Genomic DNA, 270,805 nt, shown 5'->3' with positions numbered 1-270,805 from the left:
TTTCTTGCTGCTGTCTCTTCACGATTTCTTTGTTTACCTGAATTTTACGAGCTGTTTCGGGAGTGGTGTTTGGTGGGTTTTGTTTTTATTTTTATTTTTTTCCCCTCCTAATTTAAAATTTGGTAAATTCTGAATCTAAACGAAAAAAGTTCTGGATGGTACAGCTGGTTGCAGACTTGGCAACACACAGGAAGGTGGTAGTTGGGTGAGGGTATCAATACGTTGTGTAAGTTGCCTTTAAATAGGCTGAGGAGTAGCACTTTATAGAAATACATGTAAAGCAGAGCTGTGCTTGATACGAATTCACGCAAATAGTTTTGGACCCTGGAAGGTGCTTGTGGGCAATGAGAGGGGAAAGGAGAGAGGATGGTCTTGGAAGCTCTGGCTAGTGCAAGTGATAAAGCAATAGCTATTCCAGAAATGATGCCCTAAGTTAAAACTAGTCTCAGTTATGTCCCTTGTTACTGCTTGGCTATAATCTTAAGCCTTCAGGACTTAAAATTGTGTCTTAGTGGTTTTGTGTGCTGCTCAGTTCTCTGCTGCCTCTTGGTAAACCTTCCCTACAGCTTCAGGTTTGTTTATGCTGCAGTAGCTCACCTGCTTCTCTGCTGTCCAGCTTCATTCTGATTACCTTTATTTTTTATTTTTGAACCTTACCCTTCCTCTGTAGTATCTTTTTTCAATTTTGGTATTTATTTTCATAGTCATGTTGCTATTTTTTACAATTCTTTTATTTTTGTGTTGTGTTGTTTTGTTTTCCTTTGCAAAAATCCTGATTTAGGCTTTCAGGCTTGTAAACAAAACCAAGAAGAGATTATGCATGTGTATAGTTTTTCTTAAAGCCTGGGTAGAGGCTGCAAAAACCTTCAAAAAACCGTGTTTTTATGTATTTTGGGAAATAGTGGCTGGATAAAAAGAGAGACTTACTAGTGGCCACAGTAAGGAACAGGCTGGAAGTTATCAAGTCTATCTAGTTAGAAAACTAATAATCTTGTAACCCAGTCTTCTAGTCAGTGTCATATGGTGTATGAAGGAAGCAAAGTTGGAGAGGATTTGGAGGGCTTTGCCACAAAGTCTCGATTCAGACTTTGACTGCTTATGGAGAAATTTAGCTTGACTCTTTCTAGTAGGCATTTTTAAAATGTCTGAGTAAGCAAAAGTCACAGGATTTCTTTTGTATTCCCACCGTTACAATGTGCTCTTTAGGCTTTAACCTAAAAGCTTGTATCTTTTAACAAGGAGGTCTTCTGCTTTTGTGACTTCCCCTGTGTTTTAAAGAAACTCATCAGCATGAAAATTGGTATCTATTCCTTCAAATCAGTAATAAAAACTAGCTTCTGCTGTAATATTTATAGAATACTAATTGATAACCGGTGAATGACCAGCAATGCCATGTGTTTCTGAAGATGGTTGTGTGTTGCATCTTTCCATTCTTACTTGCCTTGAATGTGGGTGGCAAGATCCTGAGGGCAGGAAGTTTGAAACACTTAAATGCCCACGTAGTAGAACCTAATGTTCAGGAAGGGTGTTTAGTAGTACTGTAGTGTGTTCAAGTTGATTTAACTGCTCTTGGAGATGGTTCTACTTCCTGTAACTGACAGCATTTTCTATACTACATGCAAACCTGTGCACCTTTGCTTAAATAGTGAGCACTGCAAAAGAATTAACTGAATATATGAACAGAATGATGCAAATACTGTAGAAGGTGGCTAAGGTTAGTTTTTCCCTCTTGTGTGTGATCCTTCTGCATAGGAAGGGAAAATGTCAGAGAACATATGCGTGGGTAAAGCTTCTGATTTAGAGAGATAGGTGGCATTTTACCTCCTCTACACAGAGTGGAGGACTTCAGCATGTAGTTTGCCTGTTCCAAGCATCTACTAAAGTTAACAAACAAATATTTAAGGATAACAGTATAGCCGCAATGGTGTGGAGATATAAGGAAAATACAGGTAAATAGGATAACATTGATCAGCTTAGTAAAAGAAATTAAGTTGCTGGGAGGAAAAAAGCCAGGCAAGCTCTTGGGCACTTGCTAAAAAATTTTTGCTGCCCTCTACACCTGCTTGGATAGACAGATGCAAAATGTCAGTAGATACCAGAGGTAGGAAGTGTACCTTTTTGTTCAATAATTTAAAAAGTATTTTCATGTTTTTCTCAAAGTTTGCATTTGAGGAAAAACTATCTGGCTCTATTCAGAATTTGAGCCAATAGTGTAAGACAGCAAATCCACTATTTCAAGACTGGATGCTATTGTTTCTCTTTATTATTAATGCTCTTGAGTGTATTACATGTGAAATCCTATGGCTAGCCTGTACTGCCACTTTATCCATTTACAACATACACAGCTTTCTAGTCTCTGTCCCTTGGCTCTCTATTTAGTGGATCTGTATGAGGGGCTGAAGTTAAACTACTATGCCTTTTTTAGAGGTAGTTCTGTCTGATGTCTGCATACATATTTTCCCTGTTGTTGGTTCCCTGTCCCTAACTTCCTTTCCTGTATGGATTTCTAAATCTCAGATGTGCTGCCATGTAGCTTTGCAGTTAAGAGCAGAGTTCCTGTTGAGCGCATATATAATGGCATGTTGCTCTTCTAGCTCTTTGCCATCTTGTCAGTTTGAACTTCTCTCTTTGAAGTGCATTCATGGCAAATGCTTTCTTTAAAAGTAATCATACAGCAGATTAAGCCAAAATGAGACTGAATACTTGCTTGTGGTTGTACTTTGGCATGAGTAGAAAGATTAGTTGCAAATCATGACAATAAAGTGAGTATGCCCTTAGTGCATTTTTTTATCTGTAAATGTCATAAGCTGACACACTCAGAAGTGCTTGCCCTCAGTCCAAAAGTAGTCTTTGAGCATTTTTGTTCTGTTTTTGTTCCTAGCTAGACAGTTTTATTGATTTAATGATAACTGTATTTCTGGGGTGTCATGGAGATTAGTCAAGCTTACAAGGGTATACTGATAGTAATTTACTTTTCAATGTGTAACCATTCTGTTTTTGATACACAGGAACTTCTTCAGGATGGAGAGCTATGTTTCTTGCCTTTGTTGGATTCTTGGGATCATCTGAGATAGCCTGACCCTCCATCCATCTTGCCTTGTAAAAAAAATATATCCATTCTTCCAGAGAGTTTTTCTCCATATAGTACGCATCAAACCTTGAACAGTTAAGCAGCACACCAGAAATGTAAGCTGGATGCATATTGATGAGAGTTAAGATGAAATTTATACAGAAAATTACTTTTTTCTTAGTACATTTGGCAAGCCATCACTACAGAAAGGATAACGAGCCTTTTACATTGGTGATGAAAATATAAATATTGTGTTTAAAATGACAAAATCCATCTGGGAATTGTTAGCAGTTACAGTTGTAATAAGGGATCATGGTATTACTGAACATAAGGTAAACTTTGGATCTTGGTGCTTCAGGTTCTGGAGAAGCTGACTTCATCTGTACTTTGAGGGGATGGGTACAGCTCAAGGACAGATCTTTAAGGATATTCACACCCGTAAAGAGGAGATTTGGAGTATCTGAGTTCCTGTAGCCCCTTTTGCTACATTTAGAAAAGGCAAAACTGCAACATGTACCAACATCTTCCTTACAAAGAGACAAATGTGTGTTTTCCTATAAAGTAAATGCATATCATTGCTAAACTGGCACATGAACAGTCTTTGCTACAGTAATCGCCTATGTAACTTTTAGCAACGTGATCCCCAAAAGATGGAGCAGTTTACAGAGCCAGTTTCAGGATAGCCTGAATAATAAGCCTGAAAAATAAAATAAAATAAAAATAATAAATTAGATAAAATAATTGAATGAATTTGCAAAGTGTTGGTCAAATGTAGGCATACAGAGAGGGGTTTGTGTAGCATGCCTCTGAGTAAAGAAAACTGTTCTCTTTTATTAGTAAGCTGCCACCCATGTCAGTGAGGCTGTTGTATCCTTTGAAAAAGTGATATGGCTTGTTCTTTGGAAATGTGCATAAAAGTTTGCCTTTCCTGAACACAGACATTATAGAATATATATACATATATGTTAATTATACATAGTTTTGTCTTAATGTTCCTAATATTTTCTTTTGTAAGCCTCAAATTACTCCAGTTATGTGGACATAATTCTTAGTAGTTGATGGAGTACACAGATTTGCTTTAGGGTTCTCCCAACCTGCACATGCTTAGTGAAACTGTGCAGATGTCTTTGGTGTTTCATTTGTGTACTTTACTCATCTTCTGATTAGTGTCTTCTGTCTAGCCTGCCCTTCCACCATCAGTTTGTAGTTTCAGTGTTGGGATTGTATTCCTTAGTAAAGCAGACGTTCTAGCCAGGAATTAATACAAAAATTGAATATTATTTATTACAAGTGATGTAATGTAGTAATTTTGTTATGCCTACTGGTTCACCTGTTTTCAGTGGTTTGTCTTTGGGTAATTGCTTAGAATGAATCCTTTTGGATAGACATCTAGGTGGTAAAATTTTGCAACAGTGGAAGTTAATGAGAACTACGACAAGTAACTATTTCAGAATGCTTGATTTAGAATCTCAGTGGTATAAATAAGTGCACTGCATTTCATTGAAGTGCTTTAGAGAATGTTAATGGTAAAATTGAGGCATAGCAAGGACGGACTTGTATTTTTCAGACCACATCTCACTGTCCAATTAAACATGTGTTATGTTAAATAAAAATACCATGCTGTTAAAGAGGAAGTAAGGCTAAAAGATGGGTTGTAAGTATCTCTTAAGTCCTGATTTCAACTTTTAAGTTATACCTGTGATGGAAAAAACAAATATTGTTCAAATTTGGAAGTTTATACTATCAAGTTTTCTTTCCATATGAAAAGTGTTTATGTTTAAACAAGGTGTGCGTGTAGGTTGACACATCTAAGGTAGTCTAACCCAGCCTTACAGGTGTCATCAAATGAAAGTCTCTCCTTCTTGCCTTTCCTTTCTCTTTTCCATATGGTGACACAGCTGAGAGAGCAGGAAAAACATAACGCAAAAAGGTAAAAGCTCTCCCTTTATGTAGTTTTCTGCTGGGATTTGTCCCTGAGCCAGGTCACCATGAAGTCTTGACAAATGCTTGTTCTGTTGCTGTTTATTCAAGAGAAGTGGCAGGAGTTTGTGGCTAGGAGGACTGCCTCTTAGCCATCCTAATCTATGGATTTGGGATTGTGATTTAATGCAATAGACATAACTATTCAGGCAGCATATCCCACCTCCATTTTATTCAAACATTGGATATACCTTATTGGAAAGGGCTACTGTGAAGCATGGACTAGTATTTTGGCAGATGAGTTAAGTACGGATTCTTTTTGTTCATCAAAGTTGGCTTCTGCTAAGAAGTTCACTTGTGTAACTGTCTTGACAAAGGCTTAATGGAATATTCGTGTTATATAGTGTGGTTGAGTCTCAAGCTGCAAAGTATATATGAGAGGCTTTCTCATGGTAATTCCAATTCAGGTGAGCTACAACAGGCTTCTTCAGTAACTTAATTGGTTTTTAACCTTGTGTCTGCAGATGGAGGAAGATGACTTAAGTGAAAGGGGGTTGCCACAAATTGCTTCAATCATGAATAGAGTTAGAGACTTGAAAAACAAGTACAGAAATGAAGACAGCATCACAGATGAGCTTAACTGTACTAAAATCTTGGCTGATACAACAGGTATGTGTGTTTGCACAGTTGACACCAGAGTAACAACATTTCTTAACCTAACAAAAGAACCATTAACTGAAAGGATTTAAGTTTAACATTTTACATTTCTTTAATATTAATGACCACAAAATACATTTAATCTCTCCTTGTTTTAGTTAACTGTGTTGCTCTAACTTTTTCTTAAACTACTAGTCATCTTACATGAGATCTTATAAAAAGTTTTTTCCTCTGTTCATGTTTGCTGCAGTTTGAATCAATCTTCTTTGTTGTTTTACTGTTAGATAACTCGGGAACTGTTAATCAGATAATGCTGACAAATAATCCAGAAGATTGGCTGTGTTTTTTGCTTCGGCTAGAGAAGAAGGGTATTCCTCAGATGGACGTTAACCTGCTGAATACACTCATTGGTCGTTACAGTCAAGCAGTGACTGCGTTACCTGCAGAAAAGCATAGTGAAGATGAGAGCTATGCTCGCATCCTTGTGAGATTTGCCGAGTTGAAAGCGTAAGTATAAATTTCAATATAAGAACTTATAATTAAGAATCATGCATTTGAATGATGATAAAAATAGCTTGGGTTTTTTTTAGTGGTTTCTGCAACAAATTATTTTGAGTGTGGATGTTTTCATATAGGCTTCTTGAAACTGAGCAGCTTTGGCTAGTCAGCTTATCTGTTGTCTCCACAGTACTTGCATTTTTTGTGTATGGTAATAAACATGATTGTTCAGAGGTATTTGATTTAGAGATGTTAACATGCGGGTTTTTTTCTGGCTTCTATGGGGAAACGGCATGAGGCACTTTATTTTCAGCGTTATACTTCAGCTCAAAAGAAGCTGTATGGGTGAGATCTGATATAACTTTGGGTATCTATAATCTGTATATTACACTTTATGTTGTAAGTTAGGATTAATTTCCATGTGGACTTCTATAGTTGGGCTGTGAGGTAGGCGGTTTGCTACTATCTAATCCATCTAGTCAAACCATGGTGGTCTGTCCTTGGCTAGTCCTTCTCCCTTGCTAGGAAAGACTCATCCCAGCTACATTAAATTAGCTGCTGTAGGGTAGGAAGAATGTCTCAGAACATCATTCTATACTTCCGTACTGATGAAGTTAGTTTTGATTGTAGTCATTTATTGCTTTATTCAGTCATAATTTGGGACAAAACCAATTTCTTTTTGCAAGGATTTCCTTTATCACTTGAAATAGCATTGTAGCAAATATTGAAAGGCTCTGTTTTAACACTGCAGCAATCCATAACTATTATGAGTTGAACATGTGGTCTTCCAGTGAATATAGCTGGTCTTTTTGTTTCTTGTGTGTCCTCCGGTTCGGCTTTTAGGCAGGTGGCTTGATCTTGCAGGATGATGTTGTTTACTTTTTTGTCTATAATAGCATTTGCATGGGTCTTGCTGCATCAGTGTAAACTGAAAGTGTAGAATGGAAGTTGCCTGACTACTGTTGAGAAACAAGCAGGAGTGAGCAAGACCTGCCATGAATCCTTAGTACCTTGAAGAACTAAGGTGTTTCTGTGTAAGTGGAGTAAAGCACATCCTCCAGAAAGAGCTCCTGTCCTTAAAGATGCTGAGAGAAGGTTTTCTTATTTGAAGGTTAGTTGTTTTTCCTCAGAACAGAAGTTGTGCAGCACAGGCTTCCAACTAATACTTTCTAGGTGTCTTTGGGAGAAGGGTGCTCTTCAGTAGGGTTCTGTTTGCTGTTCTCCCAAAAGTTCCACCTAACAGGAAAAGTACAACAGAGCATCACAAACTTCAGAAGCAGTGACAACAGCTTGAGATTTTAGTGTCGGCATCAATGCTTTTCTTCTGATCTAAGCTGGATTATTCCTTTCTTGGCACTGGACCTGCGTTGTACTGGTATCTTCTCTAGCTGCCATCTGACTATGCCAAAACCTTTTGATGTATTAGGATACTGAGGTGGTTTGAAGAACCGTTGGACACTCTGAAACAGGCAAACGTGAACAGTCAGCTGCATCTGTGATTATCTGTATATAGCACACTAACCATGCTAGGCCTGCTTTCATGTAATGCTTCTGGCTGTAGCACAGTGCCACCAAGTGTGTGGCACTTGATGCCTGTTGCTAACTTAGGTCTTGTACTGTCAGAGTTGTTGCTGATTTCTACAGGAACTTAAAATTTAATACACCTCTGTAAGGGAATGTAATTCATGTTACAGCTTAATTTTTTGTTACTCTGACTTTGCCTGGAGATGGGTTAGTCTTTGTCCTGTCACTTTGGATGATCATAGCCAAGTTTATTAAACTTACTGGAGTCCAGTAAGATGCCTAAACTATGGTAGAAACTTTTCTCATTCTTAATTCCACATATTTCTACTGGAAATATGTTCCATTTAGCTTTGTGTTGTATTTTTCTGTACTTATGTCTTAAGCCATTGTCAAATTTTTCACTGTCCCCACTCCTAAGTGCTACCTTTGTTTACCTGTTGAACCAGGGTGGGATTTTGAAAGAAATTTATTTATTTCTTGATTATGGATTTTGCTGAAAAGAAGTGTTAAAATAAATTTTTTAATATTAAAAAGGGGGAAGGGAGACCATTGAAAAGTAATGTTAACTTATTTCATAGTCATAGATTTGGGTGTCTTGTGTCTTGAAGAGTATTTACTTAAGCTGTAGATCCTTTAGAATATTTAAATGTTTGTGTACTTTGTGTAAGTATCTCAGTTCCTAACTTAGCAATCTATGGCTGAATGTAAAACTAGGATTAAAACCTAGTAAAAGAAAAGAAACCTAAGTGTGGAGTATCTTGTCTGGACTTTGTGGCACGTTTTTGAAGTATACCACGTTTGCCATTACTGATTGTGGCGTGTCTGCAGAAAACACTTAAATCCACCTTGTGCTACCAAATTTAACTGATAAGACTGTGCTGTCTGGGAGTATGGGGAATAACGGAATGAATTCCCTATGTCTTGTAAGAGTCTGTTCCCATAGAACCCTTGATAGAGGTAGCTATTGGATAAATGCTTGTGTCCTAGTTTTCTGTAGGTATGGTATTCTAGATGTAGCAACAGAAACAACTTCCTTCAGTTACCTACATCTCCTCTAAGGGAATCTGACAATTTGAGTGCAGTTGCAGAAGCTCTTCAATGTAGAAAAGCTCATGAGCTCTAACAAATCTTAGTTCGGTATTGCTTTAATGTAATGGATTGGAAACTTTGTGACCATATTGCTGCAGGATATAACTAATAGTGTATATAACATTTCTTCTGATTTGATTAATGCAAAACACTTTTCCATGCTTGTTGTTTCTAAAGCAGTCTTTTCCTTGTCCTCCTGCCTTGCAATCTCCCTAGTACAGAAGTGGATGCATCCAGAGATTTTACTCTAGATACGTCAGCCTGTACCTTGGGAGGGCTACAGGTGGGTGTTCTGAGGGAAAATATATACATATTTTGAGGAGTAATTTAAGCAGGGACAAAGAATGAGTCCTCAATCTTTCTCGTCAGGTTTCAATACATTATGTTTTTTGGAAAGGATCAGGTTAATATCTTACAATTATTTAGCTTTTTAAGACTCTGCTTATTTGTACTTCACTGATGACTCTGAGAAAGAGGGAAAACTTCAGCTATGGATGGATTGCTTTTCCAGAATTATCTAGTGCCATCACTTAGCACATGGAACTTCATCCTTGTTACTTAGGGTCTTTACTTTGTGTAACTACTGTTATGCTGTCTTTACAGTCTTCAAGATCCAGAGGAGGCACGGGACCAATTTCATCTGGCCAAACTGAACTGCAAGAGATTTGCTTTTGTCCATGTGGCTTTTGCACAGTTTGAGCTATCACAAGGTATGTAGAAAAACTTGTTTGGTGTTGCTTTTCTGTGTTCTGGGTTTTGTTGTTTTAAACTTCTATTATGTAGTTTGCAAGGAAATGAGTAGGTTTTAAAGCAGAAAAAGAAAAAGCTAGATTTTCTTTTTTGATTGAAATTTAACAGGAATGTGTTCGCTTTTTAATAAAAATATGCGCATAGTTCTTAAGTATATTTTCTTTCTAGAAATAATGTTCAAACAAGGTGAAAATTGGCAGTGATATCTGTTCTTTTTCTAAGCTTAGATCTTGCAGTGGGAGGTGTGAGTAAGGCTTTTGCTTTGTTGAAAAATGGTGCTCAAATTTGAGTGGTAGTTTCCCTTTATTTTCAGCTTGCTTGTGGAAGAAATTCTTGCTCTTTCCAAAGAGCAACTGTAGACTTTGTTTCTTTTTTATTAAACCAAAATACACTGTAAAATTGTAATTTGGTCCAATTAAATTTCCCCCCTGCCGCTCAGGTTCTTAAGTAGCTAGCAGTTGGATTTTGATTCTGTTTCTTGTTCCATTGTTGAACGTACATGTTAGGAGAGTGGAGATGCTTCATATCTTATCTCACAAATGCTGTGGACTGACTTCTTTGACAGTCCCATAGATGTCATGTTCCAGTCGAACAGGGGGGCAGTTTGTCAGTATCCAAAACAGAATGGTAGTCTCTGTCACACGGTGCCACACAGCAGTGTTTTAGGGAAGCCATTCTGATAGGAGGGTGATAATGTCTCTTAAATTCTGGTTTCCTTCTTTAAGGTTCCCTTCTTTATAGTGTTGCTTGGTGTACTGGATCTGGCTTGGGTTGGGTTAATTTTCTTAACAGCTCATATGATGCTGTATTTTGGACATGTGACTACAACAGTGTTGGTAACAGTTAAAACACTGGTGTGCTGCTGAACTGTGCTTGCACAAGGTCAATGATTTCTGTTTCTTGCTTGCCTTCTCCTCTGTCCAAAGGCTGGGGGTGGGCAAGAGTTTGGCAGGGGATGCAGCTGGGACATAGGCTATGGAATACCCACCCCTCTGGCTTCGTTCAGGTCAGCTGTCCTGGCTGTGTCCCCTCTGTTTCTTGTGCCCTGCTGGCAAGGCCTGAGAAATTGAAAAGTCCTTGTCTTAGGTCAAATATGACCTAGCAACAAGAAAAACATCAGTGTGTTATCAACATTGTTCTCATACCAAATCCAAAACACTGCACTGTACTAGCTGCTAGGAAGAAAATTAGCTGTATCCCAGCTGAAACCAGGACACCCAAATTGACCAAAGGGATGTTCCATGCCATATAGCATCATGATCATCAGTAAAAAAAACCTGGAGGAATAGTCTTTCCACAGCAGCAGATGCTTGGAGACTGGCTGGGCATTGGCCTGCTGGTAGGAGGTGATAAATGATTGCCTTGGCATCACTTGTTCTTTTTTTCCTTTTCCCTTCACTTAGTAAACTCCTGAGGTTTTTTCTTGCTTTTCCTTTTCCAGTTCTCCCTCTAGACTATTAAGTTATACTTTAATATATCTAGAGCAATAGGTCTTCAACACTTTGGGCCAGTACTCCAAGTTCATCTGGGCTGACGTTGCTTCCTTTCTGCTGTGTGTAGGGGAGGGTGGCCTTGGCACATGGTAGCAGGGTTGTGCTGCCTACCCACAGGCTCATATTTTCAGATGTCTTTAATTTTCTTTCTGTGGTAGATTTGAGCAATCATCTGTCACCATGTTTATCTCCTCCATTTAACAGCTTTGCTCTATCAGAAAGACTAGCAGTTTCCATGAAAGCAGTTTTCTTTGAACCAAGTAGCCTTGGTCGATATATTTTGAAGTTTTTGTGGTTTGTTTTTCTTCATGGATTTTATCAGTACCATGCAAGCTGTTGTATATTGCCTAGTATGAAAAATTCTCCCCAAAACTAACTACAATAAACTGTCTGTTCTACACTGTGGATTCTGAATGCGTCTTACTAGATGTTCCTCTTTGTTTACATCTGTTTATGGACAAAACCACTACCAGTGGGAAATAGGCTTTTGGTCCAGTACTTTTTAAACTGTATTAGGATGCCTTTTAGATGTTCAAAGTGTCTCATGAAGAAGAGTAATTTCAATAAAATCAGTAAGTAAATAGTAATTTGTCTTAGGCTTTCTGGGTTTTTTTTAACTAATAAGTTTATTTGTAGTGGAGGAGGAAAGGTTGTGGAAATTCCCCTCAGAAATACATGGCATGTGTTTAATTGATGGAAGAAGGATCTAAGTAGGACTCCTCCACACAGAGGGGAAGACAAAAAATTGCATATTTGACTTGAAACTCCATGTTTTTGTGTCAGATGAATCTGTTATCTGGTCTTGTTCCAATATGAACTTGTGGTGTAGAACTTATAAACAGTAATAAAAGGTAGCTGATTTGTTTAGTGAACACTGTATGCTTATTAAAAAAGATAATAAACCAGTAATACTGCAGTAATAAATATATTGTCAAATAAGTTCATACACAACAGGTTTTGTTTAACCAAAGTGTAGAAAAGGTACCACTGGGTTACCAATGACTAAATTAATCCTTGTATCACAATTACTTATGAGTTGTACCGATGGAATGTTTGTACAATAGTTTCTCTTAATTTGATAGCAAATAGTCAACCTAAAATGAACCTTCCAAATCTCAAAGGAATAAGCTATTTGTGATTGATTTTTATCTCCAGCATGTGCTCAGATATGTTTTATCCTTGAGCTGGTCTAATTAATGTTTGGTGACGGGTATGGAGCTGTAGTGTCCCTGCTGGGTGCTTCAAAGGGGACTAAACATAGGAGTTTATATTGTTCCTTTAAGAGTGCTGTTCCTGTTTTACTGCGTATGTCCAGCTTAGGTCAGAGGGAAAGGTGGAAGGTAGTGTTTTGCTACTTCCTCATCCCAGTGATTTCAGCAGTGCTTTGGCATGCCTGCCAGTTGCTTCTGGATTAATGCGTGTTTCCCTTTGTGTTAAGAAGAAAAAGTGAATTATACATAGACTTCCCCATTTTGAGCAAAACTGTGAGCTGAAGCTCAAGTCAAAATTCTGAAATTATGGCTGGCAAATTGACTGCTTTCATTATAAATTGATTATTCTTGACTTGAAAATAGTGACACAATAAAGGTGCCATTCTGTTTTATTTAAATGCTGAATACAACTTCATTTAAATCAGTCAGATGAGGAGCTGTCTCTTCCTCAAGTTTGGTGTGCCTTGGGTAGTGTACTTGAAGCAAGATTTGCTTGTGAATTGCTCTGAACCCATGACTGTAAATGAAACTACTTTTGGTATATAAAATGTTATGCCTAGGTGGATCATTCAGGCTTTTTGTATGTGATGAAGTGGACTGATTGAAACTCAAAGATAACTTCTGACTTTACTCTTGTGCCTTGGTTCCTTGTCTATTAAGGGGGATGGAGCAGTTAATTTTTCACATAGGTGTTCTGGTATTGTGTTTTTTGTTATTGAGGCACATAATATAGGAGGAATTACTTTCATTTTGAGTAGCAGGTCTTGTTCAAGCGACCTGTGGTTACTAAATATAGCCAGAGGAAGAACACAGGTTAGGGATTCTTAAAGAAATGCTAAGCCTATCTACTTGCTAAGGATTTGAGGGAAGTAGTACTTGATTATATGGTTAAAAAACAAGTCACAACAAATACGGACCACGTGAATTTAAAAGAAGTCATATCCAATCTTATTTTGGTGTTTCCTTGCTTCAGTGTGAAACAACATCCAGTTAATATCCTTAAAACAGGTTACTTAAGTGTAAGTTCTTAATATATGCGCCCCACTCCCCTTCCCAGTCTGAACTGCAGGCGACATTGACGTCTAACTTCAGTTATCAGTGGAGTTATGAGTGCTGGAGACATCATGGAGCTCTGAAATAATACTATTATATCGTGTAAGAAATACTTAAGTATACATGTATGAGACACATACAAGAAGTGGTTTACATCTTGCTGTTTTGGCACTGAGGAATGAAATCAACAGCTATAACAAAACATCGTATCCTTTTGCCCTGAAACTCTCTAAACCAAGGAAGAGATTTTGGTTGCAGTGTACTTTCCTTACTTGACTCCTATGTTTAATACCTGTATGTGTACACGCTTATACATTTAAACTGAATGCTTTCAATATATTTTAACAGCCCCCCCTGCCCAGTTCTCTTCGGTCTCTGTTTATGGCACTTAGTAATGTGTAAAACTGTAATGAAACTATATCCTTCCTTTTAATTTCTTTTTTTAACTGTAGTAATGTTTGATTTAATAGCAGCTGCTTTTAACTTTATTACATCTATTAAAGATGTCTTAATACATACAGGATAAAGGTTTGTATCTCGTCAGATTGAAACTGAAGTCCATAAAGGTAGTTGTTCCTTGCTGATACTACAGGAAAAAAAATGGACTCTAGGACTTACTTTGTATTTCCTTATAGTTCCTATAGCACTAAACAAATACTGAGAACGTAGTGTTGAGTTTTATAAAGCAATTTTTGTGACTGTAGTCAACTTCATGTGAAAAATTGACTTTGCATGACTTGCTTGTAACTAGCTCAGGCAGTATTCTTAAAGTGGATATCTAAGTGGGGGAAGCCTAATGAATGATGGCTTCAGAGAATGATGCAAAGTGAATGTAAGATGGCATGAATGTGATAACATCTTTAAATGTGTTGCCCCAGTGTAACTGTTTATTTCCTTGATTTCTCTGTGCCTTTCTACTTAGGAAATGTGAAGAAGTGTAAGCAGCTCCTTCAGAAAGCTGTGGAGTGCTCTGCTGTTCCACTAGAAATGCTGGAAACTGCTCTACGAAACTTTAATTTACAAAAAAAGCAGTTGCTTTCAGATGAGAAGGAGAATTTAGCAGGTAACTGCAGTTTCTTAATGTTGGTGGAGTTTATGAATGTTGTAATTCTAGATTGAAAACTATTTAATGTTTGTCCCTTCTACATAAGACCTCATAATCTGCTGTTGTCTAAAACGGACATATCTATATTCTCGATCTTACTCCTTCAGTACTTGGCTCCATCTTCTGTGCAGTGATTGTAGTTTGCAGAAGCCATAAATTGGTAGATTCTCTAATTCTGCAGAGGGCATTCCTCTGACTGTTAGGTGTTTGTAATAGAAACTTACAGCTGAAAGTGTGAAGTAAGAGCTATTGGTGGTAGAGAAGAATTAGAACTGAAACAGACTAAACTATACAGATAGTTTACTTAGAGGTCTATCTTGTGGCAGACTGAAGTTCTGGCAATCACCTCAGTGAAGTCAAATCTAGGAAAATTAAGTTTCAACCTTATATTTATTTTACAAATGGATGAAACCCACGTATTTATCAGTACAAAATTGAAGTACTTGACTGTATCATAAATCATAACTGATACTGTTTGCTGGGTATGTAACTTCAATAAGGGAATGGTTGCCTTGTGAAGCTTTCGAGAGAAATTTGGAAAACATGATTAGACTTCAGTATTTAAGTGCATGTAACTAACTCTTCCAAGAGTGGTGCTTAACAGTTCCATATTTTTCCTTTGTATAAGGACAGATCGTGGCAAAATGTCTCACGTACATTTCCTTGGGGATATGTCTTCATGAACGTGGTTTGAGATACGGCTGGCTCCTGTTGAATCAACCTGTGTGTGAAATGCTAGTTATGGGGGGGGGGGGGAACCCCAAACATCTGGCAACACTTACAATATGGCATTAACTTACAGTTAGTATTGAGTTTTTTAGTAAACTTTTATTTTTGGGTCTGTTCTGTTTACCGTTAATCAGATATAGACCTCTTTAAGTGCCACACCTGATGTACTGTGCCACAAGAGAATATATTGTGGAATATCCTTCCTGGATTGTGCAATTTCTGCCATGTTATTGGCTTTACTTGCTGTAAAGCTAAGGGAATACCTATGAAATAATACATGGCAAAACCCTGTCTGCCATTTAGGAAGCAGTGAACTTTGGGGGAGGAATGGGCTTACTTAGTTTTTCATCTGTATGAGCTTGTAACATCAGGTATTTAAATAAGCTAAGTATTAATTCAGCTATTAAAAGATAAGTTTAAAAGGTAAATAACACTAGACTCTAAAACACAGGGATGTATGTGGCCTAAATCACTGAACTTGTCTTTAAGTGAATTTATATGGTCCTTCTAGAGCAATAGAGAATGTTTTTGTGTATAGGCATTTGTCTTGTTTGTTTCACGTTACTATTTAAAGAGCTGCTTTTGAAAGTTTTATCTGAGAACAGATGTGCTGTTATGTATGAATGCATTCCTTCATAGCTTCAAAAGATTGTTCAGAAAGCTGTTGACAGGAATTAAGCAGTTGTAGTGTAGTAATACAAGCATAAAACCTGTGCCACAAGTCTAGAAGCCTTTGCTTTAATTCCCTTTTTGCCTGTCTTTCGCATGTCTTTCATTCGTGCACAGCAATCTAATCTATTTAACATACCAGGTGCAATAAAACATGATTAGTTGGGAAAAAGTGATTTAGTATTTAAATGAAGTCATGGAACCATTTTAGAGCAATTTAGTTTGGAAAAGACTGTTAAGATCAGAGTCCAACCATAGTCATGAGAAGTATGAGGCAGATAGGCTGTATCAGACTGTGAAAGAACAGAAGTATTGTAGATCACCAACTGGATGTGAGAATCCAGTGGCAGGCTTGGGCAAAAAAAACCCCACCAAATGTCTCTGTGTATATGGAAAAAAATGTGGGATGTGTGAGGTGGTGATGGTACTGGATTGCTAAAGTGCTAATTCAAAACAACGTTCAGTGTTAGGTAAACAAAAGCTTAGAACTATGTTATACATTAAAGCACTTCTCTATGTAACTGAAGTTAATATTTGGTTTATTGGCATAAGTAGGTTACAAAAAATTAAGGACTAAATAGAGGTAGTACTGCAGTGTTGATCTGTCAGAAGTCTGGGCTTCTGCTCGCTGAAGTTAGAAGGGGGATGTTCAAAGATTCCAAATAAAAATCAAATTAATTTTAATGAACTGATCCAGGATTTTAAAATGTTAAGAGAAATGGTATGTAAAAAAAGTCCTTAAACTGATTTCCTGAGAGGCTGTGGATAGCAGTGATTTCTTCTGTTTATTGGTAGAGTAAATAATTTCCTGTACTAATGGAAAACAAGGCCTCTGTGATGTAGGAGATCATAGTGTATAGTATCTTAGTTCTTGGGTTTTTTTAAAATCCATGTTCCTCTGTCTTAAATAGATCTTTTCCACAATACAAAATATGTATCTGAATAATCAGATATAAATTTAAATTTTAAAAAGGGTTTGTCAGGAAAATAATGTAAGACATTAAGCCTTCATTTAGGGAACATTGTGGAGTAAGATATTTTATTCAGATATACCCTAATCTACCTTTTGTATGTAGTAACTGCCCATGAACATGAGTTCATGTGTTACAAAAGTGCTGATGTATTTGCATTAGTGTGTTCTGACTTGCGGTCGCTTATTCATCTCTGGGAAGTGACCTTCACTTCTAGGCAAAAATAGTTTGGATGATGACCATGTTGTCCTGAGCTGATTATTTGGGGTTTTGAGGTTCTAGAATTATTTCTCAAATAAATGTATTTCATATGTACTTTACAGTACACAGAACCAGAAGTCAAGTTATATGTGACTAGAAATTGATGTGTCACTTCAAGGCTAATATGCAACTTGATACAGCTTTTGCCAGATCTTAAATAACTGAGCAAGATTCTCTACTAGATTGATGGGGCTGGTAGATGAGCTGTTGGCTCTTACCTGCCTTGATCTTCTCTGACCTGACAGTAGAGCACAGCTTGTCATGTGACCACTCTCACATTTGCTACCCCAACTAATTGCTTAGAATAATTCCGTTGAATTTATATGTGCTGTGTTGGCAGCACATTGAGGTAGACTAACCAGCAAAAGGTCTTTGATAACAATTCACTGAGCTAGTAGATTCTTCAGCTGGTTAGTAGAGTTGGCTTTAGAAGGGAGTGTGCCTGTGGCCTGTCAGTTTGGAGGTGATACTGGAGTTTATTTCAGCCTAGGATTTGTCAGCATGAAAGCCATGTTCATAATTGAAAATGGGAAGCTGCTTAGAGTTTTAATGACTAAAGCTGTCTGTATCTAAAGTGCCTCTCTAAGGGGGAAGGAGGATCTGAGGGAGAAAAAGTGTTTAATTGATGATTGGTAATTCTGATGCCCTGACTTCTGTCTTCCTCTGCCACAGTAGGTAGTTCTAGGGATTTAGAATGCAGCCTTCCAGAAACAGTACTGAAAAACCTAAATGAGAAGATATGCTTGTGGAAGATTCACCTATTTATGTTGTGATTGCTATTTTTTTATACTTTCCACTAGAACTGGAAAAGCTGCATGGCAGCTTTTTGCAATGGCAGGCACCTGTTAAATGCTTTAAATCCAGATCTACAGAAACATAACAGAGACAGCACAAAAAGTTGTATCAAAATAAAATACACATAAAGGAAGTCAGCACAAAAGCAAGGTTCAACAGGAGGAGGACGGGTCCAGGGATATGATCAATATCTTGGGTCTCTGCAGTAGCCGGGAGTTTGTAAGGGTTGTCTACAGTTATATCTTTGAAATACTAGCTCTGAAACAGGCTAGGTTTTGATGCTTGATTTAGGATTTATTATAGCTACTTAGGTGTGGGTGTCCTTATCCTTCTGATAAATAATTGGAATGAACAATGAAAGAATCCAAATGTAAGCAGCTTGAAATCTCCTGGGGAATCCCTGTGGAGCAAGCTGTGGAAGCATCCTTTGGATGACGCTGTTTTGGAGCGGAGGTTTATTGTCAGAATGTAGATTTGGAAAATCATCTTGCTCTGAAAGCGTGGGTTTCTTCCTCACTCCCCCAAGATACTATTTAAACCAATGGTTTTGGTGCTTGCATTCCTTCTCCTGTATAAGAAGATAAGATTAACAGTGAGGTTTTTCACTTAAATTGCTTGGATAGTCTTTGGACATCTTTAATCTCCCTTTTATGTGTTTAAACATAGTTTACAAGTATAGCTGTGTAGAAAACAAGTAGCTTATGTATTTAACAATTGTTACAGGCCATTCTATGTTTATTCTGGAAAGCTCCTTCTGCTTGTAAGTCTTGGGTTTTTTCTTTTTTTACATGAATTAGTGTCTTACATAATTAGATCAGTAGAAAATAGTGATATGTCATTGATACTAGATTACTGCAAATTATGTGGTTTTAATTTTTGCTTTTAAAAGAACATTTTTTCTTTTCAAAACAAATACAGTCTGCAGTATTATCTGAATAATTCTAACTAATTTGCCTACAGTATCAAGTACACAAGAGCCTGGACTTCAGAGCATAGCTGGAAATCACAAAAACATAAAAAGGAATGATTCTGGTGAAAATTCTTCTACTGTTACCAGACATTTGCTTGGGTAATGGCTTGAACTTACTTAATTTCTTAAAACATTGTTTAAAACCAAACACAGTTTTGTGGCATTTTTTTTTTTTCTTGTCTTCAGGGAGAAGTCACAGGAACTTGATGCTCTAGTTAATTACCACAATCCATTAAGACCACTAAACAAATCTAACCAGGTAGAACGTGTAACGTTTTGCTTCAAAATCTTAAACTTTTCATTCTGCTTTATACATCTGGTAACTTTCAGTTTGCTCTTAGGCCTGCCCCTTTGGGAGGATTCCAGTTACACTAGTAACTGATGCAGGTGATGATGTGGAGAAGATGGATGTCCCACTTCCAGTTAGTGTTATGAAGAGGTATGGTTATTTGGTTTACTGCAGCATAACAGATTTTAATACTTTTTTTTTACAACAGTCTTTTTATCGGATAGTGGAAATGTCAGATGTTAAGAATGTTAAAATCGATCTAAAGCTTATTGACAAATAGCCATAGTTGCAGTAGATATTACAATAACCAAAAGCATGCAAAGATCGATTTCTTGTTCTGGCTAATCAGTAGGCTCAAAAGAAATGGAGACCAAGGCAAAATAATTTTTGTTTGAAAAAACTTTACATTTCTGTATTCCTGTTTCTAAAATTAGAGATAAGGCAGTCTTGTAACTTCCAAAAGACTTCTAAATCCTCATTTTTAACACATGTGGTAATGATTATATCTTAAGAAATAAGATATAATCTTATATATTAAGGAAGTGGTTATGCTCATGTTAGTTTGAATAACTATTTAGCAGTGGAATCCTCTGCTAACTAAGATAGCACTTTGCTATATGTTACCTGGCTCTAGTGGAGCTTGAAATTAAACAGGAGAAAGCTTCTCCCTGCCATCAAGTATGTTATGCTAACTTTCTTCCTTCCTTACTGCTGTGTTATTAAATTCATGCAGAATTGGGAACTTTGGGGAGAAATACATAAAGAAAGAGTAAAAGCTGCTTACTTAGCTTCTCAGAAGTTAAAGCCCAATATTCTAAACCTGTGAAAGTGGTGGGATAAGGTATTTCACATAATAGTGGTGGTCTGTAAGTATTTAAAGATGTACTTTGGAACACATCATTGGGGTTTAGGATCCTAGCTGTAGCCTATTACTGGCTTTTTTAATGAAGACAACCAATTAAGTTATCTGTCATTTCAGAAGGTGATGGTGGCATTGTTACAGATCTTTTTTTTTCTTGTGTCTCACTTGGCTGTCAGAGTGGACCTACTTTTCTGTATATTTGAAACTTCTAGCCAAAAGCCTTCACACAACTGCTTCTTTCATCTTGTTCACAAAAGGCAATCACGAAATTATACGTTGGCATGTGATGTAATTAACAATGTTATTTCAATAGGCAAATATCTGGCTCCAAATGTACAGCCTTCACTGCACCTTTTCCACCATCAGAACCAAAATCTAGTAGGGGTGATTCCTGTGACCTGGGAGACTTACAGGTAACTTCAGTCTTTTTAAAGCAGGTGTTGGGAGCTCTACCTGGCTGTCCTATTGTATTGGGAAGGAAAATAACACTTTTTTTCAACTCAAAGAAATAAAGTAAAATTTTCCTTTATGCTAAGTAGTTACTTGTGAATAGAAATGTTCATTGCAGCTTTTAATTTGAAAATTGTTATGGATAATCAGAGATTTAAATCTCTTAAGATTCTCTTTTAATTAAGAATTATCTGAACAATTTATCTGATGGGAGAAGTGGAGGGGTGTTACAAATCTGTTACATGGTTTATGGAGAGGGGATAAACAGATTTCATCTTCACTACAGGAGCTCTTTCAGCTGTAGCCATGAGCTTTATCATGGGAAGTACTCTATTCAGTGAAGTCCATTTAACTGAATACACTAAGTGCTCTTTGGAGCTGTAAATTATGGCTTTTGATAGAGATTAATTTTGAGCCATGCCTTGTCCTTTGTCCCTGTCTCCCAAAAGAAAGTTCAAGAATAGAAAGCATTTAGGTCTTAGTTATGGGAACTGTATGATGGGAATTCAGACTATTAATGTATTTAAAAATAGTATCAGTAATAGTTGTTTGTGTACCCAGCACTGTTTTCTGAAGCATATGTGCTTTGTGGTATATTGGTTGTTAATTATCATAAGGGAAATGTCTTTTGGACACTAGGCTTGGGATCTCCTTCGATTATTTTTAAGATGCTTTTTGTATTCTTTAGTCCTTAAAAATAAATAATTCCTTATGGTTGCAGATGTTGGAGAACAGCTTAGAAACTTCTACCAATTCAACTATAACTCTCAAAACCAAAATGGATGCAAGTCATACAATGAAAAGAGAAGGTAACTATTAATACATATTTTAGTAATTTGAAATAGAATAGGCATTGAGAATTTGCTGTTCTGTATTTTAAAAAAATACATTGCTAACCAAAATATTCTTCAAAAAGTAAAAAAGTTGGTCTGCTTGTAACTGAGGAGCATTTAATTAAAACCAGTCATTTGAGTGGTACCTGTAAAAATAGTAAAATAGCAAAACCCCAAACCCACACAAATCCCCGCTGCAGCACTTTGGTAGCTGAATTGTACTGAACTGCTTAGTGTGGGATACTGCTTTCTAGTAATTTGAAAAGAGAACTGAATGAGCAGGTAAAGGAAAACTGTTAGGCTGTGCTATTTGCAGCCTGCTCTGTGATATTCCACCAGTTCAATGTATGTGCTATTACCTCTGCAAAAAGAACCATGAGATGGAGCATGTCTGGTCCCTTTATGCCTCTGGCTTCAGTCGTCACACTGGTTTATAGGTTGCCTGTTGTCACAGACAGCAGACTTCTAATTTGAAGTATTGCAATAGGTTTATCTTCAATGCTTTATAAACCTGTTCGGTGTCCCAGGATGCTGTAGTACATATTAGGAATATGATCTTTTGTGTGTTGAAGGAAACAGTTGTATCTATTATTATTATAGTAGTATCCTAAGATTTTTGAAGAAATTTGCCATGTTATTACACTGAACTAAATATGAATCCTGAAGATTATATTAATGCCTGATTCCAGTAAGTCAGCTGTGTTTGTCTGTTCTGATGTAGAAAATGAGGTAAAATTATTCTAGAAACTCTGGGACAAATCTGTCAAACTATTTCAAGAACTAAATGCCAAGTATTTCAATAAGCTGACTTTTCCCTCCCCCCCCCCCCCCAGAAAATAGAGTCCAGCATCAGGAGCTCAAGATACCAGAGCCAAGGAGTCTGGAAAGTCAACATCAACAATCTAGTTCTGGTGAAAGCTATAGAAAGCAGTTGGATCAGATTAAACTAAACTGTGTTAATGCCAGAAAAATACAGCCAATTCAAGAAGTAACAGAGAAAAGCTGCTACAGAGAGGTAAAGTAACAGGAATATGTAGTTTAACTGCAGCAGCCTTTACATGTTGAAAAAGAAGAGTTCTATGTTCCTGACCGTGGCTCCTTATGTGGAATAATGTCTTACTTTGCCCTCTGTAGGGAAAACAATCAAGCCTTGAACAATCTAGTCATCCTGTTTCAAAAGGATTATCGCCACCAGATGCTGTTTCTAGGAAATGTGATCCATCACGTGTTTGTGGAACACCAAGCACCACATATAATGATTATATGGACTGGTAAGCTACTTTGACCTGCATCCTCATGAACAGTAGTCAATCTCTAGACTTTAGCAAGGTTTCTTAAGTTCTTCTGTTCAGACAGCAAAGAAGATTTCAGAGTGCTTCCAACACTGTCAAGTGTCTGACTTGTAAGTTTCAGATTGCATTTGGGGAGCTCTTGTCTTCCCTGTTAGCTTTTTGGCGTTTAGAAGTACGTGATAAAATTAATAAGCCCTTATTACAGCATTTGTCTTTCTCTGATCCCTGCTACATGACCATTTATTTCAGATGCCTTGTTTTTTGTGGCTGACAAGCTTTTTACATTGATAACTGTATATCAGTCTGGTTCCCATGATACAAGTATCTGTGGGATTTAAAGTGTAAGGAATCTAGAGGCTTGTGTAATTGAGCTCTCGGGTTAGGAAATGCTAGCATCTGTTTATCCATGCAGTCTTGAGTTAAGCATAAACCCCTGTCCGTAAGTTGATAAATCTTTCTAATTGTATGGTTACTATTTTCATAAGTCTCTAGGATGAATCGTACATCAAGGCTGTATGATGAATAAGCGCTGTACCTGTTGATAGGACCTCTGTCTGTAGCTGTAGAACTTAAATACATATAGTGAACGAAGTACATCGTCTCGTGATGGAGCTCGATAAAAGCAGTCCTTGAATAGGTTCTGGTCTTGCTTTTTTCAAACTTTGATGACATGGAGATCGGTAAATATGCAGGATTGTTCAGTGCTTTTGTGTTCAGAGAGAACCATGCTTTTGACTGGTATTGACTTCTTTCCAAACTTGTTACTTTATTCTGTATAAAAAAATCATAGGCATATCAATACTTCTCCGGTTCTGATCTTAGCATCAGTTTCTGTAAATACTGTGAAGGGGGTAAAAAAGTATATTTGGTAATATAATTAAGTACATGTAGATACATCAAGGAAATAAATCAAAAACATAAAGGATTTCTTGCAGTCTTTAGTTTTCTTACACATGATCTTTCTGCTTGTATAAAGTGTAGCTAAAGCGCTCAAAAGAAAAAAACCAAACAACCAACAAATCTCATAATTGTAAAAAGTCTCAATCTAAAAAGGTTTTGAGTGAAGAACAGTAAGCTAAAGAAAACTAGCCTAGTTATATAGTGCTTTCATTTTCCGGTTTGTGGGAGTGTCGGCTAGTATCTGAAGATGAGGATTTAATTAGTTACTGATTGAAGAAATATTTCCCAAGTATGTTACAGTTTAAGTGTACTTCTACTTCAAGAAGTTGAAGTGGTCTTAATGCTAATTGTTGAATGTAGCAGAGGCTTGGGATTTTACTGGTCAGTAGGGTTTAACTTCCAAGAAGCACTGAAGATTTCAACTTTGTTAGAATAATCTTTAAAAAAAATACAAGTTGTTCATAATTTCCTTTAGTTTCAGAACACCAGTTGTAAAGAGCAACTTCCTACCAGGATGTCAAAATTCTGCTTCCTACAGCCAGCTCCCATATTTGCTACCATGTACCTCAGCAACTCCATTTCAAAATCAAGTTGGCTTGCAGGTAATTTCAGGCTGTCGTCTACCATTTTTCAGTACATATTTTCATTGGAGACTACTAGGTTAAATGTATGTATCTTTTTAATCTAAAGTTGCTGTTCATCTTTCTAGATGAGTAATGGAAAGTAGTCTGTATTGCTTATTCTCAGAATAACTTTCTTCATATGTATATCTGAATTTAGGTAAAATAAGTCAGTGTTTGAAAAATCAATTCAGTTGTGTCAAAATCCTGAAGCCTTTATGTCTGAAATCTAAGCCTTTTCAGATCCTACTTCATTACAGAGGCAAGAACTAGAGTCGCTATTTTTGTGCTGCTATGCTTTGCTAATGGTGTACAGCCCACTACAGTGCATTACCCATAAAAAGAAGCAGTGTGTTTTAAAAAACTATAGGAGTTTGAGGGAGGTAGAAGAATGAAGAATTACATTCCTTCTCCTTTTTGTTAGATTTCACAAATTATGCTTATTTTTAGTGGCCTGAAATCGTGTAAAAATGGGTTACCTTAGATGGGTTGTACATTCAGGTAGGAATCTTCCCAACTGTAGATAGCAATTGGGGTATAGGTTTATGCTTCCTACCAGAGGATTAAAATTTAAAATTCGTGGCCGTTCTACAGCTTGCTGTAGCAGCTACAGGCAATGCAGGCTGTTTCAGCTTTATAACACGGAAGTCCACTAGCTAGTAGTTAGCTTCAAATAAAATTGTAGGTGATTTGAGTGCAGCTCGAAGTTTAGTTGCCTCCTGTGATTGAAAGTCTGTTTAGAGAATGTGGTTTCCAATATTATCTCTAAGGAAGGTGGTGTCTCCAATGATCTGAGAAGCCTTATTAAAGAACACCCTTTTCTTGACTTCCAGTGTGAAGAACGTTGGTATCTTTTATAAGAGTTCGATGATGCTACATGCCAAGTGATGATCAGTATAAAAATACTTTTGCTATGGGGATCTTTAGCTTTCATTTAAACTTGTAACTTCACTACACTATTTGGTTCAGAAAGACCAAGACAACTGAAAGCGGATTAACTTAATAAAAAGTAGAACTCTACCAAGCTCCGCTACATGTATACTAAGAGTTATTTTCTTAACTTTTTCTGTATGTACACAGGTTCCAGCTTCTCTACCATCACATGAATGTCTTCGTATCAAAGGAAGAGTTTATACGATGTTAAAGCAAATAGGTAGTGGTGGGTCAAGTAAGGTAAGATGCTCTTTTTTTTCCTTTTAGACAGTCATGCATTTACACAGTAGTTATATTATAAACATACGTGTTGAAGTCTTCTAATGAGTGCCCAGTACTGACACATACAATATGTCTGAGTGACCTAGAGAATCTAGGAATTTATTGTTTTAATGCTATGCTTAGACTTTATCCCTCATGGATGCAGAAGAAACATATTTATGGCCCTTTGTACCTCCTTTTAATTTTTTTTCATGTTTGCATATGCAGGAACTGACAGAACCGAAGTGGTATTGAGCAATCAAGCTGTGTGCTTTCTTGTGATGGAAGAAACAGTCTGGATATGTCATAAGAGATGGGAAATTAGTTTTAAATGTTGCAATACTTAAAATCATAGAATAGTTTTGGTTGGAAAGGACCTTTAAAGGTCATCTAGTCCAACCACCCTGCAATGAGCAGGGACATCTTCAACTAGATCAGGTTGTTCAGAGCCCTGTCCAGCCTGACCTTGAAGGTTTTTGGGGCTGGGGCATCTACCACCTCTGGGTAACCTGTTGCAGTGTTTCGCCATCCTCATTGTAAAAAAAATTCTTCCTTGTATCTAGTCTAAATATACTCTCCTTCAGTTTAAAACAATTACCCCTTGTCCTATCACAACAGGCCCTGCTAAAAAGTCTGTTCCCATCTTTCTTACAAGCCCTTTTTAGGTACTGGGAGGCTGCTATAAGGTCTCCCTGCAGCCTTCTCTTCTCCAGGCTGAACAACCCCAACTCTCAGCCTGTCTTCATAGGAGAGGTGTTCTAGCCTCTGGTCATTTTGTGGCCCTCCTCTTCTGGACTCTGTCCAGCAGGTCTGTGTCCATGTGTTGAGGGCCCTGGAGCTGAATGCATTACTCCAGGTGGGGTCTCTTGAGTGGAGTAGAGGGGGAGAATCAAGTCTCTTGATCTGCTCGCTGTATTTCTTTAGAATCCAGCTCAAGATACAGTTGGCCTTCCGGGCTGTGAGTGCACACTGCCAGCTCCTGTCCAGCTTTTCATCAGTACCCCCAAGTCCTTCTCAGCAGGGCTGCTTTCAATCCCTTCGTCTGCCAGCCTGTGTTTATACCTGGGGTTGCACCAACCCACGTGCAGGACCTTGCACTTGGCCTTGTTGAACCTCATGAGGTCCATACAGGCCCACTTGAGCTTGTCCAGGTCTCTCTGGATGGCATCCCTTTCCCTCAGGTGTGACAACTGCACCGCTCAGCTTGGTGTTATCCGTAAACTCGCTGAGGGTGCACTTGATCCCACTATGCCATTGATGAAGATACTAAATGGTACTGGTCCCAGTATGGACCCCAAGGGACACTGTTTGTCACTGGTCTCTGTCTGAACGTTGAGCAGTTGACCAGCGCCCTCTGGATGTGACCATCCAACCAATTCCTCGTCCACCGAACAGTCCACCCATCAAATCCATCTCTCTCCAATTAAGGGAGAAGAATGTTTTGGGGGGACCATGTCAAAGGCCTGACAGAAGTCCAGATAGGTGACATCTGTCACTCTTCCCTTGTCCACTGATGTAGTCACTCCATCATAAAAGGCCGCTGGGTTGGTCAGGCAGGACTTGCCCTCGGTGAAGCCGCGCTGGCTGCCTCGAATTGCCTCTCTGTTGTCCATGTGCCTTGCCATAGCTTCTAGGAGGATTTGTTTCATGCTTTTCCTAGGCACAGATGTGAGGCTGACAGGTTGGTACCTCCCAGGGTTCTCCTTTCTACCCCTTTTAAACATGGGTGCAATGTTTCCCTTTTTCCAGTCACCAGGGACTTTACCTGACTGCCATGACTTCTCGGATATCCTGGAGAATGGCTTGGCAACTACATCAGCCAGTTCCCTCAGGACTCTGGGATGCGTCTTGTCAGGTCCCATAGACATAAGTATGTTCGGGTTCTTCAGGTGGTCTTGGACCTGATCTCTTACAGAGGGAGGGACTTTGCTCCTCCAGTCCCTGTCTTGTGGTCCACCCACTTGAGAGGTGTGGGAAGAGAGGTTGCCAGTGAAGACTGAGGCAAAAAAAGTTAAGAATCTAACATGATTCTGTTAATCCAGAGAGCAACACACTGAAAAGAATAACAGAATAGAGTATTTCAGTTGCAAGAGACCTACAACAATTATCTAGTCCAACTGCCTGACCATTTCAGGGCTGATGAAATGTTAAAACATGTTAAGGGCATTGTCCAGATGTCTCTTAATCACTGACAGGCTTGGGGCATCACCAACTCTCTAGAAAGCCTATTCCAGTTGACCACTCTCTTGGTAAAGAAATGCTTCCTGGTGTCCAGGCTAAACCTTCCTGATGCAGTTTTGAACAATTCCTATGCATCCTATCACTGGATACCAGGGACATCTTGTGTCTGCCATTACTCTGTTCTACTTGCAGAATCCAGCTTTTGGACTTGCTAAACTTCATGCCATTGATTTCCCAGTGCTCAGACTTATCTAGATCCTACTGTGAGGCCTCCTGTCCCTCAAAGAGAGTTAATAGTACCTTCCAGTTTGGAATCATCAGCGAACTTACTTATGGTGTATTCAACTCCTGCATCAGATCACTGATAAATACATTGAACAGAACTGGCCCTAGAATTGAACCCTGAGGAACATCACTGGTGACTGGTCACCAGCCAGATGTAGCCCCATTCACTGCAACTGTTTGAGCTCGGCCACTGAGCCAGTTCTTCACCCAGTGCACTGAACCCACTCATTCCGCAGTTGGACAACTTGTCCAGAAGGATGCTGTGAGGGACAGTATCAAAAGCTTTATTAAAATCCGTAAGAACTACATCCGCTGCTTTCTCTTCGTACACTAGGTGGGTGACCCTATCGTAGCAGGATATAGAATTAGTTAAACAGGACTTTCCCTTTGTGAATCCATGTTGACTGCCTGATTATTGCCTTGTCCTTTAAACAGCAATCGATAGCACCCAGTATGATCTTGTCCAGAATTTTTCCAGGAACTGAGGTTAGGCTAACAGGTCTGTAGTTCCCTGAGTCTTCCCTCATGCCCTGGTAAACTGGGATAACATTGGCTAGCTTCCAGTCAGCAGGGCCCTCCAGGAAGAATAGCTTCCTTGTTGGCAGTGTACAATAGCAGAGCAAGGTAGGGTGGAAGGGGCCTCTGCATGTCACTTGGTCCAATGGTCTGATTAAAGCAAGGCTGGAATAGGGCAGGTTTCTCATGGCCTTTTGCAATAGAGCTTTGAATATCACCAAGGATGGAGATTTCACAGCCTCTCTGGACAACCTACTCCCCCCTGTTCGACTGCATGATGGTGGAAGAAAATTTCCTGACATCTAATCAGATTTTCCTTATTAGCTATGCTTATTGCCTCTCATACTTTGATGGCTCGGGAGTCTTTTTCATACTTTCCTTTTAAATAGGAAACTTATTGCTGTCTTCAGCTTTTAGCATTCTTACCTGAAGTGTGAATGGACTCAGTGCTCTCAAACTTTTCTCCTGCGCCATGTGCTTTAGCCTCCAAATCATTTTGGTGTGTTGAAATGGATGTGCAGTGGTAGGTCAATTCCTTTTCTCTGTGGGAGGTGTCTTGCATTCTCCATCCTTGGAACACTTCAGATTTGTGATCAAATATACCTAGTGAAATACAGTATGGTACCAGGATGGTTTCTGATAGAGGTTTCTGTTGTAACTGGTGGCTTCTTTAGGTTTTCTTCAGGCTGACTTGTATGAAGTTCTCTAAATTTAGTGTTGTTGCTTCCTTTTGAAAAGGTATGCTTTTTCTTAGAAAGAGATTCGGGCTGTGGTGCAATGGACTGTAGTAAGCCAGAACTAGGGTTGAATGAAGTTATTCATGGGTACTATGTTGCAGGTGTTTCAAGTACTGAATGAGAAGAAGCAGCTGTATGCTGTCAAATATGTGAACCTAGAGGAAGCTGATCAACAGACTGTGGAGAGCTATAAGAATGAAATTGCTCATTTGAATAAACTGCAGCAACATAGCGATAAGATCATTCGCCTTTATGACTAGTGAGTAAACACTAATTTTATTAAAGCACTATCTTTTTATATAAAGTCGCCTTACATTTTAACAGAAATATATTTATTTTTTAGTGAAATTACTGATCATCATATCTACATGGTAATGGAGTGTGGAAATATTGACCTCAATAGCTGGCTTAAAAAGAAAAAAAACATCGATCCATTGGAACGAAAGAGCTATTGGAAAAATATGCTGGAAGCTGTTCATACAATCCATGAATATGGTATTCTTAAATAATTCTAGGTATTTGTATAGGTGTTATGGCAGAGATAATATGAATGTATTTAAGTTTTGGAGGCGGTGCTGCTCTTCGGTGTAAGCCTAGTAATCTTCAAAGATTCCTGTATTATGAAAAAAATTTCAGAGAAACAAAAGATGACAGTAAATCTTGATGCAGAAGGTTGAATATCTTTGGTAACTCAAAGGGATCTCTAAGTATTAATGCTGTATAATGTTCTGTTTCCTTGCAACAACCAGGAATTTTTTTCTGTATTGGAATACACTGCATACTTCTAACACTACACTTCTAGTACTACTTGTTCTCAGACTCTTTTTAGCCACTCATCTTCTCCAAAGAAGCTTTGACATTAATGACAGCTTTTACACAGCTCTGTCATCTTTATTTTGACATAGTGCTTCAGCTTTTTCTCATAGTTCTTAAAGACTTTCATCTTTACCTATGTAACTGAAGTGCATGCGTCTGTATTCTGTTTCCTCTATATATACCATAAAGGAGAGAGCAGATTTGGATCCTTTCCGTATTTCAGAAAAGACTGGAGACCTGTACATGTAGCAGAGACCATCAACTCCTAACAGCACAAGGACACTAGAACATTCAGTAATACAGAAAACCAGCAAAACCTGTTAAAACACAGGCTACGTACTACATGTGTTCTTGAAACAAGCAATTTTGCAAAATATTAGATGGATTGGTTGATTATATGGATAAGCAACACTCATAATAAATCACATAAGTAGTGGTTGTGATTTGTAATCCTTGGTGAATGATTCCTTTGAGATCAGGAAGAAAACACCAGACTAAGCAATATAATTCTTCTAAAGTGCTGCTTAGCTGATGCTTTAAGAGAAAGCTACAGGAGTGACCAGGCCACTGAATTGCTCTGCAACAGCAGTTCAGTATGGCATTGTGCACATACGGCTAGAGGGCCTGTCCCTAACTGACAGAAACTATTCAGCTCAAGTCGCTTGAATCTATTCTGGGGTGCCTGCAGAATAAGTAATATTATGTCTATATATCTTATATATATATATAAATAAAAAATATCTTAATATATAAGAATAAGAAAAGAATAAGTTTGAATAAGTAATAATTCAAACTACAAACTCATGCAAGGCTTAACTATTGAAAAAAGAAATGGAAACTTATGAAATCTGCAAAAAGTAATTTGGTTTAGGCTGGGTAAAGCTGATCTGCACCTCCTCTCTGAGAAAGGCTAATGGGAATTGAGCAATAAACCCCCCTATAGTAGTAACTTGGATTGACTAAACCTTGATTGACTTAAACGTTTCTCTCTCTTTTTTTTTTTACAGGCATTATTCACAGTGATCTGAAACCAGCAAACTTCCTGATAGTTGACGGAATGTTAAAACTGATTGACTTTGGCATTGCAAACCAAATGCAGCCAGATGTGACAAGCATTGTTAAAGATTCTCAGGTGAAATACTTCTGGAAAATCGGTGTACACTTTTCTGTGAAGTACTAGATAGTTATGGTTGTTTATTGTAGTAACTTCAATGAATACTGAGACTTTATGCTGAATGGTTTTATAAGTATATATAAATATTCATATACATTTTTTACATCTCTTTGTTGAACAAAATTAACAATGGCCTTCAGCCTTAGAAGAAACAAAATTTCAAGATGCTTTTCAGTGCTTTGAGACAAAAATCTAACTTTTTATCAAGTGAGTTAAATGACTATTTTTGTATTTTTGTGGCTAGGTTGGCACAATGAATTACATGCCACCGGAAGCAATAAAGGATCTCTCTTCCTATGGAGAAAATGGGAAGTCTCGCTCTAAGGTAACATAGGATCTTTTTTCTTCTGTTCCTTTCATGTTTAGGAGAAAGTAATCCAGGCATATATGTTAAAACTTAATTTTCTTAATCTTCTGCTGAAACCAGAACAGAAGGGAATTCATTGTGCCATGATGGTGGGCAGAGTTTGAAGGCTAAGCTTATTCCTTTCAGCTACCTAAAAGCATTTTGCAGATGGTGTTTAGAAAAATTAGAAAAAAAAGTGCTGAATGAGTGAAATTGAAAGCAAAACAGATATTCAGGTTTGGGTGTTGGAGAAGCTGAGAATAGTAAAATATCTAAACTAATAAATGTAAAAATAATTTAAAATCTATTTCTATGGAGCAGTATAAGTCTTCCGCTGTTATCAGTGTGATTGGCATTGAACAGCAATATAGTGTACAGTGAGTGAAATGCACGCAGCCTTTTGGATATTGGAGGCTGTACTGATGATTAATGTTACAAAAATCTTCTGAGCATCTTAATGGTTCACTGTACTGTGCATCTCTGACAAGTCCTTTGCACTGAAATCACTTCAGGCTTAGTGTTTCTGGGAGGATCTGCCGTGGAGTCAAGTGCGAGAATCATTCCTTAATCACTTGGTTGCCTGTTGTGCTACTTACGACTTCTTGTTTCAGCTTCATTCTGCCAAAAATTGGTGGAGGTCTTATGATACTGTTAGCTGCTACACAGCTATGTCTTGGCATTCTGCATAAACAACTGGCTTAGAAATCTTTTTCTGAAAGCCAGGAAACTTGTTTTCTGATATAAACCATTGTTGGTGTGTTTGCTTAAACAGCAAGATGACAATGACACAAGCATCAGTGTATTTCTTTAATTTTTTTAAGCAAGTGGCAGGTTTTAAAAGAAATGAGCGGTACCTAATAAGATGTGTTAAAAGATGATAAAATGAAGTCTAGTATTTCAGGGGACATGTACGAGTTCTGCGTATCCTATTAGTTTTTCTATGCTAGAGAGTACTATGTATTGTAGAAGTTGTTATAACTTTAGCAGGGCAATGGAATGTGATTTTTAAGGAAAGTACTGAAGGAAAACAATTTCACGTTGGCAGTCAAACTTCATTTAAGGGGTACATAGTTTTGTAAAAGAAGTATTAAAATCTGTATTCATATCTACACGTACATACATACTTAAAAGATTGTGACTCTTTAACAGCTGAATGGATGTATTATGATGTAGTAAAACATTTAAAACACAATCTAGTCTTTCTAAACACAGAACGTTTTGTAGATGGATTTCTTTTGTTAAGGATGATACTTTCAACATTTTTTACATTTTTAAAAATTGCATGGAAAGTGCAGACTTGTTCTGGAGCTCAGCTCACTTAAGTAAAAGTCTAAGCATCGTGCTGGGCTGTCTGTGTGCTGCTTCCCCCACCTCCCTTTTCCCCACTCCCCCAATCTTATGTGCTTCCTCTTCAACAAGACAAGTGGAAAGTTCTCCTCTAAGGAACAGTTCAGGTGTGGTCGTAGAAATCTGGATCTGAATCCTTTTAAACCCAGAAGAACTGAACTGTGGCTTCTGCTTTGGGAACGTAGCTGTGATGTCTCACTGGTTTCTGGGTTGGATTAATTTAGTATGCTTTTATTTGTATTTACTCAATCTGAAATTAGAATCCTGCTGTTTGACTTAAGGACAACATTTAACTTTAAGTTCAAGTAAATTGATTTTCAAAGATAATTAATAAAAGTAGTTTTGTTATGAAATAAGGGTGAATGAAGTCACATCTCTGTCTTGGTAGATAATGGCATGCTGTCTTGGTGATGTATGTTAGTTACTAATATCTGTTATCCAATGTAAGATAGATATAGTTAAGCAAAATTACTGTACAACTATATGATAAATTGACTGAGTCTTTCCTAAGAGAGGAGTAATCTTGATTTTTTTTTTTTTCTATTAGATAAGTCCCAAAAGTGATGTGTGGTCATTGGGATGCATTTTGTACTGTATGACATATGGAAAGACTCCATTTCAACATATAACAAATCCAATTAATAAACTGCATGCTATTGTTGATCCTAGCTATGAAATAGAATTTTCTGATATTGCTGAGAAGGATCTTCAAGATGTGCTAAAGGTAACTGTCTGTTAAGATTAGTTTATGTTAATGATTCAAATAATGGCAATTTCTTTTTTAAAGTGTATTTTCTTAAACCTAATGAGTTGTGCTTGAGAAACTTTTTTCACAAAGAGATGCTCAGTGCTATTTGTAGTAACAGACCTTATTTGAAAAGACTACTTATGAAGCTAGAACTACTTCATTTAGTTTTCTTATTAAAAGTCTATATTCAGCTCAGCAGCAAATAAACTAGTAAATATTTACTAGATTTTTAAATTTTTTTTTTAAAAGCAGTCAGACAATGTCTTTGGCTGAATAACCTAAAGTAAATACAGTAGCTCTTGTATTTGCCATCCTTTTCCTTCACTATGCGTATCTGCCTGCTTTTGAAACTTGGCGTATGCTTTTACTCAAGCCCTAATTGTGTTGCTCAGCAGGTAACAAACTGAAATCCAGAAACATTTGTCTCCTTTCAAATCTGTGTCATTCAGAATAAAACAATACTGTAGGTTCTGGTCTTCATGTCCTCTGACATTTGTTGCTTGAGTAAAACAGGATACCAAACTTTACTCTGAAGATAACTGCTAATGAGGGCAATTAGGTTAATCTGTTACCGTACTGAGTTGAGTCTAAGTTTGTAGTTTAGCAGTAAGACGTTCTGACATGCATCTACCAGGTCTTTTAAAGGTCCTCACTGTTAATTCTTAAGAAAATCCTGAATTTATAGGTAAAGCATTCTTTTTCTTTTTGCAGCGCTGTTTAGTAAGAAATCCTAAACAAAGAATATCAGTTTCAGAGTTGCTGGTACATCCCTATGTTCAAATTCAAAGTCATTGTCAAACAGGTACATTTACTTTAAAACATGTTTTTATTAAAAGTATAATTCTGTTTAAGAAGACAAAATGCTTTACTCGTATGTACTTTTCAGTTGCTGGTGTAACAATGTATTTTTTTGGTGCCTGTGTGTATTTTGGGAAAGACTTTAGTATTTTAATTTTTAAACCTCTTACAAACTGCACTGCTAACTTATACATAGTTGTATACAACTTCAGCTTCATTCAATTAACTGCAGGTGTTGCAAATGCAAAAGGAACAACAGAGGAAATGAAACGTATCCTTGGCCAGCTTGTTGACTTGAATTCTCCCAACTCTATTTCTAGAGCTGCTCGGGTAAGTACATTTTCTATTTTGTGTAGTAGTACATGTTCATGCAAACAAAGTTAGAATGTTTGGTAGTAGAAGCTGAAAGGATACATCTATCAAAGCTGTAACCACAGCTGGAAAGGCATTATGCACTGTAGTGGGTTTTTTGCAAGCACGTGGAATCTCTCTACGTCCTCCCGAATGGGAAGGGTTGAAAGGATGATGGTAATCTTGATTTTAGCTTTTTTCCTTTCCACTTCCCAGTATATCTGTACTGCTTTATTTTCAAATCACCCACTGCCCTAGCATCTCTTTCCTAAAACAGTACTTACAGTGCTGCTTTACTTTTCAACTGCCCAAGAACTGTAGTAGGTCTTCTAATTTAAGAACCATCGTTATGAAAAAATTATCTAAATCAATCTGTCAAGTGTGCAAGCTTTTAGACTGCAGCTGTTCTTACTTCCAGGAAACTGATTAACTGTTAATGCATTGCTATGTGTAAATTAGTCCCTCTATGCTGAAATAGTCCAGCCTCTCTATTTACTGCCTGAAGGACAAGCTTGATAACTCTTCAACGATTCAATTCTTTCCATCATCTCTCAGAAGAGGGAATGGTGATCAAATCAATAACAAGTTGAGATGGAACGCAAAGTTGCTTTCATGGGGAGGAAAGCAAATTCAGTATGCATAGAGTAAATCTAAAGAAGTTTGCTTACACTTTACACTGCTAGTTGTACCTGACCTTTTTAAGTATGAGGTGAACAAGAGATTATTCTTAATGTGATATGGCTATGTTTGTGGCCACTGATTTTCCTGTCTCTTATAAATGTTGCTCACTGTGAGCATGCAAATACCTCTTTTCTTCCATGCTAATGTTTCTACATCAGAGACAATTAATGGACTAAACTTTGCTTTAAATTTTGGTAGTTAGGCTGTTTTCAGCCACCTTGTGAAGCTCTGTACCTTTGCTCATGCTGCGAAATCAGAGTTTGTGTTTTCTGGGAGGTGCTACGTTGCGCTACAACTGGTACAACTAAGCTGTCTTGTTTTTTTTTATGATTGAAAAAATTTAGCATGGAGGTTGGAATATTTCAGTATGTGGTAACTTCAAGTGGTAATATTACAAAGATATAGTTTGAATCAGTGTGCAATACAACTGTGTTCACCTGAATGCTTGTGTTTTTATTAACTTTCAGACTTTATATGAACAGTGCAACAGTGGTAAAAGTCTTGATGTATCAGCATTTGCAAAACCTGGGAGTCAAAAATCACGGACAACAAAATGATGTACTACTCAGGATAAACAGATGTCTGGTTGGTTCAAAAAATACATTGTGCTGCTGGCTTTTAAAAGGACACTCAGCATAAAGTTCACACTTTTAAATGTTCTTTGTGTTGCCTAAATACTGCAGATCATTAAAAAATTTAACTGAACACTTTTCAATGTGGGCTGTTTCACTGTTTGCTTGCCACTTGGATTGAACAATGGAAAATGCTAGTTGATGATTATGATCATTGAAACTTAAAGTGCTACAGTGTTTGGAATACAAAAATGCGTATGAGAATCTTCAAGCTCTTATGTCCTGAAGCTAAAAAGTAGTAGTTCCTAAAATGATAATAGATGTACGTAATGCAGATATCTCTTGAAATATCTCCTGTGACATGAGCACATAGTATTATGCTGTTTTGCCTTTGACAAGTACTTGTGTTCAGTGTTGATCATAACTAAGGAAATAAGTACCCTGTTTATATAAGCAGTGATGGTATTGTTAGATACATGTGAAGATTATCCAGTCTTTGACCTGTTTCTACTAAGTGGCATGGTACAACCGTCAGTGCTGTTCTGAAGTTGTATAACTAAAATGGCTTTTCCTCTATTAAAAATGCTATTATATAAATATATGCTTTTCAAAATTCTAAGTAGAAAATCCATTAATATTTATGATGGTTGGAAATCACTAATTTGGATTTTGAAAAGCATTAATACTAAGCTCTCTAAAACGCACTGAATCACAGAATGATTGGGGTGGGAAGGGACCTCTGGAGATCATCTAGTTCAGCCCCCTGCTAAAGCAGGTTCTCCTAGAGCAGGTTCTACAGGATCACATCAAAGTTTTTGAATGTCTCCAGTGAAGGAGACTCCCTGGCCTCTCTGGGCAGCCTGTTCCAGTGCTCTGTTGCCCTTAAAGTGAAGAAATTCTTTCTCATTCAGTTGCGACTACTTATGTTGCAGTTTGTGCCCGTTGCCCCTTGTCCTGTCCTGGGCACCACTGCAAGGAGCCTGGCCCCGTCCTCTGGACACTCGCCCTTAAGGTATCTGTAGACATTGACCAGATCCCCTCCCAGTCTTCTCCTCTCCAGGCTACACAGCCCCGGCTCTCTCAGCCTTTCATCACAAGGGGGATGCTCCAGTCCCCTCACCATCTTCATAGCCCCCCGCTGGGCCCTCCCCAGCAGTTCCCTGTCTCCCTTGAACTGGGGAGCCCAGAACTGGACATGGGCTGCAGGTGTGTCCTCACCAGGGCAAGCAGAGATGGAGGATCATCTCTCTCGAGCTGCTGGCCATGCTGCTCCCAATGCCCCCCAGGGTCCTATTGCCCTTCTTGGCCACCGGGACACAAAGCTGGCTCATGGGCAGCTTGCTGTCCCCCAGAACCCCCAGGCCCTTCTCCGCAGAGCTGCCTTCCAGCAGGTCACCCCTGGCCTGTGCTGGTGCATGGGGTTGTCCCTCCCCAGGTGCAGGACCTTACACTTGCCTTTGTTGAGCTTCATTAGGTTCCTCTCCTCCCAGGTGTCACTGAATGGCAGCGCAGCCTCCTGGTGTGTCAGCCGCTCCTCCCAGCTTTGTACCATCAGCAAACCTGCTGAGGGTGCGCTCTGTCCCTCCATCCAGCTCATGAATAAGTTGAACCAGACTGGACCCAGTACTGACCCCTGGGGAACACCACTAGCTACAGGCCTCCAGCTGGATTCTGTGCTGCTGATCACAACCCTCTGAGCTCTGCCGTTCAACTAGTTCTTAAATCAGTGTTAAAATTTTTTTTAAATATCTTGCATTTGGTTTCATGACAGCTGCTATGCTGTCCTTGGATACCTTCTAAAATGTGGAGCTTATCAGCTCTTTATCTTGATCAAGTATTTTGAGTTAGCCTGGTTTGCTTTTCCTTCATAATAGCCCTTCATGTAAAGTGCCAAACTTCATTATTAAAGTAGCTCTTTCCTTGTTTATCTCTGTGAATCAAGAGTATGATGTACTTCTTGATCAGGGATGGGAAAAGTCAAAGGTCAGCACTAGGGAAGCTTTGCTTGATAATTTCAGCCTCTTATATTACCGAGTTCACGTTATCTTAGCTTCAGACAGGCATTGAAATATTCAGAACTCTTGGATAATTTTTGTAATTTGTGTTTGTTTGGATAACTGATATTGCAAAAGGGTATTGTAATGTAATCCTTCACAAAGGTCTAATGTGAGGGAGTTTTGTCATTCATTGTAAGCATATATTTAAATATCACTTTTTCACCCCTTCTAAGTATTTTTTTTCTTTTTTTTTTCTTCAGATTACCTGGATCACAGGATTTCATGGTTTTTTCTTTTTGGTCTTGGAACGTTAGGCTTCACTGATATCTTCCTACCAGTTGATTTTTGTAGCTTTTATTTCCATGACTCTTGAAACATTTAAAGGATTGAAAATCTGAGTGGGATGGTGCTCCTGGTTACCTGTTAACGTGTACCTGTAACAGTACTGTGAAATGTCCATAAAGCCTCTGAAGAAGGGAGGTGGTCTAGCGTGGACTACCAGGTTTTACTGTCTGACAGAAGTATCACTATTAATCCAAGCACTGGAGCACAAATCAACTGCCTGGCAATCCTTTCTGCCTCTGGTGCAGGTGCATGTTCATGGCACTTCTGTTGTCTGTATGCCGTCTGGTAGGTTGGTTAGGTCAGCTGTCTGTGGAGAGCAAAACCGGTCACCCTTGTGGCTGAAGGCTTACTGAAGCCAACACATCTTACTGCCTGCGGAAAATGCAGCTGGAGTCTAGAGAACTCTTAAAAATTACTTTGAGCATTTGTAAGCAAACACTACTGGGTAGCTGTGTTTTTTTTCTCAGGATGTGGGTGGTGTTCTTCATAGCATTCGGTTTGACCCGGTCAGAGGGGAATTCCCACTGCCTTTTGACACGTTTATTAGCAGGGCTGAGATACCTTTACATTATCTTTGTGTAGGTAAGCTTATCTTACACCTGTAGGAATAGGTATATTGTCCTGCGTGTTCTATTCTACTTTAGTGTTTATGGGGGACTGCTCTTTACTGACAACTTCAGTTGAAGAAAATGTTACCTTTTATCCCTGGAAGATGCATCTATTTCTGCAGTGATCTGGATGCAGAGTAGCAGCTGTACTTTGCTTGATTCTTCAGTTCACAACATAACCTTTTTCTACGCTTGCACACTAAGCAATAGTAGCTGAACTGGTATCACTCGTAGCACTATTGTAATGTCTTGCTTTGAAGTTAATAGCAAAGAATGATTTGTAAATGCCTCTTTCAACAGCAATATTGAAGGAACAGTGAGTTCTTGCTGTCTTTCCTGCCATTAATTTATCAGCTTTTGATGACTGCAGCCCTATAAGAACTGGAGAATGAGAGAAGAGTAGCACACACTTGGATCTCAAATGATACGTGAAACTCAGAAGTATTGTATTTTCCCCAGACCTTAGTAACTTTGGTTTTTAAATGAGTTTTCAAAGCTTGCTAATATAATAAAAGCACCCTTTGATAGGTGGGAAACTTTGTTTTTAATTCATATTTAAAGCAGCAAAACAATTCAAATACTTTTTTAAAAAGTTCTGTAATGACAGTTAGTATTTCTGTAACATCAGGTGTCTGCTTAATGTTTGCGTTTCAAAACTTAAAGCCTCACCACCTTCATATGCCAGTTAGGAGTATTCTTCTGTGACAGAGCAAGTGCTTGTAAAAGAGCATGAATTATTCTGGGCTGTGGTGTTTCTGTCTGTTGAATACCTGCCCTCCTTTGTTCCAGGTTAGCAGTGATTCTTCGGATTACACAGGGAGGGTGATTAGGAGAAGGAACTACTCTTGATAGCAGCCCTTCTCCCCTCGGCCTGGGCTGGGGGGAGGGCTGGAACGGAGGGCAGAGGATGTGTTCGCACCCCAGTAGTGGGGCATAAGCAGGAACAGCGCATCTCCCTTGTGAGGGCAAACTTGGAATGATAAACTTGACTTTGTTGGTCTAATTGTTATTATATGAAACAGATTGTGGAGTCTGAATTATCTGCAGAGACAGGGGGAGGTATCCCATATTTCTTGGGGGGAAAAAATGTTAAAAGATTTGTTCCCTGTAATGGTCCTGGTTTTGTTTGGTTGGTTCTGGTTTAGGTTTTTTTTTTCATCCAGACTTTAGTACTCCTGTGGAAATTCAGTGGTATTTCAAGCATACTGAGTACATAGGCTAACTGTACTCCTCTTGTCTGTTATATAGATGTTAGTTATGAAGCATAAACCAACTAAAGAAAAAATGTTAATGTTCTGCACCTTTCAGATTCTAGATAGCTTGGGAGACTACTTATGGCATGGGAAGTGAAACACTGTCTCCACTTTCTCTGGAGAGGGGAAAAAGAAGTATCAGCCTCTTCAGAGGAAAACTTGTGAAGAAAATCTTTACAGAAACATCTTTTCACAAAGAGTTACTGTTGAAATGTCTCGCGACTACTTGTGTAGATTGCAGGTCTTGAAATACTTCTGCATAATTATTTGAATGTTGTAACTGTTAACTTCCGCTGCTTTGCTTCTGTGGTTAATGTTGAATATGCAGAGAAGCAGTGCTACATGCCTCACTTTTTTTCTGTTGTATGGTATGGTTTATCAATCCTTTCTCATTCCATGACTGCTAAAGAACCCACGGGAAATACAGCTGGCACGAGAGGGAGCTTATGAAAGAGGACTGGGGCTGATGAGAGGCAGTGGGTTGTTATCAGTCATCCCTTTTAAATAAAAATTTCCCATTGCAAATAGGTAACTGATTTGTACTCCTTCCTTGTCTCAATTATATGCTACAAGACATGTCTGCCTACTTCGGCAGCTGCCACTTAACCAGCCCTCAGTCTATTCCTGTTTTTTTTGCTTACAGCCAGCCATCTCCCTTTTTACGTTCTGCTGGGCCCTTTAAAGTGTGTGTGAAGTACAGAATAGCTATACATGAGTAGCTTTAAAGGAGAGAAAATACCAGTCTGAAATGTTGGGTAACAGAGGCTGCTGCCTGAAGCTTTCTCAAGATTACAAAATGCCTGTCATGCATTGCTGTCACCCTGAAGGCCACGGTGCGGGACATCGTGTATGTACAAAATGGGGCGAGAAGAGGGCTGACTAAACCCGGTATGTCTGTAATCGGCGTTACTGGTGCGTGTAGAGTAGAACGCTGTATCAACTAATACTGAGGTACCACAGCTACACGAAGACTAGAAAGGTAAACGAGAACATTTCACTAAGTTCCCTTCAGTAATTTTTGTTTGAAAAATGGGTTTGGAAACTTCCAACCTTTAAATCTAATACTGTGTCCAAAAAACTTTTACTCGGCAGCTAACACTAAGAAAAGCCTGACGGCAGAAGGGTGACCTCTTTATTTGTGGGTCGGTGTAGCCTTACTCAGCCTGAGCAGCTGTATGCATAGTTGGAATTCAAAGCCGAAATGGAGTGGAAGTTTTGAAGGCTATGCTGCTTTTATAGTCTGTTTCAGTGTGCCAGCACCCAGCTTTGAGTCCTTCACAAATATAAGAGAAGGAGGCTGTTCTCTTGCAGAGCTCCCTGTTCCCAGGACACTTGGCCAAGGAGGAAGACAAGTCTATCCCCGTAGCCCTGGAGGAGTCAGACTCCTGCTTCTCATCTGGCTTTGGTGAGGGCACTCTAAGCTCCTGCTGCTGAATGTGTAGCCGAGTGGGAGGGGAATGGTTAAATCCCTAACAGCAGAGAATGCAGAGCAGGGTGTGAGTTAGTCTGAAGGTCAGTGGTCAACTTGTCAGTCTATTTTGGTCCCTCCTGTGGGTTTCTGTTCATTCTTTAAGCACCTAATAGTGGTTTCATGCTAAACAGGTAACTAATTCTGGGAGTGGTGATAAACATCAAATTAAAAATTAAACAGTTGAAGTAAACTTGAGTTCTAGTCCACCTCTGAAGCCTAGCTTACCTCTGAGCTTCTCAGCAAGGGTCACAGGCTGATCCTTGCAGGTGCCGGTTACAGCAAGTACGAGCTGAAAATGGGAAGCTGCTTCCTTCCTGCTGTCTACACTTTCATACTGCTTTGCTGCACCCTCAGCTTGTGTGAGTTCTCAGGAGCAGGGACAAAACAAATACTACTTTTTGTCGTATTTGTACCTTATACTTAGCTGAAAGATGATGTGTCTTAGCTATGAAAGTGTCTAAACTGGTAATACAAAAGTGTTCCCTTCCTGCTTGCTGCCTGTATCACCTCCCAAGTCAGTTATCTGTGCCCACCTACCAAAAGCATGAAGCCTATCTTGTGAGTTTGCAGAGTATGCCCTTGTTTGCTCACTGCTCCATGTAATAGAAAGAGAAATCTTGTAGGATAAAGGCTATAAAGGATGGAACGGGCAATGTGTGATTACTTGTAGAATATAGAGGTGTACCTCTGTATGGAAACACGAGTCCTTGCACAGCCTGCCCATACATTTTCATGGGAGTTGCTGAAATGAAACATGAGATAAAAATCTGACTCCTCACCTCAATTCCTCCCCTTGGCAGGTGGAATATCCACAGCTAAACAATGATGCAATTCCAAGATGCCAGCTCTAATCAGATGAATTGCTAAAACAGAGGCAGCTTTTGCAATGAAAAAGATGACTCGTTTATGAGGAATAGTGGTGCCACGGAACCCTTATTAAACACAAAAAAATGGTCAATGATTAAACAGCAGGACATGTAGGTCTTGACTCTTGCAGTGTTGTAAAAATCTCTGGCTTGTCTCTGTACCGACTTAACGTGCATGTTACTTGGTAAGTACATGTAAACTTTGAATACCTGCTTGTTGCATGCTTTGTCTTTGTCTCAAGTTTTTTCCCTGTTTTACATAGTTGTTGAAGCCCAATTAAAAGTACAATTAAGTAACTATATTTAGGGAAATACAAATTAGATTCTTGTCACCGATACCTGCTTCCTTTGTGGTCTTGGATAGAACCCTAGAATTGTTTAGGTTGGAAAGGACCTTTAAGATCAATTCCAATCATTAACGCTGTCAAGTCAAGGATAAAATATTTCTGTCTTTGCATTCTTTGTCTTGTGTGCTTAGTTTGGCAGAAAGCTGTTTTGTACCATGAGTGCACGATGCTTGTTGCATTTGGTGACTCTGTAGGGGATAGAATTCTTGATCCTGCTATTGCAGAGTGGCATATTTTGAAATACTCTTAATGGGGGTAAAAACTGTTGCGCACACAGCGTTTGGATGTTCATACAACGGGGGTCTAACTTAACTTATGGGCGCACAGTTCTGTGCAGCAGAAGGCAGTGGTGTCCCCTCCACAATGGCTGAGTGCCGAGCACCACAGCAGCTGCTGTGCAGTAGAGGGACTCCTGAGCCATCCACCAGGAAGCACTGACCGAGATCTGCCCCGCAGGCAGAGGAAGGCCTGCAGCTTTTGTGTTTCACTTAGCTGATGAACGTGTTAGCTATTGCGCTGCAATGCAAAACAAAACTTCGTGCCTGCCCCTGCTACCTGTGATTTGGACCTATCTGGTGGCCTAGTGCCTTCAAGGAACTTGGATGCTGAGGCAGGGTTTCCAGATTCATGGTGGATTTGGGTAAAAGGCAGCCAGCTGCTCCTGTCTGACAAGCTGCTGACGCCTGTTGGCATGGGCAGCGGTAGCACTGTAGCGTCTCAGTGACTTTTACAGGTGAAAGTACCCACAGACAAGGTACCTCAGTAACGCGACAAGAAGGAGTTTTGAGTCTTGAGCAGGACTCGGGTACCCACCTGATTCAAAGGTGTGTCCACCTGAATCTCTTTTCAGTCTGATCTTCATACTCAGCAGAGGTCCGGCACTACAAAGGTAAAGACATTTCCTAACCGTGGTGGTGCATGCTGGGAAATGCAAACATGGCGAAATAATTGGTTTTGGAGAAAGCAGATGAAGATTCAGAGAAATCCTGGCTTTTGGCACATTGCTCAGTTTGAGTTAGAGAATGCTGTTGCTGCTCTTGCTTCTCATCTTCTCTGGGAAGAGGAGACTGGCAGAAAAGCAAAGTAAGTTGCCTGCACTGGTGTTCAGAGCAGAGGAACTAAATTTCTCATGTCAGAACTTTTCTTTGCAAGAGTCCAAGGAACTACCTGAAATTGATGTGCCAGTAAGAGCTTTTTAGGGCAGCTGATAAAATGAGCACCATCAGCTCTCCAGGCCCAGGCAGTATTGACTGAAGGTATCTGAAGGAGTTTGCAGTAGTTGTGCTAGACATCATACTGTGTGATTTTTAAATTAGCCTTAGGAATACAGAAATGGATGGTAGTAAAAGTGATACTGGTCTTCAAGAATATTGGTGCTTGTATATTAGACTACCAAGTATGACATCTGTAATAAATAAATCAAAGGGAGAAAATACATTAAAAAGTGGAATGAAGAGGATACATGATCTAGAGAGGTTTTTGCAGAGAAATAATGCTTACAAATTACTTAGTTCTTTCCATGATGATAGTCATATATGGCACATTTGGATTTTTCAAAAGTTACTAATGGAAGGTCCTTCAACAGCTCTGAAAAGAAGCTATTATGCCAAGGCAGAGGAGAATGTCAAGTGTAAACAGGTGAAAGAAAGCTATGGAGCAAGTAGTCAGTCATTCCCACCTAAGGAAGATTGCCAGTAAAGTGGGTCAAGGAGCCAAGCAATCTTAGGGTTAAATGGCAGATTGATTGTTGATACAGGAGTCTTCAGAAAAATAAAACTTAGAGCTTCATGTGGGAAAACAGGTAGAAGAACCACATGTTATTGATGGAATGGCAGAAGAAAGCCTACATTGACAGGATACAAAGGAATTCACATGGGAGGAAAGTATCCTAATATGCATATAACAGGGTCTTCAGAGCAGTATTTGGGGAAGGTTCTTCTGCATTATGCATAGTTTTCTGAAAATGTTTGCCTAACCCTTGTACTGTGAAGGGAGCCAATTACAATATTAATTATTCAGAAAGGAAGAAAATAAAACATTGGTGTGCTGCAATATAAATGTGTTTGGTGTAAATGCTGTCTGCAGTCCTTGAGAAGTATCTAGTAAAACTAGAGAATAGGGAGAGATCCAGTGAAGGTGTCCAAAGGGATGGAACAACTTCCATACAAGACTGCAAGCCATATGACTCCTGTAGGAAACTGTATCACTCTTGCAGGGTGCTGGAGGGGAGAAATCAGTATTGCACAGGGATAGGAGCTGATGAAATTATTAGAATTTTCAAGTGGATGAAAGGAAGATGTTGCAGTTTAGTATGCAGAATGTAACTACGTTTGAAATGAGGCTGGTGGGGGATATTGTGGAAGCTAAAGGTATACACATGTTCCAGAAGTGATGAGATGTGCTCAAGGAGGTTAATATTCTTGGCACTGTATACGTGGTATGGATGTAATCTCTGGCTTGGAAATTCCATTTAAACATCTGATCCCAAGCATCTGGGATGTTTTGCCAAAAATGGAATCACTTATCTTGCTGAAAGGGTTCATGTTGAAAAAGGATATTGGACCACTCCGCCTCTGACCCATCCTGCAACAGTTAGATTCCTTAATTGGAGCCCTGTACCTGGGTTTCTTTGGGTACTAGATCACTGATATCACTGTCCACACCTGTCAACGTGCCAGTTTTCACAAGTGGCATTGAAATATATTTGGTTAGATACATCAACCAAGCATGTCAAGCTGTCATGTTCTCACAAGCATTTTGTGTACCACCAATGGCTTGACCACATCTGTACGATGTTATCTGTCATCCCACCTTCTCCACCTTCTGCCAGAGCTGCTGCCTCAAGCAGTCACTCAAGTTTTGTAGCTAACTTCCCTGCTGAGATCACAGGCTGTCCCTCAGCAGGGCGCCTGGGAGCTGGGGTCATGGCAAAGACTTTTTTTTTTTTTTTTTTGCAAGTTGGGTGCAAGGCTACAGGGGAGCAAGTAGCAGCGTGGTCAACTATGGCACTTACGGTAGGAGCAGAGTCCAGGTCTGCTTGTTAGAGCTGTGGTCCTCAGGTTTGGTCCTTACAGGTTCATGTTTAGGTCCCTTTGTGCTGTACCTTTCTCCTCTCGGCCTATAGCCACATACTGACATAGCTGACACGAATTCACGCTTTGCACATAGCCTGCTGGTAATGCTGGCAGCAATTCCTGCCGGCAGCTCAGGTTAGTGTAGGTGGCAACGTTCCAATAACCACTCTGGTGGACTGGTGGGGCTTTCCTACGTGGGCAGGTCTATAACCAGTCCTGCAAAACTTGTTTAACTAGCCCTCCTTTTGCACGGTTCTCCATGTGCTCAGCCTTCCCACAGCACCTTGCCTCACACTTTGCTATATGCAAGTCCTTATTCCCTGTTCTAGGGCAATAGCTGGAAGCTCTCCAGTGGTGGTTTCATGGGGAAATGCCAGTTCAAGGAGTTCAGTTTAACTTTCAAAATTTTCTGGGTTTCACTTTTGAAAGGCGCTCGGTATTGTTTGGGTAGACTTCTGCCATCGTTCTTAGCGTTAATGCCTCCACGTCCTGGAATTAAGGTCCTTTCAAGATCTGGAGTAAGCCTGCTGGAAAATGAGGAACCCCACAGCTTTACTGTTCACTTTGTGGTCTGTCATTGTATCAGAGCATTACATCTTGCCCCTTCAGCCACTGGCCAAGCATGTTTTTGAGTTCAGGGAGGTTCTGCTTCATGGAAGATTAGTGAAAAGTAAACTTCCCTGCATATCACACATCCTGCTTTTGACTATGTCTCGAAACCTCTATGTTCCCAGAAGGGATGTGCATAGAGACTGGTTGTGTAATGAGTTAATCCATAGACATTGCTAATGCATGACTTGTACATCCAAACCTAGTACTTCCAATGCGTTTTCCATAACAGCTTATTCATCTTACCTGCTTACAGTAAACAAGAGTCATTACAAGTGGAGACTTGCTCATTCTTATTAACTGAAATATATATCTTTATCTCTTAATTTTGCAATTATAATAATAGCTTGAAGTCTTCATTGAGATAAGGTATCACAGAGGTTAATTGATTTTCATCTTGAGCATCTCTTAGAACATCATAGCCTAATAATGAAGAATTTCCTTTCCCTAAGACAGGGCAAGCATAAAAGAAAGATGAAGATTATTAATACAGGAAAAGATAAAGCGTCAATTTCCCTGCGTAGCGAAATCATACTATAGTTCCTGGTGCGAATCAATTCAATTTAAAAAAAAAAAGAAAACAAAACCAACAACAAAACCCCCAAAATCAACAAAATGAAACAGAACAGCCCAAGCAGAAACAGAGGTGCTGCGTCTGCACCGTTCTGCCTTGTGAGCTGTCAAGAGCCTGTCTGGGAAGTGAGTGTCTGGTGCCCTCCTGCTTTCTCCCAGCCTCCCTTCTGCTCGGCTAAGTGAGTCAGGCTTTTCTGTAGTGTTTTCCTGAGCCGCCTAGTAACCTGTCTTGGCCCTTTTGCGCATCCTGGCTGGCCACGTTCAGAGAAGATGAGTTGAAAATGAAAACTGTCTTGGAAGTCTCACTGGATGCCTTTTAGAGGGAAATAACACTGCTTTGTCTCTTCAGGGAATACTGTTCTGAGTACCGTCCCTAGGCTGCATCCTTTCTGTTGGCTTAAGCAGTTGTGGTCGGTAACTAATCAAAATTACTAATACAGCACTCTGGATTTTCTTTTTTTTTTTTTTCTTCTCCTCTCCCCCCTCTTTAACCTCTAGCTGCTAAGCTCACAGCACCCAAGTGCAACACTTTGGCTTTGGTTCTAGGTGCTTGATCTGCTTTTTGTATGATTGAGTTTACTGCAACTTAATTTTGTCCCCGTCTGTGAAAATAACCACCTAGACATAAATTACTGATCCTGGATTTAGGATGGTAAAGGCAGAGGTAACGATAAATTTAATTGGAATGCTGGTTTGTCATTAATGACAATATTAGCCGTGATCCTCAAACTTTGAAGGAGATCTAAGAACCTCATTTCAGCCGACTGAAATTGCTCTTGCTTTGCATCAGGCTCCTCAGGCTTCTGATTTCTTTCTGACAGCAGGATGACATCCAAAGCCACTTGGTGAGCAAGGCCAGTGTTAGTACTGTATGTTGTCACCTGTCTTAATGGTTCACTTTTCCCCCATTTCAACCAGTAAGAAGTTGTTGTGCCAAAAGCTGTATGTGAAGATATGTTCAATACATCCTGATCTCCTGACTGTCAGGAAGAAAGAAATTCTTTAGTAGGGTGTGATTTATCATCAATAACCCTAAGCTCCATTTTGTGTCACATTCCACATTATTGTTACATATGTTTCTTTTTAAATCTAGACATCCTTTTGAGATCAGACTACTTAGTCTTGCATAGATCAACACCTTTTTGCCTTGAACACCTTGATCTTGGTGATCTTCAAACATGGTATATTCACTTTAAAATGACTCTATCTCACTAGTAATTTTATATGCTAATCCTTCTGGAATTACCGAAGAGCAGCTTGTTGAGGTCAGAATTAAGGTCCAGGTAGCAAAATATTTTGTCTCTGACTGACCGAGGAAAGAACAGCCTGGGGCAAGTGGGCAGTGACGTTTCTGAGATGGCCATCAGTGCCTGAGTGCAAATGAAGTTGCTCTTCCAATTCCCGGATGGTGGAGTTGTGCAACACCATGCTCAGTTTCAGTGGCCATCCTGCCTTTGCTCCATGGAGACGTTATGGCCCTCACTGAAAACTGAGGCAGAGAATTTGTTTCTTTTGGGGTTATATGTAAATTTAGTTATCTGTACATTGTCCTTATTTTTTCCTGTGGCCTTTTATGTATGAGAGAATACCCTATTTGTTTTAATATCCTTTGCAAGGTCAATCTTTGTTTACCTTTTAGATGAGAAAAAATATTTGTAGGAAGTTTTTCCCCTTTTTTAGTTTCTTAGATCTGCTTTTGTTTATTTGTCTTGCCACTTTATTTTAATCTGTGATCACTTGCATTTTAAAATAAAATCTTGCAACCCTTCTATCCTTAAAACAAAACTGACTGGCTTTTGTTCTTACAGATTTAGGGGCTGTTTGGTAAAGAGAAATGTCCCTCTCCAGGTTGTGTCTTGAACTTTTTTATCCTATTTTTTTGAGGATGCTAGCCTCCCATAGGGTGTAGCATATAGCGATATTCAGTCTCTGGTTTAGCCCCTACGTTCTCTGGACCGCAGTCCTTTCCTGTAGGCAGTGCTGCTGCCCAGGGTGGCAGACGTGGATGTTGCTTGCTGGTCAGAAAGGAATCCGAAGCCTGAGGAGCCTGGTCTGAGGCAAGACCATAAATTAGCATCCTCCTGCTGCTGCCAGTATGGTGTGGCCACGGATCTGCCCTGGGAAGATCATTTCAGCTGTGGCCAGGACTAGTGAACACCAAGGAACTGACTGAAAGAGACTTCCTCAGTGGAAGGGTCCTGCTGCATCTTCCGCACCCCAAGCTCAACCACTTGCCCCAATCATAACTTTGTCTTTTAATTGCTTAATGTTGTGCTTCTGCTTAATTACTGCTTCCTGGTTGTCCTTGTATTAATGACTGCCAGCTTTTAATGTGTGCTGTGACTGTGCCATAATCATATCTGTACCACTGGCAGCCAGAGTGCAGCTTTGCTTCCTTTGTGGTTATTCCACTGTCCCAAAGGGTCACAGTTGGAACAAAGCAGTGCCAATATGTGGGGTGGTTTTCTCTTCATACTGTTGTCATGTACTTTGTTAGGGTATGTTATCATCAGTGGTGATGTTCTAGAGCAATATATCATTGTCCTGTTAGTGTCAAATCGATACCGACATCAGTGTAAGAGCTGGTATGCCAGTGTCACCAGTCCCTTCTCTTCTTTGCGTGGGCCTGTATTTTTGGCATAAAACTGGCAGGTCTTGACAATGTCTTCAATCCATCCATTGATTTCAAATTAATACAAATAGTTTTTTACCTTTCTTAGATCTCTATTATCTACATACATAAAATAATTTTATTATTCAGAGTCTAGATTGCCTTAAACAGGTTTCTACCTGTACTGACAGTTTTCTCATATGCCATTAAGAGGTTGTTCATAATCTGTTGTATTCATAGCTCTATGGGGTTTTTTTCTTTCTTTTTTCTTCTTTTTTGTATGGTTTTGTTTTGGGTTACAGCTCTGGTAACTGTTTCTGAGCTGTACAGAACTTCACTGGCACAGTACTGGCTCTGGATTGTATTTTAGCTGACTTCTGATGGATCCACAGGGAGAAACTTCTGCACTCACTGAATTTCTCCCATGTTGGCATTTGATTTGAAAATTACATGTGTTGACTTCAAACACACGGAGACTTTTGGCGATGTCTAAAAGGCATATTTGAGGCCATTGATCATATTTCGTTGTCCAGAGTCAGACACACTGGTCTGCCAATGAACAGGTCTAAAATTTGTCGCTCTGTGACCAGAGCTGCTGTTTCTGCTCAAACACGCTGGTTACTGGTGTCTGTTGGTGCCTGGTCCACATAAAACCAGCCTCTTGGGCTGAACGATGTGCTGCAGGTGTTTTAAGATTGCAATGCCCATGCACTCCGATGCCTCACAGTTACTGTCATTAGGTTCTTTATTTACCTCCTTCGAGAGCTAAATCTTTACTAAGATTTGTATCGGTGTTTTGGATACTTTTGCACGGGAATGCTCTAAAGCAGCTGATTCAGAGAGCTAAATTAGGTACCTGTTTCTGAACCTGTTTCTGTTTCTGGTTTAGGGAAGTTTGCATTCCTTCCTGCCCTGCTAGACAGCTGCTTCTGATTGACTCCTGTTGACCATGATTTCTTTATATACCTAGGAATGCTCATTCTAATAAAAATGTTTGCTGTAGTTAGAGTCTTATATTGCCAGTTCTTTCCTCAGCTGCTCAGAAGATTGTCACGCTTGACCAGCCTAATTGCCTTCTGTGGTGAAATAACTGGATCTGGGGACGAGGGGAGAGCAAGGGATGATGTTGACCTTGACTTTAGCAAGGCTTTTGGCTTTTGACACTGCCCCCCCCCCCCCCCCCCCCCAATACTTTTGTATCTAAGGCAGGATATTAGGGACTGGGTGGATGGATGGACAACTAGAAGATGGGTGAGCTGCTGGCTGGATGACTGGGCTCAGAGGGCAGTGGCTGACAGGTTGTACTTCACGGTCACCTGCAGCTCCGTACTCGTCCTGGGGTGATTCTTATTCAACATCTTCCTCAAGGGCCTAGAGGAGGCGATTGCGATGCACCCTCAACAGATTTGCAGATGGTAAACGCTTGAGGGCAGTGCTGCTTTTCCTGGGCAGCCTGGAGAAAGGGATCGACGGGAACCCTGTAACATTTAGCGAGGACAAATGCCAAGCCCTGCCTTGGCGAGGAAGAGCCCTGGGCACCAGGACAGGCTGGGGCTGCCTGGCTGGGAAGCAGCTCTGCAGAAAAGGCCATGTGAAAAGAGCTGAACACGTGTGTGAAAGTGCACCAGCACCTGCGTCGCTTTTCTAACAGAGCTCTGCCCGTGGTGTGTTCAGCTGAGGTAAATGAGCGAAGCATAACTGTGAAGTTTTACGTCACCCACCATGGCTGGAGTCTTCTCTAGCAGTAGCATGACTTGCCCTGGGACCTCTGACAGCTCGGCCAGGCTCACTGTATAGTCTTAAAAATGAGGGATATTTTAAAATTATGTGAACTGGGCATCAGGTTGTTTTTATTTCCATTCCAGCCTCTTGAGATCTTGCTCATCTTCTTTAAGGGTGTCTGTTGGGGCCTGTGCTGCCCCTCTGTCCTTCTGATATGACAAAGGCCGCAGCACATTTGTAACAAACATGGGAAGGAGGAAGCTATGAACGGGGCCTGTGTCTTTTCTAATGTGCTGTTAACCTGTATGTCCAGTTCACTGCTGGTTATCTTTAGGGTAATATCTTTATTGCTGCTTTCTGTCCATCTTCTGCCGTGACAGTGATGTTACTACAAAGAGTGGCCATTCTGGCATGGGTTTCCAGTTAAACGCTGCGGTATCTCTTGATGACTAGCAGCATACTTGGCTCAGGAGTTGTGCTGGTTTCACAGATCTGCTTCATGCAGTGCCCAGATTGCACCTTCACCCTCGGCATGTGACAGAGACCTCCCAGAGCAGCGTCTTCGCCTCTGCCTCCATGTCTGTGTCCGCTCTGGTAGGTAGAGGAGACCCAGGCCCCCTCCCTGTTCCTGAGGGCTGGGGCGCTGCGTGGCTCACATCTGTCCACCTGAACTCCCTTCTGTCCCGGACTAGGGCCATCTCACCCAAACGGCCCCTCCTGGCAGCAAGGGACAGAACAGAGTATCTTGCAGCTGCTGGCACAGCAAGGTGACCGAACGGCACGTCCACAGGGGCTGGTGTCAGGCAATTTGGCATCGACTGCTGATTTCCAGAGGAAGGCAATACTGCATCTGGGAAGGGAATCAGGATCAATGGTGTTTAGTCTGTGGTGGGGCCATAAAGCCCCTCGATTTCCTTCCTACCCCTTGGAAACATCAGGACAGTAATGCTACAACCAGGGCTTTTGGTGTTGGTTTTTTTTTTTGTTTGGCCTTCCCCCTCCACCCCTTGCCCCAAATGAAATAATTTCTTCAAAATGCATTTATCTTAAGTAAGCAAGAAACTTTTGGTCTGGCACCCTTTTAATGTCGAAGCGCATTGTTTTCCTCTGGCATGGCAAAGGGCTCGCTGCGTGCACAGGCTGGGGTTGCAAAGCGGAGAGCCGGGAGCGGGCTCAGGAGGATGCGGGCTGTAGCAGGTTTCTGAGCGTTTTGCATCCACTTGAGGGCACCATGGCATTGCTCATAGCAGAGCTTTTCCTAACTGCACGGTGGACTGTTCCCTGCATTTTAAAGGAATCTTTTAGAAAAAAGCAATGGCTTAATTTATTTAAAAGCACCACTATCTCGTAAGAACGCTTGCTTCTGATCTGTTTTATCTTCCCCTGGATTATGGGCATCTTGTCCTAGTACACAAGACCCTCTATTGCAGTAAACTAATTACACCAACCCTTTCAGTAACTTCAGACAGGGAGGTGAGCTTTGTGGGTGAACAGGCTCAAATGCAGAGAAAATATGGAGTAATTTGGTTCTGAGCTCTGGTAAGATATGACCTTTGCTTGGAGAGCCAAGGTGGTGACAGCTCATTTGAGAAGGGCTTGAAAGCTGAAGGCAGCCTCTGTGCCTGGCGTTGCAGGTGGGCCAGGCATGCAGCCCCCCGCACCATCACTCGGGCAGGCAAAGCCTCCTCCGCTGAGATGCTGAACTGCATCTTCCTTCCTTCCTTCCTACCTCCCGTGCCCGCTTCCCGTCCTTCCTCTTACTTCACACACTGCTTTAATCTCAGCCTCCAATGTTTCCAGCCACAACCAGGCTAATGCAGTGATGGTTTTTATTACCCTCTGCAACATCCCCTGAAGGCAGGGGCAAGTCCAGATTTGAGTGCAGCTGCATTCACTCAGCAAAGTAAGTCCCTTCAACAAGGTCACCTTCACGTGGCCGAGTGGGTCGACCTGCACAGCTCCTGTGAGCAGCAAAGGCTGAGCAAGCCCCGGGACCCAACTAGCCCTCAGTCACCCTGTGTCTGCTCAAAGATGCAGCATCTTGGCTTTGTCGCTTGAAGGATGGCAGTGCTGATAGTGGCTGATGGATGGCTACTTGCTGGTTTTAGAGGGGTTCTAAATTTTGGCAGCGAGGGTTGACTGAGGCTCTGACTAAACTGGAAAGGGCAGAAGGGTGGTCTGCTCCTGCTAGGGACAGTTGCTAACCGCACAGGAGTGCTTCAAAGCACTGTGGAGAGCTGCCCAAGGAAACTTCCTGAGGGGTACTTTGAATTTAAGCTTATTACCTTGGAGTAATAAAAAAAGGGTGTGTGCTTTTCTGGCAAGCACTGCGGGCCTTGGAGTTGTGCCCCAAAAGTATTTCTGTTTGTATTTCAGAGGCTGGGCCACTTCAGGCTTGTCAGCGCAAGAACAGGCTCCCAAATGCTTAAAGCTTCAGTAGGAGATCCGTCCTACAAAGTGAGCAAGAGCATGAGAAGATTTAATCTGGGGCTCAGCCTGGGACTCTGGAGGGTCCTGGCTGGCAGGGCACCGGGCAAAGAATCAGGAAAAACGGGTTTGAGTCTCAAATCTACCACTGGGTTGTGTGAAAAACTGCATGGCCTCTCTGAGCCTCAGCTTCTCTAGCCACACGCCGTACTTAATTATGCTCAAAATCAATAGTCTAAAATGTAAGGGTGATAGGGCTGTCTAGATTTGCTCTTGTTATTTATGACCTTATTGAGGACCTTATCTTTCTCAGTGACTCATCTCTTCCAGAACCACTCCGCAACAGATAAAATTTCACCCGGATAAAAGGCTTTAGGCAGGCTAGCATTGGTCTAAGGGGTGAGAAATATGAATGCTTCTTGTCACTGGGTCACCTGCTTCCTCGCCAAACATTTATCTCTGAGGTTTTAGCTTTGTTGAATGAGGTTGGTAGTCAGGCTGTGAGATCTGGGATCGCCAGTCATTCTGGTGAGCTTGTGCCAGCTGGGGGCGAGGCGCAGCCCACGCTCTCCACAGAGGCTGCAAATCGGGCGACGGCTGATTATCATGAACTGTTTGGAGAAGGAATATCGATAGAAATAATTCCCTGGCTTTCCCTGGCGAGATCCCAGATGTCTCCCACTCACAGAGCTGTCGCGGTGGGAGAGCTGTGCGAGGGTGTCCCGCTGCCACAGCCAGCCTGTGGTACCTGGCCTGTCTCTTGCTTCACAAGTCAACATGTGGTTTAACAGCCCAGGGATCAACTCCACGAGTCATTGTGTCCATTATCCCCATCCTCTGTCCAGCCAGGTAATCAGCTGATTTTCTGTAAAGGAGTCAAAACTATGAACTGTGAACGCTAACTCCAGGAACATTTCTGACTCACCCTTGTAAAGCAGTTTGGTGTAGGTGTCAGAAGAAAATGGTTCTTGTTCACCAGCATCTAAGAGAAGCCTGTTTAAGAGGTATCTACACAGTTCAAAAAGGCATTGAGAAATCAGCTTGGCTCTGTGCTTTTCTGGGGTTTACCACCTTCAGAGGCCTGTAGGCTCTCCTTTGGTTGTCTGTGAACTCTGCACTCTCCCTTCAAGGTGCTGGGTAGCTCAGCTCTGTTTCTCAGTCTTTAGCTCCTTTCCCATCCTGCCCAGTTGCTCCATCCATGCCATGAGCAGTGGTTACCTGCAAATCCCTCTTGCTCCTTGCTTTCACATATATGCATTAGCTTGGCAGCCCCTAGTACCTTTATGCCTCATCTTCTCCAGTGCACATTTTTCATGTAAGGTCTTCCTTTATCTCAGGTTGTTCTCCTGGCCACCACCTCTGATGCGGCTAGATACAGATTCCACCTGCGTTGCCACAGAGCGGTCATTGCAAACCTGTTTTGCATTTCTAGCTCTATCTTGTAAGGCAGCACTTCCCAAAATAACCTTTGCCTCCCTGTTTTCATTTCACATGGAAATCCTGTTCAATATCAACATGCAGTGGAACATGGGGATGAAGGTGTGAAGGACTTTGTCAATAAATTTGGGTGGGGATATAGCTTTTTTTTTTGCTTTTTTTTTTTTTTTTTTTCTTCTTTGCCCTATGCCTTTTGTGAATATAAACTGGGAAATAATATTAAGAGTTAACATCACTGGAAACAGGTGCAGCCAGAAGGAAGTCATAGGTGATGTTAGCTGGGGAAAGCTGCTCCTGTGCTTTCTCTTGGACTACTCTAAAACACAGCAAAGTGTATGCAGAACCATGATTAAAGAGGCCTGCTTGTGCTTAAATACTTATATGTGTAAATGATGGTTTTATTTTTTAAAAAGCAACAACTTTGGTGTCTTCGTAAAGTTGACATTAAAGCACTGGTTTCACAGTGTGAAGTAAAAGACAAAATCAAAGCAATCCTGCTTGAGGCTTGGTGTCAAATGGTACACACTGCATTGTGGCTTTATAATGTAAACACGGTCATGTCAGACCAGAGATTAATATTTTCCATTAATTTTACTTGTTGCATAAACAAGATGGGATTATGTGTATTTTGGTTTTGAAACAGTATATTTAGCAAGCACATGCTGCTGCTGGATCCCAATTAAAGGTTAACTACAGTCAGCTGTCATATTGGTCTCTTATCAGTTGTTTTCTATCTGTGAAGTCAACTTGTATATAATTCTCTGTCCTTGGATTTTGCAATTACATCTGGGTAGTTTGGTTTACCTTTAAGGTGGTTGGAGTGAAAATAAAAGACTCATGAAGATCATTGTCAGATCAAAAGTCCATGGGTTCATGCGTAGAAGTATCGGGTGTGTGGTCATCCTGTTCATAGCTAATCCATCTGCACGCTCAGGGGCTCCAAAGTGTACCTGGATTTGCCAAATGATGGAGTGAGAAAAAAGAAATCTTGGAAATAGAGTAACAGAGCAAAGCTTTGTAATACTCCACAAGCGGGGAAGCATTTTTCCATTACTGCTGCTCTTGCTATTTGTATTACCATGAATAGCAGCTGTTACATGTGATCCACATTCATGAGGATATATCCCAGCAAGTATCTTAGAGATAATGATATATGGTAATCAGGTTTAATCTGCCTTCCATTTTTACTTTCACATTTAGAAATGTTCTGGTTTTTTTGAGAGAAATGAGCTAGGATGCACCTGCAAGTTGATAGAACACACTTACTTCTTATATGAATTTGTTTTGTGATGACTCCAAAGAAGGTCAAGGTCCAGATGTTTTACCTGCTCTACAAACATCCAGTGACAAACGAGCGCACAAATCAGAAGGCAGCAAAGAGAGGGCCAGCAGAAAGCATTTGACTATAAGGGAAGTTAATGCACATTTTGATGTATCTTTACGTGCCATTGTTTCTTTTAGCATTTTCGAATTATAATACCAGCTATGTGCAGCTAAAGGCACATCCAAACCCATCGGTGCTAGAAAAGCTTTATTTGCCGGGGAAAACTCTTTTGCTGTTAGAAAAGAAAGCTAAAGGGGAAAAAAATCTTCCTCTGTTCCTGGTTTTTATCTTCTTTGAGATTAAAACTGTCATAGTAAGCTCCTAGCTCAGACAGGGAAGTGTTAATATCTTAATAAGCAGTAACAATGGAAAGCATTAACCAGTAATAATATTTTTTTCCAATAATTTTCTTTTGTTTGCTTGCTTAGTTTGCTTCCTCAGTTGTTCTCTTCTTCTAAACACCTCCACCTGTGAGATTTCAGTGTCAGGATTTAACATGTAACAGAATGCACAAAGGCCTTGCTCTTAATCTTGCTCTTACCCTTCTCAGCACCAAAGTGGTTGCATGACCATGGGGTACCTGAGGCGTTTTCATGGGTTTACCGTCAACGGTGGAGGTGTAATCAAACATGACCTGGAGCACTTCAGTGCTACTGCAGTGGTGCAGTCATTCACTTTGATGACATCAATACTTGTGCACCTGCTCTTTTGTCAAAATGTTCTCAGTAATATTTTTCAGAAGAAAGTTTGATCTACCGGAGACCTCTTCCTCTCCTGTTATGATTATTTGGTGGGGTGGGATTTTTTATGTTCTACTCATTTTTTCCATTCTCTTGCTGCCTGAAATGACATTTTGGGTCTAGGCATGTGTTTTCTGATGCTATATCACCAATCTGCTCATCCTCCACGCACACTGAAACACAAATGCAAACAGAAGGTGAGGAAAGCTAGCTAATGAACCAGCTAAACCTCTGCCTGCTGTTTTTTTCAAACCGTACAGCTTGCTGTGGACACATGAATTCAGGGTGAAAACAAAGTTCTTGCAAAAATAAATATTTTTAGCTAATCTGCATGGCATTTTTAATATATTGTATATTACTTGTTTTAACTTTAGAAGTGTTCAAAGTGACATCTTATTTTGACATTTAAAATACAAACAGAATTAATTTTTCCCTTATTTGTTTTGACTTCATTTTTGTTTCAGGTGTTGAGGGTTTAAAGTTGACGCTAAGAGTCACAAGAAACCAAGCGTCTCATGTTAATAGTTGCTCAAGGGAAAATGTGTGTGAAATTAAAATTTTCACAGTATTTTTTTCTACTGGGTGTTCCATTCTTACGTTTGATCTGACAAACAAACCTATTCTTTGCCATAGGTTATAGTTTAGTAGTAATGTTAGCATGCACAGCAGCAAACAGAGCAAACGTGAACGCTGTCCTTCCGCACGCTGCTTTTGTTACTGAACAGGTCACAGACCCTGGCTCCCATGCTCAACATAACTGCATGGCAAACAAAATCACTAGTGGATGCCCTGAGGTGGGAAGTGCTGGAGGGAGCCCTGCCCCAAAAGGTCCCGGGAAGAGTCTCACCCGAGCTGGTGGGACTCATTCTGCTGAACCAGATACAAGATTTTTGCCCACCCATCAGACCAGCTCTCCTGTCCTTTCCCACCAGTGAACCAGCTCAAGGTAATCTTCTTCTCTCTGCAGATGACTTCTCTCCTGCTTTCTAAAGCAGGTAAGATGCTCTGCGGGGCCTGGTGGGTGCAGAAGTGCGTGGGGCCTGGCAGGAGCACAGAGCTCTGTGGGGGTGACCTCCTACCACAGGATGGGACCTGCTGGGTCAGCTTAGTACATCTTGTCCCAGCAGCCTCTCTAGACACTGAGCTGGGGAACTGGGTTGAGGTACCCTCCAAAATTCTATCACCTCCACGTGTGTGGTTGCCATCAACTCCAGTCTCAAATGAGATCAGTTAATGAGCTGTGTCATTTATTACCACTTAGGAGGTTGCAAAAAACATGATTAGCAGGGTACGTGGTGTGGGTGCAGAATAGGAAGTTTAAGATGAACCATATCCTGGGATTTGGGCATTTCCCAGCTCTGCTCTACAATGAACTGAGAGCTTGTTAAGGGTCTTGGCCAGTTACAGGAATAGCTGTGACCTGTCTGAGGGGGGACAAACCCTCCAACCCTGTCCAAAGGAGTTTCACATCTCCCCAACAGCTGGTATCAAGTACTGGCTTAGTGGAAGGAAGTGCTAGAGCCTTTCCTCTTTGACCTATTGAACAAGAAGTCTACGGGGTGGGAGGAGGGAGGAAAAGGGGGAGATGTTTGGACCAGAATGACCCCCGCTGTTGGATCTGAGTTATAAAGGGAAGCAGGTCATGAAGGTATAAACCCTTCAGTCCACCTGAGTTCGGATGTACCCTCCTGCAGGACTGCTGCGAAGCTCTGGTCATCTTTGTGTCACAGGAATCAGGAAGGGTGAAAGGGTTGTTGAGCACTAACCTGTGCTTCTCACGGCTCTTTCTATGTGTTCACACAAGCCTTGCAGCTCTACTGACTGATCTGGATTCTCCAGCACCCTCAGCTGCTTTCAGATGAATCTTGCCTTTCTGAACATGGTTTCAAGTACATGGCTGGGCTCTGAGGTGCCTGTTCCCTTCAGGGTGGTAGTTCTAGGCATCAGACACGCTCTCAAGGTCAATGCTCTTCATACACGTGTTCCCCAGGGTAGCTAAAGGAGAAAAGGGCATGTCCCTGCTTAGTTTCAAAGGCCAGGTTGAGAGGTGGCAATGCAGGCATGTCTGCTTTTGGTAGCCACTGAAAGCTAGGAGCAGTCACCGGCACATAGCATGATAAAATGACTCCCAGATTCCGTGGGTCTCAAAGAAGAATGTTACGCTAGGAGGAGAGAAAACGCTTGATTTCTTGCCCACTCTTTTATAGTATGTTTGAAATCAGTACATTGCATACATTTCAATTTCCACTGCTCTAATGAACTGATGAGTTCCTGAAACAGTTTAATGGAGTTTCCACTGACCTTAAAATAATAGTATTTTTCTTAAAGTGGTTAAGTGCAGACTTTTATGAGACAAATGGAGCCAGATTTCTCTTTCAAAAATATGATTTTTGCAAATGTGCTTCCTTCTAAAAATCTCAGAGCTATTTTTCAGAGTGACGGGAATAATGTAAACGCCAGAGTAAGCAGCAGTTGATCTCACAATGCTGAAATCGCAATACTGAATGAGCAAAGCAGTCATTCACTGCATATAGAAATAGGTCCAGAAGAAGGTCTGAATGTCTTTCAAACTACCAGTACACACCATGGGAATGCTTCTGTCTTGTGCCCGTCTTTGCCTCCTTAGGAAACTCACATCTACATATGAATATTTGCAAATAAGATTTACCCTGCTATAATCTGCTCTTCCTAAATGTGCCCAGGTTTATCTTGTCCTCCTTTCCCTCCCTTCAGTTTTTACCCTGTACTATTTAAAAGTTTCAGGATCTTCTACTCTCTCAGCATCCTGGTTCATCCTGCACAGAGACACCGTGACTATCTTATTGTGGGTCTGAACACTTGAAATTCATTTTCTTAGCCTTAGTTTCCTCATCCTGTTTGCTCAAAACCATACTGCTCTTTGGCAGGGTTTTCACAGCCTTTCTTCTTTTCTCCTGCTGGACTCCACGGTTATCAGAAAGCTGTCTCTCTTCCCAAAGTATCTTGATAACAGAGCCTCGCACATGGAGATAGAAGGTTTTCCTTTACAATTTCCAACATCTATGTGACTCAACATCTTTTCTGCCTCCCCAGTTTTGTCAGACCAAGCTATTCCTAAAGGAATGATTGCCTAAAGGCTGGCAGACTCTTGCTCTTGTTGGTCTTCAGTGGTGACAGCTAGGTAAACGTTTAACAGATTGAGTATCAGTTGATTGTAATACCAGAGTATCTTTAAAATCTGAAGTAATTCAAGCTCAGGCAACCTAAGATGTGCTTAGACTTGGACGTACAGGTTTTGCAAACATGTTTAAGCTCTAAAAGTGGACTGGGTTTTGTTACTCCTCTCAGTTCTAGGAATCCTCTGATGTCCAAGTCCCCAGGTGGAATGGGTTTGCGAACGGCTCTGTCACTGCCCCTGTAGGAAAATAATAAGGAAACAGATCTGCAGCAAGATCCTGCCACAGCTGTATCTGAACTCTTCCCAGCCTTAGTTCAAATCAGATGGAAAACCAGCTCTGAGAGAACAGAGCAGCTATCTCCTTAGCAGGGCTGTGGTAGAAGAAAGTCACAGCATTCAAGTTAGGGATCTGGTCAAAGACAGACACAGGAAACGGGACTCTTCTGCGTGAGCTATGGTGAGGAAATATCTGGTGAAGAATCTCTCTGGGGTTGGGTGACCACCTGGAGATTTGTACATATAGGCTCCACGAGTCATAATCAGTAACTGATGATGAAGAATCGAACTCAAATTATGTAAATTTTTCTATCAGTTTTTAAGTAGTCTGAGCTCTACGAAAATCCGAATTTTGAGATAGAATGGCTTTCTTCCTTTATTTCCCCCAATCTGAATAGGTAGATATTTAACTTAAGAGTTATGGATAGAGAAGTTATCCTGTGGCGAACAGTGAGGAAAGTTTGAGCATATTAATTTTGTCACAGGGAAAACTCAATCCATTAGTCCTATACCTCTGGTTGACATTAATTGCCCCTCATATATTTCAAAATAAAATGGAAGTGTTTGGGATTTAGTTTTTTGGAGCACAGGTTACTTGTTAAGACCTTGCTCATTTTATCATAAATAAAATTTGTGAAGACAAGTCTGAAGATACGTTCCACGTATCTAATCTGCCATCTAACCTTCACTCACTAATCTGTGGTATTTATAGAGCGCTAATCACTAGATTAGGCATTTATCTTCAGTGAAACAAGACAGACTTAAGTTGAACATGACAGTGGGCTCCATACAACATTAAAATGTTTATCACCCCAACCGCTCTTCTCAGCAGGGCAGGGGGCTGAAAAGAGGAGTTACCATTTCAGTGCCACTCTAGAGACAGCATTGCTAGCCAGGAGCATTTTCTAACTCTGCTTTTTCAAAACTGTCCCATTTTCTACCTTGCTTTCTAGCATGTTCCACTTGCAGAGCAATAATAAATGGTATATCTATCTATATTTAAAATGACAGATGGTGCCTGTCCCAGTGCTGATAAGGGTGGCTGTGCAAACACTGTCTCCTTGGTGGGGGAGCCGTAAAAAGTGGTACCATCTGGTACAGGGACATTTCTGGTTTATAATCTGTATATCACACACACATACATGCGTGCGCGCACACACACACACACACATCCACACCCCCACACCCCCTGGGCTGTGCCCTTATACAAATTCACTAATATACCCTTATAAAAATTCATCAATTTCTCTAGTATGAAGAAAGCAAACAATTGATGTTGGGCACCTTAAAACCTACTGATGTCTCTAGAGTCATGCCCCTTTCTGTACACGACTTAAAGCAAACCCTTACCTTTAACCACAGGAGAAACAGTCCAGAAACAGCCTGTCTGCTATGGTGTGCGCAGCTCTGCTGCAACTGCAAAGTGATGGCTGCTTGGGTTTTTGGATGAAGAAGGTTTTGACCCCATGTTTCCAAAAGGCAGGATAAAGGTGTTAAAAAATCATGGAAAAAGTTTACTTGTCCAGCTGGGTTTTTTTTGTTTGTTTGTTGTAAACAACCACGAAAGCCATTTTGGGTTTATTTATGCATTTGCATACACAAAAATCCATTGCTGCTTTAGATTCCCAAGAAGCTGAGGAGTTAAGAACTATGTTCCTGTGACACCCCATCTTCTGCCCAAGAAGCATCACTGAGCTAATTGTTTACTTTCTGTATTAATATTTTAGTCTCAGATTTCATTATAGCTCCAGAGAGCAAGTGTTTTCATTCGCATTTGCAACAGCTGAATTACGGTTGGGCAGCATAAAGTCTCTAAAAAAAGTCCTTGGTTTAAAATGAAGACAAAAACTCTCCCGTCTTCAGCCAGTGACCAGAACCTGCCAAAAAGTAATTTTAAATGCTACTCCAGTGTGTTTGGAAACAAAGAGCAGCAGGCCATGAGTTAAATGTAGATGCCCAGGGCAGGTTTTTAAGAAGGGGGCTTCTCAGAGCTCCTACTTCAGGTCAAGATGTGGGGCAGAGGTTCAGAGGCTTTTGTCTTTTCTCTGACTTCATCACTGGAGGCAAGTTTAAAATAGTCCTAATTTCAATGGTAGGCAACATTTCACTGCAGGGACTCCTGGGGCAGCTGCTTCTCTATTAATCTGCTGCCACTATTCAAATGGCTATCGTCAAAAAGATGCTGATTTTACCAGACCTAATCAAGCAAAGTATTTTAAGCACATGCTTAATTTCAATCACTTGAGAAATTCACCCACTGACCTTCAAGATAAGCTATATGTCTTCAAATTAACTCGATTTATAATTTATGTACCCTTGCTTCAGATATAAAGGCCAAATCCTAGTCTGCCACAGCATTACCTGTTGGAGCACAAGGTAAATACGCTGTTTCAGAGCTTGTTTCAAAGCTGAGCGGGCTTTAACTTGGGGGTGATGCTCCCCACTATCTGCCTAGCCAAAGAGGCAGTCTGAACGGTAGCTCTTGGTCCCTCTCGTTGAGAAATAAATACCTTTACTGCTCAAGAAAGGTGGTGTGCAGCATGGGACAAGGACGAGACAGGAAGCCTTTCAGAAAGATATTCGTTTTATTACTGGGTCCTTTTGCATCATTAAGGCTGTTAGTGAAGTCAGGTGTCTTCAAAAGTACCAGTCACACAGTATTCACCCAACTCCTCCCAGAAAATTAAATGCATAAAACTCCTAGAAAAAATCCTGTTCTAAAGTCATATAAATGTTTATAGGCCAATTAAATGTTTGTACGGGAGACCAGAGAGATAAGAGATCACTGAATCAAGGAACAGGTGCACGTATCAGACTGGTGCCACAAGATAACTTCAAAAAGGCTGCTGTCAGCTTCCTAGGAAGGTGTTTCCTTCTCGCAGCACATGTGAAATAATAGGGGAAGATTCTCCTCCAGAAGTGCACCTGCCTCCAGTCTCACCTTTTAGGAAAGTAGGAGAGCTTCGTCACTGCTTAGTAATAACTTAGTTGCTATATACATTGTGCACCAATATGTATAGTCCAACATATATATACTTGTATATACAGGCACTCTACTGCGAGGACATCATATCTTCTGCCCCATAAAATTATGATAAGTCTTTTAAACAACTCACAACATTGAGCCAACTATTCTGAAGAGCAGTGCTTTCAAAGTTTCAGAATATGAATGTTTGTGCTGATGATACAAAATTATTCAGAGGAAGACTAGGGCTGCCCAAAGAATTGCAGGAGGACTTCATGAAAATCATCAACTAGGTTTCAAATGATAATTCAGTGTATATATGTATATACATATGGCAAAAAATGCACATAAGAACCAACAGTCCGGACTCTACTCCTGACTAGGATGAAAGCCTCTGAACTGATGACTGTCACTCAGGAGTAAAACTTGGGGCCTGTGACAGTTTCATGGCAACAACAGCTCAGTGTTCCAGAGTGACTTCTGGGAATGACAAAGCAGAGAACTTCATTTGGTCCCTGCATAAATCGATGCGCTCCTAAGTCCTGGATCCCATATCCTGTTCTGATACTTTCCCCACTACTCCTTAAAGAGGAAAAGATATCTTAGAAAAGATATAGGGCTAAGAAGTGTTCAAAGAAGTAACAACATGATCAAAGGCATGGTACCACTCTAGAGAAAAAAAACAATCTTGGAAGCTACGTCTCTTTAGTTTGGTCAAAGGATGACTGTGGGAGTCTTGCTGAGATTTACAAAGTAAAGAAAGGTATAGGGAGGGTGAATGAGGATTGACTGGTTCCTCTTTTTTCTCCAGTACAAAATCAATAAGGCACCAAATCCAGCAAATGTCATGTTTGATCAAGTATTGTCTCGCATACAGCATCCACAGAGCTCCTTGACATAGGCTGATGTGGATGTTCATGTGGCTTCAGAAGCAGAGCGCATGAGATCATAGCGTAGGAACTGAGAGTTATTTAAAGCATAAACCCACTCTGGTTCAGGAATGCGCTAAGCTGCAAATGATTGAAAGCAAGAAAAGTGGTATATATCTTAAACTCTTCCTGAAGGACACACATTTAGCTATTGCCAGGGTAAGGATGAGACAACCACTTAAGTTCCTGTATTATCTGAGAAGTCTCTTCAGCCTTCCAAGTTTTCTGTGAGGCAAATCAAGGCTATGGGTTAAGAGCCAAAAATATTACATGTCTTATACTTTTGCACCTAATAGGATATTTAAGAATCTGTGTAAGTCACTGGATATTTTATAGTAATGAATGTCCCTCGGCTCCTGATGACTTCATTACGCTGACCTTGCTGTTGCACACTGGTCAGAGAGGGTAAAAGCCTAGGACCTTCTACACCTAGCAGGCAGCTTTTGCAAACCTGAGAAATCCATGAATTTTAGGAAAAAGGTTGCATCATGTACAAATCACCTAAACTCGAAAGATGAAGAGCTATATTAAGTATATATTACCTGTACAGGCATGCAAAACAACATTACCCAGGGGAGAGACAGCGACAGCAGCCTTGCTTGGAGCAGCACAGTTCCCAGCAGTGCTGTGAATACCCACAAGCTGTCTGTAGCAATCTTCTGTGTGGACTTAGGATATATTTTTTGTTGTCCAAACAGTGGCACTTGTGCCCAAGGAGCAATTCAGATGGTCGCAGAGAGAATGTGGTGGCAGCAAGTATTTGTAGGGGTGTGTGCTTTGTTGACTGAAAAGGCAGATAAATGCAAAACAGAAAAAATAACACTGATGTGACTGTGTCTTACTGTTCTCAAACCATCGTGCTAGGAACAGCGAAAATAGATGAAAAGTCCGTGGGGGTTTCTCATATCACAACATTGTTTTTTGTATAGTATACTTTCTTAACATTTGAAAGTAAGAAGCATTGCTAGTGTAGCAAGAAGTCTGTAGACACAATATTGAGGTGCATGTGGCTGCAACCGTTGTAAGATTTAGAAAGTAAAAGTAACTGTTGTCTAGTTTATGAGCATAAAGCTAATTTTAGCTGCTGGCCCTCTACATTTGGGAAAATCAGGTGACACAGAGAACTCATTTCAGACAATTTTGAATCAGGAATGCCAGGATCTGTTTCACTGGCAATTCAATATCGACTCACAGTTCTGAGTAATCACTCTCTCAGGAAAAGCTGATGATCTGTCCTTAGCAGTTGTACTGAGGCAGTAACCTTTACTCTGTATTTTTGGTAATCAGTCATAAAGCTATTGTAATATACCAGGATTTCCTGTTAGAAAAATATGCTTTGCTTCTGCCTCTTAGAACTATACGCAATCAAAGGAAATAAATTATGATAAATAGAAATGGTACCCAATACCATATGTTATTGACATCACGACTGACTCTTTGCATATGACTGATGCAGATCTCAGGGGAAAAAAAAATGGAAAGGAACTGTTTTAATCTGGAATAGAACTTTAATAAGCAAAATTAATAGGAACTGTGAACCAATGACAGAAACCATCAGGGTGAAATGATGGTGAACTGTGAAATGGTACTGATTTCAGCTGAAGTCAAATATTTTTTTCCATGGTGTAGAGGAGTTGGGTTTATCAGAGCTCACTCTCCTACCTAGTTTACTGGAACACCAGCATGCTCACCAGCAATTAGAAGGCAGAACTTCTTTTCGCAAGCAAACTGTTTAAGAATGGTTTTAGCAAGCTCGGTCTCTCTTTCTAATACAGCCATTAGCCAATCCATGTAACTCATGCAGAACCTCAGATGGCATTAGCTTTTCATTCCACTGAACCTCAACCCAGCTAGAATTTTACAGTGAGGATAAGAAGGATGGGACTTTCTGGAGATTTCTCTGTTGCTGTGCCGTTTAACCTAAAAAGCTCTTTGATATCGCAGCAATGGACAATAGTAGAGAGCTGCTGAATGGACGGAGAGGTGGGCAGAGGTGGACAAGCAGATCCCATCAGGTGTTCGGTGCCCTGAGCCCCCTTGACCTTCGCTGCAGTTAGTGGTAGTTGCCCCTCAGCAGCACTACACTTCTACATTGCTCAACTTTGGAGCAGTCATCCCTCCCTCGACTTTTTATCTTCTCAGAAGGGGAAAATTTTGCAACATAAATATAATGGAGAGGTTAATAAATGGAAATTTTAAAATGGCCCAGCATGACAAAACCAAACAGTTGTAGCAAAGATAAAATTTGTGGCTATGCATCTGATGGGATGGCCTTTACACACCTGAGGCTTGGAGGTCTAACAGAAGTAGCTCTTGGAGCTGTTGCTTTTAATGCTCATTTGTTGTTAAGACATGCTAGAAGCCCAGATGGTAGGAATGCATAAACATTGTACTTGGTGAAAAAACTTAGTACCTCTTCTCCTATTTAAGAAGAGAGCAAGCAAGAGAATGTAAAGTAACAAAAAGTTGATGTATCGATTTCTTATTAAACTGAGTTCCTTGCTTTCCTGCTATTTAATGTTCCCTCATGTTGATTGAAGAGTCCTGACAATTCTGTCATTCAGCTCTGGCTCTGCTACAAAAGCTCACACATAAAACAGTATGAATTGCTATTTTGCTCTCTTTCTGCATCAGTTTTATTTCCACAGATTGTATGGAGAATATTTAATTACACAGCAAGTCTGGAAGAAGCCTGCACATTCTGTGTTTGAAATTATTGGATGTGACACACAGGACATTACACTGTCATGAGCTATAGCAGCTGACTTTCTCTGAAGTTTTTCTCAGATCTCCTGGGAATGGGACATATTCCTATACATAGGATTTGCATCCTTGGGATTTTCGCCGATGAGCTCCCTGACATAGGTGTCACATCCCATTAGTTAAAGTGTAAAGCACAAACACTGTTAAGTGCTCTGTCAAGAGTAATGGTAGATCTTCACAGCAACTTCAGGTGGCTCCTTTTAACAAGAAATAAAAGCTTCTATTCAAGGCACTGCTACCACAGCATCATTTATAAGTATAAATGCATTTCTGTGCACTGCAGAGCGTTAGTTAGGGGCAAGGTCAGTGTATCAATAAAAATATACACAACTTGTTCCTTCTTCACTTACGCTGTCATAGTTTTCACTGGGCTTTCCCTCAGGGGCAGTTTGTACGTGTTATTTAGCCGGCTTTTGCAAAAATGCCACTGCTGGTGGCAGTAGCACAGAACGGCTGGCACGGTGGCAGAAGGCCAGGCATGGCCTGCCTGCACCGGGGCACAGGGGTGCCGGCGGGTGCGAGCCCTCCTGCTCCCGCGGGGCTACGGCAGCCCTATGCGACACCGGCAGCCTGCAGCCCCGCCTCGTTCAAAACAGACTGGTGCAAATAAAGTTCAAGGTAACTTTACAGATCAGGGTCATATTACTTTCCAACTGCCCGTGTGTATAAAAAGCACGCAATGCCTCGCCGTGTGGCAGAAATGCTCTTCCCCTGCTGTTGATGCATAGCTCCACGCGTGCTTCCCTGCCACAGGGAACTCTGGCTCTATGGCTGCTGAGATCTCAGCTGCGAAATTTGGGAAATGTCAGAGTGAGACACATCGTGCTAACAGCATCCTGTACCAGATCCTTAACAGAGAGCATGGAAGCGAGACCAAGTGGCACCAGCAGTACAGTGGTCCCTACCACTCCACACGAAGCAAGGGCTGCTCTTGTACGTACAGGAGAAGAGTTGTCCTGAAAACGCCAGAAGCCACGTGCAGAAGGGCTTCTGAAGTGCTCTTGAAGACTTTAACTTTTATTAGAAACTTGCCTTCTTTTTATAACGTGCCTTGGGAGGATCAGCTTGTCCTCATACAGCAGAACTGGGCCCCTCTTTTTGTCCTGGGCATGGCACAGGAAGGGGTGGATTTTGACCTGAAAGAGATTTCAGCCCCTAGTTTATTGAAAAAAATCCTCCTCAATCAGTCTTTGACAGCTAACAATGATCTGGGCAGCTCATCCCTGCAAGCGTCTTCAGCAGAAGTTCAGAAGATGAAGAATTTATTGTGGAAGTTCTGGGATCTGGACATAAGTGCAAAAGAATATGCCTATCTTAAAGGAATTATTCTTTTTAATTCTGGTAAGTCCTCCTGGAAATGACACAGATTATCATGTGCCTAGAAGGACATTTGGCATTTTCATTTACATATAGACAACTGCTTAGTTTTACTCTTTTCTATGAATATAGCTAAATGTTCTCAAAACCCTATATTCCACAATTTAATGATTTTCTGCCTGAAGTAGCTTCTTTAGGTTCCTTGGATATGTGCAGTAGGTTACCCACTGTAAGCCAAACCAGCTTCTATTTGATAAATTTTAAGTAATAAAGGTTTAACCGTGCCACTTCAAACTGATTTCCAGATCAAAGGCAATGCAGCAGCCTCACCCGTAGTACAGCAAAGGAGAGATGGTACATGGGTACATGATGTGAGTAACTGAAGTATTTAAACAAAGAATTCCTCTGTAGGAAGAACACTGGAGAAGATAAAATAACTTATATCACCTGATTTTCATCAATGAGGCAAAAGGATACTGCCCTGAGGTTAGACAGCATTAATTTATTTATTTCATTTTATTTTCTTTATTTAGTATCTCTACAGTCAAAGCCTGGGACAGCAGTTGTGGAGCACACTCAGACTAGTGATTGCGTCCTCTCACTTCTGGTGCCAAGTTCAGCCTCATTAGGAAGGAAGGTTGCCTAGGTCAGCACTACGGAATGAGTCATTAGAAGCCAGCCTCTAAGTCCGCTAAAGTAAATGGAAAGACTTATTGACTCCAGTCTGCTCTGGCTCCGATCTCTGACTCCTTCCAGAGCAATCACTGCTGTCGGCTGCACTGTCAGCAGTGTGCTATACTTGGGACTACACCAAAAGGATACTTGGATACTTCACTTGTTCCATGATATTTCTTGTGGTGAATAAGGTTCATAGGCTGCTCAAAGGCTGTAGTGAGTTGATATTTGTTTCCAATAGGATTCAGATTCTGATTCTTGAGATGTAATGTCATCCAGATGCTTTGTATTGTCTTGTGCGTCTATGCTGCAGCATCACAACAGTAGAGTTTGTTTCAGTGCAGGTTAGTTTCTCAGTTTTTTTTCACAATAAAATCAGGCTGAAAGAAACCACCAGCTATATCCAGGGTGATGATGAGAGGAGAATCCCTCATCCGCAGCAGCTTACACAGTTTAACTAGCAGGCATTTTTATCATCTCTGTGGATAAAATGTGATTTTCACATAAGGAGAAAGCAGCAGAAGCAGCATTATACTCTGGATTCGTGCCTTCTAATGCCTGCTGTTTCCCCGGGGTGCCGTGTAGAGGCCCAGCAGCCCTTCATGCTGTCTGCAGACACTGGCTGGAGTTACAGGAGGACTTTTTAGTTCCTAGGTGGGACGACCCTGCTCTCTGGAGGTGCCTTTCTCCACGGGCTGCAGAAGGCAGCAGAAGGCAGCTGGGAGGACTTCAGTTAAACCTAGATGAAACGGTCACAAACTAACTCTGGGCCGAAACAGGTACTCAGGGCTTATACACCGCCCAAACCACACTTCCACTACCTGTTTTGCTGCAGACAGATCTGTACAGCTGTCATTTCACAATTACTATTCTTAATAATCTTTGAACACTTGCCACCAAACTCAGAAAATGTTTTCTACATACATGCAGTGCATTTTCAGCTGTCTTCTGAGTTTCGGCTTGACGTTTGGCCAAATCTTAATATTTTGCAGGCCTCAGTTCTAACAGGATTTTAGGCAGCCACCAGCAGCAACAATGCTTAGTCCTCTCCTGGATCATGGAGTACCTTGTGTGGGCTCCCACCCTGAATATTCTGTTCCTGTTAGGACCACCAAAACTGCCTGAGACAATGGGGAAAACCCAGGCATGGAGCAGCCCAGAGCTGGGTTATGAGTTGGAGTTCAACAGGGTGGCCAGAAATGCACCTGTAGCAGCACAGCTAGGCCAGCGGCCAGCACTTTAGCAAGAAACATGACACACAAGTACGACAGAGCTTTGCTTCTGCCCTAAGTGGTCTCTTGTAGCATAGGGATTGTACTTACTCTGATAAAACCATCCCTTTGGGGACAGAGTGGCAGGCAGCATGGAATGTAGGTCCTCCCACTAAAGCACGATCTGCACAGTACTTCTGTGCGGGAGGCTCGAGCTGGGTGACGGGTTGACCATATGTGGGTTAGCAAGAGCCTGCGAAGAAGTGCACCCAGCTCCTATGAAGAAATAGGCAGCCTTGCATCAACTGAACCCAGACTCTCCAGAAGATAATTGCCATCCCGGCTCTTCACAGGGGTGCGGGTGCTTTGGCTAGGTGGCTTTGGAGAGGTCACAGTGTGTACGGGTGAAGGGTCCAGCTGCAAGGCCTTCTCGAGGACACAGTGAGTCGAAGGAAGGAGCAGGTAGGACTATCCCACCACGCATGAACAGCACAGAGCGAGGTGAAACTGCTCTTGCTACTTTTGACAACTGTCTGAGAAGCAACGGGAACTGCGCAGTGAGGAGACGGGAACTGTGAAAAACAGCACTCTTATTCTGTCAGTGCCATACTCATCTATATTTATGAAGACATATATATTAAACTCCATAAAGGTTGTGACAGGACTTCTGTTGAAAAAGACACTTTTAAAAGTTTTACAACTCAGATGGAAACATGTGGTTGACTGAATATTATTACAAAAGACCTCAGACCTAGAAGTTTCTCATTATTTTTAGATTAAGACCAGTGTTTTATTACATACAAAAGAAGACCAAATGCAGATATCAAGCAAATTTGAAGGGATATAAGCAATTGCAATTTCATCCTGAATATACAGAATCCTTTCTGTATAATGACAATTTCCTTTCCATGAAAAATCCAGCACTTGACACCATCTTCACAGGTTGCAGCTGGTGGCAATCCTCAGGGAGAAGGAGACTTTTCCAAACCCTTCATTTCTGGCTAGCCTGGTTGCAGGCTTTGCTGAGGCTTCTTCTCTACTGGCAGTGATGTCTAGGGAAAAGAGAACTGCTGACAAGTGACAAAGGGCAGCCAACCACAGACTGAAAAAAAAACCCAACCAGGTTAGTTTTGCCCTAGTACAGGGCACTAGGCAAGAAGGCAGAACCTCCTACACTTTTAAACAAATGATCCTGTACGAAACACTCCCTGCCCGGTCTGAGCTATTCAGATCCATCCCAGGGAGGTATGGAGTCAGTCACTGTAAAAGATGTTAAACAGGCCTGGAGTGTGTGCTGGTAGATAGACAGGTTAAAGTAAGACATGGGAGGCAGGAGAGGCAGAAGTCAAAACCTGGAAATTCATCCTACCCCTGTCCAGGTCGCAGAAATTCTAGAAAAGAAAACATGGTGTTATCTTCAGATGGTGAGGACAGGAGGCAACGGGTTGCTGACAGCTACATGACAAGGCAATCCCACCAGAGGCAAAGGATGAACATGGGGTGTCCTTTGAACTGAGCCCTGGCATCCACAAAGACCTCAGTGAGCCAGCAGGTTTGAAGTCACGTGCTATGGGAGACACGACTGAGGCTCAGGACCATAACTCCGTAAGGCAGAGACCTTTGCCTCTTCAGAAATGGCTGAGAAAAGGGAGCACAAAACCGGAAAATCCAATTATCTATCCTCCCCCTGTGGGTCGCGATACACCTCACAGAGCACCTCAACACTCTTTTTAGACTGTAAATGAAGATATCTAGACATCATGGTGAAGCATAGTGCCCCAGCTTAGTTTAGCAATCAGAGGCAACAACAGGAGGGAGATGGGGCTGGGTAGACTGGAAACGTGTCTTCAGAGTGCCAGCCTGCTCGCCGCTCCAAACCACCGCCTCCATCTTCCTGATGTTACCTACCTATTTTAGATTAGAGCTGGAATATTTCCACCTACTCAGACTACAGTCTTAGCATCATTTGGTGGGTAGACAACACTATAAAGCTTCTTCTCCATCTGTACTGCGTCCAAGTTACCTCCTGTTACTGGTTCAAAGCTGGACTTAATATAATGGGCTAGATTCCAATGTGTTTACACTGCTGCTCAACGTTCCTTCAAATTATTGAACTATGCATATCTTCTTTCCAAAAAGTATATTTAGAAAGATTTTATTTTCTACAGAAAGTAGAAAGCCAGACACCCATCATTACAGAGGGCATAGAACAAAATTGTTTACTCAAGATTTATTATTTTACTTTTTGTTTTGACAGGATGCCATGTCCTAAAGTGTCTCCCGTACATACAAACGCTGCAACAGGAAGCTCAGCAAGCCTTGATGGAGTATATCTCAACAATGTTCCATAGAAATCTAGGCAGGTTTGCTTGGATTCTTCAGCTAATTGCCTCTCTTCAAGACATTGATGCAGACGCTATTGAAGAGCTCTTCTTCAGGCCCATCCTAGGAGAGGTGACCCTAAATGTATTCCTTCTAGAAACCCTATATATCAAGCCTGACTGGGTTTGAAAACTGATTACACCTGTGCTCTCAAATACATGTGTTTGAAGAGATGAGAGGATTTTATGAGCTAAACACATTTCAAACGAATCATTGATGCAACTTTGTAAGCCACATACATTTTTGAATGACAAAGTAATTTTGTAACATTTGAGAATTAAAAGCAGAGAAATCCAGGCATTTCATTATTCTGTGTGCTTTCAAAAACCTTTAGTCTAATGTATTCAGAGTGTCTAGGAGCACCAGCATACTTTCCAGTTGTGCTAAGTTCAACTGTATTATTTTTAGAGAGCATTTCTATAGCTGTTTAAAACTGTACTATATGCTTTTGGCTTTCCAGAAGTTTTTGCTTTCAGGAAAAGGGGCAGTGGTAAATTCTATTCAGTGCATCATTAATTGAAGATGAATAGATACATAAAAGGCTGATTAATGGTAAAATCACTATAAATCCTTCCTTTATCTGGGATGGCATCCCTTGATCCCAGTCCCTTTTCTGTTCCACTGAGAACCCTAGCCCTTGGCTGTAATTGCTTGATGGAGCTCCCCCTCACCAACTGATTTCTTACAGCAGGGGTCCTCAAACTTTTTAACCAGGGGGCCAGCGCGGATGAAGTGGCAGCAGGCCATCTGCGGCTGCTTGGTTTCCCCCCCCAACCCCTGGCGGGGGGGTCTGTAAATACTGGGGGCTGGATTGAGGACCCTGGGGGGCCGTACCCGGCCCACGGGCCGTAGTTTGTGGACCCCCATCTTATAGGTTCCTTTTCTAAGTCTTGCAGGAAACTATGGGCATTAAATACCTCTCCCATTATTCACAAAGTCCTCTGACTAAGAAACTAAACAATGTGATTCAAAAATTTGTTGACTAGACAAAGGCCATTGTTCAGGATTCTTTCCAGGATGGGAATAACAAAGGCTGAAAGCTACTGTGTTATGCCATAAGCAGTAGAAATGATGTAGCCCAGTTTCCTACATATTTAAGACCTTTCCCCTTTAGCTCTCCCTGCACCCTTTTACAGTTACCCTCACTTCCCTCCAGACAGGTGTTCCTTGGACAGCAGAAATGCTGAAATATGGTTTCCTATAGGTGCGTACAATCTGTTCCTCCATCTCTCACTGCAAGAGTTCCATGTCTCCACCTCCAAGTGTGCTATGGCATGCCCCACATCTCGCTGTCTCCTGTTTGTCTGGCTGGAGAAGAGGCAGCATGTGTTTGGGCTGGCGCCAAGCTGTGTGTGTGCTGACTGGTCATCTGTCAGGATAAAAAAAAAAGTTGAGCCTATACTTCAGCTGCAGTAAGGGAAGCTATTTGTATCTCTTTCCTGTCCCATTCCTCTCCCAGTAGTTTCCATGGAACTTAAAGGAATTAATTTCTGAGATTTTCAGTAGAGGGTCCAATCTAGTTTTGTTTGGCAAGGGGGCTCAAATTCACCAAATGGGGACTGACAGGCAGATAGACAGGCAGGAGGACAAAGAGCATGATAGTTTGACCCATGCTTCCTTAACTAGTCAAGCTAAAATCTTAAGAAAAAGAACTCACATACAGAATCATACAATCATTTATGTTGGAAAAGACCTTTAAGATCATAAAGTCCAACCATAGATTTAAGGACGAGTATATCATGAACAATAAGGATTCTGTGAGAAGAAAAAAGATGCAATAAAGCAAGCTGGATACACACACACATCAACACATATTTACATACAGAGATGGATGTTCAAAAGACTTTAAATGAAAGTCAATCAAGGAAAAATGTTTAAATAATAAGAACAGTTTACTACCTACCAGTTTTTGACTAAATACCACGTATTTTTTCCCCACTTGGGTAACTGAGAAATAAATTGTAAAAATAAGGGGAAAAAAGCAAACACCAAACAAGACAAACCAACTAAGCCCCCAGGTACCAGTGATCATGGAATAACAAAATTTACAGTAAACACAATTCACCTTCCTATGTTACAAGCTAACCAAACCTGTCAGAAATTAAACTTTTTGGACTGATGTTTTCCATGGAAAGCCTTCAGGCTACCATTTTTCAGTAGGTTTTTGTTAAAATGGTTCAATAGTACTGCCACAGATGAAGCAGTGTGTGGTAACAGCATATTCCATGGTTAGTTCTTCGTTAGTGAATGAAAACATCAGTTCCAGAGATTTGCTTTTTGTCTGTTCTTCTAAAGACCTACCCAAGCAGTATTCATCCAAAAATCGTGTTCGTACAGTTGGTATCGACAACATTATATGGTAGCAGACATATGAGTTTCTCAAGCACCCCCCAAGTCCTAACAGCTTTGACCTTCTGGCTACTACAAATGCTCCACTTGCAGAGGTGGCAGTGCAGCACAGGCCAGGGCTGCAGGAGAGGACCAGATGGCCTTACACATGCAGCAGCTTCTGCAATGAGAATGGGAAGGTCCCAGCTCTGATCTCAGTGCTCCCACTGCTGTTGCGAAGGGAGCAGAGAGGGGAAGAAACATCCTTAGCTCAGTGGGAACAGTGAGGAATTTTGGATAGAGGTAAAAAAGTACAGAAAGCATGTAAAATGAGAAACAGTCGTGGATAGTTAGAGACAGGAGCAAAAAGGGAGATCGAAAAAGCAGAATGGGGGTCACAAGCAGCTTAATAATAGCACTAATTTCTGTGTACTGTCCAGAAAGCCAAAGGCCAGATCAGTGACCCAACAACAACCTGAACCCAGGACAAGTTCACGATTCAGTAACCTGAATTTCAGGCTACTGAGGGCACATCAGACAGTCTCTGCTCACAGCTTTACTTCTCATCAAAATCTCCTTCAAGGTCTTTGACTTTATCTTCAAGGCATAGAATGGCTTCAGTTCAGCTTTCTTTGAATTGGAGGGCACAATGCCAACAATCCCATGGTTTGGCTCACCTGGAAGACTGCTACATTTGCTGACTAATCTTTTAGCCTGATGGATCTCTATGCAACTAGCTGTCTGAAAAAAATGCCTAGCACTCCATAGTGAAGATCATGGTCAACATCTTGGGTTTTCAAGACAATGTTACCTTCTACCATGAAGGCAAATACTATGCTTCAAAGGAAACTCCCACAAGATCTGATACTCATGTGTCACACCTCACCTTATTGTGCTCTGAATGCAAGATTCACTCCTTCAACAGGTCTTTAACAAAACACATCTTTTTTAGTACATATGCAATTAAAAAATTCAACAACCTTGAGCTAAAGCTCTGTGTAACCTGTCTCACATTCCCTGTCTCACAGACCTGATCACAGGGAAAGCATGAATGTTAATAATCATTTGTTTGATATCCTGATCAAAGGGGCTGAGATACTATTGTCTTGCTGAAGACACAGTGAGGATCTGTATCTAATATAATTATGCTGCACATGAAGGTGGAGGCTGTGAAGGTACAAGAGGCAGGCAGGAACAGGAGAGGTGAGGGATCATGAGCAGGGGTTAGGAGTGGAAGCAGAAGCTCTCTCTGGAAGGAGGAAAGGCACAGCACAAGACAGCCTTTAAGCACCAAGGGAAATAATGTGTTGGAAAGGAGAAGCAGAGACAGAAATGAACACAAGGTAAGAGGAAGATAAGGAAAAATTCCCACCCCCACCAAAAAACAGAACAGAACAAAACAAACAAACAAACAAACAAACAAACAAACAACAACAACAACAACAAAAACAAAAAAAGAAGAAAGAAAGAAAGAGAGAAAGACTAAAAAAGAGAAAAAAAACAAGGAGGAGAGGAAGGTTTGTCAGTTTGTCACTACTTCCCTTAGCTTCTGGAATTGAAACCAGAAGCAGAATCACTTTCTCTGCCCGTAAAATCCACCAGCAAAGTGTGTGTATCCGTCCCCCTCTAGTGCCCAGGGGATGCCAGTATTGCCACCACCTGGAACGCGAGCTCAGCCGATGGAGACCTGCCAGATAAAGCACCTAGCACGGCTGATGGCCCAGGCAGAGCTTTCAGTCAGAGACACCTCTGTCTCTGTTTTCCCAGTTGCTGATTTCTTTCAAAATACTATATGACAATTTTTTTAAGTTGCTAACAGAAACTTGTATTTGCAAGATCAAAAAAAAGAAAATGTGAAACCTTACTCTAGCCTCCTTCTGAATATTATCATAAGCTCTTTTAATGACCCGATTACAAACTCTTGTGGCTTCCCCTCAGGACTCCCTACCTTACTTGGAGCAAAGCATGGCGTGTGCTGTGGAAATTCGTTATGACTGTGCAATGGGGGAGGCTGCTGTCTGCTGTGGCTTAGCTGCTTTCATTACAGCATCGACATTGCAGAACCCGGATTAAAATAGGTCTACAGTGACAGAAGCAATGCACTTACGGTTATGTTGGATGAATAACACCTTACAGACTTTGGGGCAACCATGTAAAGTCAAGTGGCATTATTCCAGGCACTCCAGAGCACTATGTGTCCCAGAATAAAGCTGCTACTAACAGTGTTAACTGGAACAACAGTTCTTTGCTTTTCATAGTGACAAACGCAGGCACTGGGGAAGCATGGTTTGTGAAGTCAGTAGGCTCTCACAGCTGCAATCCAGGCCACAACAAACTGCATCTCACACTTTCACAATGATGTGTAGTGCTGTAAGCACTGAAAAATCGGTTTGTCCGCACCCAAAGCGCAAGGAAGATTTCCATGGCTTTAATCTTGCCACTTTCATTTCTCCTTTGTAAAAAGAAGTCATAACAGTATTGCCTCTTTTTGTGACACATCTTTGAAGATACTAATCAGTGTTTGTAAAAAGCTAACAAATGCTATACCTCAGCATCTTAGAAAGTTGCACTGAAAATGAATAATCCTGTGTTCTGTGGTATATTCAATACCACGCTAAAATAATGCAGAGGCCTACACACTACAGGGAAAGGATAAAAATAGAAGGTACTGAAGAGTAAGATTTAGTAAGCACTAAGACAGTGATCCTGTGGCAAAAATAACATGCCATTTGCTATGGTGAGATCCACCTTGTAAGCAAGTCACTTGCACCCTCTCTAGGGCACAGAGAGATGAGCACGCTCCAAGGGAGGTCTGCCTCCCTTCTCTTTGACAACTGTCTTAGGTTGGGATGAATCACACTACGAAGTACTTGATCTCTGCCTACTCATATACTCATATAGCTAAGGAGCCTACCTGAGCATCTGAGAGTCACTGCTTAACTTTCAGATGGCAAAACTGAGATTAATCCCACCTCTACAGAAGTGGTCTGGATCTAGTTTGCACATGCAATATTAACTTTAACATCTTCTAATATTAGCATGCCTGGCTTTGCAGTCCTGATCTTCTTTTGACCAGTAGGCTTTAGACTTATGCTTCCAGCTAAATGCGTATTTCTAATAAACCACAGATATCTGACATATGCTTGGAAACAAAGATAATTCAGTGATTATTTTATCTGCCCAGAAAATACACCATTCTCTGAGAAAACATTCATCTATTTTGCCCAAGTAATACCAGATGTCAAAGTCACATGGGACATCACACTCATATCTGTGTCCTTATCTACATAAATATTTCTGTGTTTTTTTCCTATGGAATGCCTTTATTACTTTTTTTTTTGTAGAAACAAAGGTATTTCATTCAAAGCCTAAAACTTCACTTTTGCTAGAAAGCACTTGCAAGTTACAATCTCAGTCTTAGATGTAATTGTACTTGCAGCTGAGCCAAATACTGTAGCGTTCAGATATGTGAAAAATGCGGTGCTGCACTTCATGTTAATTTAGTTACACATGGAAATATTTGCCACTTATTTCCATCACAGGTCCACTGATAAAGGCAGTTTAACTCAGGGAAAAAAAACCTGGAAACCAGTTTCTGTGATAAAGGTATAGGCTAAAGAAGCTCCAATTCTTTTAATGACAAAAAAGGATTTCACTGAAGCCAGTACAGAAATCCTCAATCTTTTCCAGGGGGCCAGAAGAGGGGAGGGTGAGTCAGTAGTTCAGTTTTGCTTGGGCTTGTTATCAACTGTTGTCCTAGGTGAGGCTGTGATTTTGAAAGTACAAGTTGTCATTCTTCCTGTGTGCTCTCTCTGTCTCTCTCTTTGCCTGGGGGGGTAGCAGAAATGTTGCAAGATGAAGCACTCCACATCTCACCTAAGATAAGAACTTCTTCATCAAAGGAAGACATGGTCACAGCTATCTGCTAGCAGGTATCTCAGAAGCCAAGAATACAAAGCTTCAAGTAGCGTGGGAATGGTCACATTTCAGTCACAGCGGAAACTGTGAGCCATGCACACTCACATAAGCATAGGTGTTTACTAGGATGGCAAAATGTAAATATAATGTGGTTGAGACAGCAGTCAGGATGACAGGAGAGGAATGTGCAGAATGAAGATTTTGTTTATGCAGATGACCATGCAGTAAAGGGCCTAACAATCTTTCCCTACCAGCATCCTAATAGCAATTAAAAAAGATCTGTCATAGGCCTGTAATATATAATATACAAACATTTGCTTCCAAATATACAAAAACCAGTCAGTGCACTGGAACATTACTTGATGCAGTAGATGGCTGTGGTCACCGCAGCATGAGCAGGAGGTTGTACATTTGTTGAGGAGGAATGCAACTTTCAGAAGCATGATGCGAAGTATGATGACAGACAAGGAAGGGATGCTCTAGGAGGAACAGTGGCATCATCTTCGCTGTGCAGTGTTGTCTAGGAACTCAGCACAACTGGGAGGGCAATCAAAGAGTAAGTTGTCATTACTAGTGACATGTCATACACAATGTTGGTGAATCAGACTTGTAGTCTGCCAGAAGTGACCAGAGAGATGGTGCACACGGCTTCTGTGTGCACTGCTGGGGCACCCTGGATTAGTAGATGTCACTGCTGTGTTTCTTCTGGGATCTGGCATCCCCTCAGCCCTGCTACATCAGCTTGTAGAGTCCCTGCACCCCTAATTAAGTAGTTTTTGCACTACTCTGAAGCACCAAATGTGAGCCCTGCACAGCCCTCTGAGGGTGTACGGATAGGTGTGGACTCCCTCGCCCACACTCCAAGTTAGGCAAAAGCAAGCCAGTTCAGATCTGGAAGTCATGTATTTGCACAGATTTGACAGTGTAGGCACTGCCCTGGGCCACTCCAGCTCTACAGATACCAGAGGTGGGTGGCATCCAGTTGGCTTGGAAAGTGAGGCAAATATTTGTCTGTCTGCACCTGTCCTGGTCAATATACATGAGTCAACAGCATCATTATTAGGAAAATAAGATTAGGGCAGGGACTAGGAAGGTCCTCCTACAACATCCAATCTAGTCTCTCTCATTGTGGATATCAATCTTGTGTATGATTACATTCCCAGACTTGATCAGCTCCACCTGAAGATAATCTAGGATGTGTTTGCATGCTATGTTCCTAATGGGACAGCACCTACAGCCTCCTGATCTGATGGTCAGGAACTTTCTAATTCCAGTTCTAGATTCTTAATGCCATTGTATTAATGACAATGTACGCACATTCTTTCTTGTACCAATATTGTCATTCAGTCCAACTAGCTTTTCTCACTCTAAGGTGTTCACCCAAGGGTTTTATAGACAAGTTGTGTCCCCTATGCATCTGCCTCTGTCAGCCCCTCCTTCCATCCCTACTCTGATAGTTTTCACCTTCTGGTCCATATCTTATTCTCTTTTTTTTGACTGATGACCTAACATTATGTTCACTTGATCTGCTTGAGTCAGGATGAATCTCTCTGTACAGAGGTGAATCTCAGATTTGCTCCCATCTGTTACTTCCGTCACCTGGAGGTCATTTTGCTTCCTGTTCAATGTCATTGTGTCACATACTGCATCATTGCTCTGTCGTAGGCTCCATCTCTTAGCTATCTCAATGATACTTTCCTCTCCTCTGTTGCAACTGGCTTCCCTAATTTTCTCTTTTGCCATTCCATCATCTGCCTGCTTTTTCACATGCCTTTCCATTACTGCAAATTAATTTCTCAACTTATTCTTCTCTATCAGTTAGGGGTTTTTTTTGTTTGTTTTGCAACTGCATCCTTCTTCCTCTCTTACCCTTCAGGTTCTTTTCCTAGATCCCAGCCTTAAAGAAAGGATGAAAATCCACAGACCTCCTCCTACAAATTGCTACACAAACCACCCTTGCTGTTGTTTGTTTTGGGCAGGTAGAACATTGCTTGCAAGAGTAGTTTTTCCTTTGGTCTTGTCTGTAATAGTCTTTCACAAGAAGCTGAATGTTTGCAGTCGTAGGCAGTAGCTTTGACAGTACATATGAAACCATCAGTAGGTCTTGTACCATCTCTTGGCACATTTGAAGGAAAACAACCCTAGGCATTCATCCACTGCAATGTAAATCATCCCAGTATCTTGCAGACCTGAACAAAACCACTCCTGTTTTCTATCTCATCCTACTTCTTGTTATCACCTTCTCAGTATGCTAAGAAAAGTGTACTAAGAAAGCACACTTCTTTCTTTCCACTAATCTAATTTCTGGGTGCCTAGCACAGAAGAAAGAGCAAGATGGTACAGAGCAGAGTCTTCACAGAGTCATCATATGCCTAGGAAATACACTTTGTCCTGCTGTTCTCCTGGATTTTTTGGTTTCTCCAGCTCACCAGCTTCTACTGTCCTGCCTGAGATCCCCCTTTCAAAGGAAACTCTTTCATGCATTAATGTGTTAGCTCAGACCAAGGGTTTTCCTCCTATCTTACAGTGAAATGCTGTCCCTTCTTTGCTTTCTAAATATGTTTTAGTTTACTGGGGACTCCTCAAAGAGAGTACTGGAAGTACAAATTTAAAGTTTATTACCTAGACAGTTCAAGAAAAACCAAACCAAACTGTTTGATGACCTTCGTAAAAAGAGCTGAGGCAGAATATCAATAAAAGTTAATAGCAATTTAAAAAATCGCAAAAAGGTTTTTGTGCTGAAGAAGATAATTTTCATTTTTTTGTCTTTATTACATCCACCCCAGAAAGCAGATGGAACATACAAAATCCTGCAAAGGGGGCTGAACTTTGTCTTCTTGGACACAGCTTGTGAGAAATCAAAAAAATGTTTGTGACTACTCTTGCAAACAACTTTAACTTCTAAGGAGGGTCCAGTGAGACTGCATCTTGTTTAGGTCCTTGCATTCTCAAAATATGACAGTATCTCAGAACATGTTTATCCCCTTCTGGGGCAGACTTCCACATCTGATTGTAAAACAATGAAAGGACCAAAGGCACAAATGGAAATCTGCAGGATCTTTGCATTTCTGATACAACCATGAAGAATCATAGAATCATAGAATGGTTTGGGTTGGAAGGGACCTTAAAGATTATCTAGTTCCAACCCTCTGCCATGGGCAGGGACACCTTCCACCAGACCAGGTTGCTCCAAGCCCCATCCAGCCTGGCCCTGAGCACTCCCAGGGATGGGGCATCCACAGCTGCTCTGGGCAGCCTGTGCCAGTGTCTCACCACCCTCATAGTGAAGAATTCCTTCTGTATATTGAATCTAAATGTACCCTTTTTCAGTGTAAAGCCACTCCCCCTTGGTCCTATCACTACATGCCCTTATAAAAAGCCCCTCTCCAGCTTTCAAGAACATCATGTGAAAAACAGCTTGATAACAGATAAAGCCTTCTCTAGATTCAGTGATATGGTAGCCCACATGTGAATCAGACTGAAAAGACCTTTCCTTTCTGGAGATATAAATATTTCATACTACTTATCCATGGTTTTAACAACATAAGGCACAATATAAGTAATCAGCTTGATCTTTTATGATTATTCCTCCCTTTTCTACAAGGGTAAGTACATCACCTCTGCCCCAGATCCAGTCAACAGCGTTAACCAATGTACTGTCAGACACCAGGCTAGTGAGAGCGTAGCAGCATCATTAGTATTTACAAGCAGAGAACACTTCATGTGAAATCCAAGCCAGGGGTCACAGCTGCTGTGTACTCCAGGGGCAAATTATAATGTGCACACAGCTTGCACTGCATATTGCCTTGCATGACACCTACCTGTTCCCAGCAGCCCGTCCTTCAGAGAGCCTGGACAGTGCCACAGACTGAACACAAGCACCTCAGAGAAACACACTTCCTTAGTGACTCCTGTTTTACATCAAGTCTTTCAAAGACAATGTTTTTTGACTACTTAGCAGCTCACAATGCACCAGAAAAAAATGTAATTTGTTTGGTTTCACACATGGTCCAAGTTCAGTTTCCTTACACTGCAGCTCCTCTCCCATGATCTCCAGGGCTATGCTACATCTTTCCTGGGATATCCATAATCTGCAAAGTTACACGGTAGAAATAGGGTAGGGTGACCTACTGATTGACTGGGAGACCAAACCCTTTGGAGTACAAAGACTGCTGTCAGATGCTAAGGCTGACAGCGTGCTGAATTAGCTTCAATCCTGTTTGACAGCTTTCTGAAATCTGTATCTATGAGTTATTTGTGAAGAAAACAAATGACTGCTGAAGATGATCCACCTTTTATACCAACAGCTATGGTGGCCACGGGACTGTGATGTACACAGGCAGCAAGCATTTCTGTTTGGAAGGAATCTGACTTTCTGCAATCCAAGTTAATAGAATCTGTTGCTTAAGTTCTCTTGTAGTACCATCATTATTATTTGGTTTGGGATTTTTAACTATTGAAAATTCCCATTCAGATACACCATTTCCCACAGGATTGCCTATGACTGGACTGGGTGGATACAACACAGTGACTGAAACTCAGGGACTAAAATGAAAAATACTGAATCCAACCCAAGCAGACATGCAGACCTCACAAATACTGAGATTACACTTTCTGTGGTTACTGTCAGTGTTCTCAAGCAATGCTGGGGCTGAAGTGGAACAAAGAACTCCTTGCTTCCAGATGCAATTGCCTGGGACAAAAGAGACACACTGTAGGAGTTCTGTGAGTTGCCACCACGTATTTTTCTGTGAATCACGCATTTCAGCCTCCCTACTGTTACTCACTCAGTCATGTTAAAACTGCATTAAGCTGAAGTTCTCTGCGTATCAGACTAGTCAATAATAAATCAACAAAATGTCCCTCCTGTGCTTTTCCTCCTTTCAAGTGTGAGCTTAAAAAATGGGTATGGCAAACTGCAGCTGTCTCATTCTTTCTTTGGCATGAGTTTATTACATAAACATATGGAAAAATCTACACTGGGAATTTCCAGTTAGGCACTTGTGACAGTATCTGTGGCACTGTTCCTACCAACAGTACTAGAAGAGTTTGAGGGAATAAGCCTCTTCAGGACTACTTCTGTCAGGGACTTAATTCTATGTCTCTGGGGAATGCTGGGCATAGGCATCCTTAACTCCTACAGAGTCACTAGTAGCAGAACTAACTTCACATACATCAATAATCAAGTGAGTTATCAAGCAGACAAGTCTTGCTTTGTGATTCCTGCCACCTACCCTCTCACCTGTGACATCCACTGCAACTCTAAAATCAGTAGTGACCTAGATTTAGAGAAAGAAATGATGCTGGCAGTATGAATTCCCTATCTTTTCACACGCATCCACTTGTCTGTCAGAGTGGGTATCTAAAGGCCATCACTTCAATCTTCTTGTACCTATGCTATATAAAGTGTCCTTATTTATAGCTGGACCCAGACAAAAGCCTAGCTCTTACAATCAGTTTAGAATTGAGGCTCCCAAAAGAGTAATAAAGTTTCTTGCCTCCCACCAATCCCTGCTGGAATTAGCCTGGCCTAGGGGCTACTCCCAGCGGTCAGAATTAGCCCAACTAGAAGCAGAAGTAGAGGTTAGAATTAGAGATACAACTGTGGTGAGATTTCATGTTTATAGAACTCCCAGTAGGATGAATATGCCTTGTTTTCTTTCTCCTTTGGCAAAAGGATTGCACAGAAATGAAATCTGGGTCTTGATGAAAGCAGTGAGCCCTGATGGTAAGTCATTTAATAATTCACTAGACAAAGCACTTGACAGGTCACAGGAGGAAATAATTCTGATTCAGAAAGGGTGGAGAGAACAATCTGACAGATCTGTATTTCAACATATGTATGACACTTCATCAAGTAAATCTCTATTGTTCCCTGCCACCTAATGGTGTATGCGAAAAATTGCAAATCAGTAAGACAACTGTATTGTTGATATATTTATTTAAATATAAAGAAAGATTAAGGTTGTGAATCAAAATGTGAATTAATATTACTGACTTTCAGTAAGATCCTAATTAAGTGAGCGCCTAACTTAGTCTAAGTTCTTGGTGTTAGATAATCCTTGACTGCAGTGACCATGAGATGGTGGAGTTCAGGATACTGTGTGGGGGAAGCAGAGGAACAAGTAGAATTGCAACCCTAGACTTCAAGAGAGCTAACTTTGGCCTCTTCAAGGACATACTTGGAGAAATCCCATGGGTTAGGGCCCTAGAAGGTAGGGGGGGTCCAAGAGAGCTGGCTAGTATTCAAGCATCACTTCTTCAAAATAGGTGCAGCCCAATGGGTAAGAAATCAAGTGAAGGGGGCAGGAGGTCTGCATGGATGAGCAAGGAGCTTCTGGAAGAAGCCAAAAAAAAATATTTTACGGGATATGGAAAAAGGGACAGGATGCTTGGAAGGAATACAGGAACGTTGTCAGAACATGCATGGAGGTGATGAGGAAGGCTCAGGTCTGTCTGGAATTAAAGCTGGTGAGGGAGGTCAAGGGCAGCCAAAAGGGCTTCTTCAAGTACATCAGTAGGAAAAGAACGACTAGGGAAAATGTGGGCCCACTGCTGAATGAGGTAGGTGCCTCGTAACAAAGGACACAGAAAAGGTGGAGTTACTGAACGCCGCCTTTGCTTCAGTCTTTACTGCCAAGGCTGGCCCTCAGGAATCCCAGACCCTGGAGGCAAGAGGAAGTCTGGAGAAAGGAAGACTTCCTCCTGGTTGAGGAGGATCATGTTCAGGATCACTTAAGTGAAACTGACACCCACAAATCTATGCACCCCGATGGGATGCAACCCCGAGTGCTGAAGGAGCTGGCAGATGTTATTGCTAAGCCAATCTCCATCATCTTTGAGCGGTCACGGAGGACAGGAGAGGTGCCTGAGGACTGGAAGAAAGAAAATGTCACTCCAGTCCCCAAACAGGCCAGGAAGCAGGACTCAGGGAACTACAGGCCAGTCAGCCTCACCTCTGTCCCTGGAAAGGTGATGGAACAGCTCATCCTGGAGGTCATCTCAAAGCATACGGGGGAAAAGAAGGCTATCAGGAATAGTCAACATGGATTCACCCAGGGGAAATCATGCCTGACCAACCGAACAGCCTTCTAGGATGGAGTGACTGCCTGGGTAGATGAGGGGAGAGCAGTGGATGTTGTCTGCCTTGACCTCAGAAAGGCTTTTGGCCCTGTCTCCCATAACATCATCACAGGTAAGCTCAGGAAGTGTGGGTTACACCAGTGCACAGTGAGGTGGACTGGGAACTGGCTGATTGGCATTGCTCAGAGGGTTGTGATCAGCAGCACAGAATCCAGCTGGAGGCCTGTAGCTAGTGGTGTGCCCCAGGGGTCAGTACTGGGTCCAGTCTGGTTCAATTTATTCATGACCTGGATGGAGGGACAGAGCGCACCCTCAGCAGGTTTGCTGATGGTACAAAGCTGGGAGGAGTGGCTGACACACCAGGAGGCTGCGCTGCCATTCAGTGACACCTGGGCAGGCTGGAGAGCTGGGAGGAGAGGAACCTGATGAAGCTCAACAAAGGCAAGTGTAAGGTCCTGCACCTGGGGAGGGACAACCCCATGCACCAGCACAGGCCAGGGGTGACCTGCTGGAAGGCAGCTCTGCGGAGAAGGGCCTGGGGGTTCTGGGGGACAGCAAGCTGCCCATGAGCCAGCTGTGTGTCCCGGTGGCCAAGAAGGCCCATGGGACCCTGGGGGGCATTGGGAGCAGCGTGGCCAGCAGCTCGAGAGAGATGATCCTCCATCTCTGCTTGCCCTGGTGAGGCTGCACCTGGAGCCCATGTCCAGTTCTGGGCTCCCCAGTTCACGGGAGACAGGGAACTGCTGGAGAGGGCCCAGCAGGGGGCTATGAAGATGGTGAGGGGACTGGAGCATCTCCCTTGTGAGGAAAGGCTGAGAGAGCCGGGGCTGTGTAGCCTGGAGAGGAGAAGACTGGGAGGGGATCTGGTCAATGTCTACAGATACCTTAAGGGCGAGTGTCCAGAGGACGGGGCCAGGCTCCTTGCAGTGGTGCCCAGGACAGGACAAGGGGCAACGGGCACAAACTGCAACACAAGAAGTTCCATCTGAATATGAGGAAGAACTTTTTCACTGTAAGGTTGAAAAAGCACTGGAATGGGCTGCCGAGAGAGGCCAGGGAGTCTCCTTCTCTGCAGACATTCAAAACCTGCCTGGATGCATTTCTGTGCCGCCTGCTCTGGGTGAAGCTGCTTTAGCAGGGGGCTGGACTAGATGATCTCCAGAGGTCCCTTCCAACTCTGACCACTCCGTGATTCTGTGATCAAATGCCTGTGCTGCCTATTGGTGCTCTGAAAACTCGCTACAAGATATTCTGTTTGTCTAAATTAAAATTAGGCGGAAGTTTGTCATATGTCTACTTTAAACAATTCTTTATATAACAATTAGAAAGAAACAACGTACAGCATGGCCACAAACAAGTCGTTGTTTTGAATCAGGCAGAAAAATATTGAGCCAATCTTAAATTTCCCAAGAGCCATACAAATTGTACAAGTGTTAAGCTTTCCTGCTTTGAGTGGTAACCAACAGAATCTGCAGGTACTCTGCGGTGATGAAAATCTTTAGTCAAAAGAGCATATAGAAGAGTACACTCTTTTACATTAAAATTAAAAATGCTCCTACGCATTTTTTGCTGGGATGAAGAAAATAGACTGGATAAAGATAAAATGTAATAAAGATAAAATGTAGTAAGAAATACTACAACCGACTACCTTATTTAAAGATGGCTGCAGGTGGGTGACTGCATTGGTGCAGACACCCATGCCACACTGACTGCAGCATTAGAATCTGAATATGTTCCGATACGAAAAAAATACTGAGAACATCTTCTAACTGCAAATATGGTCAGACTAGAAGGGAGACGTACGCAGAAGGAAAAAAAAAAAAAACATGCCATTTGGATTAAATTTAGGAGAACGACAGCTGAGTGTGTGGTTTTGCTTTTATGAAGTTAGTAGCATAGGTGTGCCTAGAATATGATCTAGTTTTGGGTAGCTTTGGTTAGTCACACCCTGAATACAGTTACTTTCAGTCTTCTCATGTTTGAGAGCAATGGAATGCGGGCCTGGATACTGCACTGACCCATGCAGTATTGCCTCTCTGGCTATTGATATTGGTTCAAGAAATGGACAAATTGATGTTTCCATACTTGTAAGTCTAAAATTTACGTATGTACAACAGGAATGTGATTTTTACTTGTTTACTTGCTGCTAGAGTATAAATTCTGTATGTTTAATTTACAGAAATTACTATTAATGTTATGGGGTGAGATTTGCTATCTTTTGTAACTGATCATAGCTCCCACTCTGATCAGCAGTACAAGGTCAGTCTGTGGCAAGCTGAATGGAATCTTAAACACTTATTTAAACCTGTGTGACGTGTTGCCTTGTACGTGGTTATCTCTAGAGCAGTACCTGCCAGTGGCAGGCAGAATGTTGTGGAAATCTGTAGGGAACTCATGTGATCCAAAGGTGATTTCTTTAGATCACAAGACCATTACTTAAATCCAAGTACACTGAATAAATCTGTATCTTTGAACAAAAGATAATTCATGGACAGTGGGTTTTCCTTTCTATCTCCTTTTGTAACACACTTCTATCTGTACACACGATGAGATAAGGTTTACAGCTTATTATTGTTTAAATCAGAGCTAATGCTATCAGTCTGAATAAAATAAGCAGATTGTCCTCTAATAAAAATAATAGTAGCAATAATGTGTAACTATGCTTGTGACTTACCTACAGAGGACAAAATGCTTCATAAAGGTAGCTCATGTAAACAGACATGTGACCCACACTGTGCTTTAGGGGAATGACTAACTATGGGGAAACAGTGAGGCTCTGGCTCAGTGTGTTTCTGGCATGAGTTGAGCCATCATACCTTTTTTTTCTCCTTTTTTAACTTCCACTAAACACAACTGTACTATAGGCAGGCATGAAAACTGACCAATATACTGTAATATATAAGTGAAATATCAGAGAGACATCCAGCCTGTTTTATACATGATCTGCTGGATGGATATGTTTTACCTCAAGAATCCTGAATACAGGACTGCTGTATATTTGCTTTTTGAACACTGTTTATAATGTCAGTTGCATATATATATATGAAGAATCCATCTCTCCACTTGTTTCTGAATCGATTGGTTGAGATTTTTTGGCATACTTTCCTGATTAGTTAAATAGTAATTCCCATTTACTAGTGAAAAAACAACAGGTATTTTAAAACTGGAAGGTATTTATATGATTACTTCAGTATGACCTCACCCAGTAGTTTTTGTATTAAGATCATAACTTTTTTTTGAGCTATAGTACATCTTCTACAAAGAAATCTATTTATATTTGAAGAATGGAAGTGATGTTCTCAGGTAAATTGTTCCTATATTTAATTATCCTCAAGATAAGAATGTGGTCCTTATTCCTTGTACAAACTGGATTTCATTATGACATTTTTTGCATTTGAATTATGAGCTGTCAACTATTAGAAATAATTTCCCTATACAGGTATTTCTAGATCGCGTCACAGTAGAAAATAAGAGTTAAAATATACTCTGTGGTTTCAAAGCAATTAAAACTGATTGAATTAGACAGAGGAGAGTGGGATTCTCTTCCCATAATTATGAAACACTGAAACATCTTATAAAAAAAAAGTGAATAATGTATCTGCGGATAGACACTGCTGTTTCTAGCATTGTTACACTTAATGTTAGGAATTACTTGTATCATTTAAAAATAGGATTGTCTTTAACTCGAGTGTGATCATTCTGGTGAAGTGTTTTAAAATCTAAAAAGCAATTGGAAATGAAAGCCACAATTACTATTCTGGACTGAGTGGGAAGCACTGCCTTAACATAGAGGTGGGTGATATGGCAGAATTAACTGGATGATTTCTGGCCCTAGGTGCAAATGAGTACAAAACTACTCCATTAAAACTTCTTTTCATTCTTTTCCTGTTCTCTGCCAGAGAGACTACAACTTGGCTGGCTCCAGATGCAGCGCCGCTGGTCTGCTTTTTATCAAAGTCTAAAATAATAATTTCTCTGCTAAACTGCAGAATGGTCCCTGGCATTTACGCTATCTAAGATGAAACCATTCACTTCTAAGTCCCTTTGTTCAAAACCGTTGCTACTCTGCTCTTGTTCCTAGGGGTAAGACTTGTTTTTTGTCTTACTTGTTCCTAGGGGTAAAACTGCCTTTTCTGTTCACACGTCTAATCTTCACAGGACTGTTTATAATGACAGCCAGGCCAAAAACTACATCTTCTCCTTCCACAGTGCATTTTAGAAAACAATTTCTCAGTTATATGTACCCAAGAAAGAGATGACTGTCCCTAACCAGCAAAATAACCCGTTACTGTGAGTGTGGAAGCAGGGACAGGGGAGAAACCAGTTCCAAAGTACCAATAAATTACAGAAAAAGAAGGATGAAGCCAATCATAATTAGGGTAGGAGGAAGAGAGAAGACAGCAAGGGAATGGCTGTAGTGTCAAGACATAGTATTAGTGTGACAAGAGTGCTTACTAGCAGCTCCTATAAGAGGGGGTGAATCAGCTCGTCAAGTGTTGGGGTGGCGAACATGCTACAAAATTTCTTCAATGAACCACAGAGCAGTGAGGAAAACTTACAGCAACACTACAGGGTGACAGAATTGACAAGAAAACAACAGTGAAACTATTCTTCAAGGAATGCAACAGAAATCATCTGGATGCCTCATCAGCTACAGAGATGTAATTTAAATAATGCAGCACCTACTGGGAGATGTGGAAACTTCAGTAGTCTAAGGTTCAGCTGCAAGCTATACACAAATTTGGAGAGATTTTGGAGTAGAATAATAGGCATGGAGCCATATGCTCACGTCAGAGCCCAATACTCACAATTTGCTCACAATTAGATCCATGTCATTCTGAGATAACAACATGGTAACAACAGTTACATCTGATTAATGCTGGCATAAACATGGGCATAATCTGGTCCATGTCAGTAGGGTCTGCAGTCATCATCAGATCCTCATGAATTCCTCTGCATGATTATTCAGAAATAATAGAAATGGCTGCCAGAGTTTTCTAATGGTTGTCAACAACACTAAGGACGTGCATAATAACTAATACACACAGATGGAGAACGCAGCTGATTTCAGCTCTTAGAAGCCTGGCGTATAGATTTAACACAAGTGGCCCTAAGTGACTGAACAACTTTCAAATGAGAAAGCTGTCTTCAAAATTTAATTGAAGTTGCTGGAATACCATAACATATACCAGGAACAATGTGGATATAATTGTTACCCCATCGGAGCTGGAAAGACATGAATGATAGGACTCATCTTTGCTAACATATCGGTCAGCCAAATTACATTTGGATAAACCTCTTTGATTGCCCATTTCCCTTTTTAGTACCAGTACAAATTCCCAAGACCATGTAGTCAAAACACCTTTGTATTCAAATGGAAATAATAATGTAGGTGGCAAGCCGCTTCTCCAGACAACTTTTTCTCTCTCACCTAGGTCTAAATAGCAGGTCTTACTGAAGGTATTTCTTCTTTCCACCCTTCCATCATAAATGCCATAACTTCCTCTCCAAGACGGCTGCACAACCATCTTTTCCTTTTGAAGTTCCATGTATCACCAGAGGAGACAGCAGTCACTGAAATAAGACAGCAAGGAGTCTCCTTTCACTGCTTGTGCTGAAAACTGAAGTATCTCCTGAAATACCTGACCAAGGTTATTGCCACATTTTATAAATAATACAGCATGTATACCAACTGTACATAAACTGAATATATCTCATAGTTTATAGTTTGAGTTTAGCAATTCACAGGTCCAACAACTGACATTAATAACAGATGACAGACTTACAAGTAAAGTAATACCTTTCTAAACTATCTGTCTTCATTTGTAAGTTCTGCAGATCCGGCCACGACGAGATATATATATATATATATATATATATATATGTAGTGCAATATAGCTAAATTCTTCCTACTCAAATACATTGCTTACTGAAAGAAACACAATTATTTGAATAATAAACTTGAACATCTGTAATCTCTTATACTATTAGACATACAAAGAAGTGGTTATATATCATTTGATGGTTATAATGTTTAATGTTTGCTATGTACTAACATTTCTCAAGTATTTATGCTTTGCTTTCCAGTGGAGTTGGAAACAATATTAACATTTGACATTTATGCTCCTCTTTCATTGAAAAGATTGTTTTTCTATTGTTTATTACAAATCTTGCCCCCTTTAGAAGCTCATCAGTATTTTGTTTCCAATGGATATACTGGGATATGTTAGAAGAACTTGTTTGATCCCATGATCTTGAGTGCTTTGTCAGCAGTCTCTAAGGATAAAGGGCAAGTGACTGGTCTCCTCACTTAGCAGTAGGATTAAGCCTTTTATCTTGCATAAATCCCAACAATTAAGAAATTCAAAATCAATATGAAAAAAAAATATTTTTTCACGCAACACTTAATGAAACATTCTTCACTGAAATAGTCCTGTGGTCATGAACAGAGATATTCAGTAATGGCTTGGAACTCAGAGAAAAAGACTGTCTAAATGTAATAGTGCTAAATATTTCATATTAGACATGAGAACTCCTATTCCAGTGTTTAAAACAAGGTCTTATTTAGATGGGGTTACACATGAGCCCTCTCATTTGAAAGAGATCATGCCAAATATACATCACTCCGGTTTCTAATCTTTTTCTTTGAGGCAAGGTTTTGGAGTTAAGAATTCCTGGAGCAGAGTACAAATGCTATCCAGTGTGGTCAGTCTTACAGACAATTATCAACACAGACGAGGAAGAGCAACTCAAAGAGGCTTGTCATATGTGTTGGAGGTTGCATGAAAGGGGTTGATGGAAAAGCATGTGCACGGACAAGATGTGAAACTGTTAAAAGGGAAAGGATTGATGTGGGGGTAACTGAAAGGTGACAATGATAGACATTTGGAGGAAGAACGGCTGCAAAAGCAGAGCAAGGAGATTCACCTGGGTGATGGCAGCAGCTGAAGAAGGAATGTGAGGTGGTCACTTTGGTAAAGAGAACATTAGAAAGAACTTTTCATAAAATCTGAGATGGAAAATACGTACATATGAAAGACCATCATTTCAATCGCAAAAAACCAATATAATGTAATGAAAGTATGAGGAAGAGTGTTTGGAAACAGAAAGGCCTTAGACAATGTCACAAAATGGAGTGATGCACTCCACTTGTAAGAAAGAAGTAGCAACGTGTTTATTGACAGAAAGCTTCAGTTTAACAAAGTTTAGTGGTAAATGTGACAGTGGTTTAACAAGATTGGATGGCAAGGGACACGTGATTTTTTACTGCATAGAGGACACGGTTAGACAAAACCTCCCACTGAGTCCCGAGGTTCAGAAAGGAGCCCCTTGCTTTCTGAACTCCTTCTCAGAGGGAAGTTTAGGTGTGGCTTGATCCAGACTTAGTCCCAGACTTGGTCAACGGTTCATATCTAAAGGATTATATGTGCACAATCAATCCTTTATGACGCTTAGCGCTTGCCAAGTACCTGTTGCAGCAAGGAATCTCTCAGCCTCGAGGAGCAGCCTCCCCTCTCACGGGAGATGCCGGCGTGCAGGCTGCTGCCGTGCAGACTGCTCGGGGGGGCCCGGGCTCCCACCACAGCCATACCCGCACTCCAGCCCTTGTCTCGGTCGGCGCATGCCCCGCCAGCCCTCAACTGCTCACCAAGATGCACGGCCCCCAGCTGCTGCGGCGGTGCTACCTGCCTCCCCAAATTCCAGCTTAACCCAGATGTGGCCATCACAACCACCACCGGTGGCTATTGCTTCAGATGGGTGGGACGGGGAGGCGCACACTACCACAATTATTAAAAATAAGACTGAGGGAGGTTGGATGTGCTGTTGAGAGGTGGTTTGAGAGACACAGGGAACAGGCAACATGTGCAGGCCTATTAATTCTTTTTATTCCTCTGGGCCATCTGCTGGGGCAGAATTTGAGGATTTCAGACATTTGTTCAATATTCTTCGATGTCGGGATGGCAAAATGAAAATTTCAGCGGAAGAGAAGAAAACGTTTAAGGGGAAACCTGAAGACTTTTGCTTCAGCCACGGCTGTGACAGCACCGAGTGGGAGGGGAGCCTCGGCGCCCCGCGCCGCGCACAGCGCTGTCAGCGGCAGCGCAGCCGCCGGCCCGGCCCGGCCCAGCCCAGCCCCGCACCCGGCGCTGCCGCTACGCGGCCGCCCCCAAGGAACCGCCGCGCCCGCCCCCGCCCCGGCCCCCGCCATGCCCGCGCACGCGCACCTCCCGCTCCCGCCCTCCGCGCGTGCTTCACGCCCCCGCGTGCCGAGCACGCAGCCCCGCCCCCGCCAGCCCCGCGCCCTGACCGCGTGTCTCTCGCGCGTCTCTCGCGCACGCACAGCATGCCCTTTCGCTCCCCTCCCACCCCTCCACCCACCGCAGGGCGGCTTCTGATTGGCCAGTCCGCCGCCCGCCGCTGGCCACTCAGAAAGGCCGCCCAGGTCCCCGCCTCTTTAGAATGCGCGGCGGCCGCGGCGGCCCCTGACAGCGGCGGCGATGGCGGCGGCGGGGCTGGCGCTGCGCGGGGCGCTCGCCTCCGGGGCGGCGGCGCGCAGCCGTGGCGGGCTCTGGAGCCGCCTGCCCTCGCTGCCGGCCGCGCCTTGCCGGCCCGCGGCGCACTTCGCTTTCCAGCCGGACCCGGCACCCAGCGCGTACGGTGAGAGCGGGGCCGGGCTCGGGGTCTACCCCGCGGGCCGGGCTCACCCTCGCTCTGCTGCCGGGTCCGCCCCACCGTCCCCGCCGCCGCCCTCTTGGGGGAGGGCCCGCCCGGCGGGGTGGGGCGGGGGGGGGGGAGGGAAGGAGGGATGGAGGAGGGTGGGCGCCTCCCGCCTCCACCCCATCGGGCCGCGCCGCCCTGCCGAGGCGCCGGCGGTGGTCGCGGGAGGGGCGCTTGCCCGTCGGGGCAGCCGCCCCCAACCGCAGCACTGGGGACCAGACCCGGGGCGGCGGCGGCCTCCGCCAGGGGGCGCCTCCCCGCCGTGTCCGCGGCGCTTCCACCCGTGGGTTTTCCGCGAAAAGAAACTCGGGCTGTGGGTGCGGCGGCCCCCGCGGCCCGCTGGGCGCCGGTGGTGCCTCAGGCGTCGTTCGTGCCTCACCGGTACCGCTCGGGGGCGGGCGGGGAGCCGAGTGGTTTTTGGGCAGTCAGCGCAGTAGTTGGGCTGGGCCTGCCCGTGCCTGCTCCGTCCTGCAGGCCCTTCCCCTGCCCCTCTCCTGTGCCAGTGCTAAAGCATCTAGCAGTGACTTGCATCCATCCTAGGTTTGTTGTTGTTGTGGTTTTTTTTGTGTGTGTGTTTTTTTTTTTTACTGCATGCTTAAGTCATGAATGGGGTAATAAACCTGTGATTAATAAAGACTGCTGTCTAGTGAAAGGTTTGAGGTAACACTCATGGTCACACAGTTGAGAGTAAACGCAAATCAGTTGGAAATGAACAGCTCAAGGTAAAAACAGCTATTTTGACTTCACTTCTGAGATGCATCCATGCAAATGACTAGTGCTGAGTTTCCTCCTGGAAGAAGCCTGCCAGCCGCAGAATAGCTGTTTCTCTCAGGTGAACTGCACTGTCTACCAGAAAGTTGTTACTTAGCTGAATACCTTTGTATTCCAACTTGGTCATTAAGTCTGGGAAAACTCTCAGCCATTTGTTAGGCACTGGGAGGTATAGGCATCCAATGTGTCACAGGGTGAAGCATGTCCCAACTTGAGATCACAGTGAAGAAGCTCTAGAGGGGCGGGCCAGTTTTTGTTGCCCTTTTTTATTAGAAAACTACTTCTGCTTTGATTTAAAGTACACTTTGAGATTCTGTGAAAAATGGTGAAAGTAAAATAAAAAGTCATGCCAGTACCAATCTTGATACTAAGGTAATGCTTCTCCAACTCCACAGTTGAAATTTGAAGGGTAGAATTAGTCTCTCCTTTTCTGTGAAGGCTGATGCAGAGGCCTTTATTATAAGCAAGAGCAGCAGGTCAGAACAGTCAGTGTGAGGAATTTCAGACAGTTGCTTAAATAAGAGACATGTATTTATATCAAGTACTGGAACACCTGTATCTTGTGGAAAAGACAACCTAAATACTAATGCAGATGACTTGGGAGAGAGAGAGAAATAACTGCTGTTCCAGTTTTCATTCACTTGAATTCGTAAGTGTTGATTATTTGTAGCTTTCATATAATTTGAACAGTTCCCATATTTTTTTTTTTTACAGTTTCCCCCTCTCAGAGCCGTGTAAAGTGTAACAAGTGAAGCCATCAAGCACAGGAATGTGGCTACGCAGCTCTGGTGTGGCATGACTTTGGTCTTTAACAAAAAATGCTAACATTATTTAATAATTTAGGAAAAAGGGAAGCTGAATGGTTGTTGAGAGATACTGTAGCTACTGGAAACAGTGTAGCGCTCCTCTGTGATTTCTAACACCTGTTCTCATGTTTGTCTGGGATCTTGGTTTTTTTGTGCCCTGTGTGCTGGTGGGTAGTATTCTCCTGGGCTGTGTGTGGCTCCTAGTCGTGACTTAGGCAGAGGTTTCGCTGGTTAAAGAGCTACCCAATGTCAGCCAGGCAATTTTTTATTCACTTGGTTTCTGATAAGGCATTATTTTATTTGCTTGGAGAATCTTGAGTTGGTTACAGTAGTGGGAATCGGGCTATTGTTTTATACCACTTTTGCTTTCAGGCTTGTTTGTTTTTCCTTGCAATGCTGGAATGAAGACGGGCACTTGCGTAGCCTTTCTTGGTTTTGAAGGCTTTCTTTCAGTCCATGCTGCAGAAGACTTTAATACAGCAGTCTGTTTTCTTTACCCATTTAAAGCATAGCTCTTCAGCATCAAGTTTTCTTCCTCTGCAGTCTGACGCTTTCTAACAGCAGTCCAGAGAGCAGGCTGGTGGACTTGAGAACTTCTGATCATAATAGGTGCCTGTAAACTGGAAAGTCTGGAGATAAAAATAAAATAATTAAAGAATGATGAGGTAAAGTTAATGACATCTGCTGAATCTTATCAGAAGGATTCCCAGTCCTCAAAACAATAATGCTTTACTATGGTTTCTTCCTTGGAAAAACTGTTGGTAGTCATTGTTCCTAGGTGTTTCGCTAGACTGCACTTGCTGTAGCAAAGAGCATACCTTTGGAAAAAAGGTTGAGTGCATGGTAGTAGAATTAAAGTCCTTGGGATTGCAAAGTATACCATGCTCAGTCCCATCTATCCTGTAATTTAAGTTTACTCCGCAAATGAGTCTTGGGTACTGCTAACAGGGATCTGGTTTATGACTGTTAACTAAGGTTTTAGTCGTGTTTTGCAACAGTTTTCTGATGTACTGTGTTTTGAACCAAATTAAATGGCTAAATAATCACTTTCACACAGGGCAAACTCAGAAGATGAATCTCTTCCAATCCATAACAAGTGCCTTGGACAATACTTTAGCCAAAGATCCGACTGCAGGTATGTTATGCTTGTTAGTGTCCTCTGCTTTATATAAATTGCATTTTGTTTTCTCTATTTGTGTACAATGTTAAATGCATTTCTCCTGGCCTTGGGAGTTTTCTAGTAAGTTTTTCTACACTTTGATCCCAAACAAAGCTTAAAAATGTGTTGTATTAAGAGATTATTAATGGATTATTGATTTAAGATGCAGTTGAGCCTTCTGTATTAGCTGGGTTTATTTTGTTTGAAAATTGAGGGCTGAAAGATACATTGCTTAATATGCTTAACATGGTGTTACTGATGTGAACTGTACTTAAGGGCAGCCTGTGTCCAACCAGTAAGTAAATGAGCTCTAAAAATGTAAATTTTAGTTTTTAATTCCTTCAACTCTCTGTGCTCAAAATATGGTATTTTAAAGAGACTAAATGTTCCTCGCTCTGTCCATTTTTCCTTCTCTCCTTCCCTGCCTTCCAAAATTCCTTTTCAGCTTTACTGGTTTCTACTTGTCATTGTGCATAGGCAGTGTAAGATTTTCTAGGCTTTTGGAGTCTGGATAACCTGTAAATTTGAAGATGCTAGTTCATCATAGGATAACCCTTTTAAATCAAGCTAAACTCTTTTGCACAGAACTATTTACTGTCAATTCTTAGAGGTGACAGGAGGTCTGTTGCTTCTGTTGTCATAATAAAGGTGTGGTGATGGCCAGATATTTGAGAGAGGTGTTTAATGTAATGAACACAGCTGCAAAAGCTGCATGATCTTGTGTAATTTTGGTTTTTCTTTTTAGTGTGTTAGTAACTCTTCGGCATTGCTTCAACCACTGCTCAACCTGAAGTCTGACTAATCATCTAATCTGTTAGGACAAGTCTGTCTGGTACTCTTGCCTGTATACATTTTCTCTCAATCTACAATCTACAACTTGTTACAATTGCTGTTATTAAATTAAACTTAGACAACTAAGGGTAAATTAGTGCCAAGAACAGATTCTAGTACCTGTTCTATAGAATCAGCCATGTAAAAGTAGAACGTTAGTCCATCAGGAACTTAAACTCCTATATAATCTTCAGCCTTTTAGTCACTCTGAGATTCCAGTCTTGCTTCTCAACTTTGCTGGGCTGGATCTTTGCAAAGTTCTTTGCAAGACCATGTTGGAGTTCCGCAGTCCAGACATGCAGTTTGTCAGCATCCCCCTAGTTAGTGAATTAATTAGTACTTCTTGCAATGGAAAGCATGTCCTTCGTATGTTTTTAGTTGTATGGGAATTGAGCAACTATTGTTTTAAGTAGTGGAAATCCTCATGCTTGTGTTGATGAGAATTAGAATCTGTCTAGGAAAACATTTTCAGTGGCTGAAAAGAATGAATAAAATGATGCTGGTTTGCTGATACTGGCATTAAATGTTTTCTTTTTTTTGTGTTTGTTTTTTTAATGCCAGCTGGCTTAAAATTGAGTGGCCATATGGTAATGGAAAGGCCTTACAAAGATTTTAAGTACAAAACCCCAACAAATTAATATTAAAAATGAATTGAATGATCTGGGGACAGTCACATACTTCATGACTGCACTGGTTTTACATCTTTATACAAGTTATTTTTCTTTAATTGGTGTCATTAATATGATTGTCAAAAGTGTGTTAATACCTTTTAGTATTTTCAATCAGAAATATATTTTATTTGAATAAAATTAATATTTGAAAGGCAAGGAGGCTAACTTACTATTTTGTGTCCTTTAAAATATGGAGAGTATTGAAGAATATGGGAATTATCAGAACTCCCCCCAGTCCATGCAAGCTGCTATTGGTGATACTGCTGCTTCTCTTACATGCTTAAACAAATTGAAATGGGCAATGCTTATTTCTGTGAATTAAATAACAAAAATGTTTTAAGAAAAATCAGACCTCATCATTCCGTAAATTAAACAAAAAAAAAAAAAAACAACACAAGATTAGTTGGTATGAAGCTAAATTTTAAAGGCAATTACTTTTAGTGATAAAACTTTATTGGCTACATCACCCACACTGTAAGCAGTGTTGAATATTGAGAGTTGTCCTGGTTATTAGATACCCATCTTTTCTGTAGAGGAGTTCCTCTGGTCTTCTGGCTAGTATGTTTGGAGAATGTCTGAAATTTCATGTTGGAACGTTATTTTGAAGAAAATGTAATTTTGCATTTTTTCAAAACACCAGATTTACTGGAATCTGTGGATGAAAAATGCAAATGGTTATCAGTTAAAGCAGAACACATAACTTCAGTGACTCTGTAGTGATTGAATGTAATTGTTTCTTGGAATGATAGAAATATAAATTTATTCATTTATATATGGATATTGCAGAAAAAAGTAGATGGTTTAATGAAAACGTAGCTGAATCAATTTTTTGAAATCTGTTTTGAGACATAGTTGTGTTGCTGTAATGATTCCTCATTAACCTTGCGCTAGCTGTGCATGAGAAACACTTAGGTCTAGATAAATCTTGAAGTAAAATGAAATACAAAGTGCTACTTACGTTAATGTCTCAAAAACCTTTGAAAGATGTTTATTAAAAATAAGATGCATTGGAGTAATATTAGCCTCTTGTACTGTTCTTATTTTTCAGTAATATTTGGTGAAGATGTGGCCTTTGGTGGAGTCTTCAGGTGTACAGTTGGCTTGCGAGACAAATATGGTAAGTTAACTTCTAAATCTGACATTGTTTTCACATTAGCATCTCTGTTCTTTTGTGCCCCTTTATGGTCTGTGGGAGAAGAGAATGAGTGGGGGAGAAGCATGGTAAATGGACTTCTGTTTTCCTTTCTGTCCTTGGAAATATATAAATGGTAACAGATTCAAGTTTTTTCTAAGCTTTCAAAGCTTAGAAACTTGCTGACATAATTTCAGGAGTCTTCTACTTCTTCAAGGAACTTTGCCAATATAACTTCATTGTTTAAATTGCATTTGGAGCAGTTATTCATCACTGTGGCCACACTTAATTACTGTAAACAAATTAAAGCCTCTTAGCAACAATACGTGGTGGTGATGCTTTTTTATGCTATCTGTCAAGAACCATGAAGGAATTGCATTAAAATGGATTTAAACTTTGTTAAATGTAGTATTGTCTAGCATGGCCTGGAAAGCCAATACAGAAACGATGTGTTACAGCTATGACTGTGCTTCATCTAGAATGTGATTGGTTTACTTGTTTGGAAGACTCATGTGAAGGCGTTCAGAGAAATGGTGTAACCTTTGTCTTGGAATCTTACAAGTAGCCTTTATCACTAGATAGGAAAATCAGGTTTGCAAAAGTATATGAAAAATAAGATGGTGCTTAATTATCTCATACCTCAGAGAGTTGAGGCGAGCTCATTGGAAGAGAAAAAATACTTGCAGGAATGTTTTAATTTTTATTGAGAACTTATTTTTAAAGTAAGTATTAAATAGGGAATTTCTCTGAAACTTGCAGGAGCTTTTAAAAATTTGTTTTCATCTGTGATTTAAGTTAATCCGTATATAGTGTTCATTTTGGAAAAAAATGTAGTTCTGCTATTTCTGGTGGACAGTCTCCTACACCTGAGTATTAGCGGCTTCCAAGAAAGGTGGGGGAAGGAAAAGAGCTTTCAGACAGTATGTTGTTAACACAAGCATGTCAGTGTCACATTCACAGTTCTTGATGGATAGAATTAAACCGCCTAGTTGGTGATACCTGGTTGGCAAATCTAGAGGACTTTTCAAAGTCCTTCACTGTTCTTCCAATTGAGTTTCTTCTTTGGTTATCCATTTGATGTGGTTTCATTAAGTACCCATTTTGCTGTGAGAAGTACTGTTACTGGAACACTAAAAAAAAATGGTTCATGTATGGCATGCAAGGTAGTACATAGCAGTTTACAGGTCTTGGAAACTGGTTGTGGATACAGTAACCTGGTAGCTTTTAACTTGGCAGTTGTGGTCTCACTGTTAAACAGAGTAAGAGGTTATAAAATGTTACGTTGCAGCAGCTTGCTTTCTTCGAGGCACTAAGATGACTAGGACCACTTGAAGCCAGTGATTATTTCATTTTATTTCCCTAAAGGAGGCAAGTTACTGCCAACTTGGAGATGTCCAAGACTCAGTTTTTTGGAGTAAACCAAAAAAGGGAGAGGAGGATGATTATATTTTTTAGAAGTTTGAGAAACTTAACTACACTTTGTTGTCTTGTTTCTCTGTTTCAATTATTACGTGGATGTTTTCTCACTCTCTGGTTTATACTTTAATGTTCGGATAGTTTGGACAGGGCTTTTATTAGCAATGATCTTTAGTGCAGCGTGTTGAAGTTGAGTTAGACTTCTGTTACTCTGGTGTGATATGTTAACTCTGTTTACTAGACCATGTGGAAACGAAGCCTCTGAGACAGCAGTCGGTTGCTGAAAACATGGACAATAGAAGACTTCATGTGGGAAATAAGCAACAGAAGCAGATGGCTCCATAAGCAACTTTGTTCTTAGTGAACATCTCCAACTTAAAAGACAAAAGGAACAAACTTTTTATTGTTAGGGTGTTGCTTTGAGGGTCACTAGTTGGTTTTCTTTGATGTGAGAAACTGATAAAATAGTGGAATGAAGGAAAGCCATTATTTAGTTCTTTTAGTAGCGTTTTATTGATGGTGTATTCAGAAGTGCCAGTGCTGTTCAAAGACTGTGTGTTACTCCCTGCCCCAGAGTGCAGGGGATACTGTTGAGGGAGTGCAAAGAGCTATGCACACAGCGTTAGTGTGATAAACAACGGTCACAGCACATCAGCGGTCTACCAAGAATCAGATTTATGGGTATAATAAAGACCGTGAGTTATTTGAGGAAGATATGATGTGCCTTCAGAACATTTGAAAAGAACTCCTTTAAAGCATGAGAGGCAACATGAGACATTGTGGAAGTACTTACATGAAGACTGAAGGGTTCATGAAGGCTCCTATCGCCATTTGGTCAGAAAGGGCACTGACCTCTTTAGGGTGCTTAAGAGGATAGACTTGATAAGGAAAAACTACATAGTGCTCTTGTTTTGTTTGATTGTAAAATAAAGTGGGTGGGTATGTAAAGTGCTGGTGAGATCAAATTAATAAGGTAGGAAACTATCTCTTCACATTCATTCCGAGCACTGCGAAGATTGTACTTGTTAGAGGAAAAGTGTGTTAGCTAGGAGAGGAGAGATTTGAAAAGCTTTTTGCTGTTTCCTACCTAAAAAAAGTTTGTCTTCCAGATTCATTATAGAGATTCCCAAGATACATTTGTTTTACAGGTTTTGAGATTTAGGTCTAGGTGAGAAGTGAACTGAAGATGTTGATAGTGATTGAGAGAAGGAAGGAGGTGGAGGAGACATGACAGGAGAAACAGAGTTCTTTATGTTGATGAAGTGCCTGTAAGTAAATGAAGGCAATATCTGAAATACAAGTTTGGACAGAAAGAAAAGTCTAAAGATTAATTTAGGAGTCATTCATATAATGATAATTCAACTTTGTAAGGCAGGTAAGATGACACGGGCAACTTGGCATCTTTCCTCGCTAACAGTGAAATCCTGTAGAAAACAGGCAGTGGCTGAAGTGGGAATGGCAAAGATGAACTAGAGGATGTACTAAAAGTATAGTTAAAATGCTGAGGGAGAAGCAGGAAAGAGTGAAAGTGCAAAAATTGAAGGAATCAAAAATTTCAAGAGGGGTGTGGCTCTCTGTCGGTGCTGTCTTAGAGATTAAGTTCTGGGTGCAGTGCTTGTTTTATGCAAAGGCTACAGTCCATGTAAAATAAGGAGGAACTTCAGACAGAACTGATAAACAAGGAACCTCATGGATCTTACCTGCATGGGGAAGATTACATATATTTTCTGACTCTCCCCACTCCCCTCCTGCGCTTGCCATCAACAGACTAGTAAGATACACAAGAGATATAACTCGAGGTTCTTTCTATATGTGGATGTAAAATATGAAGGAATTATTTTTTTTTTTTTCTCCTTTCCTGGAAGAGGGAGGCTTGGCTTTTTTTGTTTGGGTGTTTTTTTTTCCTGTAGCTAATCAAAATCACTAGGTGGCAGCCTATGCCTGCAAGTTGTTATTCTGATACAAATTGATAGCTCCTTTTTTAGCACTTTCTTCGAGGTCAAGGTCTAAATATCACCTAATGTTACAGTAGGGAGAATTTGGTATATCAGTACTCAGTAGTTGTACTATACAGATGTTGGTTACTATCCAGACTGTTACTGAAGCCTCTCTGGAGAGATAGAGATTTGCTTTTAGAATAAATCTGTCATCAAATCTAAAACCTTTTTTTGCCAGGAAAGCAATTTAAGCCCGAGTTTAGAGTAACGTTGTAATATAAACACAGCTAGAGGCCTAAGTGAAAGAAGGCAAGCTTGTTGACTTTGTAAGGAAATAAATCCTAATTTTTGATTGGGTGAATTTTTGACATGCTACAAAGAATTATGTTTGAAGATGTTTAATTGAGGAATCATATGTAAACAGGTCAGTATATGCAAGTTTTTTTCCCATGATAGCTATGACTTGGGATAGTATGTTTGTTCCTGTAAATCTTAAGTCAACATCTGGAATAGGCAATTCCAGTTTTCTGGCATAGCTTTGCTGCTCATGATCTTTCTGTTGGTGTTAATGTTTTGCATGAACTTCATGCTTAGAAATCTGCTGCTGTATAATCCTCCATCCTGAAGATGAGTACACTGTCTGAAATTTTTGTATGGAGAGTTCCTTTCAGACGAGGGAAGCAAGTCTTGTACAGTTTTATCCTTTGTCCCTTCCTTCTGGTCTTGCACACTGGAAGGCATATTCTTGTTTTAGTCCTTGTCTCCTTCCCCATCAGCCCCTGCCAGGTTCAAGATTGTTACTGTTTTGCAGAGGTTACATACTCTAACCTGTAGGGTATCATTTCTGAAGTAATGGATGTCTGCTGTTCCGTAGTCCTGCTCTCTGGAGATGTTTCGTGTCTCTAGAGCAAAGGTGTAAACTGCATGACTGGTAGTCTGCTTCCCTGCCTACTGTATTTTTGTAACATAGGTGATATCTGCAAACATTTTTTTATTTTTTGTTCTATTTTTTAAAGGGACGTACATTATTATTTTGATCTTTTGAAGAAAATGCTATCTGAGTGGAATAGCTATACATTTGTCTTCAAGTCTGCAGATGGATTTGAAACAGTAATCTTGGAGGTTGAATAAGTGTCCTGTTGCTCTGCCTGAAGTATGAAATAAAGTTGCAGCATGTAAAGATCAGTATCATCCACAATACAAATACAGGGGAGATCAGAGGTAGGAATTAGATGATAGGAAGTAAAGAAATGGGAGGAAAAAACAGGGTAAGGTAGAAATGGAGAAAGCAGACAGAATTAAAGGCTGAGAAGAATAGCAGAAATAGTGATTGACAAGGAAGGCTACTCAGAAGAATGCCAGAGCAGGTTTTTGTTTTGAGTAACTCCAAAAAAAGACCTGTCTAACCTACTGTGGTCAAAAAATGAAGATTTTGAGATTGTATAAACAGGGGAAGTCAATAAATGTATTATATACTCTCTGCCATCCTGCAAACACTTCCAGCTTGAGGGCTTCCTTATCTAGAGGTGCCTCTGTGTAGTCACCAGACTCAGTAGAGATTTGTCCTTAATACCGTTCTGGTCTACCCTTGAAGGGAGGCTCTAATGTGCACATACTGTCATGTCAAAAGTCTATCCTTAGCGAGGGTAAGGATCAAGAGCATTCTGACTATTTCAAAGCTTGATATTCTGAACATGTGGAATAGGATCCGTTCTTGCACAGAACTTGGAATCCAAAAGATGTAAGATTGGTTTGGCAGGTCTTTCCCCATAGCAGTGCTTTGGGGACACTGAGGGGTTTTTTTGTGTTCACTTTAATAGATGAGATTTGGGTAGGTGGTAGAAACCAAACCAGAAGAATTGGAAGAAATGAATAAATTACAAAAATTGGGATCTGAGATTGAGTTATTGCCCATGTTTGTTGTCATCTCAAAGTAATAATCTTTAGTAATTCGTGTCTTTGTGCTAACAAATATTTATGTACAGGCTTTCTAATACTACAGCTGTTCATAGGTCTTGTTAGTTACATGCAGATGTCTCACACAGATGCACGCATTTGAATGTGTTTGGCTAATACATTTCAGTGGAGTTACGTTTAGCTCAAAAGCTAGGAAGTTATGCTTGCCAAAAAAATTGCACTATAGAGAAGAAAGTTGACCTAGTAAGGAAATGTGAAGGACCAGAATTCAGTTTTTCTTGTTGTTAAGATTTCATGCAAGTTTGGATAGCCAGGGAACTAGCAGTTTCCCCTTAGAACAGAAGTAGTGTTTGATCCTTATGTCCTGCTTTAACTAAGCAGATTGCAGTTCACTTTAGGGACACTTTCCCTGGTATATGTGATGTCTAATTGGAGCTCATTAGTGCATTTCATGTTCCTCTTAATGTATCCGGAAGAACTGGAGTAAAAAATAGTGTAGTCCCCTGAAGGTAGCCTTGAATTATCCACCTAGATTAAGGAAGTTGGAAGACAGTGAGTCAGCAAAGGAAAATGTGGAAAACCCCATTTTCCTGATGATCAACTCACAGAGGGTCACAGCAGCTTTAGGAACCAGCAGGTTAAGTGCAATCACATTTGATCAGTGCTTGAATGAAAGAATGATGTGAAGAGAAAATGTGTTTCTGGAGTTGTGTGAGGCAAGTAAGGAGCATTAGAGTAGTACCTCTAAGATGGGACTTTCTGTGAATGGTGAATTTGCATAGGAGAAGGAGACAATTAGGGGAATGAGAGCTTGCTTGTAGGGAGTGCTCTCACACATTAGATTAAAAATGAAAGTACTGGTGATCTTTTGCCTCTAGAGAATAAGATGATTCCAGTGTGATGACCTGAAAACAGGTAGCTAGTGAAATTCTGAAACAAATCATGTAAAACACCTTCACATATAAATGAATTCAGTGTTAAGCAAGTTAACGGTGAATTATAGAAATGATAAGCACTGTTACTGAAGATATTGCATCTCCAGAAGTTGCATGAGGCAAAGGGTGCTGGAGGATTTTAAAAGTTCAAAGAATCACTGCTGTGATTGTTATTGGAAGAAGTCTTTAAAGAAGTTTGAAAAGTCTCAGTAGTATCATCAGTCTTCTGGAAAGCCAGCTATGAGTTGGGTATGGATGCAGTGAATCCATAAACAGATTTTGAATATGCAATCAGAACAAAATGTGATCCTTAGTAAGGGAAGGTTTAGTTCAAGTATTATGTTTCTAGAATTCATCTTGGCTTCACCAGTGCCAAGGGGGATAATCCCTTCCCTGGTCCTGCAGGCCACACTGTTGCTGATACAAGCCAGGATGCTGTTGGCCTCCTGGCCACCTGAGCACACTGATGGCTCATGTTCAGGTGGCTGTTGACCAGCACCCCCAGGTCCTTTCCCACCAGGCAGCTTTCCAGCCGCTCTTCCCCAAGCCTGTAGCGCTGTGTGGGGTTGTGGTCACCCAAGTGCCAGGACCCAGCTCTTCTTGTTGAACCTCACAGAACTGGCCTTGGCCCATTGATCCAGCCTGTCCAGACCCCCTGCAGAGCCTTCCTACTCTCGAGCAGATCAACATTCCCCCCCAACTAGGTGTCATCTGCAAACTTACTGAGGGTGCACTCGATCCCCTATCATACAGCAACCTGTATTTCTTTTCTGTGGTGTGTCTTTCTATTTGCCATCAAGGGAGTGTAGATGACTGCTTAAGTTACATTCCTACTATTTGGATGCCCAGTTAGAGTACCTTTTAAGTGTTTGACCTATTGGAAATTTTTCTCAGATGTAAAGAGTAGCGTGAGTGAGTTTGTTACTTTTCAGTAGGGAATTATTGAATAATGCTGTTTTAATTCACTCGCAGCCATTTGGAAATATGGGTAGAATGTGAATACTTTGAATGGGAATTTTTATTTCAAAGATCCTATCAGTTCCTGGAGGATGCCACTGTGGTGTCTCCCGGAGTAGAAGAGACTTGGCATCGGTTCTGTCCCTCAGGAGTTCTGAACTTAATCCCAAAAGAGCTGACTGAGGTCTCAAAGCTGACCTCTGTGGAGATGTAGCAGTAATGGTTTTGTCAGCAGTTCTTTTGGAATGTTTTGGAATGAATTTGTCTTTTGCTTGTGATTTGTCACTGTTCGGGATTCTCAGTGTGATAGCAGAATGGATAAGAGGAAGATAGGTTTGTTCCTTTCTGGGTTTATGTCCCATCACTGTTTGAAGGGTCTTTCACTTGTGGGTTTTATTTTTGTTTGTTCTAGTTTCTTTTATTGGTCTCTGTTATTGCTGTTCTCTTTTTTGTTTGTCAGTGCTTACAGATATGTTCTGCCCACAGCAACTTACAGTACTCTCATACAAAGTCAGAACAAAAATCATAAAGCTTCTGTGTAACATTGCTAATACATCCTGGGGCGATGTTTGCTGCCTTTATTAGCAGTGTGGTATTGACTGTCAGTTTGTGGCACATTTTAGTCCCCAAGTCCTGTCTATTGTACTGCTGTGCAGCCAGTACTTGCTGCTTTTCCAGGTGGACACTTGATAAAAGGAGGCTCAGTAACATGTGTCACCCCTATGTGTAGGGTAAAACAAAATCAATCTGGGATAGTTTCCTTTCAGGTAATTGTGAACTACATACATGGCTATGGACATTCATACATGCAGGCGTAGTAAATGAGGAGTAAACAGCTGCAACTTTTCCTCCTCACTCATTTTTCATAGCTAAAATAATTACCTTACATGGAATAAAAGGGTGCAATAAGTACATATAACTTAAAATTTAATTATTTTCTTGCCCTCTTCTTTTCAAGTGTACAGACTTGTTTTATAAATAAACTTTCCTATGCTTTATTATTTTGATGCAGCTAGAAGTGTAGATAAAGTCGGTAGGTTTTTTTCTTCAAAACCAAAAATGTGAAATAGATGGGGAACAGATTGTAGGCAGTGATTATTGTCTGTTCAATTGTCTTGCAAATCGGAAAATCACAGAAAAAAAGGAAAATCAGGAGAAGAAATAATACTTGTATTAAATCACGTGAGGGTGTGGGGAGTTGAATCAAAGATTTCCGCTGTGGAAAATTTCGAACACATCAAAAAGCAAGTGACTGAACTGCATATGAAACCACAGTTATAGCAAGAAAATAACATCCTTATGTCGGGATGACCTAGCAACATTAGCAATCAGCTGGATGCTTTAAAAATGATTTTATTTATTGCTTCCATATTTGTTTTCCTCTACTTTCTGCCTGCCTTTACAAAATTAGATCCCTGAAGTACAGGGTATGTTTTGGGATAGATCAGCTGGCAAAGGCTGTTCTTAGCCTTCAGTGATGGAGATTCTCTGGCTTCCTTACACACACAGTCACAGTCCAGGTGCAGGATTATTTTTATGGTTGAAGCTTTTTCTTACTGATTAGTTTTCTCTGGACTCTGGTTGCTGCAACTGAAGAACATATTCCATCCAAAACTGGATACTTTGGGCCTTACTGAGTAAAACCTGGTTGCTTACACCTTCCTGTTGACACATCTCATGATAATACTAGCTTGTCTTGCAGCAATAATGTTTATTTACAATGTCTGATCCGTTATAATCCCTGGGTGCTGTTCTGTAGAGCTTTTGTCTAAGGTGTAAACACCTGTGTGAGTTTTCAGGGGACTCTTCTTTCTCAGTAAATGTTGTTTGCTGATAGGCCAGTAAAATAATTCAGGAGTTTTTGTTTATTTGGCCAGGAGATGGCTGTACCTAGCCATGCCCGAGGGACCCCAGCCTTTCTAAAATTGTGCTAGTCATTCTTTGAAGAAAAGTGTTTACTTGAACACAGTATTTTATGAGCTTGAGCTCTAGAAACCTGAATGCAATTTCTGTGTGTAAGTGAAATACCTATGGAGAAAAACATGAGTGAGAAGATAAGGTTGTTTCCAGGTTGTAATGGTATTTGGTGAAGTTTCTTGGCTAAAGATTGGTATGCTTACAAAAATTGCATAAATGTCCTGATGGCTTTTAGTAGCATGAAATAACGGGAGAACCTTTTGAAGCTGAACTAATAGAGGTAGATATTGTGGTTTTGAAAAAAAAAATAATCCAATAATGTGCCTCCAAAATCCATAAAATACTTTATAATGCTTATATTGTAAGTCTTTTTTTTGTGTCAGTGATTTCAGGACACTGTTTATTGTGGAGACTTCACAGCATGTTACTGGCAAGGGAGCAGAGATCTGTCAATGGAGGTTCTGGGTCTGCTCTCATGTTGCCAAGTGTTACAGTGCGAAGGCGCAGTTTGGATGTGCTGGTTGAGGCCTGTAATGCAGTATATTAAGGTAGTGTTTTGTGCCTCCCAGAAACTATTAGTGGTTGGGCATTACTTCAACAGGTGGGAGACAATCTGTTTTTTTTTTCTGTGAGTTTTTTTAATCAGTAATCATGGGGTCTTTTGCATGGTTTTAGAACATAGCAATATGCTGTTATAGGGAGAAGAAAAACTCAGCCTCAAGTAGCATAAGAAGTAAGTGTTAGGGGGTTATTGTATAAGCAGATGGAAAATGTTAGCTTCATGCTTCAGAACAAACTGCAAGCTTGTTGAAGCACTGTGCTTCCTCTTTTGTGTAGATGCTGGTCGTTCCTACCATATTGTATATGGTAGAACGACATAGTTCAGAATTTTTGACATGACAGACTTAAACTGAGAGTGGAATGTTGTATTTGGAGTTAAAAATGACTAGTTGTGTATAGATTGAATAAGACCCAAGTAGTCTGGAGTTTGGTTATCCTGGTTTCTTTGTGGATGGATTTAAGCAGAGAATTCTACAGCTTGCTTGTCTGGTTCTTCCAGAGAAGTTTGGCAAGATCTGGATTTTGTTCTGATTTATAGAAATGGCTTTGAACAGTAACATCTGGATAATGTATTCCAGACTCATTACACAATAGTACATTTTGTTCATTTTCATCTTAAATAGCCAATTCTTTTCTTAAGATTTACAGTTAGAAGACAAGAAAAATTAAGAACTTGATGCAGTGTGGTATGCCCTTTTACCATATTGGGGGATATTGGTATAAATAAGTCTGTCAGAGCTAAATAGATTTTATTTCAGTTTTGGTGTGCCTGGTGTGAAAACAATATTTTATTTATTTGGGACTTACTGATATTTATTAGGTTTCTTTTTATTGTATGTTGTAAACCTGTTTGAAGGAGAGGTAAGGGATATGCTTTTTAATATAGAACTTGATACTCAGTACAGAGCTTAAGAAAACTGTTCTAACATGTTTTAAAGATATTTCAAGATACATTGCTGGGCACAAAATTATGTGTTGCTGAACTTCATAAAAAAGGAATTTTCCACTTCAGAAAAATACTTGCAGTGAAACATGTAAAAGTAATATTTTAGTAATATAATGTCAAGGAGGATGAAACTTTATATATATATAAAGACACAAGGTGGAATCAATGAGCATAACTAGTACTTGCAGTCTGTATTAATACTGAGTCTGCAAGCAGTTTGTGTACCTTGTTCTAGATATCAGTCTTCGTGCCTTTACTATTCCTTCAATGAAATTTAGTGATTCTCAATTTCTTTGGTTAATCCTGTGATCAGTATGCCCCCTGTTTCCATTTGTACTCATCAAGTGGGACTAATTTAGTACGTACGCTGTTGTTTCTTTTTTTTAACCTCTGAGTTTGGTGATAAGAGTGTGGTAATTATCACTACTTCAGTTTAAGAAGGTTCTACAGACCTTATTACAGGGAGTAAAAGATTGAGTTTTCTTGGAAGTAACGTGCTAAAGCGTCAGAAAGGTCAAGATTATGATCCAAGTCCAGTCAATTGTATAAACAGCTTTGCAGCAGAAGCATTTTGAGGAACAGGTTAATCTTAATTTAACTTCATTCAGAGCCATCTTCCAGGCTGACATAAGATGCTAGTAATTTATTATAAAACATCTCCTTTCTCTTTAATTTGTAGAAACATTAAATCCTCAAAACTTGGCAAGGAGTTTTCACACTTGTGTGGAAGCACCATATGTAGATCAGTTAATTGCTTTTTCTTATGCACATGCTCTGCATTGTAAAGGGACAGGCATGGTTACAAGTGAGATTCGTAAGATGTTTTTCATTGCTGTAGATTACTGGTCATTCAGCACTTTGTTCCTGAGGATTTCTATAGCAGCATTAAATCCTTGCTGTTGTGTTGAGAATGGTTGCTTCACAATTTAGGGTAGACTCGGCATTCTTCCAAATTTACTATAAAGTATTTCTACACTACTGATACTGAGGAGTGAGGGAGCGGGTGCCTTGTATTTGACAAATTTTTGGTTATTCCTCAGTTTGTCATCCACATGGTATACCCAGCCTACTACAGCAGAACTTTCATTAGCATGTAATACTTAGCTTTGGTAACACTGATGTATTTTCCTGTTGGATCTCTTGTCACGTCATGTGATGTTGCAGATAGTGTGAAAATGCATAGAACTAACCTAAACCTCTTAATTAAGGCTGATATCGTATCCCTTGGTTATACCCACATATAAGTGTTTGGTAGATGTCAATTTTAGGGCATATTTTTTGCAAGTAAGCGTTCTGTCATCTGGTATGGCTTCGCATGTCTAACTTTATAATCAGTTACGCTTTACTGCAAGTGTGCTTCTCACAAGGCAGTTTTTTTGTGGTTGAGCAAGGAATGTTATTAATCATAGCTGGAGGAACACTTGGATGCCTTGGTGCAGTTAGGCATCGTGCTTTTTTCTTTAGGCTGATACAACTGAGTATATGAGCCAGATGATCAGAAGGAATTTGGTGTGGAGTGGGCCTACCTGCATAGTCATCAGTAAAAAGAAATTCTGGTGAGGAAATCTGCCACTCTGATGTGAGCTGCTTATGGAATATTTTTTTTGAGCAGTGTGGAGCTGAATCACTACTATTTTATCAATGTCGTGAAATGCTTTCATCAACAGGACAGGTACAGACATAAAGAGTTTGGGCAGTCAGCACGTAACCCTGCTTGGGGCTGTTAACAAATCACAGATTAATAAGGGTTGGAAGGGAAAGACCTTGAAGGTCATCTGGTCCAAACCAGTACTCAGCATAGAGCCAGTTTAGGTTGTTTGTGGCCTTGTCCAGGTAAGTTTTGAGTGTGTCCAAGGAAGGAGCTTGTACAACCTCTCTGGGCAGCTTGTTCCAGCATTTGACTGTTGTCACAGTGAGTTTTTTTCCCCTCACATAATCAGTTTCCACTTTTGGTGTAATTTTTTTGCCTGTCACTGTGTACCTGAAAAGAATCTGATCTTCCTCCTGCTTATACTATTCCTTGGCGGCTTTTTCATCATGGAAAGATTAAATGACATGCAATCTTACCAGCATTCAAAGTTATGCCAAGGCTTTGCATTAACCTTGCTTGATACCTTCTGTTTCCACTTCCTCCCTGAGAAAGGGAGATAATTAGGTAATATATTTTAATACTTCTGGTTTATTCTTTAGCTTTTGGTGGGATGGTAGTGTGTCACAAATGACAGGAAATCTGAAGTGGGGAAGAGGGCCAAATGGCAAGTTTTCTCTCCTTGCTTTGTGAAAAGGGAGCTGTTGTTTATAAACAAGTTTACTTGGGTGCTCCCTCATTTATAGGTTTATATGTAACACTGAGAATTGAGTAAATGCTTAATGTTATGTTTATGCTGTGAACAACTTTAAGAATTTACTTTTACCAGAAAGCAAGTTTCCTTTCCTTCCAAACCTTCAATTCAGTAACTGTGCAGATTATAAGAATTTGCACATAATTGAGGAGGTTGCTCCCTGTCCATGGTAACATTTTCTTTGTACTTCAGGAGTTCTGCTGACTCTGATATTGTTTAAGGTCTTTTGAGATTAAGGATTAAATGAAAAAGCAGTAAACATGCTGTTGTTGTAAGAGTATCTTGTGGAAGAGGAGGTGAAAGTGCGGTTTGGAACTGTAGAGTTCTTGGAAGAAAACTGCATGGTTTTTGGTTTTGAGTAAGAATGATGTGTTGAGAACACTGAGCTAGAACTGCTAGTTCAGATATTCATGTCTTTTCAAATGTGTGAATGCTTTGGAATTAGTGACTGGGGGAAACTTAAAAGGAAAACTTACCCTTCAGCTGTTCTTAATTTGCAATTTACTTCAAGTATTCTGCAGAAATGTGTGTTATTTCAATGGAATAAATGATAAACTGGTGTGGAATTTCTGTTCTTATCAGCTACCTGTGAGAACAGGTGTCCTTCTCTTTGGGCAATACTGTGGTGATTAGTGCTTCAGAAGGATACATTTTTGTTTTGTGCAAGTGATTTCCCCCCTTGCCCCCTCCAAATGAAGCTTAGTTAAGACTCCTGTAAACAAGTGAAACGGGAAGAAACTCACCCGTTATTTGAAATTTGTATGTTCAGTTGGAAAGTTAATGTGTTTTTACTGGTATTAACTATAGAGGAACAGTGCCCATTACACATCCTTTTTTTAACGCTGGAAAACTGTGGCTGGGATGTTAATAAACGAAGTGGTAGAACAAATTGATTAAAATTAATGAGAAATTACTAAAATGGTTTTGTGTTCAACCAGGAGCTCTAAAAGAGCTGAGTGTGAATTTACCAAACTACTTGCTGTGGTGCCTGCCCTCTCACATAGTATCAGAGAAAAGGAAGGTAGCCAGTGTCACCAGTTGTAAAACAGAGCTTAAAAGGGATTGTGGGACTAAAAGTATGAATGCTGGATCCATTGTGTTAAATTATGCTAAGCAGTAGAATTGGTAGACTTTTGTAGATGTAAATCTGTGAAAAATCCTCTATATTCTAGGATTAGAACAGGTCATTAAAGACAAGATTGATTGGAAATCTGTCATTTCTATTTGAATTTTCTACATGAAGTCTCCAGTGAGTGGCAAAGCAGCTAATCTGCTGGGACTGCCTTTTCTTTCTGGTTCTTTGTCTCCACGTGCATCCATGGTTGCAGTTGAGGATAGAACATACTTAGCTTGTTTGATTCGTATTTGCCTTCTAATGGATGTTTAAAATGGAAGTTAATGTGATCATGGGGACAAATAAAATGTGTCCCAGGTATGTTGTTAATACTACTCAGTACTGACATATTTTAAGATGCTTTTTTTAATGCAAGTGATGTAAAAGTATCTTAAAAACAGAACAAAACACTCTCCTTTGACTAAATCACCAGCAGTACTACTTAAACCACTCATAGTCCAATGCGGGCTCTTGCAGAGTTATGTGAAATTACTCAGAGTTGGAGCCTTGGGTGGTGTGTTAACATTACAGGAGATGTGATATTGTTTGAGTATCTCATTTTTGAAGTTAAATTAAGACAAAAACATGATTAATTGCAGATACTGAAATCTGAAATACTTCTTTCCTGACTGCTTGGAACAAATAAAGATGAAGCAGGCCAAAGCATTAATGCACAATAATCAACTACACATGTCTGTAAACATGTTCTGTTAGGTTGCTATGAAACTTTTTATTCTTGGCGGATGAGAAGATAGATGACTTTTAAGACTGCCTTAAAGTTGTTGCCTTTTAGAGGGTCAGTGGTAATTTGGATGATTGTAGGGTGTTCAACTCTGTTCTGAAAATCAAAGATCAGTCTTTTTTTATTTAAGTAAAAATAGATCGGGGATGAAGTAATTGTTTTAAAATGGCTTCTAATAAAATTCTGCTTTTTCCATAATGTTTTTAATGTTTTCAGATTTACCTGATCAGGCAACACTTCTAGAGTATTTATTCACTTGCTTAACGTACATCTGGTCTTCCTGAGTTACTGGGATAAAGAGATGAGAAGCATCAACCTTTTTTCACGTAGTCCGGTTTGGCATATTGCTTCCCACACTACTTGGAAAGGGGCACTAAGCTGTTCAGATGACTGAAACTAGGGGTGTTTATAAAGCTGGGCAGGTTAATTGAAAAGGACACCAGCATAATGTCCGTCTTCAGAGGCTGATGCATCTGGTTTCAGATAATGTAGAAGTACTGCTTTCACCTGGAGTGACAAGTCAGCTCATGGAGCTTGTGTTAGCTTGTTTTGAGCTGCATGGCCGATACAGGTAATGGAAGAGTGCGTTTTAGGAAACGTTTCTTCATTGGTATGGAAATAAAATAAGGAAAGACAAAGTATCTCTGGGTTATTTGTCTGATTCAGTGTGATTTCAGCTGAAATTTGACTCAGCTGGTTTGCAAAGGATGATACGAATGGTTGTTTTTCAAAATTGACTGCCTTTTTCACATTTTGAAAAAAAAATGAAATAGATAAAAATATGTAGGCTTAATGCCCTTAAATGTTGAATGTTTAAATATTTTGTGTTAGTAATGATTTTCATATATCAATAAAAATAGAAGGTTAAAGCGATGCCGTGAAATTTCTGATGTTCAGGGAAGTTAATAATTTGTTTTATGCTAATGATATGTATATCTTTTTGTTTTCTCTATAAAAGCAAGTCCTTCAAGACCCTACCTCTTGAAACTCTTTATCTTGTTTTCTCATCTAATGAACAGTAAAGTGCTTTTAATGGATCAGAATTACTGTTTTAACTGTACAATCACAACTATTCCGGAGTAATTGTCATTGAATGAGAAATTACTTGGCTCTTTCTTTACTGTTTTAAGTCATAATGCTTCAGGATTATGCCTTTAGATCTGAAAGTCCAAATTAGGTGTTTCAAGCTGATCATGTTATAGCTTTCGTGTTATATTTCACATTTGCTTTTATTGAGTCTCACTTTATTTCATCATACTCCACTGATAGCAGCAGCATGTTGCTAATTTAATATCTCAATAGTATTTCTGCAGTTTTATTAGGATGTATTATGTAGTTTGAATCAGAGTGGCATACTAATGTGGGGGATCTAACATGTTTTAAATTCACTCACCTACCTCAAATTAATATTAAAGAATTATTTTTGAAGTTTTAATCCATTATTAGTTAAATATATTTGAACAATCCTGTAAAATAAGCTTTTCAATTTGTGTGATGATATAAAATTATTTAGGGGACCAATGTGTTATAATATTCCAGTGTAATCTGAAAAATATGTTCATAAAGAATAAGATTAGGTAGGTTTAATATGATTTGACTTCTGGGCACTTCTCAAAGTCTGGATTTTTTTTCTTCTGATCAGACTATTTATTGTCTATTTATGTAGGCTATGTGGTAGAGTTTTAAAGCAGACTTACCTGCATTTCAGTAAATTGGTATGTGTTAAAAATTGAATAGAAATTCAAATGAAGGAAAAAAAGCTAATTGAATATTTGATTTCATTATAAAAGTGCCATATTCTAAAATTTACTGTGAAAACTTACTGTTACTTTTTTTTCCTTTGGTCTCTTCTGTAGTATTTTTTTTCCCAGTGTTTTCTTTGCTGGTTGTATCCTATATCAAAATCACGTAAGCAAGTGAAGTGAAATATATTTAACTGCCAACTTTTAAGAAGCAGGGAAGTAATATGTCTTGGTAATGTTAATGCATTTTTAGTTTATTAAAATGAGAGTTCTTTTAAATTAAAATTTTAAATGCATCAGTGAAAGGCGAAGGGTAACAAGATGCCCAATTCATAGAGCCCTAGATGAAATTAAAAAAAAAAAAAGGGAAGGAGATGTTTGCCAAGTGTTTTGTGTGTTACAGATGGATACAGGTACAGGGGCAGCTCTTGTGGTTGCATCTGAAGCAGGGCTTCCCTACCTTCACAGATGGTGGTAAGGCCTGGGGCAACTGCCTATTTGCGACTTACATTCCTTTTTCCTTGACCATGATATCTGTCAGTGGATGGAGTGCACCAGAGGATGCTGTATAGCTTGGAAACTGAGATTACAGCCATCCTTCAGGAATGAGAACATTTTACGCAGCATATGCTTTCTCTAGGTTCAAATAATCTTGCATTCTCCTTGTTACAGAAGTTCTTTCATCTGTCCGTGGCGTTATTCTCCTGCTCCATCCTATGGATTAGTTTACTGATCTATTTACTCTGTAGAAATGGGATTAAATAGGCCTGAAAGCCAAAGCTTCTTACTCTGCATGGGAGGAGCATGGTACTGATGTGACTAAAATATTCTCTAGTCAGCTTTTAAGAGACGAGATGATTCCTGTGTGAAGCTTTTTGAACTGATTTTTGTTAATTCTTGGCAGTAAAGCCAAGACACAATTGATGTCTGTTAGAAGTGAGTATAACTTGAATTATGAGGACAATGGAAACAAGTTACATCTTCAATAAATATCTTCCTCAGTTCAGGGTTCTCCAGAGCATTCTGTCTTTCTGCTGCTTGGAATGAAAATTTTTCAGGGCTGGGGCTGTTTTTCTGTAATGACAGTGCCAGACACACCGGTAGTACTAGGGAAGAAAGGACAGAAATACGCAGGCTAGTAGTGTTACTGTAGCATGCTGGCAAAATAAATGCCCAGCAAGAATAAATGGCAGCGCCACGAAGCTACTGCCATTTTCACATCGTCACTTAAGACATACTCAGTCTGAATAACTTTTGAGCATAGTACCATCAGAGATTATTATTTTTCTTCCAGGAGATATGAAACAAAGTACAGATGTCCCACATCTGGAAATTAGTGAGATCAGCTTGCTAACACACCTTGGAAATGAGAGCTAGCAGTTTTTTCTACTTGTAAAACGTTCTCTAATCTGCCAGGTGCTTTGCTGTGATTCAGAGTTGATCAAGATAATGTTGGGTGTGTTTGACATCCAGACAACAGCCCCCCACTTTCTTTCAAAAGCTGTGCAATAATTTTGTTGATCTGAAATTAAATTTTAATTACTGGGCTAGCTGTGGTAACTTTTTTTATCTCCAGAGGCAATAATAGGACTAAGTCACAGGAATTCAAAATTTTTTTTGAAAGTTTATTTCTAAACAAGAAGCGGAGACAAACTAAATCTGTAGCAAGTGCAGCCTTACCTTACAAAAGATGACACTGGTAAGACTGGGCACTGCTTATGGAGAATGTGGGCAAAAGGCAGTATACTTTCGTACAGATGCTCTTGTAGATCCATCTGCCTTTAAGTATGGACAGTTAGTTTTGACTGCCTGAAAAAAATGGAAGTAACAATACTTTTCTGTATTGTAAGTTTTTTTGAATGCTTGTAAGTATACTTTCCCATATAAGCATAAGGGGGGATATGAATGCTTATCTGTATATACGTAAGAACATACTGTTGTCCTTGAAGTGTTAAGAACACTGTAAGCTATAGAAACTGTTCTTACCTTTCATTTTGTTTCTCCTTGTCATCTCTGACCTAGTACAAATTAAAATGGAAGTATCTTTACCTGTAATGGATGCTTATTGTTTCTACACCTAAAAAAAGCCCATCTAAAGAGCCTAATGCTTAATTGCAAGTGACTTGTTTATAACTTGAATATTTCTCGGGCTGTGTTTTCCACTTAGAGACCGTGTGTTAAAGGAATTGTGTGGTGTGTGGTGTTTTGTGTGTTGTTTTTTTTTTTTTTTATAGGTAAAGACAGAGTTTTCAACACCCCCTTGTGTGAACAAGGAATTGTTGGCTTTGGTATTGGAGTTGCTGTTGCTGGTGCTACAGCCATTGCAGAAATCCAGTTTGCAGATTATATTTTTCCAGCATTTGATCAGGTTTGTACTAATAGTTTTGAGAGAAGTAAAAAGGGTTCTTATGACTGTTTAAATTACTCTTCTGTTAGCATTAATACTTGGTTTGAATTTGTAATTTTTTCTAATACATCCACAGCTGTATTGCTAATATTTGTGCATGCTTTAAGTAAACAGGAAGGTGCCAGGGCTAGTTTGAAGGCTCATTAAATAATGGAAATTAAAGATGTGTTTGAAGCAAATGTCTCTGTTTTGTTTTTGGTTTTGTGGCTGCGTTGGCTTCAGCAGCCTTAAATTCCTCAGCTGTGTCTTCCCATTTACTTCTCTATGCTTCTGCAGCTTGCCAAGTGTCCACAGGGCAAACTACAGTTTTGAACTGGGCTGGTTGACAGTATGGGAAAGGGGAAACTGGGTTATATGGCTACTCTGGAGCCCTAGGCTTCTAACTTCAACATGCTAAATTACTGCTTCATTTACCTTGGAAAATGTTTGCCTTTCCACTGACTTGCAGGATTTCTTTTCTTCTTTGTCCTCTGAATTCTATGCATAGTGCAGATGGAGTTACATCTCATGTATTTTAAGAGGCTTGGTGATGCATAACTAAAGGTATTGGACTGAATGGTACTTGTTTGTGTATATCTTCCCAGATTGTTAACGAAGCAGCAAAATACCGTTACCGCTCTGGAGATCTGTTTAATTGTGGAAACCTCACCATCAGAGCCCCCTGGGGCTGTGTGGGTCATGGTGCACTATATCACTCTCAAAGTCCAGAAGCTTTTTTTGCTCACTGTCCAGGAATAAAGGTACAGTAGCTCTTACTCTATGAAGATTTAATTTTGTTTGTTTGGGTTTTGTTTTTTAATGGACTACAGTTAGTCTGAGTACAGGCAGGGGAAGAAGAATGGAAGTAAGTCCACAACAAAATATCTGACTATGCTAATTAAAAACTTTTCTAGCAGTTCTTAAACTGCATTAAGTGTTTGAGAATTTATAGGTATTATTGGAGCAGTCTTTAGCAGACATAGGATTTTGTATTTGTGTGCTTTTTGCACTAAAAGCATGCATTTTGCATCTGTTTTATGTCCAGTATAGTACAGAAATTAAAAACTAACAGCAATGAATAGTACTTTCCTTTTTCTTTTTGCATCTGTCTTAAGTGTGTTATTGAATTCATTTATATGAATGACAGTGACAGACAGTGGCACAAACTGAAACACGAGAGGTTTTGTCTGAGTATAAGGAAGCACTTGGCACAGGTTGGCCAGAGAGGTTTTGGAGCCTCTATCCTTGGAGGTATTCACAAGCTGTCTGCACGTGGTCCTGGGCAATTGGTTCTAGGTGGCTCTGCTTGAGCAGGGGTGTTGAATCAGGTGACCTCTGGGGGTCCCTGCCAACCTTAAATATTCTGTGATGCTCTGCATGACAACTGTCTCGCTGTATGAGACAGTGGCATCCCTTGAAGCTAAGATTCCTGGTGCTGCTTAGATAGATACAACTTTCCTGGAGAAGAGGGAGCGATGGGATCTAGTCATCCTAGGTTTAAGAGAGCAATGGCTGCCAGCTCTCCATTTTTTTCTGAGCAAATTTTTTGTCTATGGACTTGCACTTCTGGGTTAGTAGGCATCCAGTCCATTGCGAAACAACTCATAGCTTGATTAGCATGGAAGACTTCAGCATACAATTACTGGTTTTGCTTAAGACATATGTTCATTGTTTATCTGTTTAATCTATTGTCTATATATAATTTTGGTGTTCTAAAGACTCTGGTATTACTCATTTACAGGGAGGCCATGGCCATTTCTCCTACTTGTTTCTCTTGACTTAAAATCTTGTATTATTCATGTTTTATTTATTTCATGATGTTTGAGAACCAGAATGTATTTTTGTCTTTGGGTGTTCTTTATGATCGTTGATGTGTTCCTGTTCTGAACTTGAAAATATTTCCTAATATAGACAAATGCAATCTACAAAGTCTTTTGCCATGTAATTGAATCAAATGGTTTCTTGAGCTAGTTTAAAAACCAGAGTAGTTTATTACCATATGGAAGCACAAGATAACTTACCAGATTAATATACTTGATGCCAGGTCTAGCTAATTTATGCTGATCATCTTGGTCAGTCCCAAATCATTTTATACTGAACCGAGTGCTGAGATTTAGTGGTCCACTCTAATGATCAAAATTCTTTCTAATTCATAGCAACCTAGTGCTACTGTGCTTAATTTTCTGAATAAGTTAGTCAGAATTTTATATAATTACTTTTCTCTCATCTATGATCTTTCTTCTTGTTTTTTCATTTTCTTTCACTTTTTCTTGGGTGAAGTCTAAAATAGGTTGCTATCACTAACATCTGTCATCTCAGTTAAAGGTAAAAGGCACATTAAATTCTGTGGATCTGGTAGAAAAATATGCTTGTTTTTGATGCACAGGTATTTTGGACTATCTTTAGAATTTTGTATTTTTGAGAAAACAATATTGTTCCTTCAATGTTTTTTTTGGTGAAGCTGTTCATTAATGCAGTTATTAATGTTTGAAGGCCTTATCTTCAAGGTTGCAGGTCTTTTTTTGAATGAATCCAATGCCAGCACTTGACATATGAATCCAGAAATGCAAATGAACTTGTGGTTCAGATGCACTTGCAAAAGTCCCGTATCTCTGCATATTTTCTCCAAAGTGCTGGAGGAAAGACCATGTATTACAATCTGGGAAGGGTGGGATTGATCTTTGGGGAGAGGGATATTCAAAACTGCCCTCTTATTAAACGCTGTGGCAGGTTCCTGACTTAAGACCTTTATTTTGTGTTTTTCTTAAGTGAAAAGTGGGGTTTGGATTTCCCAAGCAAAAGGGAGTTTGTACAACCCTGGCTGTTCAAGGGAAGGACTGTAATCAATTAGTACTTAAGACAAGGCTGTTGGGGTGACGAGGACATTGCTAGTTGTTTGTATCTTTTGTGTACTGTGGTGAGGATGTATATCTTAATGGATCAGACAGTCTTCCAAAATTACTGTATTGACACTCTTCATTCCATTGTAAGACTGCTCCTGGATATTTGCTGTCATGGCTAGAAGCTTTCTTTTTGTTTCCAGCATAAATTTGTTCCTGACTAACTTGTATATTTGACTTACCTGTTCTTCATCTTCCCTTTAATATACTAAGAGAACAATTGTTTTCCCTTTAGTCTTTGTTTTGTTAGGCTAAACAAATCAAACTATCAAAGAGGTGTTAACAATTTCTGAAGCTTTTTTGGCACCCGTTTCATTTTCTTCCAGAACAGTTGATATAGTCATGAAGTATTCCAGCTGAGTTTCTAGCAGTGAATTTTGCATTAGAATTAACGCTTCCTTGGCTATGTTATTTTACATTTTTAGGGCTGTACTGCATAGCGTCATAGTCATCCTTTCAGCAGATAGTAAACTTAAATCTGAATTTTTACTGCTGATTTCTAAATTTATAACAAAAATGTAGTTCTTAAATGTGTGACTTCTCAGTATGCTTTGTTTGGTTTGCTTTTGCTTTTGTCAGTCATGTTCTCAATGTTAACTAGGTCTTTTTGGTATCATCCTCTGCAGCGGTGATGACTCAGCTTTTGAATAGTTTTCATTACCATATTTCAACTTAACATTGTAAATGAATAAGGTAAATAAAGTCTGTTCTAAAAATGACCCATAAGAAGCTGCACTAGTAACATCCATCAGCTTGGTAATTTCCCATGTGTCTGTTACCAAATGCTTTGGTGAAATATTAATAGACTACTTCTTCCTTGTTTAGAAGAATCACTTATCAAGTTAATTTGATGTGATAGCAGATTTAGGTGGTGTTTGGACTCTTTTCTGTTACTTTTGTATAATTAAATGTTCTTAATCTCAAAAATATTTTGAAACCTTGGAAACTCCTGGAGTCAGTAAGCTAACATGTCTGTAGTTACATGGATATTTTTTTTTCTTTAAAAATGTTTTCAGTCAGAAGGGGCCACTTCTAACTTCACAGCTATAAAAATGTTTGCTAGTAGACATGGTGCATGTATCAGCTTTTTTTGATCTCTGGAATGTAAATTAGCTAGTCCTTCTGTTTTGAGGGAATTGAGCTCTTTGGTTGTATTTTCATTTAAATTGTGTTAATTTCGTAACTTCCTGTTCATAACCAACATTCTTTTAGGTTATCCAAAATTGACTCTTCTGTTGGGAAATCAATTATATTTTTTCATTCCAAGTTTTCAGATTGCATCTGGAAGGAAGCCTTGCTTAGTTTTCTCTTTGCTTGATAATAGTTTCAGGTATTTTTTTGGTATTTGTTAATTTCCAAAATGAACAAAAAATTTCAGGCTTCCACCATAAGCAAAGGAAGTCAACTTTAAATGGCTGTTTTCTTTTTTGTCTTCAAAATTTACTGGACTAAGTCTGAATATCTTCCAGTCCTGCTCTGATGAATCTTTATCCAACCAAGTGAGGATCACTCAGTTGAATTTTTTTTGTCATATATCTACATTAATTTTACTAAACTAACGTATTTTTTTTTAAATCCAACTGATTTTCTTTTGTTCCGTTTACCTCAATGTTATTGTTAAAATGTTAGTTCAACTTTATCGGATGGAAGTGCATTAGTATCTAAATTGTGGTGTAGAGGGGAGCTATTCAAGCCTCCTCAATGAACAAAGTAAAATTGGGGTGTATGATTATATAGCACTGATGTTAATTCACTTTAAGAACTGCTCAATCTGTACATAAGTTTATTTAAAGCGAATAATTGCTTGGTTTTTGATATTAATTGAGGAAGCTTGTAGAAGAATTGCAGTTTAAGTAAACTATTAAAAAATATTTTTACAGATTGTTATTCCAAGGAGTCCTCTTCAGGCCAAAGGACTGCTGCTGTCATGCATAGAGGACAAAAATCCATGCATATTCTTTGAACCTAAAATACTTTACAGAGCCGCAGGTAAAGATTTATATCCTGTATTTTCCAATAAAGGAACACACTTTTTTTTGCGCATATATGTTGATAGTCACAATTGAAACAATAATGTAGCAGAAGTCTTGACTTGTTTTGTCTCTAGCTATGTTTGGAGTTTGTGTTTTTAGAGGAATTGTGAAAACTGAGTAAGATCTCTAAATTTGGCTGCAAAGATAAATGAACATTTACAGTCTGATTCATATTCATTCATAACATTCAGTTAACTTTGGAAGTGGAATGCTTTGTACAGTCATGGTTTAAAAAAAACCCCAGAACTAAGAGCATTATCCTTTATCAAATTGCAATATAAATTTGATAGAAGTTAAACTGCTTTCTCTTTGATAACTCTAGTTACTGAAAAAAGTTTCCAGATGTTTATTTCCAAAAGAACTGAACTTCACCATCAGCATTTTCCCAAAGTTAAAATTTCTTTTGAGGGCTTGATTTCTAACAGTCATGAAAATCTGCCCCCTTAGATTTTAATCTTGTGTAGAAGGAGGTGCAAGTGCCATTATTTTTCATTTGTTTCAGTCATAGTGCATTTTTTGATTCATAGCAGTTTTAACAGTTATTATGCATAACATACAAGAACAGAGTAATTTGATGATGATAGTGCTTGAGGTCATTGTAAAAAAAAAAAAAAGAAAAAAAAAAAGCTTGTTACTACTTTGGACTAGAGAAACTGGACTGAGAACAGATAATGGATGAAAGCAAATATTGCATGTGGAGGCAGGCAGAGTGGGTGGATGAGCTGGTAAAATAGGACTCAAGCCATCACTTACCTCCAGCATTTCTATGTCATACAGCTTGATATACCAACTATGGCTGAATCCGTTAATCAATTTATAAGTTGACTGTGTGAACTGGTGATGAGTGAAGGACAAAATGTTTGTATTTTACTTGGGACCTCTTAACATCACTTTTCCATCAGTACATCCATTTTGTTTGTTAGTAAATTTATCTTCTTCCTAGAGAATAGAACCAAAAAATATCAAGGGAAAGATTTAGAAAGCAGACATCAAAGCTACAAAAAATAGCAGAGTAACTCAGGAACAAATAGGATTTTTACCAGGGAAATGGCTTATTTGCTTCTGTATTTTCAAAAAAAGTCCAGAATTTCCATTAGCAATGTATTTGTAAAGTGCTGCTATTTTTATTGTGGTGTGATGTACCCAGAGAGTGTTGCATTTCTTAAGTTGAGTGTGTTTTGAGAGCTTACTGAAATTTAGCAATAAATACCTCCGACCCTTTGTTTAGATGAAGTAGTTTGTAAAAGGAACTTGAGTCTTAGAGTCCTATTAGAGAAAAAGATGGAAGCTGAAATTTGTTGTGTCTTTAAAACAGCCCTTTTTTACCTCAGTGTTTACAAGTCACAAATACAGACTGAGAATATAGGGAGGTTTTTGTTTGAGGAAATTAACTTGAAAGCAGTTGCTGGATCATGTGGTGAACATAAATCAACCTTGCGATTGAAATCTTGAGTAAAAGACGTGCTGAAATAGTGGTTAATGTTACTTGTTTTGGTTGATAACTAACTGCGGTGTTGCTGCAAGATGATGTTGGCAATTTCTGAAAGACTGTGGTTTCTTCCTATATTCTGATAGCCTGATTTTTCAGAGACATTACCTGTGTTTTTTTTAGTCATTGATTTCCACCAGAAACTTCCAGTTTGACATTGATATATTTTTTAGGAGAAAGGTAGTATATTAGTAGTATAATAAGGTATAAATCCCCATCCAAGATTTGGGACCTCATTGTTCCGGACAAAAAAAAAATTAATTTTCTTTATTTCCTCTATGATGGCTAAGGCATTGAATAATGAAATTATATTGCCCCTACCATACATTTATTTCCTCGTTCTAGCTTCATGTGAACAGACATGTTTGTTGCAGATGATGTCATGACTGATGTTACAGGGGGTGTGTAAAGACTTCATTGAAAAATTAGGTTTTGAAGATTATAATGAACAGTAGTATTTTCTGTCTGTAAAAGTAATGTCGACATTTGAGCCTCTCAACCAGGGGTCCTCAAACTACAGCCCATGGGCTGGGTACAGCCCCCCAGGGTCCTCAATCCGGCCCCCGGTATTTACAGACCCCCCCGCCGGGGGTTGGGGGGGGAAACCAAGCAGCCGCAGATGGCCTGCTGCCACTTCATCCGCGCCGGCCCCCTGGTTAAAAAGTTTGAGGACCCCTGCTCTAAACAGCTATCTGTAATATTTTATTCAGAGTTGTTAATATCTTTGAAATTTCAGCTGAAAATAGGCTGTAGGTGGGATAGCCTTTAAAACACAGGATGTCTGTCCTTGTTCGTGTGGGTTGAAGCTACTAATGCTTTGTTTAAAACAAACAAAACAAAAAATGACAAAATCCCCACAACTACTACATCCCAACCAAACAAAAACCTATGCCCTCTGCTTCTGCCCCAGGTGTTGCTGTTCCTGTTGAAATTAGCTGTTGGATGCTAGTGATGGAAGATAGCTTATACATCCTAAGGTAGATCGATACTGAAGTTGCTTTTTGAGAATGTTAGGCAGGGTGCCAGGTCATTGCTGTTTTATGAAAGCTCTTGTGCAGAACCAACCTTGTGATTCTGCATTTAATGCATACCTTCAAGGAGCTATATATAGGCTTACCAATTGCTTTCAAGGTGTTTTTTGGGTTTGGGTGTGGGGTTTTTTTTGCTTGTTGATGACAGGGCAGGTTTTTTCAAGATGCAAGCATAGATTCCCACCCTCCCACCCCCCCGGCCCCCAACAGTAAAGACATTGTACAAAATAATCTTCATAAATGTTTTGACATTTGCTTGGTCTCCAAGGTAGATCTGTAGAGCTAGAGCTGTAGCACAAAATATTGCAATGCGACAATCACATGGATATTGTGATTGCTTGCTGGTTTTTTTGAATAATGCATTTAGGTGGATGTCTTTCCAAATGAGCACAGATGTGCTTATTCAAGTATGTTGTATGCCTATTCAGACATGAGGTAAAACTAACCATGTTATTAAGTGAGCAGTTGTTTCCATGTGAATATTTGCTATCCAAACATGCCTTTGCCCACGCAAGATACAAGAATAAAACTAGGCCTTAAATCTTCACCTTAATCACCCCTGGGAGAAAGGTGGGTGTTGAAGCAGCATTGTCTTAATTTTACCACATTCACACTGTGATGAACCGAGGAGAAAAAGCAACGTCCTAAGTGAAGAATAGCTTTGCAAGAACATCTTGAAAACCAGTTCATTCAAAAAGTAACTCACACCTTAGATATCCAAGAGACCTAGTAACATCAAAAACAGGGAGTGGACTTAAAGCCAAGATCTTAAACTTTGCCTCAGTGTCTGTTAATAGTAGGTTTTGAAAGTTACAGAAAAGAACTATCTGTTTTGTTTGAATGAAATAGAATTGTTAAGTTCCATATTATGCATTAGCTTTAATGTGCAACCAATTTGAAATAGTCCCTATGTACAGATACATGTGTTTGTTTATAGGTGTATATATAACATGTTAGCTATATGTATATATGTTTGTGTAGATCTGTATGCAAAACATATAAAGTGGTAATTAGATTGGAAAAGGAGTATACTTAGTATGTGTAGTTGTAGCTAATAATTGCAGATTTCTTCTTCCCATACTCTGAAGCAGTACAGTGCTGTGTCTGTGGCTAAGCCCACAGTCAGGACTGCATATTTCTCTTGCAGAGTCACCCCTCTTACTAGCAGTTTGTTTAGCAGAGGATTTGCTGTTCCTGCCTGTGCCTGGGCTCTTCGGAGTGCTCACCCTTACTCCTTATTTACTTTCTTGGACAGTTATGGCAGTGCCACTACCAGCTTGGTTGTACATATGTGGAGTGGAAATGACAGTGTTTTTCTCCCTCGGATAGCTCTTTTTCTTTAAACTCTTGAGTGGAGGATCTTGACCAGTCTAGCAGCCCTGCATGGTTCCCACAGGAGATAGAACAGCCTTTTAGTTGCCTCACTCCAGTCCCTTCCAGCAGCTGGTATTTGGGAGACATGCTGTTCCCACCCCAGGAGCTGGTGGCCAAAACAATACCACAGGCCCAGCGTGCCTGCACCCTGGTTTGAGTGCTGTTGCTGGCCCAGTGTCTTGTCTTCTCGTGCTGGTCTCACCAGCAGCTGGCGCTTGGTCCTGGCAGCACACACCACCTGCACAGGGTAAGTTTTCAAAAGAAGCTAGGACTGACCACCGTAGTGAGGCACAGGGCTCAGTCAGGCTACATGCTGACTGGCCCCATTTTATGTGCAACTGGCCCCTTTATAACCCTTTCTATTTCTTCCCCACCTTGTTCGTCCCCAGTCCCCTTCACCTTCACATGCCTTCATCAGCTGGTGTAGTTCCATGCACACACCCCACCCCCCAGCACCCTGGACCCTCAGGTTTGTGTGCTTACCAGTTGCAAAGTCCTGGTTTGCCCATAGCTTCTTGATGGCCCTTCACTCAGTGTTCCTGACCACGTTTGTTTTTGGTCTTTGTCTCTGTTATGTTTGTCTCATTTGTGTCTCTGTGTATTTTGTTTATAGCTTCTCCTTTTTCTCTATCATCCTGTTTGACAAGGTCCTCTGTCAGATGATATTACTGAAAGAAACGCTCCCACATTCCCCATACCCTTACTGATAAGTGGGACTGAGCAGGTTTGGTTCTTGTTACTGCTTTCCTCGTTGTTTGTTGGGTAGGCTTGTGCCTCTGTGTGTTCTTCCTTATGGCTTCTCCCTCTTCCTGTTGTCCCCTTTTGCATTGAAAAGATCCATGTCCAGACACCCTTAAGGGAGCAAACGCTTACTTCTCCCACATAACCTTACAGTGGTCATCAGTTTTGTGTATGTTAATTTGTCATGTATAAAATCAGAAAGGAGCAAAGAAATGTAAGCCTTTCTGGGTAAAAGCCCGGAGTTAAATATACAAGTACACATATATAGAGAGAATTCTGTTACTGGTTAACTTAGATTATAATGTTAGTGAAGGTGCCATGGTGATGTCCCCCTAAATGTCAGAGATACTAAGAAAATACCTGAATTAAAAATAAAAAGGAAGCTTTGATTTACAAATAGTTAACAGCCTGTGCAGTGTCAAGAGCACATAATAGTTATGAATCAAAGGAGAAGATGAGTCACCTTGACATTATCAGGTTCAGACATCTTGTGGAGAACCTACTCTGATGTTTTTTGACCTTTTCAGTTTCATTTAATTGTACTATATATGACATCGGTGGTGTAGAAATAAATATGACTTGCATCAGTGGTTGTTATAGAGACAGGACAGGTAAGATGAGAAAACATGTTTTCCTTCTAGTTTTCAGACTTCTCTTCCAGAAAAAGCAACAGATGGTGCAGCCTCTTAAAATTAACTTGTGATGGCCTTTTCTCTCTGATAATTACAACTGTTTGTTGATCGCTTTATTTGAAATCTGTATTTGAAATATTTATATCTTCAGTAATAGATGAATGGGCTGCTTCGTATATAAACATTGTCATCCTGGTTTGGTTAATTATTATGGAAGAATATGCACAGCATAATTTCATATGCTGCTTTTCACCATTGCTAGTGGAGGAAGGAAGGCATTTGAATAAAATCCTGCCAAATCTGGACTTCCCTAAGAATTTTTGACAAGCTGAATTTTGCTTTTAATAAAGTCAGGAATTCTAGATGAGCTCATCCAATAGACATCTTGTTACAGAATGGTTTAGCTATAATAAGAAATCAGTTAATTTGTGTAATTGGATGTTATATTTAATTCCCCTGAGTGCGTAAAACTATTACACAGAGAAGGAGCTGTCTGTATCATGTACACTGTCCAGTTCTTCCTCTGGTGCATCCCACTGTCACTTCAAAACCTTCTCGTTCATGTCAGTTGCCTGGGTTTCTACTTGAAGGTCCTGTGGCATCTTTATAAGGTTCTTGTTCTCCAGGTTTCACGTAGGTGACCTTCCCATCAAAAAGGCAGCTATGCAGTGCCAATTAGTATAATTGTGGGTTTCATAATTATCTTTTAGGATCTCTGCTTTCATTTGCCAGAGGGTTTCATAATGTGCAAAAGCCCTAGAAGCCTGGTCTGCTTTACTGTCAACTAGTAATGTGGAGTGAGCAAGGGCTGGATGTGCCTTTCCCCTTTTTCTTTCCTCACTCTGTATTCCTTTAGCCACTCAAAGAAATGATTACAGGAAGACACTGATATTTTAGTACATTAAAAATAATTGTTTATAAAGAGATCTGATTTTGTGATATGTTTAAAAGAATCTTGTGTTTAAAATTCCAATTTTTTCTGTTTTCTTGGATTGAATGGACATGTGTTCTTGAATTATGCTGGGGGGAAAAAAGTTCCTGTTCTGTTTTTAGGAAGAATAATTTAGTTAATATGTGTTTCCTCGGTGCCTGTTCAGGTGAAGTGAGATACCTCTCACTTCACGGGCAAAAACATTTTTACTGTGAGGGTTGTCAAACACAGGAACAGGTTGCACAGAGAGAAGTTGCTGTGGAGTCCCTGACCATGGAAATACTCAGAGCCTGACTGGACATGGCCCTGAGAACAACCAGGTCAAGGTGACCTTGCTCTGAGCAGGGGGCTTGGACTAGGTGTTCTCCAGAGGTTGCTTCCTACCTCAGCCATTCTGTAATTCTGTGAAACTTGTAGCATTTATGTATTACTACTAGCAAAAAAATAATACTACTGTAATTTAAAAAAAAAAAAACAACATTGACTACTTGATTTATTGAAATGTTACATTTATAATTTGTAAGCCAGAAAAAACCCTAGATCATTCTACTTCTACTGGATCTGCCATACCAACGAAGGAAAAATAAAAAATGCTTAATTTCTTCTGCTGGTATCACTAGGTAGGATTCTTTATCATAATTTCAAGAAGAAATTTTGTGCAGCAGGATCTCAATACCTACTTTATGAGATATGAAATACATTAACAAATAGAGTGCCTTCTTCCCCTTCCCTGGGGGTTCAGGCCCAGCCAGCATGGGCTTATGAAAGGCTGGTCATGCTTGACTATCTCCTATGACAAGATGACCTGCCTATATGGATGGGGTGGATGTTGTCTACCTGGGTGTCAGTGAAACCTTTGACACCATTTCCCACAGCATTCTCCTGCAGAAACTGGCTGCACATGGCTTGCACAGGTGTGTCCTTCACTGGGTAAAAAGTGGCTGGATGGCCGAGCCCAAAGAGTGGTGGTGAACGGAGTTACCTCCAGCTGGCGGCTGGTCACAAGCGGTGTTCCCCAGGGCTCAGCACTGGGGCCAGGCCTGTTCAATGTCCTTATCAATGATCTGGACGAGGGGATCGAGTGCACCCTCGGTGAGTTTGCAGATGACACCAAGTTCGTGGGGAGTGTTGGTCTGCTTGAGGGCAGGAAGGCTCTGCAGGGGGGTCTGGACAGGCTGGACTGATGGGCCAAGGCCAGTTCTATGAAGTTCAGCAAGGCTCAGGGCTGGGTCCTGCACCTGGGTGACCACAACCCCACACAGCGCTACAGGCTTGGGGAAGAGCGGCTGGAAAGCTGCCTGGTGGGAAAGGACCTGGGGGTGCTGGTCAACAGCCGGCTGAACATGAGCCATTGGTGTGGCCAGGAGGGCAACAGCATCCTGGCTTGTATCAGCAACAGTGTGGCCAGCAGGACCAGGGCAGTGACTGTCCCCCCGTACTGGGCACTGGTGAGGCCGCCCCTCAAACCCTGGGTTCAGGTTTGGTCCCTCACTGCAAGACAGACATTGAGGTGCTGGAGCGTGTCCAGAGCATGTCCTTCTGGTGCATAGACAAGTTCACCTTTACATCAGAACAATATTTCATTTAAAATATTATACATGAATGCCTTTTATCATAGCGTTAATCATTAAACCACTCAACGAATAGTACATTGGAGCATTGATTCAAAACTAGCACAACTGACCTAACATTTCCGTCTGAAAAATAGTAAATGGGTCTTCTGTTGAGTGGAGCTACCTTAAAGGTCTTAGAGAAGACAAGATGCATAATTTTTGTCTACTCCTTCTAATTGTGATGTACTTTTGGTGAATAGATAGTAAAAATATTTAGCCTAATTTAAAACTGCTATAATTACAAGTTCTTGCTGACTCTTTCAGTGTAGGTTCTGAAAACTTCTCTCTATTTAGATATAAAAAACTGTGAAGCATTCTTCTGACAGATATCAGGAGGGTACTAGCACAGCTTTTCTTTCTCGTCTTGAGTATTGAAGTATAATTTCAAGTCTTGATGCTTATTAGAATTAACTACAGCAGTTAGTTGAGATTTTTTTTTATCCATTGTAGCAGTGTCCTTCTCCATAGCTGAAGCTGATATTTTGATTTAGGGTACAGGACTTACTACTATCATTATTGTATATATGTTTATCTTATTGCTGTGGTATGTAACATAAATTAAAGACTGTACTGAATGTGTTTTTAGCAGTATAATTAAAAAGATTCTTAATTACGTTTTAAATAAGCCTAATACTCAATGTGATTTTGTTTTTAGATGACATTAACGTTGAAGAAAATTTTTAGTGTATACTTTTATGGGGCGATACTAAATAAAGGAATCTACTGCTTATTTTTCCTTTGTTTTTATTTATTCAGTGGAACAAGTTCCTGTGGAGCCGTACAACATTCCACTGTCTCAAGCTGAGGTGCTGCAGACTGGCAGTGATGTGACGCTGGTTGCTTGGGGCACTCAGGTCGGTAAGGCTCTTACAAGGTAGCTGTCATCCAGCAAAGCCTAAGCTAAGGGTTAGGTGATGTTTGAATAGTGTTGCGTTCAGGCTCAAGTCCCAGACAATAAACTCTGTGTGTCTTCCATCACTATATGCTTGAATAAATTGATTACCAATGTTTATATTTATACAAAAGTTGTTTTTTATTGTGTAAGTTTTTACTAATTTTTAGTTGAAGCCAACTTGGGAAATGTAAGACGTACCTGTACAGGAGGTTAATAATTTATCCGTGATTATGAAAGTGCTGTATTTAAGAGTGGAGTGGTGAGATGTGACTGTGAGGAAGGCAGTGGGAGACTTCAAAGTAGTATGTTGAAAGAAAAATATAAATTTTTGCTGCATGATTTTAAAAAATGCATTTTGGGGTTCCCTTTATACAGAGAGTTAAAATTCACTGAACGTTTAATACAAATAGGAACTGATATAATATTGATTCTAACAGATAGATTTCAAAGCTGTGCAGAAACATGATTGGACCCCCCCCAAATTAAGATGTGCAAATATTGAAATATTTGGTAAGAAAACAAGTGTTTGTTTTCAAGAACTAAAGAAAAGAAATTTGAGTCTAGTTTGGAATTACCATTTCTTTTCATTACCTTTAATCTATAATCAAGGAATTGCTGTTTTCTTTGTCTAATTATATCTGAGAAGCTTTTAGCGGTATGTTATAACTTTCATCACAAGAGTATTGAACTGATTGCTGGGGTTGTGCCTCTTGTGTGTGTTTTTTTTTTTCTTTTAGTTTGAAATCTGTAATCTTCAGTGTTTTCCTGTGATAGGCTTCCTTGTCAGACTAATTGATCACCTTTATCTATGGTTATTTCTATTAACCTTTGATACATTGCACTGGTGTTAATTTATGCACTCCTTCAGTATCTTTACTTGTACTAGTTTCTCCTGCAGAAGAGAGTTCCTATAGCTCTTCATATTTCCTTTGGAAAGTGCAAGTTTTTTGCTCCATTTGGATGAAATCTTGGTGTTCTTCATATTCCCAGAAATTGAACTGATAAAGTAATGGCTTGAAATCTGGCTGTGGAGATTTAATAATATCCTGACTTGACCCAGTAGACAGTAGTTACAGACAGGACTTGGAGCGATATCCTTCAAAAAACCTGTGTGCTTTGAAGCTTGGAAAGTATAGGCCAAGTGTTAAGACAGGCAGTTCTTTTGATGTGAATAGCAATAGGGCAGATGTGCAGCCTTAATTCAAGTTTAGGAGCTGACCAAACCACGGGTGTGGCCGTATAATACAGCGTGGGGACAGATGCTTAGTGCATATGCAGTAAATCCAACGTGCTCTGGATGTGTCAGGCTTCTGCAGATCAAGTATGTTCAGTGAGTTTGGGCTGAGAGTGTTTGCACGCTGTGGACATAAACTTGGAACTTGCTTGCTAAATGTGCAACTAATCCAGAGTTTATTGTCAATAGGCAGAGTGCACGTACTCACTGGTTACTTACCATATGATTTTAGATGTTAAGTAGCTGCGTGGCAGCTGCTGCTCTGGTGAGGTTGCCTGATGGTTGCTTTTCTGGGTGGTACTAATGAGAGACAGCAAAGGCTTTTAGTTTCTCTCCAGTTGTGCACAGTCTTTTGTTGTCATCAACTAATTCTTATCCTCTGTCAGCTAGGTAAACATTCTCACTTAAACACCAGCGAAACGTCAAAAACGTCCATCTGATGTGTCATGTTGAAAATTCTCAAACCCTCTTATTACAGTCACAGATGTGTTAGAAGCTTAAACAAAAATACTGCGGGCTGTATTTTCTTTTTATTATTGCAATGCTTATATCTTTTTACCTCTTAAAATAGCCCTTTGGTATTGAGCTATTCATATTTGCATTATGTAGATGCGTGTTTAAATCCTTAGTAATGTTGTTTCAACATAATTTTTGTTCTCTGTAGAATTTGCTCAGTTCTGTGACCCTCAGGCACTGACACTGCCTAACCATGTCCATATTGTTAAATTCTGTTGCCTTCCAGGCCAAATGACCTGATCCACATTGCTTATTGGGGATGGACCTTGGCCTCTAGCCCCTTACCTGTGCCTAGAAGTTGCTCAGTGGAGGCCATCTGTCTCAGTCCAAACCTGTATTATGAAACATTCTAACAGTAAGGAAGACATCAGAGTTTATTGACAACATCATATTGAGAAATTCTTTTTTTACCCTCGTATCTCATGAGCAAATACTTTTTGCCGAGGTATTATAGTGGAGGATAATCTGAGTTGTTGTCAACATGTTGTTTTCCATGTTGGAGCATTTGGTTGCTGATGTTTGTTTTAGGGAAGCCAATACTTGCAATAAGTTTGCTTAAATGTTGTATAATGTAATGTCAAGATACAGTTTTGAATGTATATAATATATATAATGTATGTATAATAACATACTATTATTATTTTTTGTAATTTATATATAATCTCTTCTTTTCATATCATAACATACCTTATGAGAAAGTTTCTAATAGACATGGATAGTTTTAAGTCTACTTTGCATTACATATGCTGCTAAATACATGGTCTTACTGGTAGATAGTAAATAGTGTGTATTCTAATTCGCTACAAGCCTCTTGCTAGAGGGGAATACTTTGTGGTGGGTGTGTGTGTGTGTGTGTATATATGTATATATATATGTATATTCCAGCTCTGTTGGAAGGCCAGTGAATGGTCGCATTAGTGCCAATATGCTTTGATTGTGGGGGTCAGGACTGGATGTTTATAGGTTGTTTCACATGGTTCTTGCTCTCTCTCCCAACTGTTCATAAAATAATGCATTGGAGATTATCACGTTGTAATCTATTGTACTTCCAGTAAATTGTAGTGAGTGTGGTTAGGAATATTTTTTTGAATGTACATAATGCTTCATCACGTGACTGCTACATCAAGATACATTACTCTGGTATATTTGGGTCTTAGCTCAGTTACAGTCCTAGAAAAACCCTATCCTAAACACCAAACTGAGTACAAATATAAAATGGTGAGACCTGATACTGTTCTCTGAAAGATACTTCTGTAGAAAGCAACAGTTGGGGTGTTTTTTAGTGATCCTTATCTGAAGTTAGTTTTTGAAGTGGTGCCGAAATATTAGGGATAGTGTTAGTAAATAAGAAGAATGAACTGAGCAATAAATGCTGATTAGATTACAGAATAAAAATGTTTCTGCTAAACATACAGGCAATATGCTAAGTTGTTGCTTGTATTTATTATGCGTAATTTAGAACATCTTAAACAGGAATTAAATGTTTACTTGGTGATAATATATTGCCTTTATAGGTACATGTGATCAAAGAGGTGGCAGCAATGGCTCAAGAAAAGCTTGGTGTGTCCTGTGAAGTTATTGATCTGAGGACCATCTTACCCTGGGATACAGAGACAGTTTGCAAGGTAAGGAAATAATGCATGATAATTTAAAACCACAACAAACAAAAAAGTCCCACTAACAACAGCAGCTTAAATGCAGATGATGATGACTTTGTTCTTTAATTTTTTTCAAAGGCCTATGGTTTTGCTCTGATTGTATATATTTTTCTGTATCATATGTGAAGAGTAAATGCACATTACATGGACCAAACGTTTGCTTTAGTATTGAAAGAGAAACATGCTTCAGGGTGCAAAATAATGTTAGAATTACATGTTCTTTGCACCAAAGCAGGGGGCAGGATTTAATCAGACTTGTGCTTGGAAACTGCTTTTCTGGCTCTTTCTATAATCTTTGCCATCTTTGGGTCTGAAAAGATCAAGTGAAATCTTAAGCTTTTTTTTTTTCTTTCTACTGTTCTATACCAAGACCTTTATCTAGTTTTAGGTCTACAATGATGTGCCTTAGTTTTGTTTATCCGTACTTCCAGAAGTAAATGTTTTGATTTAAGGTATATGAATTCTTGGGCTGGCGAGAAAAGGCGACATTTACTATTCTCAGACTATCTGGTTTGAAGTTTGAAGTGTGTACTGTGAAGTCCTTGTCAGCTCCATGGGAGTCTGACTTTTACAAAATCTTCTTTCAAAGCACTAGGCAGCTGAAACTGGAATCCGAATTTCCATATACGGAGAACACATGGGAAGTTATTGTTGTTGTACTTACATTTACCTTGGTCTGCTTACCCCTCTCTCCCCTCTGCCCCGTACTGCTTTGTCTTCAACAGCTAAGAGTTACTGGGAGGAAAGCCCTTACTGGAAATGGAAGGGGGAGTATTTCCCAGAAGCCTTTGTAAATGTAAAGAAAGAATCCTAAGGTATGCTTTTTAAGTGTCATTTGGGAAATTAAAAAACCACCACCAAACAAACTGGAGGTCGTTGAAATGAAACCTTGTATCTAGAAAACTTGATTTTTTTGCCCCCCTTCCTGATTTATCGTCTAACTCTTTCCCATTGTCCTTAAATAGCAATTTTTTGTGTGCATTATTTACAGTGCCTGTATTTTTTTTTCCCCTTAGTTTTTCACTTACCCATCTTGAGGTACTTTATTCACGTATTTATAATGTTAAACTTAAGTTCTGCAATATAAATAGTTTTGCTGGTTTGGGAGCACTTATAGACAGGTCTTTTCCATAGCTACCTTATGAAAATTAGCCTCAAGTCTCTTCCATGAAACCATTTTTTGTCAAGCTACTTGAGAACTATGAGAGAAGAGCTGTTACCTGACGGTGAACATGCTGGTGAACATGCTTTTGGACTGTAATGCTCCAAAAGGTTTTGCAGGTGTGTTTATCCTTTCATTATTTACAACATTAACCGTTAGAGCATTGCCGAAGGTCTACCCCTCACTCGGCTTCCTTGATTTAAGCTCAGACAAGTGGTGTGGGTTAGCAGAATGCTTGCTGCATCTACTAGAGTTGTGAGCTTCCTTAAGCTGGCAAATCCATTCCTGCCAGACTGTGACTAACAACTCTGGTCCTAATTAAATTGCTGTACACTAGCTTATTTTATGCTGCTGGTCAAGTTACTCTGAAATTTGAGAGATGTCTGCAGCTTAGTTAACTCAGGCCTAGTAACTGTAGTGTACTGAGGTAAGATAACCATAAGGATGACAAGAGCCATGGGCTTGATTAAGTCCTGTGATTCTATCTTCTACCTTCTCTGCCTGCAGTTTTTAATTTAAGGCAATACGGTGTATCTACAACTAAGTCAGATTGTACAGATGTTTAAACAGGGCAGGTCAGGCACACCTCCTTATCTGACTATACATGTATTTGGAGTATCTTAATTGCATAGACAAGTGTTCTGTCATTCTGAAGTTGCTCAATAAGGGGCTTTCTCTTTGTCAGGTAAAACATAAACAGATTGTGATAAAGGGAAAGGTGAACCATTAGTCTTCTACACCATGGCAAAGCTCCGTAGCATGAATTTTATTATGTTTGTTTGAGGCACTGCCAGTGGGTTTGGATGGAGTCCTGTTGTCTGGTTGTGGATGTGTAAAAAGTTGATACTTCAACGCATAGCTATGTGTTACTTCATAAAAATTTGATCTTCTCCATTGAAGTGTTCTCAGTGTTTGCAGTATATTTCGTGTTACTTGGATGTACTTTCTGTCTATAAAAAAAAATGAAACATGTTGAGTTGTTGTCATCAATATGAAGAGAAACTTTGGCAGTAATAAATCCTTTACAATCCCTTCTGACAAGTGAAATTATTCAATATTTTTTGTAGCTAATTTTTTTTACTTTTTTCAAAGATTTGAGCTGTCATTCTATGAAAACAAAGCATCTCTTTAGAAAGAGCAGTTAAGTTTGTTTTGTTGGATTGGACTTGCACTGAAATGCTGTCACGAAAAAATATAGCTGTGCATCGGAAGTGCAGAGCTTTAGTTGTACAATGTATTGCAAATCTGTTCTTTAAAAATAAATATTCCATGAAGATTTTCAGCTTATGTTCAGTCGTGAACATCTTTTAAGGTATCTGGCATAAACAGATGGAACAGATAGACCTGTTGCTTTAAATTTGTTAATGAGTTTAAGAATTAAGAGTTATTTCAAGAGAAATATAGTACACATTGGCTAGGCAGTTCAGCTATTGATTATAATAAATACCAAATAATACATGTTTTTAGCACTGCTCCTATGGCTGCAGGCTGGCCGGTCTGATGGGAGAAATGTTAAATTATCTTCTTCTGTAGATCTTGTCTGTTCTGCTCAGCTGAAAATAGTTAGTGGTTTGCATTTGTAGTATGCAACACTGAAACTTTTTAACTTAATTTGCATCCTGAACAGCTTTTAATGTAATAGCCAGCACAAATAGAAGGATGGAAATGATAGTTGTAGCTGCTTGCTGTAGCCTCATCCCAAGAGGAACTGCTTGGTGCAGCTGTTGCAGAAAACAGTGGCTTACAGGGTCAGTTCTGGGATGGGACTTGTCATTCTCTTCCTGAGATGCCAGTGTCAAGGATCAAGAGAAGGGCAGAAAGCTGGTCATGCCGGAGAAAGTTCTTGGTTGGCCATTGGTCTGCTGAAGTCCTCTTTGTGGACTCTTCCATGATAACAGGATTGCTTTTTACTGCAGTCCAACCAATAAGCAAATCATCAGCTGTGACAGGCTGCCCTTTGCCTCAGACTATTAATCAGCCTCCTTAGGTCTCAGGCCAACTCTTTATGTTTTTCCTTGGCTTACATGTTTGAAGTATGTCTGTCCTCTTCTCCTGTTGGATGCAGAGGAAAAGGATGGTGCATGAGGTATACTGCAACCTTATTGCCATTTTATTGGTGCCTGGATGCATGGTCCTCTGCTGATGGGAGTCTGTCCTGTGATCTTACTGGAGAGCAGGAGTTTGGGTTTTGATGTTAAAACACACCCCGTGGTGTCCTTTGTGATCAGTACAGGCTGCTATTTTAGTTGTTGGCCTGCTGCTGCTTTCAGTTTCTGTACATGTGTCTCCATTCATGTATCTTTTATGCCAACCCTAACGTAGCTGTTACAATTCTCTTTATTATTATGGTTCTTCTGTCTGCTAGCTCTTTTTTGAAAGCCGGGAGCCTTGTTTAGCTTCTTGTAGGCCATGTAATTGTTCTTAATCATGTGCCTAACATTTGGGTTCCCTATGTTGTTGCATATGGGTCAGGAATTGAAATAGAAAGGAGAAAGGAATTGAATTTTACAGAAGTCGTATGCATTTGCCAGTCTGATGTGTTTTACTCTGCAGGCTTATTTTATTATTGTGCTTACCCAAGAAATGCTGCATTATTATATCTGAATACTTCTGTGAATTTTCCATGTCAATCTATGTAACTTTTAAGCAAAATCAAGGTGCCTTCATGGTTGGTGTTGGGGTATGAGCAGGTCTCATAACCTTAACTTAACTCATTTCTAAAGATAGTAACAATTAACTTTAATACTGAATTTTTCAATACAGCTATTAAGAATGAGATGCTTTACTTAAGTGGAAATATATGCAACTTTAAGACTAATTTGACAACTGTGGTATAGGCATGAAGAAGAATTGGCTGACATGGTTAGTACTTTGGAGATGAGCAGTAATATGTCAGAATTTTCACTGCAAATCTAACTGCTTAGTCTGCTTTCTGTAGCTGTTCTTATGTAGAAAATTGTCATCAAAATACATATTTCTTAAAACTGTGAGAAGTTATACTTCACAACTGCCACCAGAGGCCTCTTTTTAACCAAGTTAGGCAGCTGCTTTTTGCATTGCTCTTATGAGCATGTTTATGAATATATAGATAGCTCTGAGTGAAGCATAAATAAAGATAAATAATAAACATAGTGAACATTTGCTGCCTAATTTTACAGATATTTTCTTTGCGTTTCTAAGATTTTTGAGGTTATGTTCGGTTTTGAAATAGGTTGAAATTTGTAATCCGCATGAGAAGATGAGAGTACACCTGCCTGGAGCAGACTGCCATGGGCAGTGAATGGATCCCAGCAGTAATTGAAACTTCTTTTCAGTACAGTTCCTGAGATGGGTAAATGTGCAAACAGAGGCTAGATTTTTCTTTTGTCAATCTTCAGAATCTAAGAATGACTATTGAAGTTTGAGCTAGTTACAGTAGCTCAGAGCTATTCGAGAGAAAGGATATCTCCTGAGCATCATTCATCCCAGCTATTTCAGAGGCTATTTTGGGATGAGATAGACTGGTCTCTGGAAATGTCTTGGTTTAAAAGTTTAAAGTAAAAAAGTTAAGGGAGCCCTGACTGAGTAGTGTAAAGTCAGGAGAGATAAGTTGCACCCTCATTGTGTGGTTGAGAGATGACACCCACTGCTGACAGAAAGGACATAAGTAGTTGGCCTGTTTTAAAAAAAAAAAAGGCACCCCTTTTCTAGAATAAAAGCAAAAAATCTGTGTGTGTGTATATTTCTATAAATATACATATATATTTTTTTACATAAGGCTTCATTACTATTTAATTTGGGAAAACTTCTTGGGAATCACATCCTTCCTTACTTAAAGGCTATAGATACAAACAATCCCTTGCCCCTGAAAATTGATCTAGCCTGTTTCAAGATTGTTTAGCAATCTTTTTTTTTTTTTTTTTTTTTTTTTTTTTTTTTTTTTAAAGGCATTCCTTCTCAGAGAAATAATTGATTTTACAGGCTGACAGCTTAAAAAGGCACACAGGAAAAAGTTTAGACCTGCATTTTATACTTTGTTGCTTTTCACAAGAATCTGGGCAGGTAAAAAAGTTGAACTACATAAAATGCAGTATATTCCTTAGTTGTCTGTATTCAATCGGAATTTGTCACTTTGAACGTATTTCAAACTGCTGAAGTTGTGACTGCTGTGCCTGTGTTGTTTGATAGGCTCAATGCTGTGGAAGTTCGATGTTACGTCTCTTCTGAGCTTTATATTTGAGTTTTTATGTGCTTAGAAAACTAACTTCTGAAATGATTATTTTTCTCAATTTTATGAAGTATTTGTACCAGAGAAACTTTTTTAAAAAACTTGACTACTTGTTTTCTTTTTATGATGCCAAGGACTGTTTTTACTATATTATTTTGTGGTTATATGCGTGGGTTTGAGCTAGTGGGCTTGTATGTCACAATCACTGAAACTTCAACTGTTCTCATAAGATTCAGATCATGCTGAAAGTGTCACTAGTTGAATCTGCCCGATTTTGATGCCTTTTGTGCTGTAAAGCCTTTTAATAAAACACAGTATTCTGAAGGGAAAGGTAGGAATGGGCAGGATCTTTTCCTTTTGGAGAGTGCCCTCCTTACAGGAGCAATCACATTCCCTTTTGTTTCTCTCATACAACAGGAAGTTTTCTGGTGCTTATTCTGTGCTATTTAGGGTAACAACAGCAACAGAACATGAGCAGGCTGGTCTCCAGTTTATCCTGTAATTTGATAACAAGGTCACACCCCAGGGAGATGGAAGATTGGACTGGAGAACCCATGTGCTGACAAGGCATTGAATCCAGGTCTTGTTCCTCTTGACCGCGTGTTCTTACCACCATATCTAATGGAAGAGATGAGTAGCTCAAGCTTTTGTCCCCAGGGCTGTGATACTTTGCTGTCAGTTCAGTGTTAGCAGATTATCAGTGTGCTCAAAGCACACTTCAGTCTTTGAAGGATATAATTTTTGGTGGTTGCTTGGGCAGTGAATCCTAAAGGACATCCTAAAGTATGTATGAACTGTGTGTTTGGGTTAGTAAGCAAGCCTTGCATCGTGCTTTAGTTGAGAAGTCTGGGTCCACTGCAGACTTGATGCAACATGTGTCCTAACCTTCCTGTCTTTGTGATCTGGTTTTTTGCACTCTACGTAACACTGCAGTGTGATGTGATGTCCTGTGAAGTACCTGGGTGGTTACATGTAGTTATTATAGGTTGTTGACTTCAGCAAGTTTTTTAAACTTTTTTTAGGATATTCTTGCTCAGTCACCATAGCCACTTTGGCCACATGAAAGAAATGCAAGATCTCAGTAGTATCATACGGTTGTCCTAAAAGGAAGAAAAATGGTTTTATTTATAATTCCTTTTTCATGATAGAAGTTGGAGATTTTCCTTACGGAGGTGGAAGCAAGCCTTTTGCAAGGCAAGTCTATCAGCAGTTTACTTTTGAGCGCAGAAAAAAAATTATATACATGAAAACATACACTGGTCTATAATCTTTCTTAAGACTTTCACAGAAAAAATGGAATGGATCGTACAGGTTGTGTGTGCATAGAGCTCTGGTATAGTGCTCCTGAATGAGACAAAATGCAGTTCTTTGTGCTTTACCTCTAGATGATTGAAAGTGAAACCCAGTATTAACTCCCATATGTAGCTGAATAGATCAGCATAAAAAGTTGTGGTGTTATGTGTTAGAAAAGTGACAGAAGCTTGTTTTAAAGAGTATGTGCTGCCTTAGCTTCCTTAAGAAATGTGACAGTGAAGGCTGTCTCTAGATTACTGAGCCTCTTGCTTATATGTACATTCTCAAAGCACTGTGTCATTTCATGGGCCAGTGAAAAATGTGATAAGACACTTGTTTACTTTGACAATCTTCACTGATTTTTGACTAAAGCTCTTGCTTTATTCCCTAGGGCTGGAATATGAGTGATACAGTGGTTATGATTCAAAGAGAGAGGAGTTAGCTGTTCACAGTGGATTTTTTTTTTTTTTTTTGAGTGAAAGAATGCATTCCCTGTGCTTATTCCAACATCAGCATCCTGCATCTGTGTGTTACTCATATATGAGGGAGCTGGGATCGGGAGTTATTTCTCCCCTTTATACCTTCAACTGTAGACACGAACACATGAAACTAATGCGCTTCTCAATGTACACTGCTAATAATGAAACTGCTGCCTTGCCTCTGCTGACTCCCCAGCTGCTGCATGTGGATGCAGACATCTTCATTAGTGCAGCAACGGGAAAGATGTCAGTTTCTATCCAGGCAGGTAACACTTTCCTACTATTTGATCAGCTGTGTTATAATTGGAAGGCTAAGCTATCATGAAGGGTGCTGCTCAAGAACCTGAAACATGATATATATATATATATGTATGAAATGTCTATAAAATTTGTCACTTTATAACCTAAAACTGTTATAAAGATAATTTTTCTCCCTTTTAGAAATTAAGTTTTCAGATAAAACTTTTTTTTCCCCTTCATTATACCTAACAGACATGCTTGGAAGCTTTGGAGAAGTTAGGCTGTGTGGATTTTTCTGTGTATGAACTGTTGGGTGGTATGGTATTGATTAAAAAGCAAATGGCACACTTCCCAGTACTTTGCTGGTCATATTCAGGGTAAAATTCTGTGGCTGTAGAATTTTTTTATATTGAAATGCATGTGTTACTGGAAGTAGGAAATCTAGCACAGGATTAAGTACTCTTAAGCAATTGTGCGAATTACTGTATTTTATTCACCCTGAATTGAGCTGAGCATGTTATTTAAACTTCAAATTGATTAGTATTAATCTGCCATTGTCACTTTTGCAAGTGAAAATTTGCAAGTGCATGTTTTTGTGCTTTTGTATTATTTAGAAGGCAAGTATTTGCCATGCATAGTGATGATTTTCATTTATTACCTAATTAGTCACCCTAAGTGTCTTTGAAGTGTTGCTGCTGTAGTGTAAATAAATGTGGAGAATTATTCCTTCATGACTTATTAATATAATCACTGTAAACTGAACTACAGCATTAAGGGTTTTGGGGTTAATATGAGCCTGGATAACTGAATTTTGAAAAAACATAGTAGTGTCTTTGCAGAAGCATAGTTTGTGTATTGACATTATCAATGACGGTAATTCTGAAGTTGCTTCTTTGGGACAGTGTACTACAGACCAGTGAAGGGATGTATTTTCTGGGTACTTTGTGTTGCCTTGCTCTTTTATAGGAAAGATTCTGCACATCTCCCCATGGAGGTCAGCATAAATGCTCAGCAGGCTGAAAAAACATCTGTCCTGTCATTGGAAAGAGCAAATCTGAGCAAAAGGAAAGAAGCAACAGTGGGAACCAGTATGCAGTACAGCACTGGGGAGTAGATTAAGGCAAACTGTGTGCCTGTTTTCCACTGAGGCTGTTTAGAATCATAGAGAATCACTTAGGTTGGAAAAGACCTTTGAGATCATAAAGTCCAACTGTTAACCCAGGACTGCCTAGTCTACCACTAAACCATGTCCCTAAGCATAGCATCTATGTGCTTTTTAAATACCTCCAGGGATGGTGATTCTGCCACCTCCCTGGGCAGCCTGTTCCACTGCTTGACCACCAGTGAAGAAATTTTTCCTAATATCCAATCTAAACCTCCCCTGGTGCAACTTGAGGCCATTTCCTCTTGTCCTGTCTATTTTTACTTAGGCGAAGAGACTCACACACACCTTGGTACAACCTGCTTTCAGGTAGTTGCAGAGTAATAAGGTCCTCCCGAGCCCCTGTTTATCTCAGTTCCTTCAGCTGCTCCCCATAGAACTTGTGCTCCAGACCCTTCCCCAGCTCCGTTGCCCTGCTCTGGACACGCTCCAGCACCTCAGTGTCCGTCTTGCAGTGAGGGACCCAAACCTGAACCCAGGGTTTGAGGGGCGGCCTCACCAGTGCCCAGTACAGGGGGACAGTCACTGCCCTGGTCCTGCTGGCCACACTGTTGCTGATACAAGCCAGGATGCTGTTGCCCTCCTGGCCACCTGGGCACACCGATGGCTCATGTTCAGCCGGCTGTTGACCAGCACCCCCAGGTCCTTTCCCACCAGGCAGCTTTCCAGCCGCTCTTCCCCAAGCCTGCAGCGCTGTGTTGGGTTGTGGTGACCCAGGTGCAGGACCCGGCACTTCTCCTTGCTGAACCTCATAGAACTGGCCTTGGCCCATTGAACCAGCCTGTCCAGACCCCCCTGCAGAGCCTTCCTGCCCTCAAGCAGACCAACATTCCCCCCCAACCTGTTGTCATCTGCAAAGTCGCTGAGGGTGCACTCAATCCCCTCGTCCAGATCATTGATAAAGGTATTACAGGACTGTGAGAGCTGTCAGTGAGAGCTGTTTGATGAGAGCCATTTCTACAGTGTCTATTAGAGCTTTCTCCTTCATGTGCAGGTGGCATTTTTGTCAGCCCTTGTCATCAAAGTGATTGAGTAACTGCCAGCGGTAGATCCTTGATTTTCTGTACATAATAGGCCACGTACTAGCAGGGGCTACCAGCTGCTTGTTCCTGTTCCTTTAAGTTTACTTCATCTAATCAAGATCAGCGAGCCTGGTGTGGGTTTGTTATGGATTAACTGCACTCACCAGGCATTGGACAGTAAAATTGTAGCACAGGGATCTTGGGATCAGATTTATGTTTCTTGGCTATCAGATCTTGATCTTTTGCCATTTCACATGTTGCTCCTTGGATATCTTACTGAATGGATCTTGTACCTATAAAATGTGATTAAAGTTGTACTGCTTGCATGATGACAGTTAACTTTGTCATTGTTTCCGTAAGAAACTTACGTCTTTTGGTCTTGTAGTTTCAGGTTGCTAGAGCATTCCATGGGCTGTAGCTTGGATTCCAGAAGCACAACACTGGACCCATGCTTGCAGGCAGTCATTTTAAGGTTGTGAGAATATATAACCATTTTAGAAACCATTTTTTTGCTTTTTCTGGTTAGCTATATTTCAAGAAAGCTTTGAATGGAAACCTTGTTTCTTCCTATCCATCTTGTTTCAGTGAAGTACCTCAGTGCCGAAGTGTTTCTGTAAAATAGTTCTGTTTTCTCCTTTTCTTCCTCCCAATATAAGAGTAGTTCTCAATCTTTAAATTCCTGTGTCTAGTTTTCACGTATGTATTGAAAAGTGGTAACTGAGTTCAATTATTGTAAACTTCGATTAAATTGAGAAAAGGCCTTTCTGTGTAGTTTCTGTTAAGGCTGAGAATAGTGCTGATGTGGTCCATGAATACCTCATAAAACCTTTTCCCTTCTGCCCACAGTCTTTATTACAAGCTTCAAATTTAACGGCACTTAGACAAATAAATAGTGGTGTGAAGTCTATAGTTAGAAGCTAATTTTTAGCTCCATTATGTATTTGGGTTTTTTTCCATTGCAAGTGGTGTTGATTGACTTCTAATGGAAGTTGGGATGAAATTCCATCATGGTAATCATGTAGAAATCATTCTTCCATAGAGATAATTATTATTTCTCTACAGTATTGCCTTTCTTTAAATGTCTGTAGCTGTTTATCCTGCTGTTATCACTTAGTTGAACCAGCTACTTTTTTTTAAACTATTTTTTTAGGATTCAGATGCTGTAGATTCTTATTATTTGTGCATTGTTAACCTTTATCCTGAGATAATGTATTTTTAAGTATTTCTGAAATAATTTTGTAATTTTTAAGATAATCTTGAAATTTGTGATGCTAAGATTTATTTCTTATTTATTTATTATAAAAAGCAGATGATGCTTTTTACTGAACTATTGTACAATATGCACTTATTAGTAGCATAATAGATTGTATTTGGCTTATTGTGTTTTTCTTTTCAGTGAGCTTCCTGTGAAGGCAAGCTGAAATGCTTGTAATACAAACATACACTGCATAGATTACGTAGGTTAAGGACATTTCCAAATGCAAATGTTTTTTTTTTTAATGAAAAGATCTTTGTTTTTCATTAAGGTATTTACTCATTAAGATATTTAGCAAAGATCTTACAGCTGTACCTAGTAGGATGACAGGCTGACCGCTGACCTGATAGATCTATTGATTTGACTTACTTTTCATTATGCTGTTACCTTTCCCAATACTACTAATGTGAGAAGGGACAAACAATTTATGTTTCCTCCTATCTTTGTTTTGTGCTAAAAAGCTGTACTTATGGACTGCTTTAATTTTTGGTCTGCCACACAACAATGCTCACCACAATCAATGGTTTCTTTTAAATAAACTCAATATATTCTACAGTGACTTTTTCTGTTAAGCTTCTATGGATTACTCCTGAAATCTCCCAAGTCTTGAATTTTTTTAGTCTGTTTAACTGTTTCCCCCTGCAAATCTGGTGAGCTGAATTAATTCATGAAATTCTGAATATTTGGTTATCTAATTGACTCATTATGATAGAAGAAAGTTATTTTCTTGTGTGTTATCCTGTTACATTTTCTTGTTACGCACCTTTTGAAGGCTCTGACACACATTAAGACCTTTACCATGGTGAAATGTTTGATTTTCTTTATATATGTTAGTAAGTTATTATTGTTTTTATCAGATAGATGGAACCAATCTGAATACTTTGCAATTTGTTCTTTGTATGCAACTTGCACTGTCCTGAAATTTATGGTAATATTCCACTTAACCATATGATAGAATAGGACAGAATTTGCATGGGCTTGGTGGACATTTTAATTTTGCGTGTATTTACAGGAAACCAAAAAAATTTACCGTCCTACAATGTAATGAAAAATGTCCTAAAATGAGAAGCATCAAATTATGGCGTGACTATATAGTGGTCAAAATGGAAAAAACAGGTCTGTAAATTTGTGCCGCTCCACACCTCACCCCCCCCCACCCCCCCCCCCACCCCCCCCCCCAAACAAATCAGACTACTTTTTTTTCCCCGTTATCTCTTCATGTTTGGAAAATAAACTTTTGATATTTAAAACTGTTACTACTAGAATTCAGAAATTGTTTCATTTGCTGTGTGTTTTTGAGAATCTTAAAACTGACATTTAAGAACTTCCTGAAGACTTATTTAAACATAAATAATAATTTTTTTTTTACAAAAATAATTTTATATTTTTCTATGGTACTACTTTCCAGCAAAGTATTTAGCAATTTTTTCCACCTTGTCTCTGATTTAATGTCATCTTTTATGTATAGAACTAACTGTATAGAACCAAGAAGCTGCCTCTTGTGCAAAATACTCTTCTGCAGATAATAAGGAGAGAATTTCAAGGGGCAAATCTTACCTTTTGTTCTTAGTCTGTCTGTTCTGCTTGAAACTTTGCTCCCAGTTCAGTTGTGTATAGATATTTTTTTTAATTAAAAGGAAATGTAGTAGCCCTGTATTTAACACTGTCTAAAAGACCTATAAAAATTTAGTTCCATATAAATTGCCAGACTTTAATTACTCAAGCTTTCCCATATTGGGTGTCAACCTAAAGCTGTTTTTTTTGTTTGTTCTTTGTGGAGGTTTACGTCTGCTAAAATTATTCATCTGTATCTCAAAGCATGATGTAATCTGCTGGCTGAGGTGTTTGTTACCTTGCCCATATGTTGTGATAGAACAGCAAGATTGAATTGGTTTGCTTAGCTACGTTGGTAGCTGCTGATTGATTATGGACACCACTTGTACCAGTTTGATTTATTAGGTGGAGAATTGTTAGCTTCACAGTTTGGAAGCCTCTGAGTCATACTGTTTTTTTGGTGAGGTATAATGACTGCGACTGGCATTGCTGGAACCTGCAATTGTAGTACAATACCTGTATAGCCCTCTGCATTTATTTAGGGCATTTTACCTATGCTGAAAAAAGTGAAGCTAAAGCAAGGTGTTGGGAGTGCATTGAAGCAAAGCTGTGTAAAATGTGAAATTAAGGATGGATATGAAAGGAAGATTATGTCATCTAACACCTGGAGGAAAAAGCCTTGTGGAAGGAATTTAGGTATATGGAAAAAAAATAGTTCCAAAACAGAGGGATGTGTGTTATAGTCTTGTGCTACACTTCCTTGTGTGATGGAATTATAGTTGAAGGTTACAATACTACTCCATTTTATACAGACATCTGTCTGTAGACAAATTGTATAACATTTCATAGCAAATATAGGCTTATATTTAGATTTAGTTTTCATGTATAGCAGCACATTTAACAGCATATCAGTCACCTTATTCCTCTTTTTGCTTTGAATGTTTTACCTAGTGACTTTTGTTAACCCCACCTCAACTTTACCTAGGTGACAGTGTAGCTTTGATAGGTGTCATTGCTGTATAACGCCTGTACTCACCTGTTATGTTTCTTACATGCAGCTTAAACTCAGTATTTTAATAGTTCTCTGCGATGACTATGTGGAATGTCTTAGGATTGTTCTTCATATTCCTTTGTAAATTTTATGATTAACTAAGTTTTCTGGGCAAGTTAGAGGAATCTTATCTGAAAGGGGCCATGAGTTTCTATGATGTTGTTGGAAACAGAATTTTGCATAATTTACTTTATTGTTAATTGTAACTTAATATGGGAGAAGTCATAACATAGTATCTCATTCTTCTATTAAAAAGTACTTGTAAATATTTTTTTAAGTAACCAGTATCTTTTTCTGTGTAATGTTTTAAAACATTCTGGGAAAAATTTCAAGTTGCAGTTGCTTTAAATTGAAGAAAATGGTTAGAGCAGCTTAGTGATGATGTGGCACCATCTTTAGGAAGGTGCTTAGCTAATGTACCTTTAATATCAGCCCTTTATCCCTGGAGATCTTTTGTACCAGTTCATTATTGGCACCTGAGTGTATTCTGTTTTCTGTGCTGAAAAAAAGAGGAAAGCTTTGCTGTTCAACTTGATTCTCTGCGAGGCATGGAGGAAAAAAGAAAGAAAAAGAATAATAGTCTTTGATTGTAGTGGTTGTCTGTCTTTTCCAAACACAAAGAGCAGGAGGAATCACTGTTGCAGCATTTGCTACTGCTCTTGTTGCTCTCATCTTTCAGGTATCTCTTTTCAGGGAAGTGTTCTATTAATTTCTAGCCCTTGTACTTTAACTAGACTGTACTTCAAGCCATAAATGCTGGACAAGGAGCAAAATGAAGGGAAGTATTCTAAGCTATGGTATATGTCATCATTACTTTGAGAAGAATGGAAGAAGTTGGGCCATAGTGGTAGCATAAGCAGGATGGACCAGTGTCATCTGAGAAAAAGCACGAGATTCAATTGTGAGTGCTGGAATGTAATCATATTCTTGATTCATGTCCTTTCTGCCCATGACTTGACTAAAGAACTACCCATCTGTATAATTTTGGAAGTGGTGTGGTTTTAATTATTGCTTAATGAATCTCACAACAGTGCTAAGCGTGCAGGGAAATCAGGTGCACTTTGCTTTTGGTAAATGTTAGGGTTTTTTCCTGTATTTTTTTCCTGTATTCTGTTGTTCATGCTGTTCTACCTGCCCTACTTTTTCACCTGTATGATTACCCTGCAAATGCTTTTGCCATTAATCGACATTGTAGCTTGTGAACTAGACGTGCTGGTGTTATATTGTTGTTTTGCAAGTTCATTTAATTTAAAAATAGGTAAGGTTTTTATTTATATAATTTAAATAAATAAGTCATTATGAGGAATTAGTTCCTCATAATGAGGAATAGAAGTATGTTTTCTGTTTGAAGATAGACTATGAAGGATAACATATTAAAAGAAAAGCAGCCAGAAATTGAATTAGTAAAGTCTTAATCTGAAGCAATGAAAAATAACAATGTTAAACATTAGAATAATCTTTATCATGTCTTAGAATCAGGTGATGTGAGGGCCAGATAAACAATTCCCTAAATTTCATGAGTAGAGGAGGCTGCCAGCATTGTAAATGCTTACAGTGATATCATTTTAAGATCTTGCAATTCATTCTTTCTTCCATTTGAACTGTAGGTGAGATATTTATCCACTTGAGCAATATTGTGTTTAAACTGTAGTCACATTACTTAGATCAGCAGTGCAGTGTGCTGTAAGCTGGAGTTGTACTTTGGTTTGTCTTGTAGCTTAAGACTTGCAGTTCTTTATAGAGAATGTTAATCAAACTTTCCAGATGAGAAAAACAGTAAGTGGTAACTTCTAACCACTTAGTTACAATGTAATGGTCATGCTGTAAGAGTGCATTATGATTTCTCCATCTAGCGAAAAAAACCCCATATTGCCAGTTTTATTAAGTCCCTTGGTCCGCAAATGTGAACTGTAAACCCACTCCTTTGGCACGTGGTCAAACATTACCACTAAGTACTAATCTACACTATATTGTCATCTCTGGCATTTGTGGTGTATTTACTGACATGTTACCTAGACTTTGAAGTTCACAATAGTGCTGTTATTGGAAGATTACACGTTTCTTAAGGAAAAAGAGCTTAAATGGCTTTACTGCAGAAGGGGAGTGTGTTTTGAATTTAAAGAGTAAGTGGCATTTTTTTATTATTTGCCAGTAAACTGGTTCATTATTTTAGTACTAAAAGCAAAAGTTGAATTATAATTTTTCTCAAAGTTTTGAAAATTTCCCTTAGAAATTTCAAATTCTTTAATAAATTTAGAAGGTGTTGTTCTCCTCTGTCTTCTCCTTACAGGAAAACAGAGTTAGATTTGAGAAGAAAAAAATAAATCTGGATTACTAAGCACGGCAATGTGACTTCTAGTTTTCCATTTGTTAGTGTTGAATATTTGCAATATGATGGCAACAAATGTACTTAAAAGCTGTGGAAACAATTAATTTCTAATCACCAGCTACAGTGTTTTGTTGATGTTAGAGAAATCTTTATGCTGTCTTTTTTTTTTTGTGTGCTTAGTTATGTTTCGAATAATGGATTGACTAGAAGGAAATGTGATTTTTACATCTTAAAAATACTGTCAGCAGTTTGTTAATATAGTTTTATGGTTTTATTTTCTCGTAAAAAAAAAATAATAAAAATCAGAGTTATCTGTTACCTACTCATATGTAAATTATCCCTTCTACTGGACAATCAAAAAATATATATAGGAGTTACTGCAGATGCTACTGGGTATGTATGCATATAGATTTTAAAAAGCATCATCGTGAACTGGTGTAGCTGATTTGAAGTTAAACCTTAAAAATGTTGTTTGTTTTTACCTAATTACATTTGCTTGCACTAATGAAATGTAATGAAACTAATGAAATGTTGCAAAATGTAGAGATTTTCTTGGGACAATTACTTGGCGTAATTAAAACACTAATATATGGAACCTTTCTTATTTAGGAAACGATTTAGTATTTCATTGGAATTTGCTTATTACAAAAAATAAATCCAGCTATATTTTTTCTGTGACTTCAGTAGTTGTCAAATATTTAATAAGATTGTAACTTTGTTTACTTAAAGCATCATAGTGTTAAGTACTTTTCTGACCTGTAATACAGTACAGTAAACCCCCATTTTTTTCAGTATTGGGAAAAAATCAAAATAAAGGTCACTATAAAGTAGAAGTCAAGACTCGCCCGCCCTCCTGTGCTTTTTATTCTGTTCATCTTTATTTCATTATCACCTAAATTAATGTCAGAACCAACGTGATTGAGCAGGCTGATGATTCAGGAAATACTGAGGAAACTGCTGTTGTGATGGTTTTAAACTTTCACCATACGTGTTCTTAAAATATTGTGAATCTTGTATATGTTGACAAACTTCTAAAGAAATAAAGTGTTTAGTGGTAATACAGAAATGCTGATATTTAAATAAAAGACTTTGAACAATCTAAAATTATATAATTGAGAGGCTTAGTGCTTGTATAACAACATTAAAAATGCAGGAGTATAGAGGAAAAGATTGTGATTAGTGTTGGTCAAGTACTCTACAAGTCCTTTCTGCCACGTACCACTTAAGATATTTGGCAAGTTAGTTAATTTTTGTGCTGTGGTCTTAACATTTATAAATTATGTATTAATATCTCCTTTTTCCTGTGTTGTCTAATGTAGCTATGTTCATAGTTTTGGGCTTCCAGTAGCTTTTAAAGATTTAGATATTTTGTCTAATTTTCTTCAAGGCACTACAATACAACCACTTAGTCCCTTTTTCCAGTTTTCTGAATTCTGCATGCTAGCTGTTTAATATCTGCTTTAGCAATTCCCCTTTGAGGAAAATAAGTGACAACAGAGGCTAAGCAACAGTCTCTCTAACATGATTACTTTCTACTCTAGAAAAATTTACCTGAGAAATCTAGAAACTGTGATAAACCTGCTAGTGAAAAGCATTCTGCAAAAACAAGAGTCCAAAGAATATCAGAGAACACAGATTTTTATTACTGAGCAGTAAGTTGATGAGCTTCTGTGAAAAGGAGTGTACAGTGGTTTTCTGTAAGGAAATGCAAATGTTGCTTGGAGTAAGGAAATGGAGAGAACTAGAAAACAACCACATCTTGTTTACCACCTACAGTGCTGGGTAATTGGTCTTCCCTCTGGCCTTTCCTCCATCAAACCAAGTTTTATAAAAGATCCATAAAACATCTACAGCTCTGCTAATTATTGCTCTCCAAGAATGAATTGATGTTCTGGTCAGTATAGTTTTGCTCAGCTGACAAGTTTGGTTATGCTTCTTTCATTGCCACGCTCTAAGATGTACAAAGCTCCTTGGTATTTCTAGGGATCTGTATTTAATGTCTCTCTCTTTGGTCCTTGCATATATAAAGAATGTAAATGAGGAGATCTCTACAGGCATTTCAATGATTACAGTGATGCAGAATTAATTTCTGACTTGGAATGAGTGTTACTCAATAGTATTACATTAGGAAATCAAAAGCTTCAGACAAGAAGGGCTCATTTGCACCTTGTATGGTTCTTAGGCCAGCTTCATGGTTTTTTTGTGCATCATGCCAGCTGCTGAACATAAAAACTGCCTAAATTATTTGGGAGAAAAAAATTTGTGTGACACTTAGTCTAGGATTGCATTTCAAAGTGTTTGCTCTAAACACTGTGTCTCAGATATGTTAATACATGATAAGAAGAAAAGAGGGAACAAATACTTCGTTATTCAGCAATATTCAGAACTCTGAAGTGAATGATTTGCAGGCTTTGATTTACTCTGTCATGTACAAAGATGACTTTTAGCTGATAAACATGTAAACATTTCAACATGTCTTTTAAGCTGTTGATCTAAGTGAAAATGCTAATGTCTCTGTATCATGTTGAATAAAACAAACAAAAAAATTGGTTCTTTGAGGAGTATGCGCTAAATACATATGGAATATATATAAACAATGCTGATAATTTGTTTGTGCTGCTGACTCATTTTGGTGCTATGGTGATCAGTAAAATGGAAAAATTTGTATCAATTAATGAAAACACGCTGTTTTTCCCAGGTTACTTTCACACATGTTTTTGCTCATCAGGAGAGGCTATTTAAAAGTATAATATATTTATTGGTTAATAGATAGATTTTCTTTTGTGTACATTCTAAAATCACTGTAGTGATCGAAGTAGTTATTCTTGGGCTAAAAGATTCAATGTAGCAATTAAATGTAGCTCCATTATGAAGTCTGATAATTCAGACATTACTTGACATATTTGGCGATTGTCACTGAAGAGGCTTCCTTTGATGTCAATGAAAATGCATATATTTTGTGACAGTTTCTAGGTCACTTTACTGCATGTTACTGCTTTATTGTCCTGTGCTAACCCATCAAATGTCATTGGCTTACTGTAGCTCTAAGTAGCATGTGACTTGTGCACAAAGACGATTAAACTTAATGGAAATGAAGAATGTACTTCGTTGAGTAAATAGGACTAAAAGGGGCATGATTAACCTTTTTAATGTGTTTGAGCATCGGGAGAGGTTCTTATTTTGGTGTAATTAATCTTTTTATTGGTTTTAGCTTGGGTATGCAAGACAGATGTTGATGGAACGTGCTGGAAGATCTCAATAGTGACATTTGCCAGAAAACAGATTATAAAACTTGAGTTTATAAAAGAAAGATTGCTGAATCTCAACCTCTGTTTACATGATGACTCAGTCTATATAAATTTGCAGTTTTTACTTTTCCTATTTTCTCAACCAATTGTATGTAACAAAAAGTCTGAAGCTGTGTGATGTGATCTTAATTAGTTGATTTTGAGAAGTAATGTTTTACAACAATCCCAAGCATTGCAACTGTAGTCAGTCTTCTGGGGAAAAAGAAGGCAAATCCAAATTACTGGAATGACTGAGACTCATCAAAAATACCAAGCTAAAGCTATGGGAGTAGAAGCAACAGGGTAGTTACTTAAACAGAAAATAACATATTGTTTCATGTTTTTTGTTGTTTTAATGGAAATTAAAATGTTACAGGCAAATTTCTGAATGATAACTGTGTTAATGATTTTAAAATCCCAACAACATAGTAGAAAAGTTCCATGAAATGGAAGTCTGAAAAAAACCCAGAGAACTCTCAGATACAGGTTCCATGGATTTTGGATTTGACTTTTATCTTTTCTCCTCCCGTGCAATGCTATGAAGGCATAGAAATGAATGTACTTTTTTAGTTTGGATAACAGTATGATAAAGAATAAAAAATAATTATTGCATGAGTAACAAAGCCTGCTTTTCTATGGATTTATGTTCCATATTTCTTACTGTTCACCATTCCGTAGTCTCAGTTTACCTACATTAGGATGCTCAACTCCTCCTTTAATGGCTGGCTAGACAAAAAGTAGCAATAAAGACAGTTTATTGGTGTTTACTGGCTGCTGAAAGAGCTGTGGGAAAGACAGTGTTAAGTACAGCTTGTTTTTTATTGGGTTACTAAGTTAGTAGGAGTACTAATCTGCCTCATCTGGAGAGACGGACTTTTTCCTTTTTTTTAAGTTTGCAGGAACTTAACATCTGTAAGACTTTCATTTGGCTCGAAAATGGCTATCAGGAGACTGACAAATGGACGGAAAAATAAGATCAGGTTGCAGAACCCACCTTTCCTTTGCTAACAGGCTGAAAATTAGTATATACCTCAAAAATTACTATTAATTCCTGCATAAGTTGACATCAGTCAGATATGGAGCGTATGTAACTGGTAGAAAAGAATGGAGATTAAAGAAGTGAGCTGAGGATTGCTTAGATGGTTTTGATGAAGAAGGCACAAAAAATAAATAGGACAAAATACAGCACTGAAAGAATGAAAAGAGGAATTAGTTGTTGCTTTAGAAAAAATAATTTTAATGGGAAGTAATACAGAAAAATGATTCAGAAGAACATAAACAAGGGATATAGTAACTTTTAAAACATAGGTTTGGAAGATATTTGGCACAGTGTTTTGCTGTTGAAAGGTTGGTGAGGTGCTTTGTCAGATCAGTTCAATGTAGCAGCCTGAAGATACTTTACGTCTTAGAAGGGATTCTTTGAGCATTGTGGGTGTAATTTTTTTTTTTTTTCCTCCTGAAAGTGAAAGGTAAAAAGTTACATTTGTGGTTTGGAAGACCATCAGGCTTGAGTCTTACAACGAAGCAGAAGCAGATGGAAGGGAATCTTTGGAGCCACCGTATAGGGATAAAGAGCAAACTGCATACATCAGGCGAACTGTGGGTTTTCGTACCCTAACAGTCTCATTGCTGTCCTGGTCATGCTAGAACTGCAATGTGAACCAGGGTGAAAAAAAGACACGTGGTATGCCACAACTGATATTGCCAGCACTTCTCAGTTCCTTTCTCTGTATCTTTGCATCCAAGTCCTTTCTGCAACTTGGCATCTGTTTTGCATTGGCCGTTTTTTTTTCTTGTTCTTTTCTTCATCTACATTTCTGCTCTACTTATTTTCCAGAATTCATGTTTTTCTTCTATCTGTTTTATATTCTTATATCCTTCTTCTCTCAGTCTTTCTTTTCATGTACAACTTTAAGAAACATCAGTTTCATTTAAAGTTTTCCGTTTGGAAAATAGAAAAGGTAGCTAGGTAGTAAATGACAGTTGCAGGCTATCTTGCATCAGTCTCCTGTTGGTCTACCTGCTGGCTTTCAGTCAAATGCTGCATGTTCTTATTGACTGATAGCCTGTGTGACTGGCTATATATTTTGTTAAGTTTTTCCTTACAGTTTTAATGTAATTATCTGAACCACTGTCTTTACATTTATAGTTTCTGTGCATCTTTTATTGTTGTGTCATGAGTTGATGAAAGCACGACTTTTGCTGTGACGCTCCATTGTGTGTCCTACATGATTATTTGAATCAGGTTAGAAACTACCGAGCAATTTTATGGATGAGAATGAAATTATTATCATAGGTTCAGCAATAACATTTCAGACTGTTTACTTATTTTCTTGGTGACCTGATGCTCTTTTTATTTTTTTTTCTTTTAAGAATAATTGTTTACTTGAGTTTTCCAAACCTATAGTTAGTTTCAATAAAATCATTCTGAGGACTGTTACGTGGGTCATATCTGGCAGCACAGTGTTTTGCTTGTGGATGAATACTGCTAAAACTTGTTCCAGACGGTGTTTTCATGTGTGTGTTGGGATGTGGGTATGACACTGAATTAGTTGGCCTACTCTTGCACCCTTCAAAATACCTGGGAGTGAGTTTGTCTCATGTTCTGCACAGAAAGTGTAGTATGTTTGGGCTAACAGAAGACTTAGGAACCTTATAAATAAATATATTGTCTATGGGAGCTATTCCAGAACTGGCCAAGATCCCATCTTTTATAAAGAATAAAAGAATAAATTGCCTGTAGGAATCTGAGCCATTGTTCATCCTCATTGTGTTTTATGACTCTGCTTCACTGTTTGAGTTTTCCATATGACTCTGAGAGTTCGAGCAACTGGAATAGCTAGGATGCTGAAAAGGGAAAGGTGGGGGTTATGAGGAAGGGGATAAATAAAGCTAGCAACATCCTCTTAATGTCTCAGGAGTTTAGGTGTCTTGGTTGTCCTGAGGTAGATGCCTCTAAGAGTTTGGGACTTGCATCTTAGGCAGTGTGGGTATTTTCCCTGCCTATTTGGGTGTAGAAGGTGACAGTCTTCCATTAAAAGTGGCTTAGAGCCTCAACAAACACGCAAACTTACTTTTTTTATTTTTAAAATCCAAGACTGTATTATAGTGAAAAGGATATGTAGTATTACAGCCTGATTATTCCAGGAGTTTGTTGGATGGCTGAAATTTTTAAAATCTGCAATTATTAATAAACAATATGCACATACTTCCTGAAAGGCAAAAGGAGGGCGAATTAATCTAGGATTTAAATATTAATTTGCTATTAGAGTTACGAATTCTGAGACCTAAAAGAAGTGTTAGTTGTGAGCATGAATATAGAAAAACTGAAGAAGCAAGTTAACTCTATTTTGTATGTTTAACAGTGTAATTAAAATGATAAGGGAATATTAAGTCTCAGAAAAGGACTTCTTTCCATGGAACATTTACTGAATGTGGTAATGCCACACAGGCTTGAAGAGGGTCATATAATGTGTCCATGAAGATTTTTGGGGATGAAAAGGACCTCTTTAGTGAAAAGGATGGCTTTGGTGCAGCATTGTCCATCTGTATTTGCCGAGACTTCTGAATTTTGCTTCTATAAACAGCAAATTAAAGAGCAGTCTAGTGGGGGAAGGAAGGACAATTTTTCCGTAGTGCGTTATTAACTACTGGCAAGCCTGGTGAAGTTTGGAGGCTGCCACTGACACTCTTGTTTTAACATTTGCTGTTAAGTTTTATGTTTTACACTACACATTCAGAAAGAAAGATTTTTTTTTATTAGATGTATTTAATTATGGTTAAGTAGGAAAATATAGCTCAAAATACTGAGGAATTATGAGTTAATAGTTAATAGTCCAGTGGATTCATGAATATTTTTCACTAGTTCAGTTGCCTTTATACTTAAAAAGACTAAGGAATCTTTTCATAGTTGTTACTAGAAGATGACTGGGAGATTTAAAGGCATTTGGTCAAAATAAGCTTTTTTTTTTTTTTTTTTTTTTTACCAAGTTGTATGTGGGGTCCTCAGAAGTAAATAGGGACTCCTTGCACCAAATGTATATTAAAAATATTGTCACTGTTAAGGAAATCTTCCAGTATCAGAAAACAAATGAGATGTGAAGAGGTAAAGGACAAGAATACAGTAAAATCAATATACTATATATGAAGTGATAAGAATGAGCCTCGTGGCTTTTATTTTCAAATTTCCTTTTGACTTCTGAATCAGTTTTCTTTCCTAAACAATTGATTCCAGTGTATATGTAGCAATATGCCTTAAGGATATCAAGAAGTCACGCTATGGAATTCCAGAAGAAATTTTTCTTTGCCTGTCTCTTACTGAAGTTGGTTAATATGTTCCTAAATAGTTTTAGGTTAAGCAGGATTATCCATCTGCACAAAACCTAACTTTTCCCCATTGCCTTCACATCCTATTACGATTAATAGCAGCTACTGTTTTCTTAGTAACTAACTCTTGTAGGGTACATAAAATGGTGTTATGGAAGTGTTACAAGAAGATTTATAGCAGTGTTATTTTAAAAAAGTTTACTGCAAGGCATCAGAAGACAATCAGTCTTCTATTAAAAATTACATCAAGCAGCCCAGACTTCATTGAGATGTACCCCACTGTGTCGTATCTCTCTTCTCTTTTCACAACCTCAGCTATTTAAAATGAAAGTTGTTTTGGAGAAGAATTCTCTGCTACTCCTGTATTTTTATGGTGCCTAACACATTGGGAATCTGTTCCTGGCTTTGCAGGAAGCTTATAAATTTCCCCATTGAACATCTCGGGCATATCCTGACAATGTTGTATAGGATGTACAGAGAAGATAATAAAGCAGTTATGGCCTTCATTGCTTCTTAGGATGTTCTGCTTAGTCCTGTAGCCAAATGTTTTAGTTTTGATAGGAATTTTTAAAATTTTCTGGGCTTCTTTGCATTACTCTGTGCTTGTTTTCATTTCTTATTATCTCTGCACCACTGTCTTCACACTACAGCATTGTTTTTGGTGCTATGCAGGAAGGAGCTGTGTTAGTCTTTCAGAATTATTTTTGGCATTTGTAGTGTAAAATGATACATATTGGAATAATAAAATCCTGGTGTGTTAAGGCAGTAAGTTTTATGGTTGCGTTAACATTTCTCTGCCAGATGTTTCATATGTTCATCCCATCTGTGGTCACATTAGTTCTTTATGAACTGTTCTTGCCATGCGTACACTTTAAACTGGGGAAAAGATCCACCCTGATGTGGATTTCAAAGCGGTGAGATTTAACCAGCACATAATGCAATGTCAGCATAATAGCATAAAGCAGCTATGCAGTCTCGTCCCTAGGTACCACTGAAAACCAGCCTGGTTCTGTATTGTTGGCACCCTCCCTTCAGGTATGCATAAACATTGATGAGATCCTGTAATCCCAGTCTCTCATTCATCTTTGTGGCCCTTTGTTGCACTTTCTCCAGTATGTCCGTGTCTCTCGTACTGCAGAGCCCAGAACAGGACACAGCACTCCCGGTGTGTCCTCACCAATGCTGAGCAGAGGGGAAGGATCGCCTTCCTTGACTGGCTAATGCAACCCAGGATACCATTAGCCACCTCTGCTGCAGGGGCACATTTCTGGCTCATGGTCAACCTGGTGTCCACCAGAACGCCCATGTCCCTTTCCTGCCAAGCCATTTTCCAGCTGTGCAGCTCCCAGCATATAATGGTGCATGGGGTTGTTCCTCCCTAGGTGCAGGACTTTGCACTTCCCTTTTTGAATTTCATGAGGTTCCTGCCAGCCCACTTCTCTAGCCTGTCCAGGTACCTCTAAACGGCAGCACAACTCTGACCTATCAGCCACTCCTCCCAGTTTTATGTCATCTGCAACACTGCTGAGGGTGCACTCTGCCCCGTCATCTGGATGTGACAGAAGCTGTGTGAAAAAGAAAAACACCGTTGCAGCTTTCAAGTAATAATATAGAATACAGTTTTGCAAATGCGTATTGGGATTGCCGGGGTGCCCCCTACTCTGGGTCATCTCACTGGCAGCAAGCCGCTTACAGATGCCTGTCTCTTGCTTCAATGAGTGCTCAGTTGCCTTTTCATGACCAAATTTAGGAAGACGTATGTCATAAAAGAATTATCAGTAAATGCTTTGATGCTGGTTTTAATCACTAAAACTAGTGTTCTTCACTCAGACTGAAAGTTTCCCATAATTTCTGGACATATTAAGGAGAAGATGAAGGAAAGTAAGCGTGGCCTTGCGAAGGCTAACTCCTGCTCAACCAACGTGATTGCTTTCTGTGATAAAAATGTCTGGATCTGTGGACAATGGATGACACTTACCTTGACTTCAGCAAAGCTTTCGATACTATTTCTCCAAATATTCCTGTATCCAAGTTACGATCTGAACAGATGGGCAGCTGGAGCAGTAAAATGCTGTTTGCGTGGCTGGGTCTGGAGGGCCATGGTTAATGGGTAGAATATGATATTCTACCTGGAGGCCAGTGGCAAGCAAGTACCACAGGTGTCTGTACTAGGACCTGTCTTGTTTAAACATCATTATCAATGATATGGAAGGGGTGGTGGAGTTCACCCTCATCAAGCTTAACAGACGAGACCAAACTTTGGAGTGGGGAAGCAAATGGTATGGTTGAGGGCGAAGCTGCTGTCTGGAGGAACGTAGACCAGCTGGAGGAATGGGCTGGCAAGGAATGGTTTGACATTGACTTCTGACCCTTGCTGAATTTCATAATAGTAGGTCTTTCACCTGGGAAGGAAGAGCTTCCTGCAGTGATACAGGCTGGGAGTACCTGTCTGGGGAGCAACTCAGCGGACAAAGCTCCTTGGGACCCTTTGTGGGCGGTGAAGTGACCTAAGCCTGCAGTGGCCCTGGCAGCAATGAGGGCCAACAGCATCCTGGGCTGTGTAAGCAGGGGCATGGCCTGGCAATTGAAGGCAGAAGGTGTCCCCTTCTACTCATTATTCAAGTCTTGGACCCTCGATAAAAGAAAAGGTGGAGCGAGAGCCATCAGGATGGTTGAGGGCTAGAGCCCTTGCCCTTAGGTGGATGGGCACAGTCTAAAGGACGAAATGGATATATAAATAAATGGGGCAGGCAGACTGTTACACCAGTGCTGATGATTTTATTTAGAATCCTTATTAAAATTCTTATTATAAAAACCCTTCTTATTAAAAGGAGATGCTTAGTCAGATCCATTGCTTGGAAAATTTACTTCCATATAGGAGGAAATTGTAATGAGAAAACCTGTTGAAGGGACCACACTTGATTAGAGACAGTAGAGCCACAATTGCTTAATGCAGTGCTATTTGAGGTATAAGGACCATACTTCTTCCTGGGAACTGTTTTTATTCTGCCATAAGAGGCTGTGTAGGTTTAAAGAGGAGCACAGTAGTAAATTATTTAAGTGAAGCTGGTAAGAGAAATGGGAATTAGTTGTTGGACATAGTTTATTTTGAGACAGCTTGGATGTTCCGACACATAGTATACATAACAAGTTGATGACTTCTGAGCAAAATATTTTTGTTGCTTTGACAAATTTGAGCTATTTGAATTTGAGCTGTTTGTCTCAGTCTTCAGAGTTTTACATGTTTTGGTCTTTATCTTCTGACAGATCAATGTAATATTTGTGTTTCAGCCAGTAACAAAGGAAATAAATGTATAGACATACATCTGCATGCAGGTAGTAGTTAGATATGCATACTAAAACTGAAAAAGCACAAGAGAAGTCTTTGAGTAGCTTTTTTGAAAGCTTGGTTGGCTCCTTTAATAATTTATCAACAGGGACACCTAATACACTCCCTGTTCATTATTCACTGTAAGAATTATACACTGTAAGATTATTAAAAATAATAATCAGTATTCTACCTATTATGGTAATTTTCCTTTTCCTGCATGGTTAGAGTTCTCAGAATTGTCTGAGAACAGGTTTTGAAAATTACTGCAAGGCTGTTAACTTGTTTTCTCACTCCAGCTCATCTAGTATAAACATATAAAATTCCTCAACAGAACATACAGGTTCATTTCTTGACCATCAGCACAGATGTAGCTGGAAAACTTCGAACTGATGTTATTCACAACTTTTCTGACAACAGGAACAGTGTGCACTAACTCCAGCAACAGGTAGTGCACATGTATGGGCTTAAAAATGCTTAAAGGGAAAAGAAGTGTTTACTGGTTTTGGGCCAGTTGACTTACGGATGTATATGCACTTCATTGCTATGATACTTGGAGTTGTAATGCATTATACTTTTATATTTTTGTTTATTTGTTCTAATAGCTGGCATTTTCCTTTGATTTGAAATTAATGGGAAAAAAGTTTATACTAAAAACTTCTGGGTTTTAGTTTTAGGGGATTTTGGTTGTGCCTTTTGCTCCAGAGAAGGCAGGTAAAGGTATAGACACAGTGTCGGAGGGCTGCACAGCAGGACCCCCACGCTTATTACCCTAAGGAGCTAAGGCTGATGCTGTGTTGAACACTGGCGGAAGGCTGTTCTCTTCTTGCCCTTGTCCTTCTTCCCTGTTAGTGTTGTCTCCTTCTGTGGACCATGCTTTGCTTCTCTGTTAGAAACCAGAATCAGCGCCTCTCCATCTTTGTGCTCTTTGCAGTCAAGGAGCCCTAACGGACCTTGCCAGCCTTGCCCCATAACTTGTTTATTGCAGATCTTTCTGCTTTGGGGAAACTCATTCCTGTGCTTCCACAGCTGGCAGCAGGTCCGAGCTCAGCCTGGGCCACAGCTTGTGGCAGCAGCCTCGGCTGTCCCATCTGCAGCCAGTGAATCCCAGGCTTGTAGGTCACAAAGCGCAAACCTCGGCTGCATCAGCTGAACAGGCAGGCAGTAATGGATTAAAATCCTCCCTTTTTGGTTAACTATTAGCAGGAAGACAAAGATTTGTGCTCTGCTGATATGGATTGGTTAAAATGATTGACAGCTCTACTAGTTATTAGTGTCAAGTTAAGACGCAATTAGATTTCTTGTTTGCTCCTTGCTGTTAATCAGCATACTCATTCGTTACAGAACTGCCTGTGTTTTTTTCATTTTGTTGTTTTCAAAGTTTTTGTTAAAGATTTTTATCCAATGACCTTCCTAAGTGATGGAATAAGAATGATCTATTTTCCTTTCCGAGTAGTTTGATCTACATACATTTTTGCCAGTGTTTAGCTGGGTTTCTCTGCGATGTTGTTGCAATACTATGATGTTTGTTGTACTTACGGTTACCTTGTGAATCTTAACAGAATGAGTGTAAAGCTGACTGTCTCATTACCAGTAGTTGAGCAATCTTACTCATGCTTTGGGCTATTGACCTGTGTGTGCTGAAATAATGTTTTTTCGTGTCATTTGTTTGTCTTTGCATCTTCGTTTTACTGATAAATGAGTTTCAGTTGACTTTTGGGAATGTAATGTAGATATCATGATATAGTAGATTTGAAGGCGCTCTCTCATTTTCCTTCTCTGGGAATTTAGTACTGTTGAAATCCACACCAAATAATGTTATTTTATTTTAATTCACATTAATTATTTAATATTTTTTCTTCAGTTGGAGCTTTAAAGAGTGCATACTATTCCTAGTTTTTACTGTTTCTAGGAGAAGGTAGTTCTTCAGGGCAATTGGCAGAATTGGCAAACTAGATCATGCTCATTAGGAAGTTACAGGGCTTTCTCATGTCCAGGCTATTAGGACACATCCTATTCCTCATCCCTTGTATTACTTCTTTTGGCACCCTAATAAAAAAAGGTGCTTGAGGACCTATTTGGTTTTCTAGAGATCCCACCACTCCAATAAGGCTCTGGGATGTCTGGAAGCTGGGGACATAATAACTGCATTTGCTAAGATTGTCAGTGTGGCACATGCACAAACAATTCTTATCTGGGATGTGTCAACCTATGGATCTGTAAGTAAAGTAAACATAATCCTCAGTGATTCATCTAGTAGATAGTGTTATATATTTCTCAGTGGGAGATGCTGAATAGAAATCTGGGATCTTATTTCCATCCCTGTTCAGTACCAAGAATGCTGCTATGCAATTTCATTTGTTACTGAAACATTAAAAGTAGGGTAGAACTAACGGGTTGGGGAAAGTAGTTTCCCGTAAGTTTTACGATTTCCAAACAGATTCTTTAAAGCTGGTCTAAAAATGAAAAAGAAAAAATACTTTTCAAGTTATTTATTGAAACTACCAAGTTTGTGGTTCTTTAAGCTTGCAAAGCTTCTGTAGCTTCTGTATTCTGGTTGGCTTTCAGTAAAGGCACGTACCTATTATATTCAGTTTTATACGATTTTATAATTTTAGACATGCTTAGTGCATGTATAAATGGGATAAATGTAGTGCATGGGATATAATATCAATATGATTTTAGTACTTTTGCCAGCTTCTGTAAAGTTATTTTGGAAAGCTAGCTTCTCGGTTATGCAGCAAATTCTTACAGTCACTGAAGACCACAATCAAAAGTATGCAGAAATTTAAATGTGAAAGTGAACATCAAAACAATTCCTTTTCTGTAAGAGATGGAAAACCTGTTTATTTTGAGAACAGCATTTTCTTCTTAATGAAAATAGGCAACTTGCCACTGTGACACAAGAACAGCCATTTATAATAAAATTCTGACTGAGCATTTCTTTTTAAAGGCAGTTGCTGTGTTAGTGAAGCAGCTGGTTACACTGGAAGTGGTGGTGTTGCTGTGTGTGGAGAGTAACAGTGTAAAATGCAGTTTACCATCAAAGTCATTTTAGTTTATCTGCTTTCTCTGAAGTAAGGGCATAGTATGTTACTGGTAGAGTCAGCACTTAGATTTCAAGGTCCTTGGAAGTGCCGAACTTGTGTTGGTTTTTTTGTCATCGGTGCCTGTAGGAGGGGAGAGAGTGGCCAACATGACAAATTGAGAGTTGAACAGAAAAGTGATTATAGAAACTCTTGGATAAAGAGTGTGGTCAGGGAGGTTGAAAATAATTCACTCAGCTGCTTCACTGCAAAAATGCTGGGCTGCAGTTCAGAAAACCTTCAGACTGCAGTCTGAAAGCATTAGTCTTGCAAAGGCGTTAGGGTTTTGTGTGTGTGGTTTTTTTTTTTTTTTTACATGTCATTATCAGGGTGATCATCTAGCTAGCCTTTTGCTCTGACGCAGTATCAATTGTAGTCCTTGTGGATGACACTGATGTAAAACAGTCCTGACAACAACACTGAGGTGGAAAAGTATAGTCAATATTGGTTTCTGGTTTTATTGTAGGCTTAATTTAGTAGTTGAAAGTCCTGGAGTTTTTTCTGTAGTGACTGGATATAGCAGAGGTGATAGCGGTGTGCCATGACCTGTGCCAGCTGCCTTCCAGAGGGAGGGAGCGCTGCTGAAGCTTTCTGTGAGCAAATCCTGATCTGCCTCTGATCTCTGAATCTCTCTGGGGCGGTGTCTGCTGCTTTGCGCTAACTGTACACTGCTGCAGGATAAATCAGATTATCTCCTTCAACGGGCTTATGAAATTAATGTTTTTGCAGAAGAGCATTGGTATCATCAAATAATCATTGACAATGTCCACTGTGCCCTATAGACTCTGGAGCAGTTACTTCTGAAAATGTCACTTTTAACTGATGAACTATTGTACTTACAAGAAATAAGATTAAATTTCCATATGAAGATACAGAAATTTAAGAAGTTAGCCATTCTAGGACACTACCAATGTAGGAAAATGTTTCTTATATCTTCATCATGGATTATGGCTTTCTTCTAAGCTATATGGACTAAACATTTTTTACATAGTAACATATATTTTAAAATTTTGTTTAAAACCCCTACATCTCTTGCTATTGGCTGCTGTTATTACTGTATAGTTTTTTCATCTGTAAGATGAAAAAAATATCAAAATTAAAATGAAGGGTGCATAAAGAGACCCAATATGTTTGCTGAACCAAAGTATGTCTCAACAAGGAATTTATTATAAGTCTTGATACCTTACAGATCAGTTTTCCTATAAAAAGCTGTGTACCAAATTAGTTAAGGATAATGATCTATAAAACCAGGAACAAATCAACAAGGATGAAGCAGCTAAGCAAAAATAACTTGGAAATACATGTTCAACAGTTTAATGTTGTTTGAGAACACTTCAATAGATGCTCACAAAACAAACTAGCATAGTTTGAGAAATAAGACATTAGTGCTGCTCTGATTTTAACCGTATGGCATAGAAGGGCAGTGTTAGTGAATGGAAATAGTAAAGTCACAAATAGTAAAGTCCTAGAGTTGAATTTTTAACCTGTGTTTTAATATTTCTGTCAAAGATACGGAAATAATTTTAAACTGTTACTGATAAAAAGTTAGAGGTAACAAACAGCTGGAGAAATAAATAAAACAGTCACTGATAAAGAGAATATAGGTTAATTGAGTTGTGTTCAGGCACAAGATCTTTTTCAGCATATCCAAATATAATTTTGTATCTTGAAATAATAGATGCACACTGTATTTCCATCTTTATTCCAGGAAGCAATTATCTTTTAAAGACAAAACTCTCTTTCCCAAGAACAGGGAATCACAGTCATCAGTTGAAGCTGGAGTCATGTTGTTATGCTTTGGCCAAAAGGCCTTATACATCCAAGAGCTGCAGTGCTGGGGTTATATTGTCTCTGTATTTGGCATTGTTCTGAAAAAGGCTCGATTGCTGGTTCCAGATGGGTGTACTTTGAGAAGGACATTGAAAACTGGACACAATTCAGGGTAGGGCTGTAAGAATGATGAAGGAATTGGAAGCGTGCTGTATGGTGAAAGATTTAGAGCTCAGTCTGTTTAGTTTAGCAAAAGTGTTGTTAAGAGGTCATTTGATCATAATCCTAACATATTCATGTGGTGAGCAGAAATGTGATAATAAAAAGCTTCTCCATCTAGCAAACAGCAGTAAAATAAGAACCAACAGCTTGAAGCTGAAGTCAGCCAAATTAATTTGGAAATAAGGTGCAAAATTTTAACAGGGAAGGCAGTTAAACACAACTTACCAATAGCTGTGATGTGTTTGTAAACACTGGAAAGAACATAATTAATATTGTGTGTTTTTCTGAAGGACTTCCTATAGCTTAGGAACAGTTGTTAATGTGAACTGGAAATTGATGCAGGGGAGCCTGCAATATTCAGGGATCACAATACTCACATCTTTCCTTAAAGTCCAGGGCTCTTTGCAGTGCAGTATGATGTTAATTTCTGTTCATTTCAATTATGGTTTAACCATTAGGAGAATTTTTAAGGTGTTTCTATGTGGCACAGTGTGGTGCAAGTATCCACACTGACCCTGAACAAACCAGATGGGTACTAAACCCACCAAAGTTACGCTAACCTGGTTTCCCACCAGAAGTGGCATATAGTGCTTTTTAGCAGCATTGAGATGCTTGTATGTGATACTTGGTGATCACAGCTGCTTGCTCACTCTTAACAAGCTCCTACAGGCAAGGAATCCTTGAAGCCCTTGGGAATTATACGTAAAAATAAGGATTTCTTATACAGGCAGAAACAGGTTTCCAAAATAAGATTTTTTTCCTTTTTCTTTTCTTTTTATTGTTTATGTGTGTTCAATTTGAGAACAGATAAATTAATGCAAGAAAAGTTACCAGTTACTTCGAGCTAGAAGCCATATAGGACTTGGGAAACCTGTGATGTGAAAATAGTTGGAGGCTGAGAAATAGTGAAGGAAAACGTTAGAGGCCCTATTCTTACTCTTTCCTAAACATCAGATTATCTCCATTGTGGAAACAGGATACTGGACTGCTGGATTACTCGTCTGATCTCGTGGATTTTCTTACATGTGTTCTAAAAGAGTCTGTTTCATACTATTACATTCCGAGAAACCAAATCTGTAACTTTTATGGTAGCCTGTAATGTTTCAGAGTGTGAACCTCTCAGAACAAATACATGCGAAAGAATGTTTGTTTAAAAAGATTTCAGAAAACCCTTTAAAATTGATTAATTATATCAGTTTTACAACAGTAAGTTAAAACTGATTGTTTCAGTTTTGTCATATCAACTTAAAACTGGACTGTACATTTTGTTCATTGAACTGTCATTTTGATGTATTGGACAGATTTACCGTGCAGTTAATGCCTCTGCCTTTTAGATATGAGTTGCCAGTGCTGGCAAAAGAAATTCAGGAAAACAGCCTGTATAACGGTGGATTACTTTCCAACTGTTGAAATGCCTTCTACTCTCTTGTTTAGCTCTGAATGTTGTCAAACCACTTCACAGTACAGTATATGGAACATCTTGTTTATTGCCCTATGGCTTGCCAGTACATCTGTGGATGGGCTACTTAAAGCCATTGATCGAGTCATTGCTAGAAAAGCAAAAGAATTGGAAAAGTACATGAACCAGAAGGAAAACTGTATAATTAAAGCATTGCCTTTATGTATTCTGTTACACAGACAACATGGAGCTGCCTGACTGGAGAATAATGTGCTGGTATAGACGTTAAATTGAAGATCACAGCATTAAGAAAATCTGACCTGATAGCTAGCACAGTCTTGGGCCTTTCCACTTGATGACTAAGGGTACACCAGCAGTACACTATGTGCTTCTCTTAAAAATCAGACTGTAACTGTTCTTGAAAGATGCGCATACACATTATTCTGATTCTTTTTTTCCTGATGTGTCTCTAGAAGTTCATGAAACTTTTCCTGTTTCATGAAATTTTTAATGCACTTTATGAAATCATAAAATGTGTGTTATGGAAAGGGAGACTTGGCTACCATATTTGTGACCAAAGGTATCTGATATTGTTAGATTCTAGGCAATTCAGCATGTAGTTGCAATAAACATCGAAGTACGTGGGTGTGCTAAAGCTTTGTACTCACATCAGATTAAAAATATTTTGCTTTCATTGCTATGTTTCACAATGAACTCAGTTTGCTTTTTGATTAAAAAAATGCTTAGATCGCCTTCTGTATAAATTGTGCTATGTAATGACTTATGAAGTAGATCACATAAATCCCAGTATTTGCACAGTATTTAAAATTAGAGAATGTTGCTTTTAATTGTCATGTAAAATTTAAATAGGCAGCATTCATCCACATGATCGCTTTCTTGCTAAAATTTTTATTTAACACTTTCTGAATAGCTGTGATTCATGGCTTTATCTAGGACCTGGTTATGCAGAGATATGTATCAGTGAAGGATTTCTTCACATGCGTGTCTTAGTATTTTCAGGATCCGTATTTTTACTGACTTCTTGTGAAAATTCTTACTCCTCTTCAGAAATGGGTAAATTCATATTCAACAGAATCAATTTTTATTCTTGATATTTGCTTAAAATAGCAGAAGATGTAAACACTTTTTATAGTAAATGAAAAAAACATCCTATTAATTACTCCATATAGATTTTTAGGATGATTTATCTTTCAGTGAAATTGCAAGAGGGGAAAAGTAGCTACATTCTAACACTGCTAATAATTTCCTATCTTTCATATATTCCACAATTAGTACAAGTAAAAAAATCACAAGAGCTGTAGTTTGATTACATTTTTGGGGTTTGTTTTTCCTTTTCAGTCGGTGGTGAAAACTGGGCGATTGCTGATTAGCCATGAGGCTCCCTTGACAGGAGGATTTGCATCTGAAATCAGTTCTACAGTTCAGGTACACATGTTATTTGTGTTTAAGTGTTTTGCATGGCTGAATATGGATACCTATAGAAGGAATATTTATTGCTACGTTAAAAGTAGAGTTTTAAATATTTTTTTTAAGTTATGTCTTCTACATTTTTATTAAACTTAAGTTTTGTGGATGCTTGTGTTTATCTGAACAGCTGAGAAATCATGTACCTGCCAGGCACTGTGTATACCATGTGCTAAGCTAGAAAACTTAACCTTCACTGAAAAGCAGGGAGGATGCACTTGCAAATGCAAAGGGAAAATCTGTCTGTATAGTCTGGTTTTAATGTACTTTTTTACCTTTCTCATATTTTTAACTCAAAGCTTCTTAAAAATACATTCTAGGAATGTTGAAATCAGACACAGAAAAAGCACACGGGTCCAGTACAGAATAATGTGGTGCTAGACATAGCATTCAGAGATCTCGTCGGGAAAGCAGTCTGTGGAAGTGGTTCGTGTGTAGTTGTGGTGATGCTCACACACGTGTAGAGTTTGTACGCACAGACAGCTTTCTAAGGTTGAGATATACATCAGCATCAGTTACCTGGAGCATTACACTTCAACTTCTATTGAAAGCCTTTTGAGCTTTCTAACGTGTTTTGTATCTGTACTTGCATACAGACTTTCCCCTTAACTTTTCTTTCTTTCCTACACACCTCAGTGATACTGGTTTACAGAAACATCTAAACTAACTGTCTATCAGAGTCTGATCGCTATTTTCCGATTGTTCTATTCTTAGAGTAGTTAAGTTATCAGACTAGAGAGAAAAGGGATTCTAAAATTTGCCAAATATAAACCATACTGGCACTAGTTAAAGCTTGGGAATTAGCCTTTTTGTAGGAAGGAATAGTTCTGGGAATGTAATTTTGAATTAAATATGCATAAGGAGCCTGAAAACTGTTTCTTGAGCATTGTGGTACAATTTCTTTTAAAGAACAATTGTATTCATTTTGTTATAATTATATGAAGATCATTAATTTTTTCTACCAAATTTTTGCCTCTGTTAAGAACCAAATATTTATAAACCTCCTATGTAACTAGTATTTGACCTCCTTTCTTTTATAGGTAGCCTCTTTAATTAAAATAGATCTAATAAAGTCATAAGGTACTGCCAACCATGAGTGGTGAAAGTGATGATTTTTCTTAAACTCTTACAAAAATGTGAAATACACTCAACCAAAATAGCTTGTCTTTTAGTGTCTTGTGTTGTTGTTAACACTTGAGGAGAAAACTATTCTAAGCCGTGCAGCCATCTCATAATTTATTGGCATAACAAAGGAACGCATATGTGTTGGAGAAAAATGTGAGTTAAAAAGAAAAAAAGCCTTATCAGTAAATATATTGGAAAAGCATGGGATGATCAATATATTGCTGAAACTACAAAATGAGTTTTTAATCTCTTCAGGCCTTCACTAAGAAAGTCACTTACTTGGTAGATCTATCTTGCAGTTGTTTTTCATATGAGATTTATTTTGAAAAATAGCACTTATTTAGAAAACAAAGTTTTAAATGCTTTAATAAAGGGCTGCTTATTTCTGTCAATGTTGAAAGCAAATACTTGTTTCATGATAGTAGCTCTTAATTTTATATTTGTATTTTTTAGGAAACTAGGATAAGTATCTTGAGAAATATTAGTTGATTTATCACACGAGCTACCTCAGAATAAACTGGACTGTAGCTCTTTGGCATTGAATTTGTCTATGACAAGTTTCTTTCATATAAATTGGTTGACTTGAATCTGTGTTATAATCATATTGTCGTTACTCTTTATATCCATTCTTCACAATTCTGTCATCTGTACTAACATTTTGATACCAGTTATTTTTAAGAATATGCATACTGCAAAAGAGATTAGAATAATATTTACAAAGCATTACAACTTTTTTACAAAACAGTATGGCTTTAGGCGTAATAAAGACTTTGCTTTTTTTATTCAGTTAAAACACTTAATCTCTAAATGATCAAGTTAAGTCCATATGTCTAGTATCACTGTGCTGTAAAAATAAAAAGGAAAAGTGAAATTCTCTTTTGCTGGACACAATGCATACTGAGAATGCCAAAAATCAGGGATTGCAATTGGCTTTAGTTTCCTCTTACACATGGAAGTAATAAGACTTCAATAAAGTGTGTCCAGTTGGATTAGATGGTTAGTTTCCATATTGTTATTCCTTCCTTGCTGTGAGGTCTCTCATCATAGAAATAAGGTGAATAAAAGTACATAGGTTATTTTAAAAGTTAACTGTCCCAAACACTTCATAATAATGTACACTTCAAGGGAAACAGTACGAATGGAAATGATGGCTTTTGCTCATGAACTATATGAAACAGACTTCTTTTTGCATATGTGAGATTAAAAACAGTGTTTGGAGAGCATATAAAATAAGGGTTTTGTGTCATACAGAATATTTTAAAGGGGCGCATTATTGAGTAGTCATTTACTCTTTCTCAAACACATGAAACAAAGAACAGGATGAAATGGTGCTGCTAAAACTGCGTGGTATGACTTTACCCTTGGTGCTGATGCTTCAAATGTGATCTCAACGGGTATTCTGAAGTGAGCAACAGATAAATTCAGTACAGGTACACAGTACTTCATATTGATTATATTCTGTATAAAAGCTTGCAAAGTACTCATGTTCAGCAGAGAGGGCACTAAGCTTTTGCTTAAGGCATACAGTTGGAGCACAGTATGGGAAGCCTTGGAGAAGGGCCCACTGAGTTGTCACTTCCAAAATAATTCCAAAATAATGAGGGTGTGGAAATCATCAGTACATTAATCACTTGTAATAGAAAAGAATGTAAATCCAGCATTTGTGTCCCTGCTTACAAGAAAAGGGGGGGAGGGAGGAGAGAAACAAGAGTTTTCAAGAGAGAGGGATTAGAGGGAAGAAGTGGTAGATGATGTTAAACTGTGTGATAAAAGGCTCGTCTTCGTACAGACAGACACACACAAAGGAGCCCAGAGGCACAGCCTCAGGCAGGGGCACCCCGGTGAAGAAATGGAGCTCCTGACACTCAGCTTCTGCCAGGGCTGTCCCCAGCATCAGCCCTGTGGGCCAGGATGGCGACCCCCAGCACTAGGAGTCAGGCACACTCTGGATGACTGTGCAGACTGAGGGGGGTTGCTGCCTGATAGACTTTGGGACTTATTATGGGATGCAGGGAGGAGCATTTTGAAATCATACACGATTTATGGGATGTTTAGAGGAAGAACCGAAGATGGGGAGAGGTGGGGACCAAGGTGGTTTGGGGAGGCATAGGTAGGGGAAAATTGAGAGATGAAGGGGTAAAAAGGACTGGCCACATATAAACAGGCTGGTCGGCATGACTGGCCGTGCCCCGTGCTTGATCAGCATATGTCCTGTCTTCTCATTAAACTCCATTTCTAACTATTTTCCTGGGTGAGACTCTTTCTATCCTTTGTGCACATGTGTGTATGGAGGTCTGAGTGCCAGCCACAGGAGTCATGGGGGCCAGTGTGCCCAGGGTGCTGGACTGGCAGCGTGCGAGTGCGTCTGTCACTGGCGAATACCAGTCTGGACTAGGTTAAGTGAGCCAAGTGTGCATCTCTCTCCGTCTGTGTGTGTCTCAGGGAGTCAACTGGGCAAGTTGACTACTGGAGGAACCAGGATTTTCGAGCAAGCCAGCTACTGGAGAGACTGTAGGGCCTGGGGTCAACAGAGAGAGACCTGTTGGTGTGTGTGTCTGGTGGTGACTGAGACAATAAGGGAGATCAAGGATCCAGGGCAAGCTACTGGCCAGACAGCAGTGTCAAAGCACAGTAACTGCAGGGATCTGCAGGGTGCATGTGTCTGCGGTGGTCTGTAAGTCGGGGTGGATGTCTGTCCCGGCAGCTGGAGTGGGACTGTGAGTAGGGAATCGTGTGTGCAGGTGTCAGCAGCTGGAGAGATCGAGGATCTTGGTCTTAGGAATTTGTATCCGGGTGATGTAGGTACATGCTGTATTATTCTACCTTCCACTTTTGTTCAATCTTGTAATCACTTTATTTTAGTTAGTTTGTGATGTTTCATCTTTCAAGTGTCTGCTATTCCAGAGCTACTTATAGCTGAGGTTGACCAACCTAGATGCATGTTGTTTCTCTAATTAAAGCAATGTTTCTGAAATTAGGTTAAACTCTAATCCGTGATTGTCTTTCAGTAGTGCCCCTGTACTAAAAAGCTACATTACAGAACAGCAGCTTGCAATCCCACTTCCTCCTTGTCATTCTTGTATCAACAAAATGAAGGTGAATGGTGGGTGTGACACAATTTCAGAAAGAAGTTGCAATACTTAGTAGAGGATTGTGAAACAGTAGATTCTTCAAGGGAAAATGAACTCAGTTGCATGAGGAACTAATCCTTGATTTTAGAAGTCTTTCATGCTTGCAAAGGTTGATAACCCTTTTATCAGATCTCTTTATTTGTAGCTGCTATTGTGTCATCCCCTCTGATTTAACTTGTAATGTGTTGCTTTTTCTTGCAAATGAAGGGATTGTTATTCTGGTTGACTTTTACTAGGACGAGCCTTTGAGCCTAGCTGTATTGATCTCTTTGTAGAAAGTTGAGTTCCTTCTGGATGGAGCACTCCTGTTGAGTTTGCAGAGTAACAGGAGTAACGGATCCGAACATAAAGCTGTAATCTGCAGTAACCCACCATCATCGTTTGGAAGTGCTGTAGATTATAAAGATTTTAGTTTCAGCAATGAGTGGTTATTGACAGGCTCATCTAGAACTAACTCAAAGGTAATCTTTCTTTAAGAAGTCATTTCTGTCATCTCTTCATATTATTTCCAAATGATTTCTCTTTTACTCTGGGATGTAATATATTAGAAAGCAACAGATGGGATTTGAAGAGAATTCTCAGATTCTGTTTTAGAAAGAGCTTAAATGAAACTTTTTTCTTTCCTCTAAAAGTAGGTGGCTTTTCCATATGAAATGTCAAACGCCTATTTTGTTTGTACATAATGTATTAGAAGAGAGTTCTTGAAATTTGGGTATGGCTAAAAATTTCATGGCAATCTAAAGAATGCTGTCTCATATAATTAAAAAAAAATTCAGTTACATGAAATTTTTCTCAAAATTGTGTAAGCCTGAAACATAGCTTTTGTCTTTAAAATTGAATTTTTAAGTCACAAATATAATATGCAGTTCTTGCCATTTGCTGGTTTTATGTAGCTTCTGTATATGATAGAATGCGCACCCTGTTTTCAACATTAAAGACCATTCTACTTAATTTCTGGCACATTTGGGTCCAAAAAATAGCAAGTGCTTAACCACAAGGCTTTGTCACCACTGAACTGGCATAGTACAATACATAGTGTTCGTTCTTGTTGTTCAGGTGACCTTTCCTGTCCTGCTTTATCCAAACTGTGTTACAAAACCTATACTGTTGTTCTGAGAAGTGAAGGCAATTTGGTGGAGAATACATTTAGAAATTGGAAATGGAAAAGAACAGAAGTAAGACTGCTGGGGAAATTTATAGGTTGTTGTTTAAGACGTGCCTGTTGGGAAAGGATTAGGATGTACTGACTAGTGGCTTGATTTTTCATTTCCTGTTTTTTAGGGCTTGTACATCAAGTGTGTTGCACCATTGTTGCTTTCTATTGGAATATATGTGGGAAGGTTGTGTAACGGTTATGATAACGTGGTTGCTATTTTGTGATGGGGCTGAAATAGATGTAGGGAATTAATTAGCACATACCATCTGGCATCGATCTTGCAAATACAAAAGATGTATGTCACAGGAAGGTCTTGGTGGTTTCTACCTATTCTCTATAAATAATGGCTAAAATACTGAAAAATAGAAAATGCCTCAGTAATTTTGAATGTTTTCAATTAAGGAATTTAAAACTCCTTTTAGGAATTGGATCTTTGTATACATCAATAACATTATAGCAGATACACCATGAAAATGTGTACTGATATTGAAACACAAGGTGTGTGCTGCCCTGGCAAAGAACATTGCTGTCTGTAAAATAACAAGTGGACACAGTGTTTTTTGTAGTGTGTTGCACAGATGTGAAAAGGAACATTTTTTTTTCTTCATTCTTGCAAGAACAGAGCAATTCTGGTTTAACTGCAGTTTTCTGTTTTAGTAGTGCTGTTTCTTTTCTTACTGCCTGGTAAATGTTTTGTCCCTGGGCATCTGGCTACACCTGGTGAAGGTCTGGGGAACAGCTACCAAAGAAATGTACAGGTGAACCAGAGCTCAGACCTCAGGAGCCCTTCCAGAGGACTCTGTGTGTTTTCTCAGTGTTACGTAGGGGTTTGTCTTCCAAAAGGTTGATCTTAATCAGAGGATAGGTCCTAGCAAATTCAGTGGAATAACCTGTTTCTGAGGATTGAGTTACCTGATACTACTTTTTTTCAATTGTTCAGTTCTATATCTAAAAATTGGATATAATAATATTTGTCTGTTTGGATTGATGGTGCTTTAGATTTCCTCCTGCTGCTGCAAACTAAGGCCTGATCTCTAGTAAGTGGTGTAATTTCCTGGTAGTGTATGACATGAGGAGAAACTATTAGATGAGCTGTTTTTATGAGAAGCATTTCAGGAAAAGTGGGCATGTCCAGGAGTACCAAAGATGTAAGTTTCACAGCAATTTTGTTCTAAAGCAGTTTACCATAGAAAGAACGTGCCAAAACAAAAAAAAAAGCTGGAACACCACCAAAAAAATTAACTTTTTCAGCAGTATGAACATTTAAAGTAAAATAGCCCTAAGGCTGATATTGGACAGGAGCTGTCTTAAATGACTATTATTTTAGAGTCCTCCTAACGAAAAAAATTCACCTTTACAACAAAATGCTTTCAGTATGTTTGAACTGAATATTTTTTTTTATGCCATTACATTATCTGTCTTTTGAATTTGGGATGTTGAGATAACACCAAGCAGTCTCATTGTTCCAGTTTTCTCATGAGCAGAAGTTCAGGTGGAATTTCCCAGTGAAGCTGTGGCAGTCCTCCATGGCTCTTTGTGGTGCTTTGAGGAAGTGATTGCAATGCAGTACTCCAAAATTTTTGTGAGACCAGGTTTGCGTTTCAGATTATGCATCTGTGTGTCTGTACTTAGTGCCAAAGGAACTAACTAATAATTTAGTCTGTGGGATTTCTTTTGAAATTACGGTGAATAACATCAGATTTTGTGCTGGTGCCACTTAAAATCTAATTCTAATGAATTGGCTGTAAACATGTATTACAGTCTGTCTTTATTAAAAGGAATGCTTCTGGTGTAATTATTAATTTATATTTAAATGCTTTCTCACAATGTGTTGAAGCAAATTTGCCTTTTGAACTGACCATTGAGGTATAATGGAATGTATATGTCTGAAGAAGTTGGAGAAGTTTGAGGCACAAATTGTTAGAACTACTTATTTACAGAAATGAAGGAATTTTGAAATAATTCCCTGTTCAGTTGGAGAAATAACAAACATATTTTTTCAAGTTGATTAGAAAAGATGATTGAGCACAGGCCAGCCTGGAAGCTTTCCACAGGATAGACTTTTTTTCAGTGAGTAACGTTTTATGGAATGGTTAAATAAAAGAGGCTCTGGACTAAACGTAACACGGATACCTAAGAAAAAGGCACGCTAAACCAGGCAGGTACAGGTGTCTGGTTGTTCAGCTGACATAAGAAAGTTATTAAATCTGAATGGATGCTTTTTAGCTTTGCTTTGACACAGTCACAATAGGCAATACAATTGGAAGAGATGAAATATCGACACAATGTAGCCCTTCATTTACTGTCCTATTTAACTTTGCCACTTACACTCTTTTAACCCATCTAGTAGGAATTGCAAGCTATAAAAGCCTTGTTTTATAGATCACAGCATCAGTTTTTGTCACTAGGAGTATGATCTAGGAAATGTTGGTATAGAATATAAAGAAAAGCTGGAATAAACACAGGGAAGTAAATCCATGGTGGGCATAAAATGTATAGTTATACCATAGAAAAAAGAGCAGTGATTTGAAGGAAAAGAAACTCAGAACATACAGAAATAAGCCAGAATAATGGAAAAAAAAATATTTCCTTAATAAGTATTTGGGAGTAGTAAGGGAAGTATCATCAACATGACATTGCCATTCAGTGACTTGAGGCAAAGGTGTATATGAAAGGTGCATGAAGATGTTCCTTGTGTTTATGAAATACAAATATAGGCAGTTCAGCAATCCCCAATTCATGGTGCAGCATGAAACAGAAGCAATTTTGCTATGCAAGTGTGAAATCTTGTATAGTATGGAATGTCATCAGCATAGTTTGGTAGGCAATGTAGAAAATAAGATTGGATGTTTAAAACAGCATGTTTTAAAACCAAGATTTCTCAAAGAAAATAAAGCTGTCATTCATCAAGAAAAACTGAGATTAGTGTAGTACAAAAATGTTAAAAAAATTAAGATTCACTAGTGATAATGAAAATTTCAGTAAAATAAATACAGAAAATCTTTGATGTTAGGAATTTGACTTGTGAGTTTAATGTGAATCTTTTATACTAATTATCAAGACAAGCTATTCTCCATCTTAAAGAGCTTTCTAAAGAGCTTGGATACAGCAATAAACACTTGAGATTTTCTGTTTTGTTTTAAATAGAAGAACAAGTTTTGAGTCTTGTACTCTGCTATGTGCCCCCTTCTAGACCTTTACCCTCATGGCTCCAGTGCCTGCATAGTACCTGAGGCTTGTGAACCCAGCTGTAGGGATTTGGTGGTTGTGTTTGGCAGAGGTGGTATTTTTCTGAGTCTGTATCACTTTTTAAAAGGGAACCAAAAATCTAACACACAGTGCCTGTACTTTCTCCACACGAACTTTTTGAGGCCAAAATTCTTCTGGATGTTACACTGGAGTCTCTTACTATACAGTTTGACTCATTGTGTGGAAATACCTTAATTTTCATCTTTCTTATATTCTGATACCTATAACCCATCCAGAATTCTTGGTTTATAACTGTAAGAAATGCAGCACAAGATGAATGGATTTCCAAGTTTTGTTTGATGTTATCATGTCATAAAGTCCAATTTACTCGTGAAACTTCATGCATGCTTATTTTATTTTTTGGTGGACATAGGGAGGAACAAATTTCTCCAAGATGCAAATTGCAAACAGAAAATCATTATAGTAGTGGCATGTGTTATCAGTTCAGGCTACAAGGGAATGTAGTGTGTTCCTCTAGGTTGGAAAAAATTCAGTACTAAGAAGAGAAAAATGATTTAATGAATTGAATGTTGCCAAATATTAAATGAGGCACACAGTAATCTGTCTGTACTGTGTAAGACTCTTAAATACATTTCTTAAAACAAGCAAACAACCCCCAAATCCTAAAATAACATTCAAGTTGGAAAATGAAGTGCTCAGAGATTGTGGTGGATTTTTGTGAAATCTGCCCCAAAATGCACTCTCTATGAAGTTGTAAACACAGAGTGTTTACATGTCAATTAGTCCAGTCTCCAGACACAAGAAAAATCAGAATGTCTTATTCATCTGCAGCTCAGCTTGAAGTCTCTTCAGCTTCTGTTGAAGCTCTTCATGAAAAGGTCTATGCAGGAGCGGGAACGTGTGCTAAGATACGTCCCAGCATAGGGTTCCTCGTGCAGCCTCGCTTCTCTTGTTTTTTGGGGAGAGTCTCATTCCCTGCATGACGGGGGACAAAAACGAATGCCCTGCCTGCCCTACCTGCAGGCAGTGCCTCAACCAGCCACTCATGGCACATCCTTCTGATGGCAAATGATTAACCCAAGCTTGAATCCCACTGGCCCTGATTTGGACGTGGGTTTCTACACAGTGAGTGTGCCCTGCCTACTTGGCTTTGGGTCTGTCTGGTCTAAAACCTATGGGTTGGAGTAAGCTTCTCCCATGCACCCTGGGAGTATCCTCACTGCTGGCAGGAGCTAAAGCTATTTCTCCTTTGTGTTTTTTTTGTTTCTAGAGACGTAAGAATGAGACTGGAGCTTGGCAGTTACTGTAGGCACTTAAAGGAGGAGGGACAGTAAGTGCTGCCTCATTAAGAGTCTTTAAGTGAGACAACAAGGTCACCAGTAAGATGTTGAGGGGCTGTTCCCAGTGTATGAGAATAAATGCCTATCCCCTGGAGTATGCTACAGATGCTAGCTTTGTTGCTGCGGGATCCCAGTTCGCCCACAGGAAGGCTGGGTAGCACAGGTGTGTGCCAGTAAACAGCTCGCAGTGGATGGGGAGGGAAGGCTGAAGATGGGTCAGTGTGAGACTGCCTGCTTGTCCAGACAGACGTTTGTGGTAGGCAGTACCTGGCAAGAGCAGGCAGTATTTATGAAAGCACTCAACTCGGGAAAGAATATTTTTAGAGCTTGTAATTAACTTCTATGCTTTCTATAGAGTTACTTGAAAATAAGTAATATATTGAATAAATGCTTCTGGCACTGAAGCAAAATGACTCTTTCCTGTCCTCCTTTCAGCTGTACCATCTGTTAAGCAGAGGGCAGCATTTCTTCCAGATGCCCCAAACCCCATTTGTCTGCTCCTGTCTAAACTGGTTTTCTTGCATTGGTGGGATATGCAAGCGTGCAGCCAAGTCTTTTTTTCATTTTTTTTTGGTGCAAATTCTTGAAGAGGCACAAGGAGTGTATTCCAGGACAATACAAAGTGGTAACGTGGCAGAATATGCTGAGAGTCATTGTGGTTCAGTGAAATCAAAAGTTTGGGCTGCTGAACAAATTCGGTGTTGGATTCGCCTTAATCAGTTGAGTATATAGTGTTAAAGTATGCTCTTAGTGAATTTACTGTGGACGTTTTTATCATGTTCTGATATTTAATTTGGCATGCAAATGTCGATACGCCTGAGGCTCAACTCTAGCATCATTGTCCTGCTAGTATCAGTGTTCATTCATTGTGATTTATAACTTTGAACAATGTGTTTGGCCTTCCATATGCTAATTCTGAAAAAGACCAAAAACATGGGCACTGAGGCAGAATTTAAGTTTTCCTTGCTGTGCACTCACCCCTGACCATGGGTTCATCTTGCTAGCTATTGGAAATTGTTGTTCTAGTGGAAGGAGATGTTTTGTATTTATACTTACTCTAAGTTACAGTGTTACATTTTTAATTCAAACTGCTTTGATTAGAACTGTGTTCTAACATTACATTTCTGATGGCCCATGGAGCTGATAGAAACGAGAAGGTTTTACTCTAAATAGTGAGGAGGGCAAAAAATCTTCCGTGGACTGCATATCCTATGCTTTCTGGTCTGTGATGTGGTTGTATTTTTCCATTTTTATTTCTAATACCATATTAGAGTTCAGTAACATCAGCATTTTTAACTGGTATGTAAACATAACTAATGATGATTTAGAAGAACATCAAAACTACGAACTTTCCTATAGTAATTTTGGGTAAATGTTAAAGCTGTTACTGAGGAGGCCTTTATATTATACCATGTCAAATCGCTAACTCATCGCTTAATTCAAATTTATATAAAAGAATCCCTTCCATTTTAATAGGCTTTATAGTGCTTTGAAACTCTTGACTCTAATCTGATAAAGATGATCTGTGGCAGGACTCTAGAATAAGGTAACTCCGCAAAGTAATTACTAGCTCAAGGATATTTAACTTCTATTTGAAAACCTAACAGTACTGTGTTTAACTTGCTTTATTTTGTTTGGCATTATCTTTTCTTCTAAATGAGTTATGGGTCGCTTTAGAACTCCAAGTAAGTGGAGCTTTGAACGGCAGTTTACTATGGCATGCCCAGGAGTCCCCCGTAAAAGCATGGTAGTGACCTTCCTCCCAATTTCCAGTGCTTTAGAGCTATAAAATATGGTTTGGGTGGCTGAAGTCACTCGACCCCTGGCATCATTTCTCAAAACAATTGCATGGGATGCTAGAAATCCTTCATTAGCCACAAGTATAGCAACTTAATACATACTAAGGTGTCCTGGCAAGTCAGGGTAAAGAATTACGTGGGGTTTTTTATTTGTGCTGTATGTCAGGCTTATTTCTTTGGAGCAGATGCTATGTAGCTTGTCTTATTTACTTAGTGGAGTGGTTTGGGATTGTAAAGTGTTGATTCACAAAAACATCCTGTTCTGTTTTTTCCTGGCCTTTCATATTTTGATATGGCCATTAGAAATGGTCTGGCTAGACCATCGGTTTAGAGCAGCAGACAGTTCGGTGTAGCGTGACTGGAGAAGAGGGGTCACTGGGATACAAAAATCTCTGCAGGATAGAGGAAAAAATATAATACAAAACAGAAGAATCTATGCTTGCATGTTAATGGATCACTGAAGCTTTTAAAATACTATATATATGTGTGTGTGTGTATATATATATGTATGGGACAAAGTTTTCTTTTCTTGGAGGTTTACTTTCAATTAATACATAGAAGACCTGTAAAACGGTGTGTATTTATTGGTGTTTTATGCATTCACACAAGATCAAATCGTTTCAGTTCCGTGCTGAATGTATTCATAGGAGAGAATGTAAAAAGAGCCTCTTGAACTTTTCTGAGCTTCTGTGCCCTTCCAGAGTGCCGTGAATTTTGTACTGTTGCTGTTGGCTACAGTAAGATCTTTAATACAGAGGAGAAAATGGAGGCTGCAGTTTTACTGCCTAAATAAACTAGTCTAGCAGCTCCTGCTGTGTCCTTTCGAAGGGAACTGCCTGCTCTCCCTGGGGACAGACATAGCTTGTCATAGCTGGCGTAAAGTCTCAAATCTGGACATAGGATTGTAGAATAAGTTATAACAGTGCTGAGTTTCTGTATGATAGTTTAGATAGCCACAGAGAAGGAAATTTTGGAATAGTCTTTTTTTTTTGTCCAGTAGCCCTTTTGAATGTAAATGGACACAGGCTCATGGCTCTCACGTCGGGATGTAGCAGTTAAAAAGTTATAATTAAAAAGCTACAAAAGCAATTAAAACCAATTAAGAATTCCTGAGTTGCAGATGTAAACCTGGAATTAGTTTCTGAGAAGAAAAAAATTGCGAATTTCAGTCAGTTACACGAGAAGAATAACAACACTGGGAGAGAGCCCTGTGTGTCGCTCTGTTCCTATGGCATTATCTGTGACAGTGCTTTAGGCTGCGAGAGAAAGGTCTATTATATACTGTAACAGCAGCATAAGAGAATGATCATGGGTTACTCTCCTAGCTGTAGGTATGATTCATATGCTGTATTTAGGCAGCGGCTGTGGTGCTTTATGTAGTTGTTTGCTATCACAGTGGGATTTTGAAAGGCAGCTTTATTGGAAGAGCAATAGCAGTAACAGGCATTTTGTCTACATCCCACTAGAAACGTTTGTGACTGTTACCATCCTTAACAGTGAACGTCTAAGCAGGAAATGAAGTTACAGGCACACATAGCACAAATTATTCTACTGACAGCTCACAAGAAGCAAAAAATGATGACAACTTAATGCTGGACGTGACTGAGTCAGGAAGGAAGGTCTGCTTCCACTGTACCAAACACTGGAGCGGTGATTTTATAAAACACCCTTTAAAACTGAAAAGGTTCCGCCACAAAGAGCCAAAACCATCTTTTATTAATCTATATATGGAAGCTTCTGACTCTGGAAAAGTTGATCTGTGTAGCTGGAATTGGTCCTAAGATACATTGGCTTGGAAATAATATTTTGCTCCCTGTCATCACTGAATATGTGGCTTTTGTCCGTGTTGGGGCAAGTGGGGTTCTGATCATTCAGCTGCATTTTGCTGAAGCACTAGGCACGGACAAATGAGTAGCAGTGCAGTAACTCTGATGTCTAAGGAGTTTAACGGTCTTGAATGGAAGTTAGAAGTAAGGAGCAGAGGCATTTTGTGTTCTCATAATTTGCTGAAAAAGTACCCTTGCTCCCGTACATTTTAAAGAAACTGCTATCCTACATTTGGGATAATGCAGATTAGGAAGGAATATAGGTAAAACGTGGCATTCCACTCTTTCTTTAAAAACTTTATAACTCTTGGCAGGGAGTTAGTAGGAAATACAAAGTGCAGAGATTTCAGAGCCATTGTCTGGATACTGTACCCTCCCTTCCCAGAGTGTCTCTGACACTATCAACTTGGCTCTAAGTCATCCAGGGTGAAAATGTAGGAGATGAAGTCAGTGGAATTAAGATTTCATTCTGAATACCGCCCCCCCCCCCCCCTTTTTTTTTTTTTTGGTATTCCACTTCTTTTACAAGTCAGTGCATGGAAAGGATGGTTGGCTTTAAGTGTCACCTGTTAATTTTTTTTTCTTTAACTGGTTGCACGTGTGTAGAATTGGAAACAATTTACAGCAAACTACAGTGCTTTGCTTTTTTGTACCTTCTTTTGTTCAACACATTAGTTGTGCTATGCATCAATGAATAACCTTGAAATAAGTAAATCCCTGAAAAGTGCAGTGTCTTTGAGCAAAGAAAATGTCAAGAATGTACCCTAATACTACAGTGTTACGAATAATATTGTTGATATATTATAAAAAGAAATGAATGTCACCAGGACTTCTAGAAGGGAAATGTCTCATGGTTTTGCTCTCTTTAGTTTTGCTGATTTCAGCAATATCATATCAGAACCTTATATGGTTTTGTACTTTATATCACATGAATAACAAGAGCTTATTGTATATTAGGAGAAGTAAATAAAGCTCTTTAGCAGCCAGCAGTTAATATAACTTACATTTTATACATATATATATATGCACACACCCCCCCATATATAATGTTATATAATGTTATATATGTAACAGACACATCTTAAGCTGTATTGGGCAAAATATGCATTTTTTTGAGAGGACTCAACTTTTCTCAACGCAGTGATTCAGTTCAAAATTGCACCCATGCCACATCAAAAGGTAGAAGCAGCAGTAAAGAAGGAATCCTTATTTTTCATTAGTCCTTCAAAAATGCAAGTTAACTATTAGAAAAGTGTCTTGTCTTGCTGGAATTTATGAAAGGAAATGCAGTGCATTTAGGGATATCTCAAAACCCTTTCAAAACAGGTCAAATTTACAGTCAGTCTAATGTGGAGAATCAGATTTTTTTTTTTTTTTACCTTTGATCTTAACAGCCATTTGTGGGACTGTAGTTTTCCTTTTTTCAGTGCTTCTACATAGCTTGCTTTCTAAAGGGGTCTGGTTTTTTTTTGTATATGATACATGTAATTAGACTAAGAAGTCTGTATTTGGTTACCTAAATATATGGCCTGACTTAAGAAAAATAAAAATGCATATCTTTCCTGAAGCTTACTGAAACATTCCTGCTGGCTTTTTTCTCTTCTCATTCATGAAAAACAGGTACATGGAAAAGGTAATCTGAGTATCTCCTAGTTCTTCCTTTTAAAGCTGATATTCCATAAACCATCTAATTAAGAGATAAGAGAAAAAGGACATAATCACAGTGATACTTTTTCATAGGAAAGTACTGAAAGAAAAAGGAAAAAAAGGATCGTGACTTAATGCCATCTGTATTCATGTTTTCTGTTCTAGGGTAACTGAAGCACTGAGATCAACAAGCTATTACTTAACATAGGCAGAGCCAGCGTTTCAAAACTCTATAAAGAAGCTTTTCTAGGCTAACTGAAATCTTTAGCAAGGTACCTTTGGAGACACTTCAGGTTTTTGTGCTGCAGCTTTGCACTCATAAGTCTGTGACTGAAAAGGAGTTTTGTACGCATGCATGCCCATTTATTTACTGGTTTGAAAACATCGTCTAAATTTCAGTGTGCTTTGAAAATAAGAAATTTTGTTTAAAAGCTTCTCTTAATGTGGATTGTAGTTTTGGGGGTATCTTCTGTCTTCTGAGACAGCAGCATTTTCATGGGCAAGAGTGGTGCGTTACTTGGTTTACAAATTAAAGTTTTCAAGGCAGATAAAGGGACAGATTGGTACTTGGCTTGCCACATGTATTATGGCAATCTATTGTACTAATATATCAAAAATTATTTTGAAATCAGAATAATATTAACACTCAGAAAAAAAATTACTTTTCTGTTTTCTTCTCTCTGATTTATTTCCTCATCTGTGGGCTGAACTTGCCCCTGAGCAAGCATCATTAACAGGTGGGATGGCTTGCAAAAAAGCATAGCCAAGATTGCAAAGTGTTTCAGGCATCTTTCCTTAGTAAGTTCAGAGTTTTCATACGTCAGGGATATGCACCTTTTAATGACCTAACTTGTAGAAAGTCTTCTGAATTATGTGATTATGTGAGTATATAATTTCTATTGTTAAAAACATCCCTTTTTCAGGAACTGGTTCAGTTAAAGGATGCAAATATAATGATCTTTACCGTGACATAACATTTGTTTGACAGTGGAATATCCACTATAGTAAAATACTGTGGGGTTTTTTTTATGTTAAACTGATCATAGATTTTCTACTTAATGTGTGCAGTCTAATAAAAAGGAAGCAGAAATAATTGAAGCTCCACTCTGATCCCATGGTGAGGCTGTTACTCATTATTGCTTCTTCTGAACACTACAGCTAAATACACTCTAAATGGCATAATAAAATTAGCTGCTAATAACTTCAAGGAAAATACCACATACTGGTTTTAAATTGGAAAACAGAATTATAGTGATAACATACTAGAGTTTACTATGAAAACTGTTGAAACTCTAGCAACGAAGTGACTTCATATTGCAAAAGTGAATTTCTGGTCTGAGTTGTGGTATGCATGCTGCTACCAGAATTAAAGTGGAAAAAAAATAATCTGCTATTGAAACTTGTCTTCCAGTGCCAGTAAACGAATACTATGATTAGAAAAAAATGCATTTCTAAGCATGTAAACATGTACTGAGAAAGAAGAATCGCTTCACTAATTTGACTGCAACTTGGTAGTTAAATAAAATTGCAGAATATCTTAAAACAGTTTTATAGTGTTAAATAAAATGAAACCCTAGTTTGCTGTTGAAGTTTACAGGCTACAAAGTTTTATAACTATGTGGGTAGTGTTCCTTTAATCATCCCTTAAAATATTAATTACGTCTATATTTTATACTATTAAAATAAATATTAAAAATAAGTCTTCCCCGGTATTTTAAAATATTTTCTGAGGAAAAAAAAGCTATGTGGTTGCATATCTTGCAGTGTTTTACTGTGAATGTGATTCTGTTAGTCCTGCTCAGAGTCATTAGATGGGCGTTTTGCTAAAAATATGATGGAGATCACTTACACCTGTGGAAATAATTCAGATTTATCTGATTTGAAAAGCCCTTTGCAATATTAAAAATTCATTGCAAGTGTGAGATCCCAGTTCTCTATCTGCATGCTAACAGGTATTGTGCTGGCTTCAGTCGGGAGCCCAGCGCTGACTGCCTCAGGAGTTATCTGACACTTATAAATGAGAGGTGTGAATGCTAATTAACAGACCTTCCGTAATGTGGTTCTTAATCCATTCCTGCTTCCGCGATGGTTAAGGTTGAGTAACACTGAAAGATACATAAATCGTGATTTCACTGTTTCAAAACAAAGCTGAAGTAAACTATGAAATACATAAGGGCCAGTGAGTAGGTTACTTCTATTCTTGATGGAACTTGACAGTATCACAGCCAGGATCACTGTGAAAGTAAGCATTTAAAATGCTGTTTTGAAACAATCAGGAAGAAAGACAGAAAAGCTCTAAAAGCATGGGATAACATTAGGGTAGGCTGTTGTTTTGTGGTTTGCTGGATGTACAGATAGTTTTGCCGGTGGCAAGCTCTTCAGTTGTGGTGACTGAGTTACGTACGTTTCCTCTTTACTTTCCCAGTCATCACAAGCAAGGGGAGGAAAGCCTCTTCAAATCGCTGTAAATTTATTCAGTCCCTATGTGATATGTCCATAGGGAATGATACAAAGTATCTGCTTCCTGAGAGGGAAAGTACCGCCCGAACAGCCACAAATGACAGGACAAAAAAAGGTTGTTCAAACACCTCAAACCCTTCTTTTGTCAGAACTAAAATCTCCTCTGGTACAAATCCACTGGCTAGAATGGAGTCGTACTGGATGTTGAGTTTACAAGCGGTTAACTTGAATAGAGCACAACAGCATCTGTGAACAAAAACCAAAGGTGGTATCTTCTCCCTCCTTCCCTTTGATCTGTTGAGGGCTAGAAGGAACCTCCCTGGTTTTCTTTAAGAACTGTCATTTACACCCACTTCAAATGCTGGAGCCTTAACAGTTTGCTTGGAAATAGCTGCATTTGTGCAATAGCTTTATTCCTTGTAACTGACAGTTTATGCAAAGGCATAAAGGCAGATTCCTGGCTGTATTCCAGGCAGCCCCACTGCTTAGGAGTCTTACACGTTCATCATTGCTTTCCCTGTGATTTGCAAAATTTTCTGATCTGTGTCTGCTTTTAATTTTGCCATAATTATTAGCAGTAGATATATTAAAAACTCAAAGCAGTTGAGGAAGATGGCTGATATAAAGAGTTTTCAAATTACTGTTTTGGCTTTTTACCTGAAATGATTAAAAGCAATCATATTGCAATATGCCTTTTTTCTCCTTTGAATGAAGTGTCCACGTTTGTGTTTTCTGGAACCTTAGGGTACACAAATCAGAAGGAAAAAGAATGGAGTAACATAGCTGTAGATTTTACTGGCAATCTTCAGTTTTGAAAATAAATAGTGAAATACATATAATTTTGGTGCGCTTTCAAATGAAAGAATTCCTTTTAATTTAACTGTAAAAAGATTCCTCAATTTTTGGGAAGGTTTCCCAAGGTTTCTACTGGATTAAGTTACATGAATGATGCTGAACTGCTGGTATACATTGATCGTGGAAAATCATGCCAGTTATTGAATTAAGATTCTGGTACAAGAAAAAAAAAATCACCTTTTATATTTTGACAAAACATTTTTTTTAGATAAGAAGTAATAATAGGAAAAACTAATTTTTGGAAGACATGCAAGCATGTTGCCTTCATAGTCTTCTTTTATTATTGTGCTTGCAAAACAAACATAGCAGCAGTTCTGTTACAGAGTCATGTCTGTTTGGTGCTGAAGGTCATATTTAATTATTCTTATATGGTTTCTTCAGGGCTGAAAAGGATGTGTTTGTGCTACTGTTCTTCTGGGCCATTTTCCCCACTTTCTCATTTGCACTTGGCAATGTGAGCTGCAGCACTCTAGAAGATCATTAACAGATCTTGGGGATATTTTCACAGCCACGGCCACTCTTCCTTCTATTTTTGCATGGCTTTGGGGATGGTCATGGGAGGCAAGTAATGGCTGTTGATTGTACGCTGTGTTTATGGGTTTTAAATTATCATATATTGAAATTCAAAGGGGTGATGTCAGCGGAAGGCATGAATGTTTGCTCCCTCTGTCATGCAACACTTGGAACTGGGCCCACCATAGCAAAGAGTGTTAATTAGGGAAAGCGGGGCAATGAGGGCTTAAAACTATCTCAGTTCTCACAGTAAATCCATGTCTGTTATTTTAGAAAGATTTCAAAACATAAAAGATTTTTTGCGAAAGGTTATCCAGCGTCTAATAACCCTACAATACTGATGTCAGTGACTACGCAAGCAGGCTTTCTAGTTTACTTTGCACTTCCCCATATACAATGCAAACACATAGCTAATGACTGAGTAAATACAATGGGAATGTACTTTGTGCACTGTGTGTTCTGAGCTTGAGTGTTTTGGTCATTATTTTCATTGCCTATTTTTATATTCTTTCACAAGCACATTTTGTAATGATGGAATATTACAGAGTTCCTAATGCAGTACAGAGGAGTAACACAAGGAATATATTGTGCTCACTCTTTTACAATCTGAAATCCTTGTCGATGCCAATTATTTTTGGCTTTTATTCTTTTGAACTAATACAGTATGAACAGGGGTTATGTGTTATGATTCTTTAGCACAAGAGTGTTCATTCAAAGCAAAAAAAAAAAAAGACAAAAATGTATCCATCAGGCTTTGACATATCCATTTTCTTCTCCTACCTTTTTAATTCCTTTTTAAATGAAATTCCTTGAAAAGTTTAAATGTATGAAATAAATGACAGTGAGCGCTGACGAGAAAGTCATTAGCTGGAAACTACTGCCAGTTCTAGTATTAACCTACAAGGATTACAAGTGAGTCGCATAAGGAGTACGATTTAGAAAACCAAGACAGACAGACATTGAAGATTACGTCTTTAATACCAGGCTGATCTTGCACTTGCTAATACAGCCCAGTATGCCATTCCCTGCCTTTGCTGGAAGTGCCTGCTGCTCCCTGGAATGCGACTCATTGCCCAGCAGGATTCTCTGCTGCTTTTCTGCATAGCTGCTTTCCAGTCGGGTGCACCCAGCTTGCACTGGTGCATAGGGTGCTTGGAGCCTGGGTGCAGGACAACTTGTGGTCCTTGGTGTTCTTGGATGTGGCATCGAGGGTGGCTTACTCCGTTCTAGGAACTTGATGTTAGGCCGACTGGCTTACAGTTGCACAATCACATTTCTGTAGGTTCTCATCCTTGCCCTGCCTAAAAATGTGAATTAACTATGTTATTCTGCAGATCACATCCCTGATCTGTCTTGTTCTTGCAATCGTACCAGACTGGAGGAAGATATCAGCTATTATAAATCTTTCTCTAGTGCCGGAGAGTCCCTCTAAGGGTAAAAAAAAAAATGACCCAAACCAAAACCAAAAACAAAAAATCAGCCTTGTATCAGCCACCTGATTTAGTTTAAAGGTTGTGCTGTGTTGTGTTTATGCAGTACCCAGTGGCTTGAATGAAATGGATAGGCAAAAGTGCATGGGCTGGTCTGTTCTTACATAACTAATTTTCCTAATTAATTCAGAATACTATGGTGGAAACAAAGGAAAACTAATGCTAGCATTTCTACAAAAAAAACACCGTAGTGCCTAGTAGTTATTGTATCAATATGAAAAGCTGCAGTGACCACGTGGGACCAGAATGCTTTTGCTACATACTGCATTAACATCTCTCACTGCCTAAATTACCTCTCATCTGGTCTGTCAAGCCCAATCATCATCAGACAGGTCAGTCTGGGTTTTGTTTGAACGTTCTCCTGACATACATATTGTTCAAGCTGTGACACTTTGAGATATTTGGGAAAGATAAGCTAGATTAATATTTTATTGCTTTTGAGAGAAGGTATTTGTTTTGGAAGGCCGGTAGGCTTTGTATCCTGAAGGGATGCATGGTCTTCAGCATCAGATTTGTCCGAGGGATTTTTGCATTTCATTCCTCTGCAACAGCTGGAATTAGCCTCAGAAAGTGGACAAATGGATCAGTTCTTTGAAGAAAACTCAGAAAATTTTCTCTCTAGATTCCCATTTTGTATATCGCTGGCTGATTTAGATAAAACTGAACTTTAGTTCAGAAGCCCGCGATGTGTTTGTGTGGGAATAATTAACATTCCAAGCACGGTGTTGCAGCCTGAGTGTTCATCTGTTATCTCTGATTGCTTGTACATATTTATCCTGATCAGTTCCTTGATGCTGGAGGAGCCTTGTGTGGTGTTGACAGTTTTCACATTGTCTCTTGCTTTTTGGTGTCAGATAGTTTCTATGGAACCTTAGTGTTTGAATCTATTTTTTTTTATTTGGGATTGCTGGAAACTGTCTAGATGAAACATAATTCCTTGTTCTTTATGAGGCAGTGGACTAGATTTTATGAAGGGTGCTTTGGATCTTCACACTACTGAGTTATATGGCCATGTTACGCAATTTAATTTTTTTTCATACTCTTTAATGTATCTTTCCTAGTTTCATTTTTGTCTTTTTTCAAATTCAGCACTATTCACTTATTTTAGCAGCTCTGTCAAATGTTCTTGGAAGGGAAGCAATCATATGGTCTCATTTACAAGAAAATGTTTTATAATGATCTAAGGGAAACTTATAATGGTAAATGGATTTGGTTTTAACTCAGGCCATTAAAAAAAAAAAAAAAACACACAACAACAACAACCCTTTGCAAGTTGCAAGTAAACCTGTTATTGTCTTAAGATGAATTGCAGAGTAAGCAAGCACACTCCATAAGGGATTTTGCAGAATGTAGCACAAATTGTTTCTGGAGGTCACAGAGGTGCTGTGACTTACAATGCAGGATACATCCCCTAAACCTTGGCGGTATTGGCAAGCAGCTAATTGATCTTGCTGAGACTGCTGCTTTAGGTCGGTGCTAATCAACAATTACTGTGTAATTGTGTTGAATTACTGTATAACTGAGCTCTACTGCTCATGTAATTTACCTCCACTCAGCATAAATGTAATCAATAAAGATGTCAACAATTGAAAATAAGTTCTATAAACTTTCAGTTGTACAAAGCACACTAGCTTCACTTACAAATGGTAACAATTATAGGATCTTTATAGTTCAGCTCAGAGATGTTGATGTGGTTGGTGTATTTGCTCATTTTGAACTACTTAAAATATGGAAATAAAACTATATAACTGCATTCAAAGCAAATGTTTAATTGATTACATTTGTGAATGTTTTACATTAATCCGCTACATATATCTATGCTTGAATGTGAATGTTCTCCAAAGGCAAATGTGCTGCTTCTGTCATTGAGTATTAGTTCTATTGTGGATAGTCAGTTTCTTAATACAGACTACTTTGTCTGTCAGAGTTTTAATTGATTAAGGTTAGATTTGTCCCATCTATTTATTTTTATAGCAGCTGAAACAGGCTTTTACTGAGAATAGCTGACCCTCTTCTAAAACAGTTTGACATATGCAGAGTGTGTATAATCTCTGCTGTCTCTTATATTTCCTACCTAAGGAACTTTGATGCAAGGTTAGTTAAGACGCCTGTCATAAGCTGAAGTTAGTGAGAAGTTCCACCTTTAGAGGGGAGAAAGACAGCTGAAGTAAACAGCACAGAACAAACTACATTATTCACAAAGGACAATTTATGATCTCTAGTAGGAATTACATGCTGAAAATCTCTCGTTTTTAGTAAGAAGTGCAAATGTCTTCTATTCAGACAATTCATAAACATTTAAAAGACAACACATTGTTTTCAGAAGTCTTTTACTCAGTTTTATTGTTGAAAGGAGACACGGTAATAGTAAATTATTTGTAAATAGCACTTGGAGACGCTTTGTAAATTTAGAGTCAAGCAGTTTATCTCCAGAGTAGACATTCATTGCCAAATAAAGGAGGACTATTGTACTGTTTCAAAGGACAATTGTATACTTAGGATACTCTCAATATTTTTCATAACATAAGAATGCATTTCGAACTGAGATTAACGTGCTTATCTCTGAAGACTAGGTGTGGAGGACATTAATTTTAAAATGTAGAGGTGAATAAGAATCTTGCGCAGAGGGCAATGTCTAATAGTAGTATGACATGAGCTGTAACGTGAGGAACAGCAGCAGTGGGCGCAGCTGTGGCAGTGCACCCAGGTAAAGCAAATCCTCCACTTTGGTGACAGAGCTCAGGGAGCGGGTGGGTGGGTGGAGGAGTATCAGGGAGGGCGAGGGAGAGACAGGCTACTGGAGTCGCAGCCTACCCGCCCTGGGACAGGCAGACAGGCAGGCGGGACGTGTGGTACGGAGCATTCCCTTCCCTCTCTCCGCCTGGCTGAACACAGGACTTGGGGACAGGGGCCACGGTGACAAGGTCCTGCCTGGCGCAGCAAGCGCGTCCCCTCTGTGACCACCCACCGTCCCCTTCCCAGGTGCCCTGGCGTAACAGGCGTGAGGCTCGGCAGTGGGACCCAACAATGACGAGGACGATGGCTCATCTGGCATGGCGGTGTCGCCCAGGTTAAGCGGGCCTACGCCCTGCGTCAGAGCTGCTTCCACAAAGAAAAAAGACCGGCCATGACATAGGAGCCTCCCTGCTGCAGGGAAGGGATGGCCCCAATGTCCCCATGTACAGACCGGACCCGCTTCTGAGGGAAGTCTGCTGCCTCGCCGGGGCCTGGGTTAAAGGTGTGAACAGAAACCTTCCTGCCCTGGCATGGCCCGCGGATTGTTATCGGTTATTGATCTTCCAGGTGGGCGGCAAAGAGCCCGAGGGCAATCGAGAGAGACCGCAGGGCCTTGGTACGACGGTTAAGGGACCGGGAGCACAAGCAGCGTGTGTTCTCCTCTGTCCTTCCAGCGGCAGGGAATGATGAGGGAAGGAACAGAAGAGGCGCTAGATCAGTACCTGGTTCTGAGCCTGGTGTCACTGGCAGAATTTGGGGGTTTTGATCATGGGTTGGTTTAAATGACACCAGGCCTGCTGGTGATAGATGGAATACACCTGTCTCAAAGGAGGAAAAGGTTCATTGCAGAGGAGTTAGCAGGACTTGTTGAAAGAGCTTTAAATTAGATTTGAGGGTGGAAAGGACTAAAACCAGGCCTACTAGAGATAAGCCTGGGGGCAGCATGCCAAAGTTTGATGGATGAGATCCTTCAGTTTGCTGTCTCAGCGGAGACAGGGGATGGAGAGCTGTGTGGCAACAAAGACACAAGGGTTATTGATGTGTTAGAAACTATGGAAGTGCCTGAGTATGGTCACATAGGAATTAGAGCTTCTCCCCTCAAAAAGGTGGAGGGATCAATAACCCAGCTGAGTGCATCCACACCAGTGCACGCAGCACGGGCAACAAACAGGAGGAGCTGGAAGCCATTGGGCAGCAGGAAAACTATGACATAGCTGCCATCATGGAAACATGGTGGGATGACTCTCACAGCTGGAGTGCTGCCATGGAGGGCTGTAAACTCTTCAGAAGGGATAGGCAAGGGAGGAGAGGTGGTGGGGAAGCCCTGTGTGGTAGGGAGCGTTTTGGTTGTCTAGAGCTTCGTGGTGGTGACAATAGGGTTGATTGTTTATGGGTGAGAATCAGGGGGAAGGCCAACAGGGCAGATATGGTGGGAGTCTGTCATAGACCACACAACCAGGACGAAGGAGATGAAATATTCTATAAGTGGCTGGGAGAATGCTCAGAATTGCTAGCTCATGTTCTCATGGGAGACTTCCACTTACCAGATGTCTGCTGGAGATACAATACAGCTGAGAGGAAACAGCCTAGGAGGTTCCTGGAGTGTGTGGAAGATAACTTCCTGACAGAGCTGGTGAGGGAGCCAGCTAGGGAAGGTGCCTGGCTGCACCTGTCGTTTGTGGACAGAGAAGGACTTGTGGGTGGTGTGATGGTTGGAGGGTGTCTTGGGCATAGCAATCATGAAATGATAGAGTTTTTGATTCTTGAAGAAGCAAGGCGAGGTGTCAGCAGAACTGCTGCCTTGGTCTTCCAGAGGGCAGACTTTGGCCTGTTTAGGATCCTGGTTGACAAGAGTCCCTTGGAAGGCAGCCATGAAGGGCAAAGGTCCAGGAAGGCTGGACGTCTTTCAAGAAGGAAAGCTGAAAGGTGCAGGAGCACAATGTCCCCATGTGACAAAAGGTGAGGCAGTGGGGAAGAAGACTGGCCGGGCTGAAGAGAGAGCTTTGGCTGGAACTCAGGGAAAAAGGGAAGTTTATAACCTTTGGAAGGCAGACAACTCATGAGGACTACAAGCATGTCGTGAAGTTATGCAGGGAGAAAATCAGAAGGGCCCAAGCCCACTAGAACTTAATCTGGCCACTGCTGTAAAAGACAATCAAAAAAATGTCTATAAATGCAATAGCAACAAAAGGAGGGCTAAGGAGAATCTCCATCCTTTATTGGATGCAGGGGGAAACATAGCGCCAAAGGAGGAGGAAAGGCTGAGGTTCTTAATGCCTTCTTTGCCTCAGTCTTTAATAGTAAGACCAGTTGTTCTCAGGGTACCCAGCTCCCTCAGCTGGAAGACAGGGATGGGGAGCAGAACGAAGCCCCCATAACCCAAGGGGAAATGGTCAGTGACCTGCTGCTCCACTCGGACACACACAAGTCTATGGGGCCAGGTGGGATCCACCCAGGGGCACTGAGGGAGCTGGCAGAAGTGCTCACTGAGACACCTTCAATCATTGACCAGCAGCCCTGGCTACCTGGGGCGGTCCCAGCTGACTAGACGTTAGCAAATGTAACGCCTGTCTACAGAAAGGGCCAGAAAGAGGACCTAGGGAGCTACAGGCCTTTCAGCCTGACCTCAGTGCCAGGTAAGGTTATGGAGCAGGTCATCCTGAGCGCCATTGCACAGCGCATGCAGGATATCCAGGGGATCAGGCCCAGCCAGCAGGGGTTTATGAAAGGCAGGTCCTGCTTGACTGACCTGGCCCAGTTTCCTTTTATGACAAGGTGACCTGCTCAGTGGATGAGGGAAAGGCTGTGTGCGTTCTCTACTTAGATGTTAGTAAAGGCTTTGAGACCATTTCCCACAGCGTTCTGGAGAAACTGGCTGCTCAGGGCTTGGATGGGTGTAGTGTTTGCTGGGTAAAAGTCTGGCTGGATGGCCGAGCCCAAAGAGTGGTGGTGAACGGAGTTACCTCCAGCTGGCGGCTGGTCACAAGCGGTGTTCCCCAGGGCTCAGCACTGGGGCCAGGCCTGTTCAATGTCCTTATCAATGATCTGGACGAGGGGATCGAGTGCACCCTCGGTGAGTTTGCAGATGACACCAAGTTCGTGGGGAGTGTTGGTCTGCTTGAGGGCAGGAAGGCTCTGCAGGGAGGTCTGGACAAGCTGGATCAATGGGCCAAGGCCAGTTCTATGAGGTTCAGCAAGGCTCAGTGACGGGTCCTGCACTTGGGTCACCACAACCCCACACAGCACCACAGGCTTGGGGAAGAGTGGCTGGAAAGCTGCCTGGTGGGAAAGGACCTGGGGGTGCTGGTCAACAGCCGGCTGAACATGAGCCATCGGTGTGCCCAGGTGGCCAGGAGGGCAACAGCATCCTGGCTTGTATCAGCAACAGTGTGGCCAGCAGGACCAGGGCAGTGACTGTCCCCCTGTACTGGGCACTGGTGAGGCCCCACCTCAAACCCTGGGTTCAGGTTTGGGCCCCTCACTGCAAGACAGACATTGAGGTGCTGGAGCGTGTCCAGAGCAGGGCAACGGGGCTGGGGAAGGGTCTGGAGCACAAGTTCTACGAGAAGCAGTTGAGGGAACTGGGGGTGTTTAGCCTGGAGAAATGGGGGTTCAGGGGAGACCTTATTGCATGGGAGACCAATCTCAAAGGAGATTGTAGCAAGGGGGTGTCAGTCTCTTCTCCCAGATAACAAGCGATAGGGCAAGTTGTGCCAGGGGAGATTTAGATTGGAGATTAGGAAAAATTTCTTCACCGTAAGGGTTGTCAAGCATTGGAACAGGCTGCCCAGGGAGCTGGTTGAACCACCCCCATTGGAGGTATTTAGAAGATGTGTACATGTGGCACTTAGGGACATGGTTTAGTGGTGGACTTGGCAGTCCCGGGTTAATGGTTGGACTTGATAATTTTAAAGGTCTTTTCCAATTTAAATTATTCTAGAATTCTACGAACGTTTTAATAGATTGCCAATGAAGCACGAGTAGCTACCCTTTAGTCTGTATACCTCTGAATACATGTACACCTTTGAATATATCTATGTACCTCTAGATGGCTATAAAATAAGGATTTACAGTTCTAAATCTCAGTGAGAGGAAATGCTTTTATGATTAAGGTGTGAATAGGTATTTATGGGACCAAAACCTAATCAAAATTACTGTTTAATCTACCATAGCATCTTCAGCAAAGGTACATCCTCCATAATCTAGGAAGATATTTCCTAAGTATTGAGAAGCCTTAGTTTTATAGGCTTACAGCTCACTGGCTTGTAGGACCAACCACCTTGCAATGTTGTCTGTGAAAAGGAAGATGACTGCAAAAACATCCCCTTACCCTATAATAGCAAATATTCAGCAGGAAATCTGTAAGTGAAATCCAACTAAATTTTCAAATGCCAACCTTAAATTACTCTCACAGAAGGGATAGTGTACCCTTTCACACACCTCTGGCTCTGTGAATGACAGTTTTGAAATCATTCATAAGGAATAAGCAGTAGTCTTTTACACAATGCAGATGAGAAATATGGGGATTAAAAGTTTTTGAAAATGAACTAATAATTATCTCAGAAATTATAATACAGGAAGAAATGGGTCTGTCAAAAATCTGTCTGGTTTACTGTAATGCTGTAGACAAAGTGATACTTTACCAAATGAAAGTAAGCAGCCAGTGCTTGAAATCTTTAAATTTTTGTAAGGAATACATTAACAAGATGAGCTTGATCAGTCTGTTACATTTGCCACATCTTTTGAGTTTTCAGATATCCTGAAACAGTGGCTTAGAAATCTGAATTTCTGTGCAAAGCAATTACTCTTAATTCTCTCACTAATATTACTGGGAAGAAATAGTATTGGAGTTGAGAATGGAGTCAAAAAGTAGAAGTAAGTTCAGGGGAGCTCAGGAGTGTTTGCAAATTCAGAATTCATAAGGAGAAAAGAAGGTGACACAAAACCAGGAGGATAATCTTGAAAAGGACAGATGACATTAATTCTGAGGACAAGCATATGAAGCACAACAAAAGAAATAAGCACGATTGAAGCTATGATATAAAACTGGCTCTGCCCTTGACTTTGCTAGCTTTGGTAATTGTGCAGACCGAGAGGATTACATACATAAAAATATTCACAAGTTGAGGACTGTATCAGGAAAATATATTCTACTGTTGAGAGCTATTCTTTCGAGTCAGGCTTTTTCACAAACATTTTGTTATGAAGAGTTGTTTCATGTGCTTATAATTGTTTAATTAGGTTGACACTTTTCTGGATTTTCAATTTTTTTTTTTTACTTCATTGAGAAACATAATTTCTGGAGAATAAGATGAAGAATAAAACATATTTGATTAAAACTGTAAGGGCTGTTCTTAAATTTTTGCTCAGGTTCCTAAAATCCAAATTTCTATGTGTGTGCCAGATTTTACAAGTAAGCAGTATTCAGCGGACTTAAGAATGATCTTTTGTATTTGAATTTTTGAAAATCAAGATACGTGCAATAATTTGCAGATTCCGTTGGTGATTTGGTCATGTACTGTAGCCTCTAACCACTCAGTGTGCTGGAAAAGCTGATGCAGACTCAGCAGAGCAAAACGTTCGAGCTGGTTGGAACCGCTGACGGTTTCAATTCCGTAGCTGGGAAATGGTGAGCGACCCATTACTCATGCTTCTTCTGCGAGCCTTCACCCTTGAATATTACAGAAAGGAAATTCCTTCTCAGCTCAGGAGTGCTAAATATTTATATCAAGAGAGTTGAAAACTAGGATTTTCAGCTGCAAAACATGTGTCTTTGTTTTAAACTGAGTGAGGCCAGAACCTTTAATCCAGGATAGACTCACTTATTTTATCTAGGCACTAGGTGATGCCATAAAACAGTGAAGTGCTGGAGCTGGCATCTGGCACTAGAGAAGCAGGAAAAGATTTGATTTTCAGTATAAAACGGATTAGTTAAAGACACTGCTGTGCAGATAAGCATGCTGATAGTCAAGTGTGGTACAGTGGTATAAACTGTTGAACATTTCAATACCAGAAAAGTATTTTTATACTTTCCTTTTATGCTGTAACTCTTTTTGGCGTGTGGGAGTTTTTACTAATGGTTCTTTGGCTGGACAGTTCTTAGCTATTCCTCAGTGGCTCTCTTTAAGTCATGCTCTATGGTGACATCTACCAGCATGTATTGATTTATTGCACTACATGAAAAATGAAGATATCACTTTACTATGTAAGCAACTGTTGGGATGACCAGGGCTCATGGTAATTGTGTACACTCTGCATGTAGTTCAGTATGTTCTTTATGACTTGTTAACTTAGATTTGGTGTTGGGATTACAAAAATGGGGCTTAGCTTTTGATTTAATTGTTGCTTGACTGGACGATTGCCTGGGCCAGATTAACTGGAGGGGCTGGGAAGTCCTGCTGCCATAAGCTTCCTCTGCAGTCACAAAGCAGGAATCTGGGTCACGCAGAGCTCCTGGGGACTGCCTTGGCCCTGGGGAGGTGTGGACGGGGGAACTGTCTTCTCCCTCAAATTGTCAGGAGGTTCCAGACAACTAGCTTAAACCAGATGCTGGCTCTAAAATAGCCAACTGAGGTTAGGAACTGCCCACTCTAATAGACCTGTTTCAGACGTTTTGTTGACAAAATAGTTTTAAATTCAATGTTTTACTGTCTAAAATGCATTTTAAAATTCTTTCAGGTAATAATCAGCTGCGGTTGCTACTGTTTCCCTCTGGGTAATACAGTGCCACAAATTTATTCAGTGGCTTCTGAGTAACAAAACCTCTTTTTAGGTGTATTAAACCCACCAAACTGGGGGTGCAGCGCTTGCGTCGTGACTTCAGGGACCAAGTTATACTGCCAAAGGTTGGAGGGGGGGTCACTGTGCCACCCCTGCCTGCTTGGTGGAGAGGAGGGGTCTGTCCCTTCAAAGGAGTGGAGATGTCCCCTCAGCTGGGGGGGGCTCCACAGTGGGGAGCTTTGCCAGCCACTGCAGTGGCGCACTTTGCTCTTGTAGCGTGTCCTCAGCAAGGTGGAAGTCTTGAGCTGAGAAATCACTTGCCTAGGGAATTTGTAGAAGGTGTTTGCCACTTGTATTCAGAAATAAACATGGAAGAGGGCACACAAAATTGATTTTATTGAAGCGGACTTGTGATGAACGGTACACGCTACCATTGCATTTCTCAGGGGCTTACTTCCAGATTGGTCAGAGCAGACTGGTTGCTTTATTCAAATCAGTTGAATTGCAGTAAGTATAAAGCAAGATCAGTTGTCTCAGCTTTTACAGTTTTTGAACAGATATCACAGAAATGGGAATATTTGACAGTGTGGATGCCTGTCTTCCTGTATGGCCAAAATACCCGTGGAGTTGAACTGGAGTCCTGCCTGAGGACACAAAAACCAAACCGGAGAGTTGTTTTACAGATGAAATGTTTCTTGCTTTAAATCCACAGTTTAGTGGGCTTAACATGCTCACTCAGTAAAGTAAGTAAAAATAAGAGCGTTTAGTGCATTAACATGTTTTGTACTGTTTCTTTCACAAATTCAGAAACCCTTTGTGGTGTTTATTGCTGTCATCTCTCACTGAGGTGTGAGTTTTAAGTAAACATGGAAAGCATGTCACAGCATACAGTACCAGAATTGTTAATCTCTGTGCAACATTAACCCTTTTTGACAATTTTGAGCCAGCCCCTTTTTTACATAGTAAAAAATTCAGAGCATTAATTAGAAGAAAATTAGAAGAAAAAAATTAGGCTGACTTTCTATGTAATATTAGTAACAGTTATGAAATATATTCCAGAGAAAAATGTATGTTTTATTACCTCAGACAGTATAATTCTTCACACAGCTTGACACTAAAAGATAATAAATTACCTGTAATTTTCTTTATGTATACAACAAGCGTATTTGCAAATTATCACCATTTCAAATAAGTATTTTTAAAGCTTAATTTTCTATAAACACAGCGTGATTGCAATTTGAATTAATTGCTTCCATGTGCTCTGTTTTGTAGTAGCACTACAGCTTTAAAATCTGAAAGCCATTCTCATTCCTATTTCATAGCATGAGATTTTACTGTAGATTATGGAACATAAATACAGAACTTAAATACAGGACTGTAATTTTAAATATTTTCTTCCTATACTAAATTGATTTGTTTATCTTTAACAGAGTATTAATTCTAAAGATCAGAAAATTGTTGAACATACTAGTGTTAACTGTTCAGAAAAAAACCCATAATTTTTGATTTTTAAAAAACACTGATCAGTACATTGTAAACCTGAAACCAGAGTTTTCCTTATATAAAAATTATTGTATTAATTATGGTATTGTATCTGGAACTCTGTATGCTTAGGGTGTTTTTTATTTTATTTTTTTTCAAGTAAAGTAAAATTTCCCTTCTACAACTGTTCATAGTTTTGAATAATACAGTGGAAACTTCATGGGGCTACATTCATACTTTTGCCAAGTGATGTAATCAATTCAGTGCAAAAAAAAAATACATTAGGGTATAATATTATAAATACAAAAATATGCAAACTGTAAGATGAAATGCAGTCATCTTATTTTGAAACAATTTACTGAATGTGAATTGTCTGTTAGCTGAAGCTGAATCACAAGTCTAGTTCTATGTGCTTTATTATCTGATCTCGGTGTATAAAACGTTTGGAGCAATATAAACTATGTGTAAATGAATTGTTTTAACATTCAATTTTTATAATATAATTGCCTTGAATCATGAAACCTCAGACCTAAGATGTTCCATCAGGAAGCAGAAATACTGCTAACAGTGAAATCCAGAAAGCATACAAGAAACAGCTTTTGGGTTTATGAGTCCAAAGACAACTCACGTGGTGTTCCTGCAAAAACTTAAGGAAAAAAAAAAAAAAAAACCAGCAGAAAAAACCCACTCCTTAAATCCTGCATTATAATGGGAAAGCTCCATGCTTTTGTTGGACAGCTGAGATGGATGAATCCTAAAGTATTTTAAGATTGGCTGCTGCTCTGAATACAGTCAAACTTACACTGTTCAGCATTGTCACAGAAAAGAAGTTATCTGCAAGCCCAAGTTTCGGTAATTAAATCCTGGAAGGCCCCTTGGGTGGCTAGCATTGACTGGTGTTATTCAAGAGAAACAAGCATCGCATTTTGTTTCTGAAGTACTCGAGTAGAAATATAATGTATCTGTCTCTTTGCCTAACATAGTTTCAATATTTTTCTTTAAGGTGAACTGTAAAAGATATGCAGGCTCTTACATTTAAATGTGTCTGTAAGTCATGGCTACATCCAAGACAACAACGGTAGGGAAAGGCTGCAGACAAAAACCACTGAGGACCTGGAGGAGGAATGACCATCCAGTTCCTCTGCTTTGGGGCTGCTGGCATTTAGTCTCTGCAAACCTGTTAGTTCAGCCAGGCAGGAAGCTAATTAAATACAACACTTTCATCCTTTAGTAAAAAAGATAAAGTACCTCTTTTTAGGACTGGCTGGGGATTTTTTCACAAAATTGTTCTGTCAGACATCAGTGTTAAATCTTTTTGCAGTTTTACTGAGTGTCACAAGTAGTTCCCTCTTTCCAGGTGGAGTTTCTGACAAACTTGATGTTCTTGATTGAAAATTTGCGTTTCTTCCCTGGGCTGTTTCTCTGTTTTGCACTTGCAGCCATTGGATAAAATGTATGTATGAGGAGGAACAGGAATTCAGGAGCTGCCCTCCCTGAGGTGAGCATCCTGGCCATGGGGCAGAAGTGTTACACTTGTGTTCACTTCTTCACTGCTTGGTGGCACTGCAGCTTTTGGGGTGCCACAAGTATGTTCCTCTTACCAATTGTACCCCTCTCTGTAGCTAGTGATCAGGGCGGTTCTGTATTCATATGTATGCTTCAAAAATTAGTCTTTCTGTAGTGAACAGGGTAGTCCTTGTTTGTTTATTTTTTATTTGTTTGCTGCAGAATAGCTGCAGCTACCCTACCTGGGGATTAGGTTCCAAATGTCAGATTCTCCCTGGCCTGGCCACTGTCTTACTTTGGGAATGCCATTTGGCTGAGAATAAAAAATATTGAGTATGAAAAACTAATGCTGAATATTTTTGTGTATACTATAGGTGTTAAGATCAAGTCTGCAGTATACACATGTCTGAGTCAACAGCAATGGATATTGATGTTGATGGAATTAATGTGATTATATGCTAATAAAAATATTGGTGGAGTTATGCTGTATTCAGTCTCAAAGGGCAGAAGTGAAAGGGGAAAAATGTCTTGGAAATATGGGTTTTAACACCATATATTGTTGTGTGTTGAGTCAGCAAATCGTTCCATTTTATTCAGAATGCTTCAGATAAGCAGTTTATTTTCAGAGTGTATTGAGATGCTTCAGAATGCTTCAGATGAGCAAGGAACCTGATAAGTAATACAGAAGAAGCAATCCAGTATTATTCAAAAAAGAAATTACATCATTGATGTTGCATTTCCGAGACCATTTTAACAACTTCCTTTTAGAGGAATTCTGCTTGGTTAAACTAAGATAGAGAAATCTAATTTCCTTTGAGGCAAAATCCTCTGATCTTTATGTATTTAATAACTTTCTATATTCAGAATTCTAAGAAAAGGATTTCTCATATAAATAAGCGTGATAGGATTAAGTGACTAAATGTGAGTATTTCCATCTGTGTAAAAGTTATATAGAATCTTTTACTATTCTTTAATGTTAGAAGTTCTCAGATTTAGCTTTGAGTAGGAAGATCTCCCATTTTCGTAGGGAGTTTTGAGCTACTGGATGGAAACATCTGTTTGTAAATATTGCATGTAACATTATATACAGGTTATAGAGGTGCAGCCGTGTGAGTGTGGATCAGTGTGTTCTTTTAGACCTCTTTCCGTGTCAGTTTCTGTATTTGGATACATTCATTACTTGTAGAAGGTAAGAAATACTGTCTAACTGGATTCTGTTCTTAACAAATGGTAATTTCCATTAATAGCCAAATTTGAGAAGCCAATGGGTTAACCTGAAACGTGCTGAAATGAATGTATAGGAGCAATTTCAGATGTTACCAAGTCATCTAATGAATGACATTTGTTTTCATTTGTAATGTGTTTAATTAGTTGCAGTCTTCACTCACCTTTAAGGCTGGATATTATACCAACTTTGAACTCTAGCAGGTCAAGAAACTTAAAAGATCTGAAAATTTACCATCTGTGTACTGACAACCGTCCTGTATTTTATGTCCATAAAGATTTTACTACCTTTGGCAGCTGGTAAGGACTGAAAAGAGAGGGAAATATGGATGGATTTTTAAAGTAATATTGTCTCTTTTGCTGTTATCAATGGGCACTCTCGCTAGGTACTACAGGTTTTGTACTGGTCCAGTTTGGTATTAAATAGCTTCCACAATAGTTCCATTAAACTGTGAGCGTTTCTCTCATCTTTGCAGCTACCTATATAAAGACAGCCATTGCAATGAGGTGGCATGGATTTTAATTTTTCTTTATAATTACTCAGGTAGGATTAATATAAAAATTACATCTCCAATCCATTCACTCTAGGCCTTCTTCCTAGTCATTAAGAGCAAACATCTTCAGAGTGTCACATTTAATTTTAGAGTAAATCTCCCTATAGAAAGATTTGAAACTTTTCAGCAGCAACTGAGAATTAATGATCCTGTTGAATGTCTCCTAAAATAACTATTTTCCTTTATCTTCCTTACAAGAACATAAACAGCATTGGACATCCAGCCTCTAGTCTGTCAGTGCAGATCTGTGGCAGTTGGGATTATCCACCTGAAAGCTGCTCATCTGTTTTGCAGTGTTAGCAGTCTGTCTGCAAGGTAGATTTCAGTTGTCTTGCAAACTGTATTCTAAACCACCATATCTTTTTTGTATTTTTTTTAAGAATAGTATTGAAGTCTTGATTTGCTTTTGGTTTTTATATGAAATACTTTGAGGTTTTTCAGTTGAGTCAGTTCACTTCAAAAAGTATTTACTTTTTAAATTTTTAACAGCTTATATCTTTATTCTCCTGTTGATCAGATTTATTAGTTCTCCATTGCCATAGTAATATTCTGAAGTTGACTTAATTAAAACCACTCACACCCTCTGAAATGACCCATCCTGAAGGAAAGTCCCAGAGTAAAGGAAAAAGTCTGTCTTAATAGTTTTTACTGTTCTCAGAGAAGCTGACAAATGTAACATGAAATGTAACAGCACAGAGAAGAGTATTTTAACAGTGGTTAGAGCTGTGAAATTCACACATTTTATATTCCTCTTTTTTTTGGGGGGGGGGGGAGGGAAATCAGGAAAAAAAATGAAAACTGTCTTTTTGAGATGCAAACACTAATAATTTATAAAAGTTATTTTAAGTAAGTAAGAAAACCTTCAAAAGGTGTTTGGCTATTAGAAACCATTATATTCAATAAGAAAACTGCATAGCAGCAAGTTGAATTTCAGCATGCTTTGGTCACCATGCTATGTTAAAACTCTGCCGTTGCTTTGTTTAGTTAAAGGTTCTTCTAGGCTGAAGTTGTTTATTAACCACTAAAAGCTAAGCTTTTCTTTCTCTATACAATTTGTGGTGACCACTAAAATAAGTAGAAATATCTTGAAAAATTATACACTGCTCAGAGAAAACTGGTTAAACCTCTGTTTTTGTAGAGCATTCAGAATAATGCTGATGTTATGATAGATAGGAAACTATGCAGACAACAAAACCCACAATTTCTGGAGTATCCCTAAATTCATAGCAGATAAAAAACCATGAAAATAATGTGTTACATGTGAGGTTTGTTTCTTTGGCTTTTTTTTTTTTTTTACCAACCACAAAAGAAGACATTTGAGAGCATGTTTCTTGTCTTGATCAAGACGAAGTACAATGTCAAACACTTAAAGCTGGATCTTCGGTGATATAAACCCATGTCTGCAGTGTCGGCAGGATTTTTATAGTTGTTAGCAGAATTGGTTGACTGTATTTCTACTGACTGACATGTGAAAAATCCAGAATTAGTGTAGTCACCAAATACAGTGAGAAAGGCCTCATAACAGCTTGTGTACCAGCTCGTTCTTTCTCAGCACTGGTTTTCCATCTTCATAGCTCTGAATTCCCTCTTAAAAACATGAAGTACTAATTTTCTTCAGTTATTGTATTCTGATTAAAAATTATGTCAGGCTGATGTTTTTTGAAACTTAATTTGTTACTGAATTTGCTGAGCTTTATATAGCAATGTATGTTGTGCCAGATTAACCTGACAAATTAGATCCTGACTTTACAATATCTTGACAATATGAGAACTATAAAGTATACATGGTGATGAGATCTTAGTATGTTTGGCTTTGAAAAATGTTACCATATTGTAAAGAGGCTACTAGTAGTGTTTCTTAAGTTCTTAAGACTTGGTTAAATTTTAACACTCTCTTTAATTTCTTAGTTGGAAAAAATAGAATTTATGACTCATGAAGTCAGTCTGTTGTTGATACAGTAAAAATTCGAACCCTGTAATGAACCTGGATGATATTGAGGGTCTTGGAAACAGAGTGCAGTCTAATTGGGTCAAGTACGACGTTACATAGCTAGGAACTAATAACTTTTTTTTTTTTTTTTTTTTTTTTTGAGATAAGCTTATATCTTATTAGTTGGGCAAAAGAAGAAAAGAGGAAGAGCTAGTGTAGCAGTACCAGTTACCTTCTGCTCAGTTGTATACACCAACATCATGCAGATGGATAAAAGACATATGGAGATAAAAAGGGCATTTGGAGAGACGCTTACAGTGGAAACAGTAAATACTTACTTTGTAAGTGATTTGAACAACAGTGTGTTTAGCCACCAGCAAAGGAAATGGACCTAAATAAAAGCTCAGACTTACACAGAATTCTGCTTTTAGGTTTCTCTCTGTATGCTCCCTCCTGTATATTATATATTGCAGTCTCTTGTGTGCTAGATAACAGGGCAAAACAAGAACCCTCATGTGCTTCAAAGTATGTGTTAAATGTTGAAAAAATCAGCTGACCTAGAGACCTGTAATTTTTAAATGATCCTGTTGTAATATAATAGCTGTGGATATATTTATTTTTTTTTAAAGAGGGAGATGAAGATGCTGTTTACTAATTAGCTTCATGAATCAGACCTTGTAAATAGTAAAATAATCTCCATTTGTACTCTAGTTCTATTTTGTATTTATGATACCGAATGCCATTTGTTAGTGATCTCCACTCCTGCAGAATGCAGCTTGTGTTGATAGATGAATCACAGCAAAAATCTTGCTTATGGAATAAACTGAGAAAGAACTTCCTAACTTACGTATATGAGGGAAACATTTTGATTTTTACTGTTTAGCAGTCATATAGGGGGAAAAGAAAATCTCAGCTTGAACTGGGTTGCAATTTCCTTTTTGCAATATTACTAATAGCTTATTTTTACATTTCATGCATGACAACTGTACTTTTAGTGCTAAGAGTGTATAACTGAAAAGAAGAAAATTATACCAGGTGCTTAATTGTAATGCAGCTGTGTAGGTATTTTACTTTTAATTCTGTTTCTTCACGGAGAAATTTGCTTTACAATTGATAATGGTGGAGGAGACAGATTAGGTTACATAAAAAAATTATAGTTTTGGCTATAAAGCAGAAAATTCATTAATGGAGCGAAAGTTAAAATTTCATAATTGATTTAGTGTAAAAGTAAAGTTCATATAATCATTTTAAGTGTGAGACATATTGAAAGAGTCATAAAACATAAACCAAGTTAAATACTTGGGCTTAATCCAATGAAAACTTCAGTGAGTCTCCTAAAGCGTACAGTTAACTTCTACCATTATATTTCTTCATTATATTTCTCTATTGTATAAAAATAATTACTTCTGTTACCTGTATTTCTGTTCTGAAATGTTGGTGGATATTTCACAGATCCCATGCATTTCTTTTTATACATGCAGCTCATTGACACTTCAAAATCAGGTCAATAATGTTGAATTGTTAATTTGGGGATAAAGGTAAACAAAATTTCGTAACCTCTGAAATATACTGTTCCTGGTCTTCATTTTTAGACCAGTTTTTAAACTAAGAGATGTAATGCTAACTCTTTAGATAGTTCTATTAAATATTTTAAAATGAAGGTGTTTCATTTGCAGTACATTTCTTGGTCTTTTGTAACAGTGTTGCATTAACTTTTTATAGCTGGAAAAATTAGTAAACTATTATTTTTTTTATTTTCTTAGAGGCTTTGGTTTATTCTTGATTTTTTTTTGTTTTGTTGGGAATTTTTCATTACAGTGGCATAGCAATGTAGCCCATGTGAAGAGTAATTTAGGAAATGTAGTGAAAAATGATCAAAACTACCAAAAAAAAGTACAACTCCAGGAAGGAAGAAAATCTAATTCTTTTAAGAAAGTTGGGCATAACTTGGTATAAAAATTTGAAGTTTGTATGTGGAAATAATTCTTTCATGCATTTTAAATCAGCCTGTACCCAAAAGCTCCCATATGGTTCATTCAGTGTTTCCGAGTATTTTTTTTGCATAAACATTTATACATTCTGTAAAACGTCATTGCATTTCACTCCATTAATTTTTTTACACTTTTTCTGCAGAATAAAAATTACCTCTCTGTACTTACCAGTCAGCTTTCCTAAATGTTACTTCTGCCATTACACGAGAGGATATTTAATACATGAATTGAAACTTTGCACTAGAATTCTTCTACCTGTGGGTTTGAATGATCCAGCAGCTTCCTGTAAATTAAATATGTAAGTAAAATGGCAGTTTGGTTGAAAGAATACACTACAGAATTCCTTATACACCTGTTTCAAGTAATCTAATACTTCCCCTCTGCTCTGAGTCCATTTTACAAAGATGATAATGTTAAAAGATGCTGTGAAAAAATACTAGGTAAGCCCCAAATTTTTCATGGGTGGATGAGATACTTCCTTTGTACTTGCCTCTCCCTGGGTGCCTGGCCAAGCTGTGGGTTTGCGTTGGAGAAGCCTTTGCTGATGGTCAGTCAGAGTGACAGCATCGTTCTCACTGTGCTGTCGCAGAATGCGAACATTTTGGTATAAAAAGGGAAATACGCTGTTTTAAATTGTTTGATAACAGCAGTTAAAATTGCATATCCTTCAAATTTCATTAGTCTGTGTTGAGTGAAATACTTCTGTGAGGATTTTAACATGCCAGATATGTAGATTGACAAGGCTGTCTTTGCAAGAATCTCTCAGCTGCCTAAACAGCTGTAAAAATAAAAATAAAGTTACCACTCACTGGCTATTTAAAACTCTTAGCAGCAAATCCATCTAGTCACATCTGGCATGCTGAGCTTAACCAGGACATGTTTTTGCAAAATACTTAAATAAGTAATTAGAATGGTTGGTGATAAATGATGACCTGATTATATCGGTAGGATATTCCTAGCTTTGTGATTAAAAGGTGTAGGATGTAATTAGTAGGAGGATGATCCTCACTTTAAAAACTCAACAAGCATTTATTATATTACTCATTCATGTGGAAAAATGACTTGTGATCTGCAAACGTTTTCACATAAGAATAATTTTATGCAGGCTCTTGCTTCCGTAGATTTAATGTGGATTATTCACGTGTTAACAGATGTGTAACAGTTGACTGAACAGATGAGTTAGTAATGCCAAGTAACTAAATAAAGCAAATATCCTGAGATGCTCGTGGGCCTGGGAAATCATTCTAACTTTCTGTGGGGCTTAGGGCATGCTTTTAGAAAATATGTGGGTCCTGGTGCAAATATTCATAATTGCCACTTCAAGAAAGTGCACAGTAAACTTGGAATCCTATAGAATAACGTAATTCACTGTGAGCATGCTGTAAAGCTGTTTGCTACTCTGTGGAGTAAATAACTTGTCTGTGAAGAATTTTGTCCTATTTTGGGTATATAATATGTAGCATATGTAATTTGTAGGAAAGACCTTAAATTGCTTCAGATACTGTGTAGCCATAATTTTCTAGGAAAAGATAGTATTTCTAGTACTTGTAGTGAAAAGATGGGAAGTGATCATCTAGTAGATTACAATGAAATATCGAAAAAAACTTTCTTGCCTAAGAGTGTTGTTATGGTTCATTTAAGGCAGCAGCATATTCTAATAACCTCAAAGTCCTGCTGCATCCTCTCAAGTGTATCTTTCTTGTGCCATTCATTTTATGGAGAAGAGTTTTATGCTGGCTGCTGCACCTCATGCCCTAAACAAAGCAAATTTTAAATTTGCTGGGAAGAACTTTACTTGTTTCAGTGTGTCATCCTGAACTGAATAATTTCAATTCTAGTCCTAGACTCCACCAGGTTGGATTTAAATTGTGTAAAGGTTTCATGGAAAGTCTTAGCCTTTTTGCATAAAACGTGGGGATGGGGAGAAATGAAAACAACGTTTTATTTGTTTGCCTTCTCTTGTGGGAGGTATAAGCTGTTTGATGTAACTGGAAGATTTTGCTTTGTAAATGTTGTTTGTTTTGTGGGGGGAGATTGTTTTGTAAGTACCTTGGGAATGAAGTGCTGATATTTTTTGTGCAGTTCTACTGCTAAGACAACCAAGCCGGTGACCAAGGCTCTAATCCCAACAGCTTCGATTTAATGCTGTTACTATGAATGTTTGTTGGGCTGGTTGTGTTGTAAACTTGATAAAAAGAATTTAACAAACAGTATCAGTTTTGCATTGGGTTGCTGAAGATTGTTCTGTTGATTTGTGAAGCTAGCCAAAATAAAATTGGAAGGCTGTCTTCAAAGACGTGTGTGAAGGAGAACTTCACTGCATCGGGCAGCTGCTGCTAAGATAGCTGGTGCTGTTTTACGCAATGCAACTAATGAAGCTCTCAGATATAAAATAAGTAAGAAATAAAATATTCTTGAGTCTGTATAAAAGTCTTCAGTGTATGATGGGGTTATGTTATGTAAATGAATAGTGATGAGACCCGCTGTAAAATCTAAGCTAGATAAACATGTCACTTGGTGTTGCCCATCAGCCACAAAATACTGAAGCTAAGGAAGTTAAGTTTCAGTTCTCCCTTTTGGAAATTGCAGAACCTTTTAAACTCACTGTAAATATTTCATAAGCAGTAATATTATTCTGCCTGTAAGCAGTTCATTGCAGTTTAAGTGATGTACAAAAGGTATGACTCCCCCCAAATAATGTGTGTAGATTTTAAAAATGAAATCTAGCTCATAGTGAGGAGTCTGTCCTGAATTTCTGGTCAAATCCTCTTTCAGAGTTTTTACAACTCCTAGAGGCAAGCGACAATAAAGACATCAGCCTCATTTGTTTTACTTGTCTAATTATGCACATTCCTTTCTGTGAAATGGGAGTAATGAGCTTCATAGAGTATATTGGTTATTTTTTAACATAAAGAAATTGGCAAGTGATGTGGAAAAATACGCAACATAAACATCCTTTCAGTGTCATTACTTTCATCAGCTAATGAAGTGCCAGGAGCAAAATATGCAAATACATATCTGCAATGAAGGCCAACAGAGTATCCAGGATTACAGAAAAATAACATATGGGATGCCATAGATACTGATTTTTTCAGAAAACGTTCATGTAATATTTTAATCAATGTGTGAATTCTTTCACATAACAGAAAAGAGCCCATATTAATGGCATTGGCTTGCAAGGCTGCTGCTGGTGCATAGCCACCCCATAGTTGCTATTTTTTAAATTTCTTTTAATTTGAGATGAGTATCATAACGCAACATCTCATCGATAATTTTAACAAGGTTTAAGTATTAAAGTGTTGAAGTATTAAAACAGGATTAAGTATTGCTCTTAAAATGTTGTGTTGTATATGTCTGCATTCTAAAAGTGCTGTGGTCAGAAATATATTCACTGCCAATATTTTCTATGCTTGTGATTAAATATAGCTGAAGCGAATTCTTATTTTAGCATGATGGTTTTAAGGGAGATGTGAATTATTTGGAAATAATTTTATTTTATGTTGAAGTACTTATCTTTGATATAGTAACTTTGTCTTCATCTCTATGTTTTATGTGGTTCAGTACTATAAAGACAATATTTACCATTAATTGCTTTTTAGTGGTAACAAGACAATGGGGATTACACAGAACAATTTTCCCCCTAACTGCTTCTTCATTTTTTAATTGCTGATGTATTTTGTAAGTACAAATATTATCTGTGCAGCAATGATAAATAATTTTAGCAGAGAAGTATTTCCCTGTATGTAAATTTAAAGCATTGGTAACAAATAAAATTAATCATTACAAGGTGTGCTAAGTTATAAAAGGATTGGTTTAAAGTGATCTCAACTTTGATAGAAGTTAAATGTTTGTAGCATGTAACTGCAGAGTTCTCTGAGGAAAAATTGTATCACTATTGTAACCATCAGGAAGAAATTTGTAAAATTATTTTAAGATGAAAATGGCTAAGCTGTTGGAAAAAAATGTTCCCTCAAAAAAAAGATATATGTATATATATCTCAACTTGAAAATATCTCATGGGTTTGCAGTATTTACATAGCTCATAGAAATGACTGTTCATAAGAATGTAGCATATATATGTTGTCAAAGCAAATTATGTTTTAAGATTTATAGCATTTGGTGCTTGCAGCTGTCAAGAAAGTACTGTACTACAATTGCGAGACATATGAGAACTGCAGATATTTGACTTTCCTGTTACTGTAAGCAAGCTGTTCAAATTAGACTTTCTTTCTTTTTTTTTTTTTTTTTTTTTTTTTTTAAGCAGAAACAAAGAAGACGACCTTTAATTTGTATTTATTGCCTGATTTACTGCATGAAATCCACCTTGTATAAAATGGGGTTTGATCGACTACTTCTTTGGAAAGCTTCATTTGAAAGTCTTTATCTAAGCTTTATTTAAAAAATAATTTTAGTTGGAAAAGAGACAATCATGATCATTATTAACCTACAGCAGGGTTAATCTCATTTTTACAACAGTAGGTAGCTTACAGTTGAAGATTCATATGGGAAAGTAATAGATAATATGTGTAACACTCATCCACAAATCACTATGGAGTAAGTTTTCTTAACTGTTTGAGCCCCATGTTTTAATTTATGACAACAGACAAATAAATCAGAATAAAAATATCAGAACAGAAAATGAAACTCTAATGTGGTTAGAGTTTTCTCTCATAAAAGTACTTTGAATATATATGTGTTTTTGTAGTCACTTGAGTTCATGGTCTAAATTTTGTAGTTCTTGTCAACAGAAAAATAAATTGCATGAAAAATTGCATGAAAAATGTTCCTACATTTTGCCTTGTGTAATGGATCTTAATCTGATGTGTATTCTTTTTATTGTAATAGCTGTAATACCAGAAGAAATATTAAAATTTCTATCTAATTCAGCCTATTTATATCAGTCTTTAAAATCAACTTTATATTTGTCATCCTACAAAAAGTAAATTCCCGTACTGAAAAAAGGAGTTGTAAAATCAGTGTTCTCATACAGCAGCTCTGCAATCAAGTGATGCTTTTGTAGCTCTTCATTTTTTTTAGTACCTGTAGTGTTGCTAAACATACCTCTCTGGGATGTAAAAAGTTGCAGAAATTGATTTTTAAAGGACAGGTTTCTCAATTAGGAAGTATTCCACAGAGTAGTAGAATGTAAAAATATATATATAAAAAAACCCCAAACAACTTCCTTCTAACAGATTTTAATTCATGTTGGTCAGAGGGGAAAAATCAAATAGATCCAAAAGTAGTGGAAGACAATAAGACCAAAACAGGGGAGAAGCGTCAGTCTGGAATTGTCTCTCTTGCTGGTTACATATTAAATAGTCTCATTTACTGTTACTTATCAAGGTGTTTGCGTATGGAGGCTTGTTTACTATGAATATAGAATGATAGAAATTCCTTTCAGAGACAGGAAGGTCAGGAGCAATAATCTCTTTAACTGTTTTCTTCTTGGCCAGATGCCTAGAAGTGCTTCCTCTGAACTGTGGACCAGATTGCGTTATTTTTCTGTATGTTGCAGAACAATGGGAGTAGTGTTTTCTTTCAGTAATGCCCAATAATGGATTTGCTTTCTTATTTTATCCTTTCTGAACTATCATATATAAATGCCTGCAATTCTCAGTTGTCCATGTTTTTAAGGGTTTTACACTCAGAACCCTGATTTAGCAATGAGTACCAAAATTTCTGATAAGAGTAAAATATACACTTAAAGCTAAAATAAAATTTGCTGTATTAGCATACTAGATTATAATAATTTGGGGAAGTAGAGGGATACAGTAGTAGAGGATGCATTTCAAATACCATCATGCACCTTCTAGCAATTCCTCAGTTTTAGCATCTATTCTAAAAATCAAGGCATAATATTGTTTTGAAGTGGTGGGTGTGATACATATGATTGCTATGAATTTCAAGAACAATGCTCTCAAGTTTTTTTGAGATGTCTTCCTAAATGTGTATTAAACACAAAATGTTGAGATGAAATAATATGACCAATTAAAATGTCTTTATAGAATATAAGAATGTATTTTCCAGGAGGGCTTTGAGTGAAATTCAGGCAAGTAAAGGTAATCAGCAAAGGCCGTGTTGGATAACTGAGGCCAGAATTTGACCTCTGCAGTTAGGAAGCAGGAAGAACAACAATTTAATGTTTTGTCTGAATGTTTTTAAATTAAGACAATGTGGATATATTAGACTAATAACTATATCTGTTCCCTTATAAGCATTTTTTTCCTAAGAAAATTAATTTTTTAGTTCTGTTGAGTTTTGGAAGTTAGTGGATATTCTTCTAAATGAGTATGACTTTTTCATTTTCAAAACTTAATTTAAAACATTTTACACTGAATCCAAAATCACATGCCTACTGCTTCCTAAACAATTTAATTTTAAAGTTTTTTTCCTAAGGTCTTTTTTTGAACAGTGTCAGATTGTTTAAACAGTCGCTCTGAAATATGCAGGGACTTACTGAAGGCAGCAAGCTTCCATTTCCCTATTGCGCAAGAGCGCTTTGGGCCAGTACCAGCCCTTATATGGCCAAGCAGTATGCAGTAAATCCATTTAATTTAAAATATTGATCTTCTATCACTCTTGTAAGTGCAGTAGTAGACTTGTTCTGATAGGCTTGTACAATGGATGTCTGCTAATTGGTCTGAAAAAGGACTGGATGTTGGGTATTAATATTCTTGGTTGTGTTTCTCTACAATGTGGCTGCACAGGTGCAAAAAGTCTGGCAAAATGTACAGCAGATGTGGCAGTATCTTATTTGGAATGTGGTGGGATCTTGCTTCTCCTGCAGTCTAACTTTTAGCAGGTGTGAACACGAATCTGTGTAAGGTAGGCTATTGGATGGGCTGATCACTTGAGTTCAGCGCTCTTCAAGCTCAAAAGGGAAGGTTAGAAATACATCCATAAACTGTATAATATTTTTTTTATATTGGTATATAAATCTTGCTAACAATTACAATTTTTTGAAGTGTAGTGCCATCTAATGAAGAATATAATCTCATTTGCTCAGATTACAGTTATTAGGCTAATGCCATCAAGCAGGCAATTTCATGTTGTGTAACTGTGAAAAAGTTTGGTTTGATTTGTATTTAAAGGAAAGTACTGAATATGTTGTCCCATAAATCAGACCTGATTCCAGAAATAAATCAAAGCCCCATAATTAAACTAATAAAATAGACCCATAAAAAACCTAATAATTTTATTAGGTTATTATTTTAAACAAAACTGGCTCCAAACCTAATTACAGGTAGTTGTAAGCAAAGATCCCAGTCTTAACAAAAGACTTTCTGCATACGTAGATGTATGCAAAGCATGTCTGGTCAAATAGTAGTATCTTCTACCAAACCACTTTACATATTTGTAAACAAAAAAACCCAACAAACAACCCCAAAACAAAAACAACAACAAAACCCCACCCAGAAAACAGTTTCCTTCTAAATCATTTTATTAAAATACTTCCTTAAGCTTGTTTTCTATGACTGCTTATGCGTAAAATGTGTGGATTTGTGACTTTCTGAGGACCAAATACTTAGCATAGGGCAGGAGTATCAGTGTGATTCTGTGAGTAAATCTAGCTATCCTGCTGTGATCATGGTGAAAGTCATAAAAACATGAGTTTTGAATGAGAACCATGATGCCACGTTCAAGTGTTTACTAAGCTCTTAGCAAGATCAAGACTCTAGTCTCCTTTACAATACTTCTACATTATAAAGTAAAAATTCATGTTCTTGATTGTTTTCAAATACCTGATTCTGCTGATAACTTTATACTCTACCTTCTGGATTATGACTTTATTTCCATTCTCTTAAAAAATATTAAAAGCTTTTATTCTCTGTAATTTGCTCTTATCAATATTCTTGCAAATATTGTCAGTAAATCTGTAAATTAAATAATGTCAACTGAATCATCTTCATTTTGCCAGATCTGTGGCTTTTCTGTTGTTACTGTGGTCATTGACATTGAGACTTACTCCAGTGAGTTCTCTAACCAACACATCACCTGACCCAAACCTGCATCTGTAAAACGTATGCATGAAAAATCTCACAGTCCTCTGCAGAACAACAAATACATGTGTATAAGATTTATCTATGACTTTAGCTGCGGCCAGTTAAGATAAAAAATACATTGTAAGATGATCTTACAATGGGATGGAGGTGGATGATATGATCTTTAGTGATCCCTTCAAACCCAAAGCATTCTATGATGGTACTCTAAAAACTGTTAGCAGTTTATTCAGTGTATTGTTATACTAATTTTATTAGCTTGCAAGGAAAATTATTTTTTCCATGATAAGCTATTACAATGCAAAATTCTGTGTGTGATGTTATTACAGTCAGAGCCACTTGGGTGTGGAACTTTGTGAAACTGGTGACTTCAGTCAGATCATGTATAAGCAGTTTCCCTCATGGATTTGACCGGTGGCTTGGGTCTGTTCTTTCCGCCTCTGAAATGTTTTACTCATACAGTGCAATAACTTAGTTAAAAATCTGGAAACCCACACCCTTTCCTCCAGAAAAATAGTGAGAGAGTTATGTTTGTACACATACATGCAGAGAGTAGCTCAGACTTAAAGAGTTCTTCCACCTTTATTGCATTGTCATTCTTGGATAGTGTCTGACAATACAACACGGATCATCCCAGCATCGTTCTCTGACTTCCTCCCAGAGGCACGGGAATCCACGTGACTCTGGAAGCTGTCCAAGTTTCAGAGCAATAGGGGTATGTTCAAACCGAAAGCAATCGCTGAGTTTTACAGCCACAGAAAGGGTGCTTGGAACAGCTGCTTTTGATTCTCCCTGAGGAAAAAAAAAAAAGTTAAGTGGAGTTTCAGAAAGTCTTATGACTTAATTTTTATTGTGAATTAAACATAATGGCAAAAGCATTAACAAATACGCGTGCTTGCAACTATTCTATATGGCTTGGGTTTGCCAGCCAGGCCTGGGGGCTCATTCAGGGGCGTCTAGCACTCTGCCTGCCAGTTGCAGCTAATATTTCTCTATCAGCTGCTTGGGCTGCTGAAGGTGCACTGCTGCTCTCTGCACAGTTGCCCAATGTGTGGGGAATATCGCAGTAAATTTTCAATGAAACTGACGAACTTTTTCTCCAAGCTTCGTTTGTGATGAGCCGTTATCACAGAGCTGATCATGATGTAAACCAAAAGTGCCTCGTAGGTAGTGGTCCTGTGTTGGGTACCCTGCAACAGCGATGCAGTACTGGAAGGCTGTGGGTCTAGAACATACTCGTATGTTTTGGTGTAATGCATTTTCACAGGTGGCCTGGGCAGTCAGTTTTGGGATGGTTCAAAAGCTATTGCTTTGTCTTATTGGGCAGTCACAACATGGGAACCAAGGACTGATTAGTATCAAAAACCTTTGTCAGCAGGTTGGGGCAGGGCATCATTTTATACACAGTACTTCATAGCATTTTGTACTAATGTGAATTTTTCGCTTTATAAACAAAAGCAAAGGAGTGCCTGAAAATGGAGCTCAAAAAATCTTCATATTATTTCCTATATTTTTACCTCAGATCTGTTCAGACTCTGAAGTTTTCTAGGTGAATTAGTTCACTACTGAATGTAATGACACTGTATGCAATTGCACAACTTCTTGGACTCTTTCACTTCCATCTGTCTTCCAGAAATAGGCCACTTCACAGTGCGCTGAAGTGGTAGCTGCAGCAAAAGGTTGTAATCTCAGTGTGTTATGGATACCTTCCTTGCTGCCAAATATCATGGTGTATAGAAAGCACAGTAAGTTAAGAGTTAGGCTGCCGTGGACTGTAAGGCAACGTGTATTCAAATCAGTTAATCAGTCAGAAATTATTCACACCTTTGCTTCAGAAAAGCATAGGTCTTTGATTGTTTTCCTTGTGGGCCTGGTGGAAAAGGACTGGAAGATAATCCTTCACCTTCCATTTTGCTGAGCCAAGTGCAGGGGAAGGATGTCTCAGTTGTTGCAGTCTGTAAAAGAGAGGCCAGGAGGAGACATGTTTTGTCTTTTCATTTTTCTGCTTTGGAAAGCAAATACATATGCTAAAGATATGGGGAGAAAAGGAGCTGATGATTAGCATCAATATCAATTTGATCCGGCAAAGTTATTTCTGCGCCTACTGCTTGCGGGTTTTTATGGTCCGTGCCATCGCTCTGTTACTTGAGAGTAGGAAGATTGAAACCTCAGTATTTATTTGGTTATTAAAGCTGATAACATTACACATATTTTTACAGGTTACTTTCAGATTAATATTGTGTATTTGTAATATTTTGTGCCTTACTAGGTTGAGTCACAGTCATTGCCAAATCTGATCTCCGAATAGAACGCAAGTTGTGGAGTGTTTGTGTAGAGCATGGATTTGACTCAAGGGCTGGAGTTACGCAAATCCACTTGAGTTCAAATTCGTAATTTCTATAACTGCTTAATCCTTCTTAGAGTCTTAATAACATAAGTGTTCAAAAAAGTTTTTATATTATGTTTATGTATCCAACAAATAATACACACTCTTTGATTATGTAATTTTTCTATATGTTTAAAAGTGGCACAGGAAAGAAACTCTTACTCCTTTTGTTCCTAAAATAATTGTTTCTTGGCAGCACTTGTCTAGATGTATAACAGATGTGCTAAATATAACCTGCCTATGATTTAATGCAGCACACATTTAGAAAATGAAAATAACATTAATACAAGTTGTTATTTTAATATGGACCTTTGGGCAAAAGGAAGCACTGTTCTGGTCTGGACTACTTATACTGTGATATAAATAGAAGGTTTGAGTTTCCAGGACTGTCAGTCTGGCAAAGTTCATTCAACCTCAATTTGTGATGCAAGACTCCTGAACATAATGGCCTTACTAACATTTATTCTGTATTTCTGTTAATAGGAGGAATGCTTTTTGAATTTAGAAGCTCCTATTTCAAGAGTATGTGGCTATGACACTCCTTTCCCTCACATCTTCGAGCCTTTCTACATCCCAGACAAATGGAAATGCTATGATGCTCTTCGAAAAATGATTAACTACTGAGCAGTGGTGCAGGTGAGAAATAATGTCTCATACTGACATTTTGCCTGTAAGGATTCTGGCAGAGGGATTGCAAGGTTTGAGGCTAGAGCACTACTTCTTTATTTCGTTATTTATTTATAAGAGGAATTGCCTCTTATGGCTTTGGGCCTTCAGTCTTAAAGGCATCTGAACATTTTAAGCGCTGCCATTGAAGTCAGTGTTTATAATTAATTACCTTGCTTAATCAACCTGAAAATTAAATCCCTTGTATCCTGAGAAGGGAAAAGAATGTAAAGTGAAAGGTGAAAGGAATAGTAATGCACAGAACATATTTTCATTTATATTAGAAGACTTACAGTTATTTCATAAGCAAACCACAGTGTTAAATTTTGTAATTTTTCACTCTTCAGTCTGACCTGTAGTCCTGCGAGGTGTGTTAATAAGGCCCACTTTACACTGGATATAGGCACTGCATTGCAAACATACATGGAGCACTGAACACATGAAGTACCTGTAATATCTTACAGTTCTGTTCAAATACAGTTATAAGGCTTATGTTTAGTATTCGTTCTAAAAATAATTTATCTTTATCATCTTTTATGTAATTTGGTCATGCTTGAAGATTTCTGTTTCCAAGGCCATTCGGGCACCAAGTCTGTGAAGTAATATATTGTTTCACTTATACGTCTATTAATTACAGTCTGTTACAATTTTTGTCTTTGTTTCATTGTAGTATAATACTAAGTAGCATTAGACTGTGCAGTGGCCAACTGGGACTTAGTATTGTGTGTTGCTGTGGGAAAACTTCTGGTGTTTAATGACCAAAGTTTTAATAGGAAATGTGTCAACACATTGTATTCTCTACTTCCTTTAATTAAGTGAATCAAGAAGCCTAGTTTTTGAAGATTGAGTCTCGGTAAGTCTTGTACTTCTGAACTAAAAAAAGAAGAAGAAAACAACAGGCCTGTTTTCCTTTGGAATAAGGAGATCCTGTAATAGGCAGTCAGGGGATTTTTATTGACACTGAAGGGGGGGGGGGGGGCAAAGTGGGTCCTGTATTAGGGGTGCTCTCATGTCCGTTTTGCCTGTAATTTAAACTGCAAATTGAATTTAGGGCCAGTGATAGAAGATCGTCAATACTTTAATATTAATCTTGTTTATGTGCATACTTGCTTTCTGGACAACTTTGCACATTTCGTTCTGTTTCCCTCAATAGCTGATAGTGGAGTGCCTGTATGTGAAATGGGACTGCTACCAGTAAGGCAGTGTCTTCAAAAAATAATGTAGTTCCACTTAAAATATTCCTCTAAAATCACCTGTTATGGACACACCAGCGCATTTCCTTAGGATTTAAACTGAGGAATGTTGTGATCTTTTTTTGTAGAGTATGTGGTAAATGCTCTTTTTTTTGGCATTTGTCCTTGCCTTTTATCTGAGTTGAAGTAAACTTATTAAAGAATTATTTTCTTTTTTGTTTGGCACCTCTGCAATAAAGTCAGCGAAGCTTTTCTAAAGGGAACGGGTGGTATCTGCCCTTCGAGGCAAGTTACTAGGCCATGCTGGATAGCCTCTAATCTGTTCCTTTCCAAAGGAAACCAAAGGACCAAATATTCTTACCTCTGTGAAAGGAGAGGGAGACAAACTGAGGGCATTTGGTAGCTCAGAGACTTAGTTTAACCCCCATTTCTCCATAGGATGGTAAAGTGAGGAAGATACAAGGAGAAAAAAGTGGATTCTGAGATTGTGTTGAATTTGCACACAGCCCACACATTGGAAATCCACTCTAAATCTGTGAAGATAATAGGGACTAAAATGTGCAAAAGTCTATCTGCATTCATAATTACCTTTCTCCTGTGGACTGCACCAGACACAAATCTCAGAGGAAGTTATTGGCCAGCTGAAAGCGTGGATTTAGCATATCAAGGAGCAGGTTTATTAGGGGCTGTCTGGAAAACAGTGTAAAAGACAGAGAAAACTCTACTTTCTGGTTTGTCTGAGAAAACATGCAGATGCCTGGGCCCGTTACACCACGTCTTTTGGTTGGTATGACTGGATATTAGTGTTACAGAATGAGCTCCTCAAAGGTTTTTCTAAGAGGAAAACTTCATGAGCCTTGTTGTAAGGCGCATTTCAGGGGAGTATTCCCTTATTTTTCCCTGTGCTAAAGTAGTTATTTGGTCTCACATGCCTGACAGAGCAGTTGTAGTAGATCTCCACCCCACCATCTTCTCCACAGAGTTTGCATGTAAGGTAGTGCACTTATATTTCTGAGAAGTCGAAGGATTGCTTTATATTTGCTTCTTTTTGTACTCAGTGTAACATTTATTAGTGATGTTACTTGTCATTGGTCTAGATTGATGAGGTTGATGTGTCCTAAACCACCTCCTGTGTAGGGAGATGGGGCATCTTTTCTAAGAAACAGTGTTACAGTTTGTGTGGATTTGAGCACAGCCATAGTCTTCTGGATGTTAGAAAAGTTGGATCTCTTCTCCTGTTGCTGGAGAGACAGAGGAACTAGTGGTTCCCTGCAGTGAAGAGGGATGTAGGGTTGGCTTTTGAGTTACAGAAATGGCCAAGCTGGTGTGATTTAAGCCCAGCCGGCAACTGAGCCCCACACAGCCACTTGCTCACTCCCCCAGTGGTGGGATGGGGGGAGAGAATCAGAATAGTGGAAGTGAGAAATCTTGTGGGTTGAGATAAGGACAGTTTAATAGGTAAAGAAAAAGCCATGCACACAAGCAAAGCAAAACAAGGCATTCTTTTGCTGCTTCCCATCGGCAGGCAGGTGTTCAGCCATCTCGAGGAAAGCCGGGCTCTATCACACGTAATGGATTTTTTTTGGAAAGTACACGCCATAATTCCAAATGTGTCCATCCATGTCCATCCCCTGTCCCTCGCCTTCTTTCTTCGTCCCCCAGCTTTATATACTCTAGCATGACATGCTGTGGTAATGGAATACCCCTTTGGTCAGTTGGGATCAACTGTCCCGGCTGTGTCCCCTCCGAGCTCCTTGTGCACCCCCGGCCAGCTCGCTGCTGGGGTGGGGTGAGGAGCAGAAGAGCCCTTGACGCTGTGTAAGCCCTGCTCAGCAATAATGAAAGCAACCCTGTATTTTCAACACTGTTCCCAGCACAAATCCAAAACACAGCCCCATATTAGCTACCATGAAGAAAATTAACCCTATCCCAGCCAAAACCAGCACACATGGCTGAATTGTTGCTGGGCTTATGTTTCAAGACATTTGTGTTAGATACAAACTGCTGGGATGGCTGGCTACCTTCTTTTCCCTTCTCAATCAATAACTTACTAGAAATTGCTTCATCTGTTGCTTTCAGGCAGGCTGTGGGGAAAAAAACCCAAGTGGCAATTCTCAGATATATAGGTGGTATATATCAGATTGTCCTTTCTAACATGGCCTGAAATCTCTTTAGTTTGAGTAAGAAGCTACCTGCAACTTCATTTCATGAAGTCTGCAGCAATATGATTCCCTCCCTTTGTTACTGCCTAACACCAGGTTGTATAATGTTTCATGGTCTACCTCTGTTTGAAAGTCCTCTTCAGATCTGGGAGCAGGTTCTGTACTAACGCGTGGGGATGTTAACTCCAAACTTATTTTCACCAGTTACAGTATGTTTTTCTTTAAGTTACTGGTATGTCAAAATCTTTCTGTCTTTATTCACACAAGTATTTCTCACTTAACAAAGAATAAATCTGCATCATCTTTAAAAAACAATGAACAAAGCCCTCTCTGCAAAAGTGGCTGTGCGTACAAATACCCCTCATACTCAGCAATGTTCCTCTCAGACACCTGAATTAATGTACTGCTTTGTGTCTGAGGGTAATGCAGGGACTCCAGCTGGATGCTACAGTCAATCATTTCTAAACTTAGCCTTTTATCTTAAGGTACGCTTGGTTTTATTCAACCTGTGTTGACAGTGTCTTACACACATGTAGTTACTTATCTTGAGATTGACAGTACAGATAGTTTTCCAGCTCAAAGACAACATTTGATAATGCATACCATATACCTCACTGATGAGACAGGCAAGAGCAAAATCTGTATCTTTCAGCAGCTTCTTAGTTACTAAAATTTATAGCTATGTTAGCTATAAGAGAAGCAGCTTCCAGGTAGGCAGCTCTGTTCCAGGTAACTATTTGTAATTGGAAAAAAGTTAAAGAGAAAAGAAGCAGTGAGATTAGGACAGATATACATTTCCTGGGTAGATGGAATGGTATCTGGGCTGTTCATTTGGAGAGGAGATAAAAGAAGAAACAGAAGAAAACAGCCACTAAATTTATAAAATATACTCTTGTGATACATAAATATATTCAGGGGTGGCTGTAGTGTAGAAATGGCAAATAGCCAGGTGCTTTTCTGTTAGCTTTTGCGGCTTTTTCTACCACATTTGCATATGCACATATGTATCAAAATTCTGATTTTTAAAGATGTCCCTGCCAGGTGGCAGTTTACCTCCATGACTTGGTGTGTGTGTATGTAGAAACACCGTTACTGTTACAAACTTAGTCTCTAAAAATACGAAGTTATCACACTGAATTTAATTATGGAACTATTTTATAGAAAGTTTAACCTTGGTGTTTAAAGGTTAGGTGGTGTTAGGGGATGGTGGGGGGGTTAACTTAAATTTATTTTTCTTTCCAAGCATATATTTATATTTCAACATCCAATACAGTTTGCTCGGAACCAGTGCTCCAGTTAGGAGAGACTTGCAAATGACAGCAGTGCTTTCCCTTTCTCAACCAGTAAGTTGTGCTGGGAAACAGGAAGGGACCTGGTAGATACTTCGGTTAGTAACTAACTGTTCTTTGCAGTCCTGGTTACTAGCCAGGGCTTCGTAGAGGTTACCTTGAGACACAAGAACAATATCATTTCTGTCCCTGTTTGGTAAATAAAATATGAGGGACTATGCAAAATCATTTCTTTTAACCTGAAACTAACAACCGGGTTTTTCTCAACACAGAATCCCAAAAATTGCAGGCTAGACTGCCTGCTTTCTACAGTGCACTGTCTGTAACCCACTAGAATAAACAACCTCCGGAGGCTTGAGTAGGACACAGCATTCCTGGTTTATAATGTTTTCCTGCTGGATGGCAAAAAACATGCCAATGGCCAGTGAATCATGTCTTATTCACAACCAGTGAGTAGTCCGAATATAAGATAACAGTCTACTAGTCCTATGACTTAGTGCCTTCGTATGGCTGTTGCAAGTCTATACTTGCATTCAGACTTTGCTGAGAACTCGTGCAAGATCAGGAATAATTAAGTTACCTTAAAAAAAAACAACCTATAAACAGGAAGGGTATTGACTATAGGATTTTTTTACAAGACCCCACTTCGCTGTAGTAGTAGATTGATAGTATGTCTAGTAGAGGTCTAACAAGAAGACACAGAACACTTGTTTAACATGCTAGAGTGGGACAGAAGACACTTCATAAAGTTTTTGTGTAAATGGTGGCAAATACTGTTGCCTCGACACTAGATATCAGTTGCAGCATTTCTAATTTTTTTGTGTGCTCCTTGACAGCTTTTAAAATTTAATACAGTTTTTAATACATGCTGAGTATTTTGTCGTAGTCCACACACCTTGAGGTCAAGGTGGCATTATAAATTTAAAAAGTAAGATTACTATGGAATGTACTGTGTGCTTAAGTTGTGGATACTACTTTCAGCCTTAAGATTTGTAATTTATTTTGTCATCTTCTTCTGCAGAGCTGAGAAGAATAACAGAGGAATACAGAAGCTGCCTTCAAAACTCTTGACACTTTACGCAGATCTAATGGGTTTGGAATTCACATAGCAGACTATTTTCTCTGAACTCAACTATCCTTAATATGCATCTTGGCTATTCTTCAGAAAGTTCAAATCTTCCTTAATTATGAAATCAGTGATGGGCAGGTGGTTGCTATAATAAGTAGTTTCAGATGTAATTGAAGATATTCCAGATGTTGTATGAATGCTACACATTGCCATGCTTCACTAGGTTACATCTCTAAGCTTCACCGTGTAAATATTAGAAGCAGGATTTTATTCAATAAAACATATTATGCACATGTTGTCTCTTGGTTTTGTTGTTGTTTAGAGAAAACACAAAGAAATTATATGAATGTGACTGTATTTTCAACAAAATAAACCTCAGACAGCCAGACCAGCTTGTGCGTCTGCTCTGACGGAGACCTCCTTTAACCAGTGTCATTAGCTGTCATTTTAGCTGAGTGGCTTCATGGAAAATAGTCCCAAATACTGGTTTTCCTTTCTGCAAGAGAAATGAAAACTCCATTTTTCTTGAGAAGGGAGGAGAGGTTATTTTTGCTTTGTTGCTATAGATGAGAGGCTCCATTAGTACCTCTTGCTGCAATATCTTTACTTAATTATTTTTCTTCTAGATATGGAATGCGTCTGCTGCTAAGCAGTTGTGCAAAATGTGCCAATTTGTCGAGAAAAGGTAACAGTACCCTGACATGTTCGTGCCAGTGGTGGGAGAAGAGGCACTGCACATACCATTTTTTGTTGGTGTGGACACAGAAATACAGAATTACCAAAAAGACTGTACTATAAAATTAGACCTGAATGTTTATTTTTCCTGTGCTAATATAAAGGGCACTGAACATCCCTAAATGCAAAAAGCAGTCCAGCCTTTCAGACTGAGAGCTTCTGACCTCAGTGGAGGTTTGCTTAATTTTTAATAATGGCCTCCTTTTCCATATGACAAGCCAAGGACATTGTGAAAATTATTCTCTCTTGTCCTGCAGTCCAGGACTGCTCAAAGGGCATCAGATCTTCTTCCAGCACAGTAGTTTCAAAGCTTATTACTGAATTCCTTTGGTACCAGCTCTGCTCATTTTTCCACCACCTAAATTAAGTGTGAATTCAACAGTTCCTAGTCTTTTTGGTTGCTTTGCTCTCTGTACAAATCAATCTCATGCTGTGTTGCTTCTTATGGTATGGGGGAAGGAGCGGAGGGGTTGGGAAGATGCATGCCAGTAGCTGGATAACCACATTTCTGTTGTTATTCAGGGGGATCTTTCACAGGGAGAAAGAAGAACACTTTTATGCACAAACCTGCTCAGGGCAGTCCTCAGGGTGACAGCTTCAACACCCCAGGGAGGAAGCTCAGGAGGGTAACTTCATTCTGAATGTCAGTGGATATTCCCTGCCGTGCCCCTCCATCACCCATTCTGATGATCTGGGAGGTTGTTAATTGAGCAGATCCACTGAAATCCAAGGGAAGTCTGGCCTTGGGGACAACATCCTCGATGACGGATGCTAAAGCGTATGTGCCCACATCTTGAAGGGGTGTGCTTCTCAGGGCTCCTAGGCGACTCTCATCTCACCCAAACCTCAGGAGCAATCCTTGTAGTGTGGTTTGTTGTTTGTAACGTGGGGTGATGCTTGCCCTCCAGCAGAACTCAATTCAATAAGCCACATTCAAAGGACTCGTACAAGTGGAGGATGCTAAATGATAATCTTTCCAGGTCCTACTACCATTTTGTGTAAGATTCTGCCTTCATAATTCATGCATTCCCTACAGAATCCCATAACTGATAATGAAGCTATTCGTTAATATTTCTAATAAAAATTACTTTATTGGTCAAGTCTTCTGTCTGTAAGTTTCCTGCAAAGCTGTGTATAGAATTTGTTTATTGTTTTAAATAAGTTAGATGCACTATGTATTTTATATTTTTTTGTGCTGGATAGAAACTTGTGGTTTTATGAAGAAAAATAGTTTTAAAAATTATTTCTGTCTTTGTAGAAAATCAATATATATTTTAGTAACTGTCTTTAAAAATTGATTGTATTTCAAAGCATATCAAATAGATACAATTATAGTACTGCCATAGTAAAATGTGCTTTGGTAATTAATAGCCGTAATACTATATACTTTGTATTCATGGTTTTCGTAGATAAAAGCGGTTTGTAATTCCGTGCAGAGCTGAAGTTCAAGTTGCATGTATGGAAGTACAAAATAATATATTTCTTAATAAATGCAAAAACTATCTGCTCTTGACGTGGACTTCTACAATCTGTTTGAGGGGCAGGTTTTGCATTTTCAGTGAGTGGTGATATGTCATTTTTAAATAGTATAAAAAATGATCCTTTCTCCTTCGTTTTGGATAGTAGTGTGCTGTCCATGGCAAGTGCAGTTCACGTTCTAAAGTAGGTGCTGCGCCCCAAAGCCTGCCTAGATGGCAGCATGCACTCATGGAACCTCTGCTCTAGGCTGGTGGCTCTTTAAAGTGGGTGTTACGGAAAAATGGCATATAGTTCTAAATTGGGCAGGAAGGTGTATGCTGCTACGGTTTCTCATTAAATTCCTTAATAATAAGATCCAAAACAAGCCATATTTTCTGGGTTTTAACCACTGAGGTCTCTTAATTAGATTAATTAGATTTTGCAAAAAACGTGTGGAGGAATTCTCAGATTTAACCTGGGCAGTGATTGTTTCACTGTAAGTAGCTCCTTCTAAAGCACAAATTGTGTCAGTACTTCCTGCTGATAGTCCGGAAAATTAGTAATCTATCTATTTATGCTCATTTAACACTAATTGCTGGAAATCCTTATGATACATAGTTTAATGCTGGATCCTGAGACTGGAATTCAAGACAGACATACGCAGCCTTCGTGAGGTCCCAGATTTATTAACTGCAATGAAAGACTTGTATACTCTTCTGTCATCTGGCTCGGTTAAGACTGCAGTGCCGTAACAACCTTGTCCTAATAAACAGTGCACCAATTAATTAAAATTGGATTTAAATCGTTAGAGGTATTCTCTCTTGTGGAAGTGCACGTGTTTGTAAGAGGATTAGCCAGTCGTACATTCTCACTGCGGTAGCCAGGAGCCTTGACACAACGACCTTCTGCTCCTATGGTCCGATAATCAATTCTGAGCTCATGAATCTTTGCAGACAGCTCTCTTGCTCCTGTAGCTAAAAAAATGGTGTTCCCGGTGCACTGGTGTATTGCAGAAGCTCTGTTCTAGCCACATAACTTCAGAGGCAGCAACTGAAAGGAATCCATTCAGCAAGCTGGCAGAGATTGTTATCACAGCAGCTCATGGGGTTCAGTGAGCATTATACGTTCATAACAAAACAAGCTGACACAGACTGTAAGCTCTGCCAGATTTCAGTAGACCCAAATTAAGGATGCAGTTCTTTTGTAGCTCTTTTGCTGCTTAGCTGCACTGCAAGATACGTGTTTGTTAGATATGGGAGACGTACATCTGACTTCAGTATAAACAGGATTTTTAGAACTTAATTTGGTTGCTTATACTTTGGCATCGAGTACCATTTGAGACACCCTGGGGTATCCTGCATGGTCTCCGCATCTCCAGCTGCTGCTTCCATAGGTCCTATGTGATATCTGCCAACCCCTTGTGGTATCTTGGGTGCCTTAGGGCATCTCAAATGGCACTAGATGCCTGTGTTAGAGCATCTAAATGGAGCCCTTTGTTCCTGGGGCTTGGGTAGCTGATGTCTGACTACGTTTCTGTGAGCTTGCATAAAATGCTAGCACTGGGATTGGTGCATGCCTCAATTTTCAAAATAAATTGCTCAAATCCCTAGTAAGTACATAAGGTGGGATACATGACATGTTGTGCATGTGAAAGAAAGAATTGTCTCCTGGGCGAGGGGCTGATGCTGAACTGGGCAGTTACTTCCTTGAGGTGAATAATTTAGAGCAAAAACCCAGCCTTATAAATGTTCCCTGGCTGGAGTTGGTTGCTGTAACTCACAAGGTTTCTGACGAGTATCTGAAGGCAACATGTGGGCAGGACCTGATGTGGGTTCAGCAAAGCCATGAACAACAGTGGTGAGTTAAAGGATGGGGGAGCTGCAGTCCTCTTGCTTCCTGCAGGAGCTGTGTGGGGGATTCAGCTCAGGATGAAGCCACCTAAATTCAACTGTCAAGATACAGGTGTGTATGGGCGAGCAGAGAAGTTGAGCTAGCCATGAAGTGCCTTTAAGGTAATGTGATCCATTCTGTAGGCTCAACTGACTCTGCTGCCTGCCTGGTTAATTGTCTGTGCAGCGAGATGCCTATGAGATGTTGTAAGGCGTGCTGCCTGGCCTTCAGCTGCTGGTCTAGAAGGGTTCAGATCTGCTGTCGCTCCTCAGTCATACCTGCTCGCCCAGGTGTATCTTTCATGCCCTAAGTCGTGTCAGGCATTGTTGCTAGATGCTTGTGTGGGCAACTGGATCTCATTCTCCAGTGGCTGTGGCTGGCCTGGGTTCGCAGCCGGGATGTGGACGTTAGATGCTTAATTTCAGATGAAATTGCCCATTCTGTGCTTCTGACAGAAGGGAAAGAGGGTGGAGAAGCAACACATGATGTGTTAGGTGGATGCTGCCGTGCACTAACTGGTGCAAGAAGCTGGGAGAAGACATCCTGTCCCTCAGTCCGGCTGCTACAAGCAACTGTAGCCTAACCTGTACGTAACATCACATTAGCTGTCCCCAGCCCTCTGACAGAAAGAAATTAGCCTCCTGATTAACAATACTGATTAATTTGATCATTAGCCTATTTCATATTACAAGTGCAATGCAATCAACCCCAGCTTTGGGTTTATGTTGCTTGCTTTGAAATTGTTTTATGGTCTTTGGTTTACATCTTTAAACCCTATTTGCGTCTGTCTTGGAGGAAAAAAAATAAGCCAAACCAACTGTACTACATTAAGAGTAGAAACTAGTGTCTGTTCTTGCTCCTGTAGGTCTCTGGATAACTGTTCTACAACTGACAGTAATGTGCAGCCAGTGTTTGAGAAGGACTCCCCATTGATTCCTGCGTCCGATTAATTAATTTTATATGATAATTAAATCATTCCTGTTTACTTGCACTCCGTTTGCTTGCAGCTGAGTACTTGCTGAAAACAGAAATTGTCTGGATTTATGATGCCTGTGGTTGCACTCCTCATGCAGCCTCTGCGAGCTCACCGTGCCCAAGCCACTGCCAGTTCCAGTGCTGCGTGGTCTCGGCAGTTTGGAGGTAAGTGACCCGGGCTGCGGGCAGGTGGCTGCTTTCCAGCCTGCCCACTGCAGCCCTTGCTGGCACCCTCTTAGCCCGGGCGGTGAAGCCGTGCAGATGGGCGCAGTTGTTCCCCCTCCAGGCAAAGCCTCTCTGGCCAGCTCCACTGCGACTCTGAGCTACTCACACCTGACCTGAACTTGTCCAGCCTTTCCCAGGGGAGCTCTGAAGGACAAGGAGGATGGTGGAGGTGCAGGGCTGCTCCGGCAGCTGGTGGGGGGCTGCTGGGGAGATCAGCCCCCGCTGCTGCCTGCACCCATGCACCTGCGGCTCATACGGGTGCTGTGTGCTTGGCTTCCCAGGGCTCTGGCAGAGCCGATACACCCCTTCCCCTCTGCTGCCCTGCCAGCTCAGGCTGTGCCAAGGACCTCGAGGCAGCCATTGGCAAGGGTCCGACTGGTGGGGGACACTGTGGCGGTGTGTGGAGCAGCACCAGGATCCCCAGTAGCTTTGGTTTGGCCTGGGGTGAGGGCAGGAGTGCTTGCATGGGCCCGGCCTCTGCCTGAGCTGTGGCAACAGGACTGGCGGGTGACATGGGGACGGCGACCTTTTCAAGGGCTTGCAGAGGGAACCTGTGTGAGGACAGGTGATGGCAGCGTGGGCAGCAGGCGGCACGCAGACCCGGCCGTGCCTCCCTCCGGCAGCTGAGTCAGAGCAGTTTGGTACCCAACAGGCAGGAGCTAAGCCGTGACTGGAGACAAACGGAGGAGCTGTCTCACCCCTGTGAGCTGGGGGACGGGGTCTGCTTGGCCTGGAGCAGCACATCCAGGTGGTAGGTCTGAGTGATGGCTGCACAGAGGAGACATTAGAGAGAGATTGTTGTTCACTGACAACTGGGATCAGGCAGGCACTGCATAACTCCAAGCCTGCATGCATTTGCAGTGCAGCACCTTGACTTCCCATGTGCTTGGATAGCTCAGCTTTCTGACACTCTTTATTTGCTAAACCAGGGTTTTGCAGGAGGCCACCAACCTACGTATGTTTTAAAATGTTGGGCTGGTTCGTGTGAAGATGGGGGAAGGTGCCTCCGGCAGGACCCATGGCTGCAACATAGTGCTGTAGGCTTTCCTCTGCCACCCAGTCTGGTGCAGGGCAGTGCCTCAAGCCAAAGCAGAAGACGCTTGAGAGGTATGTGTCATGTACCAGAGTGTTTTCGAGTAATTATTTATCCCATAAGAAACAGGAAGATTGTGTCTGGTATGACGATAAAGCTCTAATGCCTACTGGCTGGACCTCATGGACTTTCAATGATGCCTCTTGAGAGAGCAGTGAGGCAGTGGAGGAACAAAGCACAGCCTTGTTCAAGTGCAGCTCCAGTGGCTTCATGGCATCTCATGCTGTAACCCAGTGGTCCTGTGTTTTATTCACAAAACAGAATAATTTAACTTGGGAAGGGAAGCGTGAGCAGGTTGCCATAAAATGTTAATACATGGAGAACAAAAAGGACTAGAGACAAGGTTAAAGTAACCGTAATTGTTACTCCTTTCCAATGATTTTTTCTTGTCACCGTCCCATCCATCTCTTCAGTAAAATTTTCCCCTCCCTTCTTGCCAACAACCTAGCTACTTTGTCAACTACAACACTTGTAAACTTTTAAAGTGACTTTTGTTGGATTTGGTTGTAATAAACCCCAGGTTTAGGTTATTGAGCTGTTCCTCATTTGGTGTTTGTTACACTTGAGTTAGAGGTGGCTGAGGCCAAGGCGCATGAGTGTTGAACTGCCTTGCAGAGCAGAGATGGTCTGAAACCCTTGTCTTCTCCCTTGGTCCTTTCCTTCCTGGCTTTGCCCCATGCCACGACCAACCCATGGCTTCCCCAGGTGTGGGAAGACATCGCTGCCCCCAGGCAGAGGCTGGGGCTGAGCCGAGGCGCAGTGGAGCGGGTGCCACAGCAGCGGCTGCTGCTGGGTGATGAGAGTAGGACGGTAAAGAGGTGCGAGGTGGGCACTAGCATTTCACAGCGGTGTCATAACTCTGCCTACCCTCAACCAGTGATCCCAGCTTCCCCAGGCTTCCTCTCTGCTGCCAGTCCCAGCCCCGGCCCCTTGGGAGAGGGAGCCAGCCTGACCATCACAGGCTGTGCATCTCTTACCTACCTGCAGTGCCGTGCCTGCTGCCACCCCTCATCCCTCAGTCTTGTTCCTCCTCCCCCAGGTGGAGGCAGTTTTGGTGTCCCACAGCTATTCACTGCTCAGGACCATCAAGAGGCTGAAATACTCACTCAGGCTGTGACAGGGGTGTTGTCATATGCACCGCATGAGCCTTTGGGAGATGGCACTTTATCTAATCAGCTTTCAGCAGAGAAGCTATGATTCATCTTGTGTTACAAGCAGTTGAATTGCTGAGAGTTTTGCTGTTGGCTTAGCTAACCAAGCCCTTCACTACCATAGTGCTGTGTTAAGGGAAGCCTGGTGCAAATTTGGCTGGGTTTCTGCTGTTGTCACTCAGCTCACTCTCCTCAGGTTGATGCTACCTCTGCTCTTGCAAAGCTGTTCTGAGGCAACGCAGCAACTGCCTGTGTTCAGCCTGCTGTTCTCGGGAGAAGGTTGTTTACGTTATTGATACGGTTAAAATGATCTCAGTGGAGCATAGCTGCAAAAGCAAGCTGATATTTGTGTGTGTCTGTATCTATACACACTCACTGAAATGAGTGAGGCTGCTCTTGAATGAATCTGGCTCCCTGAGACTGAAGTTTAAAGTATTTTTCCCAGTTGGTTTGATTAATTTTATTTTTAAGGAGAAGCAATCCTTGGGTTTCAGTAGGTTCCTCCCGCTGTGTTGGTAACATCGTTCATATCCGTAGATGAAACCTTAAGATCCTTCATCTAAGTACGAAGTACAGGGCTGTTTTCTAAGTGGGTTCTTTGGGTTTATTTGCTTATTTTTCAACCAGGGGGAATAGTTTTAATTCAAGTGGGCTTTGTTCTTCTACTACTTATTTATGAATCCCTTTAGTCCTCTCACTGACTCTGATGCTATGCTGAGAAATCTGCCAGGCAAGCCTTGCCGCAGCCCCTTGCAACGAGGTGAGTTATGGCTGCAGACACTCCCCGTTCACTGCCAGGGAGCTCAGAGGCCTGGCACCGCATCTGAGAAATAAAGCCATGACTCTGTTGTCCTGTGCCCTGTGCACCTGGAAAACACCAGTGCTTGCTGCCCCGTCACCAGGCCCTGGCCGTGCCAGCTGAGATGACAACAGGACCAGCCACCCCTCAGCACATCCCTCTGGCTCTGGGAAGGTGCTGAGGGCTGCACGCTGGCAGGAGCACCGGATCAGGAATGTTCCCACGCATGTTTGCATGCGGATAAGTGGTTCAGGCCCGGGCCACCACCACCGGCTAAATGTTGTGCTTACTGAGGCTGAACAAAATTTCAGCTGCTCTGCTGACATGCCGTGCACCCTTCCCGGCCCAGGGCTGTAGGCTCACACGCCGAGCCTGCCGGGCAGGAAGATTTCAGGCTCTCCTTTGCGCACAAACTCTCTTTTATTTCCAGGGCTGTTGAACTGCGTGGGTGGCAACCCTTTCAGCTTCACCAGCCAGTTGCTTTCTCTGCCCACAGTGGAAATGATTAGGTGTCCCTCTGCCCTGAGACGGAGGCTCCTCGCTCTGTCACCTGCCAGCCCCACTAGGACGGGAGCGGGCCAAGCCCAGCTGTGCGGTGCACGGCTGCTGAGGCAGCGTCCCGAACCAGTGCTCAGCCCCGCAGGCTGCTCATGGTGCAGAGCTGAAGGGTGAGCTCAGCTGGCCAGTCCAGGGCTATTTATACACTCCTGATTGTTTTGATCAAAAAATATTGGCCATGGGGATCGGTGGGGTGGGCCCCATCCAATTCATACAGAAGTACATGAATTTCAAGAGCAATAGCTGCTGGCTGCATGTGCGTGTGTTATATATACACTTTGGTGGAGAACATACTCAAGACACATGAGTATCTTGGAGAAAAAAAACCCACAAATAAACACTGCTCATACATTTTTAAGAGGCTGTATATAGTACGGCACCCTAGCTGCATCCCATTATCTGAAATGAGATGTTCAGAAACATCTCAGTCAAGAAACAAGAAAGTGACAAAATGTGGTGAAGATTATAAATCATAAACTACAAAGCAAGCCCACATCTTGCAACAAAAGCTGCTTTATTCAGGCAAGGAAGTGCACTTAGGCCTAACTTTTAAATAGCATGCATCAGAAAAACTCTCTCAAATTCTATATAATTTGACATAATTAAATGTAGGTATTTCATCCTACTACAATTTACTGCCTTGCCCCTTGTGCCTACAATGTTGATATTCATCATAGATTTGAGCAGTTTATTTCAGTGAAAGCTAACCCACACTTGCAGAGCCCAGATTATAATTATCCTGCTCCCAAGCGCCAGTCACGGTTCCGCTGCCGGTCGGGGCCAGCCCCAGGCAGAGAGGCGCTCCAGGCGCAGGGGGTGCAGGTGCGTGCGGGCAGATCCCACAGCCCAGCCGCCTGCCTGGTGGCCCTGCCTTCCTTCTGGACTCCTGTTTCCAAGACTGCTCTGTTTTTCTCCTCGTTCTGCTCCTCTTGTCCCCAGCATAATGCAGCTCGCTCTTTTGACTGCTGAGGTCTGGGGATGTCACATTTCTATGAGAAGAACATTGTTTCAGGCAGTATAAGCAGGGGGAGACAGTCCTGGAAACATTTTTTTTTTGTCCTGGCTGTTATCTTCAAACCAGGGAGAGCCTGGTGGTGGCAACCATGAGATGGACAGACAGACCATGGGGCTGCGTGTCTGGCTTCCCCTGCACCGGAGAACCGTCAGTGTGGTGCAGGACCTCGCGGGGCTGGGATGTGAAACATGGAAATAAACCTGCCATGGGCTCACCACAGGGGCACAGGGAGTCCACTTCTGGCACGCACCCAGGGAGAGCTGCTGGGCCATGGAAGAGTGCAAACCTCCCCGAAGGCAGCGGTGGGATGCCTCGGGCTGCGGAGGGCTGTGACCAAGGAACTATCAGCTTGCCCAGAGCACTGCTGGCACATGGGGAGTGTGTTTCGGGAGGGGGACACGGACGGGCTGGTGCCTGCAGCAACTCTTGTTTGTGCACTGCCAAGAGCAGGCAGCAGCCCTGCCCTGCCACAGGGCTGGGAACAAAAGGCTGTTATCCAGCCCCGACCACACCACGGTCCTTGCGGTTACTTGCCGTTACTGGTGTGATGCCACTGGAAGTGCTGTGGGCCATGCAATGAGCGGGATGAGATCCTCACCTACCCCCACAGCCAGCGGTCCATCGCAGGGGGAGGCACAGGTACACCAGGGAACAGCTGCCAGCATGGCCAGCTTAAAAACTGCCTCATCACTTGCATTTCTAGTCCAAGCTTACCATGGTATTGTGAGTAAGCATTGTACACTGCTATATGTCTGCATCATATATATATACTCACCATTAGACTGACTGTATTTTTTGCTGGGATGGAGTCCGCACGTATTACCAAGGTTCAGCTTAATTCCTTTGTTTCCCCTTTCCTTGCTTATTGTGTCATTGCTGTGAGGGAAAAAATGACCAAGAGGCTTCTCCAGTGATTTATGTGGAGAACATCTAAAAATCTGGCCAGCAATGAACTCAGTTTGGAACTAGATGATCTTTAAGGTCCCTTCCAACCCAAACTGTTCTATGATTCTAAATTAAGTCTTTGAGGTAGACTTGACACCCAGATCTGTGTTGAAAAGAATGAAGTTGGTTTAAGTTCTGCTATATCAGCCTGAACCCCCACAACCATTTTTTCACCATCTTTTTTTTTTTTTTCCTTTTGTAAAAGATTTTTTTTCTCTTCCTTTTACTTGTATGAAAAAAAATACACCTGAGAGAAAAGTGCCAAGTTTGTGCCAGTGTGCCAAATGCTAAAGGTTCACCCAGGTAAATGCATTGGAAGACAGGGGTTATGCTTTGGCTGGTTTGCTGAGCTCCAGAAACTTAAGGCAGGACTTGTAGCACTGGTAGCTAAAAATACTGTCATGCAGATGTAAAATTTCCAAACTGACACAATTTATTTAACAGAAAAACCTGTTTAAATGAAGCCCTTGATTTATCTTTTTCTCCCCACTGCCTCTCAGGCTTGGCTGCCCTCAGCCTGCAGCACAGGTACAGCTAGAGATGATGAAAAACATGCAAGCGAGTGTGATGGGGGCGAGCTTGTGTGTTTAGCCATTCCCTAAGCAACACTGGCCAGGCTTTCAGGGAGGGATTACCATATCCATACATTTCTATTTTTACATCCTGCAGCAAACATGTTATTACCACTGAACTGAGCGAGGCCTGCTGAGAAACGAAACTTCGGGCATCGACTCTTGCACACCAGAGGAAAGCAGTGCCATGAGCCCAGCCAAGGGGGTTTGCAGCAGCGTGTTGGCTCTGGAAGCAGTGGTTGGGTATGGGATGGGATCCGATGGGGATGCTCAACCCAGGGGAGCTTGATCCTCACTTGGCCCCAAGGGAGCCTCAGCCTCCCCCTGCTCCAGCTGTGGCTGCAAAATCAGAGCCGGTTCCTCATTTTCCATGTCCTCGAGGGAAAGCCATGGGCTGGCACCTGGACCCAAACCGACTGGCACCTTCAGGGCTTCGCAGAGAGAAACAACCTTTACCAAGTGCCCTTTGCAAGTTTTCTGGTTTGCAACTAGTATATAGGTCAGTAGTTACACTGCACAGTTCAGCTACCAGGATTTAAGTTTCAAGAGCACCACTGAGCTTCCAAAATAATAATCATAATTAAAAATCTAAAATTTTTCCCTATTGCATGGACATGCCAAAAGATACAGGAAATCCGTGGAAAGATGAATGGATTTTTCATTTTGGCAGATCCTGTAAGATTAATACATTTGCTGAAAAGCCCTTTTGCAAGCAATATTTATGCCAACTATTCCCTTCTGAAGCTCACAAAATATCTGAAAGTATTAAAAAAATCCAAGTTCAGTACCTGTATAGCTTCCAGTTATAATAAAGTCAGTCATGTGGCAGATATGATTGGACTGATCTTTGGTAGCATTTGGGGGTTGTTTACATATTTGAAGTTTTCTAATTCAGATCCCTGTGCCAGAAACATGTAGCAACCTTTTCATGTTGAATTTTTTTTTTGTTATTTTTCACTGTGTTCTCCCACAATCCCACTTTGCATTTTGATACAAACGGAGACAGGCAATAAATGAAAGGTAAAACTGGTGCTCCGGGCATGATCCTCACCGCGAATGTTTGCTGAGGTAAGCTGTCCTGTACAAAACATGCCAGCTTTTGCTCGAGACCTCCTTTGGGCATAGTTATGTTTGTGGAAATGTGTTGCAGGTTAACATGAAAGCAACAGTCAGTCCCAGATGGGCATCGTATGCAGTGGAGAGCACTGTGGCTTGCCCGGCCCAGAAGCCCATTTACTGACTGCAATAGTAACAGCTGGGAATGTCTTAGCTACATGATGAATCCCAGTGAGATCTCTAACCGGCAAGAAGAGCTTGGCTTTATAGGAAGGACAGTGGGTGCTGATGGGGGCAGATAAGAAGGCTTCAGAGGTGGGAGGTTGTGTATGGAGCAAACACAGATGCTGGAGGGACTCCAGGGAATGCACTGGAAAGCCAGGGCCAACAACGAGCTGTACTGCCCTGGCAGTGGTCTTCTCACAGTTGTGGTGGTTTGGAAAGAGCCCAGGGAAGGTTACAGCACCTGGGACATGTTGGAAGAAACAGAAAAACAAAACTGCAACTACACCAATGGTGAACATGGTGTAAAACCCCATCTCCAAACCAGCAGGCTAGTTTAAGGTAATGACAGAAACTGGGCAAAGGCGATGGTAATTGCCTCTTCTTTTTTGGGTGGGCTAAGGGATGCCTCAGACAGCAGTGCTGGGGTGGTGCCAACGGATGGCAGAGCCCTGGATGTGGGGGTGAGAAGATGCCTTGCAGCACCTGCCCCTGGCCTGCAGGCAAAGGTGCCAAGCAGCGTCTGACATGGCAAGGAGGCCTGGATAAATCTTGTTTGCCTTTGGCTGGAGGAGAGCAGCAGGCACAGCTCAACAAGAGGCAGTAAAGGTCAGTAGCACTGAGGTATTTTATTTCCTTGGTGAACCCGTACTGGTACGACAACAATGGAAAGGCGAGAGGAAAGGTTGAGGAGAGAAGCTGGTGAAAATCCTTCAACAGGTAAAACACTGAAGCAGTGAAGTACCATCGCTGCGCTTTCTGGTGGAAATAAATATGGATGGTAAGAGTTAAAACCGTTCATTTTGTCTCATGATGTTGACAGAGGATAAGAGTTGAGAGAACACGATTAGGTTATGGGTCTGGAAACGTCTGGGAGAGCTGGACCACAGCCAGTCAGCTATGGTAGGAAAGCTGGTTAGGTCAGGCACATAGTGAAGTGGAAACCTGGCAGGGTTCTGCAGCCACACGGGCCCAGAAAATGTTTGGGAAGAAAGGCAATGGATGACCAAAAGCATTGTGTCAACAAAACATTAACAAAGACCTTAAGATTAGTAAAGCTGAAGATCAGCTGGGATGAAGTAGATGAAAAGGCCAATGGCTGCGGTTTTGGAAGCACCATCTGCTGGATTTATGAGTCATGGAGACCAAAACCAGATTGAACAAGAACTGGGCAGTCACAGTCATGGCCTGCTGTGTCTAGGGATGAACCACTAATTTATTTTGCATGTACTGTACTGCTGATTCCCTCCATATTTGAGTTAAAAAATAGGGCTTTTTACACCCAGAAAAATGAGTAACGCTTGTGAACTTAATTCATGCCACTTGTATTGCTGCTTCTGTGAATCTGGTGGCCGTGGGAATCGCGGGCTGTTCCCTTGCTTTCGTTTCATCTATTTACTGTGCTTATGGTGAGATGCTGGAAGTGGTGATGAGCACTGCAAAACCAGGTTGCTGGATCCCACGGCACTGCAGCTCCAGCTGCTTTCCTTTCCCCTGAGGCCACTGCCTCGTGCATGCTGTGGTGCAGAGCTTTCTGTCCCAGGGCAATAGCAGGAAAGGCAACAGCTGTCACGCAGTCAAGGCCAGATGTGTGTGCATGGCTGCATCTGTATCTGTAACAGAATGGGATGCAGCAAGTTGTGAACTGTGTTTTTTATGATGTACTGGGCTTCCTTGGAGCCTGGAGGAGGACAAGCCTTTTCTGTCACATTCCTGAGAGTTTGGAGAAAGATTTCTGAGGGCCTTTTATGGAGTGTTACTGAAGGCCAACATGACACAGCAATTTAAGTATGTGACACTGACTGTTTCTTAGGCATTAATAGCCTCATGGTGCCTAGGGAATGGGGGTACCAGCAAGACTGATGGATCTGGTGTTTACCTTCGTTCCTGATGCTCATTGACTGAAGCAGGGAGGTCTGTGATGTGCTGGTGTTTTCCTCCTGTTTGTGTAAATAGTGGCGTATCACATTTTGTGATTGTCATTTCTAGTAACAGCACAACCGTGGTAGACCTGCAGTACACATAGGAAAACCCGTGGAAGAAGAAACAGTAATGATGATCCACCTAGGCTGTTTCTACAACTTTAGCTGACAAATTCAGGATTTCCTCTAACAGAACAAAAGTCTTGACAAAACATCTTTTACCTGTAGGAAGCGGTCAGATCTGTTTTTATCCTGGATGAGCTTTGAAGCAGTCAGTCACGGGGTGGTTCTGGCTCCTGTAGTCCCAGAAATATAAGGCACATGGTTCCTTCACAGGTCATTTCAAATAGTTAAGCTGAACAGAAGTTTTGCTTTTCACTAGAAAAGGTAGTTTCTTTTTCAACTGCAGTTCCAAAACAATGTAGGAATGTGGTCGAGAAGTGCTATGATGTAAATCTTAGAATGACTTCAAAATAAGTTCTAAATGTGTTTTCTGCATAATCATCTCTGCTTAGACCTAGACCTTTGTTTTCCAAAATGCTGATGGCAGTTTGGAGACCATAGTACATCTCTTCACAAAGTGTAGTAAGCTCCCGGCCCACAGCTTCCCAGAGACTGCCCAGTCACTGCCTTGCCCAAGTCCCATCAAAGAGGCCTGTAGCTCACCAAAGAGCTCCATCTTGGTTACATTTTTGTAATCATGCAAGAGGCACAGGATACATCTCTCTCCAGGCACACTTATTTTTCTCCATATCAAAGACACTTGTTCCTTTGTTCAGGTCTAAGACACTTCTCTGTTAGAAGTTTCTCACATTAAGAACCAAGCCGAACAATTAAAGCACGCTTGCTTGATACCTCTATCAAACCGTACTTCAATATGTCGATTACTTTTTACTTTGTGCTCTCTCTTCTGTGTTCACTTTTGTGGTTTTTTTTCTTTTTTTCTTTTAGCTTCAGAAGCACAGGAAGGCTGGCACATGGCTTCTCAGCAGCGTTGTCATCCCTGTTGTAATACAACCCTTTTCTTTTTTTTTTTTTTTTTCCTTTTAATTTTCATAAAGTTCTTGGGTACATATTCCAGAAGGTTATGACAGGTATTTAAAACTGGATTATAGGCTCCCATAGAGAATTATATTAATGAAAAAAGCAACTAAGTGCCCAGCCAGGTGGATGCAGCAGGTGACAGGGAGCTCCAGGGAGCTGTTTCTTATCGCACTTGGGCATATACCTTGGAGCAGGGGTCCTCAAACTACAGCCCGCGGGCCGGGTACGGCCCCCCAGGGTCCTCAATCCGGCCCCCGGTATTTACAGACCCCCCCGCCGGGGGTTGGGGGGGGGGAAAACCAAGCAGCCGCAGACGGCCTGCTGCCACTTCATCCGCGCCAGCCCCCTGGTTAAAAAGTTTGAGGACCCCTGCCTTGGAGTTAATTGCCTCTACACCCTGGAAATTGCTCTGAGTGTCAGACCATAGGCACTTCAAAAGCACACTACTGTCCTTTGCTATTTACTAATTAGTCAGAGGGCTCTAATAACACTGGTTAAGGGAAAGAAAAAATCAACAAGCGGGACTGGCTGTCTTGGCTGTCTTTCAGTAGAACCTGCCCAAAACAGAGACACGGGTTTCAGCCCCATGGTCCCGTGAATCAGCAAAGCCAAGTGTATATTCCCTCCCAGCACTTTCCTTACCAAATGAGGATAGGGGAGAGGGGATGAGGTCTCACAGAGCAGCAAAGAAGATCTGATGTCCCTGAGCCTTCAGAAAATCTTTTGTGCCTTCAGAAAGGAAGGGTGCCTGCAAGCAAAAGCCTCAGACTTGGGACGGTCAGGTTTGAGCCTCTTCACTCCTTCAGGCTCCTGGTGTTAGGCAAGTTAGCCAAAAGAGAGGAGGTGGCTTTCCCTCCCTTTCCTTCCCATGGTGCCCACGGACACTTTTCACAGAAGTCACCAGTGGGTAAAGCCCCAAAACTTAAGTATGAAGTAGGTGCTGATCATTTAGGATTGCTAAACAAACAAGAAATGAGACGGGAGGCAGCCCGGACGCCTTGTGCCTCTTGAACAGTGACAGCAGCTGAGCCCGGCTGCAGGCGAGCTACCAGCTGTGGGCAGAATGTGGGCTGAGGAGACCCAGTCAAGTCTTAGCATGAGACAGACGACATCTTCCCAGTAGAGGTGAGAAGCATTAGCACCACTCTGCAAGGCTTCACGTGTGATTTTGTTTAGAAAACTGTTTCCAGCTCTGATCAGCTGTGTTTTAACAAAAGATAAACTGGAACAGATGTGGTGAAAGGCTCTAAGGGTGATCAAGGCAATGGGAACTCTATCTTCCACGTGGAGACTGAGGGTGACTAGTTTGGCTTAATGATATGATGAAAGCAGGACCTTAATGAAAGAATAACGGTGTGAAATCATAGGGAGAGAAAATAACTATTTAGGTTAAATGGTAATGCTGATAGTAGAAAAAAAATTGGTGATGAAGAAAATTGGGTCAGAAATGGGAAATTGTCTGGCTGCCCAAGGAATGGCATCTGGAAGGAGCTTTCTAACAAAACAGAGTGATGAGGAGTTGAGATGGCTTCAGAAGAACTTTGCTATGTGTATAGACAAAAGGTTTATGTGACACTGGGGATGATCATTCACATCCCTCAGACATCCTTGAATCTTCCTGGTGTGATGATGTGCCTCCTGCTACCTCATGTATTGCAGTCCCTGTGGGGCACTGGAAGGACTGTTGCTCGTCCCTGTACACCCCAAGCCTCCCCGTATACTGTAAAACTGACTTTGGGCTGTACGTGTTGCCAGGTCCATGTTACTTTATATAAAGCTGGGCAGCACAGTCGCTGTACTGCCATTCACCACTTGCTATAAACCAGAGCTGTTACAGCTGGACTGCTTAGCAGCAGCTGGGAAGATTAATGTGTGAGAGATGGTGAGGTGCTCAGGTGCTGTAATCATGAAGGTCACGTGACTACGCGAGTCAAGCAGACTGGGATTTCAAAGGCTTGGGGAAAACTACCGAAAGCCAGCAACACCTTTATTCCTGTGTCCCTGGGGAACTTTTGAAAATCCTTTGCTCTGATGATAAAGAAAACCCATGTGTTTGCAACTGCTCCTCTGAAAATTTAGTGGGAAGAGGAGAGTAGAGGATACACTGCTTGGCCTGTGGTTGTGCACTGGGCAGTTCTCCCATGTTTCTATGTTCTTCTGCTATATACTCCAGATCTTCACTCTGCCCTTCATCATCCAGCCACTTCTGCTCAGATTTCCATTCGTCCTAGTCTTGCAGAGCTGCTTGCAGTGCACACTGCTTAGAAAATGACCACCTGTAAAACAAAGCCAGTTTCTGTCCTCTGCTTTTTGAAAGAGTGCATTAAAGCCTCTTCCCATTCCCAATGAAGAAAACTGAGGCTAAAATTAATGCTTTCCAGATGTTCCCTCCCTCTGGCTGGAGCTCAGTCCCACAGTAATCAGCTGGTCTAAGTTTATCTGTACAAATGTATACTTTTGTGTAAACAGGAAGGAAAAGTGATGCGGCATTTGTGTAGTTTGGGTATTGGTTGCAGGACTCCTGAGGACTACTGAAAAACCATGGATGGGCAGAGGTGGGATGATGATTGCTTCAGTCTGGCGGTGGTCTTCAGGATGTCACCTGCACGTTTCTGTCAAACACCTATGGGGAGTTTACACTGATCACAACTTGTACGTAATAGTGGTTAGGAGATATCAGGAGAGGAAAGCAAAGGATCAAAAATAAATCATTTCCAAATGAAAACCAGAGCAAACTAGCTGGGATGGGTCTTCAGCCAGCTGAAACAGGCAGTGTTATGCTGCATCTCTCTTGCCTCTGGGGTGTGAGGTGAATGAGCCTAGAAAGAACACCTCTTCCCCTACCCACCCCCTTGGGCTTTCTGCTTCAGTTTCATTCTGAGAACTGGTTAATGATGTTCACCTCACTTTTTGATAGCCCGCTTGTGTGGCTCTCATTCCTGTTTCATTTATCTCTACATGTGTTGCACCTGTTGCTTTACTGAGGTTATTTTTCAAATACTAGGTCCTGCAGTGCTCTAAGTGTTACCCAAGCACAGCTCTAAGGAATTAATAGACTTAGAGGATCTGGTCAATACAACAACAACAAAAAAAGACCAATTTCCTCCCAGTCAGCAGCCTAATCAGTTTTATCACAGCTCATGCATTATCAGTACTTGCTCTTTTATCAAGACACATTTGGGCTTAGGGGGCTGTCATTGCTGTTTGCTTAATTCAATTACTTCTTTGATCACTTCTGAGGGAAGTACTTGTACATTAAATTCCCATTCACTTTGTTTTGGACATGAGCAAAGAATGCATCAGCTGGGGAACTCACCTTTCCTTCATTTCCTGGGATCACAACAGCAATGTGAATTGTGTACTCGCACACACGTCAACCACATGCCATTATTCCCTGCTGAGGGTTTTCAAATGCCAGAACAAGTTTCCCTCTTGCCCCGTGGACACCATTTATCTTCTGGGAAATACAAGAGCCCCCTCACTCCCCCTGCAATGACACACACCTCTCCCAAAGCCTTAACTCGGACACTACAACTCTTGCTGCGCTGTTTCGTTGCAGTTGCATTGATGTAACACGGACACAGTTTGGTGTGATGGAGACCACTGCTCAGATTTCATTCCTGATAGACCCTCAGAAACAGCCAAACAATGTATTCCCTGAAGGAGCTGCAGGCTCATATTTCAATAAAACTCCATAAAATGAGCTGTTTATGAGTACCCAGAGAGCAAGTCACATGGGAATGCAATGAATCTCCTGCAGAAGACACAAGCTGCTTTTGGGCAGCTCTGGCTTCTTTCCCTCCCAGGGCAATCAACCACACAAGACATTTTTGCTTCCTTTTGAGGACGGTTTGGACTAATATTTGGAGGAGACATCTAGTTGGTGGTACTTCATTCCCTTCATCATCTTCTGGGACCCTCTGAACCGAATGGCAAGAATAACATATCTTTTTTTTTAAGTCAGAATGTCTTTAGTGCCTGATTAATTATTTTTAATTAGTTATGAGGCCCAAGACTAACTGTAACTATATTTTATTGTCTTGATTATTGTGTCATTACTATATTCATGGACATGATTTTTGTAACCAATAGGGATGTTAACTGTAACACATTGATCAGTGTGGTAAAGAAATACTTAAAGAACGTGTAAAAGTATAGCAAGATATAAAAACATGTTTAAAGACCTAGTTCTTCAGTGATTGTCCCCAGTCTCATTTCTGGATACCATGCTATTTTACTTTTTCTAAGCTGAGTGAAAATAAACAAGGTAAAGAACAGCACTGATTTTAGCGATAAGAAACATTAATCTCGCCTCTTGATGTACATTTCAATGAAACTATGGCTTTGTAGGGCAGTTGTGTTTTGTTCAGCAACAAGCAATGTTAATTAAATCTCATTTAATCTCAGTCTGACACAACAGTCCACAGTGCCCTCAGCATGAAACCAGCCCAGCTGAAGATTTCTGAGTGCATCCCCACCCTCCCCAGCTCTTGGCTGCCCAACACGTTCCTGTCCTCATGGACATCCTCTTCTTAACCAAGGTTCCTGCCTCTACCCATCTCTCTCCCCAGTACTTCTAAACCCTTCCCACAATTTCATTTGTAAGGGGCTATTGCTTTAGCCCCTTCCCAGGCCCTGAATTAACACCTGAGAAGCTGGTCCCTGTGGAAGTGCTAAAAAAGCCCGTGAGGAAGGCTTTTTTTTTTTTTTTTTTCTTCAGGGTATTTTATTCCTCAGCGATGGATTGCGAGTCTCCTTTTAGCTTGAACTCAGGTAAACTCCAGAGGTGTAGGCAGGACTTGGCATGATTGAAAATAATACTTTTCTCCTACTTTCAGCTTGCAGCCCTCACCATTTCTATGGTAAGTTGCTTCTCTATTTTAGTTCATGTTTAATGTAGAATATACTTAAGAAATGTGGAAGAGAATCAAGCCGTAAAATAGTCCTTAAGTGAGTCACAAGGCCCAAATAGCTCTGCTGAAAAAAAACCACCCCAAACAAAAGCTGTTCCAGGCCTTAACCTCTTCATGGCCACCCACGTTTCTTGTACACTCCAGCACCTACCCACCCCCCGCTAGAAGTGAAGCTGCTGAAAAGTCTTATTCTGTGAAACACGCTGAGGTCGTAAGCATGACCTAAAGACGTTTGATGTTACCCTTATACATATGACTTATGATTTAAGAGTTGTTACATACATGCTGAACTGTTTTGTATGTGCAAGGACTTTACCATCCACTTCTGCTCTCTAATGAACTGGGGTCACAATGCATTGCACTGGGTGTAGTGATATGGCTCACGCCGCTTACGCTGCATTTCTTAGTTTTTCTTTTGCAAAGTAACTTGTGACATAGTGTGATTTCCTCCATGAAATTTTAATGGTGCGCTAATTGGCTTTTTCCTAATTGTTTTCCCAATAGAAAAAAAACCCAAAAAACACTAAATCACTTTATTCGTAATGTAAGTACAGTTTCTCCTGCTGACCACCCCTCCCCCCCTCCAAAGCCTGTGCTGAGGCCCCTGGAGCTGGTTGTGGTATTCTAGGTGGGGTCTCACCAGAGCAGAGCAGAGGGGCAGAATCACCTCTCTTGACCTGTTGGCCACACTCCTTTTTATGCAGCCCAGGATACAGTTGGCCTTCCGGGCTGTGAGTGCACACTGCCAGCTCCTGTCCAGCTTTTCATCAGTACCCCCAAGTCCTTCTCAGCAGGGCTGCTTTCAATCCCTTCATCTGCCAGCCTGTGTTTATACCTGGGGTTGCACCAACCCACGTGCAGGACCTTGCACTTGGCCTTGTTGAACCTCATGAGGTCCACACAGGCCCACTTGAGCTTGTCCAGGTCTCTCTGGATGGCATCCCTTTCCCTCAGGTGTGACAACTGCACCGCTCAGCTTGGTGTTATCCGTAAACTCGCTGAGGGTGCACTTGATCCCACTATGCCATTGATGAAGATACTAAATGGTACTGGTCCCAGTATGGACCCCAAGGGACACTGTTTGTCACTGGTCTCTGTCTGAACGTTGAGCAGTTGACCAGCGCCCTCTGGATGTGACCATCCAACCAATCCCTCGTCCACCGAACAGTCCACCCATCAAATCCATCTCTCTCCAATTAAGGGAGAAGAATGTTTTGGGGGGACCATGTCAAAGGCCTGACAGAAGTCCAGATAGGTGACATCTGTCACTCTTCCCTTGTCCACTGATGTAGTCACTCCATCATAAAAGGCCGCTGGGTTGGTCAGGCAGGACTTGCCCTCGGTGAAGCCACGCTGGCTGCCTCGAATTGCCTCTCTGTTGTCCATGTGCCTTGCCATAGCTTCTAGGAGGATTTGTTTCATGCTTTTCCTAGGCACAGATGTGAGGCTGACAGGTTGGTACCTCCCAGGGTTCTCCTTTCTACCCCTTTTAAACATGGGTGCAATGTTTCCCTTTTTCCAGTCACCAGGGACTTTACCTGACTGCCATGACTTCTCGGATATCCTGGAGAATGGCTTGGCAACTACATCAGCCAGTTCCCTCAGGACTCTGGGATGCGTCTTGTCAGGTCCCATAGACATAAGTATGTTCGCGTTCTTCAGGTGGTCTTGGACCTCATCTCTTACAGAGGGAGGGACTTTGCTCCTCCAGTCCCCGTCTTGTGGTCCACCCACTTGAGAGGTGTGGGAAGAGAGGTTGCCAGTGAAGACTGAGGCAAAAATTTTGCTGGTTACCTCAGCCTTCTCCTCATCCATTGTTACCAGTTTGCCAGTCTTGGTTACGGTGTGGGAGGTATGCTTTCTTTGACCTTCCTTTTCTGGCTGACATACCTGTGGAAGCCCATCTCATTATTCTTTGCATCCTTTGCCAAGTTCAGCTCCACCCACACTGTGCCCCCCCTGACCCCACCCCTACACAACTGAGCAGCGTCCCTATACTCTTCTCAGGATACCTGTCCCTGCTTCCACTGCCTGTGCGTTTCCTTCTTGCCTTTTAGTTTGACCAGCAGGTCTTGACTCAGCCATGCCAGCCTCTTGCCTTCCTTTCCTGATTTCTTACACCTGGGGATCGAGAGCTCTTGCACTCTACGGAAAGCATCATCAAAGATCTGCCAGCTCTGTTCTGCTCCTTTGTCCATGTGGGCAGTGTTCCAGGGGGTCCTGTTGACTAACTCCTGGAACAGCTGGAATTTTGCTTTCCTAAGATTCAGGGTTCTGACTTCACTCTTCACTTGACCCATATCCCTCAGGACTGCACACTCCACCAGTGCGTGATCCCTGCAGCTCAGGCTGCCTCAGTCTTGATTAGGTCACTTGTGTTGGTGACCAACAGGTCCAGTATCGCATCCCCTCTGGCAGGGCTGTCTATTACCTGGCTTGAGAAGGTCTCCTCAATGCACTCCAGGTCCCCTGGATTGCCTACAGCTTGCCATGCTGCTTTTCCAGCAGGTGTCGGGGTGGTTGATTTAACTGAAAAGATTTAACTAAATTAACTAACTAAACTAACAGCAGATTTAACTAAAAGAAAGACACTTTTTTTTTTTTTTTTTCACATCATGGAAATCTACATTTTAGAATTAGCTCTGTAGGAACAGCAGTATATAAAGAGTATTGCTTAAAAATGTTGTTTAGATATGATTTTAATTTAAAAAATATTAGAAAACATTGTATAGCTAAATAAAGAGTTCCAAAACATTATTTGTTCTGGAAACATTTTTTTTCTGCTGAGAATTCTACATGTTAACACAATTCTTTACCTACAAAAATAATTTATAATTTAGTATTGAGTTGGGGCATTTTAGAAGATTGTACTCACATGGTAATAAGGCATAATTTATCTTTCATTTACAGATGTCATCAGAAAATAATACTGAGCTGAGGACTCTCATGACACATTTGTGATTTTCAGCTCCAGGTTCAAGATAAAGAAATAACAAGTATATGTTTTAAACATGCCATGATCAGTATCCTGATTAATTTTTCTTTTCCGAAGTTGTATGCTACATATCCATCAGCCTTCGTGATGGTGTTACATAGATTATACTAAAAGTTGTATTGGAATTGTAAGTAACTTAGATGATTTCATAAAAAAGAGTTATGACTCTTTCTTTTCTGCATGTTTAAAAGAAAAAGTTACAGTTACCATAAGCAGCAAGAGAGTTCTATAACTTTTGCATCAACAAGAAACTCAACAGCAGTGGAGCTAGGGTGCTTGATGGTTTAAGGAAGTTTGCTGTGGTTTTGGTATGTGCTGAACAGTCACAGTCAGACCAGCTCCAGCGATGCCTTAGTGCTGCTATTGCTGTCAGAGAAAGCTGTCATCTTATTAACTTACTGATTTTTCTAATCTTACATTTAGTGGATATTGTCAATAAAAGATGGGTTTGCTGTGGGAGGTGTCCCTGTGGGTTTAAATGCTGCTGGTACGGTGGAAGCGGAGCACGTTTCCTCACTGCCCCCATTCCCTGTCCCTTGTTCTTGTCCCAAAGGCGGAGCCAGGATTTGGAGCCTGCTTGTCAGTGGGAGGGATGCTGCAAGTGTCACCTCCGGAGCTACCTGTTTGAGAGGCATTTATCACAGCCAAATTCGTTGCACATTTACACATCTTGTCTTCATAAGTTAGAACATTGACTCACTACCCTAGTGGGCTTTCTGAAATTGGGGGATTATTTATTGTATTTAATTTTGATAAGGATTGTGTAGGTAATTAACCCATTAACTTTTGTTTAATTTCTGGTTTTAAGTGAAAGGAGCTTGTTGGTATCAGTAGATGTTTTGTGAAGTTGGCACTGTTTTGGACACTGAGGGTTAAATCAAAACATCTGGCTGAGCTGGTGTTCTGAGGAGCTGCTGCAAGTCTGAGTATTCTTCAGGATGAAAAGAAATGTTAGAGGTCATGGGAAAGTACTGTATGTATGTGTCACTGTGATTACCGTGGTAGCATTGTCACCCTGGTCTGAATGCCTGGCCCCAGGGGAGACAGTCAGCGTTTTAGTAATAACCGTGAGGATATCAGTTCTGGATTGAGATCTGTGTTTAAATAGTGTCACAAAAAAAAAAATTGACTGGTAATCTCTTTTGAATCTCTCTTAGGCATTTTTCCAAATCAAGAAGCCAATGCAGATTTCAAGCCAAGTTAAGTCCATTTCCCCCCCCTTCTCCAAACAAGAAAAGAACACCTGAGGTGTGTTATAAAATCAGTGCTGTCAACATCGTGTTGCAAAGTAAAATAACCCATTACTTCCTATTAAACAATCATGACTATGGTGTTGCAAAATGGAAATGTCATAACCATGCTGACTTATTTACTAGAATACAATGAAGGATGTTGTGCAATTTACCTGAGGCATGAACTAAATAAATGTTCTTTACAGGCAGATACCATCAGCGTGCAGCCCTGTTTGCTGTTTTTAGGTAAAGCAGAGCTATTGGCTATTTAGGAAGGTCTTTATGCAGCCGTATGTCAAAGGTATTAGCTACTTACCTGGTGGTCACTGTTTTATCTACATGCACTCAACTGCTGTAGCACATTTTGTACGTTCCTCTTCCTTGTAAATGTGTTCCTCTGCCTGTTGTTTATGAGGCTGGTTGAATGTGGACTCCTGTGTGTGATGCACTTGGGGTTACTTTATAGGATCCCGGTTGCTGGGGCCCTGCCTTGCCACAGCCAGGAGGAAGGGTATATAGCCTAGCTGCAGGCTGCGAGCTTCAGTGGCATTTGCATATGCGATCTGGGAAACAGCAGGCTGCTAAACTTCAATTACATGTACGGGCATTATACTGCTGTCAGAGAGACACCCACAAATGCAATTTCTTTCCCCTGATGATTTCCTTCTGCTTATGGTTTTTGCTAGCAACTCTGATTTCATTAATGTCTTCAACTATAAAAGGGCTTCAAGTGTTTGCTTGTAAATCTACCCAAAGTTATCATTACTGCTTAGTTAAATGTATAACAACCAAATATTCCTATAAAACTAAGCTTTGATTCTGATGAACCTGAAATCGAATGAAATTGTTGGAGGTATAAATGTACATTAATGAACGCAGTCCAGGCAGTCACCCAATATTAAAAATCTATACCCGAGGAAATGCTGTCTGCACCCCTGTTCCTGGGGCTGCTGCAGGCTGCACTTTGGAGAGGGGTAGAGGGATGAGTTTGAAACCCAGCTGGGACAAGGGGCTTGTACAGCGTTTGCCGAGTGCCAAAGGATGCAGGGACACCTGCCCAGCATCCCTGCCTGCAGCTCCAATTCGGAGCCAGTCTCATGGGGCTTAGCTCCCTGGAGCAGCGCTGCCCCATGGTGTAATGGGAAAGGTGGAGCTCAGCAAAACAGGAGGGAGGATGGCTTTCAGCACCACTCTATCTCAAGCTGTTTATTTCCAAAGCATCTCCATAGCCCCCCATCTTTCTCATATGAATCCCTAATATATTTTCAGTTGCATCCTGGATCACTTTGACCATCTAAGTAGGAAGAAAAAACCAGTTTTAATCAGGAAATTCTGAGAATGTGCTCATTAGTGTAAACGTCTGGATGTGGGTTGTTGTTAAATCCTTCACAGGGAAATGAGACACTTGCCTTTGATGCGCTCTCAGTTTTGTTGGAAGAGAAACACCCGGCACAGAAGGGGGAGACCTATCAGCAGCTCCTCATTAGTGCATCTCTGTTCAGCAGCAATCTGCATTACCTCTGAAGCATTCATGCCTTCAGCAAAGGCCGTGTTTCCTAAAAACACGTGGGGATTGCAACACTGTTTGTGTGTGGGCATCATGCAGCTCTACCTGAAGGGCAGCGTCTGTCAGCACAGGCAGAAGCAGGAGAGAACAGAAGAGGCATTTAAGTATCTGTGAAATATGTGCAAAAGTCTGTGCACTCTGATTAAATTTAACCTTCCAGTTGCGCTCTGTACAGCACCAGTTAAACTAGGAAATGAGATCCCTGTTGGAAGTGGCAAGCAAATCAGAAAAGTGTTGTCCCACACACCCAGTCCCATAAGAGATCCAGTGAGGCACTAATGGATGGCAGAGCAAAGGGGTGGCTGTATCACCACACAAAATGGGAAAGAAAAAAACCCAAAATGCGTTAGAGGAGATATTTTCTTGACAAAATTATAAAGAGCCGATATTTGAAAATAATAAATTATGGCTATCTGTATATAAATAACAAAAATAATACATCAGCACCATCTGCAAAGTGGCAGATGCTTGTACAAGTGTCAGAGGATAAACTGAGCTTTTCAAAAGCCAGCGCCAAGTGTTCTTCTACTGAATGGTGAAGGCAGTTTTATGGCAGCGGGGCCTGGGAGCCAGGGTATGTGGGTAGAAATGTGGGTGCCTGGGGGGACATCCCCCTCCTGACCTCATGTAGCCCCACCAGCTGTGCACAGTGCACAAGGCAGGTGACCTTCTCCATACACAGCAGAAGCAGCAAGCGGGCAAAAGGAAAACCCCAAAGCACCAAAAATGTATGCTCCATACCCTGCCCAAAGTGCCTGCAAAAGCTGCCTGGTGATTCAGCTGCACAGCTGCAGGCTGTTTACAGTAAGTGAGTCACCCTCTAAACTCCATCTGTAATGGGATTTGAGGCACCTACTTCTCAAGACACTTAAATTTAGGTGTCTTGCCCTTGAATTGCATCCCAGTGTAAGTATTCCCTGAAGGACAGACAATGGCTTCTTGCAAGTGTGACTTTTTCCCCAGTCTCTTTTAAATGCCTTTGACTGCACCTAGGGGTGAAATCAAATAGCAATTAAATAAAGCTCAACAGGAGGAAATAACTGTGATTATCAACAACTTCTAATGACTGCCTGTAACCAAATAATTTAGCCTCTTTGAGTAGATCAGTTCCTTTCAAACTCTCCAGCATGACTGTTCAGGGCTCCCTTTGCAGGAAGTGAGAACAGAACTAAAGGAACATCTAAATGTTTTGAAAAAAAGCCAGTGAGGGTTTCTAAGCTGCTGTATAATGTGAAATTGAAAGAAGGGAATGGTGGTTTTTTGGACTGCAAGGACAAAACAAAGCATTGGATTTCCAGAGGTGCTGGGCACCTGCACTGATTTTGACTGGAACCTCACATGGCTGGGGAGCATGGGTCTCTCCAGGGCTGTTGATTCTATGCCATGTGAAGTCCAGAGGATAGTGAGTAATGGTCACGTTTTTGCATAGCCTGCTAGCAGATTACTAGAAATGAGCATTACCAATGCTGTGGTGCAGAATGAGTTGAGTAATGCCACAGCATCCCTTCTGTCAGAGCACCAGTTTCTTCGTCTGTCATACGGTATTGAGACAAGTTCTGGCTTCTGACAGATGTGCATTAGCTGTCCATTTTCTTATCACTGCATGTTTAAGAAACCTTAAACATGTGTTAATAACGATAGCCACACATGGAAATAAAAGTGAAATCATGAGCTGTGTTTCTAAAGAGCTTATACAGAAATTGCACATGGGACACAGCAAGAGCAGACAAACAGGAGGGAAGGGAGAGGAGCACTGGGTTACGGTGATAAGTTTCTGCAGCTGCTTGGTTTGGGCAGGTGTGGGGACTGTGCCCGAGTCCTGGCCAGCACTGCGCAGCACAGCTTGTACCTACCTTTAACTTGGATTTTATGAGATGTCTTTGCTACAACTTTCTGATTTAGATACGCCCCAAATTACATTTTTTTCCCCATTAAACCTGACTTTTTTCTTTTTTATTTATTTATTTATTTATTTATTTATCTATTTATTTATCTATCTATCTATTTATTTATTTATTTTTGGCTAGTGGGAAGAATCTGCATCCCTAAGAATAGTGAAACCCCAGGACTGCATGTTAGCTCTGCTTATTGCCAGCAAAGCACAACTCTGCCGGGGCAGCCCAGTGTAGCTGTGCACGTCCCCGGCTGCTGGGGACCTCGGCACACTGGCTCAATGTCACCACTCAGCTTGGCGGTGGCACCGGTGGCATTTACCGGGGCGTTATTTCAAACACCTGCCCAGTAAACCCCTGGCTAAGGCTCCCTGCTGGACAGAGTCTCGCTGCGGTGGTCCTTGCCCCTCACCATCGCTCCCTTCGTGCGCTGGGTGCAACGGCTCCTCTTCACTGCCTGACCTCACATCCCTCGCAGCAGAACAAAACCCAGACAAAAATATCACCTTGTTCATACATAATAAAAAAGTCATTTTCACCCTAACCCAGGACTAGCTTAGCGCTAAAGCTGGCATGCTCTCAATGGAAAATGGGCCTGATACTGCTTTAACAAAATGTGCAGAAGTGAACCCATTTGTTTATACTGAACTAGGAAAATCCCTTTACTTTGCTGTAGTTACAAATGTTTTTCACACTACTGTTCAGGACTCCTGTTTTTTATGTCTGGCCGAAAAGGCAGCTCTCTCCAGCCATCGAGTACTTGTTAACCCCATTTATGGGAAATGGTTTCGCACTGAGTCAGAGGGAAGAATGACACTTATTGAATCACCAGCACCAGCGTCCCATGGGTTTTCCTTGGAGGCCTCTCAACTAAATATTAGCTAGGAAAACACAGGGCCGTAGGGACTGCCACACCAACTGCAGCCAGCGGCTCACCTATCGTCATCCTGTCCACACAGACATGCCTATAACCGATGGAGCCCAGGCTCTGCCCTGGCACGAGGTCAGGCACCACAGGTCTGCATCCCGAGCTCGTGCCTTACTGCACATTAATCCTTTCCAAGCAGTGGTTGATGTTCTATCCTCAGCAGCAGCTGGCCTGTTGCAAGTTAAAATGCTTCCAGGCAGCACTGACTGCCTCTCCCCCCACCCCAGTGCTGGCTCGGGCAGGGGGTGACAGCAGACAGAGCTTCCCTGCTCCTCACAGCCCAGGCTTTTCCCTTTGGGTGTGACGCTTGCCAAGGCTGTCCTTCCAGCATGGGCTTTCGTTGTGGCACTCCATCACTTGTCTCCCTCTCTGTCCTTGCTCCCCCTCTTCTTTGGGGGTAAGTTATGACATCCCAGAGCTGGGGAAGAGCAGGAGGACAGCTTGGGAAAGCAAAGCACTGCAGCAAAGCTGGCCTTGGGCCATCTGGGACCTCAGAGGACACAACTGGTCACATTGGAGGAGTCATTTGTGCACTGAACTTGGTTTCAGGCCTGACTGATCCAAGCAAATCATGACCAAGAGAGCACCATGGCATGTCTCTGAGTCCTTCAAATCCTTACTTCCTCCTGGGCTGCCAGGAACTGGGGTGCTCAGACTGGCTCAGAGTTCAACCTCTGACTCAGGTCTGGAGCGATCAAGAGATGTTTCCATGTGGAAACAAGCCCTTTGCCCCATCACACTGGGTGAAGCTGTGTAGGTAGGCTGAGAGCTGCAGAAGAGGGCTCCAAAATGGGTATGTATCAAAAATTGCCCAGAACAGAACATTTTTCTTAATCTGAGATCACAAAGCTGCATTATGTCAATGCTTTAAAGAACTATTTTATCCTGAATTTTTAAAGTGAAAAGGCCTTTCTTAAAAAAAAATAAATATCCTCATTGTTACTGACTTAAGCATGTCTAGAAATTTGTTACTTTCTGCTATGTAATGAAATAGGCTGTATTACTTATTCTTCTGTTGCACAGATGCTTTTTAAAATTTCTAAGAATGCTGAAAAGGCAGAAGATATTTTATGCAGTCTGGAAGCATCCATTCCACAGGAGATGTATTTGATAGTATCTTATGAAGGCTTTGCACTCTTTGTTTCTTCTGAATGTGTTTTAAAGTGCAGATAACAGTATAAAAGACATTCAGGTGAAACAAAGACAGTACTCCTTCTCTGTGTGTGAAAGCAAAAGAGAAATGGAGAAAAGCATAATTCACCTCTCTTAGCATGTGTGAAAACTGCTCAGATCTTTCCCAGATCCCAGCTGTCTCCCAAATTATGCCAAAATACCACAAAGCACACAAGTCAGAAGGGCTGAAGGTGGCTGCAGGACTGAAGAGTGTATTCATACTCCTGTCAGCCAGCCATGAATCCATTCAGTAGCCTCTGTAAATCTCAGCAGGAGATATCAATGTGTGGTCAATAGGAGCTTCATCCAAGCCAAGGTCCCTGATACAGCTGATATTCCCCTTGTCTCCTGGAAGGGTCTTTAAACCTGGCTCCAGTTATGTCACCAAATTTCTGGCAAGGTCACTCGTTGCATGGCTGCTCTCTGCCAAATGGAGCTTATCCCAATATAGTGGTTTCACGTGCAGAAATGACAGTCTTTCTTCCTTTGCTTTACAAGCCATTGCACAGTACTAGCAATTCAAAATGACTTTTCCAGTGCAGCTGAAACCTGGACATACTTCAGTGATGTGTGAGGCTCCTTAGTACTCTTTCTTATGAGGTCCTGTTCTTAGGCACCAATCATTTTGTTAAATTTTAACTATTTAGTTTGATGTTTTCCACCCTGGGCATGGGCTTCAAGCGTTTTGGTTTGGCTTTTTGTCTGTTTTTACAGGAACGTGAAGGAAGAACTGGAAATTTCAGCAATTCGACATGATTCCTAGGCAATCGTTTCCAGGAAGGAGGTTAGGGGAAAATATAATGATTAATCAGAGGGGTGTAAGAGGTGAAATCTTGTGCCCTTTTCCCTGAACGAGAGCCACACTTCTGGGATGGTGGAAGCGGTACAGGCTTAGTGAAAGATGGTACAGCTTGGGCAAGAGCAAGCCAGGGACTGGGAGGAGGACTGAGATCTGGCTCTGGTCTGACATATGGAACAATGTCTATGCACCTTGGTGAACCCTGGTTTCATTGACCCTATGAGGCTGGGGAACATCCTCTTGTGTTTTCTCAGAGTATCAGATCCAGTTATACTGCAGAGCTGGTTTCTGGCTGTATTTTACAGCTTTTTCCCAAATCCAGCTTTGAATAGAATATTCATAGATGCTAAACTCTCTCAAGCCAATGGCAGTGTTTTCATTGATTTAATATAGCCAAGGTTTCAAGCCAGGTCCCCAAAAAAATAAATGAGATGATTTTTCCCCCAGTTCAATGGGTGCTAAACCACAGCATCTGGAATATTGCTCTCTCACCCTCTCTCAGGACCAAAGGATGGAGCATGTGCTGTGCAAAGTTTAAATCAGACAAATACTATTAACAAATCTGTCGTGTTGGCTGTGCCAGAAAATGATAATGAGTCTTGGGTACGTAATCCAAGGTAAGAGAGGGTTTTTCCTTGGTTTGAGAAACCTGACATGCCTGTAGTCATAGAATTTGCAACTGTTTATCAAGGGTGGTCAAGCAATAACTATTTTAAAGGGCAAACTTCAATAGTGCTGAGGAGCAAAGTAGCAGTTTCAGGTCTTCTGAAACAGGTTAAGGAAGAAGTGTTCTCCAAGAAGCCCTGGTTATGTTGACATGTTCTCTCTGTGTTGACTTTTTTTGTTTTGTTTTTCTATTTTATATTTCTCCAGAGTACCAAGGTCTGGTTTCTAGGCAGAACTCATGAACCCTCTGAGACTGTGCAGCAAATCCTGGTGGCTTTACTGCCTGCCTGACACGTCTCCATCTTCTTATCACCCAAAGCTGACAGGCCATCTTAATGCCTGGCCTTCCTTTCAGCACATTGGCAGGGATCTTGATGTGATTTTCCATGTCTTTAGGAGCTAAAGGTAAAACATAGCTTATGTTATGAACTGATCTTTTTGGTGATCAGATTTTTGCCTTTGTAGAGGGCTTTGTATCGGTGGCTCCAAGCTCTTTCCCACTTATTGTGTGGACCTTACTTTTAATTTCTTGAAGAAGGAAATGACTTAGTTGAAGTTTCTGGATTTAATATATTTGGATGATATGTGATGATTTGGGTGTACAGGAGATCATACCAAAGTCTCCTTCAGGGGTATTTTTAATGAAAGTGGCCACATGAAAGGACTCAGGCCAGCAGGAAAGGGTTGTATGAGAAGGTAAGAACAGCCATATTGGGTCTGATGCTTTTTTCAGGCTGGAGACCCTGCTGGAGGCAGGGTACTGTGCCATACAGACCTTTGGCCTGGCCCAGCATGGCTGAGTTCATGTTCTTTAGCTCACTCAACATATTGCAAGGGGACTTCTGTAGCTGAATGACCTGTTGTGCGAAGAAACATTTTCTTTTATTTAGCTTCAGCCTCCCCCTTTCTCCTCTCAGCTGATGCTCCTGAGTTCACGTATTGGAAAAGACTGTGAAAAATTTATCAAGTGTGGAAAGAATAATCAGCAGCTATTGAGAAGTTTTAAACATAAAAGAGTCATTAAAGTTCTGTTCTACTAAATTTTTGATAACAATATCAGTTTTACCAACATTCCCAGAAGCGTGAATGCATCAGAAGAATGTTCAGATTTCAAGAAGTCATTGAGATGACTTCCACCACAAACACAGGTCTGGGCTATTCTATTTGCAGGCAGTGCCTGTTGAACTGCAATGTGCCTGTGGGCTGGGGGTCTGCCGGCAGCCAACCTGGCTGTTTGATCCTTTCCCCCTGCTTCATCCCATCTCCTGCTGACACACACTGTGTGCAAAGGGGTATAAACCACAGCAATTTAGACTGCATTTCAGGCTGAAATTAATTTATTATATTGAATGATCATGAGCTCATATGGACTACACTATTTTGTTCAGTTTAAGCTAGTGTTTTATATTATATTACTTACAGATAATGGAAAAGCACACTGTTCTTCAGGTCTGCCTATTTTTCTTTCTCTGTACAGGCTACTTGCTCTGGGGAAATGGCTTGGGAAATGTGAGAAAAGGTTGAGCAGGTTATTTCCGTGTTACGTAACTACTCTAAATTAGTGTTTCTCTAATTTATTTAAAAGTAAGTCTGCATTACTTTCCTGTCACTCATAAATATTAATAGGTACTATTTGGCTAAATAAATAATTAGGACAATCAATTTCACTTTGGAAACCACCTGAAGCTGCACTGGCTAATCTCTCATCAGCTAATAAATACTGGCCAGCTGTGTTTGGCAGTGCCTTAAGAAATCCAAGGGTGGGGGCACTTCAGGTTTAATACAGTGTGCTTCTGTTATCCTGGTTTAATTATCAACTTTCTACACAGATGTTTTCATCAGATAGTAAGGAGAATATTTATTTGTTAATGTTGCCATTTGGAGTACTGCCTGTCATCCAGGGGAGCTGGTTTAAGGAAAGGTAGGTGCCTGGGGTGAGGAAAACAAACAGGTTCTTACATGCTGTAATAGTGAGAGAAGAGGAAGAGACAGAAGTTTGTCTCTGGTCAATTATTGCTCTTGTTGGGGCTTTCCTTGAACTGCAGTGATCCACACAGCTCTAGAGGCAGCATATGTATGTGAATTTTGGGAACTCGGGTGCATTACCCTGGGGTATGACAATATGAGATTTCAGTGCATGTCATCTGCTGTATAGCACCTGTGCATACTCTGTTCTGCCATTAATATAAAATAACCGACCGATCTTTACCAGAGAAAAGAACTGCGGACCATCTTATGCGAAGTATCTTGACATATATTCTCCTTCATCCTCTTATCAATAATATTTCACCTGTCCTGGATGGGTTGATGTTGCCATAGAATCTTGAAAAATATAAAGACATTTTAAAATAATAAATTGAAAGAAAATGAGTAATCTTACCAGGTACTTGTTCCACTAAGAAAGTCTGAAAAAACTCTTTCAAACACATTTGCTCTGATTCCAGTCACAGCCTTCCTTGAACTAAAACAGAGCAGAGTTCTGGTGTTCAGCTGCAGCTCGGTTCTTAGGAAACTCCATTTCTCAGCTCAGCTGCAGTCTTCAAGACATAAAAAATTACCCTGCTATTTCAGGAAGTAAAGCAAATATGTATCTTTACTGTTTGCACAGTGCAAACTTTCAGTTAGCTAGCATAAAAAAAAAAAGAGAGGAAAAAAAAGACAACACCATCTTACCAGTAGAAAAAGAGTATTTAAATTTAAAACGAAGTAATTTGTGCAATTTACCTTCCCAGTCTTTCCATGTTAAAGTCAAATTCTGAAGGATTGAAAACAATGTAACATTTAAAAATCTTTTTTGCCATGGACAAAACCGCCCTAGGAGCCATGTTGTAATCTTCAAGGAGTATAAAATGATGTTCTACTTCAGGCATATATTTCCTAAATAAGGAGAGTTTTACTGTGAGTCATTAGACAAATAAAATTTCTGTTAGAAAAATAAGTTGTGGAGGTAATATCCATTGTAATTTGGGGTTAAGTTACTTCAAACCATGTCCTGAGCAGAGTATAGTCAAATAAGAGTTTCTTCTACTTGCTGGAAAGCTGAGGCTTTAGTAGGATAGAACAAGGCTCAGGTTATTTGGTAGTTTCAATTTTTTGAACAAATCTGAATTATGTGGTAAGGGCAAAATTAACCCCCCAGAGAGGAAAGAGGAGGGAGCAACTTACTCTGGTCCTTCCTTGTGTCTGTCCCCATGGTGGCCTCCAGCAAGAGGTAAAAGCAATTGCATGTAAGTCCTGACCAAACCCCATCAATCCACAATGGATCACGCTCAGTGAAACGCATTTTGGGAAAGTTTTGCTGCCAAATACTAACAAGTATTTGCGTTTGTCTTTTATTCCTTCAAAACCTTAACCAGATATAGACAGCTTTTCCTGGGCATATCGTTCCTGCCTGGTGTTAGTGCAATCTTTCTGCCAAATTTCAAGCCTTTGGTACAAGGACGAGAGACAAAGCTAGAGCTTTTCAACAAAGGAGTAAATTTTCACAGAGTAATTCAGGTATAGATACTATTGCAAAGACATTTATGATGAGTGACTTCCAGCGTTTTCCAAATCTTTGTTGTTGGATTCAACCACAAATTTTTTCATTAAAATATTCTTTTAGTGCTTAATTGTATACAATTGCATCTGAATACACATAGTTATATCTGTTCCGATGTTATTTTTCCATTTTGGAGGAAACTAAGCTTGATTACAAGTGTTTTATTCCCTTCCTTGTACAATTTTAAAGGCAATGCACACAGTTCTGCATGCAGTGAGGTGATAAACATGCAGTTACATACATAAGCATTTTTCAAATGAGAAAGAAGGAAAGTGTTGTCTTCACTGGCAATATACTGTTGAGACTGATTGTATTTTAATTTGATGTTTGCCACCTGCCTGTCTCATAAAAAGCACTAAACACCAAACCAGGAGAGAAAGAAAAACAAATCCCGGACTTCTTGCCTTGCCATAATGGAGCTGGAGTTATTTCAGGAACAAGCTGGATTGGTTTTCCCTAGGACTTAAAAATATACAGGAGACCGTGGTTTCCAGAAAAGAATCAAATAGAATGAAAAGCCAGCACTGGAAGAGAGACCCTTCCCAGATGCTGGGTTGTTTTTCACTGGGTTATGCTAGTCCAGACCTTGGGAACATGGGGTTCCACTGACCATGATAGATCCTCTTGTGGCTAGTCACAAATACACACCTCCCAGGAAGAGGAAAGCCGTGGACACTGAGGAAAATTGATTTCTAAGGGCAGTACGTTTGTTAGGGAAACACAATATGATACAGCAGAGCATTCCCATCATCGGCCATAGCTAACAGTGCTTTCCACTGGGAAAGGCTGATAATATATCAGCACAGGGTCCAGAGCATCTTCTTTTATCTCCAGTGACTGTAAAGAACAAATTCAGGATAACTAACAGCAGCATAGGGTAGTCTTTCCTACCCCTAATAGGGTTACTAATAAGATTTTTCCTGTCCAAAAATAATAGAAGCTCATCCTTTGAACCTCCTAAGTATTGCTTGTGTGCTAAATCCTTTGCTTCAGAAAGTTCTCCTCAATTTTTGCTAATTATGTGTGCAAAAACTGGGCTCAGGCTCTTCTTCCTTCTCCTGATGTGGGTAAAATGCTGCTGACAGGGAAAATGGTGGCTCTCTCTGGAGGTATTGGGGGCCGCTTGTGTTGCAGACCGGAGAATGTAGGTCTGGCTCCACTAACTCTGCCATTACCTTGTCCCAGCTGGCAGCTACCTAAGGTATGCTGACTACCTCCTTTCATGGATGTGGCGGTAGAGAGGGAACCTATGTATGGCAGAATCTGCTGACACAGACAGCTCTGACATGGATGATGACATTGTATCACGCATTTGAGACAATGAATTTTGTTTGCCGACTGCATCAAAAACAATACAGTGCATCACACATTCTTTTTGTTCTATGAGAACATAAAACTACTAATTTTATAAGCTCAGTTGGGTTACATCTCAAGATAAACTTAGAAGCTGCATTCAGTTTATAATCCTTTTCAGCCTGGGAAGCCTGATGCTGACTTGTTTTCATCTTGCTCGGGACAACCAGTCATGGGTCTGGATCCCATTTTAATAGGCACTTTACAAATATAGAAAAAAGGCTTCTAAGTATGAGGCAATAGAGGGCTACAGACTGAGCAGGAAGAAGATATGCCATAGCTTTATAAGCAGTCATAATTGAATTGCCACTTTTTTTTTTTTTTTTTTTTTTTTTTTTTTTGGTGTGTTGGCGGCAAAAGACAGCTTAAGGAAGGATTTGAAGGACGATAATGAAGTAACTATCAATCTGCACTCTAATTACAAGCATGCAGCATGAAACCACAGTACTGTTTCATTCTAGTGGTTTGGGTTGTCCAGTGTCTGGAAGAGAAACATCTTTGTTTTGTCCGGAGGTTTCCTAAAATCAGAGACTGTTCCAGTCATCGTGGTTAGCAACTGGTATTTCAGCAGAGGGATTGCTGATGTGAGAGGGCTGTTCTGTGATAAAAATTGGTCCGTCTTTTGGTTGTGCAGTGGTCAATGATTGATTCTTTAGAAATCCGGGTTTTGATCAGGCTCAAAGCCCATTGACTGCAATGGACTGGGGCTAGACCCTGAGCTCTGCTGCATTTCCCAGGTCACGGAGTCTGGTCTCAGGAATTATATGCTGTGAAAAGTGTGAGAGGTAAACGGGAAGATAAGGTAGTCCACTTCTCAAGATAGCTTTCCAATGAATAAACGTGGAGTACTTAAGAATTCAAAGAAAAAAAAAAAGTCCAAGCAAATGTGTCTTTGGTGGGGAAGGCAAAAGTCTTGGGGAAGAAAAGGGCTTTGCATGGGACAGAGAAGACCTCAAAGCAGGGAAACTGTCAGCATTTCCACCCTCCCCACCCCCCCACCCCCTTTAAGCCTGTTGCTTTTTAAAAAAAAAATAAAAATCAGATGGAGTGCACATAGGTCAGTTTCACTAGAAATAAAATTCCAGAAAAAAAATAAAATTATTTAGACTTATTGGTTTACAGAAGGTCGTAAAAAATGTCTAAACACCAAATATGCCAATAATAGCAGTATGGTATGAAATGTCCAACAGAAACTCTAAACCCTGCCTAAATATCCCACATCACCAAGTTTATCAAACTGTCACAAAACTAATTGTGCCTTGGTAATTCAGTGGAAACTGTAACAGTGCCCTACAGCAAACCTTGTGTACCTGGCAGATGTGACTGACTGGTCCATGTCTGGTGCGTTTGTGCACTTGCTGAATACTGCTATTCCATGAGTTCATTTTTTTAAGAAGGGAAACTTGGTTTTAACTGTTACAGATATTAAGGGGATTTTGTTTTTTCAGAAGCGCCATGTTGTGAGGCTGTGGAGATTGCCTTGGGCTGGATGCAACATGAGCTTTTGTTCTGAACTGAAACCATTCCAGAGCACCCAGTACAGCTTTCTCCTGCATAATATAAGTCTGTGGGAGGAACATATCACCTCCCTTTGATCACAAGAAATTGTTTAATCTGCATTAGCAGTCCTGTCTCTTTATGCTCAGGGTTGGTTTGCATCCTTACTGATGGACATTGGGGATCTCGTTGCTGTTCTGTGAATCTGCTTGAGCCTGCCCCATTGGGGCAACATCTGGGTGGAGGGATATTGAATTTTATCTCCATATTCCTTGTTACTGACAGCCAGGAGTTTTGCTACTGCTGCACCACTGTTGCTGGTTGTTGGTATGGACCAGCTAACACCTTTTCTGTGTATGCCACTTTAGTGTGTTTGGGTGGAACAGCCACAGAGTAGAAATGAGAAGTTTTCTGGCAGAAAACCAATGATACTCTTGAAGAAGAGATAAGTAAAATGAACCTTGTTTTAGGCTAACAACGGTTTTAAAATAGGGTACATGAAATAATTATTTTTATGTGAAACTTTTTGGAGTTTCAAATTTTTTTGGTTTGCATCTTCAACAAGTAGAAAATTCTTTAAGATAGCAACACATAGTGCTTTTTGATATTACTTTATAGAACTGAGTGATTGCTCTGGGTATTCTTACTTTTCAGAATCACTTGTGGGGGAAAATATGCATCAGGAAATAATAATTTTCAAAGCTGAAGACATGAACTTGGCCTCCTGCTTTTCTTTTTTCTGATGTGTTTGATTTTGTTTTGTTATTCTCCTCAGTCTCATGTATGTGATTTTCCTTTTCCCTTTCCATCCTTTTCAAATGTTCTTGCTTTTGTTTTTTAAACTGTGTAAACAGAGATGGAAGAACTGCATTCCAGTTGCTAGTTTCATTTATCAAAGTGTGCAACGAGAGCTGGGAATCCTAAAGGATATAATTGAAATCAAACCTCTGAAATAGTTTTAAGGCATTTTTAGCTAACCACTAAACTGAGATTTGTGTGGCTATGTCGGTAGACCTGTTTTGTGATGTCGAGTCATTGACATGGTGTCCTTCAGAAAATAAAATCAAATAAATGAATCTCCATTACAATAAAAAAAACACAAAACCACTTTTAAAAACCAACAGTATTTTCTAAAATATTGTTTAGAGATCCTTATAATAATTTTCTAATGGATGAGTATCACAACTCCCCCCCTTCCCCAACCTGGAATGTAGATTGCCTTGGTCTAGGAAGTTTCCTGTCTTAGAAGTCTGCACAACAATATGGCGATTCCTAAAAAAATTCTAAGATGCAATACAAATTCAAATAGATTACAGTTATTTACTTATGAATATTTTCTCTTTCAATCTAAAGCTGAGTTTAGAAACACACATAAAGTAAGAAAAATATATCCCTTCCACTCCTTTAGTTTAAAGATCTTGTGGGTGAAATTCAGACCCTATGCAGAAGCTTTCATCTAAAGCATCTAAAGAAGGTTTCATCTAAAGAATGAGACATGTTGTTAGGAATCTTCAAGATCTGGAAAACAGAACATCAGCTTTCATTTTCAGCAGTGTATTCATACCTTGTATTTGTAGTAATGCACCTAGGCAATAGCCTCCCGCATCATTGCCTCCTTTAGGTTAATTTTACAGCTTCATATGTTGCACATTCCCTGGCTCTTCCTCTTGGCAGATGCTGTGAAAGATGAATATTCTCCTGTCTGAGTACGGCTGGTGCCACTGTAAATGTAGTAGCACGAGAACTTCTGTAAATAGAAATGATGAATAAGTATCCTTCTGTACTATATATATTGATAACTCCAATAGGAAATGAAGTCATTGATGTTGCTATATACACTAAGGAATTTTTTCTTACGTCACATTACACTTCTGGTTTTTTTCCTTGGCTTCATTCATTCTATGTTCTCAGTGCAGCGGGCCAGCTTCATCCCCTGGTGCAATTTCATAAAACTTGAGCTTCCACAAGGGCTGAATTTGGATGGTGATCAGTCCGGAGGTATGTGATTAATACCCTGCTCAAAGGCTGGAAGAGATTGAAGACAAGGAGAGAGCCAGAAGCGGGACTGAGAAGTTTATGTCATGCTATTGATAGAGAGCTCAAACTGCCTTGTCTCAGGTTTTTATTCTATTTGAAGTATTCAAAATACATTTTAAATACAAGAGTTTATGACAGTACTCAATAGGCCTAGAAGACTGGAGCTAGTTAAATGAGAGCACAAAGAAATGATGGGGGTACTGCAAAAGTGGTGAAAAGCACAGTAAGAACACTGTGGATTTTTATCTAAAACATATGGTTCTCTCCATAGTGAAGTGACCAAGTTGAATCAGCATGGGAAGTGGTAGGAGAAATGTTCTGGGATCTAATGAGAAACAGTTCTTCCAAATGAACAATGTCATCATCCATTTTCACCCATCCTGAAAAGATCTATTTGATGTGCAAGGACTAGGATTTTCTTCCCCTTTCCCCTTCCTCACTTTTCCTTGTTTTTCTTCTAATTATCTTTGGCAGGCTAGAAAGTTTTCTGAAAGCTCAGAATAATCACTGTCTCATACTTTAAAGTGACTACTCTTACACATTCGCAATAATTGCAGGGGTGGGTGGGGCATGGGGGGATAGATTGCAGGGATTGTATCAGGTTTACCTGACTTATGGACAGCTGATCCTTGGACTCAAAGTCAGGACTGTCAGAGAGGAATCTGGACTCCCTATCCAATGTCTGGGAAAAACCACAGAGAAGAAAAAGCATGATCCAAAATGACTATGGTTGAGTATAGGACTGTTCATAACCAGTGACGAGCTGGAAGAAGCTGATGAAAGAGCTGGGCTTCCAAAGCACTGCTCTAAGGAGGTACCTCCACCTGCCTTGGAGCCCCAACCCAGATCCTGTTCTATACCTTTTCTTTGCAAGCGTTAGCAGGGAACAACTTGCCCAGAACTCAGTAATTTCCTTTCTTGCCTGAGGTGTTTCTTGGACCACCTGGACCAGGGGGCATCTCTACATCACTCTTGCAATTATTGTTTCCACACTTAAACTAGTGCCTGGTTAAAGTATTGTTCCCACAAGCAGAGGAAGAAGAGCTGTATTCTCCCTCTTCTCTTAGGAATTAATCACTTCTCTTAAAGTCATGAAGGCTTTTAAATCAGCTAAGTATGCTCTCTGCAGTAGAGGTACTATATGTCTGGGTTTCCTAGTTGAATCCTTTTTTTTTTCCACTCAGAAGTCCTGTCTAAGTGAGTTCTGGAGATACTTTAACCTCTTGCCAAGGATCCTCTGGATGTTTGGTAGCTTCTAACAGGTAGGGTGCTACTGTGCAGGTAAAGTAGCTCCAGCCCAGCTGCTGTATGTGTGGAAACCATAGTTAAGTTATACGTGTGTGGATCAGCATGTATTGTTCATGCCCGGTAAATCCAGTTCTGGTGGGATTGCATCAAACTGCCTGTACATGGTGCAGACATGCACCAAGTGGTGCATGTTGTGATAGAAACCTCATGAAGTGACATGATGTTTTTCGTAATCCCGAAAAACACAGAACAAAAGGATGGGAAACTCTTCTTCATTTTCTCGAGGCCATGCATGCAAAACATGGTCTGGGATTTGTCAGTCACACCAGATAATTCCTGAAGCACTCCTCAGTTACTGTAGCTAATGCAACCTTTCTAAATATGTGACTACAGCACAGCATTAAGGTCCTGATCTGAGAAGGAAAAATACTGCTGGAGAGCGGGACTCCCTTCTATTATTTCTGTTCAGAAATGTTTCTCATGATGAAATGTCATCTTGGTTATGAAACATCGAAATGATGGAAGAAAAGGGCTGAGCTTTTGATGAATGAATAATGTCAGAAACCTACTGTCTGTGGAAGTCAAACTCCATATTTTGTTGCTGTTTGGTGCCCAGATTGAATCTCCTGTTTTTTGCAGCTTCACAGATTTTTACTTGAAAAGGGGACAACCGTGACAGTCAGATGAGCTCTTCCATGTCATGTACCCTAAGACCCTGCCTATCACTGTCTCTCAGGGAAACAGCTCTCATTTGAATACTGTGAATTGTGATATTCTTCCTACACAAACTATCTTGCATTTGTCTGGGTTGAAGTGTGTCTTGATCCAGATTGATCTAACTTCTGTTTCCTCCAAATTATTGGTCATTTTGCAGATAGCAAGATTATAAATTTAAACAGCAACGATATATTTCTGTTTTCTCTCAGTTCATGTTTAAAGATACTGAGAGTAAGGATGCTGAGACTAGAGCAAATTCTCGATTTTTGTCTGGAGTAACTTTCTGTGATCTGTGGGAAGCCAATTTTTTAATTTTTTTAATACAAAAAACTTTTTCTTAGACTTTGTGCATTCAGATACCAAGGTGATGACTGATGTAAGGGTATGAATAGAATAGCCTAGTATTATGAAATATGTCATGTGGACAATGTTTTTAATAGTCTTAAACTTTGGAAGTTTAAGACATGCTGCTTTATGTAGGAATCATTTCCAGATATTGAAAAAAAGTGTTAGTTTTCTCAGAAGTGTTCAAGTAAAGTTGACTTTTATATAACTGTGAAAAAATGTGCTGCTATGTGCAGAAATCTTTAAGAAAAGTGCCAATTTATATGTCTTTTTCCCTAATATTCCTAAAATGGTATTTATTTTCTTAAAGAAAAGAGCCAGTATGTCTGCCTTGCCCAGAAATATTTATTTGAAAGCATGTTTTGAAAAGTAAATATGTTGATTGAATCAATACATTGAATTAATAGAAGAAATAACAAGTTCAAAGGCTAATAATAATAATGATGATGATAGCAACAAAAGTCCAAACAACGTAACTGTCATTAAAATTTAGACCCTGGGGAAAAGTTAGAGCTTGTCAAATGAGAAAAGACTGGTCTGTGCAAACTGCGAGAAAAAGCAATGCCCTAGGATTAATTAATGTATTATGCTGTTCATCATTATTTAGATGTCCACATGGAATGGGTGGAAATATTCAAAATTCATGAAAAAGGAAAGATTTTTGGGACATGATTTTTTCGTTTGAAGAGTCATAATGGAAATGAACTTTTGCTTTTCATCAGTATCCAGATTTTAGTATTTGTCACTGATTCAGGGATTAGAAACAATGCCATATGGTTTGAATGGCCAGTCACACAGCACAAATAACAACGAAGAGTGGTCAGAGTGAACATCTGGTGAACATTCTGAGTCTGAAGATTATCCTGAATATTTTATGAATATTTATGAGTAAAAAAATAATTGATAAGCTAGTCCATTAGTCCATAAGCTGCTCACAGTGAAAAGAAATAATTAAGTATGCAATCAATATTATTTCAAGTGAATAGTTGAATCAGTTCAAACTCAACATACTTCTGGTTATAACAAGCCTTTCACTCTGCTGGAATCTCCACCTCTTTGAATCTGGAATCTGAAGGCAGCCTCTGCCAAGAGATTTTAAACCTGTGTTTAGATCTTGTTATATATTGTATCCACTAACTGGGCATCACTAAAAAAGAATTAGAAAATTTGTGTCGGTCTGTTTGGAATATATCTCACAGATTTCAGAATACAGTCTAGGGTAGTGAAACAAAATTGTATACATGTTAAAGTTTGCAATAAATTAAAAAGAAGTTGAATTCACAGGAAGTCGATTTTTAGGGAAGCCTGACTCGCATAATTCATACAAGATTTCCTTCCATGTATTCAAAGCTTTCAATAACTCCAAATGCAGAAAAACTTGAGAGATTAGAGACTCACTGAGTATTGATGAAAGTTCTTCAGTAGCTCTGTAGAAAAAAAAATGCAAGAAGAGTTGTTAAACAATTAGATGTGGTGCATAGGGACATGGTTTAGTGGTGGACTTGGCAGTCCTGGGTTAATGGTTGGTCTTGATGATCTTTTTCCGACTGAAATGATTGTATAGTTATGTGATTCTAAGTGCTAGGAGTAGGTACATGCTGCACAGAGTTGAAATAAAGGACTTTGATCACTCAGTCAGTAGGAACTTTGACAATTACTTTGATGGATGAAGTGTCCTAGTCTTCAAGTTCCTTTTAGAGTCATAGAATGGTTTGGGTTGGAAGGGATCTTAAAGATCACCTAGTTCCAACCCCCTGCCATGGGCAGGGACACCTTCCACTGGACCAGGTTGCTCCAAGCCCCATCCAGCCTGGCCCTGAGCACTCCCAGGGATGGGGCATCCACAGCTTCTCTGGGCAGCCTGTGCCAGTGTCTCACCACCCTCACGGTAAAGAATTTCTTCCTAATATCTA

At 40.0% G+C, this 270,805-nt stretch overlaps 3 protein-coding genes across 4 annotated transcripts; all 3 read left to right on the top strand.

Moving 5' to 3' along the window:
* The first annotated feature begins 1,995 nt into the window (after positions 1-1,995).
* TTK (TTK protein kinase) lies at positions 1,996-37,246 on the top strand. The gene is made up of 22 exons (XM_080388150.1): positions 1,996-3,186; positions 5,515-5,659; positions 5,932-6,154; positions 9,362-9,468; positions 14,188-14,328; positions 18,756-18,864; positions 18,952-19,024; positions 19,107-19,204; positions 20,230-20,329; positions 21,055-21,175; positions 22,033-22,214; positions 22,334-22,470; positions 23,867-23,993; positions 25,092-25,184; positions 29,026-29,183; positions 29,268-29,419; positions 30,748-30,872; positions 31,159-31,239; positions 33,155-33,331; positions 34,067-34,157; positions 34,386-34,483; positions 35,653-37,246. The coding sequence occupies exons 2-22, from the start codon at positions 5,515-5,517 to the stop codon at positions 35,740-35,742; spliced, it is 2,628 nt and encodes an 875-aa protein (XP_080244276.1). The 5' UTR covers positions 1,996-3,186; the 3' UTR covers positions 35,743-37,246.
* A 30,736-nt stretch (positions 37,247-67,982) lies between these two features.
* On the top strand, positions 67,983-94,263 carry LOC308064155 (nuclear receptor subfamily 0 group B member 2-like). The gene is made up of 2 exons (XM_080388151.1): positions 67,983-68,592; positions 72,712-94,263. Exons 1-2 carry the CDS (start codon positions 68,019-68,021, stop codon positions 72,963-72,965), a joined length of 828 nt encoding a protein of 275 aa, XP_080244277.1. The 5' UTR covers positions 67,983-68,018; the 3' UTR covers positions 72,966-94,263.
* Positions 94,264-94,610: 347 nt separating this feature from the next.
* On the top strand, positions 94,611-226,622 carry BCKDHB (branched chain keto acid dehydrogenase E1 subunit beta). Of its 2 annotated transcripts, none has more exons than XM_080388130.1 (11): positions 94,611-94,823; positions 97,518-97,595; positions 100,170-100,238; positions 119,014-119,147; positions 119,771-119,926; positions 123,946-124,054; positions 132,666-132,763; positions 136,069-136,179; positions 170,744-170,830; positions 220,434-220,586; positions 226,282-226,622. In XM_080388130.1, exons 1-10 carry the CDS (start codon positions 94,664-94,666, stop codon positions 220,572-220,574), a joined length of 1,143 nt encoding a protein of 380 aa, XP_080244256.1. In that variant the 5' UTR covers positions 94,611-94,663; the 3' UTR covers positions 220,575-220,586; positions 226,282-226,622. The 2 variants fall into 2 exon arrangements, with proteins under 2 accessions (XP_080244256.1, XP_080244257.1); XM_080388131.1 differs by lacking the exon at positions 94,611-94,823 and adding an exon at positions 94,989-95,423.
* The last annotated feature ends 44,183 nt before the right edge of the window (positions 226,623-270,805 follow it).

The sequence above is a fragment of the Falco punctatus genome, assembly GCF_963210335.1.
Source record: "Falco punctatus genome assembly, chromosome: 5".
Lineage (NCBI taxonomy): Eukaryota > Metazoa > Chordata > Aves > Falconiformes > Falconidae > Falco > Falco punctatus.
This window is presented reverse-complemented; position numbering and strand designations above follow the sequence as displayed.

Bases quoted from the DNA above. Each gene is read 5' to 3' on its own strand.
- TTK (XM_080388150.1), top strand. From the start codon at position 5,515: ATGGAGGAAGATGACTTAAGTGAAAGGGGGTTGCCACAAATTGCTTCA. The intron at 9,469-14,187 runs GTATGTAGAAAA...CTTTCTACTTAG, and splicing joins ACAGTTTGAGCTATCACAAG to GAAATGTGAAGAAGTGTAAG. The intron at 21,176-22,032 runs GTAACTATTAAT...CCCCCCCCCCAG, and splicing joins TCATACAATGAAAAGAGAAG to AAAATAGAGTCCAGCATCAG.
- LOC308064155 (XM_080388151.1), top strand. From the start codon at position 68,019: ATGGCTGCTGAGATCTCAGCTGCGAAATTTGGGAAATGTCAGAGTGAG. The intron at 68,593-72,711 runs GTAAGTCCTCCT...TTGTTTTGACAG, and splicing joins AATTATTCTTTTTAATTCTG to GATGCCATGTCCTAAAGTGT.
- BCKDHB (XM_080388130.1), top strand. From the start codon at position 94,664: ATGGCGGCGGCGGGGCTGGCGCTGCGCGGGGCGCTCGCCTCCGGGGCG. The intron at 124,055-132,665 runs GTAAAGATTTAT...TTATTTATTCAG, and splicing joins AATACTTTACAGAGCCGCAG to TGGAACAAGTTCCTGTGGAG. The intron at 132,764-136,068 runs GTCGGTAAGGCT...TTGCCTTTATAG, and splicing joins TGGTTGCTTGGGGCACTCAG to GTACATGTGATCAAAGAGGT.